This window comes from Lichenostomus cassidix, chromosome 5, assembly GCF_008360975.1.
Source record: "Lichenostomus cassidix isolate B80296 chromosome 5, HeHo_3.0, whole genome shotgun sequence".
NCBI classification, from domain to species: Eukaryota; Metazoa; Chordata; class Aves; order Passeriformes; family Meliphagidae; genus Lichenostomus; species Lichenostomus cassidix.
Window position 1 is genome coordinate 3011760 of NC_139486.1, and position 209749 is coordinate 3221508.

Here is a 209749-nt window from a genome sequence, read left to right on the forward strand (position 1 = left end):
CATCAGTGAATGCAAATAGGATTCCCTAGCTGCAGCTGAGAAGGTAACATGGATTTAGCTTTCATGAAACTCAGAAAAAAAATTAATAAAAAAAGCAAAGCAGCTGATCAATCATGTTAAATACAAATGGCAGTTTATTTGTGACACTAAAAGGGGATTTTAGGTTCATTAAAAAACAAATACTAACTATTATGAAGGAGATGAGTGAACTATTACAACACTGAAAGACTTAAAAATAATACCCCAGGAGATAACATTCTGAGAATAAAGTGAAAGAGCTCATATAAAATACAAAAGGTGTGTTGTAAAGAAGGATCAGAAGGGCAGACTTTGAGCTTCATCCAGTCATAAATCAAAAGCTTGTTCTCCATCATTCTTGTCTATGAGGTCAGCTTTGATTCCCAAGCTACAATTCCCAAAGGATGGAGGTATTTCTATTGGCAAGTATGTGTCTTTCTTCCCCCAGGCTGGCTCTGCCAGCCCTGCTGTCACCATGGACTGTCATTATCTCAATCTCTTTACTGCCCAGGATTGTTCCATCCTGGAGTCACAGGGAACTATCACAGGGCTGTGAGAGGAAAACCCATTCGGAAGGCTGAAGGCATTTGCAACAGATTATTTGACAAAGAAGTTTATCAAGCCAGGCCATCTGCAATAGTTCAGTCATTCTCCTTCACAGGGACCAAATGCTTTAGCGCTCCAGGTGACAGGCCAGGGATACAAACTGTCACACAAAATAAAAGTGCTAAAAAACAGTTTATAAACTCGACTGCTAAAGAATATAATATCAACTTTCTACCCAGTCACATGCTTCATATCTTTTGTGTCTGAGTATCTGAAGCAATAATCATTGAGCTTTTGCTCAGGCAGACTGTCCACAGTCATAAGAACAGTGTGTGTAAAAATGACTCCCCACCTGAGCACTGGAGACTGGTTTAGCCCTCGATCTGCAGTCAGGCATCTCCGTGTGCACAGATGAAGGGCAGACACTTCCCACACTGAAATAAACACAAAATACATTCAGGATGTTGTTTCCCTGACCTCCATGTAACATATTAAACCAAGTAATAATTAACATTGTTATCCTAAGTCGAAAAAAATTAATTTCAAGAGATTTCTTGAAGATTACTCAACACAGCAGACTTTTACAGTGTTCTTGCACAGTGAGTTCTATTATTTGCTCCATTAAGTATCATATTGGTTTTACTTCAGTAATTCTCACTCTAACTATAGAGCAACGTTGCTGTGTGGTGTAAAACCTGATAGTTGCTGCGAGTATCTCTAACAAAGATAACATTTACACAGAATAATACAGACATCTGATCCCGTATGTTTCTAGAGATAAAAACCTTCATTCCTTTGACAGCGATTCGTAAGGGAAAGGCTTCGATGGGGGTAAAAGCCTAAATTTTTAATACAAGATCGCCCTCTACTGTTTAAGAAAAAGGAAAACTAGTAAGGAGCACAGAAGCAGAGACTGGTTTGGGCTGCAGACCTCAAAACCCACCTCTTTCGAATCCCCTGCCATGGGCAGGGACACCTTCTACTATCCCAGGGTGCTCCAAGCTCATCCAGCCTGGCCTCTGACACTTCCAGGGATCCAGGGGCAGCCACACCTTCTTTGGGCAACCTCATCATCCTCACAGCAAAGAATTTCCTCCCAGTATCCCATCTAACCCTTCCTCTGTCAGTGGGAAGCCACTGCCCCTTGTCTGTCACACCAGGCTCTTGTAAAAAGTCCATCCCCATATTTGTTGCAGGTTCTCTTCACATACTGGAATTACTGATTTACTGGTATTCTGGTAGGATGCACACAGGCAAACTATAATAAAACCACACTCTACTACAAACTAAGTTACAAATATTTTCAGGGCTTTTTTTCTTTCCTAACAGGCAATTGAAGTCTGAAATTAAAAAAAGGAATCATACAGTAGAGAAAATCTTGGTTTTAAAGAATTCTTTTATTAAAACAGGTTCTTCAAGATCTCATACAGACCTTTGCAGAAAGAACAAGCCATGGAACAGAACAAAAAGTATCATTACAGGGACTTTCTTACCAGCATAGGTCTTATTTTTGTGTGTTTAACACAGACGGAAAAAATATATTTACATATAAATAGGAAAATAGTGATAAAAGAGCAGACAAGAAACAACCATCTCCCATGAGCTGCACAGGATGGTACAGTTCTTGACTCCAGATAGCACTAGGGCTTCTTTTGTAGCTATGAAAAGCTACAAATTTTGATCCAAAATAAGCAGGGATTTATTGAACGTTGCAAGTGAAAGTATCCTGATACATCATCAGTCTCAATGCCAGCAGGGCTGCACTCTGCCTAGAAATGTAGAAATACATCTCCACTAAAAATTGCCAGTGGCCATTATAAACTGGTCCCAAAAACCAATTTATTTACCTACAACACTGTTTTTCAACGCCAAAACTCAGTTCTGGTTTTAATTCAACAGACAAGGAGGATTTATAGGGCTGGACAGAGTTTCCATCCCTCTGTCTGCCTTGCAACTCCAACTCCATGGTGCTCTGCTGGCAAAACAATCCATAAATCCACTGCCTGTAACTGCCACCAGTGTATTTGGGTTGTGATGGAAAGCAAGAAAAACCCAAGTGCACACAAAGAATATGAAGTTTCCTCAAACAATTTGGAGTAGGAGAGCAATTGCTTGTTATTCTGAAATAAACCTTGCAAGGAATCTGCCTTCAGCAAATGTTTTGGCTCAGAGCAATCACCATTCACAGTGTTTTCTATCAGTGTTTTTTTGGCACAGTTTTAAGAACAAACCCCAGGCAAAACAAACTCAAGTGTGGCTGAAGAACCAACAATGACGAAAATCTACTGAAACTCCCAAAATTGTGCTTGCCATTCTAGAAGTTGCTTTTTTTGTCTCAAGTTACAACTGTTTCTCCAAACATTACACAATTTTACCTCACATAACAAGAATTTTCCATTCCTATCCTCATCATCAGGTAGTGACAATGTAGGGATTCCATTATCTACAAACATACAATTGAAAGGAGGTGGAGAAAAAAAAGAGATTAATGAAAATCTTATAACTCTGTTTCACCTGATATTTTTTTCCCTCCATAAACAACAACCTGGAAAAGTAAAATGATTCCTTGTGAGATGTGTAGTGTTGTCAGTGGTAGAGTGCTCCCAAAGACACATGGAACACCACACAAATGAATTAAATGTCTTATTAAAACTTCCAGAAATGGAGATATGAGAAGTGACAAGTCTTTGGCATCACAGATTATTATTTGGGGAATGAGTTACCAACGTTCTTCAAATTATTTTGATGGTTTGGACGTTTCAGACCTGATTTTAGCTCCTTGCAGTAAAGAACATATCTACAGAGCTTGTTGGTTCAAGATTTCTCTTTACCTAAGAGGATGTAGCATTTTCAACCCTTTACTGGTATGAAAAGTTATGAATTTGGGATATAAAGCTCTTCAATTTTGCCTTTGGTTGGTGCAGGCAGACACGAGAGCCAAGCGTACCCAGAGGAATGCCTGATAGCAGTTCCTGACTCAGCTAATAATCTAAAAACCCAATTAAAATTCTGATTAAATCATACCCTTCACAGATTAGATCTTCCAAATTACATATTTCAGCCCATGCCTGGGATTATTTTGCACAGGCCCCCAATCTATGAACTGACAAAGACTTCCAGAAGGTAAAGCCTTGACATTGATGCTTTCCTCTTTATATGTCAAAAGGACACTTTCTGGCAGAAAACTAACTCCTGTTGGTCTTTCCTGTAAAATACACTACAAACAAGCTTTAGCACATCCCAATTAGATGTGCTGGGCAACAGCTCAATTTAAGAAATCAATAGAACACCCTGATAGGTAATCTGCTAAAAAACATAACCTTTTTCATTTCATTCTGCAAGATGCCAAGGGTAATAAGGAAATGCACAGGACTTCCTCAAGTCTGGATTTGGGGTGTTTTTTTCCAACCTTTTTTCTGTATATACTTCAAATTTCACACTATCCCTATTCATTTTTGCCACAGCTGTTTTCACCATTTCAGATTCTGTGCAACATCATTCTGATTTCCACCACATGAAGGCACCCAAATTTCTGAGAATTCCTTTGATCTTTTCAAAGAACAACGAGGAGCATTATCACCATTGATTGTCACTCTTTTTAAATTTATTTATCAGCCTCATGTTGCTGCTTCCATAAAGGTGTAATCCCCAGAGTTCAAGTCTGCAATGACTTTCTCCTGAACAGGAAAAAAATCAATCATAGGGGGAAAAAACACAAGCAAATTTCACATTTTTGTCAGAGTACAAGTGCTGCACATAATATCTAATGGGACCACAGCTAAAAACACAAGCAAACAACATACCTGTTCCTTTGTGCCTCTCCTGAGTTATTAAAATCATGTTTGCAGCTACAGTGACAGGCTGTCCTCACATTGCCTCAATCCTTAGGATTAATTTCTTCCCATAGTTCATCATAGTCTGCAACATCTGGATCGTTTCAATTCCCCATTACGCTCAGTAATGTAATTTTTGTACCTCAGCTATCATATTCTGTGTTTTAATAAACCAATCTTCTCCTTGATCCCCTCATCATCTGTTTCTTCATTCCCTCAACCCATCCTAAATCCTTCCATTCCAAGCAATTTGCTCCTACAGTCCTTCTCAGGCAGGTTTCAATAAAACTTCCAGCTGTGCAACCAAAGTTACTAATGTAGGACTAAAATTTAAAATCACAGTTTTATGATCCGGAGATCTTGCACTGGTCCTACTGGGAATCCCACCAAACTCAAACCACTTGTGCCCAGCCATTCCCTTGACTTGGAATATCTTAGGAAGTCTCCATGGCATTATCCTCTAGATGGATGCCAAAACTTGCTGTTCGTGCCTCACTCCTTCACAACGTAACTCTATGTGTTTCAAAATACAGGATGTAGAAATGCCTTAATATATTTTAAAAAACAAAATCCCACAGTGTTAATTTATGTATTTCTTCCTCTTAATTAATGGCCAGAGTAACTCACAGAATAAACCAGAAATTCTGCAAAAAGAGATCTATTGGAATGCCCTAAGCACAGGTAACAGCCCAGCTCTCAAAAAGAGAGAACCAAAAATATTTTTTCTTTCCTGAAGCCACCCTTCATGCTAGTTAAGTTCGGATAAAAATTTCATGCAAGAGCCTTAAAAACCTATTTTTACAGCACGATTGAAAGCAGTACCATGACAAGAATATTTGGCATTAAGTTCATGGTTTAAAAGAGCAGAAACTGCTCCTTTTCTGCTGTTAGAAAGTCCTATGTTCTCTGCACACAGAACTGACCACCCCAAACCTCTGCAAGGCACCTGCTCAAGAGAATCTCTGCTCTTATACGTGCTGTGAGTGAAGGCTCACATCCATCTCCACGTTTTGTCATGGAATCACGGAATGTTTTGGGTTGAAGGGGAATTTAAAGCTCATCTCGTTCCACTCCGTGCCATCGGCAGGCAAGTTCCACTAGACCGAGTTGCCCCAAGCCGATCTTGAACCATTTCCAGGGATGTGGCAGCCACAGCTTCCCTGGGCAACCTGCGCCATGGCCTCTCCACCCTCACAGGGAGTTTCTTACCAATATCCCATCTAACCCTGCCCGCTGTCCTGGTAAATCCATTCCCCTTTGTCACTCCAGACCCTTGTGATAACCAGTGCGGCTATCAGGAATAGGATAGGGGTGAAGAAACCCCTAAAAGGATTTAAAAGGCAATTAGGGAGGACAATCCGCCCGCGCGCCTCCCCGCAGCCCTCACGAAGCCCCGCCCCCTGCGCTCGCGACCGCCCCTTCCCGCCTCGCCGCCTCAGCCAATCAGCGCAGAGAGAGCCACGGCCTCCCTGTCTGTTTGCGCCTTAACCCCGCCCCCTTTGCTGTTCACCAATTAGAGCGCTCCTCTCATGAATCCGTGGGGAGGGCTTGCTTGGCTCTCCGCCCACCGGCTGAGCCGAAGCTTCCCATTGGGCGACGGGCCTGCGGGCGGGGCCGGTTTGAACGGGCGGCGGCGGGGAGCGGCGCCATGGTGAAGCCGCTGAGGGAGCGGCAGCGGGGTGGCGACTCGGGCATGGCCGAGGCTCCCGGCCCCGCACTGAGCCCCGCGCTCTCCCCGCAGCCCGCCGCGGCGCCGGCTGACGGCTTCGCGTCCTCAGACGATGAGGCCGCCGAGGAGGAGCCGAGCCCGCTGCACATCTCCTGGTGAGGCGACGCGCGCGGCGCCCTTTCCCTCAGGAAACTGTGAAATCTCTCCTAAGAAACAGAAGCGTTTTCTCTTCGCGAAGGGAACCCGAACCGGGCTCTGGTGACCTTCCAGGGTAGGGGTGCCCCTGTGGTGCCCCTGAGAAGGGATTAAAGTGCTGCTGGGGAATTGTTAGGTGTTAGGGTTGGGGTTGGAAGGAGCCTCTGGAGACCAGCTAGGCCAACCCCCTGCCCGAGCAGGCTCGCCCACAGCGGGATGCCGAGCATCACATCCAGCTGGGTTTTGAATGTTTCCAGGGAAGGAGACTCCACAGCCTCCCTGGGCAGGCTGTTCCAGGGCTCTGCTCTTTACTCACAGGGTGTGAGGCTCTGGCACAGAGTGCCCAGAGAAGCTGTGGCTGCTCCTGGATCCCTGGCAGTGTCCAAAGCCAGGCTGGACAGGGCTTGGAGCAACCTGGGATAGTGGAAGGCGTCACTGCCATTGGCAGGGGATTGGAACAAGATTATCTTTAAGGTCCCCTCCAATCCAAACCATCCTGGGATTTTGGCACTCTCAAAGTAGCATTTTTCTTCATATTCACTTCCTGTGTTTCACTTTGTGCCTTTTGCTCCTTATCCTCTCACTAGACACTTGTGAAAGGGTCTGGCCCCATCCTCTTGACCCTCCCTCTAAAGATATTTATATATTTAAATCATTGAAATCCTCTCTTCTGATTTTTATGTATTTTACTTTTTATTTTCTGATAGGTTATCCTTGTCTCCTCTGTACTCTTCTGAATTCTTGGGATTATGTTCCCTTCCAGGTAAGAACCATTCACTGAAATTTGCAGGTATATCTGAAAGCTGAAGAGAGGTAATGCCTTGTTCCCCAAAATCCTGTGTTGTGAGTGACTCCTTTTGTAATCTGCCACTGGAATAAGTGTTTTGGAAACATCAAAACTAATCATAATGCAAGATCACATTTTTTTAACACATAAAAATAAACATAAGCTTTGACTTCATTTTTAACTACCAAAACTGCAGCTATAGTAAATCTCCACTCACCTCTTAAAATTATTTTTATCCAGCCCTCTTATTTGTTGGATGACTTTCTGTGTTTTGTGGGGTGGGTTTGTGCTGTATCCTGATTTAACACATCCAAAACTTTTAATCTGGAGAATACAAAGCATCTTAAAACCTTGGGTAGATTTCTTTTTTTAATCCTATTACATTACAGCATTAAGCAGATAATGGTGTTTAAACTGTCTTCTGCACCAGGGATCTACTTGCAAAAACAACAACTGTGTTTTATTCAGGGTGAGGCTTTGTTGCTTGCTTTGGTTTTGGGGGGAGGCTGCCTGTGCTCTGTTCTTCAGCTGCAGCAGCCATCCCATAAATGTCACTTACCTGGAGTGGTAATTGTTCATGATTTATTTCAGGTTGCAGGTTTAAGGATGTAAGAAGAAATCTTCAGAAAGATATAGGTGAGTCTCCTTTGTGTCAAGGGCAAGAACAACATGCAGCTGCAGCAAATCTCTTATCAGAGTCATCATCATGACTGGAGATACCTTTCAGGTGTGCAGTGCTACTTCCTTTGCAGCTTCTCTGTGAATATGGAATAAATAGTCAGGATATTTCCAGGCTGGAGCTGCACAGTACCCGTGAGGCATCTTCAGTGCAGCTGGGATCAAGATGAATTGCAAACTTGTAATCTTCCTTATTCCCAGAGAAAAGTGAAATTGGGATAGAAAAGATGGAATTAGGTAAATATGTGTGCTGAGTATTCAGCTGTAAGCACTAAAGAGCAGAGACTAATAGCAAATCCCTACATTGTTTGGATAAGTCAAGGTTGGGAAGAAATTCCTGGCTGTGAGGGTGGATCTGCCCTGGCACAGAGTGCCCAGAGAAGCTATGCTGCCCCTGGATCCCTGGAAGTGTCCAAGGCCAGGATGGACAGGGCTTGGAGCAACCTGGGATAGTTAAAAGTGTCCCTGCCCATGGCAGGGGGTGGAACAAGATGGTCTTTAAGGTTCCTTTGAACCCAAACCATCCTGGAATTCTGTGATTTTAACTGGAGATGGGACAGAAACATTCTTAAGTAGTTAACAGGCTGTCCTGAGTGCTGGTGTGTTCTCCAGTGAGGCTTCTCAGGATTCCCTCTGAACTGAGAAAATTCCTCTCCTGAATTACCTGAAGGGAAATGTGGGAAAGACTCAGTGGAAGGAAATAATGTTCAAACCAAAATTGCTCACTCCTGTTGTCTTAGCCCCAAAGATCAAACAAGAGACTCAGGACCAAGGTGCTTATCTGTTTATCCTTAAGCTTGATAGGCTTTTGTTTATTTGCAAGTGTCTTAATCTGTTGGCAGGAGAACTGAAGAGCTGTGGGATCCAGGACATCTTTGTGCTTTGTACCAGAGGAGAGCTCTCAAAATACCGAGTGCCAAACCTGATTGACACCTACCACCAGCATGGCATGTGTGTGCACCACTACCCCATTCCTGATGGGAATGCTCCTGACATTGCCACCTGCTGCAAAATCCTGGAAGAGATCAGAAGCTGCCTGGAAAATAACCGGAAAACAATGATACAGTAGGTTCTGGCTGCCTCCCTGTCACCCCCACATTCCTGTAAAGGAATGCTTCTCTCCAGATGTATGAGCAGGGGAAACAGGACAGTGTGAAATGGCAGTTGCATTCCTTAGGGTTCGTTCATTCTGTGAAAAGCTGCTTGTTCCTCCTCCTGCACCTTTTTGGAGAGAACTCATCCTTTGAAAGACTAGAATGTCCCATTTCCCCTTGCTCTGTCCAGCAAGAGTTTAATGTGTGTTTTGAGTGGCACCACAGGGCTCCTTGTTCCCAGCCTACCTGGATATCAGGTGCACAGAATGAGTGTGAGCCTGTTGTCAGAGGCTGTGGCTGCCCCATCCCTGGAAGTGTTCCAGGCCAGGCTGGATGGTGCTTGGAACAACCTGATCCAGTGGAAGGTGTCCCTGCCCATGGCAGGGGGGTTGGAATGAGGTGACTCTAAAGTTCCTTCCAATCCAACCCCTGGACTGTTAGCTGGGGACTCAGTGGGTTCCAGCAGTGCAAAATTCACTCTTAAATTCTATGAACCAGTTTAAAGTATTTAGCTGAGCTCAGAATAGATGGGAAAAGCTTTCCAAATTCCATGTTCCCTGAATTATTCCACTGACAGCTTCCTGTACAGACATCCACTGAGTCCTTGGTCTTCCTGCTAACACAGAACCCCACAGCTCTCCTCACAACTATCCTCAAACCCCTAATCTGGAGCAGGACTTAAAGAAAATTGAGATTACCCATCCTCATGCTGTTTCCTGTACTTCTGTGCCTTTGAGACTATTACCAGGAATGAAGGGGAACTTTCAAACTGAAGTTTCCCCATAAAGACACAGAAGGTCTGAAGAATAAATAGGAGGTATCCCTGTAGGTACAGAAATATAGAAAATACAGAAAAATTTTTGTTCCGTCTTGTACCACTGCTCCTCCTGATTATACTAAGGCAAAAACTGTGTCCATATATTTACATGTTGGGAGGTCCCTGGGTGTTGTAGTTCACTACAGCTTGTTACAACCAGATGTTTTCTTCTCTCCCAGCTGCTATGGTGGTCTTGGACGCTCATGTCTCGGTAAGCACTTGTCTTTCCCTTCTCCATGCCTGACTAATCCATCCCACAAACCCATGGAGCCAAATTCTGCTGGAAGCTTCCCTGTGGATGCAATGCAAACTGCCACTACAAGGAGCAGCCTGTTTAATATAAAGGAGGTTAACCAATTCCTCTGCATCTGTTTTCATCCCAGTTCCCCCTTAAAGCTTTCAGGAGCATTAGCTACTGTGTGTGCCCAGAAGGAAAGAGTGGTGATATTGTTAGAAGACACAAAGGGGAATTAACTGGGTGTACTGTCACTCATTCCTGAAAAGCCTAGGAATTGCATCCCAGATGCTGCTGGGAAGGCAGGGGGAAGGTTTTCCCCTATTTCCAAGCCTGTAGACTTGGGCAGGAGCAGCAGGCAGATGGGCCAGTGCCCAGAAATAGGATTCTGCAAGAATCCAGCAAATCTGTGACCAGGATAGTTTTGCCAGGGTGGTTTTGATGGGACAAACCTGGGGCTCTGTGCAGCCAGAGGTGCTCAGCAGCATCCAGGTGTATCCACTTTCCCTTACAGTGGCTGCCTGTTTCCTGCTCCAGCTTTCGGACACGCTGGCACCTCAGCAGGTGATAGAGAGCCTCAGGAACCTGAGAGGATCTGGGGCCATACAGACCATCAAGGTAATGGGGCTGCAGCAGGTAATACCCAGGTCCAAACACCAGGGAGAGCTCAGCCAGTTCCCTCCTTCACTTCCCTGAGGGATCTCTCTGTCTTTCCAACAGCTGCTTTCTGGGGTTTGAGCTTTTTTCAGCTTTCAGGAGCAGCTCTTCCCAGGGAACTGGTGACAGGACAAAAGGAAAAGGCCTCAAGTTGTGCCAGAAAAGGTTTAAGTTGGATAACAGGAAAAAATTCTTCACTGAAAGGGTTGTCCAGCCCTGTCACAGGCTGCCCAGGGCAGTGGTGGAATCCCCATCCCTGGAGGGATTAAAAGCCATATAGACACAGTTGGGAACATGGGGCAGTGGTGGCCTTGGAGTGCTGGGGGAATGGTTGGACTCAATCTTAAAAGGAATTTTCCAACCTAAATGACTCAAAATAAAGCAGCTTTGAATTCTGACAAGTCCCACCACCCCTGAGGACCATGTTTTGCATTGCCTTGGGGTAATACATCACCTGTGGCCATTATGGGGAACCACAGGATCCAAGTCAAGATCTATGGAATCTGTCTGACAGTGAAAAATCCCAGAGGATGTGCAGTAAGCACACAAAGGACAAACAGACTGGAGGGTGCAGTTTTCATCCTGCGGTATCAAACAGCTTTTTAAGATGGGTGGTGCCTCTTCTGAGAGTACAGAGCACTCAGTGCAGACCTGATTGTGCTTTTGCAGCAGTACAATTTCCTCCATGACTTCCGGGAGAACCTCGCTGCACACCTGGCAACACAGGACCCAGTGCTGAGATCAGCATCGCGGTAGCTGATCCTGCCATGGGCATCTTTGTGTTTGTGTGGAAAACTCCTGAACAAGAAACCTCTCTCCTGACCTTTCCTCAGAGCTACTGCCTGTGTGACACAGATGCTCCCTTCCAAATCCATGTGTAAAGTATTGGGATGGGGACAAAAATCCTAGAGGACATGTGGCATTTTTTTCTCTTTGGTGACTTTAATACTCACTGCCTGAAAAATACAAGTGTGTTTGTGTCTATTGCTGTTTGGGTGGCCTGCACACCTGATGGGCTGGTTTTTCATGTAATACTACAGAGTCCTGCTAGGATAATGAATAAAAATTACATCTCTGGAGCTGTTTAAAAACACTCTCACACCCTCAGCTCTGCTGTAATTCAAAGCCAAGTCAAGCTGGAGCGCTCACCCCTTATGAGCTCCTAACAACTCATTCTAAAATGTCACAGTTCTGCTCAATGTGTTGAGGGGTATTTAGCAAGGAGTCTCCTCATTCCAAAAGCAGGAGGTTGTTGTCCCACAAATCTGTGACAAGCCCAGCAGGGGGGTTTGCAGGTGACACTGCTGCAGCTGCGTGGGTGAGCTGGCACAGCCCTTCTGCCTGCTGCTACCGCAGAGAGTAAACAATCAGCTGTGGGCTGGGGAGGATCTCACAGGAACAGTTCCTCTAACAGTCCCCAGCCCTCCTCTTTCACTACATCCATTCATAAAAGCAACATGAAACAGCTCCTGCTTTTTGATTAAGTTCAGGATTTTGATAAAGTCCAGGACCTTCTCAAGTCAAAAGCTGGGATATGGGACTCACACAGCACCAGGGGGGTTGAGTACTAATCCCTGCTTTGTGAACTTCAGAATTTATCTTTTAACACATTTGAACTGAGATACTTGAGCACAAGGTCCTTTCTGCAGATTAATTAGTGTTTACTGCCCTTCCCTTCCCTGCCCTTTGGCAGACAACAGGGACTTTTCCAGTTTCCACAGCACAGAATCATTTACAGCAAACACCCTGCTCCAAATGTGCTTCAGTACTTAATCCTTGCAACTAATGCTTTTCAGATATCAAATATTTATCACATGACTCAGCAGGAAACTTGCTGAGGGGAGGAGAGAAATGTTCTTTATTTTCTCCACCGTCTTTTGCCTCCTGGAACTCCAAAAACAACAATCAGGTCCACATTTTGAATGCCAAAGGACTGTGGTACTCCAGCACGGCACCACACAGGGGCTAATCCAACACTACTGGGACACTATGAAGCTGATGTTGCTGGACTTGGATGGTGTTATCCACACTGGGCAGCTGGGAATACTCATCTGCACCCCACATTCAGTTCAAGCTGCTCATCAGCAGGACAATGCAAACATTTTGGTAAATATTCCAGGGCAAAGCCCCTGCAGCTGGAGTTGTTGGGCTCAGTCAGGCCTGTGTTGTTCATTCCAGTGTGGGATTTGGCTCAAACCAGCCCAAATGCCAAGGGAACGAGAGATTTGTTTAGAAGGTTAAGGAGAACCAGGAGCTACAGGGAGCCAGTCTTGTTTCCATAATGGATTAATAAATATACAAACAGAAGAAAGGGTTAATGAGCAGGACTTCAGCAGGCTGAAGTCATCTCTTACATCTCTGGAGGAGCCAAGCAGCAGGAAAATAAAAATGATCCAATAGGAACAGTATTTGTGAGTTTCCAAAAAATCCTTTCAAAAATTCTTCTGTGAAAAGCTAAAAATTATGACTGCACAAGGAAAAAAATAATCATTAAATGCTGAAGGCTTGAGCAGTAAGGGCATGGGAAATGCTCCATAAATGCAAGGAAACATGAGAAAACAGTTTTATATAAAAAGCAATAAACTGTCAGGACTATTATTACTTAAGAAAGACAAGCTGAAGTTATCACAGCCTGAATATATTTTAAAATCTGCCACACTACATCCCCCAGGAAGCCAAATTTTGTGTGATAATAGCCTTGAAAAGGGAAAATTTGTGGAGGAGAAAGGACAGTCCCAAAGCTACAGAAGGACTTCCAACCAGAGATCAAACAGATTTATCCCCTTTGACAGATGACACGAGGAAGGTCTGTTCATTCATACCCAGCACAGTAAGGTGGAAAGGGGGACATTTTCCCCATGTCCTAAAAAATAAGAGTATAGGGTCACCAAGTGAAGTCTGGCAGAACTGTTGAATACCTATTTTTTACACAGTAATTCCACTGCCCAACTCACTGTCTCAGGATTGCCCACAGCCATGGCTGCCCCATCCCTGGCAGTGTTCCAGGACAGGCTGGACAGGGCTTGAAGCAGAAGGTGTCTCTGCTCATGGCAGAGGACTAGAATGTAACGAGCTTTAAGGTTCTGTCCAAGGCAAATCATTCTGGGATTGTGTGATGTTCAATACTAAGCTACAAAAGTGCTCAGAAAGCAACTGAACTGATGGCAGAAAAGTCATCCAGAGCTTTTTAAAATGCCAAAGCCCACTCAGGACACCTGTAACACACAAATTTCCAAATTTCTCACTCTTCAGGCAGATACTCAACACCTGCCCTGTTTCAAATTCCTTTCCTCAGCCACTGCCCAGCACTCCAGTGCTGGAATATCTGGATTTCTGGTGAACCCACTGCAGCCATTCATACAATGTCTATTGCCCCTTACACCCAAGAGACCCAAATTGAACAAATACACAGTTTATGCAAAAAAAAAAGAAAAAGTTTTACTAGAACCAGGAAACTCTGCATTGTTCTCCAGCACAGGTAAATGAAAAAGATTCCTAATTATTACTGGTAAACTAAGCAGCTGTTCACAGTCACAATTTACAGTGCAATGTTCATCTGAAACATCTTCCCCTGCCCAATCTGCTATTTTTCATGAAAAAAGCAGGAAATCAGAGCTTCCCTTTTCCAGAGGTAACTCGATTCCATGTTGTATTTTCAAAAGGAATAAAATTATCCACTGTAAAATGACCAATGAACAGAGCGAGGATCTGTTGAATTTAAAAACAAAACAAAAGGCACCAGATAAAAAGAAGTGTTGCTGAATTTGAGATTTGTTTTTTATTATCATTTATTGCACTAAGGAACAGCGGGGCAGTTTCACAATCTCACTTTCTGCTTTAAAAAAATCTGTAGTATTTACTACTCTTAAACCCAAGAGTGTTTTCATCATTGGACTTGATAAACGTCGGAGGTTTGTCCTTTTTTTTAACCAGACAGCACAGACATTAAAAAAAACTTATTTAAATTCATTCCTTCATGGACAATTCAGCTTCTCCTATCACAATGACACAGGCTCGAGATTAAAGCAGGGTTAATGTTTGGAGAAGACACAGAAGGCTCTGGACCATGCACATACAGGGGAAGATTAACGAGATAGAAAAAAAAAATAAACCAAAAAACAATTTTTGCAATTGTGTCCATGAATTAATATCCTAAGACCAATGTCACCTATGGGCATAAATACAGCATTCCAGTCCTTCCCAAGCACTTGGAGCTACAGCTGATTTAGAGTAAAGAGTGGGAGACACAAGTCCAAGTGAGCCACTACAAAGCCCATCCTACAGCGAATCCCTAGTGTTCTAAGGCTAGTAGTAACCAACAGCTACTCGAAGGTTATGGCTGTTCCTTATGGAGTGCAAAGTCAAAACTTTTCAAACCCCAGTCATCTTTATATTAATTTACACATAATTCATTAATTTCAGTGTCCCAGTAAAATATAAGAAAACAGTCTTTCCACAAGTATAAAATGTGGAAATATTCTCAAAATAGGGGAGTCATAGTTTTCTAACTCAATTGCGAACATCAGGTTCCAGATTTAATCTTGGTCAGAGGTTCTTGTTGTAAAGAATCCATGTTTTTTGTGGCTTTTGCATGCACTTAACTGGAACAAAGCTTGCTGAATGTCTTCTTAAGAGCTCACCAGAACATAAATCATGCTGCAAAAGAAAATAAAAATATTAAGATGCATCACACATTTAATTATAAAAGTGTATATTGTAAGAAACAAGTTCATGTGGGATATGTGGATTGTGACCAAGGATTTGACACAATGACTCTTCTACTTTTGACTTTGATTTTGACAAAAATCACATTTACATCAAATACTTTCCTCTGAAAATAATGTTTCAGCTTCTTAATGAATATACCCTGGGGTTTATTGCATTATGCTTAACAGAAGAAAAGCTTGGAGGTTTTCAGTTTACAGTCATGGAACAGAGATTCAAAACAGTAATTCTAACCAAATTAGGATTTGTGTTTTAAAGCAGAATCAGTGGTAAATGCAGATTCTTTTTCAGGAAAGTTGGCACTGTAGATGATCATACCGATTCCCAACATGTTTTGGGTCAGAAGGACCTTGTAGATCATCTCCTTCCAACCCCTGCCATGGGCTGGGAGACCTTTAGCTAGGCCAGGGTGCTCCAAGGTCCATCCAACCTGGCTTTGAACACTCCCAGGAATGAGGCAGCCACAGCTTCTCTGGGCACCCTGTGCCAGGGCCTCCCCACCCTCACAGCCAGGAATTTCTTCCCAATATCCCATCTAACCCTGCCCTGTGGCAGTGGGAAGCCATTCCCACATGTCCTATCACTACACACCCTTGTCCAAAGGCCCTCTCCAGCTCTCAAAGGCTCCCTTCCAGCACTGGAACATATTCCTATGGACAGTATTTCTCTGCTGCACTGAGCCAAAACTTCAGACTGAAAAGGAAAACTTACCCATATAGGTAGTAAAAAAAAGATAGAAGGTAGAATGCTAATTTGCACCATCCTTCTTTCTGGCAATAGGCTAAAATATCTGCATTCATGATGGTCGTAGGATCGTAGAGCCCCGGGCCGCTCATCACAGGTCTGCTCATGTACCTGGAACGAGGCACAGGCAGGTGTGGGGTGACAGCCAAGGGAAGGAGGGTCCTGCCCCCCACCCACCAAGGAATACCAGAACTGAGACAAGGAATAGCACCCTTTGCAGAGAAGTGATTCCCATGGCTTATAGTGGAGAATGGAATTGCTGCTTAGACTGGCATTCCACACTGGGAATTGTCTCAGTGCACCTCTGACAATTCAGCAACTTCAACACACACAACACAACTCGATTATTGTACAGCACAAGAGAACAAAAAATAAAAACACCCGAGAAAGCCAAGTGATGCTTCTTATTGAACAGCCATGACCTATACTTTCCCAGGAAGCATCTTTGTTTCCCCAAGACACAGAACACCAGACAGGAACACGGCAACAGGAGAATGAGTAACAACTCACTGAGCATAACAGACTCGCCAAAATTACCTCCAAATATGATAAGCCAACAAGGGCATATTGAGACCCAGTGTGAGCCACTCTGCTGCACAGAGAAACATGACACAGAAGAATGCATGGATGAGGTACTCTGGAAGTACAAGCTGGAAAAGAAAAAGATGAGTTAGAAGTTTCGATTACACAAAGCAAAACATGTGGTGTTTCAGCTACTTTGGAGGTGAGCGATCGCTTAAAAATATTATTTAAAACCAACACTAACAAGAACAAGGCTGTGGAACGTGAAAGCAGCAGCCAGCACTATGTGCTTTGCTGTTTTCACATGATATTCATGAACCAACTTGAAAAATTTGTCAGATTAAATGCCCAGATCAATACTTTTTTATTGCTTCTATTAAATTCACAGATTCCACAACTTTATGCGTGACTCTTAAAAGAGATCACTGAGATATTTCTGCCCATGCAACAGAGAAATATCAGTAGGAAACATGCTCTGCAGAACAGTTTATAGACAAAAACATGTTTGTGTTTTCCTGTTTTACAGCTTTGTTTTGGTCTTCACAGATCCAGAGCTTTTCAAAGTCGAATTATTCCCACAGTGTAACACCCAGGCAGAGCTTTACCCAACCAAACCAGCGGTGCTGTGGTCACATACCCAAGTCTGCACAGAACAGCTGCTCTGCACGGACAGTTTGGGGGGAATTGGGCAGTTTTCCCTCACAGGTTCCCACTGTGCATGCTTTACAGCATCATGCTTCCAGCAGAAGCCCACAGAGCTCAGTATCAGGGTACCATGGAATCACAGGAAGCATGGAATGCTGCAGATATTAGTGTTGTTAATAGGAACAACATGGAGAGGTACAGAGAGTAAACACATGCAAAGAGCCGCAAAATCACACACCCAACACAAGAGTTAGGTTTCTGCAAGTCATCCCAAAGTGTTTCTGTTTACTGCTTTACCACCAGGTTCAGAAGGACTCATACAATCAGACTGGTTTGGGTTGGGAGGGACCTTAAAGCCCATCCAGTTCCACACCTTCCACTATCCCAGGCTGCTCCAAGCCCTGTCCAACCTGGCCTTGGACACTTCCAGGGATCCAGGGGCAGCCACAGCTTCTCTGGGCACCCTGTATCAGGGCCTTACCATCTCACAGCCAAGAATGCCTTCCCAATATCCCATCTCTCCCTGCCCTCTGGCAGTGGGAAGCCATTCCTGTGTCCTGTCCCCCCATCCCTTGTCCTCAGTCCCTCTCCAGCTCTCCTGGAGCTCCTTTAGGCACTGGCAGGAGCCCTGAGGTCTCCCTGGATCCTTCCCTTCTCCAGGTGAACATTCCCAGCTCTCCCAGCCTGGCTCCAGAGCAGAAGCAGATCTGTAAAGCTCCTGCCTTCTCAACTCAAGCCCAGTAAAACTTCTCATAGAAAGCATCCCATTTCTACTCAAAGGTTTAAATTGTCTACATGTTTGTGCACATACACGTACAACATTCTGGGCTCCTCTTTTTGTGGAATATGATTAACATTGCATAGGATGATTACATCAAAGTGGCAGTGGTTTCTCTTTTTTTTTTTCTTCTTTTAAAGCTCCAAAATATCTTCCTAGAAATCTTAAACTACTAACAGACAAGCTCACCACCAGCTTTGCTACAACATTCTGCTTGTCTAAATGAAGAATATCGAGCAAAGCAAACTTGCACCAACACCACCAAAATTCAGCTGTTGTACATAAAATGTTTCCAGTAAATATTTTCATCCAGATCCTTCTTTGCATACTTACCATTTACACATGGCAATTATTTACAGTAGAACAACCACCCTGTCCAACACAAAATGCACTTGGCAGCCTGCTCAGACAGATTCACCAGGCTGAAAAATCTGTATTTATTTACCTACACATCTCAAAACACATTTTTCTTTTCTCTTGTTTATTATACCCTACTCCTACACTGGAATACCTGCCTCTTTCCAATCTCCCACACTTGATCCTCCCTGCCTGTCCTAAAGAAAAATGAATTACATCAGATCCTACCATATTTATCACAGAAATGAGGGAGGATGGATCTGGTTGCTGAGGAAAGACATGACTATAACAGGAGCAGGGAAGAGAAGGAATCAGCAGTGTACAAAGGAGTTACTATTTTAGGCTAATCTTTCCACTGAGGTGCCTCAATTCCTACCAGGATCTTTGGTTCTTTGTACAGGAAAACCAGACACCTGAGTGTTTGTCCAGCATCATGTACCAGATCCCCTCAAGAGCCTGGACCTGAACTTCACATCTGGGGGCTAATCTGCTTCCACAGAACAGCAAATATGAAGTTATTTCTGACTTTCAGTTCACAAAGCTGCCATGTAAAGGACACTCCATGCATGTGGGGCAGCAGAAGGTTAATATTTGGTTAAACATGCAAATTTTTACACTACAAAGGTTGCAGTAAGGTCATAATGCATCAATGTAATGAGGGTTGGCCTTTCCCACACTGCAGCAGAGATGACTGGAACAGATCAAGCAAGGGAAACTGTTAGATGCACAGCTCTCCTAGCAGCAAACCTCCTCTCCTCCTCCCCACCCCTCCTCACACTGAAATACTCATTTTAATTTGTATGCTGTATATCTAACATGCTCCTTCCCCCACCCCAATTACTGTTAATTCATTTTTTTGTTGCATATTTTACTTAAAACACACTAAAGCTATAGTCCAGGCCACGCTGCCCCTGTATCCTCCCTCAGCCTGGGCACACACAAAGAAAAAGCCATGAGAAATGCACAAAATGCTGCAGGATCAACCTCTGTGTTCTTTAACAAGCCTCCCTCTTGCTGCTAGCCTGTTAGAGAGATGCAGGCAAGTAACTTTACTCCAATTCTTTTCCTAAGCCAAGGAGTGTCAGAGTTACATCCAACAGAGGACACTGGGACACACCCCTGATCCTGGAACACAGAACAGAGAAATAACACCTATCACCTTCCACTCACCTAAATCCTAAAAAAAAAAAAATTGACTTGGTCAATGCTTAAAAAAACCCCAAGTATTCTCCTCTAATCTGAATTCAGTAAATCTGGCTTGAAAAACACGATTTATTTCTGCCTGAAGTTATCTTCTGACACCTAACAGGCATGTAACAGTTTTCCCCACATCGCTGGGTAAGCAAGCAGAATTGGTTTGGCACAAAATATGGAAATCCATGAGGCTGTTGTAAACCCCAACGAACAAATAACGAGCAGATGAACAGGCAGACTAAACAAAACAACTTAAAAGTATTACACATGTTCCTAACAAAATGAAAGGGAAGTTCAAAAACATGAAACTGAAAAGCAGTACACACCTTTAATGCAATTTTGACTCTTTTAATCTTTTTGACCTTTTCAACTGTCTTTGTGCCGAAAATGTGGAAAGCAGATTGAAAGAATGTTAGTATGACAGCTGACAAGATCACCAGCAGATTAATAACAGTCAGAATATTCAACTTGAAAGTAAAGAATCAGCAAAGAATTTCCCTAGAACTTCTACCAACAGCGAGGGCTTCAACCCAGATGCAATTCTACTGCCCAGGCTGATTGCATCAAGATAACACCAAAAATAAGCACTTTATAAATGTTTTCTTTAGCAAAACAAAATGTTTAATGTGCTACTTACAGGATTGAGTGTATTACATTGGTCTATGGGGTTCTTATAATCAGTCTTCAGTTCATCAAATGCTATAATCTAGAGGGAAAAAATGAAAGAGTTTTGATTCCCCAGGAGCAATTGTGTATTTTATCCATGAAAAGTAGCATATTGGCACAGAACTGCTACCTTTGCTCTCAGTAACATTTCACCCAAGTTCTAACATGATAAACTCACAGGTAAGAGAGATGTGAAACAGGTTTTACAAATACAAAAGCACAAGATTCTTCAGATATTCAAAAACCTCTGATCACTCTCCAACTTTTTATCTCCCCACGTGCGATGAATTTCCTACACCCCCTTCACCAGTTTTCAGCCCTGCTCGCTCTGCAGAACCCAAATCTCACACAGAACTTTGGTGGCCAGCAGGAACCTGGCATGTGGTTCTTTAATCCAGAAAACGCAATAGCAATCTTAAAAGCCAACAGGTATTATTCCTCATTGTCAAAATAAATGCTCAGCCCATATATATCCCAGAATCACAGAACTGTTAGGATCTCTGGAGATCATCCAGTCCACCCTTCCTGCCAAAGCAAGATCACCTAGAGCAGGTTATATCTCCAAAAGGTGCATCCATAAAAAAACCGAAAATATGTACACCGGTATTTTTTTCACATACAGACAACTAGGCAAAATAAAGTAAAAAAGGCACTTGTACACAACAAACGTCCTGCCAAGCATCACATCTTCCCCAGAGCAGCTCATCTCTCGGGGTCCTGTTTAGTCCTTTGTCCCTGTGACGGGCTAGGGGAGGAATTCACAGAATCATGGAATGGTTTCGGTTGGAAAAGACCTGAAAGATCATCTCATTCCAACATCCTGCCACAGGCAGGGACACCTTCCACTATCCCAGGCTGCTCCAAGCCCTGTCCAGCCTGGCCTTGGACACTGCCAGGGATCCAGGGGCAGCCACAGCTTCTCTGGGCACCTGTGCCAGGGCAGATCCACCCTCACAGGGAACAATTCCTTCCCAATATCCCATCTAACCCTGCTTTCTGTCAGCGGAAAGCCACTGCCCCTTGCCCTGCCACTCCATGCCCGTACAAAAGCCCATTTTATCCGCAGCGAGGCCGATTCCCGCTCCCAGGGCGGTTCCGGATGCGCTTCCCCCGCTCCCTCCGCGGCTGTCCGGGGACGCCCTGAGGGCTCTCCGCGGCCCTTCCCCGAGCCATCCCCCCCTCGGCGGTGCCCGCACTCACATGCCAGATGGCGAAGAAGATGAGGGCGGCCGTGAGCAGCAGCGCCAGCATGTAGCAGAAGGCGGCGAACGTGAAGGCCATGGCGGCGGGGCCGCGCGGGGGCTGCCGGGCGCCTCAGCACCAGCCGCGCAGCCGCCATGGCCGCGCGCGCAGCGCCCCCTGCCGGCCCGCCCGCCGCCGCCATTTCGTGAGGCGGGCTGTGAGGGATGTGACAGAAAAATGGGTTTTTCACCTTAAAGTGTGGGAGGAGGGAGTGCGATGGCGCTAAACGGAGCGCGGGGTGTGAGAGGGTTGGCGTGGAATCGTGGAATCACAGAATCCCAGGATCTTTTAGTTTGGAAAAGATGTTCAAGATAATCGACTCCAACCTGCGACTGTCATCACCTTGTCAACAGACCAGAGCACTGTGTCACCTCCTGGAGCACCTCCAGGGATGGGGACCTCACCACTGCCCTGGGCAGCTTTTTCCTCAGAGACTGACCACCCTTTCCATGGGCAAATTTTCTATAATATCCAATCCAAACCTCCCCTGGTGCAGCTTGTGGCCATTTGCCCTTGTCCTGTCCCTGTTCCTGGAGCAGAGCTGATCCCATACCCAGTCATACTGCTGTCCCCTCCTGTCAGCAGTTGTGCAGAGCCACAAGGTTCCCCCTGAACCTCCTTTGCTCCAGGCTGAGCTCCTTTCCAGCTCCCACAGCTGCTCCTGTGGTGCTCTGGACCCTTCCCAGCTCCATTCCCAGCTCTGAACACACTCCATCCCCTCAATGTCCTCCCTGAATTGAGGAGCCCAGAACTGGGCACAGCTCTTGGTGGCTTCACCAATGCCCAGCACAGGGGACAATCACTGCCCTGCTCCTGCTGCCACACTACTGCTGACACAGGCCAAGCTCTATTGGCCTCTTGTCCACCTGGGCAAACCTGGGCTCATGTCCAGCCGCTGTCAACCAGCACCCCCAGGTCCCTTCCTGCTTTCCAGACCCTCTTCCCCAGCCTGGAGTGCTCCATGGGGTTGTTGTGACCCAAGTGCAGGACCTGACACTTGGTCTTACTCAGCCTCAGGCTGTTGGTCTCAGCCCATCGATCCAGCTTGTCCAGGTCCTTCTACACAGCCTTCCTGCCCTCCAGCAGATCCCCACTCCCACACGACTTGGCATCTGCAAATTTGCTAATGGTAGACTCAGTCCCACATCCAGATGATCAATAAAGACATCAAACAGGACTGGGCCCAACACTGATCCCTGGGGGACACCACCAGTGACCAGACACCCACTGGATGCAGCACCATTCCCCATCACTGTCTGGGCCCAGCCATCCAGCCAGTTCTTAACCCAGCCCAGAGTGAACCTGTCCATGCCGTAGACTGCCAGCTTTTCCAGGAGTTTTTGTTGAAAGGGAACCTAAAAACCATTGATTTTTGACCCTCTGCCATGGGCAGGTACACCTTCCACTAGAGCAGTCCAACCTGGCCTTTAACACTTCCAGGGATGGAGCAGCCACAGCTTTTCTACACAACCCATGCCAAGCCCTCACCACCCTTAAAGGGAAGAATTTCTTACTAATACCACATCTAAATCATCCCTCTCTTAGTTTACATCCATTCCCCCTTGTCCTATCCCTATTTGACCATGTAATATTCCCTGGTCAGCACAAGCTACATCTGGAGAAAAGGGAGATGGCAAATTTAGGAAGAAATGCTGGAGAAGGCTGTGCTGTGTGTGCCCTGGGGGAGGACGAGCTGGTCATACAATCCCAAATCAATACAACTTGGAGCCTGCCCAAAGCAAACAGCAAGATGAGAAAACAGTTTGAGGAGAAGATCACCCCACTCTCCTTCCAAAGGGCCATGTAAAAGTTGTTTCAGTTCAAGCAGTGACACCTTGCAGTAAAGGCAAGCCGGGGTGACATTGCTGTAATCATTTCCTCTGGAGCTGAGTGAGGGATGATTTCCATAAAACCAACAGCTGCCAAACTAAATAATATTTTCCGGTGTTATCTGCTGGAAAGCTTTACACACAATTAATGGAGTGTCATAATGAGAGATGAGCAGAAACTTTATTTCCTCCACCAAAATACAGGAAAAACTGTAGCAAAGGAGCTGTCTTTAGGAAATCAGCAGTTGCAAAGATAAAGTTGATGTTCAGTATAAAATTACTCATCTCATCCACAAACTACTCCCAATAAAACCACTGTGGTGTCATTATGACCCATGAAACTTCAGTGTGAAACCCAGAAAACAGATTTTAAATAAATTTTAGAGAAGATGAGCCCTGAGCAACCTGGTCTAGTGGAAGGTGTCCCTGCCCATGGCAGGGAACAAGATGGGGTTTGAGGTCATGTCCAACCCAAACTGGTCTGTTATTCTGTGATTCTCTGAGATTAGTTAGAAGGTAAGACAACACAAGTCTAGGAGAGTGTGGGGTGGATACTGCAGCCCAGGCAGCTGCTCTGAGCCATTCCCTACTCCATCTCAGGAGCCTTCCCATTCCTTTTCAAGGGAGATAGACAATACCACCACTGGGGAGTGAGAAAATCAGTCAGGGCTGAGCCTGTTGCAGTTTCCTTCCATCTCAGGGTGACAGAATGAGTTAGGAAGAGAGGCCCTGGCAGTACATCACAGCCACCTCCCAACCACTCTTCATCCCTCACTCCTGAGGAGTCAGAAACAATTTTTGCAATTACTTAACTTTCTTTATTTAACTTGATGCTTCTTTAGCTTTATTTAATAGCAAACTGTTTATTTCTTCTTTGGAGTACCCTTGAGCTGCACAGGCACACTTATGTCCACAGCCATTGGACTGGACTTTGCTGGAAAACCTGATATCCAGCATTCAAACTCCCTGGTTCAGGCTTTCCCAAAGCCATCCAGGAGCCCAGTTTGCATCAGAAGAGCTGTGGGAGGTAAAGAAACAGAGCATATGTGCATTGTTATACCTTGGGGCTGGAGAATGCTGGTTTTCCACCACGGTTTTATTCATTCAAGGTAGATACTTAACGTCTGTATTTGATGTTTTCTTGTACATCAAAGTGTTGTGCAACAGGGATGTGCAGTGTCAGAAGTAAAAAGGTGGGTCAGCCACATACTTGCATTTGCAATTAATCCTGGTTCTGCCTCAAGGAAAGCAGTGTTTTATTCCCTCAGGTGCTGGCATACCATTTAACTGCAATTATCCTGTCAGAAAAAGCAGAAGGCAGCTGTAATCTTGCACAACAACGATTTGTGCACTGAAGGATTTCTTGTATCATAGATTTTTTTTAAGATAACACAAAAGGAAATGAAAAGCAAAACCTGTAGAAAAGGGTCTAATCAATTACCATTTCACATTCATTTGGGATCTCAAATCAAACAATGACTGAGTATTTTCCCTGATTAAACTTTGTAAACAATGTCAGGAAGCCACAGAGGAGCTCTGGAGATGGCCCACAGCTCTTAATGCACTTTCCTGTTAGTCTGGACACATTGAGTGTAATCCTGATTGGAATCCCCAGGGAAAATGTCAGTGTCTGTTCACTTCATCTTAAATCCCTCTCAAGTACTTGTCTTTATCAGAAAACAGCCATATAATCAGTTATAATTCAGTGTGTTACAGGCTGTTCATGAAGAAGATTGTGGCAGAGAGCTGTGAGGAAAGATTATGGAGCAATTTCTCTGAAATATCATGGTAGAAATGCACAGGTTAACCACATCCTTCAACATTAGAGTTGTCATTTCAATTATCGATAGCAAGGAGGAATCTAATACTATTGAACTTGGTAATAAAAATCCCACTGACTTCAATAGACTTGGCTTACTGCGTTTTCAGGAGAGGAAAACCTGGTATTTATCTATAATTTAAGGAGCTCATAAAAAGGAGGGGGAGGGACATTTTATATGAGCATGGAGTGACAGGACAAGGAGAAATGGCTTCAGATTGATAGAGGGCAGGGTTAGATGGGATACTGGGAAGAAATTCTTCCCTGTGAGGGTGGGGAGGCGCAGAGAAGCTATGGCTGCTCCATCCCTGGAAGTGTCCAAAGCCAGGTTGGACAGGACTTGGAGCACCCTGGCATAGTGGAAGGTGTCCCTTCTCATGGCAGGGGGTGGAATGAGATGAGCTTTAAGGACCCTTCCAACCCAAAGCATTCCGGGATTCTGTGAATTTAGTAGAGACTCTTCCAAGTATCTCTAACAGAGCCCAGCCAAGGTCACCTTCCTGCACACCTGGAAATACACATCAGGAGCAGCAAGAGCACAGAACTCCTCACCCACTCACCTCCTTTAACAGACGTTGGTTCAATCTTTGATCATCAGGATGAACAGATCCCTGCACTTGCAAGTGCCCAACTCCCTTTCCACACCGGCGAATACCCTTTCCTGTTGTGCTAATTGACTCACCTCTGGAATCCCTGCTTAGGTTCTCCCATTAAATAGTGATCACATAAATGAATTAACATTATAAATTTTGTTGCCAGTCTCAAGAGGATCAATCACACTTAAAACCCAATTTCAAAACACAGGCACTGCCAGGCATCTCACCACGACTCATTATGGAATCCACCCGTGGCCTCAGTCCCTCCAACATTCACCGTCAGATGGCAACAGTTTTCATTTAATAGGCTAAAAACTGAATATTCAACCTGTCCTCATAATAACAGGGTTTGTTTTTTACATGCTGGGTAGAGCTATTGTTAATGGCTTTCCACACAATTTTGTGCACGGTAACAGTGTGTGGGCAGGCAAAGGGACCAAGAGCTGTATTTTAGAAAAAAATTTTATAATGCATTTCAGTATTTGGCTGCTCATCAACAAAGAGGGGGATTTTCCAAAACATTCTACATTAGCCTAGCTGTAGCAGTGGTGACTCCAAAAATGTCACCCTTAGTCCTTAGCTCTTAGAGTTCCAGAGTGGTTTGGGTTGGAAGGGACCTTAAAATCGTCCAGTTCCACCCCTGCCATGGGCAGTGACACCTTCCACTAGACCAGGTTGCTCCAAGCCTCATCCAGCCTGGCCTGGAACACTTCCAGGGATTAACATCCTTACTGTTTCTGCCCAGAAGAAGGCAAGATAACACACAACTTCAGCTTTGTATCAGAAGAAATAAGCTGTGGAGGACTCTGACTTCGGTCTGCCTGTTCTCCCACAGACATCCCATGTGGCCCTGAGTATGGCACCTTTGGGCGTAATGTGTACTTACACACTGAAATCACACTAAATAGGATTTCAAAAGCCTCCATCTACATCTAAATTCCTGCACAGATCTTACTTTTGATCTCTCCAGCTACATCCGTATTATCAAATCAGCTCAAAGCTGTACCAGTGCTAGAAATCCACCCCACTGGTTGTTCTTGATATTTACAGTCCAGCTCTGCTCTGGCTCTGTGTCCATACCTGTTCTCCCACCAGTAACCCCAGGCAGGGGGAGCTGGGTGGAGCTGCTGGCTCCACATCCCACATCCACCTCTCCAGGCCGTGTGGATGAGGACACAGAGCCAGTACCTCCAAGGTTTTAGGACTAAACCACAGGAATGAGACAGCCCTAAAGGTGCAGAAGCTCTCTGCAGATGAGAACAGCTCTGGTCACCTCCCAGACAGTGAATGGGGGCTTATATTAAACTGTACTTACAGACCCTGGAATGAGGCCATCCAAGGAAAAAAGGGCTGTTGGGTGGATGCCTCTGTTTTTCTATTCTCCCAGTAATACAGCTCTACAATTTGTTTTGTACTCCTGAACCAAACAATTGCACATTCACAGTTGGAGGTAGGGTATAAATATTGTCTCTGGCTGATCCCTTGATCCCGCCGTCCTTGCTGAATTAATCACACTCACAGATCAATCCAGGATTTGTTGCTGGCAGAGCAGATGGCCAGGCAGACTGCAGTTGTGAGCAAGGCGTGTACGTTCTCCTTCCAATTATCCAGCAGCATTTTCCAACAGTGGATATTTAAAATTAGACATTATTTTGACGAAATGCTAGATCTCTCCTTTCTTCTTCAGCTCCGTAGGAACAACAACCCCTGATTTTTGCTCTACTTCCACCCTCTCAGGCTCAGTGAAAGTGCAGGATGGCTGGTGCCCCTTTCCCTTTCAACCAAATGTTTTCTGCCCCATTTTCTTCTGCTGTCTTCCCCTTTTCCACAGAAATGAGGTGACAACACCAGCTGCTGTTTGGCAAAGGGATTTCAAGGGTGCATTATATTAATTGCTGAGCCAAGGGCTGCAGGAAAGGGAAGAGAAGCTGCATTCATGGAACTCATGGCACAGAACAGCAGGAACAGGGGTGACAGTGTATGCCTTTCAAACAGCCTGGATGGGACTTCCCCGTGGCAGGAGTAAATTTGCCGTGAACGACAGACGTGCTGTTCTCCCAGTGTTTACATCTGTTCTGCATTCAGAGTCCCTCTGGATGATAATTGCTCCTGTCTCCCCTCTGTCCCCTGCTGAGGAGCTGTGAGAGCTGTCAGGGGAGTTTTGGCCGAGCTCCATCACATTCTGTAGGAGACACCTCACGTTGCTCCAGAGGTGAACAGGGTTAACCCAGGGTGTGTTTGCAGTCCCTGAAAGAATGAAACGCGACAGGACAGTCCGGAGGAGACGATCCCTCTGCGGTGGGACACAATGGGCCTCACTGATTAACCACATCTATGCAAATGCATTGAAATCAGCCCCTTCACTTCATGGCTAGAGAAAAGACAGAGAGGTTACACAGACCACGGTAAGGCTGCACATACTGCATCAGGCAGCCTGTTATTCATGCGGGATCACAGCATCTTAAGAGCAGCCAAAGGAACAGCAGATATGGAAAAAAGCCTGCAAGACCTGCAGGGGAACAGTGCCCAAGTTTACACTGATGTGAACTTGGAATCATGGCTTCCCAGAATGGTTTGTGTTGAAAGGGACCTTAAAGATCACCTGGTTCCAATCCCCCTGCCCTAGGCAGGGACACCTTCCACTATCCCAGGTTGTTCCAAGCCCTGTCCAACCTGGCCTTGAACATTTCCAGAGATGGGGCATACACAGCTTCTCTGGATCATCTGTGCCAGGGCCTCACCACCCTCACAGTCAAAAATTTCCATCAGATATTCAATCTAAACCTGCCCTTTCAGTCTGAAGCCATTCCCCCTTGTCCTGGGTACTCCAGTCCCTTATAAATATTCTCTCTCCATCTTTCTTGTAGGCTCCCTTCAGGTACTGGAAGCCTTCTCTTTTCCAGGCTGAACAGTCCCAATTCTCTCAGCCTTTTCTCACAGCAGAGGTGCTCCATCCCTCTGATCAACTTGGTGGCCTCCTGCAGACTCACTCCAACATGTGAATGACATGCCAGTTGTGTCCTAACCACCACCAGAGAATAGTCATTGTTTGGTATTTCATCATTTTCCTTTCCTGCTTCCCACAAAATGAAAATTGAGGGTTAATAGAAAAATTGAGGTATGCAATTGCTGAGCCTTATGCTCAGCCTTTCAATATAGAGACCTACCAGACACAAATGTGTATGAATTGGAAAAGTTACAAACTAAAGCCAGGGGTCCTTGTACTTTAGAACTGTATTTATTAAAACAATGCTGGAATTGACATTTCCAATGCCTTGAACACAGCACAAACCAAGCCAGTCCACTTCCTTACACTGCAGCCCAGAGAGAAAGTGTGCCATTTCCCCACAATGCTGATCCCAGATACGTATTTTGAGAAATACATCTCCTTTTCCCTGCTACACTGCAGGAACCTAAATGCCTGCAGTTCAAGGCTGCTCTTCAAGAACACCAGGGTTGTCTCTCAGATCCCCAAAAAATTCTCTCTTCCCCAGCAATCATTTAAGCTGTGTGCCCAGACCAGCCTCAAGGCCAGCTCAGCACACAGGACCAATTCCCTGGGCTCAGTTCCCTTCTGGAAGAGGTGGGAACAAATGGCATCATTTGCACAGCTCTCCATTTGCTGCCAGAGAGAAGCAGTTACCTGCCCTAGGGGAAGCCTCTGCAGAGAATGTAACCAAACTGGAGTTACACATGTAGAAGCCAAATCCAAGAACTCCAGCATTTATAAACCCCTCTGTGCAGGCTTTTCCACAGGAAGCTGAGCTTGAATTTTTTTTAGATCTTGTAGTACATCACTGAAACTGCAGCTGACACAACTGTGCCAACTAACAAGTGCAGGGGATTACCCACCTGCCACATCTTGTTTTGTTCCAAGGGGTGAGGCTCACCTTAAATCCTCACCCCTGTCAAATGGGAGCTCAGCTGAATAAATTCCAACCACTCTTAGACCCACAGAGCACCTCAGGTCTTTCCTCTAGCTGCAGCAGCTCTCCCTCTCAAGGCTGCTCAATGGTACCACATCAGCATCTCACCTGCCTGTGCTTGGCTTCCCACCCTCACCTGCACCTCAACAGGAAGCTGCAGGAGTTCCTCTGTGAGGAGCAGGTGAGGGGCTTGGGGGAGACAGCTTGTATTCCAATCAATCCCACAACCCATGAACAGCAGGCATGGGCACACTCACAGACTCCAGCACACATGGACAGCCATTGCCTCAGTTTCCATCCCTGGAAGTGTCCAAGGCCAGGCTGGACTGGACTTGGAGCAATCTGGGATAGAGGAAGGTGTCCCTGCCTATGGCAGGGGGTGGAATTGGATAGTATTTGAGGCCCTTCCAACCCAACCCATCCTATGATTCCTTTTCCAGCTCCTCCAGAACAAACTACAGCTCTAGTCTGTAGTATTCCCAGACACCCTGCCAAGCCAAGGGATCTCCCTGGCAAACTCCCAGCCCTGGGCAAGCAGTCTCTTCACGCACCTGGAAAAGAAAGCACCACATGAGAGATACTCAGGCTGCAGGTACACTGCAGGCTTGTCCTGCTGTGCAGAGGTTTCCCATTTGGATTCCTACTCCCTCTCTTGCTTTGACTTTAATCACCACTCAGCTGACCTTTCCATCATAACTATTAGAAGCCAATGACCTTTGCTGAATGGACGCAGCTGCCCTTCACTTCATATCCCTGGATCTCCTGGCAATTCTCTTTATTCTGCTGTTGTTTTTAACTGCCTGTGATGTGGCAGTACCAATAAACTATTGCCTCATTTCCTAGTGGAGCACACTCAGTGACCAGCAGAGAATGCCACAGAACCCCACAAGTGACCTTCTCCTCCCATGGGAGAGCTATTTATTCCTTTTTTTTCTCTCCTTTTCTGGAGAGCCATTCTTCTCCCACAGCAGCTTTTTTTTTTCCCCTGGAGCTTTTGGCAACAGATTTTGCTATCTTGGTGACCAAGATGCATTCAGAAGCCAGATGTGCTGAAGCAGCTGAGCATTTTCCCCTTCACAGAGTTTTCTCACCTTGGAGCAAAGGAGTTTATTTCTATCATGTCAAATCAGTGGCCTATTAATGCTGTTCTTCAGTGCTGGCAGAAACAATCTATGTCAGGTACTGAATTCCTTGCATTATCAGCAGTTTTTTCAATAGAGGAAAAAAGTCTCCAAAGATGATGACAGCATGAAACAGCAAGAATGCAGAAAAGGAGGGCTTAGATCAAATCAATGCAGTGGTCTCTTGGGCAGGAAAGAGATGAGCCAACAACTCTGGGAAGGTAAAAGTACTAAGTTCCTCTGTCTCCTTCAAGCTTTGGGGTCTCCTTGACAGCTACCCTGGCACTGTTTAGGGGGCAGCTGCACTCTGTATTGTATTCTACAGCTCCTGGTTCTGCCAGGAGCCTTGGCCTTGTGGGAGAGGTGGAAGAGGGAAATTTCTGTGACATTCCAGACTGACACTGCACCTCACTCTGCCTTGCACCTCACCTGGAGGGAGTGGGAGGTCTGTGACACAAACGTGCAAAGCACAGCAGATCCCAGCAGTATTCCATCAGCTCCTCTCCTCCCATCACAGCAGATGGAAACAGCAATTATTTTAGGTAGAACAGCAAGTGAGGGAGCACTCAAGGCTGAAGATACACTACACATCCAGAGCAAACTCCAGGAAGCTGAGAAAAGGAGGAAGGTGATACCAAGCATCACCAGATTTTCCCTGTCAGACAAGAACCACTTTGGAATTAAAACAAGGCAACACAACCTCTTAATGAAACATTTTATTTAAACCAATACAAGCACCATGCTTAGCAAAAAAAGATTTGGTTTAAAGTAAACATGCAATGTGAAGTAGCAGAGACTAAACAGCATATGGAAGTTGTACTGGTTACTGGTATTTTCATGGAACTGCCAAATTCTCAAATCTGGCCATGAACCTCTCACACCTTTTAAGACAATGAGTCTGGACCACAGAACAAACAAAAGTTTCACTGAGCCCCTTCTCATGTCCCTCCACAGCTCCATTTCACAGTCACTACATGGATGTATAAAAAATGTTGCATGATATTTATTTTTGGAATGCATTGAAGTAAAGAATTGAATTCTCTTGCTTCTGCCTGTTTGAGTCAGACCCTTGTCACCAGTTTAACATGATTTTTGGACCAGCTATTTTACAGTTGGAAGATACAAAAATGGAATCCTGGTACAAATGCAAAAGATGCTCCTTTGGAGAAGTGAAAAAGGTGTCAACATCTGCATTATTGCCTCCTTTAATAGATCAGAACAGTATTCATGATACTAGAAATACACATAAACCATCAAATACCAGCATTTACATTTTTTTGTTAAAAGTACTCAAAACACTACAAGTCTATTTCATGGGCTGACATGCAAACTCATGCTTTAATTCAGCTTACCATCAATAAACAGGATTACAAGAGCTGTATCCCAGCCATCTAGTCAATATTTAAAGCAAACCTGATTAATTGTGGCAGAAGTCTCCCTTGGAGAGACCTTTAACTCCAGACCAAGGATTTTATGGCCAACTTACTAACTCCTGAAAAATAGGAGCTCCCAATGGAAAATGCTGACTCTCAGACCTTTAGCTACAAAGGCTCCCCTAGGCTAATTTATGTTGTCCTTTAGATCTCTCTTCAGAGGTCTGAAAATTCAAGAGAAATGCATGATTACAGATGGGCAACTCAGCAGCAAAGCCAAGCTGGAACATACTGGCCTGAAAACATGGACTCATCTGCCTCCCACTGAGCCTAAGGGGGCAGCAGCACAGAACACAGAGTTCTACAGATAAGGTGGGGAAAGGATGTTATGAAAACAAGGATTATTTGTGCAGAAAGACCTGGACATAATGATGTCTTTGTTTAATCAAGTGTTAGCACTACCTGCATCTCAAGAGCCCAGGACAATTAGCAGCAGCCAGTTGTGTCAAAACACTGCATTAAGACCAAGGAGAACACAAACAAGGCTGGAACAGCAAACACCCTCTGCACGCACTTTCTCCCATTACCTGCAGCTGCTTCCACAGCTCAGCCAGGGGAGGGAGGAACAGCTGCCAGGCAGGGCTGGCTGAAGAGTAATACTGGTGGGCTGAGCAGCATCAACAGCACCTTTCAGGAGAAACTGGGTTTTAACACTCTCATGTTTGCTTCCTGCAAGGCTGGAGGGGCAGCACCCAAGGCAGAAAGTGCTTAAGTGAGGCACAAGAACATGTGAAGTGGAAGAACTGAGCTGAAGATTCAGCTGCAAGGAGCAATGTTTTCTTGGCAGAAGGTGGAGCAATCCAGAGATGAAAGGTCAAATTCGATCATTTCATGCAGCAGCTCCTCCCTTCCCTCCTGACACAGACCTCTCAAACAGTTATTTCTGTGCAGACCTGTGCAGGCAGCAGTTGGCTGCTGGCAGCCCACCAGTGTACAAAGTACAACAGACATGATTAATCCAGTTTTCCCCCATTGCAAATCAAGCTGAACATTCCAAGCAGCAGCTTCCCTCTCACCCACGCTGTACTTTGACATGCCTCACCTTCAGTACAATCCCAAAAACACCTCAAAAGAGATTCTTGCTGTTTCCAGATGAGTGCTTGGAATGACAGTATCCTTTAAGCCAGTCTTATTTATACAATGTTTGTCACAAAAGACATTGTTTTTATTGATCTGCAGTACAGAATGATCAAGCAACAGTTTCATAATCAACATCTTTTCATCCAGGGAAATGAAATTGTTTTTCCAGTTCAGTACGTTAACACAGGAATTTAATTACAAGCACTTCTTTCCCGCACCAAAAGATTGATTTAATTGGATCATTCCAACATGTATTTGGAAAAGCTCCTCTCAAGTCAGATTTATATACAAATAAATGAGTAATAACATCAAACTAGGAAGAGATTTACCAACACTGAGGACCTTTGCAAAGGAATTCCTTGTGATCTCGCAGGAATTAGTGTTTTAACACTAACACAGCCTATGTTGAAAAACGAAAAATAACCCCACTGTCAGCAAAGGTTTCACAGCATGAAATACTGGCCTCCAAATTTAACAAATTTAACACTGCATTCCTTCCCAGCGAGCAGATTGGTTGGGGCAGCTGTATTTTAAGGTATGTTATCAACAGGAAGCTGCTCTTACGCAGATACTTGCTCAGTAGTACAACAAACACTCACGAGCAAGATAGTCTGTCAAGACTGTCCCATGAGTGCTCCTCCTGCCATGGCATGGGCTGAACGTGTCCCACATCAGACAACTACTCTATTCAATATAAAACAGACCTGTAAAAAGACTGGTCATTTATAAAAGTTAAATACTATTTTCACATTAGAAGATTTGCTGTTTCAAAGAGATGAATCGTTAAGTAGATGAAAATCAAATGATCACTTATGCAAAAGCTTCATTTGGAATGTAATTTTGACCAACAAGCCGTTAAGAAAGTTAGAGGTTGTAATTAAAGTATTCAAAAGCTATGTGTGGCCAACTTTTGTAACAAAAGAGATATAAATCATTCATTATCATGAAAAGCTTTAACCTCCTGACTCCTACAAATGGAGCAGATGATTGGAATTTCTAAGAAAATGAGGTTGGCTTTTTAACAGATGTCAACTGCAGCACGAGGCACTAGAAACAAATATTACTTGGATTCTTTAACAAAGTTTTTACCAAATTTGTAAGAAGTGGCAGTGTAAAATTCTCAAGTCCTTTTAAAGCTAACAAATGAAAGGCACACAGTATCACCAGGTGTTCAGATAACAGGAAATGAGCAGAGGTAAACTTCTCAACAGTGTCAGAACAGAGATGCAAGAAGAAATCTGGTACAAGCGTAACCAGAGTTGTAGTTCAGCCCTTAGTTATCAGCTAGTTCCTGTGAGACTGTATTAGCATGAGAACTGGACAGTCAAAGCTTTGCCCTGAAATTTAGAAAGATTGACTCAGGCAACTGAGGAATTACTGGAATGACAAAAATTAGTTCTAAGAATTTGAGACAGTTTACATGGACTCAATGGAAAGATAAATGGATGGATGGATTTTCTGTACAAGGATTTTGACTTCTTAATACCAAACAAATGCTTCCAGGGAGTAGTTTTCAAAATTGAGAAGACATTATGCCAAAAAATCTCGTAAGTAAGTGACAGTACACATATTCTGCAGGTAAGTAAGTGACAGTACACATATTCTGCATGTAAATGGCTAATGTGTGTCCTAAGGATGCGTTTGTAGCTCAGAAAAAGTTAGCGTCAGCTTCCAAATGATATTTGTACACGGTTATAAATCCAGAACTGAACAAATTTAGTTACATAATATTAGTCACAGGAGTGCAAAAGGAGTCCCTGCAGAGGAGTATTCCCTTTTAGCAGGTACAAATAAGGAAACACCTGCAAAGATTTGTTACTTCAAGGAGAGAGACCTGCTATTCTTTGCACAAACTCTGCACAAGAGAGATACTGCAGGAGACAGCTGTGAATACAGTGCATTGCTTGGATGTAAGTATTCATGTCTGGTTCCAGTATCACCAGGATGGTACATAAATACTTAGTACAGAGGTTTTCCTTAGTGGAAGAAGCCCAATTTCTCACGCAGCCATTCTTCAGTTAGGTCTTCTGTATTTCTGATTTCGAATACCTAAACAAAATGGCATTGCATCAATTCCTGAGGGATGGGATTGGAAAGGGATAAGCACACAATGCAAGGAGCACTTTTCCACACGTTGTCTGAGCTGCAATAAACCAGTCATCAAGCCACAATTTTCAGCTGCTTTCTTGAAAGCATCAGATTAGTGGAAAATACACAAGACTAAGTGGCAAAGAACATCACTGACTTGAACAAGAATCTCATAATTTCTGTTTCTAGGCTTTACTCTTGTCCCTTAAGAATCTGAGAAAAGCACATGTACTACATTTTTAATGACCCTGAAGTGGCCCCAGCTCACATGCATTATCTCAGCAAGATGGTATTTTGAAGAATACATATTAATTTAATATCTGGGTTGATTTAACCCCAAAGTTCAGCAAGTCTGGTCAGTCCAACAATTATTTATTCTGAAATAAACTCATAATATCCAATAGCATATTGTTTTACCAGAAAGATATCCCAAAATAGAAGACTTGGGGGAAGAAAAACCCCAACAAAATCATAGACTCATAGAATGGTTTGGGTTGGAAGAGACCTTAAAGTCTGCCTAGTTCCAACTCCCCTGCCATGGGCAGGGACACCTTCCACTATCCCAGGCTGCTCCAAGCCCCTCCAACGTGACCTTGGACACTTCCAGGGATGGGGCAGCCACAATCTCTCTGGGCAAAACTCCCAAAGCAACCTGAAAACTACCAACCCAAAGCTTTGTGAAATCTTAAGTGAACCTTTAATGCAGCCTTGAAGCAGAAAACAAGGTCCAAAACACCAATATACTGTTTACATTCCACGTGGGCAAATAACTTGTTGGAGTTTGAGTTTTTTAATAGCCTGAAGAGAAACTATGTTAATTCTGCACTGCTCACTGGAGTGAGTCCATGAGATGCCCACAGACAGAAGTCAGGTAATTTTACAAATTCACAGGCCTTCAAAATGGAGAAACACCAAAATTCAGCATGACAAGAACAGAACCACTTAATGGAAGGCAAGCTAATATGCAAGTCACTGGAGACTGATGAGAGAACTGAGCTGAGTCATGTGCAAAAATCATACCAGGAGGAAGTCACAGCATGAGTTAAAATGAAACACAGCTCAGCAAGTGGCAAGAACAAAGCACATTTGAAGAGCAAGCAAGCAAGCCCAACTGGAGACAGCCTGTGTTCTCCGGCTTCAGGAGAAAGATGAATGATTGTGAACATCTATATCCAGTCCTGGACTTGCATTCAGAAGCCTTTCAGGCTGAATTTCTCCCATTTCAGAGGTAATAGTAACTCCAACTGAGCTACTGCCCAGGCTTTCACCTTCTTCTCACCAACTCTTTCTTCCTGCTTACTGAAGACTGTCTTCCTCCTTTCTATCAGTTACCAGGCCTCCAACATGCAGTTTCAACAGATCTAAAAAAAGATTTCTTGGGGCTGTGCTGATTGTTTCCACCATCTTCTGCTTCCTTTCCATTCACTCCTGTCAACTTGAGGTCTAATTTAAAACAGAGGTGTCTTTTCCTTCAAGGTACAGCTTACAAGGAAGAAGCAAGAATTGGAAGGGGCTTGGAGCAACCTGGTCTAGTGGAAAGGTATCCCTGCCCTTGGCAGGGGGTTTGACCAAATGACCTTTAAGGTCCCTTCCAACCCAAGCCATTCTATGGTTCATAGTTCTCTTACTGGCCCAACAGACATTTTTGCTGGGATGTTAAAGGACTGAGCAGGATAAAGAAGACCTAAAGGGAACAGTGCTGTTGGAAGTGCTGAAGTCATTTCACATGGTATGAAAAATTTGAACTGGCTACTGACTCTATTAAGCTTTACTGCTTGAGGCTAAAATGAGTCTAGGTGCCAATTAAGCAAAGATTTCAAAGACCTCCAAAATGAAATACAGCTGACATTTCTTTTCTAAAATGTACATGCAGCTAGGCCTAGTGAAGGCAGTGATTTCTTCTGGTGTCAGTACTGGAAGAACCCAACACAGGAAGAAACTGTTCATCACTTGGCACATGTTACTTGCTCTGCAGGCTGTTCTGCAAGCATCCAGCCCCAGGAACCAGCTAAATTGATCTGCTCCACACCACATAAGGCTTGGGTCTATTCTTCCCATCAGCAAATTTCTCCCCCACAGCAATGATGTCCATCCTACTGAGGGATATTTTTGTTCTAGAGAACACTGTTCCTCCTGGTGTTTTAGGGTACAGAAATCTCCATGCATACTCCTCCTCCAGCCTTCCTAAACCAGACTCTGTTCTCTGTAATCATAAAGGCTCACAAAACCCTTGTTGCCATTGGATCATGCAAGATACAAAACAACAACCTGCAGTGAAGGGGGAGACAGTTATTTCAATATCCAGTTATACCTTAGTGAGTTCAGCTGTCTGTACAAGTTTATTCTTGCTTCCAGCATACATCATCTGCTGCTCAGGTTTACATCCTGCAGTTATGAGAAGAAAAAAAAAGAAAAATAATTAAGGTTTGTTCAGTAATTTTAACTGCAACACTTCAAAAACAAGGTTAGGATTTTTTTTAAGAATCCAAACTGAAAGCTAAAGACATTCACAGAAAGGTAACTAAAGAAGAATATGCTCAGTAGTTGCTAAACTCTTTTACATACCTAGTTACTCTAGCTCTGAGAAATGAAGGGTAAAACAATGCAATCAGTTTATCTTCTTCCAGGGGATAACAAGGATAATCCAGTAATACCAACAAGCTACACTATTACAATACAGAACACAGATGGATGCCCAGGAACAATTCAGCTCTCTAAGACCCAAACCAAGACATGGGTTATTTGGCTTCTATTAAAATTACACAGCACCCTGTGCAGGTAAGTTGATGCTGAGGGTTGCTGCGACACAAGCAGGGGAGGCTACTGCTCCCTACAGACTTGGGATGATCCAGAATTACAGTCTGTTTCTCCTGGAACAGCCTGTTCCCCCAGCACTTTCATATGCTTAGATATGGGTTAGTGAGCCCTCTTTTCCTCCTCCTCACCCAAGCTGTGACAGCCATTTACTGTCCCTCACAGCACTGTTTGAGGCATCCTCTACTGCTGCCCATTGCACCAAGGCTCCCTGAAAACTCTCTCAAATCCCATCCTAACCCTCTTACAGAGGCCTGCTCCTTTCATGGGCAGAATGAAAGGAACAGGATTCTGAGCTTGTCAGAAAGAAATGGGTTCCCACATCCTTCTGAAAGGAATTTTGTCCCTCCCAGTCACTAATAGGAGTAGCAAGAGAGCCAGGTGAGCAGAATCCCTCACAAACAGAGGTGGTATCTTCCAGCCCTCTCTCCACTCATTTCCTGAGCTTATAGGATCTTACTTTGAGGATTCCCCAAGATATGAGGAGGAAACAGGCTGAATTAGGTTAAAGCTCTGTGAGTAGATGCAGAGTGCCCTGGGCTCTGTCCTTCAGAGGAGGGTGTCGCTGAGCACACTGAGAAAAGGCACATTTTACTAGACACACCTTTTGGCTAGATAAGGAGGAAAACAACACTCCAGTTCAGCCTTCAGAAGTGGAAAAGAGAGAATCTCCTCTATCATACATCTTAAGTGCCCTAAATGTGAACCTCAAAGGCAGGCAAACCTCCTTGACAGCACTAAGCACTCTGTTTTATCTTCCCTAGAAAAGAATATTCCCAAATTTACAACACACAGTAGCTACCAATCACAATGTTCACTCACCTACTGGACTGGAGAAGATAAAGCACAATGGATAGGAAACTCTTCCATCTTCATGCTGGTACTTGTAACTATACACAATAAATGTTTTTTCTGAGGTTAAAGAAACTAAGAAATCCATTTTTTTCATAGGATATAGTGCTCAGTTATTAGAGCTTGATGCAGGCACAAGCTAAGTGTTGCATTTTAGATGTTTAATTTGGTAATAATAACCTCACTGTTCTGTTTTCACTTCCACATCTGACTTTCAGAACTGGCCCTGCCTCAATCCAAGGGCTGTGTCTGTAGTAATGTTTCACATCAGAGCTAAAAATCACCCTCTCATTGCAAATATTCCTCTCCCAGTTTTGTAAAAAGACTTCCTACACCCACCAATGTGGTTTTGGCTTAATGAAAGCCAAATTTTTTTCTTTGCAGACCAAGAACTTCGTTGTTTCAGGTGTTTTGCTGAATTTGAACTGCAGTTTTAGCCAGGAATCCTGTTTTACAGCCTCCCACTGCACTGTGGGCATGAAAGGAAAGATTCAGAACGGCACATGGAATGGTGCCAGTCAGCTTTTGAGGCTAATAGGGCAGGTATTTTCTTCACATATAACTTCAGTACTCCTTTTATTTAGTTAGTTAAAGAGTAATTTACTTGACCCTCTTTTGTTCCCTTTTTTTCAAAACAGGGATTCCTCCCTAGGTCACATGCCCAATCCCAGAATCAGTAACAGCAGCAAAACAACAACAGCCACATCCTGAGAAAGTACCAAAACAGATCCAGAGTTACACAGGCAGATTCCTATATTTAGAAGTAGCCACAAACTGGTACATTTTACTCACTTCTTTACATTACCAGCAGCATGGCTTTGCTTAACTTCCCCAAACATTATATAGTCTAAAAGGAAATAAAATGTCAGGAAAGGCTTAAATGAGTCATTGTTTCAACAAGTGGTACAACAGTTCAGTGCTGCCTGAGAACTGATCCCTGGGTTATTTCACAAATAAAGGATCAGCAGCATCACACTACAGCAATTATTGGCCTAAAAAGGTGAAGTCCAACATTTTGAACAGCTTCCAGCAATGAGTAAGTCCAAATGGCAGCAGCATAAGAAGGATATCGAGGTTGTCTCTCAGGCAGCTCATCCTTTAGTTCATCTGGAGAAATACCCTGGTGACATTAAACACAAGCAATATTTGAGCAAGTATCTTGCACTGGAAGGTTAAAGCAGAATAATGGGCAGTGAAACACCTCTAAGGCAGATACTCATCTACAGGTGAACTGATAAGGATCTCCCTAATTACTAGAATAGTTTAGGAAGACTTGTGTGCCAATAGACTCCTATGACTAAACACAGAATTAAATGTTAGCATGAATAATCATCCCTATTTTGGGCATAATGAGTTTAGCAAACAGTTTTGGCTCTAGTTGGCTATGCTGGCAGCTACCATGCTTTGCCAACCCTAGTACTAAACAGAAATAAGCAAGCACACACCACAAAGTCTGTTAAAATCAGCTACAAAATCATATGTTGGAAAAATTTAGTCCTTCCTCCTTCAGCAAACAAAGAAGAGTCCCCATTACATTTCAGTGTTACATTAACTTCTACGTTCTAGGGTACAAGAGCTATGGTTAATGCTCAAATCCCTGGGAAGGATTTAATTTTGCCCTATGGACCATTAAGAAACACCACACACTGGGCTGACCTTATTATGCCACCCATCAAATTTAGAGTCTGCAGGGGATTAGCAATCCTGTTTCTAATTGATGGCAGACCAGCTCAGAGGCAAATGTGCAGATCTACGTGGAAACACAGCAGAAATCTTTTCAAAAAGCCAGCAGGTGCCAAAGATGCTTTTTACATCGTTAAAACAGCTTTAAAAATAACTTTTTTTTTTGGTGCAATTAATTAGTCAACTCAATTGCTTCTGCATAGTTTCACTATTAATGGTGCTGTGCTTTACATGCAGAGTGACCATGCATTTAAATAAGCTCATGACCCAAATTAGATTAAGAGTTTGATAACAACTTGAAACTAAGGCAGTACCTTAGAGACAACAATACATTGCAGGCTGAAGATACTCTTATTTACAATTCATTTAACAAACCTCATGCTCCTCATCCAGCACCACCAACTGCTTATCCTTGTCGATTTTCACTATAAATCAAAATAAAACACAGATCAATGTTTTTTTTCAATCAATTTATACAATGGATGCATGAAGCTTTTTAGCACTCAACCATTATAGTCCTTGTGACTCTGTTTTACTTCTTCAGTGTATCACATGACTTCCCAAAATCATTTTACAAACAGGGGTAGACTCTGAGCCATAATTAAATATACATACTCTGCTAAGAGTGGATAGAGACTTGTATCCTAAGAACAGCACTGTTTTATTGTTAAAATTACAGGCAAAATCAGAAGTGCTGCAGCTCATAGAACAAACACCCACCTGGCTCATGTTTACCTGTTACAGCAGCAATGTTACACAGGGATGAAAAGAGGAGAGAGGATTTTATGACAATTTTTAATCAGGCATGTTTGGAACTTACTTATAATGGCAGCATTGTTGGTCTCTTTGCGAAACCGGAATTTTCTCAGTTTCTCCACCAGGTCTTCAGCAACATCACAAACCACCAGAGATTCACTCTGCAGAAAGGAAATGGCAGAGGGGAGGGAGAAATAAATCCTTCCAGAAAGCAAAACAGACAAAAAATCCCTGTGTCACACATCTGTGCATAAACCCTACTGAAGTAGGCCTGCATGCAGCTTCTCCAAAGCTTCAGAACATCACATAAACCCGAAAAAATGTGGCTGAAAGCAAGGGGTTTAAAAAAAAACAAAACACATTAACAGAACATTTAACTGTTTTAATTTCCCTCTTCAAGCCACACAGTTAAGTGGGAGTATTCAACTAACTACTCCTGAAGTGGGATTATTCTCCGAGCTCTTAGAAGTAAACTCTACACTTCATTTTCCCAGCCCTGAAATAAGGGAGTGGCAGCAAATGGGAAAAAGTAAGTTAAGCATTTAAAATAATAGGAGCTCCTATGAGTATTTAAGAACATAATCGGAATTAAGGGTCCTTGTTTATTTTTACACACAGAAATATTAATTGAACTTCTGCAATTTACACACACAGAGAGAGTTTCAGAAATTTTAACCCAAAAACATGAAGCAGAGATGCTCAGATAATGTATTAGTCATCACACTGAAGATGAGGAAGGAAATTATTGTTTCACAAGCAACCATGCAGGTTATCATCCCTTACACATGCAATTTCTGAACTGTACCAAGCCAACCACTGCCATTTCCTGAGCAACATTTTATACAAACAACTTCCATCGTGAGGAGGTTCATGCCAGCTTGATAAAGACGTTACTTAAAATCTGCAGCTTATACTGTATTTGTGAACTCCCACGGCATCAAGACCCTTGTACCAAAATAACTGTATTTCAAGGTTTCCTTAAAAATTTCCTCAGATTAAAAAATTGTGCAAGATTGCCTATCAAAAGCTCTAATAACGAGTCTTGCATTGAGACAGAAGTCAGAAGAATGTTACTATTTAAGGTCTCCATTCTGTCTCCTCATGTTCAGTATTGTGAGATTTCCCCCAAAAAGCAGACGGGTGGCTCTGCTTCCCCACTTCCAATACCTCACGTTTGTTGTTGCTCCTGAAAAGATTTCTACCTTGACCAAATTCTGGCACAAAGTCTCGTCCCTCTGCTTCCTCTGGACAGCTGGAGAGGAAATCAGGCTCTGCTGTGACAGCACAGCTCAGGCACTGCCTGTGCAGCCTTCCCTGATTTTGCTTGTTTCCCCTAAACTTCAAAAATTGCACTTGGCTCCCGCTGAGCAAGTGGACCCCTCTGATCCAAACAGGTTGAACTCCATGATCTCAGAGGTCTTTTTCAACCTAACTAATTCTGGATTCTGTGAAACATCACCAGTACTCACTCTTGCTCATTCAGGAAAAAAATACTAAAAAATATTAATAAACCAGAACAGAATTCAGGACTGAATCTGACAGCTAAAGTAGTATTTTGTAAAAAATATCACTAATACCCACTCTCACTAACCCAGGACGTCTCGGTTAAAAAACCCAGGATTCAGGGCTGCATTTTAAAGCTGAGGTTATATTTTATATGAAATGTTCTTTTCTTTAGAAAGCTTTTCTCCCAGTCCTCTGGGCTCACCAGCTTCTCCCAGCAGACAAGCCATGCCCTTGCTCACACCTTGCACACAAACACAACCTCCTGAGGGAATCTGAAGGTAAACACTTGGTAACATCAGATTCAGACTGTTTATAGGGGCTAAGCCGGGTCACCAACACTTTGCTTAACAAAAACTCAATTATCCCAGGACGGGATTGCTGCACAGACAGGGACACACTGCCAACAGCACCGAGAAGGATGCTGAGGCTCCTGGATCCTCCTGGGCAGATCCCCCTCGGGACACCCATCCCCTCACATCACACCGACAAGTAAACATCAATTTCCCAAACGTGCCTCAAGCACGACTCTCACTAGACGGGCATACAGCAAAACACCGCAAGATTTGATCAAATTTGCTTTGCAACTGCTCCATCCACAGCAAGGTTCATCTCCCCAAACCCTTACTAAAAGCACCATGCATGACTCTTCCTTTTTTCCATAAGCCCTTCTTCACCCATTTGCCAATATCAATACAAAGTACCCCACAGCATTCATCCACCAGTCCTTGTTTCTCTTGGTCTGTTCCAACCAGCAATCACAGCTTAAGCCCAAATTCACCACTCGGGTGAATTAGTTCAACGAGCAACTGTCAGTTCTTCAGCGAATTAGCTCAAGACATTACAAGACAAGCAGCAACCAGGTGCGATCAAGCCATCAGTCGTTTCACAGACAAATAACCAGTTCCTCAGAGATCAGATCACGCGTTTTCCTGTTGATTAATCATTCGTCTCCCTATCGAATCTTTCTGACTCAGTTCACTCTGCACTATCTCAGCGGGGTGAGCCCCTCCCGGCCGGATCCCCCGGTCCCCCCTCACGGTTCCCCCGGGATCGCCCCGGATCCCCGCTGAGGGAGCGGCGCGCGCTCCCCCCTCACCATCTTGGCGCGCGCACCAACCGCCGCCGCTCGCGCGCCGCCGCCGCCTCCTCCTCACTGGGTTGAGCCCCCACCTCACCGCGCCTGCGCGCCGCAAGCCCCGCCTCCACCCTGGCCCTCCGACCAACCAACACCGCTGCCCCGGGGTGGGCGGGGCGGCGTCACGCGCCTACGGGCCGCGGGGAGGTTCAAGGCCGCCGCGCTCGGGAGGGGAGGGCGGGCGGGAAGCGAGGGACCACGTGATCTCGCTGTGCCACTCTCCTCCTTCCCCAATACGCTCCGCCCCCTCCCCGTTGCCATGGCAACTCGCGGGCTCGCCCTCAGGCGCCATTTCGCTGAGGGGATCGGGGGAAGCGGGACGGGACGGGGCGGGTTGGGTTTCACAGCCGTTAATGTGCCTTAAAAAGGGCAAGGACGGAACGTTTAAACCCCGAAATTGAATCCTGAGGCGAATCAGAAGTAGTGCTGCTCGCGGTGCTCGTTGTGTGTACAAGTGGAACGTAGTTCTGGAAGGCAGGCGGGGTCTGGAGCACACGAGTCACAAACAGGAGCAGCCAGAGCTGGGCACACACTGCTCTTCCATAATAGGGCCTTGGTGTGAGGCTGTCCTGATGCTGGAGTGAGTATCTGGCCTTTTCCGTGCTGCTCACCATTTCAGATGCTGATAGAGCGGAGGAAAACGTGCTTTCAGTGATTTGAGAATATAATTGCTTTCTTCATTCAGAATGAAAGTGCAGATGCAGCCTTCACATCTCAGGCACAACTTCTAGTGAATTATACTAATGATTTAAACACCAAATTTATAAGATAAAACTGCAGATTTTCACCAAGGGCTTCAGCAAACACCACAGAAATGCGAGACTGCTTTGCAGCTATTGAAGCTTCACAAAAAATCACAGAATATTGTGAGGTGGAAGGGACACACAGGGATCATCGAGTCTATCTCCTGGCCCTGCACATGAAAACCCCACAAGTCCCACACTGTGCCTGAGAGCATTGTCCAAAACTCATTGAGATCTGTCAGCGTTGGGGCTGTGACCATTCCTTGGGGAGCTTGCTCAGTGCCTGACCACCTCTGGGAAAAGAACCTTTCCCTGATATCCCACCTAATCATAGAATCACAGAGTGGTTTGGGTTGGAATGCATCTCAAAGATCATTCTGTTCTTATCGCACTGCCATGGCTTGGAACACCTTCCACTAGACCAGCATGCTACAAATCCCACAAAATGTAGCCTTGAACACTTACAGGGATGGGGCAGCCATACCTTCTGAGGGGAACCAGTGCCAGGGCCTCACAACCCTCATAGTCAACAGTTCCTTCCCAATAGCCTAACCCCTGCTCCAGCACAAGGAGGAAGCAAAGCACAGTTGTGTGCCACTAGCGGGGTGGCTTTGGGTCACTTTGAAGCCAGTGCCACTGGAGCTGCGACTGGCAGCTGCCAGTGACACAGCTAAGCAACACTGAGCTCTGCAGCCTGTGGCAGGGGGGCAAAGCTGAATTCTGCCCTGAGTGCCACTGCAGTGGCTCCAAGTGCTCTCTGCTGGCACAGAACAGCACCAGCACTCCTGGTGCTGTACAAACTTAGCAGGGCACCTGGAGCCTGAGGGCACTGTCAGGGGGTGGCACCTCTGCCAAGAGCCAGTTTCCTGCAGATGCATAAAGGAATCCTAGAATTAGACAATGTTTTTTTGGCGGAAAAAGTGACATGAAAGGTCATCCAGTTCTACCCCTGTGCCATGGGCTGGGGTACCTTTGGCTAGGCCAGGTTGCTCCAAGGCCTGTCCAGAATGGCCTAAAACACTTCCAGGCCTCAGCCCAGGGTGCGGTCGTCTTCGCTGCAGCTTTGTTGCTGTAGCTTTGCTGCACAGTATTAATAGACAAAAATCCTTCATAAAAATGTTTTAAGTCATTAGCTATAATACTTCAGTCTCTGACAAGTGTTGCATTCACCTGCCTGGGAAGTCTGTCCAGCTCTCACCCAGAGCGCTTGCTCTGTGGCTCAGAGGTGCAGCTACAGGCAGTTGGCTCCAGCGCTGCCGGCTGACACCTCCTGCAACCGTGGGTCTTTCATGGTGAGGTGAGCACTGCATCTGGTGAGCAGCTGCTACAGCACGTTGGTAACGGGGCGGGAAGCAAAAGGTTGCAGGAGTGGTTTTCCCTTTTGGAGTGGAGCAACGGAAGAATGCACGGCACCCAGTCTGCAGTCTTCCAGGGAGATTTATTAAGGGTCTTTGGGTGAGGGTCCAGGGACGGAGAGACGGGGACGGGCGAGGTCTGGAAGTCCGGAGGCTGGGAGCCCCAAACAGCTGTTGACAGGGGATTATAAAGGAAGGGAGAAGGGGAGTGGCTAGCCCCGAAGGGCCAACCAGGGAAGTCCGAGGGGAGAAGGAAAGGGGTACAAACCAATAGTTTTGTAAGGGGGGAAGGGTACAAAATTCAAAAGAACCAATGATATACATAACTCAGGAGAACAAAGGAGAAGCTTCTAGAAAACAATCCATATATGAAAAGGGGGCGGGGGAGAGTGCAGGACCAATAATCTTTTACTTTGTTGTGTGGTCGTGTGTCCAGTCCTAGCTGGCCGCCTTACTCTTAATGGGCTGTCGGAGCTTTGGGAGGTATCAGGGACCTCACCGGGGCTCGAGCTCTCGGCCCTCCCTGCTGTTCTTCTCTGCTCTGGAGGCGGCAGCTGTCGGCCTCACAGTTCCCAGGTCGCCCAATGGGCGGCAGGGACCTCGTGGCAGAGGCGGGCGCCTGCCAAGCAGGAATGCAGCGGAGTCGTCGGTCGCCCCCCGCGATAAAGAGAGAGTCCGGTGAGTGGGAGTCACCAGAGCGCAGTTTATTGAGGATGAAGCAAGCTGGGGGCGCACTGGGAGGCTCCCGGGTGGGGCGGTCCACGCAGCTACCAGGTACAGAGTACGGCGGGGCTGGGGTCGTGGCCACACCACACCAGAGAGCAAAGGCACGAGGGTTTTGAGGGGAGACACGGGGTTTCCAGGGGCGGGACAGCAGGGGCAGAGCCAACGGGGCCCTGGAACAATATGAGGAACAAGCGGGGGGGAGCAAATGAATGACAACTGGGGAGGGGATTACAAAGAGCCAATGAGGGGAGCACAGCAACAGAACACTCAAGCAGGGGGCAGCAACAGGGGTGGTAACAGGGGTGGGGAAGCAAAACTTCAAACCAATGAACTTAAGGCAAAACTTTCCAGGGGAGGGAGAGTGCGGTCTATGGCCCGGCCTCCTCCGAGTCCCAAGAGATGGCATCTTCAGTGGCCTCCTCGTGAACTGCATTGGTCACTGGACCTGGGGACTCGGGATCCGCAGCATCGGGCCACCGCACCTCTACATTGTTGCATGTTTAACTCCTCAGCTGCAGAGGCTCACTGTTGTTCTCCAAAAGGCTCCATGACTTGAGCAGATCAGGCTGTCACTGTCCCCTGTGGCAGTCTTAGGCTGCCACAGACAAGTGCCTGGTGCAGCCATCCATGGGGGAAGGCACAGGGCAGATGCTGAGGCCCTGCAGGGAGCTCTGGTGTGTGGCCAGCAGAGAGCCATGGGCTCTGCAGCTCTGCATCCCACTCAGCTGAGGCAGCTGCCCATGCACAGCCAGCTGGGGACACACAGCCACCCAGGGCCAACCACAGTGGGGACCCTGCTCTGGGGCCAGGCCAGGCTTCAGCAGGGAGCACTCCATGGGGCTGTGCCTGGGGAGGGAATGGCTCTGCCCAGGGACAAGGCTCTGGGAGCAGGACAGCAGGGCCAGCAGGGCCAGGGGCGCACAGGACTGGAATCCCAGCTGGGCTGCCCTGGGACAGGCCCAACAGGCAGGCAGGATGCAGGGCAGGCAGGAGTCCCCATCCATCCTCTCTGAACATAGGGACTGAAGGCACAGGGGAATGGAGACATAACAGGCCCCTCTCCTCCGGGTTTCACAGAGTTCTTGGAGGGGTTAGGATGTAGAAAAGGTAGTCTTGGATTGGAGAATGCAGAGGACATATGCACAGTAATCCTTCTCTTGCTTTTGCAAAGCCTCATTCTGTTCTTGCAGCCTGTGGAGGGTAGTTTGTATGGAGGACACTTACGAGGGCATGGAGCAGTGCTTAGATTATCTGGAGTGGGAGGTGACTTGGCTGCTTCAGGTGATGGCGCAGGACAGCCTGGAGCAGAATGTCAGGGGTTGGGGAGCCCTTCTATAGGCTGCCTTGTAACAGTGGTACCTCTGGGCTGCTGCTGAAGTGCTGTGCCTAATCTTGGGGCTGTAGTGTAGCCACAGCAGAAGGCACAGACCAGTGGCCAGGTGGAGATCTCCAGCAGCAACTTGGAGGACGAGGAGGGTGTTTTGATGCCTCTCCTGAACACCGCTGTCACGGTGGCTCAGGAGAGATTTTCTGCTGGATATTTTGGAGCACCTGTGCCACTCCCTGGAGAAGACAGGCCTTGACCACTTTATTGCAGGCAGCCAGAGGTTTCCTGTGGTGTTCAGCTTGTGGCCAGACTTTGGAGTGGTTGAACCACCCAGGCTATTCCGGCACCTGGCACATAATCCAGGTGCCTACACTGAGGCCATCCATGATTACACTGGTATGTGACATGGGTTCAGACAACTCCTGTTCTGTGGCCCTTGAAAAAGACCCTGAAGCACAGAGCTGTGTGATGACAGCTGAACTGCCTGAGATAGTGTATATATGAACGGTGTATATAAATTAACTGTATCTATATCTAACTTTGACGGGCTTCGTTGTACATATATAGCTTTATATATGCATATATATAAAATGCATATATGTAAAACTTCATTAGATGTATGTATGTAGTTTTGCAATAATAGACAAAAAACTTAGATGACAATGTTTAAGCCATCAAATACAACATTTCAGTCTCTGATATATGCGAGCGTAATGTGTCCTGAGACAATCTCTTGGCTGAGACCAAGTTCTTCAGGCATGTCGCCAGACAAGCCCAGCAGCACAGCTGGTCCTGCAAATGCAGGAGCTCCTCACCTGCATCCTCTAGGCTCTTCCACCCTCACCTTAAAGATGATTATGATGTGAAGCAAAATCCAATAAATTCGTCTGTATGCTAGATTGCCTCACCATTTCCATTCCCCTTCCTATCTCTAATCCAATGGCTCTTTGGAAGCTTTGTGTTACAGGACAGGAAGGGCTGAATTTCTGAAGACCCCCATGAATTCCAGTTATTTGGATCAGCCAAAGCCCGCTATTGTGTTCATTTTCATTTCAACCCTCATGGCTATTATCATGATTTATCCATTTACCAACACCTTAAACAACATAAAAAAGAATATATTGCCAACAGTTGGTGTCAAAATTGAGTTACTGTTTACACCCCTTCCTCAAAAGATGAGTACTACCCCAATCCTATAAAATTGGACAAAGGGATGTTTTTAACCTGTGGTGACCGAGCATGGGCCGGCATCCCATCCCATCTTGTAGGAGGACCATGGATGTTTGGCCACTTGATGCTTGCGTCACCCAACATGGATCCCCCGGCAGACGGACAACACTGTGTGATGAGAGCTGAGCTGCCTGATGATAGTGTATATATGAACAGTGTATATAAATTAACTGTATCCATATCTAACTTTAACGGGCTTCGTTGTACATATATAGCTTTATATATGCGTATATATAAAATGCATACATGTAAAACTTCATTAGATGTATGTATGTAGTTTTGCAATAATAGACAAAAAACTTAGATGACAATGTTTAAGCCATCAAATAAAACATTTCAGTCTCTGACACATGAGAGCACAACGTGTCCTGAGACAATCTCGTGGCTGAGACCAAGTTCTTCAGGCACGTTGACAGGCAAGCCCAGCAGCACAGCTGGTCCTGCAAATGCAGGAGCTCCTCACCTGCATCCTCTAGGCTCTTCCACCTACACCTTAAAGATGGTTATGATGCACCTCCCGAACACCCCTGCCATGGTGGCGCGGGAGAGATCCTTAGGCACAAAGCTGTCTGACAATAGCTGAGCTGCCTGATGGTAGACAGTGTATATATGAACTGCATATAAATTAGCTTTATATCTAACTGTGTATATGTAGCCATATATATTAACACTGCATTTAGGACATTTATATTTCAATAGCACTGTAGTGTTCCAAAATCTGGATCCTGTTAGTTCTTGCACCCAATACACTGCAGACAGCAGTGGCCAGGAGAGCTCCAGCAGCAAGTTGGAGGAGGAGGAGGAGGAGGAAGAAATGAGAGACAATGCTGTTGCAAAGGAAGAAGTGGAAGGTGATGCTGTAAATGTGGAGGAAGACAACAGTGTTGGAAATGAGGAAGAAAGTGGCAGAGTTCTTGCAGATGAAGAAGACGACGATGTTGGAAATGAAGAGAAGGAAAGCAATGATGGTGCAAATGTAGAGGAAGTCAATACTGCTGGAAATGAGGAAGGCAATGATGGTGCAAATGAAGAAGATGAAGAAGACCCTGGTGTTGAATGTAAGCTCAGAAGGCTTTTAGAGAAGCACATACGGTGGGCTGTTCTGCACTTGGACAGAGGTTGGGCCATGATAACTGACTTGATGGACAACTTTACATGTGTCTTTGGACTCAGCTTGTCAGTTTCTACCCGCTGCTGAACAAGCCATTGGGGTGGGCATTGCCTTCCAAGGTTGGAGTCCCTGTGGGGAGGATGTTGTGTACCACATGCTTGTCCCCCTGAATCTTCCCCCAGGGCACACCTTCCACTGGGAGCTGGACACTGCAGGGCAGATGCAGAGTGGAAGTTCAGCATGTGCAGGAAGGGCACATGCATGAGGGAACAGCTCGGGAGAATATGCTATGCTTGCTCCACCACTCTAATCTCCTCTAATCTTGCAGGCAAAGGTGTCAGGGTCTAGGGAAGGAGGACACAAACTGAACAGCTGAATGCCTGGCTTCTCAGGGGATACTCAAGGGTTTGGATTGTGTGACTGTGGATCTACCTTGGAGCAGCCGGGTCTGTTGGGAGCAGATGGCATTCATCTGACCTCAGACCACAGGCAAAAAGATGGGCAGATGTGGGTCTCTGCAAGGCAAGGTGTAGAGGGTCAGATCTCAGTTGCCGCAGTCAGTCAGGAAGAGACCACCCCTGAGAGCCAGGACTCCTCCTCGTGGGAGGATACAGAAAGCAGCACTGAGGTCTAGTTCCCTCCCCTTCTCCCGGAAAGTTCCTAAGTTTTATAAGTTGCAATTTGCTGAAAGTTTGTTGTGCCCTCCCTGCTTTCCAGAATGTTCTGTTTCCCCCGAGCAGGTTTTGGTTGTCGCGTTGCTACCCACCCCTTCAAAATTTTATTTGCTGTCTCCTATTACTACCTCCCCTTTGTTATTCCCCTACTGGCCGTGATCCCTTGCTCCTCCCCATTTTCCCTTCCCTCAAAACCCTCGTCCCAGCTCTGGCCAGGGGGCTCTCTCCGTCATGCTCTGCACATCCCGGACCCTGTCATTTAGTAAAGGGGAGTTCTTGGGAGATCTCTATCTCACAGCCCTTCATCTCTGTGTGTCGTTTCTATTACGCTGTGGCTGTTGCTTGCCAGGAGCTGCTCTCCCTCTACACTAGTGACCAATGTAGCCCAGTCGGCGCCTGCTAGCCAGTGTCCCAGGTTGAAGTCCGCCTGGAACCCGACTGACGGCAACAGGAGTGGGAAGTGACTTGGCTGCTTCAGGTGATGGCGCAGGACAGCCTGGAGCAGAATGTCAGGGGTTGGAGAGCCCTTCTCTAGGCTGCACCTCTGGGCTGCTGCTGAAGTGCTGCGCTTGATCTTGGGGCTGTAGTATAGCCACAGCAGAAGGCACAGAGCAGTGGCCAGGTGGAGATCTCCAGCAGCAACTTGAAGGAGGAGGAGGAGAAGAGAGTTTTAATGCACCTCCTGAACATCCCTGTCACGGTGGCTCAGGAGAGATTTTTTGCTGGATATCTTGGAGCACCTGTGCCACTCCCTGGAGAAGACAGGCCTTGACCACTTTATTGTAGGCAACCAGAGGTTTCCTGTCGCAGTGGCCATGGCACATTTGAGGGCCCCAGCCCCATGGGAGGGAGAGGGGAATGGCACATGGGCATGGTACACTCCCTAGGTTAGGGTGACAGAAGAGTACGTCCCATGATCCTTTGCCCTCCGAGATATTTGCAGGGACCAGGTTTGTCGGCTATTCGCTACTCTTCTCCCCCTCCCCGATGACAAATATGGCTTTAACTCCAGAATGTTCTTCTTTGTCTCCGTTAGAGCAAATAGCTAATTGGAGTTCTATATATTGTATTGTTGTCCCCTTTGTTAAATGCATTGTCGTTCAAAAATCCTCCTATCCCTATTGGTTCCCCTAGCCTCCTCCATCCCTCCCTCCCCTCCCACTATAACTGTTGCTGCATGAGTGGTCTCGGGGTCACTCTGCTGCTGCCTCCAAGCCCTTTCCGACTCCCTTCCTGCCTCCTTTCCCCCTTCTTCAATAAACCCTTCTTGGAGCACCAGCGAAGTGGACTGCATCTCTCGTTTTTCTTCAGCGACCCATCGACAGCTTTCAAGCTCCCTCGGAGCCCCCGAAGACCAGCTCCCGCAGTCTCTCCCTTCCACGAACTCCTGGGTGGTGTGGCAACCGTGACCCCCGACCCCACCACACCTGGTGCCCCATGTGAGGAAGGGCTGAAGACTGCAAGGAGCAACGACCGGTGGATTTATAAATTCTCACTGTGAAGCTCGCGCCAGGGGGTGCGGAGCTCCGTGGGACCAAAGCTCGTTCCTGGTGGAACAGGAACCAGCCAGCTGTCATCGGTCCCTGTTGAGCCGAGATTTCTGTTCCAGGGACTGGACTTTGGGGAGTGTCAGCGGCAGCCCTCCGAGTCTAGGTAAGGTTGGTGGGGAGCTTTTAGGGAAGGAGGGTAGCTCTCCTTGTTATCTCCTGTGGTCCCTAGGTGTTCCTCAGCCACTGAATTGGGCGGTGAGGAGACAGTCAGTTCCCTGGCCTTTCCGTTTTGTTAATCTCTTAAAATTTTAATCGGCTAACTTGAAAGTTTCCACCGCGTGTGCTTCTCAATATGGGGTGCCGCGTTTCAAAGTTCGCCGCAGTGGAGCGCGAGATGCATTTTGAGTTGTCCCGACTTTTTATTTCAAACAAGATTTTATTTTCCCCTCGGCAATTGAGATGTTTTGTCCACTGGGTGGTAGTTAACTGCTGCCCATATTCCTCTGATTTAACCTTTGATTTGAATTTTTGGGATCGGGTGGGGAGAGATCTTTTAGCCGCGGGCAGATCGGGGGATCACGTTGCCAGCAGGATCTTCTCCCTACATTCCCAAGTTTTTAAGTGCGTTCATAAATCGGTTTCCCCTTCTTTTCCTAAGACTTATCCTTCTCCCTCTTCCCCATCCCCTAATAGCCCCTACGGAGAGAACCAGAGCAGCGCAACCTGCCCGAGAGCACCTGGGAGCCTCCAGCGCCGGGGCGCCCCCCTGTCTCTTTCCACCTTTAGCTCTCGTAAGCCTGGCCAGCTTGCAAGAGCCTCCTCCCCAAACCCTCATCCCTCGTGCTCAGATCCTCAGACTTCCCCACTGAGTTGTATTGTCAAAGATGGCACCGGTGGTTTTGATGAAAAGCCGCCATCTTCAGATGTTTCGCGGGCTTTTTTGGGCAATGGCGGGAAATCAAGGTCCATCCCCTGGCATCACCCTTCAGACCCACCCCTTGTTTCCCTGCCCGTCACTTCCCTTGACATGTCTCCTCCCCCTGACCTTCCCCTTCCGGTTGTCTCTTACCCCGCCCACTTGTCACCTGTAGGAGGAACTAAACCGTGGGAAACTTCCGGAATTCCCACGGTCCCCCCACCAAGTATCAACATCCGGCCGCCATTTTGATGGATCCGGAAATGGTGACGAATCCCTGATTTTCTCCACTCTGGCATGGTGCCGGCAGCACTCACCCCCTCCTACGCCCAGTCCCACACTCCATCGCGTTGATAGTGGCAGACCAAGAGCCATCGTGTGGCAACCAGTCTCTCTTTCTGTGAAAGAGAAATTGTGTAAAGTGTCAAAAAATTACGGCCGAGATTCTGCCTATTTTAAATCTCTTTTCCAATCAATCCTTCAATCAGAGGCAAAATGCCCAACCGATATTAAAGAAATTATAAATTGTCTTTTGACGGAAGGTCAGCAAAAGCAATTCATATCAGCATGGAAAAAGAGATTGCAAATTTTAATTGGAAACTATAGAGACATTCCTGACCTTCAGCATCTTACCATGGATTGTCTCTGTGGAGAAAGAGAATGGTCCAAACCTCGTGACCAAATTCGAGCTATCCCAGATGAAGCTCTCGAAGGCAGCATCACAACAGCTCAACAAGCCTTTTTCTCAATCCCAACAAAACCAGAAGCTCAGCTTCCTTATATGTATATTAGACAGAGACCTGATGAAATGTTTGTTGATTTCATAGATCGGCTGACAGCCGCCGTGAGAAGGCAATTTAAAAATGTTGCCAACCAAGATGAAATTATAATTAACGGTGCCACTGTCAACGCAAACCGAAAGTGTAAACAGCGAATCAACTCCCTATCCCCTGAAACCCAGTTAATCATTTCCCTATTAATTGACGCATGCTCTAATATTCCTCTTGATCCTCCTGCTCACAAATCTCATGATTCTCATAAAACCTATGTATCCACTGTCCCCCAAAACCCCAAACCTAAGCAGCCCCAAAAATTCCTTTCATCAATTATCTGTCACCGCTGTGGTGAACAAGGTCATTTAGTGAAAGACTGTCCTGCACCACATCCTAACCACTCTGCTTTGAGTCCTTCTACTGCAGGGCGAGTCCATCCAGCCCCGGTGACTGTCCCAAAGGTACTTGTGCCCTCTCATCCTCCCGCCACTCCACTGCCCATGACTTTTCCATCACTCGAAGCACCCGCATGGAACCCTGCAGCGCCAAAAAACTAACTGTCCAGCGCGAAGAGGTGCCGCGCAATGATACAAGTGCCGCCTCACCTGTCATCTCCAAGGACTGTCACTTTTCTTCTCCAGACTCTACTCCATTTCACCTAGACTCGTCTTGTCACGTTTGTATTCCTGGTGGGCCCAGCGAGTAAGCCAAAATAGACCTTATCTAACTTGCAAATTGCAAGACAACTACACACAAAAAGACGTTAAAGGCCTAGTAGATACAGGAGCAGACGTCACCGTTATTTCACAAGACATCTGGCCTCGGCATTGGCCCTTACAAAAGACCACACTACCTACTGGGGGAGTGGGAGGACAATCCACTGCTCAGCAAAGCACGAAGACATTCAAACAGTAACACCAGAAGGGGTGCAAGCCCATGTTCGTCCCTACGTAATGGACGTGCCTTTCAATCTTTGGGGGAGGGACTCCGTGGTGCATGATCCCTTGCTCTCCGAGACATATGCAGGGACCGGGTTTGTCGGCTATTCGCTACTCCTCTCCCCCTCCCCTGATGACAAATACGGCTTTAACTCCAGAATGTTCTTCTTTGTCTCCATTAGAGCAAATAGCTAATTAGAGTTCTATATATGGTATTGTTATCCCCTTTGTTAAAAGCATTGTCGTTCAAAAATCCTCCTTTCCTTATTGGTTCCCCTAGCCTAGTCCTGTGTAATCAGCTTGTGGCCAGACTTTGGAGTGGTTGAACCACCCAGGCTATTCCGGCACCTGGTGCATAATCCAGGTGCCCACACTGAGGCCATCCATGATTACACTGGTCTGTGACATGGGTTCAGAGGACTCCTGTTCTGTGGCCCTTGAAAGAGACCCTGAAGCACAGAGCTGTGTGGTGACAGCTGAACTGCCTGAGACAGTGTATATATGAACGGTGCATATAAATTAACTGTATCTACATCTAACTTTAACGGGCTTCGTTGTACATATATAGCTTTATATATGCATATATATAAAATGCATATATGTAAAACTTCATTAGATGTATGTATGTAGTTTTGCAATAATAGACACAAAACTTAGATGACAATGTTTAAGCCATCAAATACAACATTTCAGTCTCTGATATATGCGAGCGTAATGTGTCCTGAGACAATCTCTTGGCTGAGACCAAGTTCTTCAGGCATGTCGCCAGACAAGCCCAGCAGCACAGCTGGTCCTGCAAATGCAGGAGCTCCTCACCTGCATCCTCTAGGCTCTTCCACCGTCACCTTAAAGATGGTTATGATGTGCAGCAAAATCCAATAAATTTGTCTGTATGCTAGATCACATCACCACTTCCATTCCCTTTCCTATCTCTAATCCAATGGCTCTTTGGAAGCTTTGGGTTACAAGACCAGAAAGGCTGAATTTCTGAAGACCCCCATGAATTCCAGTTATTTGGATCAGCCAAAGCCCGCTATTGTGTTCATTTTCATTTCAACCCTCATGGCTATTATCATGATTTATCCATTTACCAACACCTTAAACAACATAAAAAAGAATATATTGCCAACAGTTGGTGTCAAAATTGAGTTACTGTTTACACCCCTTCCTCAAAAGATGAGTACTACCCCAATCCTATAAAATTGGACAAAGGGATGTTTTTAATCTGTGGTGACCGAGCATGGGCCGGCATCCCATCCCATCTTGTAGGAGGACCATGGATGTTTGGCCGCTTGATGCTTGCGTCACCCAACATGGATCCCCAGGCAGACGGACAACACTGTGTGATGAGAGCTGAGCTGCCTGATGATAGTGTATATATGAACAGTGTATATAAATTAACTGTATCCATATCTAACTTTAACGGGCTTCGTTGTACATATATAGCTTTATATATGCGTATATATAAAATGCATACATGTAAAACTTCATTAGATGTATGTATGTAGTTTTGCAATAATAGACAAAAAACTTAGATGACAATGTTTAAGCCATCAAATAAAACATTTCAGTCTCTGACACATGAGAGCACAATGTGTCCTGAGACAATCTCGTGGCTGAGACCAAGTTCTTCAGGCACGTTGACAGGCAAGCCCAGCAGCACAGCTGGTCCTGCAAATGCAGGAGCTCCTCACCTGCATCCTCTAGGCTCTTCCACCTACACCTTAAAGATGGTTATGATGCACCTCCCGAACACCCCTGCCATGGTGGCGCGGGAGAGATCCTTAGGCACAAAGCTGTCTGACAATAGCTGAGCTGCCTGATGGTAGACAGTGTATATATGAACTGTATATAAATTAGCTTTATATCTAACTGTATATATGTAGCCATATATATTAACACTGCATTTAGGACATTTATATTTCAATAGCACCGTAGTGTTCCAAAATCTGGATCCTGTTAGTTCTTGCACCCAATACACTGCAGACAGCAGTGGCCAGGAGAGCTCCAGCAGCAAGTTGGAGGAGGAGGAGGAGGAGGAAGAAGAAACAAGAGACAATGCTGTTGCAAAGGAAGAAGTGGAAGGTGATGCTGTAAATTTGGAGGAAGCCAACAACAGTGTTGGAAATGAGGAAGAAAGTGGCAGAGTTCTTGCAGATGAAGAAGACGACGATGTTGGAAATGAAGAGAAGGAAAGCAATGATGGTGCAAATGTAGAGGAAGTCAATACTGCTGGAAATGAGGAAGGCAATGATGGTGCAAATGAAGAAGATGAAGAAGACCCTGGTGTTGAATGTAAGCTCAGAAGGCTTTTAGAGAAGCACATACGGTGGGCTGTTCCGCACTTGGACAAAGGTCGGGCCATGATAACTGACTTGATGGACATCTTCACACGTGTCTTTGGACTCAGCTTGTCAGTTTCTACCCACTGCTGAACAAGCCATTGGGGTGGGCATTGCCTTCCAAGGTTGGAGTCCCTGTGGGGAGGATGTTGTGTACTACATGCTTGTCCCCCTGAATCTTCCCCCAGGGCACACCTTCCACTGGGAGCTGGACACTGCAGGGCAGATGCAGAGTGAAAGTTCAGCATGTGCAGGAAGGGCACATGCATGAGGGAAGAGCTCAGGGGAGAATATGCTGTGCTTGCTCCACCACTCTAATCTCCTCTAATCTTGCAGGCAAAGGGGTCAGGGTCTAGGGAAGGAGGACACAAATTGGAGAGCTGAATGCCTGGCTTCTCAGGGGATACTCAAGGGTTTGGATTGTGTGACTGTGGATCTACCTTGGAGCAGCCGGGTCTGTTGGGAGCAGATGGCATTCATCTGACCTCAGACCACAGGCAAAAAGATGGGCAGATGTGGGACTCAGCAAGGCAAGGTGTAGAGGGTCAGATCTCAGTTGCCGCAGTCAGTCAGGAAGACACCACCCCTGAGAGCCAGGACTTCTCCTCGTGGGAGGATACAGAAAGCGGCACTGAGGTCTAGTTCCCTCCCCTTCTCCCGGAAAGTTCCTAAGTTTTATAAGTTGCAATTTGCTGAAAGTTTGTTGTACCCTCCCTGCTTTCCAGAATGTTCTGTTTCCCCCGAGCAGTTATTGGTTGTCGCGTTGCTACCCACCCCTTCAAAATTTTATTTGCTGTCTGCTGTTACTACCTCCCCTTTGGTGTTCCCCTACTGGCCCTGATCCCTTGCTCCTCCCCATTTTCCCTTCCCTCAGAACCCTTGTCCTGGCTCCAGCCGGGGGGCTCTCTCCCTCATGCTCTCCACATCTCGGACCCTGTCATTTAGTAAAGGAGAGTTCCTGGGAGATCCCTATCTTGCAACCCTTCGTCTCTCTGCTGTTTCCTCCATGCCGTGTGAGCATCTCTCTGGGAGCTGCGGTCTCTCAGCGCAAGTGATCCGCGCAACCTTGGAGGCGTCTGACTGCGGCCAAAGCCTGCAGTGGCACCCTTGGGTCTGCTAGCCGGCGTCTTTGGCTGAGGGCTGCACGAAAACCCAGCCAACAGCAACAGCAGGTGGCATCCCTGCCCAGCACTGCTCTGACAGGAGCAGCAGTGTTCTCCTCTCAATGTACAGCATTGGTGCAGCACCCAGTGAAGACCACGATGGCTACACCGATGCTTTTTGCCCTGCAATTCCTTCGTACTCAAAGGCCAAGCTTGGCATTTCACCTGGGTTGTGAAACTCCCTGAAAAGCTCTGGCTGGGCAGGGAACAGGCAAGGAGCATTGCTGTTCTGACCTCCATGTGTTCACTGTTCATCCCAGACACTGCCCAGGGCTCTGCAAAACTGAACTTGTTAGACACACAGGAGACTCTGTTGGCAATAGGAGTTGCCTACTGGGAAATTGCCACCTGCAGCTGCTCATCAGCCCTAGGAAATGTCTCTTTGGAATCAATGGGATAGGAAAAATGGGGACAAGGCAGGAAGCTCTCCTCTGGGAAACTGGACCTCCCTGGGAGCCCTGACAGAACGCAGAGGCTGAGGCTCCACAAGAAGGACCCAAGGAAGAAGAGCAGGACGCTGAGCTTATGCCAGCCCACACATCTGCCACCCTGACCCACCCCACTTGTAGAAAAACCAGCGCCATCGCAAAGGCATCTCTGGTGCTTTCATAGTGGATATTATTGATTATAATTGACAGTATTGATTATATTTGTTTCTCTTTTGCAAGAGGTCAGAATGGGGTGGGTGGCATTCTGCCTGCTTTGTGAAGGGAGCCCCTGGGGTTCATTCCCTCCCAGAAGGGCTGCACTTGGTGGCTGCCTGGGCTTTCATTGCTGGGCCCACTCAGAGTCGCTCAGCTGGGGTCCCGGGGACGAAGGGCGGGGCTGGCGTGGCTGTGATGCCCGTGGCACAGGTGACACCAAGGGGGACATGTCACAATGGGGGCAGCTATAAAAGGCCCCCGCAGGCAGCGCTGCCCCAGCAGAGCCTCGGCAAGAAGTGGTGAGTGTGCAGGTGGTGGGGCTGGGCTGGGCCAGGCCAGGGCTGGGGCAGAGGTGTCACACCTGGGGCTGCATTGTCCCCCTTGCCGCCTCCAGGGCCAGCCCCTGGTGCCAGCGCCTTGGGCAGGGCACGGGGCTGCTGCTGCTGCTGCTGCTGCTGGGCCACTGGGACAGGCCTTGCTGCTTACCAGGTCTCTGGGGCCCTGTGCTTCCTGCCCTCCCTGCCTGCGCCTCCTGTGCTCACTGCAGCCACCACAAGCTGCCACCACAAGTAGCCCCACTGAAACCCTTGTCTCTCTCCTCCTGCAGACCATGCTGACCAAATCGGTCGTGGCTCTGTTTCTGCTGCTCCTCTTCTGCTCCCCACAGCCCGCCGTGAACGGCTTTGACGAGGAGGCATGGCGGCAGCACGTGGGGGAGCTGGAGGAGGCGACGCCGGAGCCGAGTGACCCTGGCTGGGGAACCCTGCTCTGGGCCGCCGTGCTGCAGCAGTGGCCCTTCTGGGTGGCTGCTCATGTGCTGCTCCTGCCTTTGTGTCTCTGCCTTTGGCGCAGAAGAGCAGCCAGGATGCAGAGAGCAAAGGCCAGGAGAGCTCGAGCAGAGGCTGTGAGGCGCAGGTTGGAAATCGAGCAACGAAGGCTTCGCTTACAGCAGGGATTCAGGGAGATCAAACAGATGTGCAGGACCATGAAAACAGCAAAGAACAAAGTGTCCCTATGGATTCAAATCTATAACAGGAAGAAAAGGATGAGGGAGGTGAGCTGGGCAGCTTTTAGGCTGTGTGAAGCAAAGCTTGCTGCTGGAGATGCTCTCTGGGCTGGCCAAGGCGAGCTGCACATCTCTGTGAGCAGCCAGCACAGAGCTCCACTTGCTGCCGAGCACAGAGCTGCGCCGTGGCAGAGGCTCAGGGCTCCTGCCAGACCCTGCACCTCGTCACTCTACCTCTTCATTGGATGGATATTAACTGTATCTATTAACAGTTGTCCCTGCAGAGGCCTTCCATTCGCTCGAGGATGGAGGCGTTTGAAGGAGGATTGGGCCAGATGGATGGATGTGGATTTCGCTAGTGAAAGAGTTTAGAAATAACTACATATTTTATTATTGTATTTATTTTATAGTAGAATAATACCATTATTTAGAATAGATAATTTTGAATATACTTAGAATAATACTATTATTGTATTCCACTTTATTGTAGAATGATACTATTGTACAATGTATCAGTAGTCATTACTAGTGAAAATAATAATAATTATTATTATAAGTACAAGCCATAAAAATGTAGTCATAGAATTAGGGGGGACAGTATAAAATATTAGGAAAGAAGCATTTTTATTCTTAATATTATAAAAACGTATTATGTAGCAGTGTATTATATGTAATATGGGATGTGCTTTATGTGTGATATATGTGGTATAATTTAACAATAATACAGAGGAGTACATTTTAATCTGTATATTATAAATGGTAAATGGCATATTTCGTGTAATAGATGTCATAGAATATACAATAGCTCTAAATACACGATTTGATAGAAACGACTGATATTATTATAGTATATGGATAAAAGTGATACTTTTATTTTTATCATGTATTTGAATAAAGTTGTCATTTACACGTTATTTACTCTGTGGCGTTTCACGTGTCTGTGCCAACCCTGTAACCCTCGGGCTGCGCTGGCCCCGCCCTGTCCCTGGCAGGCTGAGGGCAGTGCCTTCAGTCGGTGTCACTATCGCCCCGCCCTCTCCCTGGCATGCTGAGGGCAGTGCCTTCAGTTAGTGTCACCATCGCCCCGCCCTGTCTCTGGCAGGCTGAGGGCGATGGCTTCAGTCGGTGCCGCCATGGTTCCGCCCTGTCCCTGGCAGGCTGAGGGCGATGGCTTCAGTCGGTGTCACCGTGGTTCCGCCCTGTCCCTGGCAGGCTGAGGGCAGCGGCTTCATCCTGTGCCGCCATGGTTCCGCCCTGTCCCTGGCAGGCTGAGGGCAGCGGCTTCATCCTGTGCCGCCATGGTTCCGCCCTGTCCCTGGCAGGCTGAGGGCGATCGCTTCAGTTGGTGTCACTATCGCCCCGCCCTGTCCCTGGCAGGCTGAGGGTAGTGCCTTCAGTCGGTGTCACCATGGTTCCGCCCTGTCCCTGGCAGGCTGAGGGCAGCAGCTTCGGTGTCACCATCGCCCCGCCCTGTCTCTGGCAGGCTGAGGGCGATGGCTTCAGTCGGTGTCACCATCGCCCCGCCCTCTCCCTGGCAGGCTGAGGGCAGCAGCTTCGGTGTCACCATCGCCCCGCCCTGTCTCTGGCAGGCTGAGGGCGATGGCTTCAGTCGGTGCCGCCATGGTTCCGCCCTGTCCCTGGCAGGCTGAGGGCAGCGGCTTCATTCGCAGGCTGAGGGCGGTGCGGCCGGCCCGATGGCCGCCGTGTTCCTGGTGACGCTGTACGAGTATTCGCCGCTGTTCTACATCGCCCTGGTGTCCGTGTGCTTCCTCGTCACCAGCGCGCTCGTCCTGGGCTGGTCAGTGCTCTGGGGCCGCTGGGGCTCGGGCTGGGATGCGGGGGGCAAAGCCAGGCCCATGGCAGGGGGTTCCTTTCCAACCCAAATCCTCCTCGGCTTCTAAACGAGCAGCCAAAATAAACTTTAAAAAAATTCATGTATATTTCTGTTAAGCTCTTTTTTTAGCAATGCCAAAGTTTTCTGAATATTTTTTGTGATATCATTTATAATATTGACAAGCAATGCGTTTGTATGTACTGAGCAATGTGTGTGTGTCCAGGGAAGGGAGCAGAGCTGGGAAGGGGCTGGAGCACCAGGAGGGGCTGGGGGAGCTGGAAAGGAGCTCAGCCTGGAGAAAAGGAGGCTCAGGGGGACCCTGTGGCTCTGCACAACTCCCTGGGTGCAGCCAGTGACTTTTCCAACCTAAATTATTCTGTCAATCTGTGAGCTGATCTCCTGAAGTGTCTCGAAGGGTGGTGAGTGAAAGAGCTTCTGCTTGTGTTTGAGGGGATGCAGCAAAGATGTCACTGTTGCCTTTTCCAGAAACAGGTCCTTGAATGTTCCTAACTCTCAGGAGTTTCTGTCAGTGTAAACACTGACAAGTGGAGAGAGAGCATTGATTAGCACCCAAAATCTTTCATGTTGGAATTGTGGCTCCACAAGACTTGTGTGGCTTCTGGTGAAAATAAAACTGGAGTTGTTGAAATTCCTCTCATTGGTTTCACATTAATATCTGCAGTGCTGTGCTTTGTGTTTTCCACCCTGTGAACTGCAAGTGTTCAGTTCTGTTGAACTGTTTCTTCTCAGCAGCATCTAAATCCTCTGCTTGGCTCTTTCTTTCCTGCAAAGGAAATTTTTTCTTGTTTATGGTGCTTTTGTTGGCTGCCACTGGCTCACACACGTGTCCTGTGCTGCTGTTGATCTTTCAGAGGTGCTTTGTGAGAAGTTTGTGTTGCTGTTTTACAGTTCCTCCCCTAGTGCTGGGTGTCAGTGGAGGCAACTGGGATTTTTTTGTGTGGGGATGAAGCTCCCCCTCATTATTTACTGGGAGACAGAAGTAGTAGAATTCCCTTTTATGTCTCTCTGTCCCACTGCACTGATGGTATTAAATTACTATCCACATCTCATCACTTCATCCGTTTTTTTAAAAAAAAAAATCTTTAAAAGTCGATAGTACTGGTGATAAAGGTATCTTTTAAAAAAAAGATGATTTAGATAAATCTTCATCATGTCTATGCCTAACCACTGATCCTTTTGCCAATTTAATCATTATTTATCTACTTGTAAGAAATGCTGGCAATCCCCTGCTCGAAAAGGTCTGAAATAGATGTGTGCCACAAGATCCTTACATCTGTCCACTGTTGTCTTTTGGGTACAGGGTGTGCAGAGGACTGTCCAGAGGCATCTTTTTTTTTCAGGATCAGAGATTCCAGTCACTATAACTGGTGTTATTGCAGTTTATGGATATATATGCATTTTTTTTCTTCAAACTGAACTGTTAAGGGCCTGTGAATCAAGGAGGTGCCAGGAGCTCAGCACATACAGGCAGGTGAATGTGTGGGCAGCTGGTCAGAGGTATTTGCTGCTCCCTTGGAATTCTCCTGCACCACAGCCATGACCAGGAGCCTCTGAGAGATTTTCCTGTGCCTGCAGCTGCCATTGCAGCTCAAATGCTCCTGAACTTGCCCAGGAAAACAACTCAAGTCCTTCATTTGCCACAGAGTACTGTAAATGCAAATGGTGCACAGAACACCTGATCTATTCCTGCTGTGGCATTTGGGCTCACCCATCATTTTCAGCATTAATTTGTTTAATGATGTGTTTGTGGTGGTGTCAGTCAGCTTGAAAAACACCAGCTGCTCAGGAATGTTTGCATTCTCATTTGTTAAGCCTTGCAGTGATGGGAGGAGCATCTGTTCCTATGGCCAGCCCCGGATACCTGTGGGTCTGCTCACAGTCCAAGTAGGTTAGTGCACAGGCACCTTCCAGAGCCAGCCCTACAGGTGCCCTGGGCACAGGGATGAAGTGGAATTTAGATCATCTGATTACCTGGGCATTGTATTTTTAGCTGGAGGGGAATGCTCTTGTTAGGAGGAGCTGAAGGCTCAGCACCTGTTGGAGGTCTGGCTCTGCAGAGACATTAATTCATTAACAAAACCCTTGGAAATTCTTGCCTTTTCTAAGCTAGCACTGCTCTGAAGAAATTAATGTTCTCCTCTACCAGCTGATGATGTGGACTGTTAGATCATAAAATAAAAACTGTATCTGTATTCATCCTTCCTATACTGAATGCTACCTTAAAATTTACAGAAAACCACACCTTACTGGGGGACAGAAAGTCCTTCTGCCTTCAGCTGTTGCTAAAACTGTACCAGAAGCTCTTTTATCTTGGCACTTTTCAGGATTGTCCTGTTGCTTTCACCCAGCAGAGAAAGTCTCCAAAAAAGAGGTTTCCCTTGGCAATCAGGCAGATTCTGGTATAAAACAGGAGGCACCTTTAGGTGCAGCTGCAGAGATTGGCTCCCTTGAGCTCTGGTTATTGAAGAAGGGAAATAGCTGCTGCCTCTGGTTTGTTTGTGAGATGTTTAACAGCCCCAGGGAAGTCACTGTGGGTGTTTTCACTTGTAGCAGAGAGATTTGACCCTCTGTGTGCACAAATCAAGGATGGCCAAAAGCCTTAGATGATGCCACTGATCAAATGTAAATATTTCCATGAAAGGAATGGCTTTAAACAGACAGAGAGCAGGTTGAGGATGGCTCTTAGGAAGAAATTCTAGGCTGTGATGGAGATGAGGCCATGGGAAGGGTTGCCCAGAGAAGCTGTGGCTGCCCCATTCCTGGAAGAGTTCCAGGCCACGTTGGATGTGGCTTGGAGCAACCTGGTGTAGTGCAAAGTGTCCCTGCTCAGGGGAGGAGGGTAGAATGGAACTCAACTGTTCAGGATTCCCATGGAAGTTCTGGCCTAGCCCTTTACCACTAGAGGGCATTGACTACCCTCATTAATGTTATTCCCTTTCTGGAAACCAAGTATTCCTCCTTTAGAGATTCCCTGTGTCACTATGAAAACTTCTGCCTTCTGCCACAAAAAGCTGAAGTGGGATTGGCAGTATACATTATCCATGCATCCTAGCAGATATTCTGGAAAGCCAAATTACATCAATTTGTTGTGCTGCTTGCTATTTAGAGCTGACAAAAAAATCAAATGTGTCAACATTAACACTTAACCCACTTGTTCTTCTTGTTTCATGTCTCCCAGGTTTGGTTTGGGTGTTCCTGTTATTCTGAGGAACTCGGAAGAGACAGAATCCAGCACAAGGGTATTGAAAAAGCGGATGAGACAAGTGAAGAATCCTTTTGGCTTGGAGATCCATAATCCTGCTGCAGCTTCAGTGACAAGTCAGTGGATTTCTGATGTAATTTTTGTCAATTTGTGTTATTGAACTTGGTGCTTTCCATTTTCTGCCCAGAATCATAGGGTGATTCGGGTTGGAAGGGACATTAAATATCATCATTCTTGCTCTCATCCTTTTGCTTTATCGTAACTCCTCAGAAATACACTTCCATTCCAACAGAAGTAAGTTTTTACTCAGTTTATAAACGTGGCGTTTTTAAAAGTGAAATGTTTGAATATGTAGGTATAGTTTAATTCTCATTAATGAAACACTTCTTGCTGTTACAGGTCTTTAAGTAACTAAAACATTTGCAAATTACCAACCACCGTGGGTGTTTCTATAAATTTCATAGAATTGTCAAATCCTACAGAATTCATTAAGGAATATGTGCCACCCACTTAAATCTAGCCCAGATCTTCAGCAATGTTTGGAAGTGTCTATTTTTAATAAATAGGTAAATAAAATCATCACCCTCTTTTTCTGTCTGTGGAAACTGAATTTAAATATCTGTTTGGATCAAAGTTCAAGTCATTCCTAACACCTCTGAAATCACCCACACAGGAAGTGGAATTCATGGCCTTCTGCATCACTGGGGAGCAGAGAGCAAGGCTGAGCATCTTCCACCCCCACAGATGTGGGGCCTTCCAATGCACGAGGAAGGGCTGCAGCAGATTTCCCCCTCCTTCAACATAAAAAATTCCCAACACAATGAATCCAACAATTCAGTTTTCATGTAACTTGGATTATTCAAGAGCTTTGAGCACTCCTGCTCCTGTTTGTGCAGGAAGTGTTTAGAAGTTGACGGGTTTTTGGAAAAAGAATGGAGAGCATAGATTGCCTTTCTGTCCTCCCTTTGCATAATCAAGAGCCTTATTCTTTGAGACCACAGACAGTTTTGTAGATGAGTGATCCAATTAATACCATTATCTCAGGAGGGAATGGACTTTGGGCTAAGGCTTGTGCTCTTGGATCTGCCAGTGAATGTGTAAAGTGTTACCAGAAGTTAAAATTTACCCTTCATAAAATGCATGTGGTGTTTTTGTGAACTTAATCAGCCATTTTATCTCCTCACACCCACTTCCTCATCCCTACTGACTTCCATAAACACTAAACTGACTGTAAATTGTTAGAATATTTGTTTATAATGATAAATAATTTCTGTTATTTTATAATGTTTATCATTTTAGGGGTGGCCTAATTGTAACCTTTCAGTACCTGAAGGGACCCTAAAAGAAAGAAACTTCTACAAGGGCCTGAAGTGACAGGACAATGGCTTCCTGCTGACAGAAGACAGGATTAGATGGGATATTGGGAAGGAATTCTTGGCTGTGAGGGTGGTGAGGCCCTGGCACAGGTTGCCCAGAGAAGCTGTGGCTGCCCTTGGATCTCTGGAAGTGTCCAAGTCCAGGTTGGATGGAGCTTGGAGCAGCCTGGGGTAGTGGAAGGTATCCCTGCTCATGGCAGGGGAGTAGAACTGGATGGTCTTTCAGGTCCCTTCCAACCCAAACCATTCTACAGTTTTATGGTTCTGTGATAAAAATCTGTGACACTGAAGTTGTTTTCTGCTTGCAAAGCAGCTACACTTAGCAACTCCAGGATTGCTGCACATGGCTGAGCTAATGAAATCCTTCTCCTGTTTCTCCAAGGGGGTGTAACACTGACACCTGACTGCCTGGAGGATTGTGTCCTTACCTGCTACTGGGGCTGCAACGTCCAGAGACTCCACGAAGCACTGCAGAAACACGTCTACTGCTTCAGAATAAAGACTCCTCAGGCATTAGAGGATGCTCTCTACAACGAGTACCTCTACAAACAGCAGCACTTGTATCCTTTTTTTTAATACATTGATTTTTTTGGCATGGGGAGCGTTGAGGCTGGTGAACATGGCACGGGTTTTGGCACAATGTGTTTATGAACAAACACGATGACAAATATTCTTTATGCAAACGTCACATTTGTCTGCAATTGCAGCCACTGATTGTTTTCCTTGACACAGACAAAGCATTAAAAAAAATGACAAGGCAGAGAAATATTGTCAGTTACCAGAAGATGCTCAAGTTGTGGATTTTGGCCCCGTGCCTAGAGCTCGCTATCCCTTGGTAGCTTTGCTGACGTTAGCAGATGAAGAAGACAGAGAAATATATGATATTGTAAGTGATATGAGAGTATATTTCAGGGTCACTGTATTTGAGGTCTGAATGTTTCAGGAGAGAGGTTTGAATAAAGCAGCTTCACTTCCCTGTTCCCTAGAATTTGGTCCCTCACTTCATTATTTTCTAAAATCAAGCAGTTCAAAGTTTTAACTTTCAAACGCCAATCATCAAAAAGGCAATGAAGAAACATTACTTACTCTTTTACTCATTCACTACACGATTTAAATGATACTTGTGATTTTCACAAAGCTCCTGTCTGCCAAGGTCTCTGTGGTCAGGGGAAGGAGGGTTGGGGCAGTTTAGCAACCTGTTACTCTGATTTCTGGCATCACATGGACCTGTGGTGGAGCTCTTGTGCTGATACAGGCTCTTGGATTCTGTTGGCAAGGCAGGAGGATTTTTTTATAAGTGTCTGGCACAAATATGAAGCTGATTGCTGACTTGGCTGTTAGAAACACAGAAATTACCTTTCTGCCTCAGCTCTGTGTCATGGTTGTGTCTCACAGGAGCCAACTCCTGGGCACTTACAGGAAGGGGTGAAGGTCTGGTTTGAGGTTTATATGAGATACTCAGCTCCCAAAAAAAGGTCTCCTCCTAATCTCTTACTGTTAAAGCAGCTTCAGCCTTGCCACATGCTGTTCAATTTATAAGGTCTAAATTGATGATATCTGAATGATTTGAGACACACTTTTAATCTCCCATCTTTTCATTGGATTGATAATCTGCTTGCACCAACTGCTTGAACAGAAACACAACTGAACTTGGAAGCAAATTCCCTAAATCCACTGAACACTTTTCCATGCATTCATCTGGAAATTGTAATCACACCAATGTATAAAAAAATCTGCCCCCTTTCCAGGGGATGCCTGTTCTTGTCACGTGGCCTTAGGACTGTCCTCCTCCTTCCTATCCCCACTCAAGATGTTTTAGTGTTTTAATACATTTTTAAATGTTCAGATGTCAGATTAGTTTAATATAAAGAGACTGTAAACTTAATATTTGAATGTATTTGACATCAACATGGACATGAATTTGTAACACCTCTCATTTGAGCCTTAACATAGAAGAAAAGGTGAAAGGTGGGGTGGTATTTTTTCTCTGGTTTTGGAGGAAAGGAACACATCCAGAATCTGTAAATCCAGTCAAGGAGTAACTCCATCTGAACTCCTTGCCAGACAAATGTCAAAATTGCATCTGGTTTGTTGAAACAAACTTGTAAAATAGCAATGGAGCGTGGAAATGGATCTTTGCCAGTGTGATATTACCATTTTGAGTTATTTGGGGGGGGTCTGTGTGCCTATGTATGTCCATTGGTATGGATTGAGTTTCACTGTCTGTTTCCTGGGGGAGTCTGATTTTCATCCTAACTGGTTTTGTGGCAAGATCATCCCTATTTGATTTTGTGCCACAATTTTCCTCTAAATCCAGAAAATTAGCATGACCATATATAAGAGTTACAGAAATTATTGGAAGACTGACAGGGCTAAGGTGGAACCTTAGATCTCAGGCACTGTGATGTTGAAAAAAAAGATCCTTTTGCCAAGGAATAGTGAATTCAGTTCTTAAAAATCCATATGTGTAGGTACATACACATTTGAACTCTGTATTTAATTAGCCATGTGTGGATTTTGAAGTGCAAGTCTAATTTGCCTTTAAATTTCTTTTTAAGGCAAAACAGCTTCTATATTTCATTTCTCTCTTGACAGCTTCTGGGAACTACAATAATATTGAATTTCACTTTCTTTTTTCCCAGCTTTTTTAGAGGCTATTACGTAATTTGGGCAGGGTGGGGGCTGTTAGGCACAGCATGCAAGCTTAGAGTGCTTATATTTCCAGAGGAATTATCTAAAGTCAGCCTGTGGGGGTTCAGAATCCTTTCCAGTGAAATTTGTCTTTTGCCTGCTCAGATTACAAGCCAATCAGTGACACTTCTTAGTGATTTTTGGAGTCCAAAAACTGCAGTCTGTGTGTTTGTGATGGAAGGGGGAGAAAGTGGAGAAGGCTGCTCAGGTGCCTTTCCAGTTTGGGGTCTAATTCCATGAGGTGGGAGCAGCCAGAGGAGGTTTCTGCTATAAACTGGCCACAGAAGGGCTCCATGGGGAAGCAGGGTGGGAAGCTGAAGGATCACCAAGTGCTCTCTCATACCACATCCTGTTTATACCTTGCCCAGTGTTTTGGTTTGTTTTTTCTTTTAAATTAGTGCTTGAAGTCAACTTTGTTGAATGCCCGATTGTCTAAGGAATTAAGCAGGTCAGAAGCTGTATCAAAGAATAATTTGGGTTGGAAGGGACCTCAAAGATCATATTTCAATCCCTGCCATGGGCAGGGACACTTTGCACTAGACCAGGTTGCTCCAAGCCACATCCAATGTGGTGTAGAACACTTCCAGGCATGGGGCAGCCACAGCTTCTCTGGGCAACCTGTGTCAGGGCCTCACCACCCTCACAGTCAGGAATTCCTTCCCAGTATCCCATCTATCCCTGCCCTCTGGCTGGGGGAAGCCATTCCCATTTGTCCTGTCCCTCCATCCCTTGTCCCAAATCCCTTTCCAGCTCTCTTGGAGCCCCTTTAAGCCCTGGAAGGAGCTCTGAAGTCTTCCTGGAGCCTCTTCTCTTCTCTTCTCTTCTCTTCTCTTCTCTTTGCTGGGGTGAACGCCCCCAGTTCTCTCAGCCCAAGTGATAAGTCATTAAACACAAGACTCTTTCTGTTTGTAGATTGCAATGGTGGCTGTAATTCACATTCCTGATCAAAGCTACAGATTCTCCTGCCGAATATTGTATCAGTATCTCCTCCTAGCTCAAGGTCAATACCATGATCTCAAGGTAAGCCACTCACGGAGTCTGGTTTCGTTTGTGTGACAGTATTAACTTTAGCTTGTGTAGGCTTTCAGGAGCCTAAATTAGTACAAGACTTCTATTGTCATGCAAAGAACTGGTTGGCAGTTAAAATTATTTTATCAGTTAAGGAGTTCCACAGGAACTTACTGTACAGAAATATTTTCCATGAAAATATTCAAGATTTCCTGGAGGAATTACTTGCTTCTAATCTTGGAGTCCTAGTGTCCACTTAGTAAAGCAATAGTAAGAAACGCACTGTTGAATGCTTCTTCTTTCCAGAATATTTGTTATTTCCTTGCTAGTCACTCAAACCAGCTCTTTCTTCAAAATTCCCCTTCAATCAGGAAAGCCTCAGAAGAAACGTACTTTGTTAAAATTCCTTTTTCCTGCACTACTGCTAGGAATCACGCCCAGAAGAATTTTCTCTTCACGTAAAACAAGACAAAAAAAAGCAGTAGGGGATTGGAATATGAGCAAGAGCAGAATGGGTTGAGTGAAGCAGATTTGACAGCGTGGTGGATGTAATTTTGGTAGGAATGGATAGAATATCCCTCTAGGCACAGAGATTGATGGACCAGAAACAAACCCAAGCTGCTGAAAACCTGGGCACTTCTGTTAAAGTTCATGCATGACGTTGATTTGATGCAGCCAAGATCTGTTGACTTATCCTTAATATTTTCCCACTGGTTTATGTAATTTCATGTTTCTAAAATGCCTTTAACTGAAGGCCAGGCAGCTGCCAGGACCCACACAGAGTCTGGCACTGTTTGGCTCAGTGGACACCAGTGAATGGACCCAGTGGAACTTCCATTGCATGTGTGTGTGTGTGTGCAGGGATTGGGGGGAGTGTGCTGACTTCTAAATATTTGTTCTTACGTGTATTTTAGCAACTCTTCATGTCTGCAAATAGTCCTGCACCCTCCTCCAGTAATACCTTCCCTGGTGAGAGCAGCACTGACAGAGGGTTGCTGGAAAAGGCCGGGCTGGCTGGAGATGAACCAGAATTGCAGGAAGAAAACAGCAAAGACTGTGTTGTTTGCCAGAACGGCCCCGTGAACTGGGTCCTCCTGCCCTGCAGACACACGTGCCTGTGTGATGGCTGCATCAAGTATTTCCAGCAGTGCCCAATGTGCAGGCAGTTCGTGCAAGAGTCTTTCCCACTTTGCAGCAAAAAGGAGCAAGATGAGGATGAATCGACCCATGTCTTGCAAGATGTTCTTCCTGGAAGAGTTTTTTAACGGGAGTTAAAAATAAAAGACCTGGGTTGTGTGCACTGAGATTAAATGTGGAAGCCAGACTATTTATGGGAGGATATGTAGCATTAACTTGCAGGATTTGGCTTTTTATTCTTGGGTAATTTTCAGCTTCCTTATTTTTCCTCGCTCCATATGCTCGCAGGAGCACTGCTTACCCATGCAATGTGGACAGGAGAAGTGCGTAGGATATCTCTGAAGGATGTGATTTTATTTATAACTGCTTCCTAGTTTTTCTTGGAGCACTATTGGAGGCTATTTTGACTACTAAATTTAGGCTGTCTACTAAAAAAAGAGTGAAACTTGCAAGTGCAGTTGCACAAGGCTCATTCTATATTTATTGTGTTTAAAATACTAGAGCCGTACATCATTTTAACTCGGTATAATTTAGGAACTTAGCACTTTACAGAATGTACCATATGAAGGAAAGTAAATATTCTCCATTGTTAACCCCGTGTGTGTTTATTTTGTAGCTGAAGGTTGGACTGTGGCAGGAGCTGGGGGTTGAAGGTGTGGCTCAGGACACTGTTTCTGGCTGGTTTGAAGGATTTGTGTGTGGAGGACTTCAGCCAAAGCCCTTTGGAAAGACTTTTGTTGATTATTCCTGAACTACATGTTGCTGACACTTTCAAGCCTGAGCCCCTGCGATGACATCTTGAGACACAGACTTTCAGCATTGTTGGCAGTGCCTGTAAGAACTTGTTCTCCATGCAAGTGTTGGTTAATCACTCCTCAGAGTGGTGGCAGTTTTGCAGTGCTTTGGGGAATTTCCAACTCTTTTCACTTGCTTGGGCAGCTTGGATGCAAAGTTAACCAGTTACCTTTATCAGGAAATGTATGTGCTGTAACAAAGGAAAAAGCTAAAGAATAGCAGAATGTTATTTCCTTTCACTCCAATGGTGTGTTGTCAAAAGCAATAAAAATGGCTGTTCAGAAGAGAAAGTGGTTTGTTTCTTTAGAGAGAGACAAATTCTCCTGAAGACAAATGGGCTGAGTCTCTCACCTGCTCACTGTAAAGGAAAATGCTCCTTAGAACGTGTAGAAATGAGGAGTAGCTGCTTTCTGTCCTCTCTCTTGTTCCCTTGCAGCTTTTCTCCACGTCCAGTTCCAGGACAGCTGCTCAGGCTCAGGCAGGGAAATCTGAAGATTTAAAATTTGAGGATTGCTCCACAATCTTCAGCTCCACTGTCCTGCAGCTCCAGGGTACACACAAGGTGCTGCACACCTCCAAACCAGGGAAGGAAGCTTCCCCTACTCAAAAGTATTCCATCTTCACCTTCCCATCCTTCTTTTTTTTATTGTTTGCTGTGACCCTGCATCCAAACTTCTGGCAATTACCTCTGAGGAAAAGATTTAGGAGGTGGTGTTGGGAAGAGTAATGATTAGTTGTAAGGACAGATGGAAGTGGAGAATTGATGCCTGTAGCCACAGATTTCCAGCCAGTGATCAGCAGGCTGGTTGTAAGACAATTTATCTGCTCTGCCTAAAGTGACCATCCTGGCCAGGGACAACTTGGGAATAAACTACTGGACAAACCAGGCTGTTTGCACTGTGTATCAACCAGGAATAACCTGAGGTGTCTGAGGGGACACAGTGCCTGATCCATGGCAGCAGCTGCTTCCACATGAGCAGCTCACACAGCATGTGGGACAGTGGCTGGGCAGCTTGTTATTCCAGAGGAGCAGGTTAATGCTGTGCTGGTTCCAGCCTGGAGCTGGAACTGATAATTCAGCCTGGGCACTGATAATTAGCAGGGACTTGTTTGCCCATGGAGATGATGAAGGAAATGTTGTTTACTGCTTGACTGCAGTAGTCACCGATATTTAATCAATTAATTAAAATCTCCCATCAAACAGTGTGATCCAAACCTGTGGGCTTGTTTAATCTCACAGTGAAATGGTATTCAAGTAACCCCACAGAGAGTTGCCTGGTCTGTCTCATCCTTCAATCAATGCCAGTATTAAATAATAATGGCAAGCAGGATGTAGCAGTGCTGAACTGCCAGGCCATGTATTTACCATTAAGTCTGTCCCAGCTTTTCATTTGTTACTTGCTCTTTTAATAGCATTTTCCAGAGATGCTTAGTTGCTTTCTCTGCTCTAACAAGCTTCCTTGCTGGCCCAAATGAAAGACCTGATGGAGAGTTATAAAAAGTACAGTAGCTGGCTCATTAAGTTTGCCCTTCTTCTAAGAAGCCATCCCAAAATACAGATCAGGTGAGAAGGAGAAGGAGCAGCTCTAAAGCAGCCCTGTGCATCCCTTGGTTGTCTTAAAGCAGAGATTCAAGGCTCTAAAAGAGAAATAAAACCTTCCTGTGACCCACAAAACCACAGTGTATTGACAGAGGCGGTTCTGCTCTGTCACCCTGTTGTAATAGAAATAATATAACATTCCTTTCCTGCTCATTATAGATGATGCTTATGGATGTGGTGACATCAAGGAATGTGGGAAGACTTCTGGCAACAAGATTTGGTTCTTTTAAGCAGCATTGGAGTGTTTCAGATTTGTAATTTTTTTTTGCTGCAGGAGAGGTTGGTTTGGTTTGATTCATCAACTCCAATTGGAGCTGAGGCTTCCAAATGAGTTGATCAGACCTAAGAGATGCTATTTAGGGATGTCCCAATGTGTCTTTCCAAGTGCCAGTGGACTGTGACATGGGCATCTTCCTTCTGTAGGGAAAGTTGCTGTGTTAGGATCTTCCCTCCTCCTTATCTGCCTCCTGCCAGGTAGAGGGGAAAATGGTTGGAGGGCAAATCCAGGTCAGCTCAGATGGCTGCTGTAGAATTCCCTGACAGGAGGGTGCAGCCAGGTGAGGGTTGGTCTCTTCTCCCAAGGAACAAGCAATAGGAGACAGCCTCAAGTTGCACCAGGGGAGGTCTAGCTTGGATATCAGGGAAAAATTCTTCCCTGAAAGTGTGGCCAGGCTGTCCACAGGTTGCCCATGTACGTGTTTTGTTCAACCTTAAGATGGACTTCTGTGTAAATTTTATTTAAATGCTTCCTTTATGTGCTAACATCAAGTATGGTAAAAGCAGACAGGAATCAGGGGCTGAGTTTCTCCTGCTGATTTGCACATTGCTGAGTCTCCCAGTGCCCTGAGGAAGCTCTGCCAGGACTGCAGGTGATGTCTGCCAGGTGAGGGAGGTCTGGGGCTGACGTGTGTGACTGGAAGTCTCTGCAGCAACTGGCCACCAGTCACTTGCTCAGCTGTCCTCATATCCAGAGTAAACAAGGACTGGCCTCTGTCACTGCAGCAGACATGCAGCCCCTGCAAAGGCTGTCCCTGGTGTCCTGTGTGTGTGTAGCTGATGTAATTAATACCAGGGATAGCTGAATTTCATCTGTTACAGCACAAGTCCTCTGAACTGAGCTGTTAGAAAGGCTTGGTGCTGCCTTGCTGGAATATGCTGGGCAGGGAAAAAAGAGAAAACCAGGATTAGGTGTTTATTTCTGGATAACTTTGGTATTACTACCATTTTTGATGGCACACAATGATGCAGGTGCAAACCTGAGTGCAGCTATGAGGCCACAGCTGAGCACTGGAGGGTCCTGTGCTTTGCAGAATCTGCCAAAATCGTCCCCCAAACCACAGAGGGGCCCAGAAAGTGTCTGCTGAATGCTGCAGAGTCACTTGGGCAGCTCTGCAAATTGTTTCTGTGTTGCTTTTACTCCCTCATGTCTGTGAGCGATGTGGGTAGAGAGACACGAGCTTGTAGTGCAGTGTGGATATACCTGTAAAAAGGAGCTGCTGCTGGTTGAGTTCCATAAATTTGTGGGAATGTGCAACACCTACATAAAGGCACCTTTGTGTGGGTGCTGCTGCAGCTGAGCTAGGAGAGGTTCTGCCTTAACCACCCCATCTCATAATGGGAATTTACAAATACTCTATGTAGACACAGTCTTAAGACTAAGTGAATCCATCAGCAGAGTCTGGTGAGCAAAGTGAGGAGTCTTTGTGTTTCTCACACAGTATTTTGGAAATCAACAACATAAATTCATGCTGAGGTTACTGAGCCTTCATCAGGGTTCAGGGAAACCCCAAAAACTCCTTCTGTTCTTTCTCCCTGCATGTGAACTCCTCAGGAAGTTCATAAAAAGGGCAACACTGGGAAGTTTGCCACAGTTGTGACATGAGGAGTTGTTGCATTTCTGTCACACCTCTGTAAGTGTTCAAGGCCAGGCTCGGTGGAACTTTGGAGCAACCTGGTCTAGTGGAAGGCTCCCTTCCCATGGCAGGGGGTTGGAAAAGATGATCTTTAAGGTTCCTCCCAACCCAAACCATTCTGGGATTCTCTGATTTCTGTTGTTTAGAAAACACCTGTGCTACTCATGCTGTTCCTGGATCCTCCTGAGATTTGAGTGAATCCCAGAGCTGCTTCTGTGGGACCAGCAATAAATTATCTGGACAATTAGTTGCTACTTGTGTTTTCTATCCTCAGTCTGCAGCGACCTTTTATCAGGAGAAGATTTGCACTTTAAAAGCTTTCCTAGCTTTTAAATGCCTCCTCCAGCTTTTTGTCTTCATCAGCTGAGGGGTTCTGGCAGCCCCTAATAATTTTTCCTCTCCCATTGCAAAGCCACTTCACATCTAATATTTTCCGGCAGATTCCTCAGTAGTAGCTGCAGTCAGGGGACTGGTAAGAGGTCTAATGCATCACTTCTCTCCCTCCTCGTGCTATTTATTCCAGTGTCTATCAGCTCCTCATGAGCAATACTTCAACAAACAGGCTGGAGAGGAGAGTTGCTAACTTGTGAATTATGTTGGTAGTTCTCCTCCTCATTTTTCCCTGTAACACTGCAGATGCTGTTGAGTTTGGAGGCAGAACAGAGCTCTAGCAGGGATTATCAGGCATCAGTCTCCTGGCAGCAGAACCGTGAGATACAGATGTTGTGTCTTCCCTGGTCATGTGCAGCTCAGACACCATGTTTGGTTTTTCACCCCAGGTCCTGAGGGTCCTCAATTTCAAGGATTTTCCCTGTAGGGAAAGAGCACGGCCTGTGAGCTCAAAAGGCACCAGCTTGGAGGGAGCCTGGGGTGGGATATTGCTGGCAGCAAGGCTGAGGATGGTTATGGCAAGTGAGGAGCCCCAAGGGAGTTGGGCACAGTGTGGTCTCACCTTGCCAGGGTGAGCAGAGCCCTGTGGGACAGCACATTCCATTGATCAAAGTCAGACCAGGGCAGTGACTTATGGCACAGCACAGCTTGAAAAGCAATCATTTTCCTTCACCAGATGCTGCCTTACACAAGACAAGGTTGGTGACCCAGCTGCTGCCTTTCCTTTGAAAGCCAATTTCCTCCCAGGGGATCAGTACCAAACCCTGGCTGGAGTGGCTGCAGCATCATCCAAACCATCCTCTGCTGGGACAGCTGGAGTGACACAAGAACTTACCTTTACATTCTGCTAAGCATCAAAAAAAGGTGTTTGCCAAGAGCTGGTGGATTTCCATTGAAGAATGTCTACAACTTTGCCAGTCTTTCAATCTCTAAGTGTCTTCCCAGAGAAATGAAAATGTGTGAATGAGTTTGCCAGCTTCAGTTTTCCCTTTTGGCACCAACTTCTTAATGAAAAAGCCTCCATCAAATTTCACAGCATTTAATGCTCTGTTATTAGGAGGGCTTGGGCAAGCCCTTGGAGGTCTGAGTGGATCATCTCCATTTACATCCAGTCCAGCTGTGCCCACACATGCTTGTTAGTCCATGCAGCCCTAGATGTCACTTCCCTGGGTTTTGCTGAAGTTGTTTGGAGCCAGGAGCAGGAGGATCGAAGAGGACTGTTTTCCTCCATGTTTATGTTCCACATTTGGACCCCCTTCCATTTCATCAGGTAGGAGCATTGAGGTTTTCCTCCACCCTAGCTGCATCTAAACCTTCACCCAGCCTGGAAATTCCTCCTCTCTCCTTTAACGATAATCTTAAATTACCCTAATCTTGTCAACTGCTCCATTATTAATAACTAACCAGGAAAACTGCCATAGTGTCAATGCTGCTGACACGTGTCTTGAGCTGGAACCAGGCTTCCAAAGAGAATTGCTTGAGAGGGGTGGTTAGGGAAGCAATTTCCTCGATGGTGCATGCTAATGCACATATCCAAGCCTGTCTTGGAGCTGCTGGAGACAGGGAGTCGAGCAGCTCTGCTGCACGGTGTCTCCTTGGGGATCAGTGTCTTGTTTCATCAGGGCCATCTGCTTGCAACACAGCCTCAGTCAGCTCCAAGTCCTACAACAAGCTGCTCTCAGTGCTGGCTGGAAATGGTTGGAAAAATCAGAGTGTTGTAGGTAAACACGAGGCAGGCTATGGGATACAGCCATCCAGGGAGTTCTCTGGCTGGCAGGCATTTATGGGGTGTTGGTGGGCATGAAGAGGGGCCCTGAGCTGCTCAGGGGTGCAGACCCATGCCAGGTGGGAGTGGAACTGTGCTCTGTGCCCATGCCAGTGGCTGGAAAGGATGGAATGGGACATGTCTCGTGGGCCCCACAAACCAGCACTGATAACCAGGCTGCCCTGGAGGCCAAAACACACAGAGATCTCAGTCCTACAAAGACACATTCTGCAAATACTCACTTGCTGTCAGTGGGATGATCACATTTTGCAATATTTATATTCAAGGGGTTGTTTGAAACTGGAAAAGCCCAGTGAAACTTACTGGAAATCCTTCACATCCCTTTTTGCATCCCCTTCTTCCTCTGCTCCTCTTCATCACAGATTCTGTTGGCATTGCCAGGCGAGAGAGCAGCCTGTGATACATTTACCAGGGGTGGTTTTTTGAGGACCATTAGTTAAGCTGATTTATTTTGTTGGCTCTGTGTCCCCAGGGTCCCTGTGAGCCAGCTCACCAAGCGTGCAGGGCAGAGCTGACACTGCTGGAGAGGTGATGTCTGTGCACTCCCAGCATTTCAGAGAGGACATGGGATCTCCTCACAGCAGCCCCTTGACAATGGCTAAACAAATACAGCACGAGCAGCCCTTCCATGCTACCCAGTGTTTCCCCAGTGCTCCTTTCATCAGGTGTTAGCACCCAGATGCTGCCAGCCACTTTTTCTCTTTCAGATCTGTGGTTGCAGCTCAAGCCAGAGGGTTAAATGTGCTTTTCCTACCAGCCCTCATCCCCCATCATGCAGTGATCACTGCCTCTGGCATCAGGGGAGTCAGCCTGTGCTGCTTTCACTAGAATTTGGGCTGCAACACTTAATTTTCTACTCACAGGGCTTAAGAAGCAGTGGCTGTACATCCAGACTGAGAGCTGATCCATGTGGAGGGTCATGTTAAGGCTGGAAGATGGAAGAAGGCTGGTCTTTAAGGTCCCTTCCAACCCAAACTATTCGAAGATTCTAGGATTTTTAATGCCTGCCTCATCCAGTTTGGAAATACAGACCCACATAGGTTTTATTGTTTACTTTTAATTTTTAATTTTATTATATTTCTTTTTTGTGTGCATTTGCTTTTGGTAGGGCTTTTTATGTGAATTTCACTGCTCCACTTCAGCACCCAAGGTAGGGAAAATGCTGCTATCCCAGTGGCCAATTCCCACACTGTGTTTAGGAACAAATGGAAGAGATGTTGTGTTTAATTATCTCAGCCTGCTTACCACGGTATTTTCACTAATATTTGGGTTTAATGAGCTAGGAAATCTGGGCCATTGTGTGCTGGTGGATACACTCATCCTTTCTTCAGCTAAATATGTTATCAGATAGCTTCCACGGAGATGAGCAACTGTTTCCTTTGAACTCGAGAATCGTCAGGATTCACTAATTTGCTTAGACCACCTGCTTGGCTAACATTACCACAGGCCTCTTATTTTCCCTCAGAAATGGTAAACAGAAATCTAAATGTTGCTGTACTGACCGTGGAGAAGAGGAGGCTGAGGGGAGACCTCACTGAGTGTGCAGCTTCCTCCCGAGGGGCATTGGATGGGCAGCTCTGATGTCTGCTCTCTGTGACAGTGACAGGATGCAAGGGAACAGCAGGAAGGTGTGTGAGCGATTTAGGGTCGATATCGGGAAAGGTTTTTTCCCTCAGAGCATGGCTGGGCACTGCCCAGGCTCCCCAGGGAATGGGCACAGCCTGAGGCTGCCAGAGCTCCAGGAGTGTTTGGACAATGCTCTCAGGGATGCACAGGGTGGGATTATTGGGGTGTCTGTGCAGGGCCAGGAGCTTGATCCATGATCCCTGGGGGCTCCTTCCAGCTCAGGATATTCTATTATTTCATGACACATCCCAGCCCAACATCTGCTGTGCCCCAGCCCACAACAACACAGAGAATGCACAGCCCCACTAACAGCCTCTGCTTCCTACCCAGGGACTTGCAGCCCTGCAGAAATCCTCCAGTTGGATCTGCAAAGATCCCAAGGTCTCACAGGAATTACCATATGAAACAGAATTATCCTGCTTCTCCACTCACTCTGCCTTGTGTTTTGCATGGGGTGTCTTTGCTCCCAGGACACATGGTCTGCACTTTGCATTCTCCATCCTCAGGGAAGAGAGTTGGCCATGGGGGTGTTGCTGAGTCCCCCCACTGCAGTCAGGGAAGGAGATTTGCTTCCTTCCAGCCAGCTTGAGGATCCTTCCATCACACTGATCTGCAGGGGCACCCGCCCTGCAGAGCACGGAATGCAGCAAGGAATTTCTTCCACGGGTCACAGATCTATTTTTTAATTACCATAGAAACCTCCAAACATCAGGCATGTGCTGTTACGTCAGGGTCTCACTCCTCCACAGCTGCCTCCTGGGGACACTCTGGGAACAGGAACTGTGAGGTCCTGAGTGCCGAGCGATTATTTTGGGTTAATTAGCAAACATGGTCTTGGTATCTCCTGGAGCCCGGGATAGAAACCGTGGCTTTGGTCCTTTCACTCTTTTAATCCATGACTTGCTGGTGTGGGGGGAACACCATTTCCCACCACCCCACCCAGCCTCACAGAGGGATGCATTTTCTGCTTCAGTCCTAAACATCCTTCCCATCGCTGCCGTTCCCACTTTAGACGTGCAAAATGCAAAAACCTGGGAGGCGGTTTTGGCACAGCCAGCTTGGCAACCCTGAAATTAGCGGGGTGTGAGCGCGTGGCGTTCCCACCCGGAGCTCCTCGTGCCGCTGGAGCCTCGCTCCGCGTTCCCGTGTGAGACGCGCACCCAGCGCGGCAGATGGAGCATCCTCACGGCTCCACAGGCCCTCCCAAAGCACACCCCGACAGCAAGGGGCTCCGTGGTGGAGCATTTCTTGGGATGGAGCTGGAGGATGAGGCAGATGGCTGGGGTTTGTTGGCAGGGAAATCCTGTTTGTTTAATTAGTCACCAGACAGACTGAGAGCTAAAGGCAAACTCCAAGTGTGGTGAGATGGATCATTTACATTTGATGTCTACCTGGTGATTGATCCTGAGCTCATCATCCTGCTGTGGGATTGATGCTCCAGCACACAGGACTGGGTGTTCCCAGTGGTTTTGGGCAGCCTTTGTTTCCCCACTACAATTCTTCCCCCAAAAGGGGCAGATTCAGACACATGTGTTGCTTTAAAAAGCAACCAAAATATGCACAAACATGGAGTTTTCCTTTCTCCAGCCTTCACCAGAGCACACAGCCACTTGTGGGGAATGGATTTCTAAAGAGGCTCCAAGAGAGCTGGAGAGGGACTTGGGACAAGGGCCTGGAGTGACAGGACACAGGGAATGGCTTTCCACTGCCAGAGGGCAGGGAGAGATGGGACATTGGGAAGGAATTCTTCCCTGTGAGGGTGGGGAGATGCTGGCACAGGTTATCCAGAGCAGCTGTGGCTGCCCCTGGATGCCTGGAAGTGTCCAAAGCCAGGTTGGACAGGGCTTGGAGCAGCCTGGGGTAGTGGAATGTGTCCCTGCCATGGCAGGGGGTGGAATGGATGAGCTTTAAGATCTGTTATTCTGTGACTCACTGGTGGAGGGACCCAGCCCCTCCTTTGCCATGATGCCATCAAGTGTCCTTCCCAAACCATCTCCTGACACCTGGGCCTGTCTCTTAACTCTGAGCTTTCCTGTCCTCAGAGTAATGAGGACTGGGAAATGCTGCAGGTGTAGAATCATGGAATCAGAGAATTGTTAAGGGTGGGAAAGCCCTGTAAGATCACTGAGTCCAACCATTCCCCCAGCACTGCCAAGGCCACCACTAACCCATGTCCCCAAGTGCCACATCCACATGGCTTTTAAATCCCTTCAGGGATGGGGACTGCACCATTGCCCTGGGCAGAGGTACCAGTGTCACTTGTTCCTGAGCATGGATCAGATATTTTGGGGAAGGGAATCCTAAAGGGGCTTCAAGAGAACTGAGGAGATACTTTGGACAATGGCCTGGAGTGACAAGGCAAAAAGAAATGTCTTAAAACTGACAGGTATTCCCACCAAAAAAAGGCCACAGATAAAAGAACTCCCCACCTTATTTCTGTCATAAAATGTTTGATTATGTTCAGTGTTTGATGTCTTCTTGCAAACACTTGTGCTTTGGTTGTTTTTTTTTCCAGTTTCCCTTCTTGCATATACCTGTATCACTCACCCCTTGTAATGGGATAGAAATAAATGAAAAAAATAAAAAAAAGAAAGGGAAATATATTCTGCACGGGAAATGATAACCCAAACACAAATCCTGCCCCTCTCTGGGGAAACGGATAACCCCAAACTCAAATCCTGTCCCTCCCTGCACACTTACTGCTCGATGGGGTTAAACCCACGCACATTTAACCCGTACATCTAACACGCAAAACTCCACAAAAAAATAAAACCAGGTTTAGAAATCCCCGTGTGGGGACGAGGCCACATTCAGCAGATCCCAAATCAGCGTTGTTTCCCCCCAAACCCCTGCCATAACCCCGCAGCCCGCTAGAGGGAGGTTTCCTCCAGCGGGAGATCCGCAGCTCGGGGCGGCGCTGGGCGGGGAGGCACGGAGTGTTTTCCAGCGTTCCCCGTGCGGGAGGAGCACCCACAGCCCGGGGGAGTGGCGGGAGGCGCGGGGGGCGCGGGGGACACGCTGGGGACACGCTGGGGACACGCGGGCCACTCGCGTCCCCCTCGGGCTCCCCCTCCGCCGCGCGCCGCGGCCCCGCCCACCCCGCGATGACGTCACCCGTATGCAAATGAGCGCCATGAGGGGAGCGCGGGCACGGCGCGCGGCCGGCCTCAGTCTCGCGCCGCGGAGCGCGCGCGCGCCCCCCCCTCACCCCCCCTTTCCCTTTTCCCTTTTCCCGCCTCCTTCCCTCGTTTTCCCCCCCCGTCCATCCCGCGGACATGGCACGGCCACCTTAAAGCGCCGCGCCGCCCCCCTCCTCCCCCGGCCGCCGGGGCCGCTATGAGTCAGGTGAGTGTGTTTTCGCACGGCGTGTGTGTGTGTGTGCGCGCGGGGGAGAACTTTTGGGCGCGGGGGGCGCGCTGCAGTGCCGGGGGTGCCGGTGCTCCCCGTCCATCCCGGATGGCGCTGCTGCCTGTGGGGGATCGCCGTGACGGTGTGGGAATGCGCGGTGGGTGAGGAGTGGGAGGAAGGCGGCGGGCTGAGGGCGAGCCTTCCTCTCCATCCTCCTCCTCGCCGTCCTCCCCTGGCCCCTGACGCCCCCTCCTCTCTCTGTTCCAGGTGTGAAGCCCCCGCCGGCAGCAGGTCGTCCCCCTCGCTGGCTGCAGCCCTGACGCTGGGATTTTCCTTTTTTTTTTTGGCTTATTTTTTTCTTTTTTTTTTTTTTTTTCCGGCCCCACCACCTCCCTCCTTCCCTCCCTCGCTCCCTCCCTCCAGGAATCCAGCGCTGCACCGAAGCCAGAAGAGAGGGAGCAAAACCCAGCCCAGGCCGAGAGCTGCGTCCAGAAACCAAACCCGCCCTTCGCGTCGCAAAGGAGATTTTTTTTTTTTAACCATTATTATTTTTATTATTATTATTATTATTTTTATTTTTAACACCCCTGACCCGAGCACGGTGGCGGCAGCGGCGCCGGGGCAGGCAGGCTGTCCCGGTTATTTATTCTCTCCCCGCAGAGCTGTCCCTCCGGCTCACCATGATGTTCCGAGACCAGGTTGGCGTGCTGGCCGGGTGGTTCAAGGGCTGGAACGAGTGTGAGCAGACTGTTGCGCTGCTCTCGCTGCTCAAACGCGTCAGCCGGACCCAGGCTCGCTTCCTCCAGCTCTGCCTCGAGCATTCCCTGGCAGACTGCACCGAGCTCCACATCCTCGAAGGGGAGGCCAACAACCCCGGTGAGTGGTGCCGTTTGCTGCGAGCCTTCTCGGGAGATGATGCTCTAATGCCGTCGGAATTTTGAAAAATACACCCGAGGAACGGGTGCGGTTTGGGAGCCGGGGAGTCCCCCGGCTTGATTGCGGGAACAGCTTCTCTGCTCACGTTTTATTTTCCAAACGGGGTTTGGCTTATTTCAGTTTGGTTTTTCACAGCAAACTACTCCGCTCCATGGCGTGGTGTAACTACGGTAGCATGAATGATTGGTGGGTTTTTTTTTCCTCTCCCCCCATGCCCCCCCTTCCTCCTTCCATGCAGTTTCCTGTGAAATAAGTAAGTCAGGTCACGTAGAGTCTGGATTTTCTAGGCTTCTTTTGGGCAACGTGGCTTGCTTTGCTCTCTGCAACATGCAGAAGCAGCTCATCGCTACCTCAGACGAACTGTTATTGTATAAAGGTCTGGGCAACTGGGTTATCCTTCTTTTTTTGGTGGTTTTTTTTGTTAAATGTGGCAATTCCTATTTCATCATTCAGATCCTGTTTGGACGCATTTTTTTCCTGCGGCTCTGAATACCCCCTTGTGTTTTCAGCAGAGCTCTAAGAAAATATGAGTGGACTGTTTCATGTTACTGAGCGTGCAGGGTGCAGGACAGAAAATGTGTGTGGCTACCAAAAGTGTATTTTGCTTTTATTTATTTGCCATTAGAAGTTGCTGAACTCCTCCAAAGCAAATGGGAGTTGGAGCAGGATGGGAATGGCACAAGCACCGTGTGAATTTCACCGTGTGTTACAGATGTGTGTTTTCCTAAGTGTGGATGTACAGAGGGATGCAAGTCATTTAAAGTACAGTTTTTGTAATACAGAGGGTCAGTAGGGAAGGCAAAATGTCATTTAGTTGCGTAGTTCTGTTTCTCCAACACCTCCAAAAAAAAAATCCCAAACCAAAAAAATCCCCCAGCCCATAAAAAGCAAATCAACACCCCCCGTTCCTAAGCACCCATTTGATTTAAAATCCCAGAGGATTGGAAGCTCTTGGGTTTTGGGCTGTGCAGGGCAGAGCAGTGCCGAGGAGTGTTCCGTGATGGGTGGAAATCTTGCAGCCGGATCCCGAACAGAGCCCCCGGTGTGGACGGGGCGGGAGGAATGCAGGGTCCTTCTCCAGCTGTTCCCTATTAGAGCACCGAGCCGGCAGGATTTGGCAGCTGCCTGTGCTGCCATTTGATGACAAGGTCCAGCGCAGCGCCGTGTTCCACCGCGGACGGATTTAAGTCCTTCTGCAGGAAACCAAGCCTGGAGCTGCTCCGGCGCAAAGGGATCGGCGCTGGCTGCAGGGGAGCGAGGCTGGAATTGGCCGTTCCCTTATATAGCTCGCAGGAATGAGAGGGAGGAATGCTGCCGAGTGCGTCTGGGCGCAATACTGCTGCTTTTATAAACAGCTGAAGGGATGAACCTCATCCATCCCTTTGGGTGGGGAGGCCCCGGGGGGGCCGGGAGGGAACACATTCTCCGAACTTGGCTGCTCCAGGATAAATCTGCAGCCTCCCGTGCCAGCCTCAGCACAGGTTTGCTGCGATTCCCTCTGTGAGTTGGTGTGAGCCATATATTTTTAACTTTATCTTTTTCATCAGCATTGCAGCTTTGCATTCCAGCTGTGGGTTTGGCGGTAGCCATGTCCTCTCAGTTGGCCAGGGAATTGGAGAGGGGTGATTTGACTCCTGCTGCCAGGAAAGGCGAATTGTGAAGGAATACAGGGGTTTGAAGTGGTCCTGGACACAGAGTCACGTAGGGCCGCCTGTGTGGCGGTGTTTGCTCGGTGTAAGCCGGGGTGCAGAGCAGGGGTTGGGCCCTTCCCATCTCCACTCGTGCGAGCAATCCCTGCTTGCCCCTGTAATCCCGTTGACCTTGCTTGGCGTGAGGATTTCTCCTGCGTGCGAAGCTTGGCATCCAGCCTCCTGCCTGGCCCTTGCTGCGTTGGTGGAGCTGCCTGAGCTCTCCCTGGCGTGCCTTCCAAAAATGATCTCTTCCTCCAGGGCATTTGTAACTCTGATGCCAAAACCTGGATCCATTGAGTTCCTCGTTCTCATCAAACACCCCCTGCATGTTTTTCCCATGGGATGCAGATACCCATGCATCCTGCAGGGCAGGACACACACTTTTCCAGGCAATCCTGTTGCAGTGAAGGGAAGGTTAGCTGAGGTTTACAACCAAGCTCTGTTAGGAAATAGCTTCTAGTCTCCTGTGTTAATGCTGCCTTCCTAAAACCACCTGTATTCCTTAAATCGCTCCTGTTCACGCCTGTTTGGCAGTCTGGCGCTTGTCACTTGCCTGGCAGTGGAATCACACCAAGTCCTGAACAGCAGCGTCATCATCAAACCTTGTGTTACTCGTTACTCTTTGAGTCCTGGTGTTTGCATAACTAATTTGGGCTCGATTTCCTCCTGGGCTGGGGCCTGAGGTGGCTCCTGGTACGTTTCCCTGGTGTTGGCTGACTTGGAAATGATGGCTCCCTGCTTGTAGGTGCCCCACTGGTATTCCTGGTGGGGACTGGCTGTAAGGCAGGAGATGTTCCCTTTCCCTAAAATCCACAGTCTGGGAAGGAGTGTCACCAGCTGAACGTAACATGCTGGGCTAATGTACTGGAGCAGGTGTTGGACTTACACTGGGTCCTCGTGAGAACTGAGTTGTTCTGTATGTGCAGGACCTGTTGCTTGTCCCAACCCTGTGGGGAGGTGGGGAAACTGGAATGTTACCCCTAGCTGATGGTTCTTAGGAGGAGGTGGCAGTCCTGCTGTGGTCTGTGGTGGATGGGCACCATGCTTGGAAATATCACCAACAGCAGAGACCAGGAGGGGTCCCAAGGGGAGACCAGAGCTTTGAGATCCACTCTGACTGGTGGTTTTTGGCTCAGAGCCTTCAAGTGTGTGGGCCAGGCATGGGGAAAAACCCATTTCAGCAAAGGTGTCCATTTGTTTCTTGCCTGGTAGACTCCAGATGAGAGGTCTGCTGAATGGGAGATGCAGTGGGAAAACCTCAAGGAAGAAATTTAACTCTCTTTAACTAGTTAAGTGCCATGAAGAAGCAAGTGTATTTAGTTTGAAGGTGTTCTAGCTTTTTTTTTTTCCCAAATGTGAGGGTATTTTTGTAATGCCAGCCAAGCCCTCCTTGTTAGTACTGCAAACCCAACGTGGCTCTGCTGTGCACAGCTGTGTATGATCCTGAGAAAGCCCTGAGGTGCCTCCTGGTTCTTTGGATACCTGCCTAACCCTGGAGGGGTGGATGTAACGTGTTGCCAACCTCAGCTGAGGGATGCCTTGCAGGAAGCTGCACTGGTGCCTGGGACCACAGGGGCTGTGGGGGCTGCTCAGGTGGCTACAAGACCACCTGCAATCCATTGCTTGGTTATAAAGGGAAAATAGGAGTGGGAAGCAAACATGGAAGGAAATCTCTATATTTCTTTGTTAGGTGAAGTGTGCAGGTTGGGGTTGTCCTGCACCGTGGCTTCACTAAGCTTTAATGGTTCAAACTGGTGAAGAATGTCGGTTGTTGCTAAATCAATTTGAGCATGAATGGCTTGTTCTGCCGAGCATGGAGGAGAATATGGAAACCATATTATCTGTGCACAGAAATAGAAGTTTCAGGTATTGCATACCACTATTTAAAAGCTTGCTATAACTTCCTTCCTTCCTTCCAGCCTGGCCTTGCTGGGCAGCTTCAGTCCCAGCTGCTCGGAGCCGTCAGGACGTGGCGACCTCCTCTAAGCCACCATTAAAGGTCAGGCAGGAGTGGGGTGTGCCTTGTGGTGGGAATGGGACCTGTGCTCCTCCTGAGGCACCCAGGGGTGCTGGGGGTGGCTGTTCTGTGGGTACAAACCCCACGAGGAGATGTGGGGGCTGCATCCATGAAACATGGCCTGTAGGCTTTGGGCATTGAGTGCACAGTGTGCTTCTGTTTTCAGCTACTCAAGTATCCCCTCTGGGGGTTTTTTCCAAAGCAGTCCCACATCCCACCCCACCAGCCCTGGCTTCCTCACTCCTGTGAGGTTGACAGAAGTGCCCAAAGACTCCTGTAGGTCCTCCAAGTGTCCAAACACCCATGTGCACTGATGGAAGCAGTGACAGCTTTAAGCTCTTGGCCTTAAAGGGCAACAGGCTTTCCCTGGCCTGTGCACAGGACATTAACTGCTCCATGTTAGGGCCAAAATCTTTATTTCATTTCAGCAGACTGTCAGGTATCACAAGGGGAGCAACAGGATGACCTAGATTCATCATCCTGGGAAGGACTGGCCAAAGAAAGAGACAAGGGTTGCAGGGAGCCATAGTGTCTTTTAATAGACCAAGTGATGCAGCTGGAAAAATGGCCAGGCATGAAGGTGCACCAGCTCAAAGGAGGGCTTGTGTGGTTGTGGGTTTTTTTTTCCCAACTGTACCAGCTGGTCTATTAAAAGGTATTACATATTCCTGCAGACCTTGCTGCTTATATCCTTAGCTCCCAGTGGCTCCAGCTCTACAGCTATTGCTGCCACCCCAGCCACAGACAATCTCCCAGCCCATCAGTGGGACCCCTGCACTGTGCAAATTTTGTGGTTTCTTCCCAGTGATCCCCACTGATGGAAAATCATCCCAGTGCCCAGTTTGATGGTGTTTCCCATTTTTAAAAAAATTTTCTTGGCTTACAGTTGGATTGCAATGCTGAGCTCTGGTTTAAATGTCTTTGGGCTGTGTGAGTGCATTGCTGGACTGTCCCACAGTGGGATTAGAGGACCCAAGGAGGCATTCCAGAATGAGGATGGGGTGAGGAGCTTAGCCTGTGCTTAGTGGAAATGATAGGAAATTCTAAGTGCAGGGCTGGACATTGGCATTGTGCGTCCTTCTGCACACTTGTCTGCCTGGAGAGGCATGTGAGCAGCCCTGCCAGCTCTGCTCATTAAAAGTTGGGACTTCTAAACAGAGAGATCACAGAAAGGCTGGAAGGGACCTTGAAGATCATCTCATTCAAACCCCTCAGACAGGGATTCCTTCCTTTAGACCACATTGCTCAGAGTTCCATCCAGCCTGACCGTGAACACTTCCAGGTGTGGGACAGCCACAGCTTCTCTGGTTGACCTGGGCAAACCTCAGATCTACTGAGCTGTTGGACACCTGATTTTAACATGCCTGCTGGTGCCTGACCTGCTGCCACACATCTTTCCCAGGTTTTGTTTGCAAACTTGAGTGCTAAAAGCTATCAGTGCTGGGATTTTTGGAAAATACCAAGGGGAGGGGTACAGAAGTACAGAGTGGTGTTAGCCAGGGGCTTTGAGCCAGGCTACACACCCTGTGTTCTCTTGTGATTCAAAGCTATTTTTATTTTTAGGGATGCTTTCCAGAGTGGCTGTGGGAAGCACTGCAGGCTGGAGGAAGGTCTGTGGTATGGCATTATGAAGGATCCCCTTTGCTGTCCCCCTCACCCCAATGCTGGGACCTAGAGGAGATTCCTCTGGGCTTGCACTTCGCTCTTCTGTATTTTCTCCTATTTGCTTAAAAATTCCTTCCCTCGTGGTTTCTGGCACATGTCCCTTGCAGTCAGAGGAGCAGGGAGATACTCCCTGTGGCTTGCTCCCAAAATTTTGGCAGCATGAATGACAAGGTCTCCTCCGTGGGTAGATCTAATGAGGGCCAGGTCTTTTGGATGAGGGGTGGCAGAGCTTGCCAGGATAGTAATTTCTGGGTAGTGATGCTTAAAATGGGGAGGAAAAAGTTAACTAATGGCAACACCGTGGTTTGCTGCCTGGAGCATGGTGTGGTGCAAGAGGGTTTCCATGGATGGGCTGCTTTCTCCCAGAGAGCTTTCCATTCTTTGCAGTGTCCTTTTAACCATTTCCTCAGGTAGTTAATGGCTCAGTGAGATGCCAGGGTTAATTTCCCCACTGACTTCAGCTGAGAAAAATCCCACTGTTGAAGTGCATGTGAAAGATGCAAGGAAGCATTTCATGCATCATCACAGGCCTGACCTGGAATTCTCTGCCTAGACCAGCTTGTTCCTTGATTCTTTCTGTGCAGATATCTTGTATTTGTGTGCTTGGAAAAGCAGCAGAGCTGAAGTTCTGTCCCACCAGTGTGGGTGCAGGGAGGATGTTGGTGAAGGAGAGGAACTGCATGTCAAGATATGGATTGATGGGTGAGGTCGAGGACAGCTTTAGATGGAGAGCTGAATAGGAACCAGCTGTAGAGCCATCAATTAAAATAATCTAGTTTGTGAATACAGTTATCTGCAAACGAGATTAAATGGATGAGTGGGGAAAGCGCTCTGCTCGTAGCTTGGGCTGTTGTCGGTGGATGATCCTCTGCACAGTTGCATCCTTTGGCCTGTTAGACCACAAAATCCCAGCAAAGCTGTGTGCCTTTAATACAATGTAAATGTAAAATATAAATGTCTCACCATTTATATTTTACATTTGCATTTGGGCCACTTGCTTTTAAATTAGTTGATGCTCCAGTCAGCCAAACTTTCCTGTAGTGTTTCCCTGAAACAGTTGATGAACGTTGTGGATCACAGTGCAAATTCCCATCTCCCTACAATCTCTCAAGCTCTGCCCTTTCTTTTTCTAATGTTCTGTCCAAAAAACACCTCTTTTTCATTTGTGGCCCATGGAAGCCACTTTTTACCAAGCTGGGAGTTGTGTTTGCAATCAGCGTAACTGAAATAGCAATTAGTGTGAACGCCGGCTTTATTTTAGGATGCATCCGTCAGTGCTTCAGCGCTCCAGCATCGAGCTCGTGTCTAGTGTTACCACAGATAACTGCTGGCAGAAAGGGCACTCCTTGCACTGCCACTGCATCCCAGCCCTGGGGTTGGATTCATCAGAGAGGGGAGAAGCTGCTCTATTGCAGTACCGAGTTTTGGGGTTCCTACCTGATCACCCCAGTCTCTTCCCCACTTCTTGCACGGTGCCAGCTGAGTGCAGGAGCCCACGCAAAGCACAGGTTGTTGTGTTTGAAGCCCTTTTTGTCTGCAGAAACGCCCCAAGAGTGGTGGGATAAGCCCTCACATGAATTGTGTGTTTGTGCAAATCTGCCTCTGATTGTGCACGTGCCCTTTGTATTTTCTATTTTCGCTGAATAAACAAGACCATTACTATTTTACCAACTCTTGGTTACGCAAGAGCTGCTGAGGGATCTAAAAGAGGCTGCAGGTCTGATGCAAGGGATCCCCAGGCTTGCGTGTTCATCCCTTTTCCCTTAAAAAATGGTGTGTTTATCTTTGCAGTGCTCTGGTCCTAAGAAGACCAGAGATTTGCAGAGGTCATCGCTGAGCGTGAGTTTGGTGGTGGCAAACAGCCAAGCCAGTGGCTTTCCATCTTGGCCCAGTAATTACAAATAAAGTTGAGGTTGGAGTGAGCAGATCCGTTCCCAACTTCCTCTTCCGCAGCAGATGCTTTAAGTGGAAGGGCAGGATCTCATCAAAACAAAGTTGGGATTCTCTGTTGGAGAAGGTGTTGGTGGCTTTTCTTTGGAAGGGGTTTTGTGGGCACAAGGAGTTTTGTTTCTGGCACAGGAGGATTGCAAGCTGGATTTTTTCTCATGGAGCAGACCATGGGATGGTGTCATCCATAGCATGACAGCCATGCAACTTGATTTGCTCTGCTTCTGGTACTGAGCAGAAAATGAGCCTGGTCAGGGTGAGTGACATCTGGCTAAAGCAAGAGGAGGTGTAAGCCAAGGATTTACCAGCACAGGTTCACCCCTCGGATGCCCTGTTCACAGCATGTGGTTTTATTTGTATATTTACATGCAGTGATTGCATGGCATGGCTGTGTCAAGGGCTTTGGTGAAGGTGTCTGAATTTTAGCCTGGTTTTTCTGATGGGCTCTGTGCAGGTGTGTGGTGCAGCACCTCAGATTAGGCTTCCTGAGCTCGATGCTCCTGTCTGGAGCTTGCTGATGATGTCTGTAGATTTCTGCTCTCTGAGTTGAACCCAGGGTGTAAACCATATATTGCTCTACCATTAATCTTGGCTGCTGCCCTTTGCAGACTTCCTAGGGCATTTGCAGTGCTTGAGCTGCAGTGCAAAACCTTTCTTGTATTCTGTCAGAATAACCCACAGGGCAGAGAAAGGTCCTACCACAAACTTGGGGTCATTTTGTGTTATGGACGTTGGACTGTCCATGATAGAAAACATGGATGGATGATACTGATGGCTCTGTTTCACCAAGGCCTGAGCCAGCTTCTGCCACAGCCCTTCCCTGTTACTTGCAGGAGCTGGACATGGCCCAGCTTGTTCAGCTATCATGCCTGGAGATGTTATTTTACTTAAAATAATGTTAGTACTGTGACTGTCCTCTGCAGGATTCAGCAGCTCTTCTCCACTCTTTGCTCCCAAGCAAGGCTGCCCTGCTTTAGAAGCACAGGGTGCTTCAAAAAGCTTCCCTTCTGTTACTGATCCTCAAGAATAATTAATTCCAGATTGTCTTTTTTTTTTCTTTTTGTAAAACTTGTTTCAGACAAGCCACAGACCTGCCTTTCTTTTTTAACCAGTTAGTTCTTCTGCTCCTTGGCTGTACTGTTGCCTGGTGGAGAATGGGCATGTATTGTGTTTGGAGTTTTAATTGTTGTTATAAGAAGAAATTGAGTGGGTGGATAAAACAGGGTTTAACCAGGTTTAGCTGGAAGCATCTTAAAATCCACTTTCCATGCCGCTGCATTTTTTTTTCTTTTTTTCCTGTGTTTTTAACCCTGAACATCACAGATCAGTTCTTGTCACTGGGTTTTTCCAGTTGTCCCCTTTTCTCTGTCCCCCATAAGCAATGGGAAGTGAAGAAGGAAGAAGATGGGGAGAGAAATGTGGAGGAAAAAAACCCACAACTTTTGTTGTGGAGAAACTTGGTTGATCTGACATTTACAAGCAGAACATGTTGTTTCTGCGGCAGCTCCAGTCTATGTCCATGTATTTCCCTGCTTTTCACAGTTTTCCTGTTGGGATATTGCTCTTGTTTCTAATGCAGCAAACATCAGTGTGATTTTTCTACCTTTTTTCTGTCTGTTCCCCAGTGTGCTCAAATTGCCACGGGGTCAGCTTGGTTCTGGGTAGATTTTTTTAAAAAATCTTACAGTTCCAAAGAAGTGGGTTATTAAAAAAAAATTACCAAGTCCCCTGGCTGTTTCCCTCCAGATAATGCAAACATAGATGAAATGTTGAGTTATAACTACCTGAGTGACCTTTTAAGATAAGAGTTGTTATTGACTGGTGGTATTATGTTAAACTGATAAGAATTCTTTTTAGAAGAGGAGGAAAAAAAGCCCAACAAACCCTTCAGTAACCATAACAACTTACTCTGCAGCACAGGGACAGCACACATCTCCTTCCTGACACTGCTGCTGGGGGCTTGAGGCTGGCACCATGGGGATTCCATCCAGTAGCCCCTTGGGAGGACCTGAGAAACTTCTCCAGAGCTCCAGGCTATGCTGTGAGGGATGCCCAAGGTCACTTGGCTGCTCCTGTTGCTGTCAGCCCTCTAATTTTCATCATCTGTTGGGAATTTTAGCTGGAGAGTCGTGCTAGGGCTCAGTCTGGTGCTGAGGGTTTGGCTGCAGTGGGAGGAATGGATGCAAGGGTGCTGGGAATAGTGAGGATCATAGACTTCCAGAATGATTTGGGCTGGAAGGGACCTTAAAGCTCACCTTGTTCTAACGCCCTGCCATGGACAGGGACACCTTCCACTATCCCAGGTTGCTCCAAGTTCCATCCAGCCTGGCCTGGAACACTTACAGGGATGGGGCAACCACAGCTGCTTTGGACAACCTGTGCCAGGGCCTCACCACCCTCATGGGGAAGAATTTCTTCCCACTATCCCATCTAACCATCCCACTGTCAGTTTTGAAGCCATTTCCTCTTGTGCTGTCACTCCATCCCTTGTCCCAAGTCCTCCAGCTCTCTCATAACTCCTGCAGGTGCTGGAAGGGGCTGTATGATCTCCCTGGAGCCTTCTCTTCTCCAGGCTGAACAGGGATGCTTTTGGAGGTCAAAGGAGGATGCATTCAATGATCCTTGCTTAAGAAATGAGGAATGAGGCAAGGAAATCCCTTCTTTATCATGCTGGCAGGCTCAGAGCAGCCCTTGGAGTCCCACTGAGAACTGGATCCAATCTCTTGTGTCCCAGCAGAGGTGCCAGCTCCTGTTTTGGGTTATTGCAATAGATCAGCAGTGTGATGGGAACACGCAGGTACTTAGAGCCTTCCTTGGCCCAGCTGAGCCCTGTGGGCTGTGTTTGCACAGGCTGCTCCTGGGAATTCTGTCAATTTAAAGCAGAATTCACACTTCAGTCACCTTCTGTTATCAGGGGTTGTTACTGAGACTTTTAGAGCTAAAGAAAATCAGCTGTGAGCAACTGATTTTTTTTGCCACCTTCTTCCTCACCATCCCCTTGCACTTGTATTATTTGTGTGCTGTGAGTTCCCAATTTTCATGGAAAATGAGCTCACAGGTAGGGATGAGCCTAAAGGTGAACAAACAAAAAGCAGCAGCTCGGAAAGTGCAGAGACCCTAAAAAGAGAGAGGATAGGCCTGATAAAATACTCTAAATATTTTAGAATTAGGTATGAGGGGAAAACAATGCATTTGAATCCACAGCAGAAGAGACAAAGGTGTGCAACTTTGTGTGACTGCTTAGGAAATCAATTACTTAAACCTGCTGGGTTAGAAGTCATGGCAGCAGCAGGGAATCTGTGTAAAGGTGTCTGCTCAACCCATGCTCACCAACCTCTCCTCACATTCTTCTGGAGCAGCCAGTTGGATGCTGAGTGCTTTTTGTAGCTGATGTCAAATCTCGGTCAGCCGGAGAGCCTTTATAAATAAAGGTGTCTGCTGGTATTCAGGCATACATGGATAATAGCTGCTGTAATTCAGCTGTCCAGCCTGGCTTCCGAGCTTTTATAAATGACTGATCAGAGATTCCACTGAGAATGAGGATTTAAAGGGATGGAGCTGCTGGAAGTGCTCTCTGTGCTGATAAGTATAGCGAGTCTCTGTCCCCGGGACAGGTGGCTGGCGTTGCCCTCCCTGCACTGATGTCCCGGGTTTATATTTCACACAAGGCAAATGTTGCATTAGTAAAACTTGTGTTGTGGTTAGATGGTAGGGCTCTGCAGTCATTTTTTGCAAGCTGCACTTGAATCTTTTGGTTTGTCTTTTTTTTTTTTTTTTTTTCCCTTTTATTTATGGGAGCGGGTAAACACTCGGAGATCTCTCTGGACAAGCCACAGCAGCTGGAGGATACTGGTTTCTCTATGGAGTGGAGGAATTTCATCAGAGGAGCTATTGTTCCACTGTGTTCTCAGCATTTTGGCAACTGTTCTTTAGATTAACCCTACAGAAAGGGGAGGGTGCTCTCTGCTGGGTCTGAAATAATTGCAAAAATGTGGGCAGATGCTTTTGCATTGTTAGAAATCGATCCTGGTTGGTAGTGGGGAAGCATGGTGTGGGATTAGGGAATGAAGAAGCCCAAGTTCTTTAAAGCCTTCCTGAAGCCGAACTGGATGTCAGCATTGATGTTCAGTTGGTTTCTGTTTTTAAACTGGAAATAGTTGGTGTTTTCTCCCACTGCCCTGAGCAGTCAGTAATCTCGGTGCATGATAGCTGGGGGTCCAGCCCACACCCCAGCTGAACTACCAAATCCTCACAGGCTGGAAAATCCATTTTCCTGAGCTGTATTGGGTTTGCCTGGCAAAGTTTTGGTAGCAGGATGGCTTCTGTGAGATGCCTGATGAATCATCCACAGTTTATCTGGGCAACCTGTGCCAGGGCCTGACCACCCTCACAGCCAAGAATGTATTCCCAATATCCCATCTAACCTTCTGATAGCCAAGAACCCACATAATGAGTTAAAGGGGTGGCTTGAGACAGCCAGACCTGTGTAAATTTGGAGGGATGAGCAACCTGGGCAGGGCTTGGAGCAACCTGGGATAGTGGAAGGTGTGCCTGCCTATGGCAGGGGGTGCATCTGGATGGTATTTGAGGTCCCTTCCACCCCAAACCATCCTGTGATTGCTCATCAAAAAGCTGCTGTTGTCCCTTGCAGGGGACCTGGAGGAGAAAGGAGCCTGTGACTTGTGGCCAGGGGGTGATGAAGCTCTTCACTCGCCCTGCAGCAACTTCTCCCTCTGCCAGTGCCTGCAGAGCTGAATTCAGCCCCCAGCTCTGTTAGTTGCCAGCTCTGCAAAACATAACCAAATTCAAGGGTTTTTTAAATCTGATGTGCCTATTTTGATTCAGTTTACCCATACCATTACACTAATTTGCTTTATTACACGCAGAAAGATTAAAAATACATCTGGCAGAGAGGATTAAAAGCTGCTAATCTGGCTGCTAAGAAGCACACGATGCTTTAGGATTTCCTTTCGAGGTGTGTGGAGCTCTGGAACATGAGCAAATGTGATCCTTTGTAGTTGGAGTTTTCATAGGGTGAGCTCATTAAAGCTGGTGTGATTGTTTGAGTGAACAAGAAATGAATGAATTTAAAATATCAGACTAAATCCTACCACATTAAAGCAGTAGTTGTGATTTAAGAGCTCATTTTTGGTTTGGGTTTGGTTTTTTTGGTGTGTGTAAACCTGGAGCAATAGGGTTGTTTTACCTTTTAAGGGATTTAACAAGTCTCTCTAATTTTCTTTTAATGTTGCAGAGCTTAAAAATAATGCAAGGTCAGGCTGAGCGTAACTAATTCCAGTGTGAAAGCAGAGGAAAGCCTGTTTCTCCATAGACTTAAAATTAGTGCAGCAATCTTCCTCAGTACAGCCTTTGAGAGGGATGTAGCAGGAAAAGAGACTGCTGGAATCTTGCTAAATAAAAATATGTGCTCGGGGATTTTTTTTTTTCCTTTTCTTTGTCCAAGGAGAAGGGGGAACCCTATAAAAGCCGAGGTTTAATTTAGTTTTGCATGCTTTCACGTGTGCCTCAAGAGGTCAAGATGTGGTGAAAGTGCCCTTGGATCCTTCAGGGGTTGGCAAACCCCTCTGGGAGTGCTGGTTTTGAGTCCTTATCACTTGTTTTATCTGGGTTTAGCTGTGGCAAGGGTCCCAAGGATGCTGAGAGCTTCTGTCCCAGGATCTGAGTTGGTCTGTGTGAGCTCTGCTGCTCTCTTCCAGTTGGGGATTTTGGGGGAGATCCCCTTACTGTTTCACAGAATCTTTTTGTTGCACTATTAAGACTTACTCTGGTGAGTGTTATCTTCATTATTTTGATGTTACAAAACCCCAGAATTTGGTTATTTTTCATGCAGCTCTGAGTGTGCTGCCTGTTCTGGCCTCCCATGTAACAAGAAGCCCAAAGCATTATCCTGCTTTTCCTGCAGCAAGCCCACAGCATTTGTGTGACAAAAACACACCTTGCTTGGTCAGGCCACCCTTGGGGATCCCACAGTGTGTCCTGGCAGCTGTGCTGCTGTGACAGCAGCAAAGAGGTGTCACCGTGTCATCTGCGTGCTGCAGGGGATGCCCAGAGCCCTCCACTGCCATCATTAGAGAGCTGTTTCCCTACTTGTCCCTTCCCACATGTGTTAATTTTGCTTTCCAAGTCTGGACTGCTGCCACAGCCCATGTGTGTCCCTTCTTTCCGTACATTGTAGTCTCCTGCTGCTGGAGGTGGCCAGGAGCCTGGTGACACTGTGAGCCCGGCTGGGGGAAGGGGAGTTCCCATGTCCTTGCTCCTGTTTCCTTTCCCTTGGCCACAGAGACTGTTTTCATGATGTGGAGGTTGCTGGTGGTGACAGGGAGTGTTTTATGCCGTGTGCCCCAGGGGAGACAGCGAGGACACATCCCATTTCCTGCCAGCCTTTGGGCTCTCAGGGACTCCCGGGGTTGCCCCATCAGTGCCAGGATGCAGGTGCTGCTCCCTGGACTGCTCTGACTCTTCCCTGCGTGGGATGCAGCCAGCAGCCTCCCATCCCCTCGGTGCCAGCTGGAGCCCTGCCCGCAGCACCAGCCCTCCCTGGGCATCACCTTCCCGCTGGCAGAGCCACAGCCAAATAAAAAGCATTTCCCTTTCTCCATCTCCTACCTGCTGCAGGACTGCCCAGCCCCAGGGAGGGAGATGGGGCTGTGGATATCTCTCCAGAGCCAGGATTTGGGCTGTTTTCTTCTCCCTCAAAATGTCTACACCCCCTGGTTTGCAAACACAGTCAGCTCTGCCTCACTCCATTGAGGTTTGGATTTTTTTGTTAACTCCTTACATGCCCGTGGCTGATAAAATTTGGCCTGTTATAGTAGAAATCCCAGCATGTGCTGCTTTATTTTCTCCCCTAGCAGAATCCATATGCTGCAGCTTTCAGGAGAGAGGAAAGCAGCATTAACTTTTCATGTCTAGCGTCGCTAATTTAAAGGGTGAGAAATTGGCCTGGGTCTGTTTTTTACAGAACTGAGCATATACTGATAGTAGCAGTGTTAGTACTGAATAACTCGATAAGCTGAAGAATGTAGCAATATCTAAATATAAATCTTCTTTTAATTGCTGGGTTATAAATGGCAGCGTTTTCTCCAAATGGAATTAATTTATTATTTTTCAATTGCCGACACAAGTCTCGGCAGCACAAACCCCACATTTTGCATTAATACAATAATAAGGCACTTCCAAAAGGTGTGTTTGGCATTTGTAACACACAGCACAATCTAACAAACTATAAACTATGTCAAAATACTCCTAAAGTGGTAATTAAAACTTTTTTTTTAAATGTAGAATAGATGAATACATTCCAAATTGTGACTTTTCAATGAAGCTCTTTCATAAAAAACATTGTTTCTTGCCAACACAAATTCAAAGGCATTTTTGTAATTTCTGCTGGGGAAAGGAGGAGTGTTTATCCAGCCTTTCATGTTGGCTGGGCTTCTTGACTTTTATTTAAATTTTTAAAAAAGGCAGTGTAGAAAGAGGTATTTTTGTCTGAATGTTCATTAAAAAGTCTTACTCCTGTCCTGTCTGGAGCAATGTGCACTGAAGGCTGGGCCAGGGTGTGCTTTGGGGGTGCAAGGCTGTCTTTAGCATCCTGTCTGAAATTCAGTGGTGATGGGATCCCATGGCATGTTGTGTTTGGGGCAGACACAGACCCCAAAGTGGTTCCTGGGGTCACAGATCCTGCTGACATCAGTGGCTCCTGCCTCTGGAGGAGGGAACCCTTTGCAGTGCTTGGGATGGGAATGGGGTTCCCCTGCTCGCTTCACAGAGCATCATCTGCAGTCACAAGCATCCAACCAGTGTGCAAAAACTGCTCGAGGTATTTATAGCTTTTCCTTGTGATTTTTTAAAAAAAATTATTTCGATATTGAACATGTTTTTGACAGCTTTTACGTGCTGAGTCACCACTCATCCTTATGCACGGGAGCTGCTTCTGACGTACCGAATCCCCAGGCAGGCTTGAGCAACCATCATTTAAAAATAAATCCTGTCAAGGAAGTGGGCTTTTTTCCCCTCTGTTTTTTTCCTCATATCACCAACTGCTTTTCCCAGTGTGTGTTTGCTCTCTTACACGAGGTGGGTGTTTTATAGCTGCGATGCCTTCACGTTGCTAAGGATGGCTTTACCATTTATCACATCCCTCCACTGCCTATCCTATGGAGGAACTGTGTGTTGCAACCAGATAACAGCGCAGCTTTTGGAGATAACTGTATCTGATTCTGCACCCAGTGCTCTGCTTCTCCTGAGATGGATATTTTTGGTGGTGAACCACAACTTGAGCACAAACTGATTCTCCTAGCTTGGCTTAATAGATACAAATCCTTGCTTGCTCTGCAGCAAGTAGCTGTTGCTGTTACTTCTGGTGGATGGGAAGGGACTGTTGGTCTTTCCAAGGGTAATCCCAATCTCCAGTTTAGTTTTCTTTCCCATTTACCAGGTTCAGATAGCATGTGTGTTTATAACTGATTTTGCAGTGTTGCTGAGCACTTGATCTGCAGCCAGACTGCAGCAGCCACCTCTCCAGAAGCCTCTTGGAAAGACTCTGGATATGTGCAATGACACTCATTTAGGCTACTGAAGCACCTGCCCTCTTGTCCATTCTGCCCCAAAAATGCATCTCAGATTTATTTGCTTTGCTTTATTATCTCTAATTTTTGTGCATTGGATGGTAAATGACAAGAGTATTGTTAGCTCCTTCCTGTTTCTGTATCCTCACACTGCTTCAACGTTGATGCTGCAGATGGAGAATTGCAGGATGGTTGGGTTGGAAGGGACCTGAAAAATGATCTTGTTTCCACTTACTGCCAAGGGCAGGGACACCTTCCACTAGGCCAGGTTGTTCCAAGCCTCATGCAAGCCAACATTTCCAGGGATCCAGGGGCAGCCACAGCTTCCCTGGGCAGCCTGTGCCAGGGCCTCACCACCCTCACAGGGAAGAATTTGTTCCTGATGCTTCATGGTGTACACAGCTGTTCTGCCTGGGTGGTGTATTCCTTATTTTGTGGGTGCTCCCATCTTCCTCCTTTCCGGGGAATGCACTGCAGAAATTAAGTGTTCAGTCTATTTATAAGTTTTGGTCTCTGTATTAATCCATCCATATATTTATTAACCCTCCAGGTGGTTGCATTTCACTGTAATACAGCTGCTAGTGGGGTGTTAATCTTAGTGAAAGTCTATTTTAGCTTTCTCCTGATAGTGCAGCCTGCTGTCATCCTGTGGGGCAAATCCTCCCCTAGGAAAGAGGAAGGGAGACTATTTAAGGAGGAGCAATTTGTGAGGGAACAACTGGAGCTGAAACTGAAGCCAGGTTTGGGGGGAGGAAGAGGAGGCTGGGAAGGAGCTATTTCAGGGGATGGTTTGTCTGGCTGCGTTGTTCTTGGGCATGGAGGTGTCCACCCCCTCCTTTGTGTTTGATCAGCACCAGTTTTGGCACAAGCTCTTTAATGTGTGGCCCATTTTTTCCATAATTAAACTTCTCATGCCCTGGGGATACGCTGTATTGATCAGCCAGTAAATCCTCGAGCTCAGATTGAGCAGGGCAGCCCAGGTTCCTGTGGAACACACCCCTGGAGGTGCTCACCATTCCTGGAAGTGTTCAGGATATGACTGGAAGTGGCACTCAGTGCTCTGCTCTAGTTGAGAAGGTGGTGACAGTCAAAGGTTGGGCTCCATGATCTCAGAGGTCTTTTCCAGCCATTCTGTGATTCTGGGAGTGGGGTTTACATGTGGATCCCACGGGATATATTTGCCATCCTGGATGGCAAATCCTGGATGGCATCCTGGCTGTCTCTCATCCTTCCCCCTGTAGTTTGTCAAGAGGACACAGAAGATTACAAGCCTTGTGTTTGTGCTGACGTTAAATCTGAATGCGTAATTCAATAATGAGTAGCTATCAGTTCATTGCTTTCATATTAAGGCGAAATCCTGTGCTTTTAAAGCCTTTTTATGAGATTGGATTGTGAGCTAATTTCTAATCTTGCACGACTAACGGGTACTTGAACATAAGGCTTCCTTTTATCACTGCAGTCTCTTTTGTTAGAGCAATCACCAGCGTATGGTTTTGGAGGATTTAACATCTAACTCAGACACATGGTGACACTCTGTTAGTCCTCCCTGTGCATGCAAGTCTAAAAATGGCCTTTTTTCTCTTTTTTTGAAGTCTGCAGGATGCTTGTGAGTATTTGGAGCTAGAAAGAAAAGCAAAAGGCCCACCAACACCAACAGGTTTTGCAAATGATTTCTAAAAATGCATCTTTCTGAGGAGAACATGTGTGTCTGGGCTGTAACATAGAACTTGTTGACATGTTTTGCTAAATTTGCACAGGGCTTTTTTATTTTAACAGTTGGAAAAATCTTGTAAAACTGGGGAATGTGTGCAGTGGTTTTTCCTCCTCACTTAGCCCTGCTGGTTCTTGTTGAGTTCTCCTGAGGCTGACTTGTGGGTGGGTCCCAGATCATCTTCTTGGCATCTTGGGGGGTTTCTTGTGTACCCAGCTGGGCACAGCTTCCTTCTTCCATCCGACATCTCTCTGCTTGTTTAGGATGGAGATTTTGTAACTGTGGATTTTCCTTTCCTCCCTATCAGCCTACACAGGGACTAGAGGGCAAGTGGCTTGCTGTGTCCTGCATGCCATGGAGGGAGCAGGGGTGCTGCAGCCCCTCTTCGGTCAGGCATTAGGTGTTTTTGGCAGGGTGGAAGCACTAAATCACATTAGGGATGTGTTTAGGGAAATGAGGGCTATGGTGGCAGGGGCTATGTATCCCCATTCCTGAGCAAAAAGGGTTTGTAGTTGTAGGAAAAACATTCAAGGTTCTGGGAGATTGGACAGTTGGGGCTGGAGGTACTTCAATCCTCTTCCCTCTATCCAAAGGATTTTGGTTTCCTCTTAACTATCAAATAGAGGATGAATTGGGCTGTGCACTCTTCCAATTGTTTTTGAAAAATCACCTTTTTTTTATCCTTTCTCTCAGATGCCCCTTTGGCTGGTGATATGCAGTAATGAGGAAAAAGGAGGGGAAATCCTACTTAGGGATAAAGGACAGTGTTGTGTCCCTAGTGCTGGAGTTGGGCAGTGGAGATGGGAAGGACTTGCTTGGGATTCATTGTGGCTGCATGTTTCTCAGCTCTGGCTGTTTTCCTGTCAAAGCAGAAGCCACAGAAATACCTCATTTTATTGTGTTGCCATGAATGAGGAAGCGTTTTCTGTCTGAAATTTAGCAGATGGAGCTGGGACTTGGAGCAACCTGGTCTAGAGGAAGGTGTCCCTGACCAAGGCAAAGGAATTGGAACAAGATGGTCTTTAGGGTCCCTTCCAACTCAATTTCATTCTCAGATTCTTGGGTTAATTTTTCTTTTTTTCCAGTGCACCACCCATTGTGTGCATTTATTTCTTTCTTCTAGTACACATTGGTCTGTGTGCAAGCCAAGAGACAATTCCTGTGCAAGATTCCCTGTTGACATCCTGAGATGACCAGGATGCATCACCCTAAGTCAAAGGATTCCCACGTGGACCCCACTTCTCCCTCCTTTAGCTCAGCAGAGGAACCTCTCTGGCTCTGTCCTGAGACCCTCCAGGACAGCATCAGCTGGGGAGACCTTGTGAATTCCAGGGTGAATTCCAACTTCCACCTCTGGAAGTATTCAGAGATGTGTAGATGTGGCACTTGTGGGCATGGTTTAGTGGTGGCCATGCCAGTTTTAGGTCTTTTTCCAACCTAAACTATTGTGTAGTGCCATTCTGGAAGCAGTATGGATGGGAATTCTGGGTGTGTTAGGATGAGAAGGTGCCTGCCCACCCAGGCCTGCTGTGAGATGGCTCCAAGGGGACCCTTTGCTGACCATGGAACCCCTTGTATCCCATGACTAGGAAGTGATGCTCCTAATCCATACCTCTTGGAGCTGCTGCTGTGCTGTTTTCAGCAGGCAAATGGGAATGAAGGCACTGTCTGGTGGGTGCCAGAGCAGCTCCCCACATCCAAGACTGTGAGAGAAGCCGAAGGAAAGAGTGGGGATGTGTTCCCTTCCTCCTCTGGCACACACATATCCTGGAGGCTTGGCTGTTGTTTCAAAGCTGCTCTCTGGCTGTTTTAAATTTAGGAGCTGGCTCCTGCAGGCACAGGATAAAGTGGGAATGGGACAGGGCATCTGCAGTGACTGGAGCTGCTCCTCTTGCTCTTCTTTGCACCAGATCCACTGTCCTCTGCACCTCACCTCTGACATCCTTGCTCCTGCTTCCAAGTCAAGTCATCAGGAATTGTGGGACTTGGGGGGAGATAATCTGACACTGGGGGAAACGAAGCAGTGGTGAGAGCAGCTCTTGCAGAGTCTCAAGATCTGTGGCCCACATCCCTGCATCCCAGATATCCAACCTTGTCCTGAACTTGCATTCAGGTGGTAAAACCTGCTCTTCTGGGCTCAAAAAGTCACATTGGCCATGGACCTGCAGAGCACACAAGTGCACAGCTCCTGCCTGGGCAGGCACAGGTTGAAGTCAGAGCATCACCATCTGACCTTCTGTGTGCTCCCTATTGCAAACACACTTCTCTGCAGGTTTGGGGGAAAGAAATTAAAAAATGCTTAAGACCTGTGCTGAAGGCAGTCCCAGTGGGATGGTTTCATCTTTAGCTCAGGTTTGTTTCTTGGTCCTCTCCTCCCTCTGTAAGAGGAGCTGGGAAGCTGAATGGATTCACACTGAGGTCTTTGGACAGAAAATGCTGCAGTAATTACAAAGTGTGGTGTGGGCACAGTGCTGTGCAGCACTCAGATGGTGCCTGTTAACCTGCACATGGAAATGTGCTGGTATCTTTCACTGTGGCTTTAAAAGGCACCTGTACAGCTGGAAGTGTAAATGTAGGAAAAATATTCAGTCTCCAGCTTTCAAAGCAAAGCCTTATCTTTCCCATCTTTCTGTATCAGAGTCCTCATCATGGACTAAACCATCCAATTGTTTTAAGCTGACAGGTCAGGTTTAAATGAGATGTTAGGGAGAAATTTGCTCAGAGGGGGGTGAGGCTCTGGCACAGGTTGCCCAGAGAAGCTGTGGCTGCCCCTGGATCCCTGGAAGTGTTTCAGGCCAGGTTGGACAGGGCTTGGAGCAACCTGGGATAGTGGAAGGTGACCCTGCCCATGTCAGGGGTTGGAATGAGATGATCTTTAAGGTCTCTTCTAACCCAAACCATTCTGGGATTCTGTGATCAGGCATTACAGGTCCCAGCTCAGGCATTTGGAAGACTCTTTATTTTTTGCTATCCAAGGGTCACAGAGAATTGCAGCTCTTCATCAGGAGCTCTGACTCCCCTCCTGTCATCAGGCAGGTTTAAATAGAAGGGAAGTTTCTTTGGGTGGGAAAACATAAATAAAGCTCCACCTGAATTTTCTGGGTTATTTTCTTTTTGGTCGAGAATAGCCTGAAAACAAGAGCTGAGGTGTCTGAGTACAGTAATTTATTGGAACTGAGTACAATAATTTATTTTGAGCACACTGTGGAAGCAGGAGGCTGCAGTGGTTTTGCCACTCTTCATGTGAGTAAAGGAGGGAGAAATGGGGGTGGGGGTTTCTGCTTTGGGGGTGTCTGGATGTGGCCATCTTGGCCAAAAAATGTCCCCCCCATTCATCCTGGATGCAAGGATGTCATTAAAGCAGGAATTGCTCCACAAACCCTTCTGCCTCAAGGTTTCCATGCAAAAGGCTTGGAACAGCTTTTTGGCGGAGGTGGGAATTTGTTCTGTAGGAACAGGGCTCTCCTTAACAGGAGATCTTTGAAAATAAATGCGTATATTTTTGGTCTGGAAAATACTTCCATATCCTTAGATCCTGCAGCCAGAAGGGAGCATGCTGATCCTCCAGTACTGCCAGACAATTGCTCTCCCTCATTCCTGTAGCTGAGCTCCTGCTTTTCTGAGTGAGCTGGATTTGATTTCCGCATTTTCCATCAACTCCCTGAAATGGGGTCAGCTCTTGCCTGCTGCTCTTTCCAGTAGGTGATGTGCTCCTGTGGCTGGAAATCCTGTCTCCATGCCTAACCTGGTACAAGTCAGCAGCATGAAGGGATTTTATCCAGAGGTGAAGGCAGATGCTCAGCGCTGAGGGGAAGGTGGTTCCTACCTGTTTTGCTCTCACCATCCCTTCTCCTGCCCTGTGAAGAGACAGTGATGGGTGGCAGCATCCCTTCTCCTTCTGCCCATTTCCAGTGGGTCCCATCTGCATCACCAGGAGGGAGAATCAAGGATGCAGCAGAGGGTTTCCCCCAGTCCAGAGAGCAGCTCAAAGCCCATGGAACACACCAGTTGCACGGACTTCAGCCAGGCCAGCGGGTTTCCCTGTGCCAGGTTGAGTGATAAAGGCCCACTTGTTAATGCACATTGCCTTGAGCTGTGTTTCCACAGCTTTCCGTCTGTTTACCGACAGTATTCAGACATGTAATTCCACCGGATCTGGCTGCTTACGGAGAGGGCTGGATTATTTGTGTTTCACAAATAAGGCCAGAAAACACAAGGGCTGGAACACTGAGAGGCAGCTCTGCATCACTCCTGGTGGGGTTTCTTTTTTGGTCCCACTCTCCTGCCTTTTCCTTTTTGTAATTTAGTTTTAACCATAGTCCTATTTTTCTCTGGCCCTCATGTTGCCTGTTATCCATGTTCTCTCCTGTTGCCTTAAACTGTTTGTGGCTCTGTAGCCAGATTGTTACCCTCTAGAAGAGTCTTACTTGGGCTCCCTGCTCCCCTTTCACCTGGAGGGTCCTTGTTCTAGTGGGTTTTTTTTTTCATATCATAAAACCTTATTTTGAGAAGAGCTGGGATTATGCAAAATGAGACCTGAATGCCCTTGAGGAAAGAAGAAGTGATCTGTGGTGAGCCTGGGATGCAGAAGCATCCCTTGGCAAACCCTTTCCTGTTGTGGTTGTGGGATTGATAAAGCTGCTCTTGTTCAGTAAATTTTTGTATTCCCAAGTTTTCTTTTTGTCCTCCTGGCCATAAAACTATTGGAGAGGCTGGTTTGCAGTGGCACCTGTGTGAGCTGACAGCTCTGCATCCATCTGTCCTCACAGGGCACAGCATCTCTCCCTCATCTCCAGTGGAGCCCTTGGGAAAAGCAGCTCTGTTAAGGTAAACGAGCAGTTTGGTTAATTAGAGCTCTCTGGACCTTTTCCAGCTGGATACCCAGGGAAGCAGGGGACAGCTTGTGTCCTCAAGCCAGGCACCTGGACCACGGCTCCAAGGCTCATACCCAGACACTGCAGGGATGGTCAGGCTCTGCAGGGGGAATAATAAACCCTAGAGCCTATTTTTTCATAGAAATGTCTGTAATGATCCTTTTGTGGTCCAGCCTGTCCTTAAAGCACCTTGCAGGAGCAATTAAAGCAGTGCTGGTACAAACGCAGCCATATGTTCATCTGAACACGGAGGTGTCGTTTCAATCAGCAGAAGTGTTTGGAGGAACATCTGTGAAGGGCTAGGAGGGATTTCCCAACCATCAGCACAGCAAGTCCTGTTCCTGTTGGACTCATGCGTGGTCTCCGGAGCTGAGCCAGACTTTTCCCATGGGACCATCTCAGTGAGATGCTGCTCAGAAGGATTTTGAAAAAAGACCATTTTTTGCCATCTGCACTGCTGCTCGGGGCAGTTTGCAGGACAGCTGACGTGCACAGGAACAGCAGGGCCTGTCCCTCAGCCAGGCAGCCTTGGTTTTGCTAAGTTGGAAAGAATTGCTTTGGATAAACTCTGTAAAGTCTGGGTTTGTGTCTCGTTGGAGTTGGTGAACAGATGCCCGTTGTTTTATGGAGCAGTGGATGAAAACCTGACAGCTTTCCTTTGGTTGTAGTGGATGGGGTGATGGCTGGGGATGCCCCGGGGATGTGAGCAGCACGGAGTGTTATTTTAGGGCCATGAAGATGATAAAAGGGCTGGAGCACATCTCCTGTTAGGAAAGACACAGAATTGGACTGTTCAGCCTGGAGAAGAAGAGACTCCAGGCAGACCTCAGAGCCTCTTCTAGTGCCTAAAGAGGCTCCAAGAGAGCTGGAGAGGGACTTTGGACAGGACCTGGAGTGACAGGACAAGGGGCAGTAGCTTCCCACTGCCGGTGGGCAGAGTTAGATGGGATATTGGGAAGGAATTCTTCCCTGTGAGGGTGGTGAGGCTCTGGCACAGGTTGCCCAGAGCAGCTGTGGCTGCCCCTGGATCCCTGGAAGTGTCCAAGGCCGGGTTGGACAGGGCTTGGAGCAACCAGGGACAGTGGATGGTGTCCCTGCCCATGGCAGGGGGTGGAATGAGAAAGCATCAGGTCCCTTCCTACGCAAACCACTCTGTGATTCTCTGATTCTGTTTACCTGCTCTGTCATGCAGCTGCTCTGAGACTCTGGGGGCTGAAATTGGGGAACTAAAGGGAATCTGTGTGTGCCTTGTCAGACTCCTGCCATTCCCATGTGATTTCTGTATCCCTTAATCTACAACCTACACAATGCCACATCCTCAGCCTGGTAAGGAATTTGTGCTGGGATTTGTGCAAGGGAAATCCTCTCGGTTACAAGGCCTATATAGTGATGTTTTCCAAGTACAAACTCTTATTTTTCAAAAGCCCATCATTTTTGGGGACTTCCTTGGTTTCCATCCAGACCCAGTGTGCTGAGATGTAAGTTTGGGAAACTGACCCCAGCAGCAAGAGAACAATGGGCATCTCTTTGGACATCTACTTTTCTAATGGAAAACAGACTTAAGGGCTTTGTGCCTTGTTCTGGGGGAATTAAATGAGTCTTTGAAGCTGTGCTTGCTCCCTGTCTGACTTTTCAGCAGAACAATTAATATCACCCCCCATTTTAAATTTGTCCTTGGAGAAGAGCATCCACAGTGCTGAGCCATGGATTTAGGGATGATGGATCATCATGGCCATGGTGGTTTGAGTTGATGCACTTGGCAATTCTGCCTTTGCTGGTCAGGACTGTGGCAGGGAGGGGATGGGACTGATCCCACAAAATAATGAGTTCTGGGCTTTGTATTGTCAAACCATTACAGAGCCGTGACCTGGTTAAAGCCAAACTTTTATTATCTGCTCGGTCACAAAATTGTGGGCCCAGTTGTGAACCATGAAGGAGAAACCCAGACCTCAAGTCTTGTCCTGGCTCACTTATCCTGGCTGGATGTCAGGTCATATCACAAGTGCAGGGAAATGTTCAACTCCATAAAATGTTTGACACCAGAAAAGTGTTCTGGTTTGGTGCTGGTTTGAATTTGTGTAGAGCTGTGTAACCAGCAGTCTTCAAGCTGGTTACATCAAGAGGCTCCAGATGCTGATAATGAAGCAAATTAGACTCTTAGAGTGTTTTTTTTTTTTTAATGCCCCGTGTGACATTTCTAATGGCATTTTATGTTTCAGAATTCCTTGGTAGGACAGTGGTAGGATGTAGAAATATCAGAGGTATCAACAGTGTCTCTGTCTGTCTCCCTTTTCCCATCCAAAGATAATAAGAGCTGCAGGGCTGGCCCTTCCCCCAAAGCTGCAGGGCTTGTGTTGCTTTTCCTTGCATATTTTGGCAGGGAAAAAATAGCCTTGAAGTGTGGTAAAAGACAGAAATATGCTGGAGCATCAGGAATCCAACCAGCCTCTTTGAGGATGGAGTAAGAGAACAGAAAGATTTTTTTTCTTCCTTTCTGAAGGCGTTACGAGCAAAGCTGTTGGGTTTGGGGATGGAGAATCATAAAGCACTTTCCTGATCCGGAGAAATGATTCAAACTGACAGATTTCAAAAGGAAAACAAAACTGGAGAAAAGCTGAATTTTTTTAGAACTGCTGCTTGCGCAGCTTAAAAACAAAAACCTGCGTTTGCTTTGCAGTTTTGCTGACATTATTTCTCAGGCTGCGCATTAATGATTGGAAAGGAGTGGTAACTTCTTGACTATTCCATTGGGTTTTAGACCCATTTTTGCTGCTTGGGGTGGTTGTTTTTTCTCCCCTTTTGTAGCTGTTCATAGCAGAGTGGTTGCTATGCTGATGGGGGGAGCTGGCTGTGCCCTAAGGCAGAGGGACCAGGAGCCTGGTTTTGGCTGCCACAGGGCTGTCAAGGTGTCCCGAGGGTTGAAAAGCCTTTGGGAGCAAAAAATGCAGTATTTCAGTCCTCTGTGGCATGTACTGGTGCCAGGAATCTTTCAGCTTCTTGCACTGAAGGTACAAGCAATTGTAAACTACACGTAAGTGATTTTAGAGCTGATAGTGTCACTTGGCTGTGCACACGGAGGGTGTGGAGACACCATTCCCCGAGGTCGCTGCTGCTCCTGGCGTGCCTGTTTTGGGCTCAGCGTGGGTGTTTTATTGGCTGTCATCAGCCACAAGTCCCCCTGGGAGCCTGGCTCAGCTCCATGGAGAGCTGGTCACATCACCCGGGGCTGCAGCAGTACAGAGCTTAGCCTGGGGGGGAGTATGGAATCGACTGGAGGAGTCACTTTGCTGCCTTGTTTATTGGATATTCTGGGCTTTTTTCTCCCAACTACATCTGTCATCGTGACCCCAGAGTGGTTCCACTCAAGCAGTTAAGTGCAGGGATGAACGTCAGATCTTGAAGTGACCGGGAACTCCCTGTTCTCAATAGAAGCAGTTCTGATGGAAACCAGTGCTCTTGTTGGGGGTTTTTTGGGCAAAAAAAGAGGCAAAGAAGAAATACACCATGTATCAGCAATGTCTTAATGGAAAAAAAATTAATTTCCAATTGCAAAGTGGAAGGAATCCGGTGCAGAGCATTCTGAAGCACTTCTTGCCCCCTCTCTACTCTCTGTTTTAGTTTCCCTGCAAATATGCCTGGTCCAGGTTTTCTCCCAGGCAGCTCTAAATCGCGCCTGTCTGCAATTTGTCTTTCTGCAGAAGGATGTTTTTGCCAATTTTAAACCAGATCTTCAGTCTCTCGAAACTGAGGTGGCTTCAGACGCCCACAGGTTTTGTTGGATTCTTTTTTTTCCCCCCTGGCATGCATGCTTCCAAAAATGAGTGGGAATCCTTCCAGAGATGAGCATTATAACTCCAACTTTTGGAGAGCTTTTTTTTCCCCTACTTCTATACATATTTTCTCTCATTAGTGGTGGCAGAGAGCCTACAGGTATTTATCACAGCGTCAGCCATCCGGCTTCTCTGCAGCAGCTCCCAGCCTTTGCGTAATGCTGGGAAACTCAGGCAAAGTGTGGGATGTAAATACAGAACAGGGCAGATAGAATAAATAAAAATTAAGAAATCCCTATTGTATAAAGCTTTTTTTTTTTTTTTGGTAGGAAAAGAACGAAAATGAGACTTCACATGATGACAACCTGTGTTAATATAAAGACATACCATGATGAGTTGCTGTGCTTCATATTAAATATTCAAGTGCTGCTTGTTTGCTGCCAGAGTGTTCAAGTCACGCTCTTGGGGGTGGGGAGTTTATAGCAAAATATCTCTTAAGAGGTTATTGAAGTGCTAAATTTTCCTCCTTTTGGGTTGAGTTGGCCAGTTCTGTTCCAGGGCTGGTCCCTTCAAAGCAGAGAAAGTCATTGGGGCTGAGACAAGGACAAGGACCCCCAGGCTGAGGAAAGATCTGTTGCTTATAAACTCTTGAGACTGACTAGAAAAAAATAGAAAATAATTTTTAAAAAAACTAAAAAAATCAAAAAGCACAGTACAAGCAAAATGAGCTTTGATCCCATTGTTTTCTCCAAAAATATTCTGCAGTGCTGAAGCCACCTTGTCATTCTGCTCTTCAGTTTCCACTTGAGCAAAGTTTAACACATTGCTGCAGAGAATGAGCCTGTAGTAAATATAATGATTCATCATTCCTACCGTAGTGAAAAAGGGAGGAGGGGAATGTCTGTCAAGTTCTCCTGAAGTCCTTGAATCAAATGTATAGGGATTTTTGAATAACCTCGGAGTTACCAAATAAAAGCATTAATTTGAGTGTCAAGATGATATTTAATTGAAAAGCAACCAAAGGGACAGATTCATTTTTAGGCAACTAGAAAAAAAAAAAAAAAGAAAAAAAGGTATAAATACAAAATAAGTTTAAACTAAAGTAATTGGAAATTAATTGAAATTTAATTTTAATTAGGTGCCTGAAATTGGATCGTCTGGATCCCTGGAGTTCCTATCTCTGTCTCTTCCCTCTTTTTTCCCCTCTGTAAGGCAAATGTCAATTAATATTTTAAAAGTGCTTTAAATAACTTCATGTCTGCAACCTATTGCAAGTCAGTGGGACTCAAATGTTGAAAGGTTTGGGAACCAGTGGGCAGTTGTAGTTACAGAATAGCTGCACAGGGGAAGAAGCACTCAGGCCTTTGTGTGTCTGAGATGCCTGGTTTTCCTTAAAAGCAGAAGGAAAAAGAGCCCAATTTTGCTGTTCTGCTTTGAAATATCACCTGCACTGGTTTCCTCCTGGCTGTAGAGAAGAGGATATGGGTCAGACCTCTTAGAGAAAATCTTGTGTGTGTTTTTCTCTGAAGCTCTGGATGTCTGGAGATGTGATGTCTCACTTTTCCTGACATCTCCAGCTGCTGTAGTGCCTTAAGGCTGGGCAGTGGTGCAGGATCCATCCTTTGCTCCAGGGGGCTTGGTTTCATGGAATCACAGAGTGGTTTGGGTTGGAAGGGACCTTAAAGCCCATCTCATTCCACCCCCTGCTGTAGGCAGGGACACCTTACACTGGACCAGGTCACTCAAAGTCCCATCCAGCCTAGCCTTGAGCACTTCCAGAGATGTTTCCCCCCTAGGTCCTCCTGTGCATCTAGACAGGCTTTGGCTCTCCAAGGTGTCTTGCCAGGTTCTGCCTCTCTGTGAAGAGCTCCTGGGGCTGGAGGAGACACCTGAGCATTCTCCTACTGAATCCTTCTTGGTCCAGGGAGTTCAGCTGCCAAAACACATCTTGAGGCGTTGTCGACTTTCCTGGGAGGATTAGGATTGTGCCCTGAGGGATTTCACTGTGGATCCTGCCCTTGACAAGTGAGGACACAGCTCCAACCAGCCACTGGGCTGGTGGAGGGGTGAGGAATGTCCTCTGTCTAGACAAATGGCTCTGGCTCAGGAAGCAGGAGGTTTTGGGAACAGCTTCATCAGCTCCCTCAGGGCAGGGCTCAGGTGCACCCAAGCCCTGCTATTTTCATACCCATGGCAGTGGGAGGCTTGTGACTCCCTTAGGCAGCCCAGCAGCAAGATGGACTGAGATGCTCCAAAAGCAAGAGGACCTAGGGAAAGGAGCTGCACCTTTCCCACCTCTGTTGCATGCTTGGCCCCAGTCCCTGTTGCATCCCTCCAGCTTGGGAACGCTGGCAGCATGTTCTGGCTCCTTGCCGAGGATGTGTCTTGATGCTTTTTGTCTCCAAGGTGCCTTTGCTGTGCTCAGCCAGAGAAGTGGTGCCTAGAAGATGCATCTTTAATGTACGTGAGGAGCTGTCACTTAAAGGCTTGAATTGCAAAGCTGGTATAGTGGCATAAAAAGGAGGAGGAGGTCAGGAAAGAAGGAAATCCAAGTTTTTTTTTATCTGTGTGGTGCTCTGCATGGCAGCTGGTGTGTGTCACACGTGGCTGAGCTGTGCACTGGAGGGGCAGGAGCAGAGTGTGGAGGAGCTGGTCTGTATCCCCTCACACCAGTTTTGTGGAGTTCTCCTCCTGCCATGACTCCTAAGCCGACGCCATTTCCTTCCACCTCCGGGAGCTCCAGAAGAGAAGAGTTTTGCTCAGGAAGTCAGAGTGGCTGTGTTATTTATAGAAGAATTATTTGTTTGGACGTGAATAACCTCGGTGTTCGTTGGCAGCCAGTTGGAGGTCAGCTTCCCTGTCTGCTGCATTCCTGCACCTTTGCTGCCTGGGGAGACCCTCTTGGATCCCAGGGTGTTTTCCTGGGCTGGATCCCTTGCTCCCTATATCTTTGCCCATCCTGGGGTGCTCCTGCACCCTCCTGGGGTGTTTCCTCTGCACTGACTGTCCCACACCATCCCTGATGATGCCTGATAGTGGTGCATTAGCTGGCACACAGCTCAGAAATCCTCTTTTAAAGCATCTCCCCATGTGTTTTGAGGATTTTGTCTCCCTGCAAAAGTTGAAAAAACTCCATTTTTCAGCACAAGCTTACGACAAAGACCCCAGCGTGTGTTTAGCTGCATCTTACTCATTTTGCTGGTTTCCCCATTTCAGCTCTGGAGTGAAATCATCCCTCAGCCTTTCACTAATGGAAACTTGGTTTTGGTGCCAAGATAGAGGCAGCAAAACCTGAAACTATTTTTCCAAAGCGCTGGAAACACTGTGCAGCTCCAGCGACCATAGGAAAGGCAGGATGGAAAGAGTCACATCAGGTTGGTTACCTCTGATCCCAGTTTTCCAGAGATAAGGTTTGAGTCCCCTGCATCATTCTGCAGTGAAACAGGTTTGGTTGTCTCTTTGCTATAAGGCTTTTTGTATTTAAACTGAAACATCTAATTGTGGCTGAGTGAAGGACCCTCAGAAGATGAATGGATTTCTTCTGCACATTTCCCCACACTCTTTTTCATTGTCAGAGCAATGGAAAGACTCCTTGGAGTAATGAGGAATCTAACCCTTCATTCTCCTTTTCTTTTTTCCTTTTAAAATCAGGAGAGAGGGCTCATTCCTCCTGCTCAGCTGAGAGTCCACATGAAATAAAATCTCCCAGAGTGTGGTGTAAGGTTGGGTAATGTCGTGTGTAACACTGACTTGAGCATCCCCTAACAGGCAAATCGAGAACAAAATGTTTCTTTATTGTCTTTTTTTTTCTTTTTAAAGAGATGTGTGGTTTGTTTGTGGAGGATTTGGAAAATCCTCTGGAGCTCCTCTGCATGTATATGCAATCCTCAGGCATACTTGTCTGACTGTCCTAGCTGCTCAGTTAAAGGTCAAACTCTTGGAGGTTTCCCAACGTATATCGTCTACCGCGATTATTTTTTCCATATTAAAAAAAAATACTTAATTTCTCAGTAATGTTTAATTATTTTCCAGTTTGTTTAAGCTCTTGTGGAGAGATCTGTGTTTGCACTGGTAAGCCAGAGCAGTGTGTCCCACTGGAGCTGCCTCCAGCACTGGGGAAGGGCTTTTTTATTTTTTTTTAAAATTCCTTAAACACGATTTGAATCTCAAGTGCGACGGTCTGACGAGGGGAAATACTGCACCAGAACATTTGCTTGTGGTTTTTGCTCTGCTCTCTCTCCCTTTCCCTGTGCGTGCCTGCAAGAGAGGGAGAGTGAGGGTTTGTGTGGAGGGACAGGGAGGCACCAGCCAAAATTTTCCAGCAGGGAGCTGCTGGGGCTTGGCACGCCTGATGTGCCGGCTCCTTGCTGGGATATTTAGAGGGAGGTGGAATAGCTCAAACTGGGATGATTGGGGTTTCTCAAGAGGAGCAGCTCTCTCTGCCTTCCTTTTTGTATCCCCCCTGCCTTTTCTTCTGACCCTCTCTCCCCCCATCACCCCCAGCTGATGTGGAGCCTTCCTTGGTCCCAAGTGGTTTTGTGTTTGGGACAGATGAAAAGGGCTGTCACTGTGGGATGGGGAAGGAGGTTCCTGTGAGGAAGAAGGGCACTAGCTCTGGGTGACCACCCCAGGGTGGATGGTGCTACACACAGTTTAACTCTGGCAAGGTTAAAGGAAGGGCTGCTTACCTAACTACCCCAAAGATTAATTAGAGCAGGGAGCAGAAGTCGAAGGAATGAACTTTCTAGGACTGACTCATCCACTTTGCTGCTCTCTGGCAGGGCAGAGTGGGTGGGGATGTCCCCGGAGATGTTCCCAAAGCGTGACGGTGTCCTTGGACATGGAGCAATGGCTTCACCCCAGCCCAGTTTCCCAGAGCTACAGTATCCGTGGTCAAATGGCCCTTTGGCTCCAGCAAACTTTGAGGGGCACGGCATCTATGCTGGGTCATGTTTGTGGTTGGAATTGATGATCTTAAAGATCTTTTCCAGCCTAAATAATTCTGTGACTCTATTGCAGAGCCCTGGGAGAATCCAGGAAAGTCCTGTTCCTCTTTGTGGCACCAGTTTGGGTTTGGTGTCCAAAGGGAGGCAGAGAGTTTGCTGGCATGACCCTTTGGGTAGTGCAGGGCTGGAGATCTCCCCTTGGCAGTTCCATGCCAGCTGCCTGTTCAGATTGTGCCATGTGCACCTAATTAGGGCAGGATTTTCTTCCAAGAAGTTTGTTCCTGAATGAACACTGTTGAAAGGTGGGTTCCTTATAGAAATACTTGTTACAGGTCCTCCCAGGCCATCCCCAGGAAGAGAGATACCCCATAACCCATACAGTTATTTCATCCTCATTTCATTCACTCACCCACCGGGCTACCCCAGCTCTCCCAGCCCCCTTCCTTAAACACCAAAAAAATGACAACATCAGCTATCCCCCCCACCCCCAGCCCGATTTCCGTTGCTGTGCTCTCTAACTGGATAGCAGTGATGTACCCGCGAAGGAATGCCGGGAACCGCTGCCGTTCGGGATCTTCTCCCGGCCCACGGAAACTCCGCATTCTTGGGCCAGCTTGCGGCACGCCAGCGCATTCCTGCTCCATGAGGTGGAAGCAATACTGGTAGTGTGAGCTGTGATTTCTGCGGCTGGGGTGGGGAAGCGCCGCTTTAAAAAGCCTCTTAATTATATTCTTTCTCGGCAACGCATCAGCTCCGTTTTTAGCCCATTACGAACGCTGCGATTTCTCTCTTAAATCAGCCCATTTGCTGATTGACCCAGTTCTGCTTCTTTTACTTTTTTTGCCATTACAAAATGTTCTATTTTCAGGCACTTCGCAGCCCTTGAAGAAGAAGGAGGGGGGTAAGGAGCCCAGCCCTGTTTCATCCCCGTCTCCTCGCTTGCCTGCCGATGGCAGCGTTCAGTTCTTCACCTGAAGCACACATACAAGTCCCTGTGCAGCCTGGTTGTAGCTGCTGCTTTGGACTTCTCCCTAATTCCCTGTGCCAGCAGGATGTGTCCTGAGCTGTTCTGTTGCTGTGCTGCATCCATCCCTTGCTGGCACCCAGGGGCACAACTGCACTACGCTGACTAGGAGTCAGGAACAGAAGGGTGCAGCTCCCATCACCCACTGTGCAGGAAAAGACGGAGATCCTGGGATGGGGAGGAGATGTGGGGTTGCTCATGGAGGCCATGAGGGGCTATACAAAACCTCAATCAAAGGAGAAGAGATAAATTGAATTTGCCAGGTGGGTGCGGAGGTGGGAGTGAGGTTTTCACCTCTCTGTGGGTTTCTCGCAGGGATTTTTTCTGGGCAAGCATTTGAATGGGCTGCCCAGGGCAATGGTGGAGTCCCCATCCTTGGAGGGATTTGAAGGCCATGTGGATATGGCACTTGGGGACATGGGGTAGTGGTGGACTTGGCAATGTTGATGGAACTGCACCATTCAATCTTCGAGGGCTTTCCAACCTAAATGATACTGTTAATCATCAAACCCCCAGCAGGGAAGGATGGGAGTGCTCTTCCCTCCACATCTTTTAATAAATTCCCTTGCAGCAGTCCCAGGCTTAGGAAAGATTTGGCTGCAGGTTGGCAGAGGACCAGCTGCTGGAGACACTAAACTGGAGAGTGACAGACCTGCTGGGTTTGTGATCAATACAATGGGTGTTGTTTACCTTAATTCCTCCCCTTATCCTTAGACCTGTAAGTCTGAGCCCTGCTGGGCACAGCAGCGACTCACTCTCATTTAAATGCTGATGAACTTGAGTGGAAAGTTGATTGGTCTGGTTTGCATATTAAGCAGCAGTTCCTTGGAGGAAGATGTAAGATGTGGCCATTTCCTAGAATTCGGGAAGTTAGAGTCTCTTTGGACAGGGATAACACAGTGAGTAAAAGATGTGCTGCCTGGAGGATAAATCTATGTTACTCCCTGTCAGCAGGCAGTGCACCTGGGAGAAGTACTTGTGGCAGCCTCCATTTGGGGGAATGATTAAGGAAGTTCAGTCATTTATTTTATCCAGGAGGACACAAGGAATTGATCCATCCATATATAAATACTGACGTGGGTGCTCTCAGCGGAGGGCAGTAGCCAGTTCTAGAAACTCAAAAGGTTGGAAATGGATGCTGGGGACATTCAGGCTGGAGATGGGATTTGGGTTTTTAGTTTGTGGTGTGATTAACCTTTGCAGCAGCTTGTGAGGGACTTGGGTGACTCTGCATGGGGTTCAATTCAGGAATTTCAGCTTCCCATGGGTTACCTGGTAGAGATGCTGCAGGCCAAGGTGCAGGGCTCCCCAAATGTAAAATTCTCTTTCCTTTCCTAATGCAGTCAATTGGAGTAAATGACCACAGTCCAGCCCCTCCTGACCCTCTCACTGATGAATCTGTGAATAGTCTCATAGTAGGGTTTGGCGGGTTTAATTCTCATAGCTTCATCTTTCCCTGGACCTGCCGTGTTTCTTCCCTGGGCTCCAGTCTTGTCTCAGAATGCACATTCTGAAAATGCCAATCCCTTTTGGGGAGAAGACAGGATGTTCCAGCCTCGTGGCAGGCCCTTAGGTTACCTGGCAGTGGCTGTGATCTCTCTTTACTTCTTCCCTGTGAAGTTCCCTTTACACAGCGCCTGGAGGGACCTTTCTTGGCGCTCTGAACTCAGCTGTGCTTGTTGTAGACAAGTCACACTCTTTTCCCTCCCTGTGCTGCAAAAGCAGATCAATAACTGGGCTTTCAGTAGGGGTTTTGATCCCTTCAGCCAGGGAGGACACTCAGAGTAAAAGGTTTCACAGGAATCATGGAATCACAATTGTTTAGGTTGGAAAAACGCTCCAAGATCATTGAGTCCAACCATTCCCTCAGCACTGCCAAGGCCACCACTAACCTTTGTCCCCAAGTGCCACAGCCACCTGGCAGTGATGCCCAAGGAGTCTGTCCCACTGGTAGTCCTGGAAGCAGCAGGCTCACCCAGTGCTGCTGGCACCACTGTCATTCCCTAGGGATTGCCCCATGTGGATTGATGGCTGGAGCCAAGCACATTGACTCATCTCGCAGGGTTAATCTTTCGCAGTTGCAGCCTTTGGGAGGTGTGAAATGATAAAACAAAGAAAATCCTGTCAGAACGGCTCCATCCATCCCCCCTTCCCGGGCTATTCCTGGCCTGCCTGTGATACCAGAGTGTATTTTTAGAGCCATGGTCATGTGTTTGCTGTATCTGATGTGCTGTGCCTCCTGCCCGCCTGGTCACAGGGGTGTGGGCTTCACTGACAGGTTCCTGTCCCTGGTTGTGGATGGCTGGTTTAAAAAAAGTTAAAAAAGAAAACCTTAAAGGGCTCTTAGCAACCTGTTGGGCTTTTAATTGACCTGTGATGGCAGAAAAATCCCATTGTAATGATGCATCCTGTAGTAATGTAGTGTAAGCATACAGTGCAATACATGTGCTCTGTCTTGTAGATCTTCAGAATTATCTTTTCGTGTAAAACCAGTGTATTTATCCAAATACATACCTGTAGAATCAGAGTTCAGGTTGGAAAAGACCTTTAGGATCATCAAGTCCAACTGCTGCCGTAGGCAATCAACACACTGTAAAATATTCACCTTTAGGTCACAAGTTGTCAGCTATTTCCTGTGCATATGTGGACTTAGAAAACTAGAAAACAGGTCCTGCAGCTATTGAGAGGGATCTAAACTGTGCAACTTTACCAGTTCATAAAGAATCTTGGTACCCAAATTTCAACAGTCCAATTATCAAAATGGGTAACATTCTAAAATATTATATGTGTGTGTATATATATACATATATATTTATATCTGCCCTGATTCCTCTCCTCTTGAATATATGAAATCACTGGGATGGACACCCTGTTTTCTCCATGTAGAGTCTTACCTGCAGCTGCCCTCTTACCTGTGCACACATGGAGATCTTAAGGGCCAGGGCAGTGAGATACAATGAGCATGTCAATAGAATGGCTATAAACCAGAATATATCTGCTCAGAGTGATGGAAAATCATTCACAAATCACCAGGGGTCACACAGTGCTGCCCTAGACAGGCTTCCTGTATGCCAGACAGGTAGGCAGGAGTAGGATCTTTGCTCAGGAATAAGAAATGAAAAGACAGCACCCCAACCTTTGAGTTCTAACTCTTCTAAATCACATTCATATTGACTTGTTTAAAATACAATGCAGGCAAAATCTGTTTCTCAAGAGTGACTTATGCTGGAGTTAAAAAACAGAAAGCAAATTTTGTCTGCCAGCCAAGGAAAACTTGGATTGGCTATTAAACCCAGGATTTTGTTGGCTAGCATTGTATCTGATTACATGAAAGTGTGGGAGCTAATGCTTTCTAAAGCTATTTTTCCAGCCTTTCAGATGCTCGGTATATCACCTACTGTAGCTGTTGAGCAAGGCTTCCCTCCCTGTCAGCTCTGCACCTTCCAATCAAATGCCTCGTGCCTCAGGAAGCTCAGGGAAAGCACTTTTTGTCCTACTTGTTTGTTTTTCAGTAAATATTGCTGTCTGTGTTGTTCTAGACAAGGGATCTTTAAAACAATTTCGCTGAACTGCAAAGGAGGGGGAGAAACTTGTTGACTGTAAACTCCAACTGGCTTCAGCTGCCAGAGGTGAGAAAGTGTCCCAGCAGGTGTGAATTATCCTGTTTTTGCTGAACAATAGGGAGCTGGAGCCACAGTCCAGCTCAGCTGAGGAGGATCTGTGCACCTCTTGAGTGGAGTGGAAATCCGTGGGAAGATTTACAGGCATTGTTTAGCTTGGAGATGGTGCCAGGGAGACACTAGAGCCCCTGCCAGTGCCTAAAGGGACTCCAGAAGAGCTGGAGAGGGACTGGGGACAAGGGATGGAGGGACAGGACAAGGGAAAATGGCTTCCCACTGCCAGAGGGCAGGGAGGATGGGATATTGGGAAGAAATCCTGACTGTGAGTGTGGTGAGGCCCTGGCACAGTTTGTCCAGAGCAGCTCTGGATGCCCATCCTTGTAAGTGTTCAGGCCAGGTTGGACAGGGCTTGGAGCAACCTGGGATGGTGGAAAGTGTCCCTGCCTGTGGTAGGGGGTTGAAATGAGATGTTCTTTAAGGTTCCTTCCAACCCAAACTATTCTGGGATTCTTCCTTCCTTGCTCTGTAAGGAGAGCATCAAGGAGAGATGTGTGCAGGGCCCTCAAGGAGAACAAGCCAAGCAGATGTCCTTTGAACTGGTTAACTTTGAATTGTCTGAATTAATGTTTTTATCCTTATATTGTTTATAAACTTACTGAAAATGTCTCCTATATAGACTCCTGTAAAGAGCATCAAAATTACTTTTCTGTCTTTCTGCACTGGTGCTGTTGGGCCATTTTGGATACATTTGTCTCCTCTGCTCTTAAACTGTTCCTATGAAAAAGCTTCTCCTGGCTGCTTGGTCCAGCACTTTAGAGCCCTTACTGCAAACAAATTTGCCCTGATGTATGAAACTAATGCTCCTTCCACGACTTTGCCCTGAGCCCTACTTATTTTCTGGAAGCCAACCTGCCTTTGGAAGAGAAGGGAAAGTCCCTGGGAGCTGTGGTATCTGCAGGACACCTGGGGCTGTGGGTGGGAGAGTGAGGGAGCTGGACTTCCCTGCCTGAATTGGAAATAATTCTGTGGGAGCTCTGAATTTCTCTCCCATACTGAAATAATTGCCTTTCTGTCCTGTGTGATAACACACCTGGCAACAAGGAGGTCTGGGCCAAAGCAAAGGTTTTGTTTTGCTGCAGTGTTGCAGTGAGGATGATGAAGGTCTGTGACACACTTTGCTGGAGGTCACCAGCGTTCAGGTGGCTGAGATGGTGATAGCTGGGGAGGATGAGCAAACTTGGGGTTGATACTTTGAACATGCTGTTTATTTTGGGAAATTCAACAACAAGCCGAGGATGTTTGATTATCCAGTTTATCCCCTGGGCTAGGATTTGTTGATGGAATACAGGTTTCATCAAGGAGATGCTACAGGCAAAACCTGAGATCAAAAGCAGGTTCCTGAATGCTGGTTGCTGAGGATCTGTGTGTTTTCATACAGTGACAGAGGTATTTGCTGCCTTCTTCCCTGCCTGTCTTCTGCCAGCACTGAGGGTTTTCTTGAGCTCTGAACATGCAGGTGATGTGATTCTCTGAGATGGAGTGAGGTTGGTGGTGAGTTTCTCTTGGTCTTGAACCAGTCTGGTTTTGGGCAATGCAAGGCAGTGTTGTCCAGCTCCATAGAGATCTCCAGAGCTCTGTGATCAGGGTGGGGTCTGTGTGTTCTGCACGGAGAGGGGAACACTGACCTGGTTGTCTTGCCTTGGATGTTCCTAAAAAAGTGATCAATCAGATGGGTCCTGTCTCCCCACACCACCTCATCAGGCACTGCACTATCATAAGATAAATGTTTTTTAGGGTGTGCAGAGAGAATCAGGGCTCTGGTTCAAATGTGCAGCAAGGTTGACTTTCCTGTTGTTGGCTCTTGGGGGAGGTTTTGATGCCTGTTGATGTTGAAGTTTCATGGGAGTTGCTGCCCACAGCTTTGATCCCTGTAGCTGGCTGCAATCACCTCCCCAGAGCTTGGGGTTTTTTGCTTTCCCTTTAAGGCCTCACCCCATGTGCTGTGAAGGTGCCCAGGGCATGACAGTAGCCACAAAGCTTGTGAAACAGGCTAGGAAGAAATGACAAACACGTCCTTACTCAGCATCACACGTTGGCTGATCAGATGCTACTGCTCGTGTCAGCAGCCTCAGCTTCTCATAGAACTTTGGGGAAATTTGCCTGGCAAGATACCCAGAGAGTCCCCAGCATCAAACTGTAGCAAAGGTCAGACATTGTCACAGGCTGCCCAGGGCACTGGTGGAGTCCCCATTCCTGTGGGGATTTAGAAGATGTGTGTGTGTGGCACTTGAGGACAGGGTTTCATGGTGGCCTTGTCAGTGCTGGATTAATGGCTGGACTGAATCTTAAGGATCTTTTCAAAGCTAAATGATCCTTTAGGAGCAGGCTGGAAGATAAACCCCACTGTGAAGGGCTAGGAGACTTCTGGGGACAAACAGCATAGAGAAGTCACAGCTCCATTCACCTGGATAATCCCAGAGCAGCTAAATTGTCCTGTTTGGGAGAAGGAGGTGGGTCTGGGTCTCCTCATTCCACCTGGAGCAGCCCACTTTGGAGGGCACTGCTATGGCAAAGGCACTGCAAAAGTGCTCTGATGTTAGTGATGAATAATGCAGGAATGCTGGGCAAGGAGTACATGTATGGGAAAGATTTGGAAAGATGTTTTATCTTTAGAAGCAAAGATGCTTCATTAATCTCCCTGAGTAATGCCAAGCCATAAATTATATTGGTGATAGACATATCTACGTAATGAAATGTAGCTTTGCTTGGTCTTTACGTGAAGAGAGGTTGGAAGCAGCTGTGGTTTCAGGCAGTCCCATCATCTGTTAGAAATTGTGTGCTGAGAGTCAGGGGTGGAAGGACTCAGCTGTGTCCAGAGCCACCTTTGTGTCCTGCCACATCATGGCTTGTGCCTCTTCCACAGCATCATGGAAAATCAAAATCAAACAAGACAAAGGTTAAAAAAATGGCTGAGACTTGCAGGCAGCTTGCCTTGTTTCCAGCATCCAAAAATATTAAAACCAGCAGCCTGTGAAGTCCAGACCACAGCAGAATTTAGAGGCTGTGGTGGGAGCATCCAGGAAACTGGGTTTGTATGGTAAGGCCACGGGTCTGTAACCCAGTAATCCCCAGAACTGGGAGAGCTGGGAGTGGGTTTGCACTGCAGTGTGGTGAAGTTGTTTGGCCAGGCTGGAGACACAGACTTTTTATTTTAAGAGCTGGGGAGAAGGAAAACCTCCTTGAGTGTAAACTTTGCACAGAGCACAGCAGCTGCTGGGGCTTTGGGTGCCTCTGATTCCATGAATTTACCCAGAAAGTGCCTCAAACAAAAGAAAATGGTAGAAGTGTTTACAGAGGTTGGGTGGTTTTGTTTTCCCCCAACATTTGAATGTTGTTTTCCTCCCTCAAAGCCCAAACCACCCATGTCCCTTTGCCACATTTGCAGTTCCTCACCTTAGGTGGGTGATTTTCAGTCCATAGCTGGGAGGGTTGAGTTGCTGCAGGAGCTATTTTGGCTGATGGACACCCATGTTAACCTGGGCAGGGAGGCTGCTTCCCAGTCCCATCAGCCATGAATCCCAGTGAAACACCAGGGTGGGTGACACCATGGTCAGCAATCCATGGCCCCTCCTGGATGTCACCCACCTGGAGGCAGATCTGAGTCACAGGGAGATGATTCTCCACTGCCTCGTTGGGCTGTTCTTGCACCAGTGATAGCTGGGCTGGTTGGGGGTGGGGAGATGGTTTTTTAACCCAATTCTGATTTGTTTGGTGTAGTGGAAAATCACTGGGATGCAGAGCAGTGGGAAATGTCAACCTCCATGTCAAGGAGGACAGCAGGGCTGGAAGAGCTCTGACCTTGCCACTTATCTTCCACTGACAAGGTGTTCTGCCACTCCTCCTAAAGGTGCAGAAAGCTTTAAACTCCTGTCAAAAGTACTTGAAAGAGGGGAAAGGCCAGGCTGGGGATAAAGGGAATGCTGGCAAGCTCCAACCTTGCAGCTCCATGGCTTTTTCAGTGGGATCTATCCATCTCTGTCAGTTCCTGCAAGGAGGAATCCTGTTTATGCTGAGCTCTTGGTGTGGTGATGGAGAAAAGACACTTGGAAGTCATGCAGGGAGTGAAAGTCCTCTGGGATGCTGGGAGAAAAGAAATAATATTCTATTTGATTCTATTCTACTATATTCTAGTCTGTTCTACTCCACTCTATCTTGCATTCAGCATCCTGATCCCATCCAGGTTGGCGTCAGCGACACAGACAGGCACCGTGTGACACTGAGGTGCAGGGCAGGGACAGCAGGCAGTGCCAACATTGTGGTTCAGGCAGCTCCCTGGCAGCTGCATCCCAGGGAGAGCAGCGAGACACTTCTCCCAGCCTTTGTGCTGCTGCCCCGGGAGCTGATCAGGTTTCACCCCGAAATAACTTCCTTCTGCAAACAGTGGTGGCCATTATAAGGTCTGAAAGCTGAGCATGGCCTCACATTGGTTGCTTTATCAAGCTAGGAATTTACTGCATCTCTGATCTCTCCCCTAAAACTGTTTTCCAGTTTTTCCCAGGGGTGTGTGGTGTGAGTGGGAAGCCAGGGCTTCTCACCACCTTCCCCAGCTCCTCCCTGTGCTGCTGGGAGCTGGTCCTGCTGAAGCTGGGGCTCTTTCATGCTCTGAACCAATTGTCAGCATCTGATGGAGAAGCATCTCTGGGAATAACACTCCCTGCTGCTGGGTTTCCATATAAAACCCTCAGTGTTTACTTTGCAGCTTTCCTTGTCACACTGCTTCACGCTGAGAGTTGCAGTTTGTTGTCCAGTGTCTGTATGCACTTATTCCACAGCAGCAAAGGGGCTGTGGAAAGTGGCAGGGCAGGGAATTTGTTCCTGGTGTCCAATTTTCTGCCTTTAACAAGTTCCTTGCTGTGTTTTTGTTTGTAAAGTAGCCCAGAGGAGGAGCAGAGGCTTTGCAAGCATTACCCATGTGAGTGCCTGTCTTTAAAGGATTGCAGAGACCTGCAGCCTCCAATTTCCCTTCCTAATACCAGGAGGAGACACAGTGGGAAGGTGGAGGAGGCAGAGAATAACTCAGAGTTGTGTAAAACCCCAAATCCTGAAGTTTTCCCTCATGCTGCACAGACAATTGGAAACCTGTAGTGCCTGAGCAATTGCTGGAATCCTTTTGAGGTGAGAGCTTCACTTTGCCAGTGGGAAACTGGGATGTAGACCAGAACTCCCCCTGCCATGGAGGTTGCAGACACAGCACTGACTGGGGTGCTGCTGTTCTGTATCATGACATAGTAGAGCCTTTCCCAGGCTCTTCTATGCTGGGTGGGTGCAGTTTGCACCTCTCCAGACAGAGTCCAGATTGCTGGAGGTATTCAGCAATCTTTCTGCAGGATTTGTCTGCAGCAGAGCCCAGCTGCATGGAATTGCATGAGGATGAAATGGAATGAAGTAGAATAGAATAGAATAGAACAGAACAGATTATTTCAGTTGGAAGGACAAGGAGTAATGGCTTTAAAATTAAAGAGGTTTGGATTAGATATTAGGAAGAATTTCTTCATAATGAGTGTAATGAGGCCCTGGAATGGTTTTCCAAGATAGGCTGTGGCTGCCCCATCCCTGGAAGTTTTCAAGGCCATGTTGGACAGGGTTAGGAGCAGCCTGGTGTAGTGGAAGGTGTCCCTGCCCATCACAGGGGCTTGGAACTAGATGATCTTTTATGTCCCTTCCAACCCAAACCAGTCTGTGATTCTATGATTTCTTTACCGAGTCAATGGTCAAGCACTGGGACAGGCTTCCCAGAGAGGTGGCTGGTGCCCCAAACTTGTCAATGTTGAAAAGGCATTTGGACAATGCCCTCAACAGTATTCTTTAAATTTTGGTCATCCCTGAGTGGATCAGGCTGTTGGACCCCAGGCACTGTTGTGTATCTCTCCAAATTTACTGGATTTATTGCTGTGTTGCTGTTGATCAGATCTGAGCCACTTGAGACTCCAATTAGCTGGAATCAGTAGCCTGGAGGGTAAGAGAGAGGTCATCAGCTTCCAAAATCCTGTCACTCATCCTGTTCATCTCTCCTGAGTAGTGGGGATGAAATCCTCCTGTGTGAGTAACTGCAACATGTTGCTGCTGTTCAGAGGCAAACAAGATGCAGGGAAGGGAATTCCTTCTGCAGGGAGGTCTGTTCCTCCCTCTCATTTCCTCCACAAAAATACAAGGTTTTCATTTTGTTGAAAGTTTATTCCCAAATATTACAGAATTCGGTCAAGAAAATGAAACCTCAAATTCTCTTTGTGGCTTTTTCATAGCTGAAAATGGACATTTTAGGTGAACAAGGGGAGGAGGAAGATTTTGGTCTGAGTGAAAACTTGCACTAGTGGTGAAAGCTTTTCGTGTTTCAGGCACTAAGGAGTGTCAAACTCATCATTGCTCAGAGCTGGGTCAGGAGTTGGGCTTCTCAGCATGATTTTGGTGCCTTTGATGGGCATCAGCAGTTATGGGAGAGGAACCAGGCATGGCCAAACCACCCAGCCAGGCAGCAGGAAGGTGTAATCTTTGTCCTTTAAGTTCAGTGTCCACATTGACACATGTCATGTGTTCTCTGTGGAAAGGGATGATGGAAACCTTCCCAGTGAAAAAGCTGTGAACTCAGACACATTGTTTTAGCCCCCCTCAAGTGAATCCTTGCAGCTCCTGGGATGTTTCTGTGAAATATCAATAAAAATTGGGTGAACAGTGGTTTTATTCTGAGGGAACAACGTAGTTCTTTGTTTTGAGGTCCTGCAGCACTTCGTGGGTATATGAGAAACAAAATACAAGGCTGGTTATAAAGGAAAGACAAGCCAACTGCTGCGGGTAGCCCTGCAACTCAGTGAATTCCACAGGGAAAGGTGAATTACCCAGGGAAAGGTGTGTTTCAACCCGGTGTTTCTGCTTTATGAGTGCTTGTACAGCTGGGAAAGACACAGGGAGTCAGCAGAGTGTTGCTGCTCTGGTACAAGCTGGGGAGAGTCAGCTCTTTGTGTCACTTTTTTGTGGGGGTTTCCCAGAAAAGAGGAGTTTTACTTTGCTTTGAATGTCTCTGTTGTAGATGCACAGATTTTCCCGTACTCCCTGACTCAGCCCCAGCTCTCCCCTCCCTCCTCTTTGACGTTGGCACTTCAGGGCAGGATCAAAGCGGGTGAAATTAGAAAGTCTCCTCCTCACAGTGACTCATCACTGGCTTTGGTCAAGTGCTTTGCTCTGGGTGATGTGTGCAGCAGAAAGGGGAGGGGAGGGATGTCTGCATCCCCTAATTCCTCCTGGGAATTCACCCCAGCGTGGGGGTGAAGCTGCTTGTCCTCACTTCACAGCCCAGCTAGTGTAGTTTTCTGTTCATCGTACCTTACAGCCAAAGCAAAATGGGTCAGTTTTTACCCAGGCAGGAAATCTTGTCAAATCTGAGATCTGATTAGATCCATTAAATTACTTTTTCTTTCATTTACTGCAGAGAATTTGAAGCAATGAGCAACCAGGTGTTTCCCCAGGTTCCCGCAGGGCAGAGAGTTGAGGCCAGCCAAAGCCAGGGCTTGATTTTAACACCTCAAGCATTGCACAGAAATTTCCTTCTTTGAAGTCCTGGGTGTGTTTCCCCTGTGAGGAGCTTGGCAGCATAACAGGCTCTTGCTCTTCAGCGTGTGGGGTGCATGCAGTGAGGGGGGCTCCCCTGTATGGATGTTCTCTGGTGTCTAACACTGATTTCCAGCAATAAGCTCCATGTCCTGTAGCTCCTGGAGGTTCATAACAGAGCTGAGAACTGGGTCAAACCTGAGACCGAACCACAACCTTCCTCATCTTTAGGAAAAATAATTTTCATAGAGATGCACAAGCTTTGCACAACCTGGATTTGTACAAAGAAGTCAATTGGTCCTGGAAGAGCTTACCTGGAACCATTTTTCCCACCTGTCTCAGATGCTCGGGAAAATCTTAAAAAGAAGGAAAATTAGTGATTTTGTTGCTGGTAGATGCACAGATTCAGCCTGTTAGCTCACCTTGCCTTGTGGTCCTCCCAAGCAGTTTGGGATGCCTTTGGCTGGGACATGGAGGAGAATACACATTTATCCCAGGACTTGGATCCAAAATCCATCCCAAAAGGTGGGCTGAGCCCCTGGCCTGGTGGGGTTGCCCATGGCCTTGCTGTGATCTCAGGGCTTACCCATGTGCAGCTTTGGCTCAGAGTATCCATATGGTCACCCCAGCCAGGAACGTTTTTTGCAGCATTTTTATGCAGTGTTTTGCTAATTACTGTTTTCCATAATTGTGACAGTGACTTTCATTCATAGTACTTAGATGTGTATAAAAGCAAAACTTTCCTCAAAACTCCCTTCTTCTCCAGGCATTGCTTAATACATGGAAATTACATTATTGGACGGTGTGGTTTCAGCATTTATTTTTATTTTTTACCATTTCCATGTCTGCTGTGGGAAAGGAAGCAACAGTAGCAGTCCTCGGCATCCAAAGATAGGAACCACTTTGTTGTAGCTTTACTTTGGCCATGTTGAATTTTGCTGAGCACGTCTTGGCCGAGCTCCAGGACGCTGGACCAAGCCCACCGCATTCAGAGAGAAGTGAATAATTACTACTTTGTGGTGGCAACACGGGGAGGAAGGAAAAAAGTGTTTGCAAAGTGCTTTGAAGATAATGACACCCCCAATTTGACGAGTGACAGCGGCGCAGAACATCCTCTAGATAGCTCATTAATGCCCACTGATTAGAGGACCAGACAAGGAGCACTGTTCCCAACAGTGCCTGGTTTGGACTTCCTTTAAGGAGGGAGCGGTGAAAGGGAGGGCTTAGCCAAAAATAAACGAGCATCTCAAAGGCAGATGGTCCTATTCACAGACCTAAAATTACACCAGCGGAGGGCCAGGCAGGATGAAAGGAATTAGCATCTGGTGGCGAAGGGAGGGCAGTGTCACTGAGGGTGGGTGACCAGATGGCCTGGGCGCAGTCGGGTGTCCTCCTGCAGGCAGTTGCAGCCTTCCCCACTTGCAGACCTCGATATATTATTTTTAAAGGTTTTTTTTTTTCCTGGGGAGGTGCAGATTCCTCTGGAGCAAATGTAGGCTCACTGGCAGGAGGCTCAAGTCTCCCAGTTCCCTTTTATGGACCTGTTCACACCCTGCTCCTGCAGCCACTGCAGGCCAGAGTGAGCGAGTGCTGAGAAGCCTTCAGCTTAGGCTGGAATCTCCCAAAAGCACAGCATTGTGGATCATCCCAGGGACAGGCACATCCACCCCGAAGGGGAGGAAGTCCAGAAAGGTTCAAGCACTCAGTTTCCTAATAAATGTGAAGCTGATCCCCTAATTTCTCCTTGTGAGAGAGGATTCACTTCCTAGCTGAAGTGAGGTGCAGTGAGCTGCTGGTTGTGGCCACTCCGGATGCTTGCAGTACTGTCCTGCATCCTGGGCAGATGATAGAATCACAGACTGGTTTTGGGTTGGAAGGGACCTTAAAGACCATCCAGCTCCAGCCCTGCTGTGGCAGGGACACCTTACTCTAGACCTCAGGTTGCTCCAAGGCCTCTCCAACCTGGCCTGGAACACCTCCAGGGATGGGGCAGCCACAGCTTCTGTGGGCAGTCTGTGCCAGGGCCTCACCACCCTCACAGGGAAGAATTTATTACCAATATCCCATCTCTCCCTGCCTTCAGGGGTTGGGAAGCCATTCCCACTTGTCCTGTCAGTGCAGGCCCTTATCCCAAGTTCCTCTCCAGCTCTCTTGGATCCCTTTTAGGCACTGGAGGAGGCTCTAAGGTCTCCCTGAAGCCTTCTCTTCTCAGGTGAACACCCCCAGCTCTCCCAACCTGGTTTCAGAGCAGAGGAGCTCTAGCTCTTGGAGAATCTCCATGGCCTCCTCTGGACTTATTTCAGCAGCTTCATGTCCTTGTTTGGGGTCCCAGATCTGGATGCCAGACTCCAGGTGAGATCTCACCAGAGCAGGTCAGAGGGATGATGCTCACCAGGTGATCTCCAGGGCAGCATTTTGGAGGGTACAGAGGTCCCACCTCTTGTTTTCAGGTTTCTTTTCCCTTCTTAGCTGGAGCACCAAAAGCCTTTTGAGAGCTGTGCTGTGACTCCCGATACAGGTTAAAATGACCTTTTTTAGTTTATTCTTCCCCCTCTCATTGTTATTTTTAGCTTGCAGGAGGGCAGTGACCTGGCTCATGGCACAGCCCCACAGAAGGGGAAGGATGCAGAGCCTGCTGCTCATGCTGGCATAAGGGGAACCCCTGGCACCCCATTCACTGTGGGTTGCTCCAAGTGCATTCCTATAACATGACTTCAGACAGCATTTGAAAACTCCTAAGGTTTGAAGCACTGCTGCAATGCAAGAGAAAACCTGAGAAGTGAGATTTAAATCCCTCCCCACATATACAGGGGATTTGGGGAGGGACTGGATTGAGTCCAGAGTTTCTCAATGTTAATTCTCCAATATCTCAGCCCATCCTGCAAAGGCCGGGACAGAAACCTCTGGAAGAAGCCTATCTCTGGTGGGGGTTTGCCTTGCTACGTAGCCACATTTATTTTTATTTTACTTTTGAGCTGGTATTCCAGGAAAGCCCATTAAAAGCTGGCAGGCTGCTGCTGGGGAGCAGATTGTGTGTGATGCCGGAGGAGCCACGGCGAGGCTCGGGGATGACTGCTGGTGCGAGGTGTCGGTGCAAAGGAGGGGAAAAGGGGGATGTTCTCACTCCGATGAACTTCCTTCCTTTGTGTTTCCTATTAAGCCGAGGGAACCGCGCTGATGTGGCTGCTTTTGCAGCCTTCCAAGCTCCCATTTAATTGTGGATGATTTCATCCCGGCCTTTTTTATGCTGAAGCCAGTGGCCTGCGTCATGCAGCAGTGAATTTAGGCAGATTTTATTTGCATGTGAGTCATTGAGCTTTTCCAGCTGAATGTCACCAACTTGGAATTTTTGTCTGATTTTGTTGTTGTTTTTGTCTCTTGGTGTTTTTCCACCGGTCTTTTCTGCCTGCCCTTCGCTGCCTGCACCCCCTCGTCCCTCTGCAGCCACCCCCCAGAAAAAATAGGAAAAGACTAAATGGGAGTTTGAGTTGGCAGTGCAAAAGGACAGGATTAGGAATGCTCGGGGAGAGGGGGGGAAAAAGGATGCTTTATGTCGCTGGGAGGGAAGGAGCAGAGCCAAGTCAAATTGAGGGCTCTAATTTGGGAGCGGTGTTATTACAGGTCAGAGGGAGTCAGTTACTGGCTAAATTGGGAGAGCTGTCACATGCCAGGGCTGGAAATGCTGCTCACATGGCTGGGGCACACAGGCTTCTGGGCAACTCGGTTCGATTTTGTTGACAACGCTTAAAAAATTAAAAAAAAAAAAATTAAAACCCCTTGTTTATTTTCCCTCAAATATAGGCTCCATAGCAGTGTCCCTCTGCCTCCACTGCTGGCTCATCCTGGCCCTCGCTGCCCTTTGCACAGAGAAGTTTATAAATAGAGCAACTCCTCCATTATGTGCAGCTTCAGTCTCTTTATTTTTATACTGGAATCTGTTCAATGATTAACAGTTTAAACCATGTGCTGTATATCAATACCTTACATACCCTTCATAACTTATTTTTAGTATTATTTTCCCCCCTTCTAAATCCTTTATCCATTTTAGGCAACACCGTTATGACATTCAGATAATTTTTTTATATATTTATTTTAGCCTTTGAAGGGACTTATCTGCATTTCAATTAAGCTTTTGGTAAAAGCCTTTTTGCAATTGAAATGAAGAAGTCAGAGGAGTATTTCCTCCATGCCTGTGGTTGTGCCTGTAGTCTCCTCACTGAAAGTCAGGAAGATTTGGGTGTTTTTAGGGATTAGGCTCAAAGAAGAGATACTGAAATTGCATGTTTTATTTCTTTGGCTTCCTGCATCCTAGGAAATTCCACTGAAAGTCTGGATTTGAGGGCATGTGGAAGCATGTGAGCAATATAACCCTGGTGTAAGTGAAAGCAGGCAGTGAACTCATTTCCCACCTGTACCCCAGGTCCCAGAAGCAGCACAACCAGCAGTGTTTTCCTGTGGCTGAGCTAATGGGCTCCAGGGAGTGATTTGACTTCTGGAAGCAATCTGCAGCCCCTGTTTAATTATGCTTTTAATCCTTGCTGACCCATCCCATTGCCATGGCCAGGCTCTGCAGGCTGGCTGAGCTCAGCTGGCTTTGCACAGCAGCCAACAAAAGCCACTTGACCCAGGATGCCGCCGGGATATCTTTGTCCATCAGACCTGGCTGGCTGCTCTGACATTCCTGTCCCATGGCTGCATGCACTAGGGCTGATGGATTCTCCTCTGCTGTCCACAAGGGACATAGTTTTGGTGTCATTTCTGCTGTGAGAGCTTCCTCCACCCACCCATGAATGGTGCTCCTGCTTTCTCCTGCTCTCCTGTCCCAGTGGACAGAGGTGGAACACCTCACCTGACAGTGTCCACAGTGTTGATGGGACTTTTGCACCTTTGCACACTCTCAGTGGGACCCTGGCACTATTTTCCTGCACTTCCCAAAGCCCACCCTCCCCATCTGAGGTTTGGGAGCAGGATGCCTGTGATGCCCAGGGGTTTGGGTACTCCAGTGAGGAGAGGGAAACCAGCACTGGACGTCCTTGTCCAGTGTCAGGTTGGCTTCACTCTTCAGGATAGCTCTCATAGGAGGTTGGTTGGTTGGTTGGTTTGTCTACCAAGCACCTGTCCTTCTCTTGGCTTTGGGTGAGAAGCAGGAGGTGGCACCTCATCCTTGCTGGTGCCCCCTCTGGCTCTGAGCTCTCATTTCTGACACTGAATGATTTCTCACATTGCTCTGTCAGAGCACTGAGCTCTTGTTGGATTTTTACTCTCATTTCCCACCCGTTGGCACTGCTGCCATCAATGTAGACATCACTTCACGCTGGCTGGACTGTGGCTTGTGTAATCAGTGAAGCAAATTCCTCTTTCCCAAGGTGTTCTCCGTGCCAGTGCTGGCCGCATTGTGTTGAAAAGCTCGAATACCACCATTCATGTAGTGTAGATTCCCTTGGCACCCATGGGGCTTTTGATAAGGTTTCCCAGCGTGTCATCTTTGCTCTGAGTCAGTGAAATGCTCTCAGCGTTGGAAATCTCTGCACTAAATTAAAGTCCTGTTGCTAGGGAGTGTTGTGATAATACAGGGTATTATGCTCCGTAGCAAAAGTGTGCGACAGTTCAGCCCAGAAAACAAATCCATAAAACCTCCCGTCGGATGCACAGTGTGAAAATCGAGTACTTCAGCTCAGTATTAAATATGTCATAGAAAAAGGCTCCCGCTCCTCCTGAATTTCCTGAAAGTCTGCTTTGGGCTGAAAACTGTAGTGGCTGGAGCCAATTTAGAGAAGGAAAAATCCCTGCTCTTGTTGCTGTCTGCAGAAGCTCCTTAATGATCGTGCCATGCAATTCTCCAGTGCTAAAAATACATCACTTCTGGGTTTGTACAAACAGCCTCCTAATGACTGGAGCTCTGGCAAGCTCAGGAGGTAGAGGGGGAAAATAGTGGCAAAAATATGAAAATCTTACTCATTTCTACTCACAGTGGAGCTGGGCTTTTCTGTCCTAGTGAATCTCAGTGGGAATTAATGGATGTTTTGGTGAGAGATGCTCCAGTTTGTTCTGCATCTGACCAAAAAGAATGGGCATTTTTCTCCCATTTTGAGTTTATGAGTTGGATGGGGGTTGCTGAGTGCCTTGTCCTGCTGCTCTGTCTGCTGGTGGGGTTTCATCAGCCTGTGGGATGATGGGATGGGAAGGTCTGATTGAGGGTTGTCCTTGAGCCTGGCTTCAGAAATTCCCAACTCCTGCTAACACTTGATGGGGCTGCTGTTGCTTTGGAGAACATAATGGAGAGGGGAGCTGCCAGTGATAAACAGCTGCACTGGCTGCCCAAGGAGAGCTGCCTTTAAAAGGGCAACGAGTCACTTAGGGCTCATGTCTTATCCCACACAGGGGTTTTAGAGGGGGAAGCAGGGGGTTGTTTGCTTTTTATTTCCCGGTACTTCCATGTTATACCATCTCCTGCTCCTTGCCTGGCTTCCCAAAAAGAACTGCAAGAAATTATTGAAATAGTTTCCCAGAGAAGCTATGGCTGCCACATCCTTGAAGTGTTTAAGGCCAGGTTGGATGGGGCTTGGAGCAACCTGCTCTAGTGGAAGGTGTCCCTGCCCATGGCAGGGGGGATCAGAACTGGTGTGGTGTTTGTCCCTTCCAACCACACCATTCCAGAATTCCATGAAACTGACTGCTCTTCCAAAATTAAGTGCCTCCGAGGTGCAGCAGCTCGTGTGCCTCTTGCCACCCAGCTGTGCTGACAAATCCATCCCTGCTGCCTCAGACCCTGAAGGACTCATCTGTTGCACACAGGGGAACGCTGGGAGCAGTTGCAAGAAGGTTGTGTCTGTGGAACAGAATTGGTTCTGGTGGTTAAATATTCACTTCTGTATTTAACAAGGAATATTGTGTAGTTAATTTACATGGAGCTTGTTAATGTTGGTAATTAGGAATGGAGGAGGTGCTCCTTCCTGAATTCTTCTGTGCTCTTGTCAGTGCTGAACCACAGAATCACAGATTGGTTTGGGTTGGAAAGCACCTTAAGGATCAGCTCATGCTGTGCTGTGGACAGGGACACCTTCCACTAGACCAGGTTGTTCCAAGTCCCTTCCAACCTGGCCATAAATCCTGCTCTGTAGTCAGAAATGCTTTGTTTTTCATGGTTGGATGGCTCTTGCCTTTGTTTTTCCAAGGAACCAGTGTTGCCTGCAGCGGGGATTTCCCCGGCCACCACCTTTTGCAGGACGTGCTGTGCCTATTGCTCCATTTTTTTGTCTCTCTTCCCTGCATTCACTCTGCTCTGTTCACCTCCCCTCCACTTTGAGCTTCTGTGCAGCAGCCACTCTGGTGGAAAAGAAACATGAAGTACTTTCCTAATGTATTTTTAGCCTCTTAGAGTGTGATGTAGCTGCTGGAAACACGGAGGGGAGCCAGCACCATGTGAACCCAGAGGTTGCTGCGCATCTCTGGCAAATTTTCCGTCGAGTGCTGGTGCTCCCTGGCACTGTGACAGAGCCGGGCTGTGAGCTGGGATGTGGCCTCTGGAGAAAGGAGATGGTGCATGTACCTTGTTGGATGTCTGTCTGTCCTCTCCTCATGGCTGCTGGTGGACAGAAAGTCCATCTGTCCTTCAGAGAGATCACATGCCCTTAAATCTCTGCAGGAAAGCGACCAGCCAAGGAAGGGGAAATTCTGTGCTTGCCTTTTTATTTTATTATATTTTTATTATAGACCAAAGATGAGCATGTTGGACATGGAGGTTCAAGGCTGTGAACCTTCCCTCTCCATTCAGCTCCATTATGTGGGAGTGGGTGCTCCACGAGGGGAAGTGCAGAGCACTGATTCCCACACACAGCAGTCCCTAAACCCTCCTGGTGTCCAGGGCTTCTGGCTGCTCCCAGCTCCTAGCCAAGGCTTGTTCCCAGTCAAGAGCTTCAGCACTGCTTCCCAATTCCTCCCCAAATTAGGCTGTTAGACATGAATGGGAGGGAGTGACAGCAAAAAGCCAGCTACAGGGGTTTATTGGCTTTTGCTCTGTCAAATCCCGCGTTATCCGCTGGGGTGAGCGGTTTTGGTGACCTGTGAGGAAGCTGTTCCCAGGATGCAGAGCTGGCCTCCCCCGGGAGCTGCAGGAGGTGCCAGGCAGCCCTGGATCCAGCAGGCACGGTGCTGCTTGGCACAGCTCCTGCTGCCTTCAGACGTGTGGGATTAGGTCCTCCCTGCCCGCTGAGGTCAGCGCCAGCGCAGGCATCCATTCAGACCTGCAGCACGGGGAGCTTGGTGGGATTTACACACCACACTCACGGGCTTGCAAACATCACCAGTGTCTTCTCCCCCGTGCTGGCTGTGATTTTGTATTTATCTCAGGGAGATGAGGAGCAGGATTCAGGTTCACTGGTGCTTCAATGTCAGCCTGCCGCTCTGCCTAGTGCAGTTGGCAGGTCTGCAATAACCTTTATCGTTGAGATGTTTTTCCTTTTAATTAGCGTCGGTTGCAATAACGAGGAGGCACATGCTGAAATTCTGATTATTTGGCCTCTGGTGGAGGGAGAAGGCTGCCAGGTTTAACAGCGAGGGTATTGATGTGCTCTGGATGGGGTACAGAGTGTTTCCAACAGGGTTCTCACTTTGTTTTCCTTAATGTTGGCCTTTTGAGTGAGGCTGATTTACGAAGGGAATGATGTAAATTCGCCCAAACAAAGTATTGTGACTGGGCCAATGTGCAGGTGCTAATTACTGCAAATAATAATTTAAATCCCTTCAGCTGGAAGCACTTCATGCTTCACCTTCAATCGAGCTGCTGCAGCAGAAGCCAGGGCAGAGGTTTGTGTTCGTGGTACTGTTGGAGAGTGGATTTTTGTGATGGGTGGTGGGGAGTTGGACCATCTCACAAACCAGTAAACCCAGTTGTGGGAAGGCTGGGACTGGCAGCACCCTGCCCTTGGTCAATACACTCGGTGCAAATTCAGACTTCTGAGTGAAATCTCTTGATTTTTTTGCTTCTCTGCTTTATCTTTGCAGCAAACTGTCCTGTGTGAGGTGTGGTGTGGTTTCTCCATCCTGCTCATAGGATCAGTGTATGGTTTGGGTTGGGAGGAACCTTTGAATGGTTTGGACTGGGAGAAGCCTGAAAAATCATCTAGTTCAGAATCTGAAGTGAGATGAATTCAAGCAAAAAACCAGATAAATTCAACTGCAAATGAAGGCAAACTAACTACTTGGGAGGCATTGGAACAAATAGACATAGAATTCAGGCTTGTCCAATGATGGTCACTCACTGGGAGATGATGCCCAAGTAAAGGTTGTTGGGCTGTGTTCCTATGCAGGGTCAAGTTTCTTGACCCCTTTTACCCTGGTGAAGGCATCCAAGCAGCTGGAATAGGTGTGAGATCCCAGGGTCGATGAGATGACTGTGGTTACTGCAGATTTGGGAGATTTTGATGAAAGTGCAGCACGTCCCATGGATGTGTGGGTAGTGATGTGCTGCTGGGTCTTTGCACAGCAGGAGGAGTCTGGGTGCTGATTTTTCTGCCTCTGATAAAAAAAGTGGGTGCCCTCCACATAACTGCCCATCACCCAAATGCAGTTTCACATTCATAATCCAGGAAACAGCGAACAATGGGAACCTCTTCTGGGAGCTGCTGAGGAAGCCTCTTGAAAAACCTTCCTGCAAACCCAGAAATAGCCATGTCTTGCTCTGTGGCCACTGATTCCAGGCTCACTGGAAGCAGTTGCCAGCTGCCTAAGCCTGGATTGGATTTTTGTTTTGCTGCTAGCCATCCAAGACATGAAAACCCCTGTGTTGTCCATCCCTAGAAATGCTTGATTGCCATCCAGGAGCAACCAGTTCCTCCCTCCAATCCCTAATTCTGCAGTATATCACTTCACAAGATCAAGGATCCCAGCATAAACTTTTAGTACAAATTCCTGTTTTTTCTCCCCAAATACATGCTGAGAGTGCAGTTCATTTCAGCCCTTCTGGGGAGGTGCTTGGAGGGTGCCCTTCAGATTTGAGCATCTGGTTAATGGTTGGACTCAATGATCTTACAGGTCTTTTCCAACCTTAATGGTCCTATGATTCCCTCTCTTAGTCATTTCTTGCTTGGGCAAATTATCTGAATGGGCTTTTGAGAACTTTTAATGGCAAACTGAAAACAAGAGCATAATAAAACAGTAGTTTAAGAGCAATTTGCTGACAACTGGAGCCCTTAAGTGCACTGACTTAGCACTGAGGGGCAATGATACCAAGCCTCCTGTGTAAATGTCCTCTTTGTCATTTGGAAGATCCTTGGGCAGTTTTTAAAACACTTCTAGTCTTTAAATTGTTGTCCTTGTTGCTCAGGATAAGCTGTTGTGTGTCTCATAAATTGCACATCACTCATCTCACTCACTTCATCAAAACCATAATCATCAAAGTCATGGAATCCTGGAATGGTTTGGATTGGAAGGGACCTTAAAGCTCATCTCGTTTCAACCCCCTACTCTCGACAGGGACACCTTCCACTATGCCAAGTTGCTCCAAACCTCATCCATCCTGGCCTTGGACATTTCCAGGGATCCAGGGGCAGCCACAGCTTCTCTGGGCACCCTGTGCCAGGGCCTCACCACCCTCACGGGGAAGAATTCCCAATTCCCAATATCCCATCTATCCCTATGGCAGTTTGAAGCCATTCCCCCTTGTCCTGTCCCTCCATCCCTTGTCCCCAGTCCCTCTCCAGCTCTCCTGGAGCTCCTTCAGGCCCTGGCAGGAGCTCTGAGGTCTCCCTGGAACCTTCCCTTCTCCAGGTGAACACCCCCAGCTTCCCAGCCTGGCTCCAGAGCAGAGGGGCTCCAGCCCTTGGAACATCTCTGTGTCCTCTGGACACTTCAGTTGTGTTCACTCTGAAATGTGATAAATCATATATGACAGCAACAGGAGAACCCAATTTCTACTTTCAGAATGAAATTATTTATCTTGGATGTGTTTGGTTGTTTTTTGGGTTAAGTACTTGAGAGTTACTTGGCATTATCATTGTTCCTTGAAGACATGTCACCTGGTGTGACACACACGTTCTTCTCCTGTGCTGACAGCAGCTCTTGGCCATCCCTCTGGGCAGGCATGGTGTTTTGAAACTGGAATTCTCTGGTCCACAAGTCTGTTTGTAAAAATCAAAACTGGAATGAAAACCCCTGAGGTTTGGTCCTTCAGGGCTTGTGAGTGCAGGCACCAGTGTGCTACTCATGTTTTTTGCAGGGACTCTGTCTAGCCGTGCATTTGTCCATCTGGCCTGGCTTTACATTTGAAAAACTCTGACTGTTCTCAGTACATCATAACCATGTGCCTCGCTGGTGGTTGAAATAACTCCATCATCCCTCAAGGAGGCAGGTTTGGAGGAAAGGCAGGAAGGTCCCTGCAGTGCAGCCTTAGAGGTGGATCCACCACCACTGGACATGGAGGCAGTCAACCGTTTACAGGGATCCAGCAGTGATTAAACAGATTTATGACAGAGAAATCCCTTAATAGGTTAATAAATTGACAAACTTTACCTCTTTTTCCAGTCAGAAAGCCCCAGTTTTGGGGATGGTGTTGGTCCTATTCATAGCACAAGCACAGGTTTCAGCCTTGGAAGCAGGACCCGACTATATTTGGAGCTGGATTTATCCACAGGCATGCTGCACATGCATCAGCTGGGCTGTCTAGCAGCAAAATCCTGTCAGTTAAGTAATCCTACATTAGAAGGTAGTTTCACATCCCACCTTCATTCAGCTTCTCAGCCAAGAAAATGTCCCATAATAAAAACTGGGATTTTCTGCTTTGGGAGCACCAGCAGCTCCCATCCCTTCCCAGTATAGGGCTGGTCAGTTGTTATCCTAGTTCATCTCCAAAAGGAGATGTCTGTGCAATGGCAGCAGTGGGCAGGAAAGGGATTTTGGGGGATTTCAAGGCAGCAAGGGGGAGATTCTAACTTTGGAGCTCTCTCTATGCTCAGATTTGCCAGTAGCTGTGACATTCCACAGAGCAGCAAAATCCTTGTGATGGGAAGCAGCAGGCATCCCTGAAGCAGCATCCAGGGGACCTAATGAGGCTGCCATGTGATTAGTGCCTGCACCACAGGTATTGTGTCAGGACTCTGGGATGTGGAACCCTGGGATGTGGGAGCCCAAAACCAAAACACGTCATAATCTCAGCTCGGAGTGCTCATTCTGGCAATAAAGGATGAGATAACCCAGGTAGCTGAGAGTGCATGGGAGCAGGTGGGGGGCTGAAGTGGGGGTTCCCTCAGGGACAGGGTGGAGAGGGGCTTTGGGGTGTTGCCAGCCCCTCTCCCCTGCCCACAGGCAGCTCCAGCTTTCTCTCTCCTGCGCTGCCCTCTCCAGATCCCTCTATTTTCTGGCAGATAGGATTAAGCCTGACCTTCCACCCCATCTCAGAGAGAGCCAAACCTCTTTCGGATCTAATTATTTTCCATTTTTGTTTAATTGTGCACATCCTGCTGCTGGCTGAGAAGGAAAGCAGCTCCTGCCTGGGCCAGGGCAGGAAGGGCACTCAGCCCTTCATCCACCTACAAGCTTTTGGATCAGTGCTCCATCATTTGGAGTTGTGGTTTAAACCTCCAAATCTCTTGGAGGTCCAAGGTGAAGTTCCCAAGGAGCAGCTCTGGCAACATCCTGTGTTTTTCCAATGGGGACCTTCATGCTCACCTATCCCCTATGTGAGGAGTCCAGCCATGGCCACCTGCCTCCCTCTTCCTCCTCTTCCTCCTCTCCTTCAAGCAGTTTACACTAGGCTCTGCTTTCTCTGTGTGTATTTTTCTCCTATATTTCAGTAGCAACAACTTCTCTGAGCAGTGCATTGCAGGCCTTTTTTTAATGATCTTTGATTTCTCAGTTTATCTGAGCTGCTACAGAATCCCAGCTGGTGCCAGGCTGGGGTTTGGCTGTGCCAGCCTGAAAGTGCTGCTGAACCACCCCGAGAGTGATGATAAAATATCGGGGTGTGACATCCCTCTGCGGGAGGAGGGGAGAAAATAAGACACGTTTTCAACACACCAGGCAGCTGACTAAGAGAGAGGGGACAGATAAAGCAGACTAATCCCAACAGGAAGCCTTGCCTGGAGCAGTGACATCTGCATATGGAAAATATGGATGTGCTGTGGTGGGCCTTGAGTCCTGCTACACTCATGTATTCTTCAGAGCATCACTTAAGCTGAGTGTTGCTTTCCCAAATCCTGTTTTTTAGCACCAAAACAGCCTCACAGCATTCCCACAGGAGCACACCCTGCAGAGTAGCAGAAGTCACCTCTGCTGCAATACAGCAGTTCTTTCCCCACCAAAGCTGTGCCACATTGTGTCCCTTGGTCCTTTCGGCACAGGACGGCTCAGGCACGCTGTTGGCTGGCTCAGGAAGTGGCTCTGGAGGGGGAGAGGTCTGTGGAGAAGTAAATACCAGTGCAGAAAGTTCCAGTGAGAGTCACCAGCGTTTCCAGCAAGCCATCTAGTGGCTTCCTGTTAAAACAGTTGCATGCCTTGGAACTGGGAAGACAAAGCTGGAGGGGTGAGTGGTGCTCACCGCCGCAGTTGTGTCAGGAAATGGATGTCCAAGGTTTGGTCCTAATTGGGAAAAGGTGCTGCTTTAATAGCCCTCTCTGGGTCAGGGGTGATGGGAGGGTTGGTTAGCTGCTGGCTGGCACCATGGGTCATAGAGAATCATAGAATCATGGAATATCCTGAGTTGAAGGGGACCCACAAGGATCATAGAGTCCAATTCCTGGGTCACAGAATAGCCTCAGCTGGATATTGATTTGCTCTTGTGCCTTCCCAAGAGCAAACCTGATGAATGATCCTACAGATGGAGGTCCAGATCTCCATCTCAGTGGTGTGGGTTCAGCCACCCTAGCTCAAAAACACATGGAGGATATAGGGATAATCAATGATTTAGAGCAGCTCCCTGTACAGAATGGATTTGAGACAACAGACAGGGAGGAAAAACCTGAAGTTCTGGTTGGTTTTTTTCCCAGCATTTCATTCGATGAGGTTTTGGGCAGTGTGTTTAAAGCAAGCAGGAAGTCCTTCTCCATCACATGGTTCAGTTGTGGCTCCTATAGCACAGCCTATGGCAGGGGCTAAAAGTTTGAAGGCTTTGCAGAGTGGTTTGGTCAGCACTGGAGGAGAGACTGCCCTGGGGCTGGGAAGTGTCAGTTGGCTCTTCTGGGTAGATCCTGAGCTGTCCTTGTTTGGAGTTTGTATAAGCTCTTCAGAAAAACCTCTGGTGATGGAGATCTCACAATGTCCTAGGCCATCCTACCCTATAGAAGGCAGTTTCATCATGTCCAACCTCATTCACCTTTGCTGCAGGTTCAGTTCAAATCACAGAACCCTTTGGACTGGAAAAGCCCTCCAAGATCATGCAGGTCAGCCATTCCCCCAGCACAGCCAGGGCCATGACTGACCAGTGTCTCTAAGTGCCACATTCACACAGCTTTTCAATCCCTCCAGGGATGGTGACTCCACCATTTTCCTGGGCAGCAGATATGGGGAGCAGCTTGTCCATGCCAGTGTTCACCTCTCAGCCAGGTGACAAGCTGGCTAGTGCAGCTTTTATGTGCAACATGGATCTGACTGAAGTGGTGCTTCCCAACCCAGGCTCTTTCCCACCTCGTGATGCGCAACCATTTGTTCCCACCTGCATGCACCTGTTTAATGTTGCACCTATTGATGCAGATGTTTTTTCACATCTTTTCTTCAAGTCTCACTGAACCATCGAATAAATATCCTGAGTTGGAAGGGACCCACAAGGATCATCCAGTCCAACTCCTGGCCCTGCACAGACACCCCAACAATCCCACACTGTGCTTGAGACCATTGTCCAAATGCTTCTGGAGCCCTGGCATTCTTGGGTCTGTGACCATTCCCTGGGGAGCTGTTCAGTGCCCACCATCCTCTGGGAAAAGAGCCTTTTCCTGATATCCAACCTAAACCTTCCCTGACTCAGCTTCATGCCACCCCTTCAAGTCCTCAACGTTGTTTGACTTCTAATCCAGTTCCCTGGAGTGTTTTCATTTCTCTTAGCACGATAACTGCACGTTGATCACGTTTATCACATCATCCTTGTCACCAGTGACTTGCTGGGTAGTGTCAGGGCCAGGACAGGTCTCCCTGCCCAGCACATCCTCCCAGTCTAACGGTGAATCAGCACCACCAACTCCCTGCATATGGTTTTCGGATGAGTTGTGTGTTCACATTAGAGCAGTTTCTCTCTGCTGTGCTGCTGAGGGAGCCATGTGCAGCAGCACCTAATGAATATCAAGATATACAGCACTGCCTGTTCCTCCAGCTATTCACAGGCCAGTTGCTCTGTCGCAGAAGGAAATTAAATTGCTCTTGACAAATGGGTGTCGGCAGTCACTTATCATCTTGTTATCTTCTAAGTGCTTACAAATAGGTTGTTTCATTATTTGTTCCATCAGTTTTCCAGGAGTTCGACTTAAGTGACCAGTTTGTAATTCCCTGACTTTTCATTCTGCATATTTAAATCTAAACCCAAGGTTTGCTTTTTATTTTTCTGGTTGTCTAAAACCTCTCCTATCTGCTGTGAGCTAACAGAGGAACAGCAGTTCTGGGGCTGCTTCAGCTGAGCTTTTCCCTCCATACCTTTGGGGCTGGTGGATGCACCAACACCTTGGTTGGATGATTGGGTTCTTGCTGGAAAGCTTCTTCCCTTTTCCCTCCGTGGCTCTCATCTGTGTTACCTGCTTTGAATCTTGGCCTTTTCAGTTTTCCAACCAGTTCTTTTGAAAGTTTAGCTTTATCCACAAAGTGCTTTTGTGTAGTATTTTCTGGAATCTGCAACAATATGGAAAATTCGGGCCAAATCCTGATTTTGATTAAAATAAATGCAACAGCAGTGGAGTAGAGTTGGGTTTGGTTTGTAGCTTGTAGCTGGTTTGTAGTTTGGCTCTTCTAGTGGTTTTCAGGAACATCTGGTAACTTTTGGCATCCAGTTTACTGTTTTTGGAGGGTGGTGACCTCCTTACCAGGCGGATGCTCACACTGTGGCACCACACATGCAGACATCCCTTTGGCATGTTGTATTTACCCTGCCAGGGCCTGGTTATTTCTTTATTAGCCCTGTTTTTCAATTTCTCAATTATTTTCTTTTTTTCCCCCCATTCCTTCAACAGGAATCATAAACCAGTGGCAACAGGAATCCAAGGACAAAGTGATCTCCCTCTTGTTAACCCACCTGCCTTTACTGAAGCCCGGCAACATCGAGGCGAAAGTCGAATACATGAAACTCTTGCCCAAAATCCTGGCGCACTCCATCGAGCACAACCAGCACATCGAGGAGAGCAGGCAGCTGCTGTCCTACGCCTTGATCCACCCTGCCACCTCCCTGGAGGACAGGAGCGCCCTGGCCATGTGGCTCAACCACCTGGAGGACCGCACGTCGGGGGGTTTCGGCGGGCAGGGCCGCGGCCGCTCGGACTCGGTGGACTACGGCCAGGCGCACTACTATCACCAAAGACAGAACTCCGACGACAAACTCAACGGGTGGCAGAACTCTCGGGACTCCGGAATCAGCGTCAGTGCATCCAGCTGGCAGGATAAAAACCTGGCCTGTGAGAATGGCCACCTGCCCCTCTACTCCTCCTCCTCCGTCCCCACCACCATCAACACCATCGGCACTAGCACAAGCACCAGTGAGTACCCGTGGAAGGCGATCCCCTCATCCCACTAGAAAATACTGCTTTGCCGTGGTTAGCAGAGGGGATAAACTCATCTGGGCCATAGAAAACTCCTTTTTTTTTTCTTTTTTTCTTTCCTCACCTGCTTTTTTATTTCCTGCTTGCCTTGTTGGGCTTTTTTTTACCTCTAGTTCTGTGGGGTTTTAACGACCTGGGAGCTGGAGAGGAGGGAAGAACAGCAAGGAGTAAGGAATAGTTAGAGCAAAAAATGTGTGTTATTAAAGGTAGCCCCTTGTATTTTGTGTAGCTCTGTGCAGTTTTGCAGTTCATGTTTCAAGAGTGTCTAAAGCAAGTGGAAAGCTGATGCTTCATGCCCAAAAGTGAGCTGGAGGACTTGAGTCAAGTCCAAAAGTGTGCTGGTGACTTACTGGGAGGAAATGGGATTGGGACCCCAAGTGCAGGCATAAGCTTTGGAAGCAAGACTGGTATCCACCAGCTTCAGGGTATCTGAAAACATTCCCTTGTATTTGCAGTGCAGAGCTGTGAAGCTGGTGGTGACTGAGGAGTTTAGCTGGACAGTCCTCAGTGTTTTCCAGGAGAGTTGGGTGGTTTTCCCCCATGGAGATCTTGCCAGGCTTTGCTGGAGGGTGCAGAGCCCAACCCAAGGCTTGGACACACAGAGATGCTGCAGAGCACTGTAACTGGAGATTTATCATGGGTTTTGTGTGAAGATGTAGTGCAGCTATAACTGGTGTTTAAAGCAGCCATTGATGCCTGTGAGCCTTCCTTAAGAAGGAAGATCAAGGCATCTTCTCAGTGGGATTCAGAAGCTCTCCTGTCCACCCACTCACTCTGTTGGAGGGCTGTCATGCCTTTGGGTGACTGCCACCATCTCACCTGCAGGGCTGCATGTCCTCCTTGGCTTTGGCATATTCAGAAGGTCTCTCCAAGATGCTCTATCAGCATCTCCTAGAAATCAGGGATGCAGAGAGCACTTTGGAGAGGAGAGGCTTCTTGTGGCAGCAGCACTGGTTTCTCAATCACTGTGTGGAAAGCCACAATTAAATAGCTAAAAGCTTTAAAATGCTCACTTAAGGCTTCTGGGCTTTTCCCTCTCCTGTAAGAATTGCCTTTTTTTTAAATGATGTTTCAAAATCCACAGCAATATGAAACACAGCTCTGGGTTTATTGCTGTAGCACCTATGTCCCTGCCTCTCCTGTGTCCATCCTTGCAGGCATGTGGGGATTTAGCAGAAGGGTCTCAGCTTCTCCACAGACTCTTAACCATCATGTCCATCCCATCCCCTGTCTCTGAAGCTCCCAGCTCCTGCTGCTGTGGCATTATGTGTGGTTCAGCTTCTCTGAGAGTCAGTCCCCGCACTCTGAAGCTGTTCCAGGGTGACTGAGCTGCATGGGAAAGTTTTAACAGGAGGTAGGGTGAGAAGAGCCCCATGACTGCATTTGCAGTTGGTCTGTTAAACCTCTCCAAGATTTTTTGGGGGGTTTTCCGTGTGTTTTTTGCATGCCTGGTGGTTTGGAGGCTTTGCACACCATGGAGGCAGTGGGAAGAGAGGCTTCAGAAGGGGTTTGGTTCCTCATGTCAGGATCTGGAAGCAGGGAGGTGTGGTGGGTGCAGCAGGTTAGTCACTGATGGTGGCTGGAGCTCTGCAAGGTGCGTTAGGTCTTGAAGGACTCTTCCCAAAACCTCCCTTGGTGTTTCTTTGAGCCTTCCTGTGCTCAGACTTAATTCTCAGCAGAAGCACTGACCCACCTCTTGCCCATGGGGTCCCCAAGTATTGGCACAGGATGCCAAATCTGAGGCAGCAGCCAAACTATGCAGCAGTGCCTGAGCTGCTGCACTGCTGCTGCATTGCTGTGGTTTTTCCTAAATTCTGCTAGAATTAGGTGTGTACAGCAGCACTGGGACAGGAACACCTGTGATTCTGCCAAGAACCCTACACTTTACCCAGTATTTTGCTTGAAGAGTGCATCCCTCCTCCATCTCTGCCACTTGCTTGGCTGCATCATCCCCTGCTAGTGATAGTTGAGTCCCACGTGTTAAGCTGTTGTAACTCCTGCAGACATATTTTGGTGGCACCATGCTCAGACAACCGTGGGCTGAGCTGGAGGTGACCCAACCACACTTCATGTGTTAGTTCATAAACTTCCTTAACACAATATTTGGCTTGGGCACAAGCCTGGTAAGTCCACAGATAGATGCTAAAAAATAAACATGGCTCTCAGCCTTTGTCCCAGCCCCTTGACTCAATCAATACATTTATTAATCTTTTATTCCAAAGCAAAGCCCTAAACCTCTTAGTGTTTGTTTAGGTTTTAGTGTTGTTATTAGTTTTAAGTTCTCCCTCTTACTTGGAGGTATTTATCTGTTCAGAGGCTTTAATCCAGCAACACCCTGCAGGGCACAACCTTCCCTGACCCATCCCTGCAAAGGCATTGCCTGTTCCTGATGCTGGAGTGGGGCAAAGTCTTTCCCAGAGCTCTGATGTGATGATCTTGCCTGAGCTACATTCTTCTGGTGTTGTGGCACAATTAGGTGTAATGCTGGCACAGGGCTTAAATATGGATGGCTGAAGCTCACGTGATGTTTTGGTTTGTGCTGTTCTTGTCTTTGACTCAACCCAGACCCCAGCTCTGGGATTTGGTTCAGGATTGGTTCATCTCCAGCTCTCACATAACAGCTCTGACAGAGAGCCAAGGTTTAGCCAAGGCTTGAGGTGTTGCTAGAGGCAAGTCTGGAGTGCTCTGAAGGAGTTGCTCTGGATTTACCATAGTAATGGTGATCCAGGAGTAGGACCTGCATCCCGAGTGATGGATTTGGGTCTGCAGTGATCAGAGGATATGGAGTCACCCCAAACAATGGAAGTTTGCCCAGAGAAGCTGTGGCTGTCTCATCCTTGGAAGCGTTCAAGGCTAGGCTGGATGAGTCTTCAGTCTGGTCTAATGGAAGGTGTCCCTGCCCATGGCAGGGAGTGGATCCAGATGGGCTTTAAAGTCCCTTCTAACCCAAACCATTCTGGGTTCTGACATGTCTATGTGCTCCATCCCACCCACTGCTTCAGCAATTCCTGCAAAGCTTGAGATGCAGCTTCAAACCAAGCTCTAGTGTGCTGGGAGTACAGACAGCCTTGTGGGCTCAGGAGCATGGGTGGGGAGGAGGCTGGAGCTGGATGGGGTGAAGCCCAGAGTCCCAGCTCAGTGGCCAGGTCAGGAAGCAGTTGCAAAATGTTGGCATTGCACAACGCCTTTGTGATGGAGACACGGCCTGGAAACTCTGAAAGGACAGAGGAAAGCAGCTTGTTTTCAAAGCTGCCAACAGCTTCTTGCATGGGAACTCCAGCTCCTTCCCTAGTGCTGTAACTGGCTCCACCTGAGTATGGTCTGATGGCATGACAGGATGTCAAATGGAAGCACAGCTTAGCCTTGTGTTTTCCACCCTCTTGGAAGAGAATCTGTGCAGAGGAAAAGGAGGGTCTGTTGTGAGATGCACTGAGGAGTGCAGGTACATTGATCTCATTTGGACCATAAAGTCACAGGTCAGTGATGAACAGATAAATTTCATCGACCTTGCTAGGGAATATCCTGCAGAGCAGAAATCCCAGGCATTGGCACGGTGTTCACACTGGAGGGATGTTGCACTGTTTGGTGTTTCAGTGTCACTGCACTGCCTGGATTCCCCTGTGAGGGAACAGAGGAATCCTTGGACCAGAAAAGCCTTTTTGCCAGTCTGGAGCCACCCTTCCGCTCCTGCACAAATGGGAAAAGTGCTGGGTGCTCAGGCCTGCTACACCCTTCCCATGGGAATCTCTGCCAGAAAACTGGTGGTTTTCTACAGGGAGAAGGAGGAGGAGAGTGAGCAGAGCAAGGGAAGAAAAATACTCACATGTATCTTGTCCTGACAAAGAAAAATCTCCAACTTGTTCTAGAGCAGGAGAAGTAAATCAGGACTCTTTCCATGCACCCCAGCCCAGGTTCAAACTGACAGAGGGTGGGTTAAATTGGATACTGGAAAGAAATTCTTCCCTGTGAGGGTGGTGAGGCCCTGGCACAGGTTCCCCACAGAAGCTGTGGCTGCCCCTGGATCCCTGGAAATGTTCCAGTCCAGGCTGGACAGTGCTTGGAGCAACCTGAGATAGAGCAAGGTGTCCCGCCCATGGCAGGGGGTTGGACTGTATGATCTCTAAGGTCCCTTCCAACCCAAACAATTCTGTGTTTCTGTGATCCTGCCCTACAGGCATATCTGCAGCTCCTGGACTGTATGTCATCACAAGAGTGTGTGACATGGCTTGCAGGATTTTGCCAACATTTGCTCCTGTTATAGAATCTGCAGTGAGAGGGCAGATGAACATGGTGGAGCTCTCCTTGAGTCATCAGGGAATTGAAGTGGAGCAAACAACACCAAGAAAGCACTTGCCATGAACACAGTGTGGGTTTCCTGACTCTTCCTTCCCTTCACTGCTGTGCAACTCACTGCCTACCACTGGAGACAATCCTGTTGCCATACCCAGTATCCAGACTGAGCTGGGTAATGGGATAACTGCATGTTTTAACCCACAGGACCACCCTGATCTGTGGTGGGTTGATGGGCAGCTTGCAAGTTGTTCTTTGTGTAGATTTCAACAACACCTGAAAGGAGGGGATTGTGTGTCCTCAGCCTGTGTTTGCCTTACACAGGCTGACACATTTCCTCTCATGCAAACTTAGCAAAACATGCCATGAGAAAATGAAAAACTCTTAATGAGGTTACAGCAGTGAAGCAAACAAATGTCCTGTTCTTGCTGGGGGTGGATTAGCTTTGCACTTGGGAATTGCCTTCAGAAAATTGTTCCTTGGTTGGCCTTGCTGAGACTTGGCACTGTGGCACTCATCCTGCCAGCTGGGGACACCTCTCACGTCTGCTTTTCTTCTCTTTTACTGATAGACTGAGAAAAGCTCATTGGCCTTTATTACACTTGAGCTTCTCAGTGGTGGCAGACAAGGGCATTTGTTGTCTTGCTCATGCCCTCTAGTGTCACACACAACAGGCAGAGAACACTTCCAGAAGTCTCCCACTTTGTCAGATTCTCAGTGCTACAAGATCTTGCTAATTCTGTAGCTTGAAATCAGAATTGTTGTACGAGAAGATCAGGTGTGAGCAGAGTTATTTTCTGAAATCCATGTTCGTAAATATAGCAGCAAACAGGACTGTGAGTGAGAACAACACAGAATAATGGAATCGCTTAGTTTGGGAAAGACCTCTAAGATCATCAAGTCCATCTGTAATCTTCTACTCCAGCACTGAACAGCAGATACAGGTTTTCTGTCCCCTCTATAAATTCAAAGCACTTTGTCCCTGGGAGACACAGTCCACAGCTCTGCAGACCACTCAGCCAGTGAGGAGGTGGATGGTCACCCACCTTCAACCTGGAGGCCATCAAGCACTGAAGATGGAAGTGGTGGTGGAGAACCAGAGTGATGGTATTTTGGGGTGTCAGCAATGCTGGGGAAGATCTGCTACTGCTCTTGAGTGTGTTTTATAGCCAGCATCCCTTCCTGTTCTAACCTTGAAACTTCACTTTAGCTGCCCCTCTGCTCATTTGGATCCTCCTTTGAGCCTGTTTTGGCACATTCCCTTCACTTCTTTGCTCCCAAAGGATATGTCTCCTCACTGTGTCTATGGCTGACTGGCAAAGGTCCATGTGATGCTGTGGTCCCACCTTCAGTCATCTCCATGGGGGTCCTAGACTGACCAAGATCATCAGCCTACATGTCATCTTCCAAACATCATAGTCTGCACTGGAAGGGAAAAAAAGACAGGATTCCTGTCAGCCCTTGAAGAACACCTGTCTTGGGACATCTTGGAGGGTCATTCTCCTGTTCTGCTCAGTTGGAACTTGCAGTTCACAGGTAGCTTTGCTTGTAGGGATGCTCAGCCATGCAGCCATGGGGCAGAAGTTTCTTGCCAGCAGCTGTTGGCTCTCCAGGAATACAGATGGCTCTGGGGGACGCAGGTGACTCTGTGGGGATGAGCTTAGCAAGGCAGAGTGATGTTACCTGAGGCATCAGACTGCACAGACACAGAGCAGGGTCGTCCCTGCCGTGCCTGCTCTGTTCTCATGTGAGAATGAGTGACAACACAGGGCATATGTGCAGCCTACAGCTTTTGGGATGTGCAGATCCTGCTGTAGCAGGGTGTGGAGCGAGTGAGGGATCCCTGCTTGGCAAGCAGGGTGAGTAGGCAGGGAAAAGAATGCACTTCCCATGGGTGTGCTGTGGCAGGTGGATTTCCACATGGGCAGTGGGATGGATCTTGTGGTTGTGCCTCTGCTTGATCCCTCATCAGCCATGTTGCTCAGAGGTAGAGAGGTGGCCAAAAGGCAGAAGGGTCTCCAAAAGGAAGGAGGAGATGAGACCTCGAGGCTGGGCTCAGTGGTGACTTGCACCAGGTGGTACCATGGGTGGCTCATAACCATGTGTGGATGGCACCTGGTTGGTACAGACACACATGGGTGCCCCTAAAACAGCCCTGGTGACACCAGAGGATCCTTCCAGGCGCTTAAATAATCTGTGGGCTCTGGGCTGCCTTAGCCCTCCCAAACAGCTCTGTGTTAGGGGAGCCTGAAGCAGGTGGTGGTTGGTTTATGTGGATGGGAGGAGGAGGGGGAACATGGAGACACATACCAGCCAGAGACACATAGCAGTCCCCAGAGTGGGCATGTAACACGTGTGTCTTCTGGGATTACACTGTTCCTTCCTCCAGACCTGCTTTATGCAAGGCTTGGTCTGTACTTACACAGGGAAACAGCATGAAGCTGAGTCAGGGGAGAATTAGGTTGGATATCAGGGAAAGGTTCTTCTCCCAGAGGGTTGTGGGGCACTGAACAGGCTCCTTAGGGAATGGTCATGGCCCCAAGGCTGCCAGAGGTCAAGGACTGTTTGAACAACAGGATGGCATTCTTGGGATGTCCTGTGCAAGGCTAGGAGTTGGACTTGGTGAACCTGATGGGCTCCTTCCAGCTCAGCATCTTCTGTGATTCTGTGATCTTACAGAGCACCACTCCCAAGTTCACATACCCTGCTCACAGAGTGATGGCTCTGCAGCTTCCTGGCTGGAATGAGGCCACCTAATTTGGGAATCTGTATTCCAGCAGCATCCAGGGATGTTCCCACCCTGTCAGCTTGTGAAATCCCAATGCAATCACTGACTGAAGGTGCTCAGGGCAGGGAATGCCTGCCCTGGTTTTGCTGTTGATGTGTTGCTTGTCCCTTGAGGGAGGGTAGGACACCATCCTTGATGTGCAGGATGGGATGGGGGTAGATTGGAGCTTGTGGCTCTAATGCCACCTCCACTTTCCTTACAGCAGTCTGGATGTCTCAGGGATGGATGTTAGGGAGCAGCAGCACTGCTTTGGTGTGTATCCTACAGTCCCTGGGATTCCTGTCGACAGTGAATGGTGCTTCTGACCTGGAAGTGGTGCAGAAGCCTCCAGGGCAGCTGATGGATGCTCTCTGGGTTGTGGAGCAAAGTCAGACAGCCCCAGTAATTCTCTCAGACCCCTCAGGAGTCTCTTCTCTCTGGGAGGTTTCCTTGATGGATGGACCCTCCTAGACCTGGGTGTATTTTTCCAGCCACACTGGTGCCTGTTGGATACAGGCACAGACATAAAGCTGTGGTTACTGAGTGCATGGGAGCTCTCCTGAGGGAAGTTTTACTTTTCCCATCACCCCATGAGCACCTGCAGGTTCCTGTCTCCACTTTGCATCACCCCTGGAGCTGCCATCAGCAAGGAATGAGGGCTCCAGCTGGGAGCCAGGGATGTTCCTCAGCACCCCCACTATTAACTTAATCTGTTAAGAGCCTTATGAGTAATTCCCTCCTCAAACCTTTCCTGCTTCTTTGTGATGTCTTCCCAACATCACCATTCCCTGCCTTCCCTCAAAACATCACAGCAATGACATTTGTGATATTTTCCTGAGTAACTTCATGGGGCAAGAAACCCCTGGGGAGAATCCCCTTCCCATTGCTCGTCCTTTGCAATTCCAGGTTTTGGCAAGTAAAGAAATGGAAAGAGATGAGCTCTCCTTCCCCCCACCACCACACAGCACTTGCAGGGAAATGGCAGGAGGGCACAGAGGAGGGATGGGAATGCTGTGGTTGGGATTCATCTGGAGCGACTCCAGTCTCCTTCCCCACTGCACTGGGACTTGCTGTGTTCTCCTGACTCAGTAACACGCTGCTATTTAATTAACTTTTGACTTCTGGTTTAAAGGAGCAGTGCACAAAATAGTTATTTACTTCATTTGGAAATTCTTTTATTCGTTACCATAATTATAGCTTCCTCCTCCCTTTTTTTTTTCCTTTTTGGATATTTTAATTAGCCAGAGAAGGGAGGGAAGGAGGGGGAATATTTGCTGCTCTCCTTGTGGTTATCACATCCTTCAAATTACTAAAAGAGGCTGGGATAATAGGTCTGGTGATTATATATAGGCACCATCTGCTCTGTGGCTGCTTCCTATCAAAGTGCAGTTAGGAGAGTGCAAGGAGGATATTTTCTCTCCAGCTATATTAAGACTGTTTCCATCTTGGCTCCAAAGCAAAGCTCTCTGCATGCAAATGGATCAAATGCGCTGTAATCAATGGCTCAGTTTTGGCAGCCTTGAAACTGTTTTTTTAAATTTTGTTTTATTTTCCCCTCAAGTTTTGCTGTTCCCATCCGTTACGCAATTTTATTTGAGGCTGGTTGTTCTGCATTCGATGTTTTCTTGTAACCATAGTCGCCCCTGTTTGCTGAGCAATGTGGCCTCGTGTTAGCTGGCGCAGGGATCTGTGTCATAACTCGAATGAGAGGCAATATCTGAGCAATCAGGAATGTTTTGGAGGATGATGAAGGCAGATTTTTAGGATGCATCTGCTGTCGGTATGTAGAGGAGGTGGAAAGCTGAGCTGAGTTAATTTGGAGCCATAATGGAAAAGAATTAATACTTGGTTTATGATACCAGCCGTGGCTGTCCTGTTGCTGCTGGGGATTGTTGGGGAGCATTGCAGGACTCAGAATTATAGAATTCCAGACTGGTTTGTGTTGGAAGGGACCTTCAAGCCCATCCAACCCCCTGCTATAGGCAGGGACACCTTCCACCATCCCAGTTTGCTCCAAGCCCCATCCAACCTGGCCTGGAACAATTCCAGGGATGAGGCAGCCACAGCTTCTCTAGGCAGCCTGTGCCAGGGCCTCACCACCCTCACAGGGAACAATTCCTTCCCAATATCCAATTTGACCCTGCCCTCCTGTTATGGGGTGTCCCTGATGGACACCATCTTTTGAATCTTCTCATATGGGGATCTGGAGGTTGTGTTTGCCCCTTGCTGGCCTTGGAGACCCAACAGGCTTCTCTTTTTTCCTGGAACTGGTAAGATTTTATGCTTTTGAAAGAGAAAGAGGTGAAGGAATAAAACATGGCCAGCCCAGATTGAAGGGGAAGTTGCTTGGGATAGAGATTTGCAAGTTCCCAAGAGGTGGAGGCCAGAGGAAGGCTCAAACACTGGGGAATTTGTCTTCCAAAGTCTGTGCCACTGTGCCTACAAGAGAGGAGGACTTGGTGGCTTTTTTGAATGAGTGAAAGTGGGTAAAAAGAAACAAGGGAGGAGAAATCCCAAATAAGTCGACAAGGATGGAAGAGGCTACCAGTCTGTTTCAGTCTGGGTGATGACTGTGGGATGTACATCACATAAAACACTTGTTGTCCTCATGTATTTTGTCACTGCTGAAGGCACACTGCCTCCCTGCTATTGCTCCACAGCTTTTTAATGACTCTAGGGGTTATTGGATCCCAGTTTCTTCAGGGCAATTCCAGAGGTTTCTCATTCACCCCTTCCACTTGACTGGTTTAAGAGCCGTTCTTTCTCACTCCCAGTTTTCCACAGGTTGTGATTTTCTGTGTAAAGGATGTACATCCCTCAGGTTGACCTGAAATGGTTGTAAGTGATGATGGATGGGTTTCTCCATCTGGAATGTAACGTGTGGTGGTGGAAGCTGATGATGTTGGAAGTCTCATCAGGGTGATGTTCCTCAGACCAGGGATCGAGGCAGTGGGGAGCTCTGGCTGCTGCTTGAGCAAAGGAAATACTCTTGGACATCTCTTTTGGGTGGAAAAGGACTTTGGGAAGGAGAGTTTCTGCATCCAATGCTGTTTATTTGGCTTGATTCGTGAGCAGGGGAGGAATTTCTCCCAGGAGCCCAAAGCAAAAGCCATTTTCTGGGATAATTAGGGAGGCTTGGTTCAGCACAGCAGCATTTGTTATTAATGGACCAGGATTCTCCAGGGACAAACACTGCTTTTCTGTGGTTTGTGTATAGATTTAGGAGAAAAAGTGCATTTATTGGCCTGGACACTGGGGCATTGTGTTTACCCAGAGAGATTCATGGCTTAGGGCAGCACCTCCTTGCAACATACCCTAATCCTCCATCCCCACCCATTCCCACCTCCCTGAGCCACCATTCCATGCATCCTTTTGTCTGTGAGTTAAATCATGGTTGGATTCACATCTGCTCTGTCTTGCTCCAACCTTGCTGGATGCCCTAGTGGGAAGCAAGTACCTTTCAGTACTTAGAAGGGCCTTACAAAGAAGAGAGAAAAGGACTTTTTACATGGGCTGATAGTAATAGGACAAGGGAGAAAGATTTTAAATGAAAAGAGGAGAGATTTAGATTAATTTTAAGAAGAAATTCCTGGCTGTGAGGGTGCTGAGGCCCTGGCACAGATTGCCCAGAGAAGCTGTGGCTGCCCCTGGATCCCTGGAAGTGTTCCAAGCCAGGCTGGATGAGGCTTGGAGCAACCTGGGATGGTGGAAGGTGTCCCTGCTCATGGCAGGGGGTGGAATGAGATGAATTTAAAATCCCTCCCAACCCAAACCATCCCAGGATTCTATGAAGGAGCGTGAAAGCAGCTCCTGAGCTCCTGCTGCTTGGTGAGACAAGCTGGGCTTCCTTCCAGAAATGCATCCTGTCGGATTGCTGGAGCCACCAAGGTCTGAATTTACACATCTTTAGATGCAGCCCCACTCCTGCTGCCACACAAATGAGTAAATAACAGTCACAGCAATTCCTGCTGGAGCCAAACAGTGGATCCACGTGTGTTTGTGCCATGCAGGGAATTGAAAAACCTCCTGTGAGGGTTCCTTCCCCGCTGAGCCTGGATGGAGCCTCACATGCGCTGCTCAGAGAGAGCAGCAACAAATGGGTTATTGTTGCTCTGTCCAATTTCTTGAAGAGGAAACTGTGTTTAAAAACGTCATTTTTTAAAACAAGTTTGCTTGACAGCCCTTTCTGCAGTCTGTGCTTCTTCCTATTTCTCTTCTCGAGGCAGCACCCTGCTTGTATGGGTTTTTTTCCTAATGCAGGGGCTAATACCTCTTATTCCCTAATACCATGATTTTCCATAAAACCCAAAATGGCTTCTTGCATTTAGGACCCTTGATTTCGCCCTTTCATGGCTTGTATCAGCCCCTGGTTCAGAGGCCAGGACATGGATTATCCTGCTCCTGCAAGCACAGTAAAAGTCACAGCCACAGAACACAGGGAGATTAAAGAAAAAAAAGCCACAAAGAAAAGGCTCCAAGGGTTAGGGGATGTTGAGCTGAAAAATGTTCCATCAGGTTCTGCTCTGGCTGTGCTGGAGCTGCCTGGGGCAGCGTGGGGAGCTGGTGAATGAGGTGCCCAGGAAGGAGGCTGGGTGCCAGCTGGGCAGTGTGACCCACTGGCAGCTCTTTCCAAGGGTTCTCAGCAAAGAAATGCTGGAAAATCCCTGAGCTTTGCTCTGCCAGCACGGGGAAGCCTTCCTGGAGAAGAGGATGTGTCGTGACTGGGATAGCAAGGAGCAGGCAGAGGGGAGGACTGAGCTGAACTTGGGCTTTGCTTTGTGAGGGTGTTGCTCAGTGTTCCCTCTCCACGGGGGAGCTTCCAGGCTGCACAAAACATCGTGTGGATTAAAAACATCCCCATTTTCTATAGCAAATTTGGGTCAGGTTGCTGTTCCAGGTACCAACAGACCAGGAAAGGAGCTGTATGTAATCAGATGCTGCCTGAGCATGCACCATAAGCAGCTTTGCATCCAAGATGTGCCATTTTTAGACTGAAACAGCAAGAAAAGCTCCCAAAGAGCTCAGAAGCCACCTTGCAGTGCTTTTCCTTTTCTGCAGGCATGAGGAAGATGTTATTTGGAATTGTAACCTCATGTCTGCACCTGTGCTGGTGCTTTGGGTGTCAGGGACCCAGCAGGGACTGGGAACATCCTGAACACTCCCAGTGGTGGGTCTGGCTCTCCCTGGAAACTCTCACATGTGTGTCCTGTCCAGGATTTTGCAGCACTTTAAGTCAGTTTTCATGAAGGGCAGAGGGAGAGGGAGCACTTCATCAGCCATCCCACGCTGTGTGGAGGAAGGTCTGCCTGCAAAGCCCAATTCCTCAGCTCTAATTACAGGAATGGGTGGCTTTTCCCTTCTCAGGCTGAAAAAAATTGGCCCAAAACCCTGAGAAACCACAACACAAATGTCTGACGCTGTTCCACATGGTCCTCAGCGAACAAAAACCCTCTTGAAATCAGCCCTTGCCTCCCAAAATAGGCAACACCACTTCAAAAGGGAAGAGAGGGGAGGAAAAAAATCCCAAACCCAAGGCTTCACGGGGTGAGAGCACTTGCAGCCTCAGAGTTTCTGTAAGTGTGTTGTGCCTGCCAGCCCAGGCAGGGTTTGGTGTGGGGTGAAGCTGGATTTGCCCAGGGAGGGGTTTTTCCCCCAGGGATGCTCCCAGCATGGTCAGCAGCTGCCTCCTGTGATGGGGAGCATTCTGCTGCATCATTGCCATCACTCCTTCTCCATCCTCTACATTTTTTTCACCTGGGAATGTTACCCTGAGCTTGATCCCAGTCTGCAGGTCGTGGAGAGGTTTCTTGCAAGGGAACATGTGTGGTGTGGGCTGAGTTCAGCCCCAGCTGCTCAGAGCCAAGCAAAGAGACACCACCAGCCTGCTTATCCTGGGCAAAACCGTGATCTGCTCCAACCTCTGTCCCACTGGACACCTGTTTGGAAGGAGCTGGACCAGGCAGAGTGTGGACCTAGCTATGCAGAGTGGCTGGATGGTTCTTGCAGCACCTAAACAGCAGGAAAACACTTCTAAACCAGAAGTGGGGCACATTTACAAGCCGTAGAGGATCTGTGTGCCAGCATGGGATGCCCTTTGTAGCAGTGGTTTCCCCTCTTTGTTTGCCCAGCTCACAGCACTCAGAAAGGCAGCCGTGCCCACCCACCTCCTGGGAGCTTATCTTGCCCCAGAATAATATTTTAGATTTCCTTTCGAAATTACAGCTTAATATTTTTGTAGTAAAAGAAAAAGAGGCTTGGGTGTAAGGTGATAAACTCACACTTGGTTTTCTTCTGCTGAAGTTGAAGCCCATGTGGACCATTTATTTTAGCAGGAGCAGCCCTGGATTCACCTTGGCCCATCCATAAAAGCACACAGGATGGTCAAATTCAGGTCAGGACCTACACTAAACTGACTCTTTGAAAATAATGAGCTACGTCCTCTTATTTCAAGAAACTGAGGATGTGACCACAAGCAGCTTCATTAATAAATATAATAAATATGCACAGTTATTAATCCCCTTTCTGGGGGTTGCAGATTAAAAGGGGGAGAGGGTTGTGCATACCTGACAGGTGCCATCCCAGGATTCACAGTATCTTTAAGGCTGATGAAAATGGGCAAAAGGGTTTGTAAGAAACCACATTATCACCAATGTCTGTTACAGCCAGAAAGTGGAGCCTAAAGTTAGGCTAAGAGCCCTTAAATCATCTCTGTCTGGTCTCCAGTGTAGCTGAGGTGGTTTTAAAGAGTTGGTGACTTGCAGCATCCTTTGCAGAGGGATTATCCCTGCTGCATCTTGGGGAATTGTGTGAACTGACTCATAATTCAGTAAAAATTTGGCTTAGTAAAACATGTTCTCTTGGATCCAGCATTGCATTGATCTTGGGCAAAGAAGTGGAACTGATTTTTATCTGTTGCACTGGATGGTTTCTAATTGTCCCTGGCCATCCTTTGGAGTTCATTATTTCTCCTTCAGCCGACACCAGCTTCTAATTAGGGGACATGAAATTAAGATGGAAGAGCAGCAGTTTGTGAGGGTATTGCTGCTCGTGAAGGAATCTGGGCTGGATTTATGCCAAAAATACCCTCTTGTTTGCAGGATTTTGGTGGGGAAAAGGTGGTGTAAGCACTGCTGGGTCCCACTGTCTGCACACACCCTGTAAGAGCTGGATTAGCAGAGCAGCCCTTTGCCTCCTGAAAGGGGAAGATTAGCTCCAATCCTCCTTGCCCCTTCTCCTGCATCTCCATCTTAAGGGCACAAATACTTCCTAAACCAGAGCTTTTCCTACAACAAAATCAGGGTGGATTCTCTCCCCACAGCAGTGTGGCCATGGCTCAGGGCAGCAGGCACAGAAGGGCTCTGGGCAGTACAGGTGATGCTCAGCCCTGCTGATGCATTTTAACCAATTTATCAACTTTTTCCCTGTAATTCCCCCCTTGTTATGGCAGTTTTTTTAATGCTAAATATATTTTTCTCCTGGGAGGGTGATGAGACATCTGCAGAGCCCCATTACAGTGCTGCTTTTGGGATACAATTGCAAAGCCAAGAGCTGAAAAAGCGTGGCCAAGACCTTCTTAAATCCATCTATTTCCCCATCCAAATGCTTCACATCACAACTTTAGGAAGCATAACATTGCTCTGAAAGCAATCTCAGGATCTCATTGACATCCTTTTCTGCCAGGAGACTTCGGGAAGATGTTTGTATGGTTTTTATATGGGAAGGGAACAAATTCTTCCCCGTAAGCCACCCCAGTGCTTCCCTGTGGAGCGTGGTGTGAGTGTTACATGTTGGAACAAGAAAACCCTTTCAGAAATAGGAATTATTTAAACATTACAGAAATCCACAGGTTTTTGGCCTCATCCATCAGCTGCCTGTGGTACCAGCTGCTTTTTGCAGGTGGTTAATAAATGCAAATGTGCTCTGGTGTTTCTCTCTCTCCCCTCCTTTTATAACCCCACTACTGCCTCATTTTCATCCCATTCCTGGTCAGCAGAGATGGCTTTGATGGTGGGTTTTCCCCCAGGCTTGAGATGGGAATTAAGCCTGGCTTAACTTTTGCAGCACAGTGCACCTGGCTGGGGGTTTTCCACCAAGACTCATTTATATTAAATAATAACATGTAGAGGAGTCTGGAGTGGTTTTGGTGAACTGCTGTAAATGCAAAAAAGGGGATTAAGGAGCTTCAGGACTTCGGTGCTTTGGGTGGAAAAGTCACAAGGACAATGAATTTCCCTCGGGTTCTGTACAGTTTAAAAATTTGTTTTGGAAAGAAAAATTAAAAAGTTTTTGCTTCTGTTTCGTATAGGCTGAAAGGTCATTCTAACCCCACTGCCCTCAGATTTCCCTGGAGCAGGGAAATTCTCCCTGGTTTGTATCCTAAATCCATACATTAAATTACATACACTGTGTTTATGGTTAAACCAGTAATTTAGTGACCATGAGTGATGAAATTTGAATTTTGTTAAGCAAAAAGAACAATCTTTTCAAATTTTTTTTCAGTTCTTAAAACAGAGATACTCCTTGGTAGTGCTTAAGGCCAGGTTGGATGGGGCTTGGAGCAACCTGGTCTGGTGGAATGGAATGAGTTGGTCTGTAAGGTCCCTTCCAACCCAAACCATCCCATGATCTGTGATTTTAGTAGGACTCAACAAGGCTGAGACATTCCCATGGATGAGAGGTAGCCCTGCAATGACTTTGGCAGACGTGTAAATGCTCCTGCTGTGGGGCACAAGCCAAGTCCTAACCCAAAGGGAGAGACAGAGATGCTTCCCCTGGACCTGTGTAGGGGCACCTCCATCCTGGGGGTTTTTACACTCTGGAGCTGCTCCATTGGGGTTTTTCCCCCTGGAGATGGAATCCACACAACACCTTCACTTGAGCAGCCTGAGATAGCTCGTTTAAACTCATTTAAACAACCCCACTCCTTGCAGGTACTCCCATCCTTTTTGCTTCCCAGGAGGCAAAGCAGAGAGCTCAGGGTAGGGCTCAGGGACGCTGCAAAGCCATCGGCGAGGCACCATGGCCAACCACCACCACACATTTTATAATTTCATTTGATTTTTTTTTTTTAATTATTCGGGGGACTCTGCTGCATCCCGGGCCGCGAGGGGGGAATAACCTCTTTGATTTTATTTTTTTTTCAGTTCTCTCAGGCCAGACACACCACAGCCCTTTGAAACGCTCTGTGTCCCTTACCCCACCCATGAATGTGCCAAACCAGCCTCTAGGACATGGATGGATGTCTCATGAGGACTTACGAGCTAGAGGACCCCAGTGCATCCCTTCCGATCATGCCCCCCTGTCTCCACAAAGCAGTGTAGCCTCTTCAGGAAGTGGTGGGAGTGAACATTTAGAAGATCAGCCTTCCGCTCGTAACACATTCCAGGAGGAAGGGAGTGGGATGAAAGGTGAGTGACAAACCAGACCCCAACCCCCCCAGCACCCAGAGGCAGGAGGGGCAGAGCTCAGCCCTGCTGGTTTCCCGGCAGCGCGGGGCTCTCGGTTGGCGGTTTTGGGCAAGGATCCTCCTAACCCAACGGGGCCTCCCAGCGTTCCTTCCCGGTTTAGGAATTTAGGTTTAGGGGAATGCGTTGGGTTTGCTTTTAAGTAGCAGCTGGTCCTGATCTGACGTCTTACAGTTGGGTGCCAGTGGGCTGGTTTTGCCCCAAAATCCTGCGAGCTGCCAGCTTTCCAAAAAGCTGGATTTTTTCCATAGCCTGAGGCTTTTGGCTGCGAGTGGTGCTCTTTTTTCTCTTTCCTTTTTCTTTTTTTATTACGGTGAAAAATAGCTTAGAGCAAGCTTAGCTAGCCACGTGTGATTTACCATTGCAGTGTTTGGTACCCACCAAGTATTTGGGGAAGTTTTGGCTTGGGATACTTGCTTGCAGTGAATTTAACCTGTGTGTTTCGGTTAGTTTTCTCATTATACCTGCATTTCACAGAGATTTTGGCAATAAATACATGTAGTTCTGGTGGTAAACAAGGCAGAAATGAACCCCACTTGCTGCAGTCAAAGATGGAAGGCAAACCTCAGGCTGAGGAGAAATAAATAGATAAAAACCGGGCAAACACACGGACTGTGTGTTCCTGGGAACAGACTGAAAATGACCCTGCAGCTCTCAGACTCATTTAAACAACTCCAATTTGCATTAATGCAAAGCAGCTCAATTGTGTACAGACCAGTGGTGTATCAGAACAGGGAAATAATTGTGTTTTTTAACAGTCACAAGGTCTGATTTTAGTCTAATTACAAACAAATTGAGATATGGATAAATCTGTGTGATGTGGGACTGCATTTGGCTTGGCTCTGGATGGCTTTGATGTGCATGAAATAAATGCATGAAAAACTCCTCATGGTTCCAAGGAATGTAACAGAGGCAGGTCGGGTCCTGCAGTCTGTCAGGCCAGCGAGAACTTCTTGGGAGCAAGAAGTTTCACGGGGGAGCTGTTTAACACTACATTTCTCCAGGTTTCTGCAGAAGGAGCAGGGAGGAGACCATGGGGAGCTTGGCTCCCTGTGATCCACAGCTGCAGCTCCAGGATCTGCGTGGATAGAAACTTCCCAGTGCTGTGCAATCAACCTGTGTGGCCAAATCCACAAGACTCAGAGGCTGTCCACCAGCAATAATCCATTAAATAACCCCCACATAAAACATCCCCTTGCTGCTGCGTGCAGCTGGGATATATGGCCATCCTTCCTCAGGCCATCCCTTCCCAGACTTCCAAACATGATTCCCCCATTGCTGACTCAGCCAAATGGCTTTTGTCCCACTGTCCAGGGACGTGCAGAACAGATGTTCACAACCTCTGGTGTCTGTGCCTGCTGTGTCCTCCCCCCTCTGCTGGGTTTTCTTCAGGCTGAACCATTCCAGTGCCTTCCCAGATGATGTTTTCTAGACTTGGGGTTGTTCCTGCTACTCTCCGCCAGTTTTTTTTCCAAAAAGTCCGTGTTTTATTGGAGGTGTGTTGCCCAAAACTGGACTTGGAAGCAGAGCAGAGGCTTGCCTGCCTCCAGACAGCATTCCTGTGGCTGTGTAGCTCATCATCCTCAAATAACAAAGCACTGTGGGCTACATATGACCCATTGTATCCCCACAGCTTTCCTGAAAAAAAAAAAAGGACTGCCCGTTCCCTGCACTCCAATCATGCCATTTCTTGTTCCTACAGAAACACACAACTTGGTGCATTTTTATTGGGTTGCCTCGTATTCCATCCAGCCTGGCTGCTCTCTTTGCCAGGTCCCTTCTCTGAATTGCAGCCACATCTCCCCAGGTGCCTGCAGGCTCTCGTGGCTTCTTGTCACTCCTGCTCCTGGTCAGCTGGTTCCTTCTTTAACATTCTCTCAGGGCATCCAGGAGGATCAAGACCCGTGGGATCTGGAATGTGAGGGATCCAGACCCATGGCAGATCCCCATCTGGCTTACCAGTTGATCTCTCCCGGTGTCACCTATTTCTTTCCTTTCTATTTGTCATTATGCTCTCATGACACCCATTTCTTTTCATCTGTCTTCATGCTGAAGGAAAGATGCCCTTTGGCTTTTTCCTGATCTCTGGTTTCTCCAGGGGAAGATACGGACACTTGGTTCCCCATGGACCCCATCTGTCTGTCTGTCTGTCCCTTCCCGTGTCCCTGCCCCTGGCAGGGGTTGGAATTAGATGATCTTTAAGGTCCCTTCCAACCCCAACCATTCCAGGATTCTGTGATTCCCGGGGCACAGCTTGGGGAGCACCAGGAGGAGAGTCAGGATAGAGCTGGGGATTCCTGCTGGGAGTATATCCAAGGTGTCCTGTGTGTAAATGTGGCAGGGTGACCTGTTTTCCTTCTAAATTTCCTGACAGCCGTGCCATGACTTTGCAATTAGCTCCTGGTAATTGCTGATTAAAGAGTAGCTCTGCAGGCAGGTGGCTCACCCAGCCGTGGAGAGCATTGGGAAGTTTGACTTTCCAAGGACCATGAAATCACCTTGGATATCCTTGCACCACCTGGTTGCCTCTTCCCTGTGGGAAGTGGGAAAGCCCCACCACACACAACATACCCTCTGTTTGCTGGGGTGGCTCCTTCTCCTCAGCCTGCTTCCAGGATTGGCATCTCTGCTGGCAGGGGGGCTCTGGATCTGTCACATTCCCCAAAATTAAGGCATAATCCAGACAGGCTGATGCAAAGGCAAAGAGCTGTTTCTGTGCTCCAAGCCCCTGCAAGGGTTGGAGATGGGTTTCCTGCAGGATTCAATGTCTATATGAAGTTACATCTCTCTTCTGGAAGTATCCCTGTGGGCTTTGCCATTGGCATGGACATGTGCCAAAGGCAGATGTCCCCAGGGAACATGGGACCAGGGAGACTTTTTATGTGCTGTCACTAGAATGGTGTGGTTTTGTGTTAAAATGACGTTGAGAATGGAGCCTACACTGGAATTGGGTCTTTCTGCTAAGAGCTTTTAATTGGTTTTTAAATAGTAATCAGTATAAGAGAGCACTGGTAGCAGAATTTGGGACTGTTGCATGTTGGAACTTCTGGAAAACAGTGTTTCAGCCCATCTGTGCTCAGTAATTGCTTTTCCTCATGTTTGGTGTGGGGTTGATCTGTGCAGCACTAGAGGAATTTCATTGACACGTGAATCCCAGTGTGTGTCAGGGGATGCAGAGTGTGAGCAAAACACAGCATGTTGGGATCATTTGCATCCTCTGCTTGGATGCAAGGTGGATTTGGGATCAGCCCAGGCAGCAGGAGAATTCTGGCAGATGTATGGATTGCCTTAGGGAACCAAACCAGTGGTCACTCCTGCCCTGTTCCTTCCAGTGATGAGGCTTTGGTTCAGGGAGAGGTCATGGACAATCCTTGACTTGCATCTGGTACTGAACAGTGTGGAACTTTCTGGACCCACACCATGGGATGGATGTCCCAGCAGTGGGAATTGGCTCCTGGGTATCTCTCTGGTGGGGAAGGGGCCAAGGGCTATGGACAAGGTATTGCTGGGAGCAGAGCATGTGAGATGGGCAGGCTGTGGCAGAGCTACTGTGGGGTTGTAGGTGCTAAATAAAGCAGGTCTTGAATTGGCAGAGCATTGGAAGCCTTTACAAAGGAAAAACATCCTCACAGGCTGGATGCTGTGCTGCAGCACAGACACCTGCAGGGCTCCCCTCCCTTGTGGGGTGTCACCACAGACCCCCAAACCTGCAAAACCCCAAGGGCTGCTTGCTGTCACATTGCTTTCTCCGTGGAGGATTCCCCATCATGGAGTTTGGTGAGGTTTTGAATGTCACAGAGAAAGGATTCCCCTCCCAGGTCCCTCCCTGTGAGACCATGCTGATGTCAGGAAGATAAATTTATTTTTGGGTACCCATCCAGCCAGGCACAGAGGTGCTACACTGCAGGTAATGACTAAGAAGGAAGAAGTAATTTCAATCAGTCCCAAGTCACCCTTTGAAGCAGGTTGTGGGACCATCTTTGATGGCACATCATTTTTCCATTCCAAACCCATCTCTATTTCTCTTTTAGCAGCAATTGTGGTGCATTTCAGCACATTTTCAGCACATGCCACCACACCTCATGCCATAAATCAGCGTCTGCCATCTACAAAACAGCCCTTTGCTCATCCTAAGCTCAACCACTCCATGAGCTTCAGCAGGTCCCATGTTCCTGAGAAAACAGCAGTGAGGAGCTTGGCATGCAGCTCCCCATGGGCTAATTCCCAGTGGATTGCCCACAGAAACCCAACTTCTGAGGATGTGTTCTTATCTGGGAGCTCATTCCTCCTCCCGTCCACATCCACAGCACTGTGTCCTCATCCAGGGGCTGATTCCTCCTCCCATCCATACCCACAGCACTGTGTCCTCCCAAAGGTCCGTGAAGCTCAGTGAGGTGTCTGTTGTGATGCTCCTGGTGTTGGTGTTGATGCTGTTGCTCGTGGTTATGCCGTTCCATGAATTGAACAGAGCTCTCCTCTCCTTCCCTTTGTGCTCCAGATGTCCCAGCCTGGCTGAAGAGCCTCCGGCTGCACAAGTACGCTGCCCTCTTCTCCCAGATGACATACGAGGAGATGATGGCCCTCACCGAATGCCAGCTCGAGGCACAAGTATGTCCCATGTCACTCGGGGGGTGACACACCTCTGACACCCCTTTGTGTGTCTTCCCGTGGTTGGGAAGCAGGGAAAGGGGAATTGGGTCTTGGGGAGTGAAAAAAACGCACATTATACCTGAAAAAAGTCTTGCCCCCATGTTCTTATTGCAGTCTCAGCATGGAAGTCCCATCACTGGAGTTTTTTTTCCAGTTGGGATTAAGTTCAGGAGTTTCAGGGTTGCAACCTGCAGTAGCCAACTCCTTTAAAATCAGCAGTGCTTTGATGGCCAACTGCCTTTGAAAATGTCATAGAATCATTGAATATTGATGGTTTGGGTTGGAAGTGACCTTAAAGATTATCGGGTTCCAACCCCTGCTGCTTTCAGGTTCACCTCTGCATTATCCTTGGGATGAAGAGGAATGGGCAACACTGTTGCTTTCCTGTGTGAGGTGCACCAGGGAGGGACAGACTAGCTGGAAATCTCTATCTTCAGCAAGTCTCTGATGATTCTATGTCCCCCACAAATCCCTGCACTCAGAAATTTAATTAATTTCTAGCAGCCCTTTCTGCTTAGCAGAGGAAGGGTTTGGGTTGACCCAGCAGCCCTGTGGAAGTGTTAACCCCAAGTTTTGTGCTGTTTTTGCAGAATGTTACCAAAGGTGCGAGACACAAAATAGTCATCAGTATCCAAAAGCTAAAAGAAAGACAAAACCTGCTCAAATCTCTAGAAGGGGTAAGTAATCAAAACCATTTTTGTATTTCTTGTATTTTTAAGAAGCCAGGCGTTAATTCTGGGGTGAAGGACTGTTTGGTTATGTTGTGGGCACCTTCTGCAGAGAAACCTGTTACTGGCTTAGCTGCATGTGAATGATGTCCTGGACCAGAAATAGGTTTTATTTCACAGAACTCCAGAATGGTTTGGGCTGACAGGGACCTTAAAGACCATCCAGTTCCAACCCCCTGCCATGGGCAGGGACACTGCACCTTCCACTAGACCACATTGCTCAAAGCTGTATTTTGCAGAGTGGGTCCTAATGCATGTCCCACACTCACACAGCTGGGATGGATGTACCTTGTAGCCCTGGCCAGCTCCAGAGTGCTCAGAAAGACCTGAGCTTTCCTGGAACATCACATGGGCAACCTGTCCCCAGATAAAACACCAGACACCCACATCAGTGCCTGAACAACATCTTGAATTTCCACAGAGAATAAATAAAAACTTCTTTATTACTTCAACAAAAGCTTAAACCCTGCAGAAGGGGCTGTTGGGGAAGCAGCAGCACCACAGCCTTGCTGGGAGCAGCTCACCCAACCTCTCCCTATTTATTATCGCTGTATTATATTATATTTAATTGCACCATCTTCAAACAGCAACTTGCAGAGCCTCCCACTAGGGGCTTTTAAATACTTCTGTGGTGTGTTGCTATTTATTGGTGTTTTCCTTAGCTCACTGCTTCACTATTTATTTATAATACGGGCTTGTGCTCCGAGTATGGCAGGAGCTAATAAAGCCATATTTACCTCCGTTATTAATAATAACAACTATTAAATCCAAGAGCCAGCCCACTGGATGGAGCTGGCTGCAGCTCTGTGTTTTCCAGGCGATTGCACAGCCTCTTCCCCCGCTCCTCCGCCGGGATTTGGAAATCTGGTGTTGATTGAGTGGCGCTGTGCGGGAGCTGGAGCTCAGCTCAGCTGGCACAGCCAACCACGCACGCTGTAAAATACAGGAGAAAAGTGGCAGGGACTGGATTGGAGCCCTCCTAGGGTGGGTTTAGGCTGTGGCACTGTGACCCTGTCCCGCTCTGCTGGGGCTTGGAGCTGCCTGTGAGCTGCTTTCCTTGGGAGGGGACATCTCTGGTTTTCCAGGCTTCCCGTCCAGTTTTTGCTAAACAAGAGCATGTGGGGGACTTTGATGTTTTTGGGAAGTTTCTTGCTGCTGAAGATTGCTGCTTTCTTGGAAAGAGCTGCTCCACCCCTCTCTGTTAGTTAGCAGAGCAGAATTTTTTTCCCAGAAAAATAGTGCCCAGCAGACTGACACCAGATATTGGGAAAAGTGGAGCTGAGACGTCCAAGAGTGAGCTGGGAATGCAGCAGGAATTAGAATCAACAACCGTTTCAGGGCTTGCACACATCCCATGTGCTCAGTTAATGTCCCTTCCTTCAGTGCACCAGGATTCACTCCAAAAGCTGCCTCTTTCCAAGCAGTGTCCCATGAGCCAGACCGTGCAGGAGCCTGCAGTGAGCTGTTCTGGTCCAGGCTACATTAAGAACAAAACACAATTATTTCCCATCACTGGGACAAGGGTCTGACCATAGGAATGAAGTTCTTGATTGACACCAAGAGTGAGGCTGGGATGCACCCAAATTCTCTCCCTCCTGGGTGGATCTGTCCCATGATCTCCAAGCTGAATGGTTTTGCTATGAGAATATCAGTTCACCTCGTGGTGTCCCCTTCTGTGTCTGACCACAAACCACCTGCTCCCCTTGAAACCCTCCCAGTCCCCTCTGCATCCACTCCTCCAGCCCATCCCAGAGTGGACAGGGATGTCCCCACTTTGCTGCCACAGGACAGGCTCCTGCATCCCAGCACAGTCCTGGGCTCCGAGATGATCCCAGAGCATGAGGATGCCATGGCAAGCAGTTTTAGGGCAAAGCAGTTAATGGGGTTCCAGGCTTGAAGGTGGTGCTGGAAACAAGAAACAAGCCCACATTAGTGTAATTCCAATGAAACAGAGCTGAAATGCTGTGACTGTGAGATTGCTGGGGAACGAACGAGGTATTTACTGCTCTGGGCATTGAAATCTCCCAGGCTCAGTCACTTTCATGCACTTGCCATTTCCTGGGTGGAAATGTGGAAACACTGAAGCTGGATTGTTGTTGGGTTTGGGTCCCTGTGGTTAACAGGGGATGTTTATCTCTGGGGATTCAGGTCTGAACACATCCAGGGATAATCAGACACAGTCCCTGCAACACTCCCCTGATGTAAGGAAAAGACTTGATGAATGAAACGTGGCTGTTGACTGTGGAATGCAGCAGGGTCCTGAAGCAGGGCTTTGCTGGGAATTCTTTGGGGGTCACAGGAGGGGTCTGATTTACAGCTAATGTCCCATTGTCCCTGCAAAGACAAACCCTCTTCTCTCCACTTGAATCTGCAGGACATCCTGGAAGGTGGCAACTTGCGTGTCCCGCTGCAGGAACTACACCAAATGATCCTCACCCCCATCAAAGCCTACTCTTCCCAAAACTCGAGCACGGAGGAGCACAGCCGGGAGGTGGACTCGCACCACCCCTCCTCCCTGATGGGCTCGGACAGCCAAGGCTCCAACTGCAAGGACTCCGCGGCAGCCGGGATGCAGCAGCACCATCTGCCGGGATGCGAGGGCGAGTCGGGCGGGGCCCCTTTGCCCGAGGGTGACCTGCCCGGGCAGTTCACCCGAGTGATGGGGAAAGGTGAGCACCTGTCACCTCTCCTTGGTGACCTGGGGACTTGTCACTGGGGAGGGCTGCTTTGGACCAGGGGCCATGCGGTGGCAGCGCTGGCAGCCGCCTTTCCCTGAGCTCCTGCAAATCCCAGTCCAAGGGGTGATGGTTTTTTTAGGTCCTGTCATGCTGGGGTAAGAGGTAAGAGCATGATAGGGCAGGTGGGCTGTGATTTTGGGGAGGGGCAGCAATGGGACAGGCTGCCTGCCTGCCCTGGGTTTGGGGTGAATAGCATCCTCTCCAAGGTGGATAGCATCCTCTCCCTGCCCCACCTCAGGAGGGGATGGCATCTTTTCCTGAGGGCAGAGGTGGAGAAGTTCCTTTCCCTTCCCATTCAGAGCCCTGGGGTCATCCCACTGATCCAGGTGTGTTTTCCTCTGCTTGGAGCAGAGTTGCAGTGGTGCAGGGGCTGGACATGAGCCACCCTGAGTGCAAATCAGTGGGTCCAAGCCCCTTTCTGTGCCCCAAGTTAGATGCAGGATATCCAAAGTACTCTGGTGTCATTCTGTGCCTGGTACAGGGTGCATGGCTTTGCATCAAGGACAATACACTGGGAGATGCCATGAGTAGTGTGAGGTGGGAACTGATTTCCTGTGTCATATTCAGGGCTCTTGGAGCAAATCTTTGTGAGCTTGGATGTGCCCTAGCCCTTGTTTGTGGCACCTGAGGTGTCAGTGCTGGCTGTGTGGAGGGAGATCTCCCTGGGGAAGAGGAAGGGGAGCCTCATCCACAGCAGACTGGGAACAGAAAGAGCCTCATTGGGATGCCACAAAGAAATACCAGCCTTGTCCCTGTTTCCAGTCTATTTTGCAAAAGAACAGCTGAGATGTTTTCTACACAGAAACCTGGTGCAGAGTTTGTCCCCAGCTGGTTGCCTGCAGAAGCAGCCACATGTGGGTCTCCAGCCCCATTTTATTCCTGTGACAAGTGCCAAAGTGTGTCACAGGCCCTGCCAACATGTGGTGTCCTCCTGGACCTCAAGGCATCCCTGCCTAGGGGTTTACAACAGGAGAAGCTCATTCCTCTGTGAGCTCACTCCCACTTGTTTTTATGACATTCATTCCAAAAGAGGTTAAGATTCATCAGGAAAGGTGGGAATTTACCACTCTGCAGTGGGGGCAGATTTTGGCCACGGGAGCAGGAGCTCTCTTGCCTATGAATAGGGATTAATCCTGTGCCCCTGAGTTGCTTAGGTCTAATTCTGGGGACTCCAACGCTGTTACTCTGGATTAACACCATCATAACAGAGAACAAAATCTGACCCTAAATATAGGAAGGCACAGCCGGAATTGGGGAAGGGCATTTTTTCTCACTGATGAAAAACCTACTCATGGTTACAAGGGAAATAGGATGTCCAAGGTGTTTGTGCGACCCCTCCTGGACCCCATCTCAGTGTCCCTATCCTCATTTCCCTTCTCTTCTTTTTTTTTTTTCCCAGTCTGCACACAACTTCTAGTTTCCCGACCCGATGAAGAGAATATAAGTTCCTATTTACAGCTCATAGACAAATGTCTAATCCACGAGGTGAGTCATGTCGGATCATCTAAAGCTGTTGTTCTCATCACTTGGAAACTGTTTCCAAAGTGTCTGTTTATGTAAACCTTTCGGTTTCTAACACAAATATTTTTGGGGGGTATTAATAGTAATTCTGACAGAACAGGCTTGGAGCGGGCAGTAGCTCCAACGTGGTGCATGGAAATGTTGCTTCCCCCCACGCTGGTTTAATTGCCAATGCCTGGAGCTGGGAAATTCATCTGGCTTGTGACAGTCCCATCAGCAGCTGGATGAAAGAAAGAATCCCGGGATGAACGTGCAGGCAGTTTCCATCAGACAGACCCGGAGATCCCTTGGCGTTGCCTCCTCCCATTTTGCACCACGTGGTTTTGGGATTTTGCAACAGGGATTTTACATCTGTTCCTGCTCCTGCTTCCTGATGGCTTGGGATGGCCCAGGCTGTGCCACAGGACTTTGGCACGCTCCTGCCCAGTGGCAGAGAGGGATGGCTGGTGTCCTGCAGTGTCTCCTACCCACACTGGCTGTACCTGGAAGAACAAGCTGCTTCCATCACCTGCCCATATGGCAGGGATCAGGGAGCAGAAGTGTAAGCTGAGGCCTGGGGCCAGAGAGCAAAGCCAAGGAGGACATGGAACTTCTCCCAAAGTGCCTGCACTTTTCCCACCAGAGCCAGCCCCTGTCCCAGGACCACCCTCTGCATTGGATCCAGCGTAATCAGTGCCAGGAGAGAGCATCTCCTCTGGAGGGTGGTTCAGAGCAATCAAGTCAGGCACTAATTAGCCTCCAGATTGTTCTCTGGAGACTTCTGCTCCTCTCCAACAGAGACCTTGGGTGTCTAAAGTTAGCAGTGGTGGCACGTGGGTGTCCCTGTCACCCACACCTCCTGCCTGGAGCTCTGGGAGCAGCTCTGTCCCCTGCTGGGGTGACCTTTGCAGGGAGCCTGGGTGGGTGACAGACTCACCCCGGGTGACCTCCTGCAGAGCCTGTTGGTGCCAGGATCACAGCCAAGCTCTGCCCAGCCCCGGGAAGGGGGATAGGATGCAGGATGCCACAGGGCAGCTCAGCTTTCCAAATCCCAGCTTTGCTCATCCTGGCAGCTTTTCTAGAGCCACATCCAGGTGACAAGTGTCACCACCCGTCGTGACCCACCTCTGCCAAAAGGAGTTGGCAGCCTCAGGGCAGAGCTGGGGTGTCACCCTGGGACACAGGGAATGCTGCCAGAGTGTTTTCTCCACCTGAGATGAGTAAATCCTGAAGACCAGTTTCCCCCTGGACTTACTGAGGGGGCTCAACTTACCCCATCACCTGCTCCAGCTGCTTTTCTTTACCCACACCCCTCCATGCACATCCCTGCTCACTTTGTCCAGAAGAGTATTCATACATTTCCTATTTTTCTCTCTTTTTTTGGGGGGCAGGCGTTTACAGAGATCCAGAAGAAGCGGCTGCTGTCATGGAAACAGCAGGTGCAGAAGCTCTTTCGGTCTTTCCCTCGGAAATCCCTCCTGGAGCTGTCAGGTTACCGGCAGCAGAGGAGGTATGCAGGATTTCGGGAGGGGAGGGGTGGATGCAGAGGCCAGAGCAAGGGCACTCCAAGTGGGAACTCCAGAGGGAGGGATGGGTTCTGCTGGGTTCAGAGCCACGTTTAGGGATGGAGGAGGGTTGGAAAAGCTTCAGCACTGAACTCCCAGGCTGTGGCTGGGAAGGGAACACAGCAGTTAGTGTCATTGTGTTTGTGGTCACCACCTTCCCCACCGATCCCACCCTGTCTCCCTGGCTCCAAACCTGGCACTTGCTAGCTGTGCAGCATATCCCCAGCACTAGGCTCTTTCCCTGCTGCCCTTTGATGATGGTATCAGCACTGGAGTTTCCTCAAAAAGCTGTCAAGTGGCAAAAAAAAAGGCTGGAAGCCTTCAGAAGGTGCAGAGCCAGAGTTGCAGTCAGAGAGCCAGGCAGGGCTGTGCTGGGAACACCATGTTTGCTCTCTTTCAAGGTGATGCTGAATTTTGGGTGATTCTAGAAAGCGTAGGGTTTGTGCCAAGAGATATTTTTAAATTACTTTTAACAAAAACATCAGCCCTTTGTTTCATTCTGCAAAGCCTGGTTTGTTGCAAGTTCTTTATTCCCGAAAAAAGAAATTGTTCTAGAGATAACTGGGAGTATAGGAAATTGCAGGATGAGATTTCGGGAAAGCACCTTTAGCTCAGCCCTCCCTAATAGATCTTGGATTTGTTAGGTTGTTCGAACCAAATTTTACAGAACTTGAGAAGTCTCAGAGGGGACCATGTTTGTGAAAATGAACCTCCTGGCAGGGGAGAAGAAAAACCCAAAAGCATAAGCTGAACTTTTAATAGACACTGGAGAATCCACTCCAGTGGAGAGATCTCAAAGAAAGCAGGTGCCTGGGGCCATTACCTGAGTTATTTTAGCTTGTATTTAAGAACAGGCCCATTTTCCAGGAGTAAAACAAACTTTAAAGAAAACGAATGTGGATCTGAGAACTGCAGAACAGTGGGAGGGTGACTGGCAGACGGGAAGAATAGAGGATGCTGCACACCCAGACTTCCTCCTTCCCCCTGCCTGTGCAGGATGGAGGGACCACCCTCGGTGGGATGGGAGGGTTGGGACCCCCTGAACCCCAGCACTGTCCCCTGGCAGTGGTCAGTGTCTCACCCTCAGCTCTCTCTCTCTGCAGCCGAGGCTTTGGCCAGTCGAACTCCCTGCCGACAGCCGGATCGGCGGGGGCAGGGCTGGGCCGGAGGAACCCCCGCCAGTTCCAGATCCCCTCCCGCAACCTCCCCACGGCCCGCCTGGGGCTGCTGGGCCCCACAGGGCTGCTGGGCACCCCCCAGCGCAGCCCCGCCGCCAGCCCCGCCATCCTCAAGCAAGGCAGACAGGTTGGTTGGCATTTGCAGCACCTTCCCGCAAGCTTCCTTTGCATTTCCTTCTCTAACTTGTCCGGATCATCACTTTTTCCCTACTCTTCAAGCAGTTTTCAAGTTTTGGAGTGCAACTTTTGGGTTGCACTCAGTGCAGTGGGACGTGGAAGTGGGACTGGAGGGAGAGGGACAAACCAAGCAGCAGAGAGGGAAAGTCCTTAAAGTGGCTTATAAAAATAGGGAGAGGGACTTCTGATGAGGGCAAATAGTGGGAGGAGAAGGGGGATGGGAGATTTAGATGTGATACTGGGAAGAACTTCTTCCTTCGAGGAGGGGGTGAGGCCCTGGCACAGGTTGCCCAGAGAAGTTGTGGCATTCCCATCTCTGGAAGTGTCCAAGGCCTGGCTGGACAGGGCTGGAGAAACGTGGTCCAGTGGAAGGTGTCCCTGCCCATGGTGGGAGGTTGTAACTAGATAATCTGTAATGTCTCTTCCAACCCAAACCATCCTGTGATTCTACAAGCCCAAAGTGGTTATAAACCCATGGCCCAGAGGGCTTTGCTTTGCATCCCACACTTTTTTTTCCCCACAGAACCTGTGGTTTGCCAACCCCGGGGGCAGTAACAGCATGCCCAGCCGGAGCCACAGCTCGGTGCAGAGGACGCGCTCGCTGCCGGTCCACACGTCCCCGCAGACCATGCTGATGTTTCAGCAGCCAGGTAGGCAGCAGAGGTGCTTTTTCACTTTCTCACAGCTGGGTGAGACAAGGGGAGGTGGGAGGAGCTGTGCTGGTGAGCCTCACAACAGGCGCATGGCCCATGCCAGCACGGTGTGCTCCCACCGGGATATCTCTGAATTCCTGGCTTAACCTGAGACATCACTGGAGGGATTTTAGATTTTGGATATGCCATCTTTATGTTTCACAATGCTGGTGCCTTGCCTAACTTGCCTCTGAGGGGCTTCTGTCAGGCAGGAAGGTGATAGCTCAGCTCATCCATCACTTTTTCCTCATGGATGGACACGGAGCCCCGGTGCGGAAGGACTGCCTTCATGCACTCAAGGGAAATTCTTTCCACAGTGCGTGTGAAGGGAAATGGTGCTGTGTCAGTGCTTCCTTCCCAAACACTGCCAAAATGCTCCTGTATATAGGAGCATCCTCTCATTCAGGGAGGATCCTGCTGACCTTGGACCCTGGACCTGGAGCATCCTGCCCCTGAGGAAGCCTGTTTGTGTGTCCCTTCCTTAGCCTTTGAGCATGCCTTTTCCTACCAACACACCACAAAACAATTTGCACCTCGGGACAGGGAATCCATCCCCCTGGTAAACACCCTCATCCCTGCGCTCCTGCTGGTTTGGGCTGGCAGCTCCCTGGCCTCACATGCCAGCAGTGTTCAACTGCAGCATTTGGGCAGCAAATGTTCCGTACAGCAGGAGCAGCAGCTGTTCCTGGGTATTGATTAAACACCGGGACAAGGGCACATTTCTCAGGCGTTGGAGGAGAATAAATGGGTTTCTCTTTGCGCATCAGCCTGCGGTGGATGAGGGTGTAGGAGGATTGGGGAGCCAAAGACATGGACTAAGTCGCAAGAAAAATAAGCAATAATGTGATGCTGGGCTCACAAACCACTGTTTGCCAGGCTGTGGGAGGACCTCAGCCCTCCTGGATCTCACCCCATGTTCCTGTGAGCCAGTGGGAAGCTGGAGATGCCGTCCAGCACAGCAGCACAAGCTGTATTTGCAGGTTTTACTGCAGAGTGGAGAAAGTTTGCTGCTGTTTAGATAAGGATGGGGGCGTTGGAACACTCTAAACTTCATGTGTGTGTCCCCTTTTTGTGCTCACCTCTCCAGGGATGTGGCAGGGATGACGTGGGTGACTGAGTGGGAGCCAAGCTGGTCCCAGAGAAGCCAGACAGTGGCTCTGGTGGTCTGTGCTGCCATCCCATGTCCAAGCACTAGCCCTGCCTGCACGGACAGCATCCATCCCCAGGAGGCTGCCCCCTCCCTGACTGGGGGTCCTGCTCTCACTCCAGCTGCCCCCCCACATCTCTAATCAGCACCTGAATCCCCTCAGATTCATCCCTTGTGGATAATGGGGTGATGACTATTTTTGTGAGTGCCTCTTGCCGAAGACAATTTTAGTGGGAGTCAGTCAGACCCTCCTGGGGCATTTTGCAGATGATTTCCCCACACAGCAGGCAGGCAGGGTCCCTGCCAGGTGCTTTAGCAGGGTCTCCCACTCCCTTTCTCCCTGCAGAGTTCCAGGTGCCGGTGACTGAACCTGACATCAACAACAGGCTGGAGTCCCTGTGCCTGAGCATGACGGAGCACGCACTCAGCGGTGAGCATTCCCTCCTCCTCGGGCTCTTCCAGCACGTCCACGCCGCCTCTGCTGAGCCCCCCAGCACCTGCCCCGCGCCCCCCAAAAGCTGGGACAGGCTGTGGCTGTGAGAGAGCGGGGCTGGATGCAGGGATGCTCCCGGGGATGCTCCCGGGGGTGTTCAGATGGGAATATCGGCTTCTCTCGGCGAGGTGGCCGGGCAGGGGGTAAAGCCGAACGCAGGGATCGCACCAGCACTAGTGGAGTCCGTGCTAATTAGCTACTCGTCAGCTTGCTAATGATAATTAGTGTTAGCTCGCTACTCTCGTTAGCTCTCGATAAAGCCCCTGCCACCGGTGCGCTTGGATGGGTCACAGGCTTTGGAGTGTTCTACCCTTCCGCCACCGGATCCCTCGTTTGGCTGGGGGTGCCCCGCAGCTCGGGGCTAAATCCCTGCTGGGTGCTGTGCCAGGGGCTGTGCCAGGGGCTGTGCTGGCCGCTGTGCCCTGGTGCCAGCAGTCCACACACAGCCGGGGGTGCCAGCAGATAATGGGCACGGGGAGGGAAGAGGACCGGGGCAAAAACAAGCAGGAAAGATGGAAAAGGCAGCAGCAACAGCAGCAGCAGCATGATGGAGAGCCTGGTGCAGCACAAAGCACTGTCACCAGAAGCTCCCAGTGTCCCTTGGCGATGCACTGGACCCCCAAGCACAAGGGATGACCCCCAGGGATGGGAGGAGCACGGCCACCGGCAGCGCCCGGATTCCCGAATGACCAGCTCGGGTCTCGCTCCGGCAATCCTGGACTGTGACGGATGGTTGAGGAACAGGAGCCCTCGGGGAGGACAAGTGCCACCGGGCTCCCTGCGGATGCAACAGCCCTTCCCGGGGAGAGGAACACGAGAACAAGGACTGTGAGAAGCAGCAGGGCCCTGGCAGCATCCCTGGCTGGGAAAACAAGGACACTTCTGTCACCCGAAGCGTTTCTCCGGCGTGTGCCCAGCCGAGGCTTAGCTGTCTTGTTCCTCTGCAGGGTACTGTTCCTCCAAGTTATTTTTTCCAGGTCGCATTCCCCGAGCCTCTCCAAACCGGTCGTGCTATAAATAGCTCTTAAAAAAATAAACCTTTCGGGGGAGAAAAAAAAAAAAAAGGCGTAACAAACCTGTTTGTTTTTAGTGTCAAGGAGGGAGGTGGCTGTGGTGCCCCAAGTGGTAACGGAGTGCTCTGTCCTGGAGCCACTCCAGGAGCTGCCTCCTGCCACTCTCCATCCTGGGGATGGGTTTGGGATGGGGGATGGGGGTGGGCTCAGGGCTGGAGGGTTGGAAGTGGTTTTGGGTGCTGATTTCTGGCCCTGGGGGGTGGTCACAGGGGGCTGCTCGTACCAGGGTCAGTTGTGAGGCTGTGGGGTGGGTCATGGACCCCTCGCCCCTGGGGTTGGGTTGTGGCTGGATGCATTCCTGCTGTCACTGGGAACAGGGGCTCTGGACAGAAAGGACTCTCTGGGACAGAAAGGACTCCTGGGGCTTCTTCTCCTTCCGTGATCCTCAGATGGAGGAAAATTTTCCATCCTCTATGGTGCAGGTGTTGCAGGGCTGGGTGAACTGGGGGCAAGGCAGCCCTGGGACCAGCTCTGTTCTGTCCCCTGGCGATAGGGACACATGGACTTGTCCCACTGTAGGAGAGTCCCAGACTGTCATCTACCTTGTGACGAGTCCAGGCTGCCTAGAAACCCACTCTGCTCCTGGAAAAGTCCTTGTGGGGTTGTGGCAGAAGGGCTGGAGCTGTGTTAGGACAGCAACTCGTGGGAGCTGCTGTGGGGTGGGGACAATCGGTGGCACAGTGGGACCAGCAGAGCACTGACATCCTAAAACCATTTCTGCACCCCTTGGGGAGATGGGAGGCAGTGGGAGGAGGTTGTCTCAACACCACCCCGCTGTAGGGGATGCGGGTTGGGGGTGCTCTGGGGTTCCATCCCCCAAATCCCCAGCTTGGGGGGTACCAGTGCTCACTGGGGCTGCTCCTAACTCTCCCTTCCCGCTTGCAGATGGTGTCGACAGAACCTCCACGATCTAGAAGGCGTCGCCATGGGGACGCTGGCCGGGACAACAACTGCTGCGGGTCCAGCGGCGAGGTCGGGGCTTGAGGGAGCCTCAGCGATAGCTTGCATCCTTTCTCCTCTCTCCTCTCCTCTCTCTCTCTCTCTCTCTCTCTGTCTCTCTCTCCTCTTTTAATTTTGTGAATGTGTAGATTGTCCTTGTGAACATATCATTAGACTTGGAATTTGTGTTGTCATTTATTACATCCATGCTAGGGGGGGAAAAAGATGGCAAAAAAAACCCAAAACTCAGCGACGATGATGGAGCAGCATGGGGAGGTTGGGGGGACGAGGAGGAGGAGAGTGCTGACAACAGAGGGTTCTCCAGAGCACCGTGGGCAAACCCTGTTCCTGGAGGAGGATACCAAGGAGCACGGAACACCTCGTGGGGGTGTGTGACCAAAAACCCTTTGGGGAGGATTTGCCTGGCCTGCCAGAGGCCTCAGGGCTCCGTGTCTCGGATCTCGCCGTGTTTGGGCACAGACTGACCCGGCGAGCCCGGATTGAAACAGAAATAATAAAATAACCCCAAAATTTCCTGTCAGTGTAGCCAGGAGATGCACAGTGTGGAGGCAGCGTTGTGCTCAGGGCAGCAGAGGGTCGGCAGGTGCCATCCCTGTACCCAGCTGGATCAGGATGCAGGATGGAGTGGGGGCATCTCGCCCAGAGGAGGGTCCTGGGGGAAATTTGGGAACTGGGGGACTCTGGGAGAGTTTCCATGTCTCTTGCCTGCATAGGTCCCGGGAAGCTGCTGCATCCTGGCTCCACACATCTGGCCCAGGCCGCCCAAATCCAGCCCTAAGGGGCTTTTCCAGCATGGCAAGTGACGAATGAAGGAGCCCCAAGCAATGAGGGGCACCAAAATGCAGCTCCTCAGCCCTGTTTTCTTGGCATTAACCCTGTGCCAGGCAGGAGGTGGGGATGGCAGTGGCTGGGCTGCCCCTTACCCACCACTGCTTTTTATAACAAGAGCTAAATTTGGTGTTAAATCCATAAATGCAACCCAGTGCTGCTCAGACCTGCAGCGATGCTCCCGCCGGTCCCAATGCTGCTCCGAGTCCTCTGATGGAAAATAACCAATGTAAAATCAATTAATGAAGGGAGGTGATGGGTTGCAGCAACATTCCCAGAATGGGCTTCGAGGACTGTCAGGCAGCATCGTGTGCTGGGATCAGAGGGAGCAGCGCTGAGGTGGAGCTGGAGCATGGGCAGGGCTGGGAGATGTGTGAACCCTTTTGTCACGCAGCATTGTTAAGTTGTTTTTCTAAAAAAAAAAATATATATATACAAAAACCCAAGTGCCAAATGCAATGTTTTATGTTTGCTGTTCCTTGGTGTCCTGCTTCCCGGCACACAGGAGGTTGAGGTGGGGATGTGGGGAGGGTGGAGGAGGGAAAACCTGAAGGCCAGGGAGGTTGGGAAGAGGTGTGAGGAGGTGAAGGTGAAGCGGGGTGGGCGCTGGGGACCTGGGTCACCCCCGAGCACCCCCAGCTTGTGAGCTGTGAGCAGAACAGCTGTAGCAGGAGCCTCCCTCGGGGAGACTCCAGTGTATTTACAGAGCTGAAATTCTATTTATTCCTTCGCTGACTATGGACACGGAGGTTTTCTGATTGTTCAGAGAGATTATTTTGGATATTTTACCTATTAACTTGCTATGGCTGGGAACCATGATAATGTCTGTTATTAACAACCACCAAATAATTCAATTGTTTTTTTTTTCCTTTTGTTGTTAAAAAAAAGAAAAGAAAAGCTTATTTTCCATTGACAGTGTAGAGGTCAATAACGACTTAGTTGTGTTTGCTGTTTCTTGTTTCGTTTTTCGAGTAAAAACAACAAAAAAGTGGCTTCGGTAGCGTTCGGGAAGTGCTGCCTGGCTCTGGCTGCCGGTGCAGCAGAGCTCCAGGGAAAGAAGCTTAAAAGGAAAAAAAAAAAAAAAAGCTTGAATCCTATAAGAAATAAAAATTATTTATAGAAATAATAATAAAAAAAAGAAAACAAAAAAACCCCCAAACCCCACCCCCAACAGTTGCATGAGTGAGGCTGTGAAGTCAAATACTCAATAATAAAGCGGCAGTGCCTTTCTTTTTGTATCCCGCTCGCCCCACCGCAACTGTCCCCTCGCTGTCCCCTCGATGTCGCCGCCGCGGGGTCCTGGGCGGGCGACTCCCCCGTGCCGCCGGGGACCTTTTCCTGGTGCTTTCCCCCTGGGCTGTCCCCGGCCGGGGGACCCCAAGTGCCCTTGGGCCCGGCGGATGCTCCCCGCGGCCGCGACAGCACGGCGACACCAGCGCTGTCCCTTCCCGAGTCGCCCTCCTCGCCAGGGATGAGCCCCGAGCCGCGCTGAGCTCTGCTCTGCTCTTTCTCAGCTCAGCCAAACCCCTCGGAGGATTTTGGGGTGAAAAACCCCAAAGCTGTGGCTGAGCCGCGCCGGGTTGGGTCAGCACTTAGGGCGATGATTTCTGTTGTTTTCTCCACGTCGGGGTTGCGCCCCAGGTTTGGCTTTCGGAATGTGCCTGATGGAAAGTGGGTCCCGCAGACGTCTATAATTTGCACACAGCGACGATATTAACACTAAAGTTGATTTTATACGAGTCATCAGAGTTTGCAAAAGTGAGTTTTATTTTTTGTATTCCTTTATCTTTACTTAAAGGTGAATGTGTATTCCTCTGGGAGGAATAGGAAGAAAATCAAAACAAAAAAAAAAAAAAAAAAGGAAAATACATTAAAAAAACGGGAATGTTAATAATGTTAAACAGAATACTTCCTCCCTTATTAATATATATAACCCTGATGTATTTATGCCTATTGTAAGCTGACTTTAAAGAGCTTTGACCTCTCTTCTGTTGCATGCCGTTCCCGGGCAGCCTCTCCTTGTCCATGCATGCCTTATGTCCTGGTTTTTCTGTACAAAGTTAGTGCACAAAAGAACTATTTTTGCCTAGTTAATGTTGCCGAGCAATGCCTATTTTTTAAATTTTAATTTCCTTTTTTGGTCATATATGGCAATAGCATGTTTGTTACATGTAAAAGCTTCCCGATATAAAGAAATACTAATGTTTGGAGATGCCGGTCTTTGCAAGTGTACAGTTTTCCAATGTTGTTCCCAGTGAAACACCCTTGTGATTTCCACTTGCTCCGATGTATTTATTACTCATTTCCTCCCATGTAACTAGGAACCATGGCTATATTTCATATCCACGCTATATTGAAAGTGAAGGGAGATGATTAATACAAGGTTTTGTAACACTGGGGTGTGGCGCCTCCTTATTTATCCCCTTTCTGGCAGGCGGCTTCGGACTCCTCAGCACAAAAAAAACCTGGAATTCAATAGATGTTCGTCCCGTGGGCGAGAGGGGAGGAGCTGTGCAGTGCCACAGGGGGTTGAGGATCTTTATAAAAAGCCCATGGCAGAGCTTCCAAATCCCTGGCATTCCCCACACAGCTGCTTGGCTGTCCCTTTGGGATGCCCACGCCCCAGGAGCTGTTTGGATACAGGATTTTCCTTTGAAATCAGAAGAATTGGGGCTGCAGCAGCTTGGAGGCTGCAGAGGCACACGGAGGAGCCTCAGCGTGTGCGTGGAGATTTTTGGGGTGGTATTTTAAAGTTGGGTTCATTCTGGGCTTGAAACCTGCACATTTCACATCCTCCTCAGGCTGGAGTGAGCAGGGAAGGACATTCAGAGCTGGCACTGCCACTTCCTGTGGATATTCTGCTGTGGGAAGTGCCAAGGGCAGGACAGGTTTTCCCATATTTTCTCAGACTGAGCCTCCACACCTCCAGGCTGACCAAGCCCAGCTCTGCAGGCTCTTCCCAGCCAGTCCAAGCTCTGCCTCCTCAGCCTGGCCATTCCTGCACTCATGGGATGACCTCCAGAGACCTTCTGGCTGTCCTGGACCCTTCTTGCTGTCCCTCCACAGGCACGGGGGTGGCTCAGGTGTCCCATGAACTTGGAAACACAGGGTTTCTGCAGGTTGTTTGAAAGCTTCTGCTGCTGCTTCTCCTGGGATGAGGCTCCTGGTGAGCTCCCCAAATGCTGACAAGGCCAAGACCCCAAAACTGTCCCCAAACTCCTATTTAGGATGCTCCCAAGCATCTTGAGTAGGGCCACCCCTGGAGGGAAATATTTGCCATGGTGTTCAGCCCCACCTGAATTTCCCTGCCCGGGAGAGCATCCACATCCCCAGCCCACTGGCCACAGCTCCCTGCACTCATCAGGAACTGGCCTCCCGACAGCTCAGACAAACCTAAATCTCAAAAAAAAAAAGCCATTTCCTTCCATAAACAGTTTGCTTTTCCAGGTCCCTGTGCTGCTGTCTGGGTCTCACAGTGCAGAGTTGTTGCACTAACAGAGAATGAAAAGAAAAAGGCAAAATAACCTGGGATGGAAAACTGTAGTTGGAGGGGCTGAAAAGGCTCCAAGGAAAGTCTGTGGCAGCCACACAGTAGGGAGAGTCTGTGGGTCCTACTGGCTGGCAAACTGGAAAGAGGCTTAAAAAAGGAAAAGCAGGAGGAAAAAAATCATTTCCATGCTGCTGGGAGCTGCTGGATGAATCCATTCTGGATACTAAAGGCTTTGCCAGCCAGTGCACCTGAATTACACCACTCCTGAGCCCTGTCCAGCCTAGGGAAATCATGTCCCCTTCTCCTGCCCCACAGACACTGCAGCCCATGTCCAGGTGGGAGCAAAGCCAGTAGCTGCTGGCCACTTCCAGCAGCTGCTGGGCTGTCATGATCCCAGCAGGAGCTAAATAACCTCAGGTTTGTTAACATGATCTTTAATTCCATGTCTGCCTATTCCAAAGGGTGATGGAGAAGCAGCCCCAGCCCTGGAGCCAGGCAAGTTCCCCCTCCAAGGGGATGTTTCAGTCCCTTCTACCTGACTCTGACTGCTGGTTTGGGTTACAAATTCCTCATATTTAACAGCAAGGGGAACATCCCAGGGAACAACCTGTCAGCAACAGCAGGCAGGGATTTCCCTCTGCAGGGAGGTTTTTATGCAAGATGGAGAGGGCTTTTCCAGCAGAGCTCCTCAGGATCAAGGAATGATGAATTCCCCATGTCTGCTGGCTGCAGCTGCGCTGGAGAGGCAGAGTGATGCTGCTAGCCTGGCTGCCAGCCAGGAACACCTCCCAGCATGTACAAATCACCAGCAGCACGGCCACTGCACTGAGCAGGGCCTCTAGCACCACCAGGGAGCTGCTTTTAGCTGGGATCTGCAAAGGGGACACCTGGGATGGGCACCCTGGGGCTGTGGCATCACTCGTGTGGGATGCTGGAAGTGGCAGGGCTGGGTGGTCCTGGCATGGGATCAAATTGGATACCTGATGTCCATAAAGCTCTGTGTGGCCCCATGGCTTCACCCAAAGTCCAGCACAGGCAGAACTGGTGCCTGGAGGAGTAGAACACCAGGGGAACAGTTTGAAACTAAAGAGGAGAGATTTTAAATGAAAGGAAGAAGTTCTTTACTCAGAAAGGGGTGAGGCCCTGGCAGAGGTTGCCCGGTGAAGCTGTGGCTGCCTCATCCCTAGAAGTGTTCAAAGCCAGGCTAGACAGGGCTTGGAGCAGCCTGGAATAGTGGAAGGTGACCCTGCCCATGGCAGGGGAGTGGAACAAAATGATCTTTAAGGTCCCTTGTGACCAAACCCATTCTGTGCTTCTATGATTTTCCCTCTTTTCTCTAAGAAAACATCCCACTGACCGAGCCTGCTCAGAGGAGACATGGTCCAGCTCAGCCAAAATTCCCACTTTTCCAAAGAAAATAGATTTTGGAGCTAATTATAAATAACAGCATTTTTTTAAAAAACCTCATCCTGGCAGGTAGGCTCTCCTTTTGGACAACCCAGCTCCATCCTGAAGAGCATCACCTGGCAGTGGGATGCAGCAGAGGGGCATTTGGGTCCTTCTCCCACCGCCTGTCCCCAGCCCGGCATCGGAGTGATCCCTGCTGATCCCTGGGCCTCCCGAAAAATCTTTTCCAGCCCCATGGAGCTCCTGCTCCTCCTGCGGGGAAGGAGCAGAGCTCGGGGCAGAGCTCAGCAGAGGGAGCCACAGACTGTGAGGAGCCTCAGCCCCTCTCGGCATCCTCGGGCATCACCCAGCGGGAGCAGCGCCTTTGCAAACCCCCTGCCAGCTATTCCTCCCTCCTGCTTCGCTACCAAACCTTTCCCGTCCTTCTCTTGCTCTCCTCCAGCGCCAACACCCATTTCCCTCGCAGCTGATCTCCCCTGGTGAAGAGCAATGGAGAAAAGGCTGCAGGAGGTGAGCACAGAGCTGGGGTGCAGCTCCCCAGAGCCCAGGGCTGACACCCTACACAGCTCCAAAAACCAGCAGGGATCACAGAATATCCTGAGCTGGAAGAGACCCACAAAGATCAGAGTCCAGCTCCTGCCCTGCACAGACACCCCAACAATCCCACCCTGTGCATCCCTGAGAGCATTGTCCAAATGCTTCTCCAGCCCTGGCAGGATTGATGCTGTGACCACTTCCCTGGAGAGCCTGTTCCAGTGGCTGTATCCTGAAATTTTGCCTTTTTCCTTCACACTGAAGCCCTGCAGTGTGTCCTGGCTGGAGCAGCAGCTGTTACCTCCTCCAGGCATTCCTGCAGCTCTCCAGCAGGTCCATGCCTTGTTCCAGGACCAGGGAATTCAGAAATGCCAACGGTAGGATGAGCTGTGGTTCCCCTGGTGGAACTGAGAGTGTGCACAGGCAAAACCACCCCTGCACAGCCCCAACACTGAAAACACAACACGAAGTTGTTTAAAATGACAAATAAATTCCTTGTGATTATATTCTTCGTGTATTTTAGCAATATTTCTTTGAATACTGTGATTTATTTTCTGCCTCTCTCAGGCCAGCACTTATTAATAAGAGCTTTAATTTTCTTTGCCCTCAACTCCGAAATCATGAGTCCAACTTTAAAAACAACTAGAAGGCAAAGCTTTTCCTAAAAGCTGTTTCCAGGAGCTGAGCAGAAGGGCTCAGCCAAGGCTCAAAGGGCACAGCTGATTACAGGCTCTTTCCCAACCCCAGCAGTGCTCCAGAGAGCAGCAGCAGGAACCAGGGGCAGGTAATGAGCAGTCTGAGCTCATTAATCAACTCTCCAAGGTTGTGAGGGCTGCAGGAAGCCTCTGGGATCATCCCAGCCCTTCCCTGCAGCCACTCAGTCCCTAGAAGGCAGATTTTTGTCTAGAAAGAACCTAATTTGGGGTCCACAGCTGGAGGAAGTTGCCTGAACCAAAGCATCCAGGTGGGCTTGGCAGTGCTGGGAACACTGTTGGGCTCAGTGGGCAGCCAGGGATTTCCCAACCTGATGATTCCATGACAAACTTGCACCTGAAGGTGGAACAGAAGCTGAGGAGCAAAGAGCCCAGGAGCTGCTTGGATGTGGCACAGGGATTTATGGACAGGGCACTCCACAGCACAGGGGCAGCAGGTGATGGGAGACACCCAATGTAACCACAGGGAGAGGAAAAACCACAAAGAAGCTGCTCAGATGGAGGACTCTTGAGAAAAGAAAAGGGGATAATCAACAAGTACCACTGGAGGGTGTCAGGAAAGGAATGGAGCTGATGATAAATCAGGTGGAATCCTGGGAAATGGGGTAGGTCAGGGCCAGGAGGATGTTCCCTTATTTAACAGGTTTTGGTCTTTCTGTTTTAGTTTTTTGTATCAGGTTTTGGTTTTGTTTTTTTGGGGTTTTTTTTGAGCTATAATCGCTTTGAAGCTGAATGTTTTTTCACCCAAATGAAAACAGATTTTCCCACGATTACAAAACCAGGGTGGCTCCTTCCCAATCCCACACCTTAAAAAAAAAAAAAAAAAGCAAGGAATAGATAATTTCTTGCAGAAGTGCCTGTTTTCCCAAACAGACCATTTCCCACCACAAGCACCAGCTTTAATACACATCTGTGAGAAAGACAGAACTAACTGAGCTTCACCACAAAGATGAGTCTTGCCAATGCTCCTGGGGCTTCCCAGGAGGATTATTTCCAAAGAGCTCAGACCATTTGGATAAAAAAGACACGAAGTGCTGGAGCAGACTTCATTCATCATCCCTTCTCCCTGCCTGACTGCCACAGTGGCACAGACCCTGCAGTCCCCTTCCCTCTGCACTTGGGCTGCAATGCTCCTCAGGAGTCTGGCATCCACGTGTTCTGTATTTTTTTCCCCTGAATCTCAGGAATATCTGCATTCCTGGCAGCAGGAATGTCTCTAAGCCAGCCTGCCCACCCAGCTGCACAATGGGATAACCCAACCCTGACTTCACCTTCAAGCTCTCTTGTCACAGCTGCTCCTGGGATTTATTTACTGAGGTTAATTTGAACATCTGGCCAGGAATGAGGTGTTTTCTCAGTCCAGGGGGAGGAGGCCTCCAGGGCAGCTCAAGAAGGGCACAAAAGGACTGTGAAACCCCACAGGCTCCATTCCAGCAGCAGCCATTGCCACCCACCATCCCTGCTGCAATGTATTTTACTCATGATTCCTCTGGCTCCAAGGACCAGTAAAAACCAGGTGACACCAAATCCTGGAGATTTTTGCTTCCCAGTCACCAGCTGGGGACTCACCTGTGGATAACAGCATCACCCATCCCAGAGGAGCAAGATAACAGCATCACCCATCCCAGCATCTCCAGCTGGGCAGAGGGAGCTCATGCCCTTCCCCTGAGCAGTGCCATCACCTCCCAGCCCCCAAGGATGCTCCCACTCCAAAGGATAACACTGTTTAATGTTCCAGACACAATGGGCTGTGCAGGACAGCAGGGGCTGTACATCCTATACATATTTACACACGGGGGGAGTTAAAGCTCATGTATTTGAACAATGCTGAGGTTCCAAAAAACACACCGAGGCTGACGACAACAAAAATGGGAACAAAATCCAAGGCCACCAGTAGAGAGAGGTATGCTTTAAGGGCCACAGGTCACATGGAAATAAAACAACAGTGGTGGTGCACAGTGAACTTTGTCCTGAATAGAGATAAGTGGTTAAAACGCAACTTTTTGGGTACCTCAGGAGCAGGACAGTGTTTTCCAGAGACCTAATTTCCGAACTCAAGTGAGGAAGAGAAACAAATGTACTGCTGTGTGCCCCTTTGGCCCTCAAAATCTCCTTCCAGCTGAGCTAAAAAGAGAGGTTTACTGCCAACTTAAGGCGAGAAAGATTTAAGGCTTTTCAGCTGGATATTTGTAAAATACTGAACTGAAAAGTGGTGATGTCAGGAAAACAAATGCCACGGAGTTGGTGTGGTTCAGCAATGTGCAGCACAGCCTTGTTTACACCAGTGACAAACACTTACAGCACCTAATCCTACAGAATCCAGGACAGAGGACGTTATAAAAGGTTTTCCCATAATGCTGTGAAGGTCATCAAGGTAAAATTAGTGTAATTAACCACATGAGCTCGCTCTCCTCGAACAAGTTCTTTAAACCCAATCTGAGCAGACCTGGATTTTCATTTTGCTTCCAACAGGCAGCAATGTTGGAGAGGTGGAGCTGGCCAGAGCAGGAACTGCCCCTGAGCTTGGTGTCCAGGACATGTTGGATTGATTGATATCCAGAAAGCACAGAGAGCCCTGGGAACCTGTGGGCATCCAACCCCCCGGATGACATTTGTTTTGCAAGCTCGGGGTGAGGAGGGTGGTTTTCATTTGCGCCTCATCTTTTCCCAATTAAGAGTTACAAAACACCCATTAAAATGGTCACAAAGCAGAAGCTCAGCCAAGTCCAGCTGGACTGAAACTTTTTGTACCAATTCTGCCACTTCCAGAGGTTGCCACATACACAGAAGAAAAAAATGTGGTTTGATTCATTCTGGTGGCCCTGGGAATGCCTTTCTCAGCTGCTCTTACGAAATGAGCTGTTGTCACTCCAGGTTTCTCTGCCCTGAAATGACCCAACCTGTCTGCAGGGAGGGGAAATTCCACGTGCTGTGCTCAGGATTTCGTGCTCACCTTTGGTCCAGCATTGGGAATGGAAACCTTAGAATGCTTGGAAAAAATCTTGGGGAAAAAAAAAATCTTCATTTTCATATTATCAGACTAATTTTAGTTTCTCAGTCTAACCTGCAGAAATCCAAGAGGGAAAGCTGGAGATATAAATATCATTAAAAACCTCTTTGGATACCTCAGTACTTTGCAGACAGACTCTGCAGGGGTTTTTTTCTCCCCTCTGTTAAAATTTTCTCAAAGACAGTAAGAAACTGACAATTCAAGTGTTCAAACATTCTGAGGCACAGAGAAAAAGGTCCACAAACCCCTTTGTACTGAGATATGACTGTGAGTCCAGATAATTCAGAAGTTAATTCCCTGCCTGTTAAGAGGATAGGAAAAACAGAGTTTACACATTTCTCAAACAAACAAACAAAATACACAGAAAAGGAAGGTGAATACCAGCAAGAATATAAAACACACCAGAGATAACATCTCAGAGGTATAACACACATATCCAGGTACTGAAACAGACACTGCAGGACTTGCAATAAAACAGAGTCAAATAATTTGGGACAATCCCAATCCTACAGGGATCCACAGCCTTTCAGTTGTTTCCTGTGCTGCTGCACATTTATTCTAACAAACACAACTATTTCATAAATATCCATTTCACTCCCAAGCCCCACTTCTCTCCTGACAGTGGGATATTCTGCATTACTGATGGAAAAACATTTCCAAACTCCTATTTGCAGTTCATAACTCTGTGACATCAGCATCAGTGGCAATCCAGGAGGAGCCTCTCTCATCCCTACCTTTTCCATTTGCCACCAGGAGTCTTTCACTGCACAAAGACTATGACAACAATTCACAACGATTCGGTTTGGAAGTGGGATGTGGGACAAGGACAGACAGCGACACAGGACAGAACAATCCAGAGTGCAGCCAGAGGGTGACACAGTTTCAGCTCCTGATGAGAGTCAGGAATTCTTCACGGGTCTTTGGATCCTCCCGGAATACTCCCAACATTGTGCTGGTGACTGTTTTACTGTTCATTTTCTGCACCCCACGCATGACCATGCACATGTGCCTAGGAGAAACCAGAGGGCAGTCAGTGCATCAGGAACACTCATGGGGAAGGAGAAATCCCACGGGGAGAGATGTTTCTGGCATGGCCACAGTCGGTTCTGGGAAGGAAACAAAAATCCACATCCAGAATGGGAATCTGCAGCAGCTCAGCTGTGGAAAAGAGTCACACTGAGCACTGCCTTCTCTCCCTGATGCCAGGAAAATCCCACCTTCCCAAGGTGTGTTCTGATCACAGGGACATGCCTGCTGCTAGTCACAAGCTCTACACTGCTCGAGGAGGCAGGAGGAGAGGGCATGGACCTGGGACAGCTCCTTACATCTCACAGGATCAGGCAGTACCCACTTTAAATGGCTCCAGCACAGCAGGATTATCAATATTTTATTACTACCGCTACTATTACTACTACTGATATTTCATTATGAATAGGGTTGTTGTTATTATTGTTGTTGTTGTTGTTAATTATTGCTCTCTCTGCCTGATAACCAAGCACTGCATACAGCCAAAGGGGAGACAGAAACCAGCCCTGCAGCACTGAGCTGGGATCACACTGAGCTGGGATCACATCCATGGAACATCTGGGATCACACTGAGCTAGGATCACACCCCAGAGCACTGGGATCACACAGAGCTGGGATCACATCCATGGAACACTGGGATCACACTGAGCTAGGATCACACCCCAGAACACTGGGATCACACCCCAGAACCCTGGGATCACTCTGAGCTGGGATCACACCCCAGAACCCTGGGATCACTCCCCAGGACACTGGGATCCCATAATGGAACCCTGGGATCACTCACGTAGCTTCCACGACGACGCCGACCCCGGCAGGCTGTAAGGCTTCTGTGATGGCAATTGCAATCTGTTTGGTAAGGCGTTCTTGGACTGAGGGAACAACAGCAGGTCAGACTCCCAGAATCCCAGAATGGTTTGGGTTGGAAGGGACAACAAAGCTCATCTTGTTCCAACCCTCTCACCACGGGCAGGAACACCTTCCCTTATCCCAGGTTGTTCCAAGCCCTGTCCATCCTGTCATCCATTTGCATCCTGGAACAGATCTTTTATTTTCTTGTTGATATTTGGAGCCATTTTTGCATTCCACCTCTCCAACCACAGTTTGTCCTAACAGCTCCTCTATTTCCTATCTTGCAGTTAGATTTTCTTGCCTCTCTGTTTGCTTTCTGTTTTTAACCTGTTTGTTCCCAACTTCACTGCTACACGATTTATTCCACACACCCAATTTCCCTTCTTAAGGAAAGGAAATGGGGGTAAAAAAAGGAGATTTGTCCTGCAAAGCTTTACCTCCTGCAGCTCTAGCACCCTCTATTCACCAGCCTGATGGTCACAGTGACACTTCTGTCACCAGGAAGAGGCCAAATTTCCAAATTCAACCAGAGGACAAAGGCAGCAGGCTCAGCCCAACCCAAGGTTTTGGATCCTGCAGCTTCCTCCCCTTCTCAGGGAAAGGAGGAAGCTCTTGCTTCACTGCCTCAGACACGAATTCCTGAAGGCATCTCTCCAAATTTCTGTGGGTGAGTTCCTCCCCAGCAGCATCCACAGTTATTGCTGGCAGCTCTACCTGGTAGCACATTTATCCTCAGAATCAGTGCCTCAATTCCTTCCTCCATCTCCTTTCCCCTTCCCTGGGAATACAGGGGTTAAGTACAACAAAAATCTGAGAAAAACCTCTTCAAGAAGCATTTTTTAAAACTCCATCTCTCTATAGCCCACCCCCCAGTTAGCAGCCCCCTGCACTGACCAGGAGAAGAATGCACAAAACAAACCCAAAATTTCTTGTTTACCTTGTAATCTTCTACTGTATATTTCCACAATCCTAAAGGAAAAAGGAAAAAGACAATATTACAGTTATTTCCAGCTGGCCACTGACTGATCTTCACAATTAACTTGAAATCCATGGCCATGCTGCTGCCCTCACAGACTTCCCTTGGCTCATCCCTGTGTTTGGTGAGAGTTTCCCCCACCTGCAGCCCCAGGGACCATTTTAGGGCAAAGCAGTCACTTCTCCTTGGTTCTCCTGCTGGTTTGGGATTCCTTGTATTCCCACCCACCTGGATCTCATGGCTGTGGGAGAATCCAAAGACTCCCTGAGCCCTAATCCCTGAGCTGAGGCCAGAACATCTCCTCGTGCTTCAGAATAAACCAAATGCTGCCCTAAGGACGATTTGGATAATGGATTCCCAGAAGGCTCCTGAAATTGAGCAAGAAATGCTTTGGATTCTTTCATTTAACCACAAATTTAGCTAAGAACAATGAGACAGAATTGGTTCTATTCAAAACAGAATCTCTCCACCCATATTTCAGCCCATCCTTGACATTTCAGTGCAGAGATCACCTTAATGGTTCTCTCCAGCACAGCTTCACATTTGAGCCACTGCTGGGCAAAGCAAGTGACACTTACTGACAGCTCTAGAATCCACACACGTAAGAAAAATCCATATAATTGCTCTGTAACTCCAGGGGCTGCTCACGCCAACCTCAAATGCTTAATTACACATCAAGTGGCCACAAAAAGGAGTTGCTATAGCAAGCTTTGATACCTGTCTGGTCACACCAGACAAAAGCCAGACACTGGCTGGCAGCCTGGGGCATCACTTACAAGAATCATCCCCGACAATGAGACTCTCCTGCTGTTTTGGGGAGAGAATTAAATGCACAAACTCCCCTCCAGCAATGAAATGGTTGTGTTATAGCATAAACCAAAGCAACAGAATATTTAGATTAACTCTATGGATGGGAAACATGCTGTTGCTCAGGTATTGCATAGAAGTCCTAACAACGTGTTTATGTAAAAAAACCAGTTATTTGAAAGAGCATTTTCAAGCCTGAGCTTAAAACCCAGAGAAAGATGTTTGTTTACTGAATACAGGTCATCCACAGCTACAGAAACTCACCACATTAGGCTAATCCTATCATGAAAGATTAGGCCTAGAGCACCAGCAGCCTCACAAAGCTCTGCCTGAACACTGGTTGCATTATATAGGGCAAGAAAAGGAGGCACAGTTTGGCTCCCAACCTCTTCATGGCAAACACTCAAAGTGAGAACATTTTGTTATACAAGGATCTAATCTTTTCATTATTGCAGTCTAGGGGAGTTTTACCCTCACTTTCAAAAAGAGGCAAAATGTAACCTTTGGGCACAGTGCAGGAAACCTTGCACAGAGTGATGCAGAATAAATAGCAGGGAAATTGTACATTTCTAGCACCATTTCACTGAATGTGGAAATCACTGAGAACCATTTTTACAACTGCAATCAAGAGATAAACAGGGAGCAGAGCAAGCAGAAACCAGTGGATGCACATTTCAGATGTGATCCTTAATCCTTCACTGGAGCCCTACAGCAATGAAACTGTGTGCTGAGGACAAGCTCTGCAGGAAGGATGGATTCTCTTCAGAAATCCAACTCCAAAAAACATGCAGGGAAAAAAAAAATCACACATTGAACAGCCTATTTCAGCCTTTCAATCAGAGCAAAGTCCACTCCTAAAGCACTTGTGGAGATGCCTCCCTGCCATGTGAGGTCACAGAGCAAAGGTGTGACCTCCAAGGATCCTTCCACTGCCAAACCCACCTCCCTGTGGTGCCAACAGGGCACAGAACAGAGCTGTTCTCACTTCAGAACATTTTGCTGTCATGTGCTGCACGTTTCTCACCTGCTAAGAAAGCCCAGCAGGCAGATCTGCAGGGCTAATTCTCATTAGTGTTATTGGAACTACAGCAGGATTTACAGACCTAGCAGGGAGAGCAGGAGCAAAAAACTGTGTGGTCTTTCTAAACTGCAGCCAGATTTTGAGATTTGTTTCTCAAAAACAGACCCAAGCAATCTGCTGATGGAAGGGATCTACCATCCTCTTCCTCACCAAAACTAGAAAGTGTCACTTTACAACAAGAGTCAGTGCAATAACTGACCCAAAGGCACTTGCTGAGGAAAAAAAGCTGTTTTACATAAATGGATTTCTCAAGTGTATCACAATTGCTTTGTTTCTTAGGCTGAACCTTATCTATAAAATCTACCCCACAGCGCTCTCAGCGTGTCTTCAGTGAAAGAAAGAAATGCCAAATTTATCTGAAGAGTTGGCTGAGAGATGAAAGCTTTAAATTCAATTTTTTATCTATAAAATGGGTTCGTTCACAGTTTGGAAGTTTCAGGTTTTTGTTCTCATTAGTCAGTCTGCACTCAAGTAGTAAAAAGCTGGAAATTCTCACTGCTTTTTGTGGCCTTCCTTAGAACATGACCAAATTCTCTTGTTCTTTCAGTGCTCTGGGGGAACCTGTAAAAGGCATTAGGGTTCTACTGCAGCCACTGGTGTGAATTAACACACAGCTCCAAGACTTATCTGTTCTCTCCACAAAAAACCCAAAAAACAAGCAAACAAAAAAAAAAAAACAAAACCAAAACTAAACCAAACCAAACCAACCAAACAAAAAAACCCCAAAAACAAACAAACAAACAAACCAAACAAAAATAAAAACCACCAAAAAAAAACCCCAAAAAGCCCAAAAAACCAATGCTGAGGATTGGTCTAAATCCAAATCCAAATCCAGGACACAAAGTGGGCTGAGCTTTAGAGAGATTAAAAAGATTAGCAGAGTTAGCAGCGCCTGGAATCCTTTTTACAAATTAGCATCACTTTCATTAGAACACTTACCTAGCCAGCTTGCTGAGGCCAAGCACTTGTTTGTTAGGGAGATAACCAATGTGTACCTAGATGGGGAGAACAACCATTAGCAGCAGCAAAACCACCCAGCCAGGGTGTGTGAAACTCATGCACAGACAATGAGATGTGCATTTGCCCCAGAAGGAACTCTGGGACAGCCCAGGAATCTTGGCATGTGGCAGGAATGTGACTCCATGCAAGCCTGGGGAGCTGTGGAGCTGAGCCTGAGGATGCCTGGGGAGGTCCTGGAGAAGAGCAGGTGAGTTTGCTGAAGGAGCAGAAACATCACAGCTCTCCAAGAGTCGAGGCTGATGTTCCAAGTCTCAGGAATGCTCCCTTTGGGTACAAAGGCAGTTTATTACTCAGCACAGCACTATTTGTCTAAAATAAACTTTCTTTCAAGACCTTAAATGGATTTAGGGAGCAGAAGGAAGAGGGATTGTGCTTTACTCCCAGTGAAAGTTCTGATGGTAAGAAGCACTTTGCCACCAAAAATCAGGCTGCACTTCCTGATTTGATTTTTTTCCTTATTTTATTATCATAGATTGTTGATGATTAACTCAGCTACCATCCTGCTTGAATATAGATTTGCTGAACATGCAGATGCACCAAACTGGAAAAATTTAGTAGAAAGGTGCTCAGATATGAAGGGAAAGACATTTAGCTCTTTGTTTTTAGAAAGCCATGCAGGCTATGAATTCCAGTGGGTTTGCAGCCATCACAGATTACAAACCAGCATTTGTGCCACTGTACCAGAGACTTGAAAAATTAGCCAAGATCCAGCAGGGGAGTGTCAGTGGGGGATTCTGGCTTTGCCTGGAGGCTCCATCTCAGAATCCTGTGCTGCTGTACCTACAGTAGAGGTACCACAGTGTACCTGATTTCCTGGCTAACTTGCTCATTCCTACCCCTTCTGTTGAGTAATCAACCCACTGACACCTGGAAAGACATGAAACATTTCAGACAAAGTGAGAGACACTTAGACAAAATGTTGAATCCTGTTCCCCATGTTTTTGGGAAATTTCTTCATTTCCTTTGAGGTAGAATTGTAAATGCAGGACCTACAGGTCAGGGTTTGCAGCCTGCTTGGAGCACCCAGCAGGGCAGTGGTTACTCTGAATATTTAGAGCCAAACCAAGCCATTTAGCAAGACTGAGTTGGTGTTTAGGAGAAGATTTGTCCAAACCACACAGGCTGAACAGCTGGATGTAAAAAAATTGCTCACATTGCCACAGGAGCAACGGGGAGAATATCCACAGTACACACAACCAAGAGTAACAGGCACGACAGAAAGCTAGCACAGAAAAAGAGGTCATCCTGTTTTCCCATATAAAACACCAACAGCAAGAAAAGGAAGCAGACAGAACTCAGTTGACTGAACTAAATAAACAGCTGATTTCTGTTCATGTATTATATTTTGGGGAGACAATTAGCTTGGAACATATGTGGCACTGATGGAATTTCACAGACAACACAAGCACTGCTGCTCTTGGACCTGTGAGCTCTTTATGGCAACAGATGGACCAGACTGAGCTCCATCCTTCTGTGCTGGCCAGGGAGTGAAGGGGCTGAGGTGTGCAGCTCCCACTCAGAACTCTTCATCACCTCTACAGTAGTGAACTGGAGGACTTTTATTTTCTTTTTGAGGCTGTCTGCATTACAATTCCCACACCCTCAATCTCCAGCCCTTTTCACAGGAGTCCCCAGTTAAGTTTTGGCCACCTGACTGGGCTCACACAACTAAGGCAGGGCTGCTAATGAGTTTGTTCCACTGGCAGAGGGTTTCAGAGATGGATGTGCACTGGGTAGCTCTGAGCCAGGAGCTAAATCCATGACAGAGCCAGTGTGCAGGGCAAGCTGGTTTAATATCGAAATGTCTGCCCTCCAGGCTCTCTGCTGCCTCATGGAGAAGAGCTTTGATATGAAATGTCAGAAACCATTAGATTACTTAGGGTAGGAAAGGTTGAGCATTATATTCCAGGAGCTTAAATTCAAATAAAAGCTCACATTAAGGAGGTCTTCCTTATTTGTATTCTGAAGATTAAACTTCCAGAACTGTAGCCGTAAGCAGCAAGTACTTACAGCCTTAAAAGCTTTGCAGCTGCAGCTACAAAGTCTTTTACACGTACTTCAGGTCTTTTATTGTGCATTCCCACATTTGTTCTGTGAGGGAGAGTTACCTTTCCAACAAATGGAACGAGGTGATGCTCACACAATGAGAACATGTCTATGTCCTTCACAATTACCATCTCATCATGGTCTTCGTCGAAGATGGCGTCGTTCAGGACATCTGAAATTAAACATTTGAATTAAAAATAAACGCAAAAAGCACGTCAGGCTCTGCCAGCCAGAGCCTGAGAAACTTTGCAGCAAGGGAAGAGGTCTCTCAGGGCTACAGATTTAGGGTTAAGGTCTGGGGGGTGAGGAAAGAGTAACATCACAAAGCAGATTTTGGTTATATGATCCCACATTAGCCACAGTGTCAGACTCCCTGTGTGCTGCACCACAAGTCAGCCTGGAGTGTTTCATCTAAATAAGAGCTTTAACACAGCTTAAAGAACAGTTTAGAACAGGTCTGGTCTTTGCAGAATTAGTGATGTCTTAAGAGCAATTAAACCTACAGCTGACAAAGAGCACATCTCAAAGTGGGTTTCCATTGCTGCTTCCACAAGCAGAGCTGAGCCTGAGGTGGGAGAAAAGCTAAACCATCACAATGGTTCCTCCAAACACTTCAGCACCATCATCACTGTCTCAAAGGAGGCTTTGCATGCAAATAAAATATTATTTCATCCTGTAGCATGCCAGGCTGCAGCTGTTCAGGTACACACAAAAGTCAGACACACATCTGGGGAGAGATTTGCTGTCCTGATCTGAAACAGGGAGGCATTTCCACACCCCAGCCTAATTCTGCACCTCAGAGTTAGCAGAAAACTGAGGTGCAGGAACCCCCACAGAGAGGGAAGGGAGAAGAAACAGCTCAGTAAGAAAAGGAACATATAACATGACACTTTGCTAATCCCAGAGCTCAGCAGAACAGATCCTCAGCTGATTTTCCACTTTCAGCTGTCCCTTCACAAGTCCCCACACAATCCTGGCACAGCTTACAGCACAAAGACTGCAGGCACCTGGACCATGCTCAGAGAGCCTAAAAAGTAGAGTGCTCCCAAAAAACCAGATCATTTGAAGAACAAGAGAGAAAAGTTGTATATGAGGGAGAAACTTGCAATAGAGAACTATCTGTACTGATGGGCAGATAACAGGACAGGGAATTCCACAAACAAATTCAGCTGGAAGCTGCACAGAGTGTTCAGAGATCCTTCCAGGAAAGCAGAGTACCACACAGCTCAGCCAGGAGGGGAAGCAGGACCAGAAGGGGAAGCAGGACCAGGAGGGGAAGCAGGACCAGGAGGGGAAGCAGGGCACTCAGGGCTCCTCCCTGCCCCACAGAGCCCTGCAGGGTGGTGACACAAGCTGGTGACACAAACCCAGCCGTGCTGCCTGCTCTGCTGGCCTCGTTTCCCTCCCCTGGCAAGCACGTCCAGCTAATGGCCACCATCTGCTGCTGATAAGGGATCATCATCACGGAGCAGTTTAATTTCCTGCTCGCTATCAGCAGCGCACAGGTAACCCTGGAAACTGCGAGAGATGTTCCGCCTGTGACTCTGTCCTCTCCTGGGAAAGGCTGGAAACCTGCAAGGATGAACCCCAGAAGGTTTGGATCGGGTCAGAGAGCAGGAGCAGCAGCACAAAAAGGGCCAGGGAGCAACTCTGTAAAGGCACATGATGGTGTTCTTCAAATTTCAGGGTGTAACTTAGACCAAGGACTGCTGGAGAGGGATTTGATCCCATGGGCAGCATCCTGCAGTGGTGTAATCATGAATTCAGCCAGGAATAGGGAGAATCCAAAGCAGAGGATCTGAACAGGCTCAGGGGAGAGGGAAGGGGAGGCAGAGCAGCTCTCTGGGCTCTGAGCTCCTCCTGCAGCACTCTCAGCCCTGCCATTCCCACAGCAGAAAGGCAAACAGAGGCTGCACAAAACCTGCTGCTGTGGCCAGGGTTATTAAAACAGAATCCAAACAGATCCACAGAGCATCTCCAGAGTGGCTGCTGCTGTTATTAGACCCCCAGATCAGCTCACACCAGCCTTGCCAGGAGCATATCAGAGCCTGATGTCAGATATGGATTTACGTCAGCAAAGCAGATTGTTCAGAACAACCAGAAATGGCCAAATTCTCATTAAGTTGTGGCAATGTGTGACACAGAGCAGGGCCAGAGCTGCAACAGCAGGAGCTTCAGCCATGAAACCTCATATAGGTGTACCTATAGATGAATATGCACACTAATTAATGTATAAAATATATATTAATAGTTCCTTACAAACTTTCTATCTGTATCATAGAGACAGCTCAGCCAAAGGAAAGTTTAAGTGACTTCAGAAGTACCACACATTCAGTTTTAGGAGAAAAAAAAAGCTATCCTGCATCATTCTCATGGCTAAAGCAATCAAACAGGAACTCAAAGTCACCCACCCTTCATGCACATCCCCTCTTACCCCACAGCCCAGCCACAGCAGTGTGGGCAAAGCCTGGGGGTTTTAGGGGTGAGAAAACAGATCTGCACATCAAAAACACAGCCACAGAGCTGTGAGATGCTTCACACTTGGTATTTATAGTGCTCTTGCCATTTTTGCACCTTATATTTATTTAATATTAGCCTCAAGTCGCAGCCACAGACAACACCTGCAGCAAGATGTGCTGATTTTGCCAGCACCAGCTACTCCTTGAGAAAACAGTCCACAGAGAAAGAAACCAGCTCAGTGCGAGGCAATCCAAAAACTCCTGCAGGAGTGCCAGGTGACACAAGGACACAAAGGTGCAGCAAAGTGGGAGGCTGAAGGCACAACTTGAGTAAATGGGCACAGTGTTGAGAGCCCCAGTCAGCCCTGCTCTGCTCCAGTCCCTCCTGCTCACACTTCACAAGCCTCTTTTCCTGGAAAAAAGCACAATTTAAAACCTGCCCATCCCTACACCTCCTCCTTTTCAACCCAAGCCCTGTGTTGACAGAGGAGGAGGGAGCAGAGCATCTTCTCACAGCTGCTTCTACCTGTGTCCCACTGCAGCAGCTGTTTGCAGGAATTACACAGGAGATACCTCTTTGGCAGAGACCCAAACACCTCCTGCAGGGAGGAAATACCATTTCATCTCAGTTTGTCATTTGATTTTTTGTTGTTGGTTTTTTTGTTGGTTGTTTGGTTTGGTTTGTTGGTTTTTTGTTTTGGTTTTTTTTTTTTTTGGTGGGTTTTTTTTTGGTTTTTGTTTTGGGTTTTTTTTTTCATTTGCAATAGCATCAAACAGGACCCTGACAAACTCAGCCTCTATCCTGCAGCACCTGTTCTGGAGAATTTAACAGAGCTGAAAGGACAGAAGAGGAAACATCCTCAGATTAACCAACCCCAGAAGAAAAGCTAGGGACAAATTTTTGCCCCTTTCCCCATTCTTTCATTCTGCCTACTAGGCCAGGCTGCCTGCTCCACTAGCTTGATTTCACATTTTGTACAAAGTGCTCTCTAAATTACTCCAGCTGATTTTTCCTTCAGCTCAAAGTTCTGTTCCTCTTGTAAAAACTTCTGTAGACTCTTAAAACTGGGCAGTCACCTGTGCTGTGAGTTAACTCCTGAAACAGAGCAGAATTAATTCACCCTTTATCTTCAAAAAGAGTTGATAAAATGAAAAAAAATCAGAACTGGATGAAGACAGAAGGAGAAAGACCTTTCAGGATTTTGCGTCAGAGCTAAGCAAAGACACCTGTTGCTATAGAAACTATTTGCATGGCTTTAATGTGACACAGGGAAGCAAAAGCACCTCTGGCAAGCAGAGGAGGCAGAGCCCACCCAGCTGGGCTCAGGAGGTGGAGGGATGAAGGAGAGCAGCTCTGCAGCAGCTTCCCAGCACTTCAGAGCTGTTCTTTTCCTGTGCCTGGGAGGGAAGTGATGCAGGATGTTCTCACTGGGAGTTAAAGCTCTTCCCGTGGTGTTAAATTGCCTCACAGCTGAAACTGCAGTGCAGGTTGCTCAGTGCCAGCAGGATGGAGGCACAGGGACTCCCTGCACTGCTGCTTGGGCTCATCCAGCCTGGCAGGGACAGCAGGCACAGGGATCTCCTGACCCCCGGGGCCAGGCTGTCCCCACAGTGACCCTCAGGGGCACAGGCAGGGCAGCACTGGGCTCAGGACAAGGCAGGATGATGTCCCAGGGGATAAAAAAACCACTTTGGAAGGGCAACATGAATGATCAGAAACCTGCAACAGTTCAGATCCAAGAGGTTACAACACCTAATGAACTCCTGACAAACCCACAGCAGGACCAAAGTAAAGCCCTGGCTGACCTCAGGAGCCTCCAGGAACACAGAGTTACACCCAAAGCAATGCTTGGAGCTCACAGGAGCCAGGAGAAGGTTTGGAGGATGCTCCAGAAGAGCAGGGCTATGATCTGGGACCAAAGGCTAACAGGGCTTTAGGGCAGAACCACCTGGGCAATGCTGGCAGATATTCCTGACTGCCTTTTCCCAAGGAGTTCCTCTCCAGCTGAGGACAGATGGAACTGGCAGCAGCAGACACGAGTTAACAGCTGAATGTGTGGCAGGGAAACCAAAAGACTGCAGGGTCAGGAAGAAATCTGGAAGGAAACTGCTGTAAAAACCTCTCAGCTGCTGCTGGGTAAGCAGTAAAATATAGAGTCAAAACCAATTTTCTTTTTTAACTCATGTGATGACACTACAGGTAACTGTAGTTAGCGAAAATATTCCAGACAAGCAACGAGAGAATTATTGCAGCCTTTGAGTATTAAAAAGGCACCAGGAATTTGTTATGCATACAGAGAACCAGGCTATAAAATCAGTAATGTAAAGGGCTTGTGCTGCTGCAGAAAGTTAATGATTTCAGGTTGCTACAGAAGGGGAAAGCTCTGGGTTTGTCATTTGCTTCAAGAAGTCTTGAAGAGCTCTAGAAAGAGCCTGAGATGCCACATGACTATTGAAACAGGCAATAAAGTTCAAAGGATGCAGAGAAATGAGCACTTATCATAACACTCCTTCCTAGCAGGAACCAGGAGAAACCTCAGATGCAAAAGGATTTACAAGTTTCAGATTTCATCACCAAAAGACTAGAAACAGAGACTCAACTTCAGACAGGAATATTTGCTTCAGAAGCAAAGCTGAATCCCTCAGTTACCAGAAAGGAGGTGAACCAGATGAGTGATTTAAGGGACATTTCACAGAAGCAAAGATAAAGGACAAGCATTGTTGCTGTTTGACTAATTCTGTCTATGATTTGTAGAGCTCTGTTTATTTTCCTGTAATACACACTCTGTGTTGCACTCAGACTGGAGTCTATTCATAAGAAATCAGCTACTGCAGACAGATGAAGCCAAGATTAGGTTCTAGAAGTTGTCCTCTGCCAGGAGGTTTATTAGGATGAAGGAAAGCAGCATTATGAAGATGCTCATTAAAATGTATCAGGATTTCAATAACCATTTCAATGTCCCATGCCAAAGAAGATGCTCATCCACATTTCTTTCTGAAACTGAAAGAAGGGAGAAATCAAAGACAAAACACTTTGGAAGAGCAACCTGGATGATCAGAAGCCTCCAACAGTTCAGATCCAAGAGGTTACAACATTCAATAAACTCCTAACAAAACCCCAATTAAGCTTAGCATTACTTGAGCATTAATAGGCAGGGGAGATGATCCAGGAAAGCCCCAGCAGTTCCCAGAAGTTTCACCACATTTAGTGTGTGTTCCAGCATGGGAAGCTTCCCTTCTATGGGGGCAGAGGTTGAAGAAACCCCAAAAAAACCTTGCCCTGAACCCTCCTGGTTTACAAGAAAAAAGCCACGGCTGAGGGTTCAGCTGTTAATAGCTTGTGCTGCTGCATCCATGTCCTCACGGATCAGCCAGCAGCACCTCGATTCCAGGAAAATCCAGCACCTCCCCAGCTCCTAGCAAAGGGCAACGCTGCTGATCAAACAGCCTTGTTTGCTTAAGGCCCTGTGTGTTTTGACACAGCAACGCTTAGCACCTCAGCACAGCAAACCCAGCAGGCTGGGAACATTTACGAGCTTACACCGTTGTTGTCCTCTATAAAAATACCAAATCCACACTGACTAGAAGAAAAGAATATTAAGGTAGATTTTTTTTCACCCTTCAGTGCAGGAAAAGCACATAAAATAATGAGTGAGGAAATGACCTAACTAGTTATTTGCTTTGAAATAAAAGCTGCCCAGCAGAGTCACTTGGCTTCCAGGCAAATAACATGCAGCCTTTCAAACCACAGAGGTTCAGAGAGCAAAGTTATTCCCTCCCAGTGTTTCTGATGTTCATTTCCTTGTTAAAGATGCTGAAAGGACAGGTAAACCTGCCAACATGTCTGAAAGCTGCAGTGCCATGAATAAAGGCTGGGAGATTTCAGCTGCAAGCACACTTTGGTGAACAGGTTTTGCTTTGAGTCTTTCATGGCTGATGAGAACAATTTAACTTCCTCCTGCAGATGCAGGCAGCTCATCCAACCCTGTGCCTAATGTTTCCTGCAGGATTACACAATCCAAACCAGCTCATTTATGATTCACCTTTCAAAGGCATTGCTTCTGTAACTTACCAGTTGCCTGGGTCTGAAACCTTCAGCTTCAGTTGCAAGTTAGTGCAGTCTGCAGCCTTGTACTTCCATTTATTCACTCATTTACTGCCTTTGCACACACTTGTGCAAAGTGTGTTGTTAGACCCTCAGAAGGTCTAATTTATTGTCAGCACCTCTGAGCACAACATTCAGCCTTTAGGCAAAGGAGGGAGAAGGTTTAACCTTCGTGTGGCAGGGAGTTGCCTGAACCAGCTATCAAAAAGCTGAAGTCACCTGGCTCTCACAGCCCTGCTGTTAGCCTTCATTAATCAAGAGGATTATTCTGAAATATAATTTGCACCCAGAAGGAAGAAGCTGATGGATCTGACCCTGGAAAAGAGAACACAGAATATGTGCTTTTTCACACAGAAGCACTGCATGAAATTGGAAGTTACTTTTTTGGTGACTTTTCTGCTCTGCCATCCTCACCAGCACACTGAGAGGTTTCTGTTGCAGCAGCTGTGAGTCTACACCAGTGCTCAAGCTCTGCACTGAGCTGTCAGGATTTTTAATCTGGTCCCCAGGTGGAATTTATTTGAAATCACTAGAGGCATTCTTGCTACTCCAATCCAAGTGTGATGTCTGGTACTACAGGAGTGAGAGCAGCACATCTGAATACATCCTGTCAATGGAAGAAGTTGAGGCCTTTGGTAAGGCCAGGATTAATAAATGACACTCTGGAATTAGCAGAAAGAGCCAGATACAGATATTTAACAAGTAAATTCTGCTAATGGCTCTGACACACAACACTGAGCAGCTGCAGAGCACAGATAGCAGAGATGAATGGGGGTGAAGCAGGAGCAGTCACTCTGCACTGCTGAAAACAAGGGAGGAAAAACACAGTGTGGAAGCTGGAAAGCAGAATCAGCTTCTCTGCTACTCACAAATCTGAATGCAGAGACACAATTCAGGTGTTATCTTCCCTGCAATACTACAAAGGTCAGCTATGGGAAGTATAAACACAAATACAATCAGGTGTCATGGAAGCAAAGTGACAACACCCAGGACAGGAGATCAAATGCTCAGCACATTTAACCAGGTGTATAATGTTCTCAGACATAACAACATGGAATGGTTTGGGCTGGAAGGGATCCTTAAAGGCCAGCTAGCCCAACCCCCTGCAGTAACACAGCAAAGGAGGATCAAGTCAAGCACACCAAACACAGACCTCTGGCAGGGCACTGGCAAGTTTGCACTCTCCAGAAGGAGCTGGGGAAGGGTCTGGAGCACAGGGAACAGCTGAGGGGCTCAGCCTGGAGAAAAGGAGGCTCAAGGGGACCTTCTCAGTGTCCACAACTCCCTGACAGGACAGGGCAGCCAGGGGGGTCAGGCTGTGCTCCCAGAGAACAGGGACAGGACAAGGGGAAATGGCCTCAAGTTGCACCTGGGGAGGTTTAGATTGGATATTAGGGAAAAATTCTTCACTGAAAGGGTGGTCAGGCATCAGCACAGGCTGCTCAGGGCAGTGGTGGAGTCCCCATCCCCAGAGGATTTCACAGCCATGTAGATGTGGCACTTGGGGACAAGGGGCAGTGGTGGCAATGCTGGGGGAATGGTTGGACTTGATCTCAGAGGGCTTCTTAAACCTAAACAATTCTGTCATTTGATGTATATCTATCACTTCTTTGTGTTCCTTTATGGAAAATGCAAACACCACCAGAAACTAGCTGCTCTCCTCCTTCCTCCCTCGGGCAGCTGCTGCAGCAGACAAGGTCAGAGGGCTGATTTTCAAGCCTGTCCCTGTCTGACATTCACCACCCCAGGTCACCTGTGTCCCTCCTTCCTGGCTGTACCCTCTGGCAGCACCTCCACACCCTGGCAAGGTCTGTGAGCTCAGCAGAGACCTCTTGCAACACTCTTTGCCTATGGCCATGTGGTTGTACAACCACCACCGCTGAGTTTTCACCTGAGGAACCTTTCTTGGGAAGATGGAACTTGCAGCTATTCTAAGAGCCCCTTATCTTCTGCCTGTTGCAGGGATAAAATGGAAACACTGCTCAAAACACACCCTGCAAATCACTGCTTTAACCTCTGCCTACCCAGACAGCTCCACCTGAGGAGATTAATAAACTGGGGAAAAAAAAAAAACAACTGAGAAAGCAAGAGATCAGGACAGTTTTTTGGCAGTTTTTCGGGAGAGTTTGGGGTTGTTTTGCTTTGGTTTCTCTTTTACAAACCCCTGGCTGGTCCAGTTCCCAGCCTGGCCAGGCAGAGAGCTGGATCAGCCTGAGCAAGGGAGCAGCACACCAGGATGCAGCAGCAGAGACAGCAGCAGCCCCACAGCTCCTTTTGCACCCCAATACTTTGTAATTGTTGGCTCCAAGGTTCATGAGGTATTTAAAACTCCCTAAGAAGAATTTACTCTCATACTGACTCTCCTAACAAACTCTTCATCCAATACTTGCTTTGCTATCTGCTGTGGGTTTGTCCTTCAGCTGCAGCTCTTCCTTCTGTTTGGCTGGGAAGAGTGAGAAAAGTGGAAGCTGAGCATCCTGCAGGAAGAGGTGAGTAGCTGGAAAGTAAAAGGATTCCCCACCTGACTCAGGAAGCAATGATAGTACCACAGCTTCACGTGATTTCCTAAAAAGAAAAAAGCAGTCCAGGAGTAGAGCAACCAGCAGTGACATTTTTTACCCTTGGATATAACACAGCTCTCTCCCAGGCATGGATATTCAGGAGGGGAATATCCAGAACTGCTCTGCTTAATGAAATGAATGTGAGAGATTAGAAGATCATTGAGATACCAGAAAATCCACAATGGAGCAGGGAAAGGCTTTTTAAATAACTTCAGGTAACATGTGCATAAAAACCAGGCAGTGAGGTAAGAGAGGACTCAAGAAGGGCAGCAACCTCATCCAGGTTCAGCACAGAAACTCATGCTCAAATTATCACTAAAAACATTCCTCCTGCAAGAAGGATGACTGAGACACCTCCTGTGTTTTGCAGCAGTAAAATGAGGAAAGTTAATCCCAATAAACAAAGGATATTACCATGAAACCCTGCTGAAACCTCACCTCAAACACACCGTGCACCAGGACTAAGGGAGGAACAAGGTTGGCCACTGCAGTCCAGAGCCTATTTCTGGATGTGAACCCAAAAACCTGAGTTGATCTGAAAGGCAAAACAACTCCCAAGGCAGAAATGCTGTTCCTGGGGAAAGCTGGGACACAGCACTGGCACAAGAGCTTAAGCTGGCCATGAGTAAGTTAATGCTGGAAGTTGTAGTAATCTGATTTCAAAAGAGCCAACAGCTGAGAAATAAAAAAGGAAACTAAGCACAAACCCCAGCCTTTAAGCTGAAGCACAGAGCACTTCGAAAAGGACTCTGATGTGCCAGCAGGAGCTCCCTGATGCCTTCAATCAGCACAGTTCAGCCTTTGCATTCAGCTGCAGCACCCTGGTGCAGCTCTGGAGCAGCAAAACACAGAGTTCTGTATTCCAGAGAGCAGACAGGAGCAGCTCCTGCCTCAGCCACGCTCACAGATCCTTGCTGACAGCATTTGCATTCCTCACTTACAGGAACTTGCCTTTTACCGTAAGAAGGAGCAGAAAGGGGAACTCCCAGGCTCTCCAGGAGATTTTTTATTGTTTTATTGGGTACAGTCCTTAGTCAAGAGGCTGAGAAGATGGAAAGTGATGTAAAAAAGTAGATTTTCGAACAGTATTTACCCTGCATTGAGCCACGAGTTGCTGGTGAGAGCATTTCCCAACCAGCTCCTCTCCTCACACCCTCATCCAGCAAGCAGAGACACTCAGCTGGGGCAGGGAGGAGAACCTGGGCTACCTCTGCACACCTGCATTTGCTGCTGGGACCCTGAGATGGGGAAGGGATCACCCTGTCCTCCTCCTTTCTCCTTGCCTCGCTTCCTTAAGTTTCACTCCCACCTTTGCAAAACCTCACTGGATTAAAGCACCAGCAGAACAGGACTTTCCCTGAAAAAATTCAAACCGTTTCCGTCTGCTAATCGAAACGAATATTCCCACCCTGTCTGAACACAGCCTGACTCGGCCAGGGAGGGATGGAGGAGGGAACCCACAAGTTCCTGTGCCAGGGCTTGAAAAGTAAGAGAGTAAGTTCTTCCAGCAGAAGAGAGAAAGCAAAAGCACTTGCTCTGCTCACCCCAAAAGAGAGGTTTACGACAGAATGGAAACTTTACCCACACAGAGTTTAATAAAAAACCCGAGATATCTGGGCAGGGAGGGGACAGCGAGACATACAGGTGATGACAAGGGAGCACCAGGTGCGGTGACAGGGTGAGGATGAAGGAATGTATTTTAAGGAATAGAGCAGCCCAAGCTGGTCGCTCCATCCCCGCAGCCTCCCATCCCGGCCCGGGGAGCTCTCCCTACCCGCGATGGTCTCCTGGTAGCCCTTGGTGAAGAACTGCATGGCCGTGGCAGCTCTCCAGGGCGTCTTGAGCAGCCCCTGCCGCTGCGGGTCCTCGCCCAGCGCCCGCAGGATGGAGGTGTAGGCGGCGGCCAGGCCGGGCAGGCTCAGCTCGTTGTCCTCCTCGCTGCGGGGTCTCTCTCCCCGCCAGCCATCCCCGCTGCCGCCGCTGCTGCTGCCCGGCGGGACGCGCGGCTTCTCGGCGGATGGCGAGGGCGGCGGCAGCTCCCGCCGGGCATAGCCGTTCCAGCCCCGCGCCGCCTCCATGGGCAGCGCTCCGCCGAGCCGCCGCAGCCCCCGGGCTGTCCCTGCCCGGCCCGAGCGCTGCCCGCCGCCAGCTCCGCCGCTTTTATCCCGCCCGCGCCGCTGCCATTGGCCGCCAGCGCCGCGATGTCACCGCGAGTTGGAGGGAGGGGGAGCGGGGGGAGCGGGGTGGGTACGGGGATGTCCCGGGATGGGGATATGGGGGGAATGTCCTGGGATGGGGTATGGGGATGTCCCGGGATGGGTAACGGGATGTCCCGGGATGGGGTAGGGAGGATGTCCCGGGATGGGGATATGGGGGGGATGTCCCGGGATGGGGTAAGAGGATGTCCCGGGATGGGTAAGGAGGATGTCGGATGTCCCGGGACGGGGTAAGGGGATGTCCCGGGATGGGGTAAGGGGATGTCCCGGGATGGTTAAGGAGGATGTCCCGGGCTGAGACCTGGGATGGCATTCTGGGAGATCCGAGCGGATCCCCGGGCTGAGGTGTGCGCTGGGGGCACAGAGGGATCCGAGGGGATCCCCAGGGCTGAGAGCCGGGCTGGGAGTGCAGGGATGTCCCTGGGCTGAGCGTGGGCCGGGGGGGATCCCGGGATCTCTGGAACTGAGGGTACGGGGTATCCCCGGGCTGAGACTCAGGCTGGGAGGGCAGGGGGATGCTCGGGGCACGGGGGGATCCCTGGGCTGAGGCATGGGCAGGGGCTGTGGGGGTATCCCAGGAGATCTCCAGGGCTGAGGACACGCCATCCCCTGGGATGAGGTGTTCGAGCATGGGGGATGCCCCGAGCTGGGGCTACGGGAGGTTCCGCAGTGATCCCAGGGCTGAGACCCGCACTGGGGGTCCGGAGGGTCCGGGAGGGAATCCCGCGATCTGAGGTGTGCTGGGGGTATGGGGAGATCACCGGGGCTGGGAATAGGGTGATATGATTCCCTGGGTGAGGCACGAGCTGGGGATTTGGGGGGCCAGCCCGGAGCTGCTGTAGGGTGCTCCCTTCCATCACCCCAGTTAGGGGATGGGCTGTGGGGAGCCCAGGGTGAGCAGAAGGGGATGGAGATGGGTGGTACAGGTGCTGCTGGGATGTGTGTTCATGCCCAGCATGGCAGCTCCCAGCATAATTTTCCATTTTCTCCCCATTCCCTCAAACTCCAGGAGCTGGTTCCTTTCCCACCAGGGTGACATTGGCACATCCCTGCCAGCTGCTCCCTGGCACTGCTGGAATGTCACCACCACCATCCTGAGGTGCTGTGGGTCACTGGGGTTGGGCTGCAGTCACCAGAATGATCCCAGGAGTGGACTGACCCTGCTTTGGGATCATTCCCACTGCTACATCCCAGCTGGGCTTCCATCCCTTTCCAGCCCTGATCTCTGCAGACACCTCCCAGCTGCAGGGCTGGTGTGTCCCAGGGTTTCCATATCCCACCTGTGATTCTGGAAATGGAGCTCTGATGACCAAGACCAAACAGTCTGAAGTTTTTCCGTGGGGAACTTGTTGCCATGTCACCCCCAAAAGGTGATTTGAGCATCCTGCATCCTCCTGGGCACTTTTGGGGCAAACCCAGCAGGCAGAGCACGACTTGCATTTGCCAACAGCCCCTTTTGCCCTGGCCTCATTTTGGGTTCAAGTGTTGGTGAGCAAAGAAATGCTGGGGCAGATGTTGGGAACACAGATCCCCTCCAGCTGGAGCTGTTCCAGGATTTCATGAGCTGGAACTTGAGTCGAAAGGCTCAGCTGAGCATAGGGTGAATGCTCCATCACCCAAAAACGAGCAGGGGGACTCATATTTTCTGGATTGCAATCAAAGAAATGGCTGAGATCGAAAGGAGCCACAAACACCTCTCTTTTCACACCCAAATGGTCCTCAAGGCAGCAGGGACAAATTGTCCCCCTCTTGTGCCTAGGAAATGGTAAATTGCTGGGGAGATAAGGAGGGGAAGGAGCTGTCGAAGGGAGGGTGTGGAGTGTGACTCACTGGCTTTCCTCCTCTCCTCCTGACACAAGAGCTGCATTTAACCAAGACAAGCAAAAGGAAAAAAAAGAAGAAAAAAATACCCCAGCAGCTGTAACGTGTTCCACATCTCCACAATTATCGTTTGGTTTCCGATCACAGGTTTTGCCAGAAGAGTCAGGATGACTCAGGTGAAATGCAGGAGCCTGCAGGCAGCCAGCCTTTACTCAGTTTTATTGCCCTGGGCTCTGATTGGGAACAGGAACTACAGTACCAGAGGATTTGGAGCTCTGAACTGCATCCCTGCTCCTCCCCAGACACCCAGCTCATTTCCCAGTCCTCTGAGGATGTCCAAATCCTCCCTTTAAACCAGACAAGTTCCCTCACTAAAAACATCCATGCTTCCCTTCGGATCCCAGCCGAGCAGACACGGTTCAGAGGGCTGGGCAGCTTTTCTGAGGAGCTTCAAACCACTGAGACCTAATCATCCATACAGAAAAGGGGTTAGCAAAGGGCATCTGAGCATCCTGGCACTCCCTGCTCTTTGCTCTCTTTGTTTTCTCGGAAAAGAAGAAGATAAGCTCCCTCTGGAGTCAACCCCGACTGTGTAACAGCCTGAGCTCAGCTGCTGGGGGAGCTGCTTGTAATTTTTCTCCTATTTATGGGGCAAGAAGGGCAGTTTCCAGCTCATATGCCAGGGGGATCACTGCCTGGCTGTGCAGAAAAGCACTTTTTCTGGGAGTGTTTGAGCAGAGGTTGCACACATGGGAACCAATGCTGGGAGTTCTGTTAGCAGTGTTTGCCAGCAAGGAATTAGTAGGTTCAGGTAATTGGGATTTGTGCCAGGATGTGGAAGGACAGCCCAATTTCCAGCCACAGTGGAGTCCTCTCCCTCTGAAACACAACCCCAGCTGGGTAAGCAGAATCACTAAGACTTGGCCTTTTGGGTTTTTGGAGTATCTTAGGACGAGATTTTATGGATAGCTCCCTATTAATTACACCCCATGCTCTCATTAAGCCTTCTCAAGCAAATTTTTCTTTGCTATTTCTGAATATATACCCCAAAAATGTGAAGT

General features: G+C 47.9%; 6 protein-coding genes across 14 annotated transcripts; 3 read left to right on the forward strand and 3 right to left on the reverse strand.

Annotated features, from left to right (window-relative positions):
• The first annotated feature begins 5939 nt into the window (after positions 1 to 5939).
• CDKN3 (cyclin dependent kinase inhibitor 3) lies at positions 5940 to 11498 on the forward strand. Its single transcript, XM_085060983.1, has 7 exons — positions 5940 to 6221; positions 6969 to 7024; positions 7640 to 7684; positions 8569 to 8791; positions 9817 to 9848; positions 10387 to 10490; positions 11199 to 11498. The coding sequence occupies exons 1-7, from the start codon at positions 6046 to 6048 to the stop codon at positions 11283 to 11285; spliced, it is 723 nt and encodes a 240-aa protein (XP_084917109.1). The 5' UTR covers positions 5940 to 6045; the 3' UTR covers positions 11286 to 11498.
• Positions 11499 to 14282: 2784 nt separating this feature from the next.
• CNIH1 (cornichon family member 1) lies at positions 14283 to 21508 on the reverse strand. Of its 2 annotated transcripts, XM_085060984.1 has the most exons (6): positions 21361 to 21508; positions 20132 to 20200; positions 19821 to 19868; positions 16536 to 16648; positions 15966 to 16109; positions 14283 to 15185 (listed from the first exon to the last, which is right to left on the reverse strand). In XM_085060984.1, the coding sequence occupies exons 1-6, from the start codon at positions 21439 to 21441 to the stop codon at positions 15158 to 15160; spliced, it is 483 nt and encodes a 160-aa protein (XP_084917110.1). In that variant the 5' UTR covers positions 21442 to 21508; the 3' UTR covers positions 14283 to 15157. The 2 variants fall into 2 exon arrangements, with proteins under 2 accessions (XP_084917110.1, XP_084917111.1); XM_085060985.1 differs by lacking the exon at positions 19821 to 19868.
• Positions 21509 to 31396: 9888 nt separating this feature from the next.
• Positions 31397 to 44332, reverse strand: GMFB (glia maturation factor beta). Its single transcript, XM_085063783.1, has 8 exons — positions 44175 to 44332; positions 42567 to 42651; positions 41464 to 41560; positions 41019 to 41068; positions 40029 to 40080; positions 38931 to 39011; positions 37606 to 37679; positions 31397 to 35255 (listed from the first exon to the last, which is right to left on the reverse strand). The coding sequence occupies exons 1-8, from the start codon at positions 44330 to 44332 to the stop codon at positions 35184 to 35186; spliced, it is 669 nt and encodes a 222-aa protein (XP_084919909.1). The 3' UTR covers positions 31397 to 35183.
• Positions 44333 to 62030: 17698 nt separating this feature from the next.
• CGRRF1 (cell growth regulator with ring finger domain 1) lies at positions 62031 to 72832 on the forward strand. The gene is made up of 6 exons (XM_085060988.1): positions 62031 to 62276; positions 65512 to 65651; positions 67294 to 67471; positions 67650 to 67797; positions 70515 to 70622; positions 71525 to 72832. Exons 1-6 carry the CDS (start codon positions 62173 to 62175, stop codon positions 71873 to 71875), a joined length of 1029 nt encoding a protein of 342 aa, XP_084917114.1. The 5' UTR covers positions 62031 to 62172; the 3' UTR covers positions 71876 to 72832.
• A 10216-nt stretch (positions 72833 to 83048) lies between these two features.
• Positions 83049 to 180961, forward strand: SAMD4A (sterile alpha motif domain containing 4A). 8 transcript variants are annotated; one of them, XR_014852381.1, is made up of 13 exons: positions 83049 to 83202; positions 83473 to 84081; positions 143736 to 144254; positions 160518 to 160781; positions 165337 to 165446; positions 166079 to 166165; positions 168591 to 168885; positions 170354 to 170439; positions 171846 to 171964; positions 173123 to 173324; positions 173898 to 174024; positions 175560 to 176654; positions 177665 to 180961. XR_014852381.1 is itself a non-coding variant. In XM_085060993.1 (13 exons), the coding sequence occupies exons 2-13, from the start codon at positions 83886 to 83888 to the stop codon at positions 177691 to 177693; spliced, it is 2118 nt and encodes a 705-aa protein (XP_084917119.1). In that variant the 5' UTR covers positions 83049 to 83202; positions 83473 to 83885; the 3' UTR covers positions 177694 to 180961. The 8 variants fall into 8 exon arrangements, 7 of the variants coding, with proteins under 7 accessions (XP_084917119.1, XP_084917122.1, XP_084917115.1 ...); XM_085060993.1 differs by having other exon boundaries at positions 175560 to 175643; XM_085060996.1 differs by lacking the exon at positions 160518 to 160781 and having other exon boundaries at positions 175560 to 175643.
• Positions 180962 to 186419: 5458 nt separating this feature from the next.
• On the reverse strand, positions 186420 to 206791 carry GCH1 (GTP cyclohydrolase 1). The gene is made up of 6 exons (XM_085060997.1): positions 206426 to 206791; positions 195589 to 195698; positions 193400 to 193455; positions 190534 to 190565; positions 189532 to 189616; positions 186420 to 188730 (listed from the first exon to the last, which is right to left on the reverse strand). Exons 1-6 carry the CDS (start codon positions 206727 to 206729, stop codon positions 188604 to 188606), a joined length of 714 nt encoding a protein of 237 aa, XP_084917123.1. The 5' UTR covers positions 206730 to 206791; the 3' UTR covers positions 186420 to 188603.
• Positions 206792 to 209749: the final 2958 nt, after the last annotated feature.

What these genes read in the sequence shown, in the direction of transcription:
- CDKN3 (XM_085060983.1), top strand. Translation starts at nt 6,046, where the DNA reads ATGGTGAAGCCGCTGAGGGAGCGGCAGCGGGGTGGCGACTCGGGCATG. An exon ending in AACCGGAAAACAATGATACA is followed by an intron (nt 8,792 to 9,816) that starts GTAGGTTCTGGC and finishes CTTCTCTCCCAG; the next exon opens with CTGCTATGGTGGTCTTGGAC. An exon ending in TCTTGGACGCTCATGTCTCG is followed by an intron (nt 9,849 to 10,386) that starts GTAAGCACTTGT and finishes TTTCCCTTACAG; the next exon opens with TGGCTGCCTGTTTCCTGCTC.
- CNIH1 (XM_085060984.1), bottom strand. Translation starts at nt 21,441, where the DNA reads ATGGCCTTCACGTTCGCCGCCTTCTGCTACATGCTGGCGCTGCTGCTC. An exon ending in TCTTCTTCGCCATCTGGCAT is followed by an intron (nt 20,201 to 21,360) that starts GTGAGTGCGGGC and finishes TTTTCCCTCTAG; the next exon opens with ATTATAGCATTTGATGAACT. An exon ending in AATGTAATACACTCAATCCT is followed by an intron (nt 19,869 to 20,131) that starts GTAAGTAGCACA and finishes TTCGGCACAAAG; the next exon opens with ACAGTTGAAAAGGTCAAAAA.
- GMFB (XM_085063783.1), bottom strand. Translation starts at nt 44,332, where the DNA reads ATGGCGCCTGAGGGCGAGCCCGCGAGTTGCCATGGCAACGGGGAGGGG. An exon ending in GCCTGAGAGACAACCTCGAT is followed by an intron (nt 39,012 to 40,028) that starts ATCCTTCTTATG and finishes CAGAAAAAACAT; the next exon opens with TTATTGTGTATAGTTACAAG. An exon ending in AGACAGCTGAACTCACTAAG is followed by an intron (nt 35,256 to 37,605) that starts GTATAACTGGAT and finishes CATTTTGTTTAG; the next exon opens with GTATTCGAAATCAGAAATAC.
- CGRRF1 (XM_085060988.1), top strand. Translation starts at nt 62,173, where the DNA reads ATGGCCGCCGTGTTCCTGGTGACGCTGTACGAGTATTCGCCGCTGTTC. An exon ending in AGCGCGCTCGTCCTGGGCTG is followed by an intron (nt 62,277 to 65,511) that starts GTCAGTGCTCTG and finishes CATGTCTCCCAG; the next exon opens with GTTTGGTTTGGGTGTTCCTG. An exon ending in GTCAATACCATGATCTCAAG is followed by an intron (nt 70,623 to 71,524) that starts GTAAGCCACTCA and finishes CGTGTATTTTAG; the next exon opens with CAACTCTTCATGTCTGCAAA.
- SAMD4A (XM_085060989.1), top strand. Translation starts at nt 83,886, where the DNA reads ATGATGTTCCGAGACCAGGTTGGCGTGCTGGCCGGGTGGTTCAAGGGC. An exon ending in TGCTCAAATCTCTAGAAGGG is followed by an intron (nt 166,166 to 168,590) that starts GTAAGTAATCAA and finishes TTGAATCTGCAG; the next exon opens with GACATCCTGGAAGGTGGCAA. An exon ending in GCTGATGTTTCAGCAGCCAG is followed by an intron (nt 174,025 to 175,559) that starts GTAGGCAGCAGA and finishes TTCTCCCTGCAG; the next exon opens with AGTTCCAGGTGCCGGTGACT.
- GCH1 (XM_085060997.1), bottom strand. Translation starts at nt 206,729, where the DNA reads ATGGAGGCGGCGCGGGGCTGGAACGGCTATGCCCGGCGGGAGCTGCCG. An exon ending in TCGTTCCATTTGTTGGAAAG is followed by an intron (nt 193,456 to 195,588) that starts GTAACTCTCCCT and finishes CTCCCCATCTAG; the next exon opens with GTACACATTGGTTATCTCCC. An exon ending in ATACAGTAGAAGATTACAAG is followed by an intron (nt 189,617 to 190,533) that starts GTAAACAAGAAA and finishes TTGTTCCCTCAG; the next exon opens with TCCAAGAACGCCTTACCAAA.